At 41.6% G+C, this 243793-nt stretch overlaps 2 protein-coding genes, 2 non-coding genes and 1 pseudogene across 15 annotated transcripts; 4 read left to right on the top strand and 1 right to left on the bottom strand.

Moving 5' to 3' along the window:
- Positions 1 to 2017: 2017 nt before the first annotated feature.
- LOC118669452 lies at positions 2018 to 2547 on the top strand (annotated as a pseudogene).
- A 15615-nt stretch (positions 2548 to 18162) lies between these two features.
- RASGRP3 (RAS guanyl releasing protein 3) lies at positions 18163 to 125537 on the top strand. Of its 8 annotated transcripts, XM_036334886.1 has the most exons (19): positions 46868 to 47165; positions 85114 to 85240; positions 86316 to 86432; positions 88494 to 88689; positions 89684 to 89786; positions 91571 to 91633; positions 92155 to 92286; positions 93505 to 93652; positions 95082 to 95255; positions 95628 to 95744; positions 97759 to 98034; positions 103711 to 103788; positions 107159 to 107275; positions 109403 to 109518; positions 111789 to 111936; positions 116705 to 116741; positions 119678 to 119803; positions 120137 to 120501; positions 123624 to 125537. In XM_036334886.1, exons 4-19 carry the CDS (start codon positions 88620 to 88622, stop codon positions 123630 to 123632), a joined length of 2079 nt encoding a protein of 692 aa, XP_036190779.1. In that variant the 5' UTR covers positions 46868 to 47165; positions 85114 to 85240; positions 86316 to 86432; positions 88494 to 88619; the 3' UTR covers positions 123633 to 125537. The 8 variants fall into 8 exon arrangements, with proteins under 8 accessions (XP_036190776.1, XP_036190783.1, XP_036190779.1 ...); XM_036334883.1 differs by lacking the exons at positions 46868 to 47165; positions 86316 to 86432 and adding an exon at positions 18163 to 18385; XM_036334888.1 differs by lacking the exon at positions 86316 to 86432 and having other exon boundaries at positions 107162 to 107275.
- Positions 53651 to 53754, top strand: LOC118669512. The gene has a single exon (XR_004971993.1). It is a non-coding gene; the product is annotated as a U6 spliceosomal RNA (small nuclear RNA).
- Positions 125538 to 137688: 12151 nt separating the features above from the next.
- Positions 137689 to 154550, bottom strand: FAM98A (family with sequence similarity 98 member A). Of its 5 annotated transcripts, none has more exons than XM_036334876.1 (8): positions 154386 to 154550; positions 150930 to 151078; positions 147980 to 148114; positions 143912 to 144096; positions 142777 to 142932; positions 142156 to 142272; positions 139550 to 139717; positions 137689 to 139461 (listed from the first exon to the last, which is right to left on the bottom strand). In XM_036334876.1, the coding sequence occupies exons 1-8, from the start codon at positions 154436 to 154438 to the stop codon at positions 138772 to 138774; spliced, it is 1653 nt and encodes a 550-aa protein (XP_036190769.1). In that variant the 5' UTR covers positions 154439 to 154550; the 3' UTR covers positions 137689 to 138771. The 5 variants fall into 5 exon arrangements, with proteins under 5 accessions (XP_036190769.1, XP_036190770.1, XP_036190773.1 ...); XM_036334877.1 differs by having other exon boundaries at positions 142852 to 142932; XM_036334880.1 differs by lacking the exon at positions 143912 to 144096 and having other exon boundaries at positions 148083 to 148114.
- On the top strand, positions 147042 to 147145 carry LOC118669609. Its single transcript, XR_004972061.1, has one exon. It is a non-coding gene; the product is annotated as a U6 spliceosomal RNA (small nuclear RNA).
- Positions 154551 to 243793: the final 89243 nt, after the last annotated feature.

The raw sequence follows: 243793 nt of genomic DNA, 5'->3' as shown, positions 1-243793 counted from the left end.
TTCAAATGAGAATGACTTAAGTATAGACTAAAGCACCTATGATTTACTGCTCAAATCTTTGGTAAGAAGAAGAAAATAATGATGACTGTCACAGCTCAATATCAAAGTGATAGCCAATCACAACTATGAGCAAAAAAGGAATAAGGAAAAGTAAATCACAGTCTAAAAAAATAGGAGACACTGCTCAGGGAAAAGAGCTCCCTAATTTAGGATAAAACATTGGCAGTCACCACGGGAATGTGAGATGCCTCTAACCAGCTTCCCCCTGTCTTTGAGAAAGTAGGATGGCCGTCACTGGTGGGGCAGAATCCACCTCCTGGAAGAAATCACCGCTTCCCTCATCCTCAGAGCCTTCTCAGCCTTCTCTTCATTACTGCTCTAGACCCCTGCGGGTTCAATGGAACTTCCTGCAATGATGGAGAGGTTCTATATGTGAGTTCCAGTATGAACTTACTTGTACCAGGCATTGTGCTTGATGCTGGGACCATGGAGATGAAGAACTTTTGGTGTTTGACCCACACCTAGCTCAGAAGACAGGTTGTGAGCCCAATGATCATACTGCAATGAGGTAAGTAGTCCAAGGGAAGCTAGAACCGGGTGTTGTGGAAATAAGGAGGAACTTGTTGGTCCTGGCTGGGGAGTGGGGTGGGAGTTGGGGGTAGGGTAAAGCCCCAGGGAGCAGATGAAATAATTAAGTTGTATGGGTCTTAAATTTTACTAGGAAAAAAGAAGAGAAAGCAACACAGCCACTTCACCTGTCCCTTCCTTTTTGTCACAGAATGTGCATCTGGTGCTGCATAAAGAGCACTGGACTTGGCACTTCCGATCAACCACCTGGGTCCCAGCTTCTGGCCCTTCCATGGCGCGCTTTCCTGTAAGACCTCAAAGAAGTCTCTATCTCTCTAGTCACTGTTTTGTCACCAGTGAAGTGAACTCTAAGGTCCCTACTACGTCAAAAGTTGTCTAATTATTTGATTTCCCTTTTCTCAAATGGTCTTCTCTTTCCCAGCCTGATTTTTTAAAATTGATTTTAGCAAGAGGAAGGGGAGGGGGGCAGAGAGAGAGAGAAAGTTTTTCATGGCACAGATCCTGTTACCCTCAATCCCTCATAGTGTTGTTGCTGAGAGCAGTCCCATAGACCTGCACACAGATTGTTTTTCCATTGAACAAACATTGCTATTTTGTAGGGTTGGATATCCATTACATCAGCCTTGCCACCAAGGCAAAATACAACCAACAGCCAAAGTAGGATGCCTAAAGAGGAAAGCACAGAAGCACAGAGGGTGGAGAGAAGAAGTAGGAACTTACTCTGTCTTGTCTCCTGGAAATATTAAATCCATAGGGAATGTCTCAAGAACAAGTGAACACATGGGTACTGCACACATATCTCTACAGCATTTACGTTGTAATCTCAACATAAGGTCATTTGCCTGGGAGGTCTGAGACCTGCTCCATTATGGAAGCACGATAGTTCTAGAGCTTGGATATCTTAGTGCCAAAATTTGTTTGGATTAGCAATGATCCAACTAAATCATTGCTCCTTGCCAAACAGATAAATGTTTAAAATGTTCACAATTTCTGTTGTCATGAGTCCATTGCAATGAAAAGTTTACCTTGAATAGTTTGTTTCCAATGTGACTTTTATATATTGATCAGAGCCATGCTAAACTGTCTTCTTAATTGAACAATTTATCCTTAGATTACCCTGAGGTTTTATTGTATCTCGTGATAATGACAGTTTTGTTTCTTCCTTTCAGTCTTCATAGCTTTACATTTCTTGTCTACTGAACTATTAAGACCTCCAGTGTAATAATGAATTGTAGCGTGGTGATAGCAGGCATCTTGATCTTTAAGAAAAATCCTTTTATCGTTGCCCTGTTTGGTATGATGCACACTTAAGTTTTCATGTGTGCCTTTTCCCTGGTGAAGAATGCTTCTTCCTATTCCTAATTTGCTAAGGCGGCTTAGTCTGAATATAAATGTTGAATTTATCTAATTACGTTGCAGCCCAAGAGAAATGTGTTTTGGTTTAGTTGTTCACAAGAATAAACCTCTAGCTTTTAGGAGTGGCCTTGGGCGCTGCCTGCCTACCTCCAAGGGTCTCAGCTGCCCCTCCACCACATGCGCATCTTGGCACCTAACCATGTTGTTGCCGAGTCCCGCTTCTGGTACTTTGTGTCTCAAACTAAAGAAGCTGAAGAAATCTCCAGGGGAAATCATCTACTGTGGCCAGGTGTGGGGCAGCGTCCCCTTGGGCTGAAGAACTTTGACATCCAGCTGCGCCACGACCCCACAGTGGCGCCTGCAACATGTACCGGGAGAACCAGGGCCTGACCACCCCGTGCTATGGAGACACGGGGGCCTGGCACCCTGCCCACGCCCACTCAATCCAGATCCTGAAGGTGGAGGAGATCGTGGCCAGCAAGTGCCACCCGCTGGCGGTCAAGCAGTTTCACGACTCCAAGATCAAGTTCCCCCTGCCCCACCGCATCTAGTCGCCAGCACCAGCCACACTTCACCACCAAGAGGCCCAGCACCTTCTTTTAGCTGCAGGGCCTCCCTGTCCCCTGGTCTGCCCAAATAAATTCCTTTGGAAAAATCAAAAGAAAAAAAGAATAAACCTCTACGTCTGAAACATGCCCAAACTGGCCTGTTTGAGGGGAATACCCAATGGGTCAGCTAAGATTATATAAAATGTCCATTGATTAAGATATTAAAACCTTTTATTATGTTCCCCTTCAAGCCAGCAACTAAGTTGGCCAATTACTGGTTATTGTAACTTGGCTTCTCTTAAACAGCCTCTAACTCCAAGGGCATACCTTGGTGCGGAATTAAAACCATGAGCATATTGCATTTCTGAGGGGTTGGTCTAGGAAACATTCAGTTCAGAGGCATAGGACAGACGAATTCAGTGCCCAAGCATCTAGGAAGCACAGAGCTGTACTATTTGCTCTGGCAGCATACATCTTCCCCACCCCAGCCCCACTGTGCCCATATTAAAGGTGGAAGGCCTGACAATGTGGAGAGGGGCTAAGGGAAGGAGGAATAGAAAACAAGAAGGCAATAGCGGTAATGAGATCCCCTAGTGGCAGCGCACAGCAACACCAAACATCCGAGTGCGGTGAGTGTTGCCTATCTCTGAGCCCGTGGAGACATTGCTATAATCTTAAGGTCAAGTTCTTTATGTAAGACTGCATTTATTAGTATACAGTTTTTTTACTGTACACTAATATTCAGTGAGATATTTACTTTTACTCTATGTAGGAGTGTGAAGTAAGTATTCTTTCATATTTTCTTGCTGTATATTTTGTGCCAAGTTTGTACTGACTCCTTTGGCTACTGTATAGAACATTGTTCTTATGTATTCTGTTTTGCTAGTTATTTGTATTAGTTTTTATAAAAATTTATTTGTATTAAAATTTATTTCACGTTATGATTTACTTTTGGTTTCCAGGATTTGATGGGAGATCATATTTAAAGCTATTTACTAGTATATAGTCTTCCATGTGTATGGGATTTCATTTACCAGTAAATTTTTGTTCTGTAACTTAGTACCAAAAGTCACTAATACTAATATACTCCCTTTTAACTATATTATTTTATATCATTAAAAGTTAGTAGAATGTTGTCTCATAGCCATAACCAATGATTTTTCATCTGGACTCCTGTGTATAGTATACTGCATCGACAGAACTACTTTAAAAATCTCTTTAAAACAAGCAAGATGAAAACTATTTCAATTTCTTCCTTCACATTTCCCTCCTCCCCCAGATTCCCAGATTTCCTTGTAAAACTGGCATGTCTTATCTGCCAGTAAATACTATATATCTTTTATTGGATGCCAACTGCATATTTTGGCCTTCACACCCTTATGAATTATATAAGTGGAGCTTGCACAGCATTCTGGGGAAGTGTTTGTTTTGGTCGGGGCCAGTCCCTGGAAGCCAGGAGCTCAAGCCGGTGGGCACGAGCAAAACCCAGTGGTCTCCTGAACCCCATCCATCAGCACCTCCGCAGTGGACTACAGACCTGCAGGAGAAAGGACACAGATCTGGGTAGTGTTTATTTTTAGTGTCAAGGGATGACATCACTGCCCGAGATTATGACTTTGGACAAGCTGGTGGGTGGGCTTGAATTTACAGCACAGAAAGGTCAAACCTTGGTTAACAGGCCACATTATTAGAGCACAGAGAACATTATATGCATGTTTTTAAAGTAGGAAATATTAACACTTTTATGAGCTTCATGTAAACTGGACGGTGTTCAAGTCCAAAAAGTACTTTATATAAAACTTACATGCTATGTTTGGCCAATTTTTTCTTTTTTTCTAAATCTTGTGATAATAATCTCAATCTCTCTCTCTCTCTCTCTCTCTCTCTCTCTCTCTCTCTCTCTCTTTCTCTTCTCCAGTGGGTTGACAAAGGCTCTTGCTTAATTAAAATCAATGAACTGGAGTTTGGCCAATTCCCTTATTTTATGTCCATGGGCTCTAAATAGTCAATTTGGAGCTCACATTTATAAGAGCACAAATAAAACATAGCTTGGAAATGTCTAGTAGGTACCACAAGGTGAATCAGTGGAGATCATTCTCCATATAGGTGTGTGTATATGAGGTGGGCTAGGGAGACCAGGGCAGGAGTTTTTTTTGGGTCATCAAGACCAGGGCTTTACTGAGCCAGATTCTCCCCCCATTGAGTACATTCTTAAAGTAAACTGGTTGTTATGGAAACCTATGACCTTCTTCAGGACCACAAAAGGGCCCATTAAAGTTATTGTCTTAAAATTGGGAAACCATAATACAGTTTTCATGGCAAGTTAGCATTGCAGGTTAACCCTTAAGCTTGAATGAATGGCACTTGGGACTTTTGCTGCGGAAAACAGAGATTAACTATGGGCTTTGTACCATGTTTGTCTGAGAGCACCACCACTGGATGGCAGTAAAAATCCTTGAATTGCCCTCTATTTTTCCCCCTGCTCATTAGCTAGTCCTTCTTGTCCACTTTAAAATGCCATGCTTTTAGAGTTAACTTTTACCAGAATACCTTAATGTGACATGCATATGACATGTTAAACTCAAGTTCAAAAAATGATAAAAAAGGAAAGACAATTATATGTATTATAGTCATATAATTGCTAAGATTAAGAAATTTGGATGACTACAAAAGCTAGGCAGTTTCCCCATTAGTTAAGGTCAATACTCAGTCACTATGTCATTTTAAAATCAAATTAGGTCCAAAGTGAAGATATATTGATTACACAAGGTCTCAGGGGGACTTTAGACTTCTAAATACTAGGGAGAAAAATGGTCTCAAAATTAGGACACGGGTATTATCTTTTCATTGGTTACTTTCCTAATTGAATGAAAGGTTACACTTTTTCAGTGTGGACTTTCAAAAGAAGACTCAAAGGCACTCAAAATTCTCCATATTCAAAAGTGAACTCATTATCTTAACTTCAAGGTTACTCACTCATTTATTCAACAAATATGTATTGAACACCTACAGATTAGGGCTAAGCTTTGGGAATATAAGAGTATCCAGTTCAGATAAGTTTTCTGCTTCCATGGAGCTCAGATGTTCCCTGCCTCATCTACTAGTAGTCGTCCAACCCAGAATCTGAAGGTGACCCTTCCTTCCTCCCCAACATCTCCCACAGCCAATCAATAGCAAATATTATTGATTCTATAGCCTAAATATCAACGTATTCCCTCCACATCTCATCTTTCTCATTTCTACTTCTCTGGTCCAAGTCATCTTCCTATTGCTGCAACCTTTTCTAACTGGTCTTCCTGCTCCTGCTCTTGCCTCCCTCCAATCCACTCTCCTCTGAGTAGCCAGAGAGATGTTTCAAAAGTATAAACCTGATCAAGTCACTCCCCTGTATAGAAGCATTCAATGGCCTTCCATTGTCTTCCAGATAAATTTCAATATGTCCCCTGCTTACCTGCTCAGATTGATCTCATGCCGTGTTTCCCTTTGCTGTCTGCACCCAAGTCACCAGTCACCCAGTGACAATAAACTTCTTTTAATTCCATGACTTTAACTCACTCTTGCTTCCTTTGGGACTTCCCCGCAATGTCTTTTTGCTTGGAATACTCCCCTAGTTCCTCCCATCAATACTCCTTGGTCTAAATGCTCCTTCAGATGTCAACTGAACTGTCACTTTCCCAAGGGTACCTTCTTTGACCCAGGTAACTAGGGTGGGCCCTCTTTGTGTGCTTTCGCTTAGTACGTGGTATTTCCTCTCTCATAACACTCATCACACTATATTGAAACTACTCGTTTAATGTTGACCTTTCCCATAATAGGTATTACCAGGTTGTCAAGTCTGGGGAGTTGAAAAGAAAAACACTGATGCTGATACCCTAGTAATTGAATCAGAATCACTGAAAATGGGATGAAGTCTGGTAGTTTTATTTGTGTAATTTTTTATTTTGATTCAAACTTATAGAAAAGTTTCAAGAAAAATATAAATAATTCTCCCATACCTTTTACCCACATTTACCAATTGTTTACATTTTGCCCTATTTTCTTCTTTCTCTCTCTGATCCTCCACCTGTCCATGTACATTTTTTTTTCTAAATCATATCAGATTAAGTGTGCCTTTACTGCTATTTACTTCAGTGCGTATTTCCTAAAAACAAGTATTCTCTCTTACATTAACACAATATGTGGTGAAAAATCAGGAAATGTAACACTGATATAATCCTAGTATCTAATCAAGAGTTCATGTTCAAATTTATTAGGTGTCCCAATAATGTTCATGTAAAAGTATGGGTTTTCAGGAAAGAGTCTCTGGGATGGAGATTGGTGTGCAGAAATTTTTACAGGGAGCTGTATCAGGATCAACACTGTGGAAGGGAAGATAAGGAAGCAGCCAGTATTGGACAGAGGAAGAAATGGGGCTGTGGTGTTGTCTCGACAAAGACTAAGCCAACGCTTTGTGGACCTTGAAGCTGTCATGGCCTTTTAATGCTATCTTGAGATAAAATGAGAGCTCTGGGTCTTTATATTATACACTGAACAGTTATTAGATCTGAGCTGCCCTGGGGAAGGAGGCATGACTTTGTGCAAGGTAGAACTTTCCAGCCAACGGTAATTTCTGAGGAATGTCCTCCAATAGCTCCCTCAATAACTTGAGGAATAAGTCCTTCAGTCTTAAAGGGGCCAGAGTGGCACATCACAGCTTCCACTGTGGTCCACCATTTCTATTACTCAGATCCACTTCTCCATGTAAATTCTGGGAAGAGTTCCTCCAAGATCCTGTGGTACCTCTTTTCCTGGGGGAAAGGGAAAACAAGGTTAGTAGAATAAATTACACCAGCTGTAAGCACTTAGGCTACAATTGATATTCACAATCTACTGGGTAAATGGCTAACCTATTGGCATGACCCAGATCTTGATTCCTGAGGTCTCTGAGCTCTTGGTCTCCATGCCCTTCTTAAGCATGACTGTTGTGTTTGTTCATGTATCATTAAGATGAGCAAGGGAATGTCAAGAGGTAACCCAGGGGATCACCAAGAGGTCACCCCATTCCTCTCCCATGTAGTGGCAGATCTCCTTGTTCTGATGATCAGCATCCTCACTGCTAGCTGGTGGGTGGGTGGCAGCTTCGGAACCCCATATGAGCATCTTTTTTCTTGGACCACTCCAGCCATTGTTGCAAGTTGGGTTTCCCGGGAAGCCAATTCTGAGATGGAGATCAGCACACAGGTATTACATTGGGGAGAGATCTTTAGAACAATGTCTATAGAAGGGAAGGGAAGGAAGCAATATTGGGTAGAAGAAGAAAATGGGTTATGATACAATCTCAACAGACCCTCCATCTCATTACAATCTTATACAGTTCTGCTACTTAAAGTTTTTGTTTTTTTTTTTACAGTGACATCAAGTAGTACAGTGTGCACTTCCAGCATCAGTTTCTCTGCTGCATTTATGAAATATTGGATCAACACCACAGAGATGAATATCCGGTCAAGGTTTTCTGCAATCCTTCCTTGTATTTCTCTGCAAAAATACCTTTTTTTCTTTTGAATTCAGTGGTTATACTTCAACAGTTTTCCCATAAACATATTGTTTCCTATTTATGAAAGCATTTATCTTTGGGATGCTCTTTAGTATTTTAGGATTTTTTAATGACTCACAAAAAAAAAAAAAAAAAAAAAAAAAAAAAAAAAAAAGCAGCTCAGCCCTAACCGGTTTGGCTCAGTGAATAGAGCATCGGCCTGCGGACTGAAAGATCTCAGGTTCGATTCCGGTCAAGGGCATGTACCTTGGTTGTGGGCACATCCCCAGTGTGGGGTATGCAGGAGGCAGCTGATCGATGTTTCTCTCTCATTGATGTTTCTAACTCTCTATCCCTTCCCCTTCCTATCTGTAAAAAATTCAATAAAAAATATATAAAAAAAGCAGTTCTTCAGAAATGTAACTATTAAAATAGAATCTAACAAGTATTGTAAGCTGAGACTTATTACAAAATTTGCACTTTCACCTAAATTCGTGACCAATACTGAGTAATCTTTCCTAATATTTGTTTCTTCACATCTTCGGCAATGTTTTCTATGTGACTTCCCAAAAAAAACTTGCTGAAAAAGGAATGCCTCTTAGTTTGTTAGTCTTTGTGGTACAATTATTCCAACCATTTTTTTTTTAACTATTGCAGGAAGAACCAGAGACCTGTGGCTTTTGTCCTTAATGGTAAAGTGAGAAACCTCAAAAGAAGGTCCTAAGTAATTATCAGTAGGTTTTGTGAGATTTGTTAAGAACTGGGTTTATTCCACAGAGCTCTAAATATCTCTGAGAAACTGCTGGAGTTTGTCTTCCTGTTCTGATGCTTAGTTTTTAAATGCCTTGCTAACTATGGGACTTGGTTTATTACTAGTTAACACCTCAAGACACAATATGCTAGCCAACAATGTGAATTTTATCACTAATGGCAGCAGATATAAATCCATGTTTCAAATGGTCTTGATGACTTTCGGTTTGGAGGGACTATTGCTTGCGGGTCTAATGATACCATCAGCTCCTAATGTGGCTGATGAAGAGTGTGGTCAGAGTAGAAAAGTTTGCTCTGCCATTTTCCTTAGGTTTAGTTTGCTTTTATCTTTCTTTCACTTGCTACTTTTGTGCAGACATCTTTGAAAGCCATTTTTCAGTATGAGTGCTAACCTAATTAAAATGAGATATTATCTAAATCTGCTTCCTGGGTACACATTAATAGAAATGTCTGAAGTCTTGCTAGAAGCAATCGAATGCCAGAGGCAGCATTGTCATCCCCTCTGCACTTTTTCCTCCGTGGGATACCTTAAAAACCCTGAGCAATTAGCAAGCTCCCAATGGATACAAAATGGATAACTAGGTTAAAAAGTAGGGGCTCCTACTAAGCCACGTCTCCCCAGTCTGAACTTGTGCAAGGGGCGTTTTGGGCCTCAGTGCACAATTTTGCCTTTGCTCCGATTAATGTTACCTCCCATCATTTGTCCCTTCACTTTAGCCTGTCAAGATCTTCTGAGAGTCCGATTCTATCATCCAATATGGTTGCTGCCTCACTCAAGTTTGCATCCCTCTACATCTTTATTTAAGATGTTAGTATAAATGTGAGGACACTTTTCTCTTTAAGACAAAAACAAGACAACACAATAAAACAACTTCCCTTTGCCCCAGTTATTGCTCAGCCCCTCGTGGGACTGACAATGGCAGGACGGTTTAGTCTGTAGTCCCCGCAGGGTTTCCTGCCAGGGGACTTGTGTGTTTCGGAATCAAGCAACATGAGTCAACAGCTCTTGGGATCTTTGTTCTCCAATTCCTCCCTCAGATCAGAACCGGTGTTTAGAATTCCTCCCCCATGTTCCTAATCACCCGCACCAGGACTTCTCAGTTGCTCCCGACCCCCTTCTAGGGGAGACACTTGAATAAAAAATTTAAAAAGTATTTTGCAGAGTTACCTTTTACTGATCTCCCTCCCCCCCCCACACACACGCACGCACGCACACACACACACACACACACACACACACCCCTTCATCTTATTCACTGAGATGCCCCAGATTGTGAAGCCAACAGGAGAAGGAAGGGAAGGTGGGGGGGTTCTGGGATGACACCAGGTTTCTGGGCTTGGTGGCTGCGCTGAGGGAAGCCAGTGCTTCCTGCCTACTTTCCATGGCGAAAACGATGTCCAGAGTAGAAAAGGCAACGTGACTGTGAGGCTCTTTCAGCCCTGGGGGAGTTCCAGGACATGGGGTGGGGGTGGGGGATTCCTGATGTCCACCAGTGTGTGCAGTGGTGGGGACACTGCCAGGCAGCTGGGGAGGACCACCTCGGGGCAGGTCTGCTCAGGGGTGGGCTTGCATGTATGTGAGCATGTGCACACGTGTGTGTGCGTGCTTGTGCATGAGTATCCTCTGCACACACATGCCATCAGGGAGGTGACTGAGGACCAGGTCCAGCCTGTCCTTTGGCTGGGAAGGCGGTGCCTGGAGAAGCCTGCCCAGGTCCCAGGTTGTCACAGTTTAGGGAGCCGGGGGCAGCCACAAGTCCCAACCCAGCCAGGCGGGCACCCTTCCCACCAGTTACCAGCCTCCCTCAAGTCCTGGGCCCAGGCCTGGGGGCCAGGAGGCCCGAGCTGCGCAGCTGCTGGAGATGGAGATGGCGATGGAGAAGGCCCGTCCGGCCCACCACACGCCCAGGTGTGCCCAGTTTCTTACCTCCGAGGGGCTGCTTCACTGCCAATCATCGTCCTTTCTCCCCGGAGGGGGAGGGACCCCTGTGGTGCGGCAGCCGGACAGCACAGGGACCTGACAAAGCGGCGGTTCCTTCTGAAATGAAATGTGGCTGCGGGAGCCCACGGGAGCATGTGCACGGTCCCCGCTCCATCGGGCAAACTGGAAGGTGCCCTGTGGGCGGGCAGGCTGCGGGGATGCGAGGCGCAGCGGGGACGCCAAGAGGGAATGAGCCGCTCCCAGCCCTTAGCCGCCCCGGAAAAGGACAAGTGGCCCCACAGGTAATGTCCAGTGTGGGTTCCCCTGGAGCCGGCGGGGGATGGGTGTGTGTGGGGGGGGGGGCGGGGGGGGGCGGTTGCAGCCCAGGACAGAGGCACCGGCTCTCAAAAGTGGTTGGCAATTCTCTCGTTTACCGATGGGATCACTCCGCAGAGAGAGGGCGGTGGGTGGCGGCCACTGATCACCCACTGCAGGGTGGGTGGGGTGGGTGGCGGACCGTTGTGACCCACTGCAGGGTGGGTGGGTGGCGGCCACTGTAGGTGGGGTGGGTGGCGGACCGCTGTGACCCACTGCAGGGTGGGTGGGTGGCGGCCACTGTAGGTGGGGTGGGTGGTGGACCGCTATGACCCACTGCAGGGTGGGTGGGTGGCGGCCACTGTAGGTGGGGTGGGTGGTGGACCACGTCACCCACTGCAGGGTGGGTGGGTGGCGGCCACTGTAGGTGGGGTGGGTGGTGGACCGCTGTGACCCACTGCAGGGTGGGTGGGTGGAGGCCACTGTAGGTGGGGTGGGTGGTGGACCGCGTCACCCACTGCAGGGTGGGTAAGAGGGATGACACCAGCGTTGATCCACCTCTAATGTTACCACCGCTGACACATGGATGCGTTTCCTTACAAACTTTTGCCCTGCAGTGATATAGTAAGGGTAACATAAATCAGTAAATAAATACTGGGTTAAAAATCGATTAGGCTCTTTCCATTGTGGAGCATATTGTATTTTCCTCCTTGTTCTCACCTACAGTCATGAATGCGGCTGGTCATGATATTGGCCACTGTTTCCCACATGTTGCGATATTGGCCAGCCCCCCAGCTGCTTCTTGAGATATTTCTAAGTTTTACTTCTTGATTCATGAGTACACAAGGCCGTGTCTAAATATATTATGTACAGGTTACATGAATAAGGACTCTCAAAGCTGAGTTTCACGGGCGGCTTATCAAACATCTTGCTGCTTTACATTTTGGATTTTGCGCACAAATACATGCACACGTGCAGGCTTTTGCCAATAAAAACCACGCTGCTCGACCACTTTCAACTGAGCATGACCTTTGAGTTGTTTTTCCAAGTTGGTTTGAGGTTTACGATGTCATCCCCTGTCAAGTGGTTGCCTTGTGACCCAGTGCACATGCTTCCAAAATTTCTGGCTGAAGTTACACTTTGCAGCTGAGAAACAGTGTTCTCAGTGAAAAGCTACGTGGTTGGGTAATAATTATTATAAGATTTAGTGAGCATTTACCAAAGTAAGCATTGTCCTCATGCTTTATTGCAATGAACTCACTTAATCTTGTCAACTCTGTTATGTAGATCCTATTATTAATATCATTGTTATTCCCTTTAACATCTGGACAATACTGAGACACAGAGAAGTTGAGTAACTCACCCAAGAGCACACAGAAAGTACAAAGAGCCAGGATACGAACTCAAGGAGTCTGTGTTCTTGGCAGGCCAGGGCTCTTAATCACTAACCTACTGTCACCAATGGGTTGTTTTCTACATCTTCTGTAAGGGAAATCTTTAACAACTGGTGTTTTAAAACAATGAAATTAAGAGTAGCTGGCTAGACATAAAGGCCAGCTAGACCCAAAGAAATTAGGGTCTAATGGACAGAACACCCATTTTATAGTCAGAAAGATCTGGGATTGTCTCTGGAGTGTTGACATTTGCTGCTCACTGGATATCCAAGTGCTTTCCTACACTTTCTAGGCTCCCAGTAACAGTGAAGGCCACATAATTAGCCTGACCATCGCTGTGAGCGGAAGTGATGCAGGCCACTTCCAGACTTTAGTTCTCAGAGGTCTGCGCTTGCCCTGGCAAATGGGAGCAAATTGTTATTATCACTTACCCTTCCGGATACCATCACTCCCCGTAACAGTAACAGACAGGCAGGCCTTGTTTTATTGTGCTTCGCTTTATGGTGCTTCACAGAAGTGGCATTTTTTACAAATTGAAGACAGGACCCTCTACCACCCAGAAGTGTATGACTCACTTTATTGTGGTGGTCCGGAACCAAACCTGCAATACAGAAGAATGTCTGTAGTGCTCTCCATGCAGGAGTCCGCCTGGCTCATTTAAGCATGGTGAGGATGGACTAGCCATCTTAGGAGCAGAAATGACACTAGCTTCTGTTGTTGCAGAATCTTATAGTCACCACTACTCCTTTCTTCAGAGAAATTTGAAGATGACTACAAGAATCTCTTGGACTTTCTTAAACAGTTTCAATTATTCTCAGGCTCTGAGCTGGCTACTGAATGTTGCTTAATGAGTCACCTTGAAAATTAGCAGCTTAAAATAGCAACAAGCATGTGTTGTTTCTCATGGTTTCAGTGGATCAGGAAGTAGGAAGCTGCTTGCCTGGGCATTCTGGGTTAGGGTCTTTGAGGAGACTGTTGTCAGGTGTTGGTTGAAGCTGGGATCATCTTGAAAGCTTCTAGCATCTGGGTTGGGAAGATGCAAAGTATCGGCTGGGGCTTTTGTTTCATCTGAAGCTCGACTGGGGAAGGAGCTGCTTGCCAGCTCACGTGGTTGTTGGCAGCATCCAGCTCCTTGCATTGCTGTTGGATTGAGGGCCTCAGTTTCTTGGTGGCTGTTAGAAGGAGGCTACCCTCGGCTCATTGTCACGTATGTAGCCCTCTCCAGTGGTGGCCCACAACACGGCAGCTTGCCAGCAAGGGAAAGAAAGAGTCTCCTGGTCATAGTGAATATGACCAGAAGACTCAATCATTTTACCTTGTTGCACTTAATTGCGGTGAATTGCACCCAGTAATTTATGTTAGAGTTCTAAAGCTTGTGATTGTGTTCACCTTGACAATATCAATGTAAACTCAGTTTAAACTGTTTTCATGAATTGCATAATTATATGGTTCAGGGGGTTATGTGAATTCAGACTAATCTCTTTGTTGTTTTAAGCAAGGAAACTGTATGGACTATTAAATCAGCAACCAACCTACCACTTGGCCTTTATTAGACCAGAGTGGCCGCCAAAGCAAAAATTTACTCTGTGATGGTTAAATCAGTTTCACTGCCACACTCTTTCCCATGCTGCCTTCCCTCTTTCTGTCTAAATGTTGTGCAAAAATAAGGTAGTGTTAGCACCAGTACTCTTAGAGCCCCTGGAAGCCTCCATCTGCCTTCAGACGTGTGCCATGCACCATCCCTGCAATGCTCTATTTTCTTTTCTGAAGATTTTCCTCCCAGTGATGGATTTACTTCCTCCTGCCTCCAACAGTGATTAGCTTCACAGCCCACCTTACGGTGGAGTCCAAAGGCTTTCCAAAAGGGACACACAACTGGCAGAAACAGCAAAATGAGGGTGCTCATGCTTCAAAATTAATAGACAAAACTTTTACCACAACACCAATTAAAATGTCCTTTAATTACTATGACGCAAGATTTAAGACTTGACAAAATTGAAAAAGCTCTGGGCATTTATTATGGGAGAGTCGCAAGATTCTTTTTCTCCCCATTGCATGGAAACTCATGCTGTTTTATTTTAGGTGCGTGGCAAAGTGACAGAATGCCAATAGAGACCAAAGTCAAATACAACGAAGGCAGTCTGGCTAGATTTTCCAACTAAACTTTACCAAGGTCTAGATTATCACCTAGACCTTCCACACTTTGTGAACAAAGATAAAGTAGCATTAAAAACTAGGGGCCCAGTGCACGAATTCGTGCACCTTAAAAGGAACTGTGGGCCGAGAGGTTGTGGTGGGCACAGGGGCGGGTCTCGGTCTATCCTCTGCACCCCCACCCTGCCCCTCCCACCATGCCCTGTTTCCCCCCTCCCCTCCCCACCCCCTCCTGGTTCTCTGTCGGCCAGTTCACTCCTGCCACCACCGCTCCCATGCGCTGACGGCACTGGCCTCGCTCACACCCGCTGATGGTGCAGAGCAGGAACAATTGGGGCCGGCACCAGTAGCAGGTGGAAGTGGGGCCAGTGCTGTTAGTGGGTGTGAGCAGCGGCTGCTGCCCCAAACACCCCTCAGGAGCAGGGAGAGGTGGAAAAGCCCTCAGGGGCAATTAGGGCCGGCAGCCACTGCTTGCACCAATTCATGGCACCGAGCGATTGGGACTGGTACCAGGCACTGGCAGCGGGTGCGAGCTGCGGCTCTGGCACCAGCAGCGGGTGCTAGCGGGGCCATCGCCTGCAGCAGGTGCGAGCAGTGGCTGCCAGCCCCAATCGCCCCTCAGGAGCAGAGGGAGGTGGAGAAGCCCTGGGAGGCAACTGGGGCTGGCAGCCGCTGCTCGAACCCTCTGATGGCACCAAGTGATCAGGGCTTGCGCCGGGAGCTGGCAGTGGGTGCAAGCAGCAGCTCTGGCGCCTGCAGCAGGTGTGAGCGCTGGATGGGACCGTGCGCGCGGGAGCGAAGAATTTTCAGTAACCACCAGAGGCTTGCCCCAATGACAGCGACCCACAACCCGCCGTGGTCTGGCGCCCCCACTCACCTGCTCCACCTTCCTGCCACAGACGACGCCCGCCATGTTCCTCACATGCCCCCTGGTGGTCAGTGAACATCACAGCGACCAGTTGTTCGGTTGTTCAGTTGTTCCGCAGTTTGGTCTATTTGCATATTAGGGTTTTATATAGATAGATACCTACAAGGCATACAGGTTCAGATACCTACAGTGCATTCAGCTCATTTAAGCATTAACATATAGGTTTTTTTGTGTGTGTTTTTTGAGGACTTTTGCTTGGATCTCATCTATATTGTATATGTACATTTCAATTCTTTGTAGGTGGCTGCAATTTTAAAAATCTATTTTCCTCCAGTTACATAAGCAAAATAGTTAAAGAAAGCCGCATAGCACCTTTCCTCACATAGCCTTTGACCTTTTCCCTTAGTGCCTTTTGAGCGAGTCTGTCATTAGTTTTAGATTAAGAGTGCAGAGCCTTTCTGTTTTCATAGATGCTTTAGTGCTTTGTTTCTACCCATGGGCTATAGAGGGAGCTTGTGAAGTTGTCCTTTTTGAGGAGTGAAATATGTCCCCACAAAAGAGAAGGAATGTTTCCAGAGAACAATGAAAGCCTGGTCAATGCTCTTGGAGTTTCTTAGATGTGTTCATTCTTCTCACACGAGAGCATGGTTTGCTCCCAGAGACATGTTACCCCATTGCCAGCCACTGTCAACTCATGTTCCTTTTAGACACTCAGTCTCTGCACCTGTTATATCCCAATAGTCACGGACTTCCCTCTTCCTTTCTGCTGGTGCAAGGAGGTCACTCACTCCTCTCCCTGTGTCTCTCTGTCTCTCTCTCTCAGAATTGTTTTCCTCCCCATCTGTGCCTGGGATGTAGAGAGTCTTGCTTGTCTCTCCCCAGCTCTGGCTGAGCTCATTGTTTCTAATACACAGGGCTTTGCACGACGGCTACAGATGGACAAGAAATGGCTGGTCAGAAAACAAATTACTGAGAAAGAATAGGGAGTGGGACATTATGTTTTCCTCTAGAGACTTTTAATTTAATTTCTTCATGTTTTGCTTGAGTTACCCTTATTTCAGGCAACTTGTAATTTTCAAATATACTTATATTGGTAAAGTTGGCTTTGAATTTATCCACTTATATCATGACTACCCCAAAGTGAGCGCTCCTTTGTCTCACCCTTAAATCTCACTTTGTTCTGTCCACTGCTCTTTGCCTTGCCCCAGGTTGCTTCTCCAAAGTCATTGTGAAATGAGTGTGTCTTCTTCACCGTATGTGTAAAAACTCTCTTGGCTGCCTCAGTAGGAGTCACCAGCCTAAAAAGCACTCAAAACTTTTCCTTATTCTTACATTTTAAAAAAAAATCAATGATCTCAAATCCTTTTTAGAAGGTGGGATATAAATACAGACTAAACAAAACAATTCCATAGACCAGTGCTTCTTATAACTTAGTGAGCAACAGAATCACCTGGAGTTAAAATCCACACTGCTGGGCCCTCACCAGAGATTCTGATCAAAATGCTGCTGGTGGGCGAACATCACTTAGAGTAGCCCCTCCATCCAAGAAATTCTCTCGCTATTGCTTCTCAAAATATTACCCCAATGTAAAGAGCAGCTTGTTGATAAGCACTAAGTGTAGGATGACCCGTAGCTATGTAATAAATAGGTCTCTAATAGAACCATATGAAGTAATAACATTTTTTAAAAAAATTCTGTCTTGAAAATTAACGTTTTAAAGCACACATGGTATAAAAATTAAAAGACCACAAGGTCTGCGTATCACAACCTAAACTATGCCTTATCCCAGATCTACACCCCTGCCCCTTTGCAGAATCAGCCATGTTAAAGCCTCTTGTTAGAGTAGGTGCACTTAATGTTTTGAGAGAAGAATTGACCTCCAAATAGCTAATGCCAATTTACACTTCCATCCCCTACTATGTAAATGCTTATTTCTCTCCACTTCAACGGTATCAGACAATATCCAAACTGCTAACCTGCCAGTCTGAAATGTGAGAAATGACATCTAGTTTTTATTTCCATGTGTGTTGCGATTATGAGAAGTTAAACAACGTTGAGTGGCAAGACTGTGGACAATCTTTTAGTTTAGTGCAGATGAATGACTGGTTTATAAATTCAAGCTCATAATTTCTTTTAAGCAAAAGGTCTGGTTTTCCTATTCACCTGATGACTTCTTCCTCTTGTTGGACTTTGCCTCAAAGTCCTTCACCTCCTCTTGGAGGAAAAGAAACAAATAGGGTATCGCCAGTTGTCCACCCTCTCCCTAATTTTCCCTGAGGAAATTCTATTTATATGACATTGCTCTGGGGAAAGAACGGTTAGATATAGGCTTGTTCATGGTAATTTACATGGAACAATGATATATCTCCAAACCCAAGCTTCAATTATGGTAAATGACAATTTATAGGGATACCAAACCTCGAAGAAATTAAAGAAAATTTTGAGAATGGCGCACATGCCAAAGCTGAATTTCCCTTAGCTTGTTTATGGGTATTCACTTGAAAAACACACACACACACATATGCACCTAACACTGCTTTTTGAAATCAGATGCGTTTCCTGCCTTCTTCTTTCCTCCCTACTCTTGCGACCAGTCTATTTATAGCCCAGGAAAGGAACAAGCTCCTCTGGAGGCAGGAAAACGAAGTTCAGAAAGAATAGGAGGAAGTGTGCCTGCCATTTAGCCAAACAACCTTTAATTCATTGAGCTCAAAGCTTAGCAGCTTCTGTCCTTGTTAGTTGTTAGGCGTAAACAGCTTGCAAATTGGATTTTTTCCCCCTCTCCCTGTTTTTGAACTGGATTTGGGCAACGGAGATAATGACAGCATTTTAGAACAGAGAACAGGAATCTCTAGGAGTTCAGACACGTGGAAGAGAATAGCTAAGGTTGGTGAAGTGGAGAGCAAGAGGCGATTCAATAGAGATGAACTTGAAATGATCCCGCGCCGGGGAGGTAAGGTAAGTGTCGTTTTGAAGGCTGCCTGTGGCTGTGTCTACATGCATATCATGAACTGGGATAGTGGCTCCGGGCTGTGTACTATGGCCTGAGGGCAGATCCTGATGCAACTTTTCACCGAGCTTTGCTTGTATCTCTGAAACAATGTAGATATCAGCCTCAGTTATGAAACCTGCCATTGTTAATAATAATACATGTTTTTTTAAAGTGGTTGTTTCCTTAAGATAACTTTATCTGCACTCAGGTTTCCTTCATTTCATTATTACTAGGGTGATATTGAGTAGTATAAGTAATTTCATTAAAGGTCTTTTTGAAAAATAATTTCTGGATATTTGCCTGCTTTTCTATCTTTTTTGAAGTACTGATTAATAATCCATGCATCATTTCTTTGATCAGTACTGGTGTAGAATATATTTACTGGGCCGTCAGGCATAAATGGTCAATGTTAGAAAAGTCATTTTAACCAAAATTTAAATTTTGTGTAAAATTAATTGAAGACAAAGTTTGTTTTTAAGTACAAAGCTTCTGTCTCCTGGACATCATTTTCAGACAAAGGTGAATCTTCTAGAAGCACAAAACACAGCACTGAACAGGTCCAGTGATAGAATTTGTTCATGATAGATAATTACTGCCATTTAAGTTATTATTTCAAAACATTCATTCGGCATATGTTTTCTGAGGGACCTGAAAAACGCCACTGGGTTTGGAAGTGGGAAGGTCACAAGGGAATGGATGAAATCCAAGAACAGTTGACATTGCCTGCAAACACTTGAAAAGCTCCTAGGGACATTCCAAATTCTTTCAACATTCCTTGACATCAAACAAGTGCGTTTGTTTAAATGATGCACCGTATTCGCATCCACTGCTGAAAGCATCCCGTGTGTGTGCCCTGCAGGACTGGATTAATCTTACCTCAGTGTAGAACAACGGGATAAGGTTCTGGTGGTCGATTGGAAAGGAAGAGCAGGAGGAAATAGGTTGCTGGTGTTTGGCTTTTCCCAGTGTGAGGTTGGTATGTTTAGAATCTGTCGCAAGAAGATAGCAAAGCTGGAAGCCGGGAAAGCTGAGCCAGCCAGATTGCAACTGGCGCAGGAGGCCACGGCGTGGTCTGTGGATTTCATTGGCTGTTCTCTCTCCTGGGAGACCGTAAGGGTTATTTTTTTTCTGATTAGAAAATTATAATTCATCCCATGGAAACTGTGGCGAAGTATAATATTCTTGACTAGGAAGGGCAATATTTTTTAGTTGAACTTAGGTTGTGAAAAATAGAGGGAAATAAAATTAATCTAGACAAATACGATGAATCTGAAGAGTCAAATAGAACAAAGTCTTAGCATTTATTTCCAGGACACTCTGGTGCTGCAAAGTCAATGCTGAATTCATTTTATTATTTCCGCAAAGTGAAATCCAAGGAAACCGAATTAATTGTCGCTCCGTGTGGGTCTAGTGATAGAGTCCTAGCCTACAGTGACCCTGTTAGCACGGAAGTCCTTCCACTCACCGTTTCAAAGCAACTTTCTCGCTGGGCACATTTGTGTGTGTACATTACGAGAATAAAAATGTTTTAAACACTATTGAAGATGTAAGTAGATAAAATTATGTTATACGTTTTATTCTAAGATTATATTTTCTTCACTTTTAGAAATGTTATTGTCGGTTATTGGTTTCTGGATGTCCATAGCTACTTATAAATATATTCGTGAAATGCCAATTATTTAAATCGACTTCTTGGGAACTACTTAATAGTTTCACAGATTTCTTGCTGTAGTTTGAAACTCCTAAGAATATTTTATGTTATTAGAGTTTGGTCATTTGGGGGAAAACTGCCAATGTTTTTTAGCTTCTCTATCAATTAAATAGAAATGTATTTCCTGGATTCCAGCATTACTGCTATCATCACTATGTGTTTACAGGTTACAGATTACACAGTATAGCCACCCTGGCCCTCACATTTAAATATATAAGTGTGAGGGGATAGTGTGAAGTGGTGAGAAATTGAGATGTTAGCAAATGAATCCACAATTTGTCTGGTGTGCTGGAGTGGGGTGTAAGGAGAAACATGCCTAGGTCAGGCAGCCGTACCTGCCTGGCCCGATGCTGTGTGGGGAGAGGGAGTCACATATTGATTTTCGTGCCTAGAAGCACCTTAAATCCAGATTAGTGGCCTCTGCAGGTTTTTCTGCTATGCTCTCAGCCCTTCACATTCTATAGTACAGGTCAGAAGCAGCACCATACAACCAAACCATGTTTATTAAATCCTCCTACTTATAATACAATCTCTGCCTGTGATAAACTTAACGTTTACTTGGAGAAAGAGAATTACAGAGGACACAAATGGAACCCAATGAATGAGGTAGAGAAGGAGTACCAGATAAGAAAGGCTCCATCCAGGCAGGCTTCATGGAGGTCTGAGGTTGAGCTGGGCCTGGAAGGGCAGAAGGAGATCTGATGGGTACAGCAAGACATAAGAGCATCCAAGACAAGAATGGAGCTGTGTGCATGGGCAGCGAGAGGACTGTACTTGGGTTGCCAGGTGAAATACAGAATTCCCATTTAGATGTGATTCTTCTTTTCAGATAAACAACAAGTACTTATTTTTTTTAGTAAAAGTCTGTCCCTATTGCACAGGTGTGTATGAAGTCCATTGCCTGGGACATACTTACACAAAATATTATTTGTTGTTTATCTGGTTCACATTCAATTGAGTGTCTGTTTTTATTTCCTGAGCCTGGCAACCATTCCAGGGAACGGTGCGTCAACCCAGCTCAACAGGAGCCGAGGCAATGAGCATGTGGAGGAAGAGAGAAGCATCTGGAGGCGTTGGGGTCAGACTGTGATGGGACTGTAATGCCAGACCAAGCAGTTTAGAATCTAATTCAAAGACACTGGGGAGCCACTGTGAAAAGGGAAATGACATCAATAAGATCTGCCCATTGGAGGCAGAACCTGGGGGCAAAGAGAGCAGGCCTCCAAGGCCTGGGCACGTGACAACAGAGAGAAAGAAACCAGATGGAGACACATGAGAGAGCAAATCGACTTGTTTTGTAAACTAATTTAATATGGTTCTCGAAGGAGAGGAAGTGCTAGAGAGGATGGTATGTTTTATGTCCATTAGAAGGAATAGCCAATCAAAGAGACAGCAGCAGGCCAGGGAGTTAGTAAGAAAGATGAGGTTCCACACATGTTAAGTGTGAGGCGACGACGGGATAATTAGGTAGAAATAATAAGTGCTCAGATGGAAATGGGAAACAGCCTAGGAGGGAGTTGAGGACCAGAAATAATGACAGTGGCCGACGTTAACTGAACATTTACTGTGTGCCAGGCCTTTGGTAGCCATTCTATTATGTGATGCTCACTATCACCTATGAGCAGGTTTCCTTGCTCGCCACAGTTTATAGATGAGAAAACAGAGGCTCAGGGAGGTTCTGTAACTTGTCCGTCCATGATTACCTAGCGAGGGAGAGACAGACAGAAAATGGAGCCCAGGTGTGTATGAGGTCAGAGCTCCTGTCCTGCTAACTCCCACCGGGACCGTCGAGGATCCGCTCTGGATTCACTTTCTCCTGCAAAGATCTAAGCGCGCCAATTGCCCATGCTGTAACCCAGTTCTTAACAGGACGACTGGTCTTCAGTGCCTAGCTGTGGCAGCCCTCAGAATTCTGCACCTTTTGGCGAATCCCTCGGAGGAAAAGGGAATACTTTAAATACAGAGATTCTCTTATTTATTTATTACCTCCATTGTTTTTCCCTTCAGTGCCTCATTTTCAATTTCTCCTCATTCTCTGGTGAAGTGAAGATCATGCTGGAGAGAAAACATGACCAAGGAGGGTTAAACTCCTCTCTCTCTGTCCCTGGCTGCCCTCTAGTGGCAGTATGAGGTAACGATGCTCAGCCCAGCCCAGGGACTGAACAGCCAGCCATAGACGCAAGTCCCTCAGGAAAGCAAGAAATCACAGAATCACTGCAGAATCATCTGTGGGCTCTCAAATGGTTTGGAGCCTAGTTGTGCTGGGAGATTCTGGTAAAAGACTTCGTGGAATTGCATACACCCTTAGCAGGTGGCTGACCCAAAGGACATCTTGCACAAGTCAGTTTGAGGTTTATCTTGAATGTTGTAGTCATTAAAAGTATTTTACTTGTTGAGATCCAAGATGGCCATGGAGTAGGTGGAAGGCACACTCACCTCCTCCCAGGAACAAACTTGAATTACAGCTAAAATATAGAACGATCAACCTGAATAACCAACTGAAGAGAAGTCTTATAAGCAAGGATTTACAGAAAAAGCCACCTGGAGAATAGTAGGAAGGGGGATGTGTGAAAAGGGCTGGCCTCACCCGGACACCTCCTTGAGACCCACAGGCAGCATCTGGCCTTGACCTGCACTGGAGTCCCTCCCAAGAGGCCACAGAATCTACATACCCCGTGGCAGACTCCAGACCACATCAGAGCAGGACCCACGGAGCTCCAGAAGCGCACATTGCCCCTGCTCAGGCAAAGTTTGCTTTGTGTGGTCAGCATCCACACAGGAGCCGGTACAGGATGGCCGGGGCCATTCCCCATAGGCAGGCAGCCTAAAGGTTGACCCCATTCACAGAGGGGCCAACAGCAATCCAGACTCAACTACAACAGGAAGGCTCACGTAAGCCATGGAAGGGACATTCCTGGAGCGCCTTGCTTGGGTGATAAAAAGAACAAAATGGCAACAAATACATACCTATCAATAACCGCTTTAAATGTAAATGCTCCAATCAGAAGACATACAGGGTAGCTGAATGGGTGAGAAAATAAGACCCATATACTGGTATATGCTGTCTATAAGAGACCTACCGCAGTACAAAAGACACACACAGACTGTAAGGGATGGAAAAAGACATTTCATACAAATGAAAATTTTAAGCTAGAAAAGCAATACTTATTTCTGACAAAATATACTTTAAAACAAAGGCTATAGTAAGAGACAAAGGACACTGAAATAATGATGAAGGGAGCAATCCAGCAAGAGGCTATCACCCTTGTAGGCATCTATGCACCCAACCTAGGAGCACCTACATATATAAAGCAAATCTTGCTGGACATAAAGAGAGAGATTGACAGTGCTATGGTCACAGTAGGGGATTCTAACACCTCATTGACGTCAATGGATAGATCTTCCAGACAGAAAATCAACAAGGAAACAGTAGCCTTAAATGACATACTAGACCAGATGGATTTAACTGATACTTTTAGAGCATTTCACCCCAAAGCAGCAGAATACAGTATACATTCTTTTCAAGTGCACATGGAACATTTTCTAGGAAAAGTATTTCACTTGTTTATCTTGTTAGGAAGGTACATCTATCAAGTTTGGTTATAAACTTTTAATTCACACATGTGTCTTTATTGTTAGGAAAATGTCCTAGACCTTTTTATTCTAAATACTGAAAAAATACATCATGTATGTTTTTGTCATAAATGGATATCATTTAAGAATGTGTCCTAAGGAAATATTCATAGGTTGAAACAAAAATGCATGCAAAAGACTGTTTCTCTATTTGTAACAAATTTTGGACAGATATACAAAATAGGGAAATTGTTAAATAATATTTCATGATATGGAATTTTATATGGCCATTAAATTATATTAAAATAGTTAATGGCATTGGAAACTGTTGATTATAAATGTTAAGTGAAAAAGAAAAGGCAAGACATTATATACATGGTGTGATCTCATTGCCTTAAAAATTATATATGTACAGATGAAAAAGAGTTAAGAGCAAAAATTCATACAATGAAATTTCAACAACAGGAATCTCTGGTCAGTGGGGTAATGATAATTTTTATTTTTTACTTTGTCTCCAGGATAAGCTTGTCCTACTTTTGTTGTCAGGAACAAAAACCAGTTTGCTTTTTAAACGCGGAGAGCTAAGTCCCAGTGCTCTACCCTCTTGCTGTCATGGCTGACAATCACGTTTCTGCTCAGTCAGCCCCCTGCACGGCCTCCTTGCCCTGGCAGAGAGCTGTATCCTGTTTGTGACAGCATAATTCATGGTAATGGAAAAAATGATGATGCGCTCGCCTGGCCTATGACTTCACTGTATTCATCGGCGACAGGAAACAAAGGCACACACTCTTTCTTCTTTTTCATAATTGTTTTAGGAATAATTGACAATTGGAGGAAATGAATGGCAGAAAACAATTATGGGTAGAAAAGATGGTCAGCAAATATCAGGCTGGAAAATGCCACGGGGCCCGTCTCCTGCAGCAGTCCCGGAGCGTTACAAAGATGGCATTGTTTTGTTCTCAGCCTGCGCCTGCAATCACGGTTGTTTCCACCAGCAGTTACACAATTCTTTGCTGGCAGCAATGCCCCCCCCCCCCAATATGTTTTTAATTCAGTAACCTGGTAAGCCCACATTGGGGATTTGGTACTGAATTTTTGATATACGTGAATATTCAGGGTTAATATGAACTCCCCGTGCTCATGCCCAGTAATAATGCTCCTCTAATAATCACAAGCCACCTTTTGGCCATACATAGAGTCTTCAAAGTTTGATTTTTTCATTAAACTTTTGAAAAAGTCCTGTTTCTATTTCCTGCAAAATGATTCCTAGTCTTCGTTTTAGCAGCAGCGGAGGAGGGAACAAACAACAAAAACTCAAAAGGAGTGGATCCGTGATTCACTCCAGTGTCCATGCGGCGACATGAGCACAGTTAACGAGGGCTGAGATGGAGATGAGGGCTGTGTTATCAACTAGGAAAGAGCTAAGAGAGGCCCGTATAACATGCACTAAGTAACATTTCCCTCTAACTTGTGTCCAAGACATTGAACTGTCCTGTCGGGGACTACTACACTCCTCTGGATGGGAGAACTAGCCAGACAGGGGCTACTTCGACCTTTATTCGAAGTCACACTCTCCTCTCATGAGCCTGATTTGGAGTACAATTCTGCAGCAGCTCTGACTTCCGATCCTAAGGACACTCACTGGTCATGCTATTTATCGTGGAAGCCTCCAGACCAGGGCTGGCCAATAGAGATATGATGAGAGCCACATATGTGATTCACCGTATGTCATTTTATATTTTCCAGCAGCCACATTAAAAAAATAAAAAGAAGAGGTAAAATTAATTTTAAGAATAGAATTTATTTAGCCAAGTATATCTGAAGCATTGTCATTTTAACATGTAATCAGTATAAGAGAGCATTGAGATATTCTGCATTATTTCTCCTGCAGCAAGTCTCCTGAAATCCAGCGTGTGTTTTACGATTACGACATATCTCAGTTGGCACAAGCCTCATTTCATGCGCTCAATAGCTCCAGATGCTCCGTGGATATTGTGTTGGACGGTTCAAATCTAAACAGAGGAGCTATAGTGCTGCCTGTTACATAACCGGCATTGGAGGATCAGGCTGTGAGATTTTCCTGTCCGTTCAGGACTCACAGTCCTCTCCGTTAGGATACATTCAGTGGCCACTCTCATGGACATCAACCTAAGCTGAATAATTGAAAAGCAAGCAAAGGATTGGCAGTTTTTGAGTTTCCACTTAGAACAACCCAGCTGCTTATTTAGGTGCGCAACTATGGATTCCTCCATTGAGAATAAGAATAATAGAAGTTTTAAAAGGCTCCCAATTTTGAGATCGGGACTCTATGGCTGTAAGAAAGTTTATTTTATGCCCTTTTCAAGTGAATGTAGGCACAGAAATAGATTACATTACACAGACTAAAATTAACTTCCAGGAAGCAATATAGACAACATTGTGCTCTTACCAATACATAAAAACTAGTACAAAGAAAGAAATCTTCAGCAATTCTCTCTCTCACACACACACACACACACTTCGAACAATGTGACTGCTTGCTGATGTCTTTTCTGCATTCTGCATTGTCTTGTTTGAAGGGTAGGAAGTATGCCTCAGTAATCTTGTGTAACTACTCTGCCCTGGGGACTCTCATGGCAGTCAGCTGGAGGATAAAGATAGCTCTGTGTGCTAAATATGGAGCGACAAAAATAGAGCTGGTGGGAGTGGATACAACTAAAGGAGGTGCAGGGTTCTTATGGCCCCGCCCAAGCCAGAGACCTGGACCAAGGACCCCTGAGGTGCCGGCAGTGAGTCAGAGCAAACTGAAGGGATCATAGTTTGGGTTCATGTCTTACTCCAGCAGGGTTTGGTTATGAAGTTAGATTGAAAGCAATCAGAAAATTATAAAATCAAAATGAAAGTTAAAGACATTGCAAATATAAATAATGACCATGCATTGCATGATTTACAGATCGGTCATGCTCCAAAAACTTTTTTAAAAGAATGTTCTTAGCCCTCTGCATTCACTTTTCATTTTTTTCCATAGAAACTAAGTCATAAATAGTGACTGGTATGCGTACCTAAAATACCATATACTTACAATAAAATTATTACAACGTATTCACAATGTATTATGATAAATGATTCTTTATGAAATCATAATTCATCATAAACCTGTATTAAATTATCACAATGCATTTACAGTGAAATATTATGAACATATTGCTTCTTATTAATATACCATGCATTAATAGTATGTTGATAATTGTTACATTAATAATATTTTGACAATTAACCAAAACAGGAAAAGTATATATTGAATCATCCCACAATCTCCTTGTGTCCAAAGCAATGAGCTCCGATGGAGGATCTGGGAGGCGCCAGGGGCTGTACCAGGTGCCAGGACAAGCATACAAGATAAATTAGATTTATTTTGTCCATGTTGGTAGGAAAGCACAGTGACTAGAGGAGAATGAGGGAGCAGATGGAATTCTTTTCTGAGGAGACTGCCTTATCTATGTGATTCTTAGGGGGAGAAGAACTTTTCATTTCTGCATCATTTTACTTCTGAACTTTGGATTTGCCTTCTTCAGGATGATGCACCTCCAATATTTACGCAGTGTGTAGCCATAATGAGGAGCTTTTTTGGTTCCAGATAGGGTGAGATTTCCCTGAGTAGCATTCGGACACTTGGCAGAGGAGCAGAAGAGGGGAAGGCGGAGAGGAAGGTTCTAATGCAGGAGACTGTGTCTGCTCCTGAGACAGGAAGTTGGGCACAGCTGCTCGGCTCTCCTGAGGGAAAAAGAAGGGCAAGGCTCTGGGGCACCCAGCTCTGGGTCATGCTCTACATCAGCGATTTTCAACCCGGGTGCCGCGAGGATGTGTAAAACATGCAGTACCCGCAGCCTCTTTTCCTTTAGATTGTCAAATAGAAAAATGATAACAGACAGCACAGCAATAGCTGTCTGGTGTGAATGAATCAAAATCATGCCTATTTTTATTTTTTGTCAGATTGGCAAAAAATACCTTTTTTGGTGTGCCGCAGAATTTAGCAATTAGTTTCTGTGTGCATAAGGATGAAAAAGGTTGGAAACCCCTGCTCAGATTTCCCCTGCAGCTTGGGGAGGTTGGAGGGGGTGGGGGGAGGGGGAGGAAGGTGTGTGCAGCTGGTCTTTGCATAGAGTGTGCTTTCCAAGCCAATATTTACAGCTTCATGAGTGCCCTTCACTATTGGATCCTACATTTGCTGCCATTGCTTTTTCTAATCACTAGTAAATGAGGAGGGGGTGGCAAGGTCAGGCACTAACTGGCCTTCGGGCAAGGTTAAGAAAGTCGGGTTGAGTAGGGCAGTGGTTAGTTTCACTAATCAGCAAGGGGATTCAGAGACATAGAGGTGAATTGAGATATGATTGTAGCTCGAGGAACCAGAGTCTAGGCCGGGAGGATAATGTATTCCTCTGACTTTTCTCTTCCGAATCACCTTCCTGTAATGTCTTCTGGCTGGGACCTGTACCTGAAACCACTCCCATCCCTCCAATCAGTTCACCCTTCCTTCTTCAGTATCCTCTTACGCTGTCTTTAGCTTTTAGGGCATTTTCTTTCAAACATCCATGTTTCTTCTTTGCCATGAAAAATTACAACCCCATCTACCTATCTATTATACCAGCTGCCCCCTCTAATATATTTAATCACATGATGTTTGGTGAGATTTCTTTCATCCATTCAGCTATTATTGCCTCTATAGTTAATTTTACAGGAGTTTCTTCTCTCACCAACTTAATTCCTTGAGCCATATTTTGTGCTTTTTAAAAAAATCTCTTTGGCCCTAGCTGGTTTGGCTCAGTGGATAGAGCATCGGCCTGTGGACTGAGGGGTCCCGGGTTCGATTCCTGTCAGGGGCGTGTACCTTGGTCACAGGCACATCCCCAGTAGGGGGTATGTAGGAGGCAGCTGATCGATGTTTCTCATCGATATTTCTAACTCTCTATCCCTCTCCCTTCCTCTCTGTAAAAAATCAATAAAACATACTTTTTAAAAAAATAAATAAAATTTAAAAATCTCTTTGGCCCTGACTGGTATAGCTCAGTAGCACTAAAGGGTCACAGGTTCAATTCCTGGCCCTGATTATGGTGCAAGTGGAAAGCAACCAATCTATGTGTCTCTCTCACATCGATGTTTCTCTCTCTCCCTCCCTCCTTCCCTCCTTCTCTTCCGTTGTCTCTAAAAATCATTGGAAAAAAGTGTATTTTTGGGTGAGGATAAAAAACAACAACGACCCTTTGGAGTGCATCCACGTTCCCAATTGTCCATCCACAGATAAATATAAGAAGTGAGCATACTTTACATTTCTACAATACATTCTGGGTTTCTTAAGTACTTTTCCCCTATTATTTTATGTGCTTTTTAGAAAAAACCTATGAGACAAATATTGCCATTCCCACTTTATTGTTGATTATTAAGGGGGACTCGCAGTGGCAATGTGGTGGCCTCACTATTCTTTGCTTAGATGGAGGCAGGGCTGGCCTGCGAAATCCTGTCTTTTGATCCTTCATCTGACGCAGTTTCTACTTTAGCAGCCCAGTGATCAGGCCGGGATCACTGGCTCCCAGATAGCGGGCTGGGAGGGGCCGTGGAGATGCTGTTTACAGGCAGTGCACAGCGTGACTGTTCCGTCTTCCAGGGTCTTGTGTACAATTCCCTGCACACGGACCCCCGTCCGTGCACAGTCAGCAGAGGCCGGGAGAGCGCTGCCAGACGCATACGGCCAGATGAGCCACGTGGCCTTTAGGAAAATGACTAAAGCATGAACTTCTGGGGAGAAGTTTCCATCTGTTTTCCAGATAAGCTGGATGAGAACCGTCCGTGCGGATCTGCAGATCCCGCTGAAGAACCGGTGAGTTGCCCGGAGTGGCCTGGGTGGGGTTAGCTCCCATTTCTCAGAGGCCCAGCCCCACCTGCAGGCAGGCCTCTACCCTCAGACCTCTCCTGGGGGCAGGAGCGGGCGATCGGACAGACCTGAGCCCACCTGCCCTGAGGGCCTCCCTGTCGGGAGGAAGGGCTTCATGCCTTCTGTCGGCCAGCGGGGCATCTGTTGGACAACTCCACCTGCGTTCCGTTTACCACGTTGCTGAGGTTATGATGGGGAAGAGTTCTTTCTCTTCGCCAGTTCCCTTTGTCTCCCTTCCACTTCCCTCCCCACCCCCTCCCCACCAAGTCTGTTTCCTTTGTTATTTTTGGTACAAAGAACTTTCAGTTAATTTCAAGGCTTCAGAAAATCAGTTAAAAGAGGTTGATTTGGGGAGAGGTGTCTGATCTTTTTATCTGTGCATGAGCGCGTGCGTGCATGTACACACACCCACCCACACACACACACACACACCCTACACCCGTGGAGCTGAACTGACTGAACATGGATCCATGTACTTGTTATTTTGTCAAAGTAAGAAATGTCCAAACCTGTGGACATTTGAGCCAAACTGATGACAACTGTCAGGAAGCAAAATCTCAATGGAGTGAGAAAATGCTCCGGAGAATGGCAGTTTCGCAGCCTATTTTATACATTAGAACGAAAGGAAGAGATGTAAGGAGGGTCACCTGAAATCCATTGGTGGCAGATTAAGGGGGTGGGGAGAAGCAGGGCAGGGAAATCTCTGAGATTGGATACAAGGCAAAATGGAGAGACACAAACTTCTTTTATGCGGGTGAGAAGGGGAGAGGAATGGGGCACCAAGATAACAGGGAGGGGCTCTGTGGCCGAATGCTGGTGCCAGGAGGTTTACCCTGAGGGGTCTAGATAAAAAGATCACTCTGACATTTCAAAGGTATGTTATCTTAGATGCAAAAAGACAAGAGACAGGCTCACTTAAGGTAAAGATTGACCTTGTCAAGGGCCTAGGACTGACTCCCACCATGACATGCTTGTCGTTAGGGACATTTATGGCAGATCACCCAGTGTGGTTACTTTTGGTCTCTGCGTCTGTGAGGCCACCAGGCAGGTCTCCCCTGAGCTTGTCAGGCTTAGTATTTGGCCCCTTTTATTCTCACAATTTAATGATAGTCTTTGCATTTTAATGGTGAGGTCAGTCGGCATGGATTATTGTTATTGAGGTATTAATAATGTCAATTTTATTTCCTGTTGTTATTCTTTTTCTTTTCTCTCCTGCCTTCTTTTCAGTTTTTCAAGTTTTCTTTATTCCACTTTCTCCCCTCTAGTGTTTTGGAAGTTACGTAATCTATTTTTTTTTTTTCTTTTAGCAGCTACACTTCGAATATGTATTTGATTTAATAACATCTATTATTAATATCTTCGTATTGACATCTGAATAATATACAGACCTTAGAAACCTTTAATTTTGATCTCATTCTCCCATCTTTCATGCTATTACTGTTGAAATATGTAGCTACGCTTTTTTAAAAACAATTTTCTCGAGATACAATTGACACATAATAAATGGCACATATTAAAAGTATACAATTTGGCCCAGCCAGCGTGCCTCAGTGGTTGGTTGAGCGTTGACCTATGAACCAAGAAGTCACGGTTCAATTCCTGGTCAGGACGCATGCCCGGTTTTCAGACTTGATCCCCAGTAAGGGCATGAAGGAGGTAGCACATCAATGATTCTCTCTCATCATTGATGTTTCTATCTCTCTCTCCCTCTCCCTTTCTCTCTAACATCAATAAAATATATTTAAAATATATATATATACACAATTTGATGTCTTGACATACGTATGCACCTATCAAGCCATCACCACCATCAAGATAATAATCACTTAAAAAAAGACTGATCCAGTTCACACAGGCGCATAAATGGTTGCATGTTACGAAGGTTGGCTAGTTTTCTGCAAACTTGTTTTACTTAAGAAGTTCTCTAGCTGCCCTAACCAGTTTGGCTCAGTGGATAGAGCGTCAGCCTGCAGACTCAAGGGTCCCAGGTTCGATTCCGGTCAAGGGCATGTACCTTGGTTGCGGGCACATCCCCAGTAGGGAGTGTGCAGGAGGCAGCTGATCGATGTTTCTCTCTCATCAATGTTTTTAACTCTCTATCCCTCTCCCTTCCTCTCTGTAAAAAATCAATAAAATATATTAAAAAAAAATAAGTTCTGTAGCTTCTGGACAGAAGTAACTATGATAATCCTTCATCGAAGCCCGCTGGGCGGTGTGCTAATTATTTCTCATTGCTTTCTTTATTGTCCTTAATTTTTAACTATAAACATAATACAGGTGTATTGTAGGTGAATGTACTCAATACCGTTATGGGTAGGTAAAAAAGGAAAGGCTTGTAACCCTTACCACCTCTTTCTTCAGAGTGGGTATATGTCTATAGCTTGTTGATTACTGCCCTGAACATTTGGCAGATATTTTCTATGCATTTGAAAACGCATGATTGTAATAAAAATGGAGATAAATGCATAGTAGGGTTTTTGTTGTTTTTTGATTGATTATTTGTTTTGCTTAAAACAATAATTATTTATGCAGTGTTTTTGCAGCTTGCTTTCTTATTACATCAAAGTCATCTTCCCATTTCATCTTTTTCAGACTGTACGATGCATGTAGCATTGATTTAATGCATTGCAGTTATTTTTATCAATCTCCCCTTACTTTTAGGGTGTTTCCCTTTTTGTTGTTGCTACGAGTGACACATTGAACTTGTCCTGCACACATCTTTTTGCGCTTGTTGAATGTTTTTATAGGATAAAACCCTGAAATGCAACCACCCTTTGAGTTGGTATTACCATTCCCTTTTGCGATCAGAGGTTTTATACTTACAGGGTTAAGTGACTTAACTCGTGAGTGACTGATTATGGAATGAGAATCCTGATTTCCCGGTTCTCCCATGTGCCAACATCCATACCACTCACCACACTGCCTCTCTTACTAGTCTGGGAAATGGTTAGAAAAGAAAAAGGTGATCAATGTTGGAACTGTCGGAAGGATGACGGGATTTGCAGCTAAGAGTAGTCCTAGGGAATTCGAATGCAGGGGACGTATTTCAGGCAACTTATGTTTTCCCCTGGCCCTTCCGCTGAGGACGTTAACATGAGAGCTCTGCTATTTTTAGCAGTTGCTTTTAAGCGCCCCGGGAGGTTGTGAAACCCACAGCCACTATCCCAGGCAGCTAGGGATTGCTTGCCCACTCTTTGGTTCCGAAGGAAAAGACACAGACCACCTGGGCCAGTAAGTTGGGTCCAAAATTGGACTGTTTATTTGACTTAACAAATGTGTTCTTGAATCATCTGAGTTGAATTTTGGTTGGTTGACTGCCACTTTTAATGCATTCGGGGGTGCACACATTTCTCACAATCCTGCAATGGGTGGCTTTATAAAACAAAGAAGGCTTTGATCATGTGAACAAAGTTCCTTGCATGTGTGGTGGGCATAACTTATTCTTTCTTTTCTTCAGGCAGGGAACCCTGTGCTCCGTCATTTGTGTCTTGGAGTGTGTTGGCTGGTTCAGCCATATTAGCTAATGTGGAATATATATGTTGTTACAAGTATAGACACATGTAGTCCAGCCTCTCACTCTCAAGTTTCAAACCAAACGACATGGTGAAAACATAATTTAGAAGAGGTGATTTTAGATAAACACCCCAAGCCAGGAGGAGTGTGGCTGTAGACACGGGGTGCTCTTCATCCCTGGGTTTGGGCTGTGTTCCCCATGCTTGCTTCAGTGAGATGGCATGTGGATGAGAGAGGGCTCTTTGGTTACGAAGTCTACAGTCCAGAAACAGATAAAAACAAGCAAGGCTGGGACTGACCCTTGTTGCACTAACACCACTACGCGCCTTGAAAGTGCAATAAAATATTTTTATCATTTTGTTCTCATAACATAATGGTTCATATGGGCTCATGCATTTTTTAAAAATGAATTAACAATGGAATTTACAACTGGAATGGCCTTTAGAGTGTATGGAATTTTTGGTGTGTGCAGATCATAAGGATTAGCTGGGGCGAAATAGTTCCACTTTTAACTTTGACAAATTTTCATCAGTTTGGCTTAAGATGCCTTGATTTTGAAAAATATTATTTCATATAAAAAGCAAGCAAGATTTAACACAATTTAGTTAACATACCTAGTGGGATATGATTCTGAAATGAATTTTTAGTGCCTCTCATAATCTTGATCCTCTTTTATCAGGGGACATTTATCAGTCTTTTTAAGGCCATGGCCCCTTATATTGCCCTCAGTTTAGTTTTGGGAAAATAACTGAGAATGTGTAGTAAAACGAATCACTTTGCAGTTCTTTCTAATAATCCCAGTTTGGGAGATCTATACTATGGAAATGAAAGCATTAGAAACTAAAGATACATGTGTGAGGATGTTTAGTGCAACTCTATTTATAGAGGCAAAACACTGGGAGCGTCTTGAATGTAATGACTACAACTATTACAAAGAATAAATTAAATCTGTATTACTGACCTTGGAACCAGTATGTGTCACCATGATACATTGTTAAGGAGGAAAATCTAATTATAGATTACTTGTTAAAATGGGATTTCTTTTTTAAATGGGAAAATATAATGAGATACATTTCTCATAGGTGTGTATTATCTCAGCAAGATGGGAATGCATGGGAAAGAGGGCTTACATTTTTTTCTCTGTGTATCTCTCTGTATTGTTTGACCTGCTATAATGTGCATTATTGCTTTTTAAATTTAAATATCTTATAAAGTAAAAAGAAAATGCCCAGGTGCCCTGCTTTTCTTATTTTGGAATAGGAAACAAAACCATTCTTCAATAAAATAATGAAGTTATTCTGACCAGGAAAATCTATGTTTAAAAATAATGTATCACCATTTAGGTTGGCATTTTTCAGCTGTTTGAGCCCATGCTCCCCGTATTGATTTCTTCCTGCATGTTTTTACCTCCGCCTGCCAAGAAGTGTTGTTGAGCTTCTGACTTCCTATGTTTATGTGAAGGGAACAGCAACCATCTCTCAGTTCTGACCCCGCCCCTGCAGTGGGCCTTCCATTGGAGAGTTTTAGCTTAAATGGATCTACAGCCTTTTACTCATAAGAATGGCCATCACAAAGATGCGCCCTGAGAATAAACACTCCTTATAAAGTGCTCTTTACTTTATAAGATATTTAAATTTAAATTTAATTAAAACATGAAAAAAATTGGAAATTTCCCTACCATTTTTAAAAATGTGCTTCCAAAAGTGCTTTTTGTTGTTGTTGTCATTGTTTGTTTACCTCCCTCCCTCTGATCTGCAAATAAGATAAGTCCTGCTGCAAGAATATGAGACCCTCCTTCCTCAGGCAAAGTCCCACTCTGCTTGTGGTTGCCTCTGTGTTCCCAGCAAGTCATAAAAAGGAAACCTTATCTAAAGACTTTGTATACACGAAGGGTATAAGTAATCCCAAGACTGGCCAAAAGGTTAAGCAAATACAGTGTAACTGAATCATGGCGACGTTTGATGACGTATGTGATAAAGGCAGTGATGCCTCAGGAAAGGAAATGCAATGAGCTCAGAAACTCAGGCCTCCCAGATTCATGACCTAGAGATGGTAATGGTTGGATTAAAACTTGAGGAAGCAGCTGGCAGTATGGAGTGGAAAACAGGATTTGTAGTCAGCTTGCAGGGTTGGGATAATATGGTAAAGTGAAGAGCAGGATGGTTAGGTTCTCATAGAGAATTATGCACAATTTTGAGCAGATGGATTTGGTCTCAAAATAATATGAATATTTTCTAATTACAATGTAAAAATGCATTCATTCATTCATTCATTCATTCATTCATTCATTCAAAAAGTATACATGGAGCATCACCTTCCAGCCAAGGCCAGGGGGCTGTGTGAACCCAGGACAGCTTAGGGGGCTCCAAGGCCAGAGCTGAACGAGCGTGCAGCAGCAGTGGGGGGAGGGAGAAGGGCGAGGCCTATGAGAAAAAGAGGATTTAGAGTTTCTAACTGCACTTTTCCTGTGATTCCTATGAAGACCCAACTCGTCCCGCCTCATGCATTTAGCGATCACACTTTTCGAGAAAAAAATAAATTTAAATATTTTCTTTGCCTCATTTATCCCTGAATCAGCTTTGTATTTTCAGCTTTGAAAGGGTGATGATGCTGAAACTTGAGTAGAAAGGAACTCTTAACCTGAAAACTGCTCTTCTGTTATCTTCTGAACCCTCAGTGATTCTCAGAAAAAGGCACCGGGGCAGCCTTGGGGACTTTTTTTTTCCAAGTGAGTCTTTTCAAGAACTAAGACTTCTGGAACAGCGGTGGCATTTTAGAAGATTTAGATTCAGATTAACTTTACCACTAGCCTGTGGTTCGTAGGGGTGAGATCCTCAGAGTCATAAAAATTGCTGTCAAATCAAGGTTTTGAAATAAAACTATTAGGGGAAAAAGTTATTATGTAAGTAATTATGTTAAAGGTGCTTTGTACCATGAATACGAAAGGTTCCTTCTCATGTTTTACCGAATGAAGCTTTCGCTAGAAATCGAGCCTAAACTAAGAAGCTGATTGTAACAGGAAAAATGCTGCCATCAAGGTGAATTGAATGAATTAGGTTAAGTAAATGCAACTATACTAATATGTAGTGTGTTCTTATTTTATTTTTTAAACGTTGGTATTTATTTTTACAGAGAGAGGAAGGGAGAGGTATATAGAGAGATAGAAACATTGATGAGAGAGGAGCATCACTGATTGGCTGCCTCCTGCATGGCCCCTACTCGGGATAGAGCCTGCAACCGAGTGAGAATGCTCTTGACTAGACTCGAACCCAGGACCCTTCAGTCCACAGGCTGACGCTCTATCCACCGAGCCAAACCGGCTAGAGCTGGAATGTGTTTTTAAAAAGTAAATGAAATTTTACAAAAGAGGAAGAAAGAAAAGAGAAGAGCTAGAAAGCAGGAAAAAGCGACTTAAAGCAGAAGTCTATCTTTAACCTGGACAGATTTGTCCAGAAGCTTGGGAGTTTCTCCAGGGACCCTGAAGAAAGGAGCAGGGTACTGGGGTGAGGAGGTACCTGTGGAGGCTGCCTCTGGTAGAGGCTGTCTTCCTTATTCATCCTCCTTTCTATGTTTCTACAGCCCATCTCCAGGCTACAAATGGCTTATGTTGCAAAGGTTCACTTGTTTGTATTATCAGTTATCTGGAACTCAACATGTGTTTAACCCATAGAAGGCATTATCCACAGGAACAATGTTATAAATGCCACTCAGCCTACCAGACTGTGCCACAACCACTTTATCAGGTGTCACTGGCTGAAATACCACACGTTTGCAATGGGTAGTGACAGGAAACGACTATTGTCCTACCAATGGTTAGACCCCAAAGTGCAAGCCATTGACTTGGCTGTTGTGCTTGAGGGTAAGCAGGTTCAATTTAAAAAGAGTGAGCCAGTCTATGAAAATTTCTGTGGCTACTAAATCATTTGGGGCGTAAATGTGCAAGATTTGGGGTCAGGCAGACCTAGGTTTATATTCATATTCCTCTTTCTCTGCTGCTTCCTGGTTGTGAGCAGGCTAGTTCATCTCATGAAGGTCATCTGGGGGTAATAGTATGTCTTTAGAGCATTGCTGTGAGAAGTAAATGAGTGTTGTGCACAGATGTTAGCTTGTTATATAATATTAATAACATATTAATATAGTATATTATAATATTGTTAGATACTAATTGTTATTCTAGGTAATTATTATTCCTTATGTATGGCTTTTCTCCTGGAGAGATTATAAACTTTGAGAGCAGAGATTTTTGTCACCTACTTTGGCAAATCCCCAAATGCAAACAAAGTACATAAAACATAGACACTACTTTTTCATATTTTGACAATGATTTGCTTTGTCCAAGGTCTTTAGGGATTAAAAACTCTGTTCTCTGGTTATTTCACAATTTTTTCTTTCTGTTTGTTACAGGCTTGTTGCTAGCACAGCTCTTATGATAACTGGTTGTGACTGGTATTTATTTAAGAAAGTAATGTTGTGTGAAAGGTCCCCCTAGGAAAGGAAGGTGTCGGTGACAATGTGATATGGCAGATAGTACCTGGAATTGACCAGCAGGTGGCGTGTTGCCAACTTGGAGCAGCATGGTTGGAGTTTGGAACCAGGTGGATGCATGGATGGGCAGCTTCAGGAGGCCTCAGCCAACATGTGACCATGTGTGCATGGGATGGATAGATATTCTTTGGAAATTTCTACTGAAAGGAATACCTCAAATAGGCACAAAGGTCCATTAGGACATCTCTGAGAAACTGAATCCAAGTGCTCAAGCAAGACCATGCTTCCCCCCTCTTCCTGCATCCTTTGAACCTGGTGGTTCCACCACTTCCGGTGACTTGCTATCAAATATTGGTTCCAGGACCAGGAAATTAGAAAACTGAGACCGTCTAGAGCAGTGGTTCTCAACCTTCCTAATGCCGCGACCCTTTAATACAGTTCCTCATGTTGTGGTGACCCCCAGCCATAAAATTATTTTCTTTTTAAAAAAATATATTTTATTGATTTTTTACAGAGAGGAAGGGAGAGGGATAGAGCGTTAGAAACATCAATGAGAGAGAAACATTGATCAGCTGCCTCTTGCATACCCCCGACTGGGGATGTGCCCACAACCAAGGTACATGCCCTTGGCCGGAATCGAACCCAGGACCCTTCAGTCCGCAGGCCGACGCTCTATCCACTGAGCCAAACCGGTCAGGGCCATAAAATTATTTTCGTTGCTACTTCATAACTGTAATTTTGCTACTGTTATGAATCATAATGTAAATATCTGATATGCAGGATGTATTTTCATTGTTATAAATTGAACATAATTAAAGCATAGTGATTAATCACAAAAACAATATGTAATTATATATGTGTTTTCCGATGGTCTTAGGCGACCCCTGTGAAAGGGTCATTCAACCCCCAAAGGGGTCTCGACCCACAGGTTGAGAACCGCTGGTTTAGAGGAAGTGTCTGGCCTTGTTAATGGATGGCCAGGCTTTTCTGCTCTGAGTCCTTTATTCTTTACTACATTTCTTACCAATGTCTTATTCCTCTTGTGTAGATGATTAAAGTACTAAAGTATGGTTGTAGGTCTAGTGCCTCTTTTCTTACATAAAAAAGATCTCAGTTAAAAAGTAACAACTGGTAAACATTTATCATAGAAATGGGAAAAAAGCTGATCTGCATAAACAAGGGAAAACCTGTATGTGATCCCCAATTCCCAAAGATAACCACTGTTAAAATTTGATAAATACTGTTTTAGACTTTCACAAATGTCAACATATTTTCTTAGACAAATGAGATCACACTGATTAACTGTTTTATAACTTGTGTTTTTCAGTAATCTATGCTGAATATTTTTCCATGTTAATATAGTTCAAACATTATTTTATAATGTTTGCAAAGTGCTACCTCTTATGAATGTGTTCTAATTATTCAACTCAAACATGGTGGCTTGGATTTGAGACTCACAAAATGCTTTTTGTCTGTATGCCCAGTTTTTCATGGACTTAAAGCCAAGCTTTCCAGAATAAGGAAAACCTTACTTGTACTTTCCTCCCCACTCCTGACCCCTCATAGAAATTAATATTGGAATAAGCAATTTAATGCTCCTTTTATGTTGGTAGTGAGTTTTGAGGGTCATCATAGGCTCTGTCTGTTTGAATTGTCTGTTAACACACAAATAGGAAAGCCTACTTTCACATGGATTGTTTCTAAGTTTTACCTAGCATAAACAATGCTGTGAGAAACATCCTTATACACGGGAAAATCCATAGTATTTTCTTGGGGTATATTTCTAGAACAGAAACTTCAGAACCAAAGGGTACACATATTTTAAAAAGCTTTTGCAACATCTATAATTATAAAAGCATAATATGCTAATTAGACTGGACAGCCGAACGACCTTCCGGATGTCATTCCGAGCAAAGCCAAGATGGTGGGGGCTGAGGCAGAGGCGGTTAGGAGTGATTAGGCAGGCAGGCAGGCGCGCAGTTAGGGGCGATCAGGCAGGCAGACAGAGAGGTTAGAGGCAGTCAGGCGAGCAGTTAGGGGCAATCGGGCAGGCAGAGTGGTTAGCAATCAGGCAGGCAGGTGAGTGGCTAGGGGCGATCGGGCAGGCAGGCAGAGGGGTTAGGGGTGATCAGGCAGGCGAGCAGTTAGGGGCAATCAGGCAAGCAGAGTGATTAGGGGTGATCAGGCAGGCAGGCTAGTGGTTAGGAGCCAGCAGTCCCGGATTTCGAGAGGGATGTCCGACTTCCAGGTTAGGCCTAATCCCACAGGGATCCCTAAACCAGCAGCTGGACATCCCCTGAGGGATCCCGGATTGCGAGAGGGTGATTTCACGCACCGGGCCTCTAGTATTACAATATTATCTTTCTTATATGTTGTACCAATTTACAGTCCTGCTAGGAGAGTATGAAGGTGCCATTTTCCAGACCTCCGGCCAACATTGGGAATTATAAATGTTGTTTGTATGGTAAAACTATTGCTCAGTTGCTAATTATAAATGCTATTTGTGTGGTAAAAGTATTAACCCTTTACCATATAGGTTTCCTTTTTAAATCTCATTTTATCATTTGTGGCAATTTTGGTTATGGTTGGGTTATTTTTTATATACATGAATTTTACATTTTATTAATTTAAATATTTAAAATGTTTTTCTTCATGGTTTCTGCTTTGGTGATCATCATTAACATAATTTTCATGATACAAGTATTTAATTATGATTAAAAATTTTTAGATTATAAAAGCAATCACCTGTTTTTCTTCAAGTCTGCTTGTAATTGTATTTCCCCCTTTAACTCCTTAGCCCACTAGGCATGTACTTTGTGTATGGTCTGAGGTATAATTGCATCATTATTTTTCATAGTAATTAACTATTGGACCAGTTATTGAATAATCCATTTTCCCCACTGGGTTTAAATACCTTATTTAAGGAGTAAACATTTTAATATAGATCTTGTGTTCTGGGCTTTCTGTTCTGTTTCATGGCTCTGCCTCTTTTGGAACCAGTATCAAACTTTTAGTTTTTGATAATTTTAGCCTATTTAATACCTAGTACCCTCTCCTTGTTGTTTTCTAAAATTTTATTTAGAAAAATTTTCAAATTCAATATTTAAATTCAGTTTTTAAAGTCTTTCAAATAAACTTCAGGGTTTCTTTTTTGTCCTGTTTAAAAACATCTCTTGGGATTTCCAACAAAATTTAATTATATTTATAAATTAAATAGGAGAGAATTGACACCTTTACAATGTTGAGTCTTAGTCCTGGAAACTTGTATAACTCTCAATTTATTGAAATCTATCCTATTTTCTCATAGAGTTTTATACATTTTTAAAATATTCACATTTTATTATTCCTAGAAATTTTGTTACTTTTGCTATTTTGAATGAGATTTTTTCCATTATATTTTTAAACAATTTTTGGCTGTTATATAGAAAACTAGAGGCCCGGTGCACAAAAATTTGTGCACTCGGGGGGAGGGGGGGGTCCCTCAGCCCGGCCTGTGCCCTCTTGCAGTCTGGGACCCCTCGGGAGATAACGACCTGCTGGCTTAGGCCTGCTCCCGGGTGGCAGAGGGCAGGCTCAATCCCTAGGTGCAGCCCCTGGTCAGGCTTAGAGCAGGGCCAATTGGGGAGTTGGGGCACCGCCCCCTATCATGCACAGAGCAGGGCGGATTGGGAGGTTGCGATGCCACCCTCAGTCACGCTCAGGGTAGGGCCAATTGGGGGGTTGGGGCACCGCCCCCTGTCACACTCAAGGCAGGGTTGATGGGGAGGTTGCGGAGCCACCCCCTGTCATGCACAGAGCAGGGCCATTCAGGGGGTTGGGGCTCTGCTCCCTGTCACGCACAGAGCAGGGCCCATCAGGGGGGTTGGGGCTCCTTACCCTGTCATGCACAGAGCAGGGTCGATTGGGGGTTGAGGAGCTCCCCCCTGTCACTCACAGAGTAGGGCCGATAGGGGAGTTGGGGCACCGCCCCCTGTCACACACAGAGCAGGGCGGATCAGGGGGTTGGGGCGCCACCCTCTATCACCCACAGAGCAGGGCCGATCAGGGGGTTGGGGCACCGCCACTGTCACACTCAGGGCAGGGCCGATGGGGAGGTTATGACTCTACCCTGTCACACACAGAGCAGGGCCCGTGGGAGGGTGGGGAGGGTTGGGGCGCCGCACCCTGTCACACACAGAGCCACAGGGTGATCAGGGGGTTGGGGAGCTCCCCCCATCAGGCACAGAGCAGGGCTAATCAGGAGGTTGGGGAGCCTTCCCCTGTCACGAACAGAGCAGGGCGGATAGGGAGGTTGTGGCCCCACCCCCTGTCACACACAGAGCCGCAGGGCGATCAGGGGGTTTGGGTGCTGCTCCCTGTCATGCTGATCCCAAGCTGGGAGGCCTCTTGGCTCCACTGATCCCGGTGCTGGGAGGCCTTGAGGCTCTGCTGATCCCGGTGCTGGGAGGCATATTACCCTTTTACTATATAGGATAGAGGCCTGGTGCATGGGTGGGGCTGGCTGGTTTTCCCTGAAGGGTGTCCTGGATCAGGGTGGGGAGTCCCCACTGGGGTGCCTGGCCAGCCTGGGTGAGGGGATGATGGCTGTTTGCAGCTGGTCACACACCCTTCAGGGTGGGGGTCCCCACTGGGGTGCCTGGCCAGTCTGGGTGAGGGGCTGAGGGCTGTTTTCAGGCTGGCGGGTGACTGAAGCTCCCAACTGCTCCTTTTTTTCTTTTTTCTTTTTTATTCTGGGCCAGCTTTAGCTCTGGCTCCAGCTCTGAGGCCTCTGCTGCTGAAAGCAGGTATCTGGTTTGTTTGGGTTCTATAATCGAAACAATGTATAACTCCAGCTCTGAGATCCCAGCTCGCTGAAAGCAGGTTTCTGGGGTTTTGTTTAGCTTCTATATTTGTAACAATGTTTCAAACTGCAAGCTCAGAGGCCGGCAGCGGCAGGCGGGGAACGTTGGAGTCCTCCGTCACTGAAGCAAGCAAGTCTCATGTTATTTTCAAGCTGCCTGGCTGCCAGCCTCCATCTTGGCTGGCAGTTAATTTGCATATCGCCCCGATTAGCCAATGGGAAGGGTAGCGGTCGTATGCTAATTACCATGTTTCTCTTTTATTAGATAGGATTATATGAATTTTGTGTCTTTACCTCACTGACATTGCTAATTATTTCAAACATTTTTAAAAAGTTGATTCTATTGTCCTGGCCAGTATTGCTCAGCTGTTAGAGCACGGGGCCCCACAACCAAAGAGTCAAGGGCACATTCCTGGGTTTTGGGTTCAATTCCTGTCCCCTGTTGGGGGTAAGTTGGGGATGGGAGGCAACCAATCGATGTGTCTCTCACATCAATGTTTCTCTCTCTCTCTCTCTCCTTCTTCCTTCCTCTCACCCCCTTTCTTCCTCCTTCCCACTCTCTCTAAAAATTCAATGGAAAAAATACCCTTTGGTGAGGATTAACAACAATAAAAAATTTGATTCTATTAAGTAAATGATTGTAACGTGTACAAGTTGGATGATTTTGTCTCCTACTTTCTCATAATTCTTCTTTAGTTTCTTTTTCTTGTCAGGTTGTAATGGTTCAAATGCCCAGAACAGTGCTAAATGGTAGTGACAGTGAGCATCCTTTTCTTGTTTCTGATGTTGTGTTTGGTTTGATACAGATAACTTCAGCATGCTAAGAAAAACTCTAACTTCATTTTATTAATTAAAAAATAATATTGAATTTTATCAAAATATATTTCAAGATTACCCATTGTGCTAATTCAAAATCTTTTTTCAATTGACTTATTTATGTCATTATGCTAATGCATTACTTGATACTGATTTCTTTTTATATCTCTAAGGTAAACCATGTTTATACATGAGGTTAGTCTGTGGTTTCCTTTATTATGCTTTATCAGTTTGTTTTAAGTCACAGGTATTATGTTAGCTTTTGTTACTTTTGTCCGCTTGAACATTTTAAGTAGTTTGGAAATTATCTGTGGCTTGAAAATCAGAGAGAACTTGATTGTGCAAGTAATTTGGACTAAGAACATTCCTTGGAAACAATTTCTCAATAACTTTTACATTTTTCCATGATTATTGATCTGTTGTTTTTCAACATCTTCTTGGGGGCAGTTTGCCTCTAATTAACTCCTTTGGCTCTGCCCACAATATTTGATATGTGGTGTTCTCATTATTAAAAACTTATAAGCATCCTGCCCTAACCGGTTTGGCTCAGTGGATAGAGCGTCGGCCTGCGGACTCAAAGGGTCCCAGGTTCGATTCCAGTCAAGGGCATGTACCTTGGTTGTGGGCACATCCCCAGTAGGGGGTGTGCAGGAGGCAGCTGATTGATGTTTCTCTCTCGTCGATGTTTTTAACTCTCTATTCCCTCTCCCTTCCTCCCTGTAAAAAAATCAATAAAATATATTTTAAAAAAAGAAAAAAAAACTTATAAGCATCCTGTAATTACCTTTTTATTTCTTCTCTAATCAATGAATTTTTTAAAAGAAGACTTATAAAAATTTTCCAAGAGCTTAGCTCTTTTTCAACTTATACTTTTGTAATTATTTTATAGTTTTTGTTACAGTGTGGTCATAGAATGAGGCCATAATTTCTTTTGTGGGGAGATTTTTCATTGGCTCAATATGAAATCAGTGTTTGCAAACTTTTATCTTTGCTTAAAGGAATAGACAGAAGATCCTTCTCTTCCATTATTCCTTTTTTCATTCAGCATTGTTCCAGCTACCTGTTCCCAAATGGCAGGCACTATATTAGAAATGAGTAAGTCATAAACTTTCTCTAAGATTGTCAAAGTCTAGATGGAACATAGATATATGAAGACCTAATTATAATACAGAGCAAGAAATGCAACAGCCATGGAATATATAAAAGAGGCATTCCATGAGCCTGTCATAGGTTCTGGCAATACAAAGCTGCCTAAGGTACCACCATGGCCCCCAGAGACTTTTAGTACAAAAGTGTGTTTAGGTTTTTGGAGGCAAAGCGACCCATTAGGAAACCACCCTAGTCATTTGGTAATAAGACATATGAGAGATATCAGAGAACAGGAAGAAGAGAGGGGATTTTCACATTTAAAGGGCAGGAAGAAGAAGAGTCCTCGTAGGAAGCGAAGGAGGTAGGAGTAAATTTTGAGAAGCCACAGAGAACATTTTAAAGAGTGCTTGGTCAGATGGGTCAAATGCAGCCGAGAGGACGAGGAAGATAAAAGCCAAAAAGGAGTCCGTTAACCTTGGTCTTTGTTGACCTTGAGAAAGCATTTCCAGTAAAGTGTGAAGAAGATGCTAGATAGACCGTAAGCAGGTTGAATCTTACCTGGGATGAGAGACAATGGAGACAAGAAGTGTTTCTCCGGAAGCTCAGGTGTGAAGGGAATGAGTGGGTTAGGGCAGTAACTATAGGAGCAAAGGAGAAAAAAAATAGCTTTTAGGACATAAAAACAACATGAGCATGTTTAGACCATGAGGAGGGTGAGCGGACAGGGAGAAGGCGTTGGTGGAGGAAGGGTCCTGAGAAGGTGGGAGTCACAGGGGGAGACAAGCCACGCGGGAGACAGTCCCGGGGGGGATGGCCTCTGAAGGGGGAGAACCCCTCTTTTTGAGTCAAAGCAAATGATTGGTACCTGTAGGCAGACTGGGCAGGGAAGTGGGGTCTCTGATACCGTGCAAGGCTGGAAGAAGGTGTCATTGTTGAACCCATGGAAGGGTGCAGGGTCTCGGTCTGCGTTGACGGTTTGCCTGGTAGGTAAGATCAGGATCCAGCCCTCCCTCCTTGCTAATAGAACCAGAGAATCTCTAGGCTTACATTTCCCCGGGCTATGTTTTTTGTCTGGGTTATCTGAGGGTGTCAAGAAGTGACTGGCCATGTGGTGTGTGACGTGGATTGTGAGAATAATTAACACAGTCAGCTGAAAATAAAGTGATGGATGGGTGCCATCAGGTCGGAAAGGTTTCTGTTGCGTAAATACAAAGTGTGTATAAATCAAAGTAATATTTCAGATCTTCAGTAGGCCTCGTTTTCTGTTTCTGAATAATGATTGCTCACATCAGCACACAAGGAGAAATGTTTGCGACGGTGATATTTATTTTAGCACATTGTATTTTGATATTCATTGTTTATTTCTACTACTAACTTTGAATCCTTAAAAAGGGATCTGTTATGAAACTTCCAAAAAAAACTTTCCATTTGCACATTGGGCTCCCACATGTTGACAACCAATTAGTCCCCTGAAAGAATGGCTAGACCGGAGGTCTTTGGGTCTTTTTCTGTTATTTTGGACAAACACTCTATCCTTTGTATGGAGGGAAACTTCTGGTTTGATTCACGCTGTGAATAATTCTATGAGAAAATGCCCACACAGGCGCCTTTATTAAGATCTCATTTATTAAAAATCAGGGGTGACAGTTTAACAGGCTCATTATGGCTCAGAAATCCCCTGGGGCGTTTTAACCTCTTGCAGACTTTTCAGACGTTCACGTTGCCAAGTGCGCTGACCGTCATATCTGCACTCTACCCTGCTTGGGCGCTGATTTTGGGAAGTGTCACTCTTACTGTACCAAGAAGTCCAAGGTCAGGTACCATCCCAAGTCAGAGTCCACGGGCTTTCCCTGAAGAGGGGGCGGGGTGGGAATTCAACAAAGCCCTCAGGATGGGTGGTGGGCCCAGCTTCCTAGCACACCTGTCCCATGCTTTGTAAATTTCATGATCATTTCTCTTTTCACTCTCATTCCTGGGGGACCATCACATCTGCTCTGCTCTACCCCCAAATGTCGACACAACCCGACAGATCACATGTGGAAGTTTGCTTGAAGGGACCTGAAGCCACTTCCATTAGCTCTGTAGAGGCACTGGCATCCACCCCTCACACACTACCCCCCCTCTCCCCCCCCCCCTCCCCGGCCCCTGCATCACTAGGCGCAGCAGCCCTGGCTGTGTTGAAATTAAACCTCAGCCATCTCACCCTGCTCATCTGCCTTCCTCAGAACAGTCCACTCCGTCTTGTGCCTCTTCCACTAGACGGGAGCCTGGGATGCTGAGAGAAGGAAACCGAGATGGAACGACAGATTGAGGTTCTCCCAGGGCCCCTGGAGGGGAGAGCACCTCCCACCTTCGGTGCCAGGCTGTGCTGCCTTCTTCTTGCAAGTCCAGAGCCCCAGTGAAAGCTTGAGTGAGATGAGATAGTATAGAGGCTGCCAACCTCCCCTCCCCTCTCCTCCCCTCCCCTCCCCGCTACCTCCTTCCCTTCACACACACACAAACACATCAACTTTCCACTGGCCGTGACCTGCCCTCCAGCGCGACTTATCAGCTGTGCGGGGTTGTGGCTCAAAGCAAACACTGTGGGGTGGGCTGCTCTGCCTGCTAACGAAAGGGCGAGCCAGCGGCTTCAGGAAGGTTTGCGAATAAGGAGAATAATGATCGTCAGTTTCTGACCTGGCACCGCGGCCGTGTTTATCAGGAGGCTCATGTGACTGATTAAGACACAGCCCCAGCCTGAAGGAAACAGCTGCTCGCGCGCTCCGGCACTTGGCAGCTGGACAGGCAGGGTGCACACCAGCCACTGCCCCAGTAAGTATCTGGAGGACGTGTGTGTGTGTGTGTGTGTGTGTGTGTGTGTGTGTGTGTGAAGCCACTGACAGTTCTTCATTTTGATTTTTGTGTCCCTCTGGCACTAAAGGAGGTATTTTATTTGTACCTGTGATGAATAGGAATTTTCATTTCTTTTAAACATTGTTTAAGAACCTGTTATTTTCAGCTGCGTTGTTTTCTAATTTTAAGAATGAATGGGGCACCTTGCTCCAGAACGTGTATGTTCTGGTGTCCGGGATTTCTATGGTCTGTGGTGTTTAGGTTCAAAGCCAAGAGTCAGGTCACGAACGAGAGAAGCTTTTGAAGTGTGTTGAGATTTGATTTTAATCAGTGTTACCTTTGGAACTTGAGAGAGTGTTTTGAGACAGGGCTTATTTGTTTATTGTATCTCTGACTTGAAGACGATCAGTTGGATGTCAGTTTTGAAGACTGTCTCATTTAACTGTGTATAGCAATCTGCAACACAGAAAACTAACAACATGGCATGTCGGTTTCGATTAGAAGCCAGGTTTAGATTTCAGGCGCGCTTTCTACCTCAATGAAAGACACAGCCTATTGCCTTCTTCCACAAGCCAACTCACCTTCCCGACTTTAAAGCTAACATTTTTAGCTGCCTCTGATCTTCCTTATTTTAGACAAGGGAGCATTTGTGTTTTTATGATGCTCAGAATCTTGCTTCCTTGTTTATGCCCCAGATTATAACCCTATTGCCTGAAGCTGATGATCAACTCTGGGGGGACCTGCTCTTTCTCTGGTTCCCTGGGCAACACTGGAGCTCACTTTGGGGAGAGCCACCACGCAGGCCCTTCCTGGAACAGAGCTGCTGTTTGGGGACTTTTGTCGTTTCCTGGTGGACACCAAAAGGATGCTTAAGCCCAGCCAGTGTGGCTCAGTGGTTGAGTGTCGATCCATGAACCAGGAGGTCACGGTTCAATTCCCAGGCAGGGCACATGCCTGGGTTGCGGGCTCGATCCCCAGTAGGGGGTGTACAGGAGGCAGCCGATCGATGATTCTCATCATTGATGCTTCTATCTCTCTCGCCTTCTCCCTTCCACTCTCTGAAATCAATTTTTAAAAAGAATGCTTAAGAAGAAAGGAAAAGGGAAAAGGGAGAGGGCAGAACTTGGAATCCATGATGTAAACTCCTGGAAGTGACCAGCCTCTGAATCAGAGTGTTGTGGGGAGATAACCAGCAAGTTCCTTTTTCTGGATTGACTGGATGTTGAGGAGGGGGCCAGAGGGTGGTTGTTTTCAAGTGAGTTGTTACCAAACAGTTATTTGACTTGTGGCAAGCCCAGGGGCACCCCGATGTGTTTCCCCAGGTGACGGATGGCCTGTCATGGACCCTTAGCTTGGATGATTTTCTTGCCATTTCTGTCCCCCTCCCCATGTTGTATGTAGAAAGTGGATTGAAAATGACCCACAGCGCACTGCTTCTGCACTGTTTACCCCTAGACAGTTGGTCTTGTGTCCCACACCAGTCAAAGACCTGGGAAGGAAGCAGTTTCAGGTACCCCGTCTGAAAAAGGGGCTCCTCTGGCTAGTCTCTCTGTTTTCTTTAACATGTGGATTCTTCCACACAGCCTAGTGTGTTTGATGAGAACAAATGTTTCCAACTTCTTTGTTCCTCTTTGTGCCATGTGTGTGAGGTCGCTGGGTCAGCCTGTGCCCATGTGGCCCCTGGCTTCCCTGTCTGGCTGCAGGCGTGGCTGCTCGTTGGGTCCTGGGATAGTTTTACTTTGCCGCAGGCTGACAGCGGAGGAGAACTGTCCAGTAAAATTGTGTCTCTGGAGTATTAGAGCCACCGACAGATGAAATGGGGGAGGGGTCTACATGGCAGGGTATCCTTTGAGTTATTCAAGTGCTGAATGTTTGGAATCTTGCAGATTTTTTTTTTTTAAAAAGCAGTGATCCCTTGACTTTCAAAATAACCCTATATAATAAAAGCCTAATATGCAAATTGTCCCCTCGGGAGTTCAACCACTCGCTATGATGTGTGCTCACCACCAGGGGGTGGCTCAGAACATGAGGGTGTCGACTACATGGGTGCCAGCAGTGGGCAGCAGTGGAGGCGCTGCCGGCCCCAATGGGCCCTGACGAGAGCAGGACCATGGGGGATGATGGAGAAGGTGAGCAGGTGGTGCCAGGCCAAGGTGGGTGTGAGTGGGGGCCAGATTGCCCCGCAGATGGTGGAAGCGGGGGGTTGGGGCTGCTGCTTGGCTCCAGGCCCTGAGGGAACCGGGAAGAGGGCCCGGCCCAGATCGATTGATCGTCCCACAGGCAGAATGGTGGAGCAGGTGAGGGGTCAGGGCCAGGCCACGGTGGGGTGCCAGGCAGGGCTGCAAGGCTGGGGGTGCAAGCTGGGACTGTGAGCCTGGGGTGCAAGCTGCGGCCCAATCCCCGCAGGCCACCTCGAGGGACCCCACATGTGCACGAATTCATGCACCAGGCCTCTAGTAACAAAATAATAAAAATAATTATTTTACTTGGAGATAGTATATTGAGTCCAAGATATTAAGGTCTGGATAGGAATCTTAGAAGGTAAAATTTAATGCTATCTTTTATTTATTTATTTATTATCTACTTACTTATTTATTTATTTTAATCTTTATTATTGAAAGTATTACATATGTCCCCTTTTTTTCCCCCATTAACCCCCTCCAGTCCGCCCCCACCCTTGTCCCCCCCCCTCCCCCCCCGCCCCAGGCTTTCACCACCTAATTGTCTGTGTCCATGGGTTATGCATATATACATTCAAAGTCTTTGGTTGATTACCTCCCACCCACCCACCCTCCCCCCGCCTTCTTATGAAGATAAGGAAATTGTAGCAAATGTATCTGGGTCACAGTGCCAGTTAGCAGTAGAGCCAGGGAAGAGCGCTCACAGCTTCTGCTGCTTCTCCATCATAACATGAACACTAATATTAAACTTCCATTGATTGTGCACTCCCATACCAGATGACATGCCGAGCAATCCTGTTCATTGTCACATAACCCTCCCAACAGGTCTGTGGGCTCTCTAGCATCATTCCAGTTTTAGAGTTGGAGAAACTGGAGCTCAGAGACCCCCTTAGCCACGAGGCTGTATTTGAACCTGTACACATTAAAAACTAAAAGTGGGACGAATGTGCTAACCGCACATATTTAAATGTAAAAGCCCACGACGAAATGCAAATGCGACAGTTCAGTGCGATACAATTAGGCACACATGTGTGCGAGGGCCCTTTTGAACTCTCCGTGGCAGGAAGGGTGAGGTTTCCCCTCCTGACAGTCCAGGCCGGAGCTCTGTAGTCAATGACTGGCGGTGTTTTCTCTTTGACAGCGGTTCAGCAAAGAGCCTCCCATTGGTAAGAACAGCCACAGAGCGGTATTGCTGCCCTGAGCACACGGCTCTCACGGCCCCTTCTGGCCCTTTCCTCCGTTTTTTCCTGTCACTCCTTCCTTTGGAGGGCTGCCACTCCACCCAGGCCCCACCCCAAATAGCCTGCTTCGTGGTGATAAAACGATGATCAGACCTGTTTCTGGTGACTCAACCTGGAAGGTTGGTTGTCCACATAGGTGGTTGTTGTTTATGACCAGAAGTAATGCTACCCTGCCCCCTGTTTGCTCCTGCGCTTTGTTCCGAGCTGTGAGGGAGGTTGCAGGCCAGGGGACTGGCTGTGGCAGGGGAGGGAGGGCAGGTGTGCGTCTCTCTACGGCCTGGGATGCTGCTGCACCTGCCTTTGCCAATTGCAAGCTTCACCCCTCTGCCTGCTGCATATCTAAAGAGGCCCTCTCACTTGTGAGTCACGAACCTGAGACTTTTCTGGGTCATCAGCCAGAATCCTTAAAGAAACGTACTTCTTGAACCCTTCAAAAAAATGGCATCGGGCTCTCCATAGTCCTCCATGTGGTGAAATTTCCAGATTAGGGCTGGCGCTGAAAAAAGAGCCCTGAGTAAAAATAAGTAGCAGAGGGCCCTTTGGTTAATCAGGAGGAAAATTAAGTAAGCAGACCATTCATGGATGTCTTTGAGAAAGTTACTAAGGTTTTCTCAAGGCTGTTATGACAAGATGACACATTTTGAAGATCAGGGTATTAATAGCAAGAAAGGGGGATTTTTAACCTGCTTCTCACCTGCCTGGTGTTTCTAAAACTAAGAACCCAAGAGTCTAATCAGCAATATAGTCTGCTAAACCAAGACCACTGGAAATTACCTCCAATCCTTGCTGGGTATTGCTTACTTCTGTAGCAGTTGGCACAGTCCAATGGGTGTTATATGGAGACACATAAGATGGACTGAAAACCATAGAAGAGTCCACAAGTCATACTTCAGAGCTTGTTTGAATCAAAGTTGTGATTATTTTCTTAGGAGCTTCTTGGAGAAGGAAACAAGCTTCATGATGTAGGGCTTGCTTTGTTTCTTTGTTTTGGCCAGATTGTGTGTTCCAAAGAACCTGCTCCCAAAGCGTTAACTCCCTGGGGTCCCTCTTTCCTCTTATAGGAATTGCTCCTATCCAGTTCTTGGAGGTGTTTAGGTGTTTGCAGTTCACATTTCTATTGTTCTAGAGGCCCAGTGCACAAAATGCGTGCATGGGTAGGGTCCCTGGTGGTTGCCGGCTGCCGGCTGCCGCCTCCCTCTGTTCCGTGCTGCCCCCTGGTGGTCAGCGCACGTCATAGTGAGCCATCAAACTCCTGGTTGGTGGAACTCCCAAGGGGACACTTTGCATATTAGGCTTTTATATAGAGAGATGGATTTGGAAGTCTGGTTTTATTTGCTGTTTTAGACGATCACAGTAGTATCTCTGGAATCTGGGTGTGTAGGTTCACTGTACTTTGATCTTACTTGAGCCCATCCATAGTATTGGAAAGACAAACTCCTACATTTACATGGGAATTTTCTGGTGTGAGGCATTATTTTGCAATTTGCTACAATCCTATGAAAAAGAAAGGCCAACATCACTGTTGTTTACAGCGAGAAACCTGAGAATGAAAGAAAGTGAGTGACTTGTTCATGGTCATGGAACCAGTAGCTGGCACAGCTCTGCTAAGTCCCCCATCTCCCGACTCTGGATGATACCTATGAAATTGTCCCTTGTGATCAAAAGTGCTATAATTTGTATTACCTTACGCTGGACAAAAGCTATGTGAATGGCTGATTTCATGATATGCCATTTAATACATGTCAATGATGGTATTTCCAAGCCTATGGATACTTGGCTTCAGAAACAGGGTCAGCTTAGTTACAGACGCAATAGTATTTGCTTAGGGCAATTTTTTAAAGGAACTTAGTGGTCATTTTCTTCCCCTGCAGACCCAGTGTGGTTAAGATGGAGTCATACCAACTATGGCATTATGTAATATTCAGCTTTAGAAGAAATCTGGTTGTTTTCTTAAATACAAAAAAAAAAAAAAAGAAAAGAATAAAAGAAGAAGAAGAAAGAAATCTGACATCTAGCACTCCTCTTACCCAACAAACCCATCAACATTCTTGGAGGTTCTGCCTGGTCACAGTACCCTTATGCCCATGGGAACCGTGTCCACTGTGACCATTTCCCTCTGCAAAGTGATCTGCGCACAACTGAGAGGCCTTAGCTTCCTCGCATACTTGAGCCTCTTCACTCCTAGTCAACGTTCTGTTGCGGCAGTCCGGTTCATTGTGTGAAGCATTATCAGTATGTTGATAAGGTCGTAAAAATGACAGTGCGTAATGCAGGTGATTTTACAGTGCACAGTGTCATGGCCAGGGCTTGGAGGCAGGGCAGGGCAGGGTGGGGAGAGGGAAGTGGAAGCAAGTGAACAGCTTTATGATAATAGCGGCTATTACAGTTTGTCTTTCTAAAGTAGCTTTTCTTTGGAGTATGAATGTGAAAGGTAGTCTTCTTTGAATGTAAAAAATCCTGAAAGACATTTACTTCATGAACCGACTCAAAGAGCCTTTTCCTTTAGTGACTGCTGTGATAATCTGCACCTTTCAAGAGAACAAAAGGGAAAAGAAATTTTTCAAAAGAGAAAAGAAAATGAAATGGTGGCTTAAAGGTTCCCAGATAATTGTCTGTAGAATTTGAAGTCATATAGGCTTTGATGCCTCTATTATAAGTGGAGAATTGAGCTAAGTATATGAATGACTGATGTACCAGATGTCCCAACATCTTTTAAGTTTTTCAGTGATCAGATTGTTTTTGAAAGGCTTCCCTATTTGTCCACTGTTGCCCTAGCCTTATACTTAACTTCGTATTGTTTAGGTGGACCTATCCCCAGCCCACAAAATGTTCCAACCCTCGCATGGATCATTATGCCATTGATTTGCTTTAGTATTGTAAGTGTATTCAGCATCTCATCTTTGAATATACTTTAGGTACTGTCTTTGAGAGAGAACTAGTAAGGGGGGAAATAACATGGAAACATTTTAGTCCACATAGTGAAATTCCAGAAACTTATGTTAGTAACTACTTACCTGCCGCTTAATTCAGGAATTACCAACAAGTGCTTGCTTCGGCAGCACATATACTAAAATTGGACCGATACAGAGATTATCATGGTCCCTATGCAAGGATGACACGCAAATTCATGAAGAAAAAATTGCAGACTAGGAACTGCATTTGAATGTGTAAGTGATTTTAATTGCTTCTTCCCACTCCCCCCCCCCTCCCCGCCCTCCCTCCCCCGCCCAAGGTATCTGTACTGAGATAGAAACCTTAGCAATTGATGAACTGGCCAAAAGGAAGGCAGTGAGCCCATGAAGCTGCCATGGAATCAGACTTCATATTAAAAAGAAAGAAAGGAAAGAAATAAAGAATGGCCGTTGAGTTTTGATAAAATAATAATTTTCCTTTCGTTCAGTAATTCAAAATGGCTGAACTGAGGTGTTGGGTTTTTTTTGTTTTGTTTTGGGTCTTTTACATAAGTTCACTTTGAGGAGATAGCAGTAGGGATTTCTTTTTTTTTTCTTTTTTTTTTTTTTTTTTGAGGAGTATACACACTGTAAAACCGACCGACCTGTTTTCCAAACTCCTTACGCCTGGAGTCAGGGAGCTGGAAAGAACACATGTCCTTTTCCAACCACTCAAACAGCGTGCCCTGTGACTGTCAAGGATGAGTGTTCTCAAATCTCAGGTTAATGAAGATTTCTGGAGCTCAGAAACCACCTACAGATTTAAAACAGTTTAAAATAGAAGAACCGAGTCTAATTTCCATATTTGGTTCTGGAAAACTCATATCATAAGTTCAATTTGACTGACTTTGGATCCAGCTCCACTTCAGTTCTGCTTTTTAAAAGTAGAAAGTGTTTCATCTGTGTGTGGAATGCCTGCCATTCAAAATCACATGAGTTGACAGGATGCTTTAGAGATCATTCGTTTTTTATGGCAAGGGCAGTGCTCAGTCTAAAGGGTGGTGCTCGAGATTTCTCATCCCTTTTTGTTCCCAGTCACTCTGATTCTAAGACGAGTCTATCTCTATTTTCCTTCTGTGGTAGGCATTTCAACTGAGCCTGCTACTGGGAGAGGAGAGAAACTGATGTTTATTTTCACAGCTCCCAAAGGTGGACATTGTTGACACTGCTGCAGAAGTGATACCTAAATTTCTGAGCAGGTTGAGTCACAAGCCAGTGAGTAGGGAAGCCAGGGTTCTGGTCCTAGTTTGCCTGGAAACAGAGTGCATGCCTTTTCTATTGTAACCACACTGTCCCTCACTCCGTTTATGCTAACAACTGATGCTCACTCTGCAAAAGGCAGCCATTGTGTGGAGTCCAGATTCTGCTGTCCCTGTCAGGCCATGGACATTATCTAGTATGTCATGCCCAGTACATAGCGATTTCCATCAGGAGGATGCTGTAGGACAGAGAAGCATCCTAGGGCTCTGTGGAGTCATGACTGCATCCTACAGTCTCCTCTCAGCCCCCACCCAGAAAACACTCACCCGTTCCCATTGTCAAGGTGTTCTGTCAATGGTGATGCTCTGCACCTTGGGCAGGGTGTTCTTGCAAAACGAAGCCTCTGGCAACACTCGAAATTCATAATTCTATCTCATATGATGACACATAAGAAAGAACATGACTGTAGGACCTGGCTGATCAACCAGCAGTGACAGTTTGCTTTAAGTTATATTTAGTTTTTATGAGAAGTGACTTAATAGTGACATCAAGTGGAGGAGTCATCCTTACTTCATAAGTTGTTTCTTGGGGCCTTGATTATCAACAGATAAAAGGGCCGAGCAGACCTTGAAGCAGGGCCGGGGGGACATATCTCCTGCTATTTTAATTCTCTGTGTCTGAGAAGAACTACTGCTTTCATCCTCTCTTTGGAAGCTGCGGGAACTTTGTTTGACTTAAGCCAGTGATGTAAGAATTGAGGTTTTATCTTTTTCAGCTACAAGGATGAGTGAGAAATGTGTCGTGCATTAAAATTCTGCAACCATTCGGAATACTACCTCACAAAAAGTTTGTGGAAGAGAGGCTAATATGTTTGAGAAATTGTTTTGAGTTTTAATTCTCAGATTTGGAAATTCTACTACACAAAAAAATTATTAAAACCTCAGTAAATGCAGCCTAGTTTTTGGGACCCCCTTATGTGCAACCCAGAATTTATATTTAGGTGACAAGGTAAAAAAAAATCCAAAGTATTTTTTATTTGATTCATTTGTCAAGTATTTTTTAAACAAATATTTTGCACTGCACATTACACAAACATGAATAATGGCACAGACTTTGTCCTACAGGATATTGCCACCTAGTTAAGCAGATCAATATTTTAAGAATTATTACAGTTATTGTACAACACATATGTTTATTCTATTAAAGAGGTTTGTACAAAGTTCTATGGAAGTCATCTATGCAGGGTGAGTCAGGAAAAGTTTGTTAGGGTTGGTGGCATTTGAACTAGGTATAAAGGGATTGGTAGTCATTGTTCAAGAAATAAAAAACATTATATTTTGAAAAAAATCCATTCCAGGAATAACATGTAACTTGGTAGATGTGAATCATAGGGATATGTTAGAGGAGAAACCAGGGAAAAGTCTCAAAAGACTAGGTGGTTCCAGGATTAAAGGTAGTGTTTGCCCTTCTAAAGCATTTAGATCTTTTAGAACCATTTAAAGTTTAAGAAAACACACCTTTTATGATAGACTATTTCCAATGTATACAGAAGTTGACAATATAATGAACCCCCATGTATTCAATACCCAACTTTAACAATTTTCAATGGCCAATCTTGTTTCCTTTATGTCCCCACCCATGTTCTTTCCTTACCATAACAGTTTTGAAGCAAACCGATCATTTCATCATTCCATCTATAAATATTTTACTATGTTTTCTAAACCATAAGTTTTCTTTTTTAAAATCTACAATATCAGCCCTAGCCAGTGTGGCTTAGTGTCCCATGTACCCGAAGGTTGTTGGCTGGATTCCAGTCAGGGGATGTGCAGGAGGCAGCCTATTGGTATTATGTTCTCACATCGATGTTTCTCTCCCTCTCTCTCTCCCACTCTCCCTCTCTCCCCCTCTCTCTCTAAAAATCAATTTTAAAAAATACTGAAAGAAATCCACAATATCATTAATACATTTAACATAATTAACAATAATTCCTAACTGTGATTGAAGCTTGTCAAGTAAAAGGGTGACATGAATATACTTGAATTCTGGGAACAAAACTCTGGAGGCAACGAGGAGGACACGTTGGAGAAAATAGCATCTAAAATGCTACAGGAAACAAAGTAGCCACTTGAACAGACTGATAACTGAGTCCTCTTCAGATTACATATAATCAACAGTTATAAAATCATAAAGGCTAATGAATATTATTTGTTCACCAAATCCCCAAACACTGAAGATTTGAAAGAGGTAATTTTAAAATAATGGAATAATTTTTTTTCACAATATATGTTGAAAATGCTCTAAATGTATAGTGCATATCCATATTCAGTTTTACCATTAACAACTTATTCTATTTGCTTTTTCACACACCTGTCCATTTATCCATTTCTCTATCCATTCATTGGTTCATCTTTTCTTCAAAATAAGTTGTAGTCAGCAGTACATTTCATTCCCAAACACTTCATCAGACATATCATTAACCAGAGTTCAATATTTATGCAGAATTTGTATCTTATGTAAGAGAAATTAAACTTATATATTTATTTTGTCAAAAGGAAAGGCTGTAATTCAAGAAGGATTAACATAGTTCATGGCTGATCCTTATTGGGTTATTTATAACAATGAGAAGCTTTTTTTGCCATGGAGCAGCCACCCCTGTGACAAAACAGCCTTTGACAGTATTTACCTATCAAAGCCATGTGCCTCTCAGTAAATGTTACTTAAATTTCAGTGTGAAGACAGGAGTGGGTTCATGGGGGGAAAAGGAGACCTAAGTAATACCTTCAACAATAAAGATTTTTTAAAAATTTTCAGTCTGAAGAAATTGGCACCCCAAAGTGTAAGCTTTCTGACAGTAAGTGATAGAGTGGGTATGAGAACAAAACACTTCCAATAGTTTTGCACTGAGCATCACTCCTTGCGTAGACCTACTCTGCAGAGTGAGAATGCAATGTAGTGGATGATTTAAAAGTAAAAAGTGTAATAGAGGCAATGCAGTCCATACAGAATCCTCCCAAGATTAAGAGAAGCCAATAATTGGGCAATAGGAAAGGAGGTAAAATGTTTTCACAAAAGAGAACTCTTTATTCACATATTGCAAAAAAAAGGGGGAGGTCTACATTCATAAATATTTATCCTCTGGTTTCCTCCAAAAACCATTCAAGCAGTTTATGATAAACAGCAAAAATAAAATGAAACTGGAAGTGATTGACGAAGGAATAAAACAAGGTCAAAATGTATCAGAGTGTGGAATAAGTTCAGACTTTGAAAGCTTTGAAATGTTTAAATTAAGTCACATTCTGGCATGGTTAATCCTGCCAATTGGCTCAAGCATTGAAAATCAAGCCGAGAAGACGTCTGGGAAGATGCATTTGTTCAAATGTTTGTTGTTGGTGAAGATACCTTGTATTCATTTGAAAACTGAAAAATTCAGTCAATCTTTCAGGCATTTGCCTACACAAAAAAGTAGACATTCTGATGCTAAAAAAAAAAAAAAAAAAAAAAAAAATTAGGTGTTTGACTGACATTTTCAGTTCCAGTATGATGTTATGACGTCCATCTATATCAGTGGTTCTCCACCGAAGGCACTTTTACCCTCCAGAGGACGATGTCTGGAGACATATTTGGCTGTACTACTGGGGGTGGGGGTGGAGTGCTACTGGCATCTAGTGGATAGAGGCCAAGGATGCTGCTAAACATCCTACAATGCATAGCATGGATGGTCCCCCCCGCCCCCAACAAAGAATTATCCATCTGAAATATCAATATTACTGAGGGTGAAAAACCCTGACCTATATGAATCGATTACAACTCTCACTCTAATATGCTTTCAAAACACTTTAGGTGATTTACACGTGCCATTTCTTCTGGAAACCACTGTTGAACAGTAAGTAGTGGTGACCCTAATACACTCTATTGCTGCATCGGCATCAGGGCAAAAATGAGATGTAAAATGACTAGTCCTTCAGAATAAGGTTCACAAAAAGCTACTCTGAGTGGTTCACAACACAAGTTGACAGCACTCTTGGGTGCCCAAGAGCATCAAATGTTGGCAGGCAGGAAGGCAGATATTTAACCAGCAGAAAAGTACTCAAAGGAATTAGGGCGACATTGTTTATCTGAGCTGGAAAAAGGATCATTAGGTCCTTAGTCAGGGAATGGTTCATCCTGGGACGTCTCCCTCTGGGACTTGGAGAGCTCATTTCTCTCTTCAAAAACTGAAGAAGGAGAACTGCAGGCATCAGAAGCAGATGGATTAGATAAACTCCTCTGCCAACCTGGTGATGATGTGTCTCTTCTTTACGTTATTCTCTTTCATCTTCCCCTTCCTACTGTAATTACATAGACTCTCTCTTGCCGGGGTCCAACCCCAGCAGGTCCAGGGGTTCCCAAAGGAGTAGACGGAGTCGGCGAAGAAGGAAGGACACGGAGACAGTGTTCAGTTGATCAGCAGCCTAGCCAGGATCTCCAGCCAGGATCTCCAGCCAAGTTCTGGTCTGGATCTCCAGAGAGGTTCTGCTGTTTATTGTCTTGTTACATCCGTATTTATATCAGTTGATTTTAATCCTGTCAATTTCTATTACAAAGGTTGGGGCGTTTCTTATCTCCATTCCAGGGAGTAAAGATTATGTAGCTTAAGCATGATTGTTTGTAGTGATTAACTACCCGCCTGGTACTTAGTTAAGGAGTTTCATCCCCTCCCTGACTTCAGGGAAAAATTCCTACCTGGGGAAACAACCTTTCTAGGAGAGGCATCCCCTCCCTGACTTCAGGGAAAAATTCCTACCTGGGGAAACAACCTTTCTTGGAGAGGTGACCTTGGTTAAAACACACAGCGCTAAGGGGAGCAAACATATTAAGAACAGTATGCTATATATGCCAGGTCCCTTGAAACATATGCTGTGCAGATGTTTCTTTCCTGCAGCGACTGTGTCAAGCAGCAAGGATGGACCGGCTTCCGGCACTCTCTGCCTTTGCAACCGTTCTCATCTTCTTTCCTTATTTTTGTTACATCTGGTACCATCCTTTCATTTTTATTATGTCCTCTTCCTCCTGAGTCTTTAACTTCTTCACTCTATGAGATAATCCCCATTAGTGTCCAGGTATGTTCCAGCAACTCTCATCTTATAAAAGTATCCCTTGATCCCCACATCCTCTACCAACTGCTCTTTACTTCAATCCTACACAAACTCATTAAACTTATATTCTGCTCACGATGTCTTTGTTTCTTTGCCTCCATTTTGTTCTATGTACTCTTCAACTCACCCCAGCCTGGCTTCTGCCCACCGCTCCATTGAACTGCTCTTGTCAAGATTACCTGTGATCTCCTTGCAGCAAAAAGTTTAAAAGCAGGTAGCTTTTCATCCTTCTCTTATTTGACCTCTTTGTAGCATTCAATGCAGTTCATGATTTCATCTCCCATGAGTATGTGCTGTTGGCCTTAAGTTTTCCTTCTACATCTCTGACTACTACTCAAAATGCTTTGCTGCTTCATCTCTCTCTGACCTCTAGATGTTGGAATTTCCAAGGCTTAAGGTGGGTCCCCTTCTCCTTTATCTTTATACTTTCCCCCCCCAAGCTATCTGAACCATTCCTATGGCTTTCCATGCTATTCACATGGAGATAACTCCCGATTTTATTTTATTTTATTTTTTTATTTTATTTTTTTTGATAACTCCCGATTTTAAATTATATCTCAGATCTTTTCTTGGAGCTCCCTATTTGAATAAATAACCACGTCTTGAGACCTGTACACAGGAGTTTCACAGGAATCTCAACCTTCACACATCTTAAGCACAATTCTAGATTTCTTTTGTATAACCAACCCACCATCCTGCCAATATTCTCTAACTCAGTAAATGGCATTATGATCCAGCCAGTTTTCAAGCTTGTAATTCCCTTACATCTTTCACTAATCTCCAAGTTTCAACTCTTGGCTTAAATATCACCTCTTCAAAGAGACCTTTCCTACCACTAACCTAAAATAATCTCTCTTGTCATTCTCTGTCCTAGAATCCTGTGTGGGTTTTCCTTCATAGCTCTTGTAATAATTTGTAATTATACGTTGATTTGTCTGTCTACGTATTTAATGCTGGGTTTTCTTCACTAAGCTGGATACTCTCCTGGACAGGGACCAGGTCTGTTTCATTCACCACTGGATACCCGGGCCCTGGCATAATGTTTGGACAGTAGAAGTGTGTGCTCAGTCAATATTTGTTGAGTCAATAAAGGACTATTTTGATACTGAGCCTAAAAAAGACACTTTTCCCCCCAGCCAAGATCAGAATTGGGTCCTTTTGTTAGAATCGTGACTTTAATTAGATTAAAAGTTAACATTTAAACATCCCATGGAAAAACACAAAGAAAAAAAGATCATATTTAATATATGCTTATCAGTTGATTAACCAATTGAAAAATATACTAAATTTCTTTGTATTCCAAGTTGTTCATTGGTAACATAGAAATAATACTATTAACTGTCTTTTATAGAATTATTTAATAAGATGAAGTTAGACAATTGCTCTCTAATCTTCTCTGAAGAAAAACATTTAAGACATACAAAGCCTCGTTCCAGATGGTGCAGAGCTTACATGTACAATCAAGTTCCTTAGTCTGGGGAGTGCACTGCACCAGTGTCTGAACTCTAGTGGTTTGTGAGCCAGCAAAATGTCAGTCATCTTCAATGTCATAAGCCCTATTTGAAGAACACCATATGACGGTGTTTTTGTGAGGTGGATAGAATTATATAATTGTTTATGCAGCCCCGGAGCCCACCTCTCTGCTGCCCCGCCTCATGGGAAGTGCCGTAGGAAGCTGGTGCACCACGCAGGAAAGTGGTCCCGGCTGACGGTGTCTGGCCAAGGTACTGAAGGGTAATAGGTGAACGAAATGGCAAAGGAAGCAACTTCAAGGGGAGGAGTAAAGGGTAGCACCTTTAGGTCTTGACAAGGTCATATTTACCTCACAAAAGGAAAACCCATGTTTTTAAAGTGAATGTTCAGGTTGGGGGTGCTCATGGGCTCTTGGGAGGGGGTAAAGTTTTTAGTATCTCAAATTTTGTGACTCAGAAAAGCTGACGGTGGGAAATAGGGGATGGTGTGGTTTTTTTTCCCCTCTCCTTTTGCATTGGGCAAGTCCATATTTTTTAAGGTATAAAAAATGATGGTAGAGCCAAAACCGGTTTGGCTCGGTGGATAGAGCGTCGGCCTGCGGACTGAAGGGTCCCGGGTTCGATTCCGGTCAGGGGCATGTACCTTGGTTGCGGGCACATCCCCAGTGGGGAGTGTGCAGGAGGCAGCTGATCGATGTTTCTCTCTCATCGATGTTTCTAACTCTCTATCTCTCGCCTTTCCTCTCTGTGAAAACTCAATAAAATATATTAAAAAAAAAAATGATGGTAGAATCTCAGGAAATGCTGATTTCCCTTTGTCTTCTTTTGAAATTTTCTGGGGCAACCAGTCTTTATGCACTTGAGTAGTGCTTTCAGACCTTCTGCACTTAAGGGCTCCTTGAGTTTCTCTCAAGCATTGAATAAGAGGTACCCTCCTGAAGACGATAATCCCATTTTGTAAAGTAGAGAAATCTCTCCCTGACTGGAGCACCGAAGCCCTAAGCAAACCACTGGGAACGTGGGAAGTATTTGCTCTTTAAAATCCTACTAACCCACTCCTTATCCCTCTTAAAAAGCTGTTGCTCTCTGATGTAGGTGGAATTGGAAGACAATGGGAGCTTAATTCCTAACCTGTTCAGTCCCAAACCTGGGAGACCAGGGCAGAGGCTCAGAGCCCATTGGTGCTGAAGGAGTGGGTTTAGATTGGGGAAAGGGAGCATGCGAGGTCTTTTCTGGAAGACTTAGAAAGAACAGCCAAAGTTTGAGTGGCCGGAGTTAACTAACAAAATATGTAAGGTTCCATGTGACAGGAGAAGATGAGCAGACAGGGTTCAGGCCCAAACGTCAGAGGCAAAGAGCCCACTGTTTGGGCTCAGAGCCATTGTGAGTTCCAAGGCTTCACCTGCTTGAGTTCACCTTCACCAACACGTCTTTGCCCATCTCAAGGTACCTAGCACTGCTTCCGATGCCCAGCAAGCAGGAATTTTAGCTGCTTACTAAAACCTCCAATGTCATTTTAGACCAGGGGTCCTCAAACTTTTTAAACAGGGGGCCAGTTCACTGTCCCTCAGACCGTTGGAGGGTCAGACTATAGTTTAAAAAAAAAACTATGAACAAATTCCTAGGCACACAGTGGCGGCAAAAACACCCGGCGGGCCAGATAAATGTTTTCAGCAGGCCGCATGTGGCCCGCGGGCTGTAGTTTGAGGACCCCTGTTTTAGACCTTCGAAAACAAAAGCTATTTTAACAAAGGGAGATGATTAGGTTGGAATCATTTTTGCAAAGTCAAAGAGGCAAATTTTCTTGAAATCAGACTGGAGAGCAGAAATTCCATGACTGACAGCAATCTCGCAGGAGATCTAAATGGCAGAAGAACCGCTTCCTGTCCGAAAACTCACACTTTTTAAAAAGAATCTTTATTGTTGAGATTATTACAGACTAGAGGCCTGATGCATGAAGATTCTTGCAAGAATGGGCCTTCCTTCCCCTGGCTGCTGGCACCGCCTTCGCTCCTGCCCAGAGCCGCCTTTCCACCTACCCACGCTGCCCAGATTCCTGGAGCGGCTGGGGCAGTGCAGAATGCTCTGCCCCCAGCCGCTCAGTGCCTGTGTATGCAAATTAATCCACCATCTTGGTTGGATTAATTTGTATACTCACTCCTGATTGGTTGGTGGGTGTTGTGAAGGTACGGTCAATTTGTATCTTTCTCTTTTATTAGTGTAGATGTCCCTCTTTTCCCCCCCATAGCTTCCCTCCACCCGGTTCCCACCCCACCCCAGGCCCTTGCCACCATATTGTCTGTGTCCATAGGTAATGCATACATGCATATAAGATCTTTGTCTAACCTCTTCCCGCACACCCCCAAACCACTTCCCTCTGAGAATCATCAGTCTGTTCCATTTCCATGCCCCTGATTCTATTCCACTCATCAGTTTATTCTGTTCATCCGATTTTTTATTCATTTGATTTTTAGATTCACTTGTTGATAGATATGTATTTGTTGTCACTTTGTTGTTCATAATTTTTTATCTTTACCTTTTTCTTCTTTTTCCTCTTAAAGAATACCCTTCAGCATTTCATATAATACTTGTTTGGTGGTAATGAACTCCTTTAGCTTTTTCTTTTCTGTGAAGCTCTTTATCTGACCTTCAATTCTAAATGATAGCTCTGCTGGGTGGAGTAATCTTGGTTGTAGGTTCTTGCTATTCATCACTTTGAATATTTCTTGCCACTCCCTTCTGGCCTGCATACTTTCTGTTGAGAAATCAGCTGACACTCGTAGGGCACTCCCTTGTAGGTAAGTAACTGTTTTCCTCTTGCTGCTTTTAAGATTCTCTCTTTGTCTTTTGCCCTTGGCGTTTTAATTATGGTGTGTCTTGGTGTGGTCCTCTTTGGAATCCTCTTGTTTGGGGATCTCTGTGCTTCCTGGACTTGTAAGTCTATTTCTTTCACCAGGTAGGGGAAGTTTTCTGTCATTATTTCTTCAAATAGGTTTTTAATATCTTGCTCTCTCTCTTCTTCTGGCATCCCCATAATTCAGATTTGGTACGCTTGAAGTTGTCCCAGAGGCTCCTTACACTATCTTCATATTTTTGGATTCATTTTTCTTTTTGCTCTTCTGGTTGGGTGTTTTTTGCTTCCTTTTGTTTCAATCATTGACTTGATTCTTAGGATCCTCTAGTCTACTGTTGAATCCCTGTATATTATTCTTTATTTCAGTCAGTGTATGCTTAATTTCTGACTGGTTCTTTTCCATTTTATTTTATTTTATTTTATTTTTTGGCATTCTCACTAAGATCCTTGAAGGTCTCATTAAGTTCCTCGGAGGTTTCTAGAAGATTCATGAGTAACCTTATAACTGTGGTTTTGAACTCTATATCCAGTAGTTTGCTTTCTTCCATTTCTTTCATTTGTGACATGTTTCTTTGTTTCCACATTTGGGCTGCTTCCCTGTGTTTGTTTCTATGTATTGGGTAGCTGCTAAGTCTCCCTGAGTTGATAGAGTGGCCTTTGTCATAGGTATCCTATAGGGTCCAGTGGCTCAGCCTCCCCAATCACCTGAGGTGGACACTTGTGGTACACCCTTTTGTGGGATGTGTGCACAGTCTTGTTGTAGTTGAGCCTTGATTGCTGTTGTTGACACTGTGTGGAATTGACCTGCAGGCCAATTGGCTGTGGGGACCAGCTGCGACTACAATGGGAGAGCTGCTGTGCAGGAGACACCCTTATGGAGCAGGACTTACTTCAATGGAGCTTTGGTGCTCACTGAGTCTGCCCCTTGAATGTGTCGCTTATGGATGTGAAGAGTTGTAATCTGATATGGTCTCACCCTGACCACTGGGTACACTGGTTCTTAGGTCTCCAGGGAGGTGCAAAGTCAGCCACTGCCTGGGACCACCCAGCAGGAGCTACAGAGAGATCTGTAGATTCCTCCTCTTTGTATGGGGTTCGGAAGTGTCCATGTAAGGCCCAACTGTGAAGCAAGGCAGGCTGGTGCTGGTACCAGGTTTTTTTCTTTTATGGCCTTTTATTGCTAGGTTTGCAGCTCCCTGACCCTGCTGCAGCATGTTTAACAGAGCTTTTGCCTGAGAGAGGACAGCCCATTCATATGCAAAAGCCACTGCACACAGCTTAGGTGAGGTTGTAAATTGGATGAGGCAGGGTCTTAGGGAATCACCAGGGCAGAGCAAACAGAAATGGCTGCCAGTCAGCCCTGCACCAGGGAGGTCCCAGCACAGGAACAATGATCTCTGCCAGCACGTTCATCAGGAGAAAGCTGCTCCCGAGTTCCTGCCCCAATGCCAGACAGTCCAGTTTCTGTACGTGTCTTGGTCCCCCTGAGCCTCGCCCGGAACTGGAGCTCAGAGCAAATGGGAGCTTGTAAATTCAGTCTGCGGTGCCAGCCTTTTAAGAGGAGCAGCTGGGTCTCCAGCAGCCTGTGTGTCAGTCAGCCCCAATCTGCACTGGTTTTTACAGCCCATAGTTCTTACTGCCCATAGGGACTTCTTTCCCCAGCTCTGGAACCCTGGACTGGGGGTCTGGTGAGGGGCTGGGACCCCTCGCTCCTCCAGGAGGCCTCCGCAGAGGCAATCTCCCTCCCGATTAAAAAAGTGGTACATGTGGGTGCCAGACCAGCCCGTTCCACGCTTCCGCACCTCCTACCAGTCTCAGTGTGCTATCTTCATTACCTCTCTAGTTGTAGTACTTCCACTCAGCCAGCTTTCCCGTGGTTTTGGATGATAGTAGTTCTGTATTTTAGTTGTAATTTTGATGTGGTTGTGGGAGGCAGCAAGTACAGGCGTTTACCTATGCCACCATCTAGGTTCCGTCCCGAAAACTCACACTTTTTAAAGCAGATACATTAGTTTGAAACCAGCCTTCTGACACTTTATGGCCCAGGGACCTCAGTGTGAGTCTGGAAGCCCATGGTGATGGAATACTTCTCTTTCTTCCATTAGCTCACTGTTTAAACTTGGGCAAATTATGTTATGTTTTTGGCCATGGTGCTCTTCTTTATAAAATGAGGTAAGCTGGTAAATGAAATGTCCCCTTGGAAAGGGGGCTTCTCCCCTGTACCACAATCTCTTTATCTGGTAGAACTACAGAGTTTCTCTGAAGAGACAAAAAACAACACACTATCAGAAGACTTGAATGAGTGAGCTGATGAAGCCAGGTGTTTAGAGACCAATCCTTGCAAATGTCCTGCCCAGTAAGAAACCCTCCCCTGGTTTCTGGTTTCTCCTTTTGGCATAATAAACAACAACAAAGGAAGAATACCAGCTCAACTTATAGAGTCACTAATTATCCAAGTGGCCCATTATCTAAGAGCTGGAAACTATCCTGGAAAGTCCACAGTGATGACTACCTGTGATTTACTCGAGTGTGACGTGGAAGAGTAAGCTATTACTAAATTTTAGTCAACAAATCCAAAGCAGCAGAGAGAGGAAGTGGGAGAGAGTGAAACTAGATACGGTAGTGTAGAAACTGAAAATGTATTTGCCTCCAAGCATGAGTAGGTACATATTTTTTTTAATAGATTGCCCAGTGTACACTCTGTCTTAATCTTTCCAGAATGTACAAATTAAAGTCTTGTGAGGGTATTGGCACCATGTCCTGTGCTCTTTGGGAATCATTAGTGAACACCTATTTTACAAGAATTTTTCTGTAAAAGAAAATCAGCCCTAACCGATTTGGCTCAGTGGATAGAGCATCGGCCTGTGGACTCAAGGGTCCCAGGTTCGATTCCGGTCAAGGGCATGTACCTTGGTTTCGGGCACATCCCCAGTGGGGAGTGTGCAGGAGGCAGCTGATGGATGTTTCTCTCTCATCAATGTTTCTAACTCTCTATCCCTCTCCCTTCCTCTCTGTAAAAAATCAATACAATATATTTTTAAAAAAGAAAAAGAAAAACACAGCCCTAACTGGTTTGGCTCAGTGGATAGAGCATTGGCCTGTGGACCAAAGGGTCCTGGGTTCAATTCCAGTGAAGGGCATATACCTTGATTGCAGGTTCCTCCCCAGCCTGGGCCCCGGTCAGGGAGCATGGAGGAGGCAACCAATTGATGTGTTTCTCTCACATCGATGTTTTTCTCTGTCTTTCCCTCTCTCTTCCACTCTCCCTAAAAATCAATGGAAAAATATCCTCGGGTGAGGATTAACAAAGAAAAAGAAAAAAACACACACAAAAATCAGGGGAAATTGAAAAACTTGGAGGTAACCTAGACATTTGAATCATATTATAAATGGAAATAAGTAGTAATGTGTTAGCCTAACCAATGATTGACAAATGCTACAGAAATCCCCAAACTTACTTTCTTGTTTGGGCAAGAGTTGAAGTTTGTGTTGCAATTCGAACCTACTGTTTCAATGAATATATGCCAGAAGGCATAGTAGCTGTCTTGGGATTCTTCCTTATCCAGCTCGCCAACAGTAACATTCTGAAGATTGGCGCATTGAAGAGTCCTCCTTAGCTTTTGCTTAGCATCTGTGATGTCAGCAAGCAGCCTGATAAGACTGAGGTTGGGGCTCACAGGTGCAGATGTCTGCAGGGCCAACAAGACACCATAACGAGTGAAGTGGATTAGGGACAAAAAGAGTTCTCTATCTGGGACAAGTAATATTTCACTTTCCTCTTAAATCTACTAAAAAAGAAAAGGCACATAGTGGGATGATAAATGGCAATGACACTTGGTCTCAGTTTGGGGGACAATAGCGGGTAGTGGGGACTTTGGGGAACAGGGAAGTAGTTGCTCCTACGCTTCAGCTGCTTCACTGGGATGCAGCCATAGAACATGCAGATTTGATTTTTCTGCAAGAATCTAGAAAACTGAATTTTTAATGTGAAAGACTAGGTTTAATACTTTATTCAAAGCATTTTTGCAACTACTTTAAAATTTTTGAAACTCTGTGAGAGCCAATCCTGTGTAAGCCTAACAAAAAATTACACCCATAGGCTTGTTCCTTGTCCAAGAGGTCACCATTTTATAACCTGTGGATGTTGAGTAAGAAAGAACTTGTCAACTTGCTCCATCTTCAGTTTGGAGAAAAAAAACGAAGACTTGTGGTTTATTATTTGTATGTCTTTAAATAGGCTTTCTCAGATAGAGAGAAAAATGTAAAAAGCAAAGGGCACTTGAGAACAGTACTTATAATGATTAAATCACCACTGACTGTCCTTTTATACTTAATTGCTGTAGCATCAGAGCCAGAGTTCTTGGGTTATTGTGAAAAGCATGATTTTGTATTAGGACACACATCCATATCTATGTGAGCTATTGCTGATTTCAGACATATGCTGTCTGTACAGTCATCTTGCTGTGAACATGATCCTCAATAAAAGAACTCACTGGGACAAGAACAGACATTAGACCAGTGGAACAGAACAGAGAACCCAGAGATCGACCCAACCCATTATGCTCAATTAATATTTGACAAAGGAGGCAAGAGCATACAATGGAGTCAAGACAGCCTCTTCAATAAAGGGTGTTGGGAAAATTGGATGGATACTTGCAAAAAAGTAAAATAAAATTAGACCACCAAATTACACCATACACAAAAATAATTCAAAGTGGATAAAGGACTTAAACGTAAGACAGGAAACCATAAAAATCTTAGAAGACTCCATAGGTAGCAAAATAGCAGACATATGTCATAGCAATATCTTTTCCGATATAGCTCCTAGGGCAATAGAGACTAAGGAGAAAATAAACAAATGGGACTACATCAAAATAAAAAGCTTCTGCACAGCAAAAGAAACAATCAACAAAACAACAAGAAAGCCCACTGCATGGGAGAACATATTTGCCAATGTTATCTCTGATAAGGGTTTAATCTCCAAAATTTACAGGGCACTCATACAACTTAACAAAAGGAGGATAAACAATCCCATCAAAAAATGGGCAAAGGACCTAAATAGACACTTTTTGAAAGAGGACATACAAAAGGCCAAGAGACCTTGAAAACATGCTCAAAGTCGCTAATCATCAGAGAGATGCAAATCAAAACAACAATGAGGTACCATCTCACACCTGTCAGAATGGCTATCATCAACAAATCAACAAACAAGTGCTGGCGAGGATGCGGAGAAGAAGGAATCCTCATGCACTGCTGGTGGGAATGCAGACTGGTGCAGCCACTATGGAAAACAGTGTGTCGCTTCCTCAAAAAATTAAAAATGGAACTCCCATTTGACCCAGTAATCCCACTTCTAGGAATGTATCCCAAGAAATCAGAAACACCAATCAGAAAGGATATATGCATCCCTATGTTCATAGCAGCACAATTTACCATGGCTAAGATTTGGAAACAGCCTAAGTGCCCATTAGCAGATGAGTAGATTAGAAAACTATGGTACATATGCACAATGGAATACTACGCTGCAGTAAAAAAGAAGGAATTCTTACCATTTGCAACAGCATGGATGGAACTGGAGAGCATTATGCTAAGCAAAATAAGCCAGTTAGAGAAAGATAAATATCACATGATCTCACTCATTTGTGGAATATAATGAACAATATCGCCTAATAAACAATAATAGAACCAGAGACATAGAAGCATTGAACAGACTGTGAAACCTATGAGGGAAGTTGGGGGTGAGGGGGTAAGAGATCAACCAAAGGACTTGTATGCATGTATATGAGCAAATCCAATGGACACAGACAATAGGAGGGTGAGGGCTTGTGCTTGGGGGTGGGGGTGATGGGGGAGAGGTCAGTGGAGGGGAAAAGGAGATTCATGTAATACTTTAAACTATAAAGAATTTAAAATGTAAAAAAAACCAAACACTCACTGGAATGATTCAGATTGCTCCATATTATAGCAAAGAGGGAGCTTTGGATACATCTAGATGACATAAGGTTCTCTAGTTTTTATAAAATAGATGTTTGGCACTTTGTAAACAACACATTACCAAAGTAAAAACTCCCATATTTCACAGCAAAATTAGAGGCCTGACCAGGTAGCTCAGTTAGAGCATCATCCCCATAGGTCAAGATTGCGGGTTCGATCCCCAGGTCAGGGCATGTGCAAGAATCAACCAATGAATGCATAGATAAGTGGAACAACCGATGGATGTTTGTCTCCCCCCCCCCCCCTCCCTCTCCCTTTCACTCCCTCTCTAAAAATAAAAGCAAAATTAAATTTTGGAAAATAAACTGTAATACCTGGAAAACAAAAACACTCCGACAAAACCTGGAATCCCTTCACATTGTTTTAGATGCATGAAAGCAACCCATTTTGGGTCTTGAGCATTCCTTGATTTTTAGTCTAGAGATACTACTTCAGATAGGTCAGTACTTTTTCCCAGTCACTGCTGTTTTTATGGTGTCTTTTTGCCTTTATCTCTCAAACCAAGTATTCATGACTACTATATTACTTTGCAGCACTTAGTGAGAGGTTTAAACATTTCCATTTGTATTTTTGTTTTAAAAATACAATAAATAATTTGTGTTGCATTTAGCAGTGAAGGAAGTATCTTTTTACCTAAAAGTGTGGTGAATACATTCAGGCTTTGTGTGAATCATAGTCCAAGAGTGCTAAGGTAATTAAGTAAACAAATGCATGCTCTGTTTCCTGGACCAGAAATTAGAAGTATGTTGGAAAGGAGTCACTGAAGATGAGCTATTGTGGTGAGAGAAAGATTGGCAAGGGCTTAAAACTGTGTGAACATGCCGATTTGTGAAATCCCCACAAATTACCACAGAAGCCGAGGAGGTTCTTGTTCTAATTTTAGTGCCCAGCTTGGTTTCACTTACTATTTCAACCTTTCAACATCCTTATTGTGACTGGTAGATCCAGCAGCAAAACTTTTCTTGGAAATGTTTTTCTGTACTATCCACTGTCAAGAATTGTTTTCAGGGATATTAGTCACCTGACATGCATTTATTTCCATTCTGCAGAAGAATGCATGCCATTGTCAAGACTTAGATACCACTCATGACTCATTGGTACACATGAGATACCACTTACATTTCTATATGTATCTACTGGAATCTCCTGCCTCCTCTGTGGGGGCATGTACTAGTATGTGTCTTTGTATCCCCTTAAGTACTTGTGATAAAAAAATAGATGGACACTGATCAATAAAAATATAGTTGAGTAGATTGAGTTGTATGTGTAGAGAACTCTCGTTTTATCCTCCTAAAATAATGAATACTACAGAGTATGAAGCTGAGTACAGAATCTTTATTTAAGAAATCATAGAATGAACACATAGTAGAAATGGGATTTAAGCTAGTTCTCATTTTCTAGCTCAAATTTTCAGTCTGTGCTGCCTTCCCCCTCTTTTTCTTTTCTCTCTCTCCCTCCCCCTTTCTCTCCCTCTCCAGCTCTCCCTTCCTTCCTCCCTCCCTTCCTTTTGAACATGGATATATGTAGATAAAATATATGTGGCTTGTGAGTTTGAGAGAGATGACATAAAAAGAAATTATTTCATCCCTTAGGTAGAGGGCACTGCTGGGTCGCTTACCAGAAATATAATAATAGTAGCTAATACTTCTTGAGGATATACTGTGTGCCAGCTAATGAGCACTTTACCTGTGTTAACTCATTTAATTCTCATAACAACCCTACAGCATAGATTCTATTATGCTACTATTGAGATAAAGATGTCGAGACACAGATTAAATAACTTGCCACACAGCTATAAAGTGCAAGAGTCTACTTGGATCCCAGTGGTCTGGCTCTAGAGTCCAAGTGCTTGACATTAAGCTGCACTCAGAAGAGAACCCGTTAAATGAGACGCACGTGTGAAGCCTGCACCGAGCCATAGAAAGGGCTACATTGGACTGTGCCACTTGGACCTTCACAGAAGCTTTCAGTTGTGATGCTTAGAACATGGCAGTTCCTCCTCTTTCCCTCTCTCAGTGTTTGGTGAGTGAAAGAAGGACACATGTGTACTTGTATTCCTTTAAGACTCCATCCTCCTGTTAGCACTGCTGCTTTCCCACACCGCCCTGCCCTTTTCAGAGTCATTTTCCCTGCATGCGGTGTGCTTCTTCCTTTCCCGGCTCAGTGCAGCCCCACTCATGCTTCGAGACGCATCTCAGTTCTGTGAGTCAGAAGTCGATTTTACTTCTCTCATGACTCTTTCATAATGCCCTTTACCCCAATTCTGCTCATGCGTGTCCCCTCTGTCGATCCTACGGCTTCCGAGATCATAATCTGTGTCTGCCATGGTGGTAAGCAGTGTCTGGCACAGAAGAAAAAAAGCGTTTACTCAATAGTCACAGTGGTTCTCAACCTCCTGGCCCTTTAAATACAGTTCCTCATGTTGTAACCCAACCATAAAATTGTTTTCGTTGCTACTTCTTAACTGTAATGTTGCTACTGTTATGAATCGTAATGTAAATATCTGATATGCAGGATGGTCTTAGGCGACCCCTGTGAAAGGGTCGTTCGACCGCCAAAGGGGTCACGACCCACAGGTTGAGAACCTGCTGCAATAGAAGATAAAGTGACTGGGGAAAGTATTCACTGTATTTTTATTTTCTTTACCATAAATCTGTAATACTAAAAATTTTGGAGCGTGTCTTGAAATTCCATTATGGGCATGTTCATATAAACAGAGAAAAATTCATTCACTAATCAAATGAAAAAATTCAAGAATAAGATCAGAGAAGAAAATTGGAGAAGGAACAAATTTGAAGTTTGAAGGCCATGTTGGAAGAATGAGGTGGCAGGGAAAGATACCCATATAAAGGTATCAGACACACTTCTATATTTGGGGCTAGAAAGACAAAAGACATGGTCTGGTTCTCAAGAAACCACTGGGGAGGCAGAACCACTTTGTAATACAAACCATACAATTACTAAAGGGGGTCAGTATGTCCAGTGTCGGTATGTCCTGCCTGGATGAGGTGGGAGGGAGGAGGAGAATTCAAGTGGGTATCTGAGGATATGAGTATGGGATTGCCAAGCAGACATATTGGGGGAGGGGGTAAACTTTGCAAAGAAGCAGTATGTGCAAAGCATGATGCCTTGGTTCAGGCTGCTATCAAAAATACCATAGACTGGGAGTCTTCAACCACAAACCATCTTCATTCCTTAATTATCTTCCAAAGGCTCCTTCTTCAAATACCATAGCAGTAGGGATTGGGATTTTAATATAGGAGTTTTGGGGGGACACAAACATTCACTCTGTATCACATGGGCACTATGAGAAAGTTCATTTTACAACAATAACGTGGTGGAGTGAAGCGAAGGTGAATAAAGACGTGTTAGGGTATGAATGGCACAGACAGTGAAGGCCATTCCTGAAAGACTTTGCCATCCGAGGACCTTAGAGTTAGATAAGAGACAATAGGGTTGAAAATGGGAATCATGTGAACGATCTGATAATTTGGAAAGTTTGGTTTGGCACTGATAGACAGTAGAGATTAACAGGAGGGGAGCGTTAATCTGAAGCCTTATGCGTAAGCATTGCAGAGGACCCGGGAAAGGTAATGACAGCTGTTCTGAACCCAGGAGCGGCAGTGGAGAGGAAGAGGAGTAGAGGCATAGGAGAAGCATTTGGGAGGTAGATGATCAGACTTGCATAGGGAGAGATGGTTAAAGAAGGTGCTAGGAAATCTAGGGTGAGTCCCAAGTTTCTGGCATAGAATATTGGGGGGGGGGCAGGTTGAGGAATCAAGGAAGCAAGTACAGGAAGTATAGCAGTTCAGAGAAGTGAAATGGACATATTTTTAAACAGATAACATGTTTTAAGCAGATATAATTTATATACCATACCTTTTTAAAGTGTACAGTTCAGGATTTTTAGTATATTCACAAGGTTATACAACCACCTTCAAATTCCAGAACATTTTTATCACCCCCAAAAGAAACCCTGAACTCTGCAGCCACTCCTATACCCTAATTCTCTCGGCCCCTGGAAACTACTAATTTACTTTCTGTCTCTATAGATTTTATTGTGAACATTTTATGTAAATGGAATCCTGCAATATATGATATAGCCTTTTGTGTCTGGCTTCTTTCACTGAGCATAATGGCTTCAAAGTTTATCCATGTTGTAGTCTGTGTCAATATTTGATTCTTTTTTATGGTTGAATAATATTCCATTATATAGATTCTGCCTGGTGCATGGATTTGCCCTCTCACAATCTGGGACTTCTTGGGGATGTTGGAGAGCCGGGTTTTGGCCAGATCCCCGCAGGCCATGCTTCTAGTATGCATATAAGATCTTTGGTTAATCTCTTCTCGGCCTCTTCCCACTTCCCTCTGAGATTCATCAGTCTGTTCCATGTGTCCATGCCTGTGGTTTCCGCTCCTGCATTGAGTGTCTGCCCCCTGATGGTCAGTGTGCATCATAGCTACTGGACAGTCGGCCGGTTGGTTGGTCGGCCAATTAGCTGGTCACTTAGGCTTTTATATAGAGAGATACCTCATCTTGTTTATGCATTCATCACTTCATGGACATTTGGGTTGTCTCCGCTTTGGGGCTATTGTGAATAATACCGCTGTGAACATTTGTGTACGTGCTTTTGTGTGAACATAAGTTTTCAATTTTCTTGGATACCTACCTAGGAGTGAATTTGCTGGATCATATGGTAACACTGCATTTAAGTTTTTGAGGAACTGCCAAGCCATTTTTCAAAGTGGTTGTATCATTTTGCATTGCCATTAGCATCATGATGGTGCGATATGAAAACTTACCCAGAAGTTAAGCAAAAGTTGCCCAAAGTCACACACTAGTAGTAGCAGAGCCAGGACGTCATCCCAAGTCTGCCTATCTCCAGACCCCACTCTGTCCTCAACAGTACCCCATGCAGCGGGCCTCAGTTTGGCTTAGAGTCACCCACATAGAGGTGGTAGTTGAAGTGGTTGGTGGTTGGTGGTTGTGGATGAGTGTGCTGTAGAGAGTGAGGTGAGAGGCAAAAGCCAGGCACGGGAACCTGCAAACCCCCAGCAAACAGTCTGCAACATGAGACCAAGAAACTGCAACCAGAGGCATTGGAGGAAAGCCAGGGAAGAGATGTTGCCAGGAAAACCATCCAAGGATAACATTTTAGCAAGAGTGTGGTCAAGAGCGACACATGGCTGCTGCGCGTTGGCATGACTTCCACCAGAGTGGTTTTGGTGAAGTGTGGGGTGCGGTGGGGTGGGGAGTGAAGGAAGAATTGGACAGACCTTGATTCTAGTGATCTGAAGAGGATGGAATGAGCCGGCAAACTTCATTGGCTGTGAAGGATGGGGAGATAGGAGAGATGGCCAGCAGAGAGCTGGTGTTTTTGTGTTTGGCCAGAAAAGACACCTCATGTTCACTTAAATTGCTAACAATCTAGTTCCAATTAGTGAATTCCTCCCTTCTTTTATAACTACCAACACAAGCCATATTCTCAGTCCTTTTCCTCCTCCAATTCTTTAGGAAAAGCTACCTTCTTCTCCCTCTATCTTCCTTTCTTCTCCTTTGTCTCGATCCACTAATGAGTAAAAAATGCCCATTGGATTCGTGTTTCTAGGAGTTTCAGAATTTCTAAAGGCTAATTTGTCATATAGGGAACAAGTACTGTCAACATCTAAACTTCTTGAGGATTCCCAAAGTTCTTTTCAGCATTTCTGAGAGCCCCACAGAGCTCCTTGCCCTCTCTATGCAAATCTGTTGTTAATCCATTTATATTGTTCTAATTGGGAAATATAATCAGGGGTGGCAAAAGTTGGCTTGCAGTTGCGAGTACGTGAAACACAGTTTGTTCTTGTATTATTATTTATTAATTATTGTGTTATTTTCCATACAAACAACTGTAGACCTACTTTTGCCCCACCCTGTATTCTAAATTCTGAATAACCACTCTACAAATATAGTTTGCAACATTTTATAATTTTAGGACTTCCTTTTATTCCTTGTGCTTTATGCTCATAAATCCTTTTACAAATGATTTTCTTTTGTTCTAATGAGGAAGGCAGAGTAACATTATTTCTCTCATGTTAGAAACGATGAAAGGGAACCTCAGAGAAGTTAAATGGGACCTAAGATACTACTGAGATTTTCTACTCCCTTATGTTTTCTCTTTTGTTGGTAAGTACGATGTATTCTGTTTAGAATTAGGGTGAAATTAATGTCTTAGATGGAAGGAAGAGAAATGACACCACCTTTTGAGATTTATTTTCCTTTTTGAGAAAGAAAGAAGCATTTGCTGTCGGGGAAACATCTGAAATAAAAGAGAATAACCAAGTCACTAAGTGGAGCCTTCTAATCATGGGCTGGAAGTTGTGTAAATATAAGGGAGAGTACAGAAATAATCTTTAAAACATTTTTTTTGTTCCTATACTTTACTTTTTTAAATCATCACCGGAGGATATTTTTCCACGGATTTTTTAGAGAGTGGAAGAGAGAGGGAAAGACAGAGAAATATCTATGTGAGAGGAACACATCGATTGGATGCCTCCTGCACGTGACCTGACCTGGGCCTGGCCCGGCAGTGAAGAGCCTACAACCTGCAACCGAGGTACTTGCCCTTGACTGGAATAGAACCCGGACCCTTCAGTCCGCAGGCCCACACTCTATCCACTGAGCCAAACCTTTCTGGGCCCTGTACTTTACTTTTGATAGGTTCCAATAAAAAGTCTAACTTCAAATTCCCGCTTCAGAAGTAATTTATAACTGAAACTGTACCACATCGTAAGAGTCCTGAAGACATTTAAAATGTTTTCACTTAGATGGTGCCATAAAAGGGAAATTAATATTATATGTTCAAGTAGCTTTGTGTACAAAAATTAGCTTAAAATACTTTAAGATATTTAGCTTTTGCCCGGTCAGTATTGCTCAGTGGTTGAGTGTTGAACTATTAACTCAGGAGATCACGGTTCGATTCCCGGGTTAGGGCACATGCGTGGGTTGTGGACTTGAACCCCAGAAGGGGGCGTGCAGAAGGCCGCCAATTGATGATTCTGTCTCATTGATGTTTCTTTCTCTATCTCCCTTTCCCTTCCTCTCTGAAATCAATAAAAATATATTTTTTTAAAAAGAAAGAAATTCAGCTTTTAAAGCTTATCACTATCAATAGTGAAGTGCTCATTTCATCAGCACTTCTTCTAAGTATTACCTTCTGTGTGTTCTTATTCTTTTCTTCTTGTGAGAATAAGTTTTTTGGTAGCAGTTTGGTGACATCTATTTCATGCTCAATTCTGGAGTCATGCTCTAATAATTCCGGCCACTGCTCTGGCTGACAGCACTGAGTTTAGCTGGCATTTCCATTTGTTTGTGATCCATAAAACTTAATACTCCCAGGTGTCTTCTCTTTCCGGAAGCCTCCCTAAATCTCTTTGGTTGAATTCTGTCCCATTTCTGCGCTCTCATGACACCCAGGCATGTGTCTCTGACCCTGGACTTAACAGACTCGCTGTTTTTTAATAACCAGTTTGAAATCTGTCGCCCATATGGTGAGGTGGGCCCTTTACATCTCAGCCCATACACGGTGCTTAACATTTAACTGATATTCAGTAATCGCTGGCCTTTCCCCAAATAATACTTTTCTCTGAGAGCTTGGAGATACTTTTGAAAACGATCTTTCATTGTCAGTGCTTCTTGCAGCATTCCTACATAGCTACTTAGAACTCAGGATTTTAAATCCTTCCCTGGTATTTTTGGAGACAGGCAGCTTCCACCCCTAGCATGCAGCAATGGTAGATTAGAAAGAGATTTTGTACTTTAGGCTGTGCCTTCTGTTGACATTCTCTTGCTTCTTAGGGGCTTTCGCTGTATAGTCCTCATTCCCTTGGAGCCTCTTTGTGTAGATTCTATCCTCTGAGATTGTCATCTGGCCCCAGTGGGAGGATGCCTAAGAGTTTTATTTACTTATGACAGTTACTGAAAATGATCTCTTGTTCATGGTGGGCACATAAAGCATGAGCATGTTTGTGCTGGTACCAAGTACTGAACGGATGTCAATAACCAATTCAGAATTCATCTCATAAGGCCTCCTTGCATTTTTTTGGTAACAGTTAAAGTAACATGGTTTAACTGCATTTTATTTATTGCTGGATTTCTGGGGCAGAGCCTGGAAACCCAGGGTTCTTTGGGTAAAGTGCTCAGCACAGCGACTGGCACAGGAGCACTCATAAAGATCTCCTCCTCCATCATCATCATCATCATCATCATCATCATCATCATCATCATCATCTACTTCTGAGCTGAAGTAGTTTGGGGCTTTATTTTGGGGTGTTATTTACAATTTGAACACTGAAGTTGCCATAGTCTGTCATAATCTTCCATGAGGTTGAATTTGTCCATCTGGAAACCACCTGATTGCAAATGTCTAATATGTATATACTTCGGTTCTCTTCCATGTTGAGATCCAGCCAGATTCTAGGAAAATACTTCCTTGGTAGGACTTTGGAATTCCATGGTAGTTATTACTAGAGCTCTTCAAGACTGTCAGAATCACTGTAAATATGTTAGTTTGGTTGCCAATGTTAAATCCCAGTAACCAAGAAAAAATAAATAAAATGCAGCCTAATTTTGGTACTTAATTGTTAACCAAAAAATGCAAGGAGGTCTTGTGAGCTGGTTATTTTCTGTTCAGTATTTGGTACCAGTGAATCCCTGAATTGCCAAGATTGCTGTAATAATGCTGGTTATTCATTTGCGTACAATAGGGCCTGTGATTGAATGCTTAAAAGCCAAGCACAGGCATTAGTAAAAATTTCTTCTGGATGATGCCTAGAAATTGATCTAATAAGCAAGCCTTACTAATGATAAAATGTGTGTGGATGGTGGAAAAAGCTTAAACTTTAAAATCAGATGGACCTGACTTTGCAAATGAGTAACACGATATGAACAAGTAATTTAACTTCTGTAGGCCTCAATTTGCTCATCCCTGAAATGAACAGAATAATACCTAGTTTTCTGGGTGTTATAAGATTTTAACATAATAAAGGTAATTTTTCTAACATGATGTCTATCATATTACATGCCACCAGCAAGTAGTATTTGTAGAGACTATTATTTCTTCATTTTCTAAAATCTAGAATAACATGGATTATTAATGCTTCATTGATTTAGTAAATGCTCTTTGCAGGGGGAAAAAAATTTAAAAACCAAGGAAAACCTCATTTCACAAACCTTTCCAAGACAAAAATGAAAAAAAAAATTACTTTTAGAGTTAAGAAATATAGTATTATCCAGGGCTACCACATATTGTAATTGTTAACTAAATTTGGGGGATATTGCTCCACTATCCAGGAATAATAGCTTATTCTCTGAGTCATCATTTCAAGCTGTTTACAGCATTTTAATTTTACTGTAACCATTTGGCTCACTTCCCAAGTTCATACTATTCCATTTGGTTTGTGATAGAAACAACTTTGACAGTGATGATAATGAGACTGTGACAGAACATGCTGAGAAAAGTAACTTATTAAAGAACATTAGATAGCCCTAGCCGGTTTGCTCAGTGGATAGAGCATCACCCTACAGATCAAAGCGTCCCAGGTTCAATTTCAGTCAAGGGCACGTACCTTGGTTGCAGGCTCCAGCCCGGCCTGGGCCCTGGTCGGGGTGTGCAGGAGGCAACCAACTGATGGGTTTCTCTCACACTGATGTTTTTCTCTGTCTTTCCCTCTCTCTTCCACTCTCTTTAAAAATCAATGGAAAAATATATTTGGGTGAGGTTTAAAAAATTTTTAAAAAGGACATAAAATAGAGAAATAGAGAGAACTAGAGATGACATTGAAAGAAATGAGAGGGGAAATTAAAATTGAAACAAGATCAGTGCAGAAACAAGCAAAGAATACCAAATGTGGAGAGTACATAGGAGAAAAAACAGTATGTATTTTGTGATTTATGACCTTTTTCAAGACAACAGATGAGGACTTTAGAGAGGGTGAGTTGTAGGGCAGAGACACAAAACCTGGCTGGGAAGGTGGAGATCAAGGAATGGTGGCTGAGGTTGTAGTTGCCAGAATGAAATGCTCTGGATCAAGTCAACGGGTGGGAGGTAAATGATTTCTTTATTTTTTCACTTCCAGTAGTGTCTGTCTTTCTCTTCACCATTTCAAGCAAAGCTAGGTGAAGTGGGAGCAGGGACCCAGGCCCTTCTGAGGAAATCACCTAACGAATGCCAGCCATACTTCAGCTCTGAGCTTCTTCCTTATGGAAACCATGTGTTCATACTTATGGAAACTAGACTATAACAGCAAAAACTCTGGATTGCCTGCCCCATACAGAAGAATTAATTATCCAAGAAAAGTTACCTTAAATAATTTCAGAAACCTGACACACGTAAAAGATGTCACCCAAGGAACAAGGAACACTAAACTTCCCTTCAAACAGACTCCAGAGGAAGAGTCATTAGCCTTCTACTCTGGATGGGAATAATCCCAATACTTCTGGCTTCTTTGTCCCGCTCTTCACAATATCTTTTGTATTTTTTCTCCTCTTGGTAAACTTCAGACCTGTCTCCATCAGACCTTCTACCACATGACCTTATCTCCTCCTTTTTAGAGTAAATTTAAAAAGTTTCTGCTTAGGCGGAAACTTGCTTGACTTTCTGCTGTCAGGAGGACAAATCTTATATCTTTACCCATTTTTCTCTTTCCTGTTGTTACATTAAAAGAGGTGACCCTCTGCTTTATCTCAGATAAATCCTACCACCTGTGTATGGGTTCATCACCCTTGTCCTCTCAGGGGCCTTGTTAAAAGATTAAATTATCTTTCTTCTGTCCCTTAAATTTCCCTTTCCACTGATTCTTTGCACTTACACATACTCAGGTGTGTCAACTCAGAAGTCTGTAACAGGTATGCAGATGCTAACTCAACATTACCCCTTGTATGTCTTAGACATCTCTAATTCAAGGTGTTCAAGAGTGAACTCATCATTCGCCTCCCATGAACTTCCCACTCCTTCTCCCTTCCCTCAATTTAGCAATTTTGGTTGGGTTATGAAATGACTTCATAACCCAACCAAATGTCTAGCTAGAAATCTGGAAAGCATCCTTGATTTCCTCCTTTCTTATCATTCCACCATAGCAAACAAATCAACAAATCTTGTTGGGTCTATCTTCAAAATATATTCAATAACCAGCCATGCATCTCTGTCTCCATTGCCACAGTCTGGTTTAGATAACCATCATCTCTTGCCTGAAAGGCTATAATTGACTACTAGTTGGTTTCCCATCATTAGTGTAGGTCTTTACTAATCTCTTCTTTATACTGCAGCTAGAGGGAATCTTTAAAAAATCCGAATATGATCATGTGCTCTCCTCACCTTTAAAACAATGATAAAGTCCAGACTCCTTCATATAGCTTACAATTCTGTTCATGAGCTACTTGTATTGACTATTTAGTCTCATATCTCACCACTTCAGCCAATACTTCAGCCAATCAAAATGTCTTTCAACTTTTCTTAATTGGCATCTCCCCACCCATTCTTGCCTTGCGGGAACTATGATTCCTAGACTAAATTAGTGGGCAAACCCTTCATAAGATACGTTATTATAATTACTTGTTTAATTCTTTGCTAAAGTATAAAGGCATGCATTGTGTCTGTCTTGCTCACCAATTTAGCTTTCTCCCTGTTCACCCCCAACTTCTGCCAGCCACTATAGTGCCTTACTTAGTAATTGGTGTCTAATAGATTCACAGTAAGTATTTGTCAAATGATTTATCTTTCAGAGTTTTGTTATTTCTCTTACTGAACTCAATAGTCTTGATTCTCCTATGGAGTCTCAGAAAATATAATCACAAAACTTTTTAAATCTCAGGTCTGTGGTTAGAAAGGGAGATTAAGCTTGAATGTTGCCAGAATAACAAATGCTATGACACCTTAGTCATTAATCCTTAAGGCTTAAAGGTTTGTAATATTTACTACCCACTTTCACAAAGGATTTAGGCATTTAGAGAAACACCTTGTCTCCATATGAAGGTTATATGAATGTTAACATATATATATGGCCATTTATGTATAAAAATATTTATGTATATCTGCCATTGGGAGGAAAAGAGTTTTCAGGGGTTTGGGGGAGTTGTTTGTTTTCTTGGAATAGAAATAATGCTTTAGACAAGATAATCTTTGGAAGTTCTAATACGGCCAACATCACTTCAAAACCATTTGTTGAATGCTTATTAGATATAATATGTCACCTGATAAATTCTGCAAGCACAGAGCCAGGAGGAACCTTTGCTGTCATTTTGGCATGCTTCCTAGACACTGTCTGGGAATTTAGTCTATAGCATCTCTGACAATCATTACCTTACTTTGGCAGGAGAACTTTCAGGAATGGAATTCCATTGCTGATGAGCCCACCTGCCCCACTACTGGATGTTCTAGTGTCACGATATTTATTCTTCTATTTCCCTTTCCCTTCTCTAACCTACCATCTCTCTTCCTGTCACTTTGACACATAAATCCTCTACTGTAACTAAATCCTCAACTTAAAAGCCTCCAAATACTAGAAAGGAAGAGGTAGTGCGGATGAGCACACAGTGTTTTGCAGGCCACATGGTAGGTACATTTTATGCTACCCCACTAACTCCTTAAGCAATCTAATACACTAAGCAGCGTTAATAGCATTATACGCAGAGGTAATTAAAACTTTCACTATTTAGTTAACTTTATGTCGAAATTCAATTTTTTAGACCTCTAAACATTCTGAGTAAAGAGCCGGAGGTGCTAATTCACCCTGGCCAGCGTGCTCAATTGGCCCACACACAAAATGGTCTCGGGTTCGATTTCCGGTCAAAGGCATGTACCTCTGTTGCAAGTTCCATCACCAGCCCCAGATGGGGCACATGCAGGAGGCAACCAATCAATGCATCTCTCTCACATCCATGTTTCTCTCTCTATCCTCTCCCTACCTAATCCCCGCCATGCTCTCTAAAAAATCAATGGGAAAATATCCTCGGGTGAGGGTTAACAAAAAATAAATTTAAAAAGAACCTGGGTGCTAATTTCTCTCTGTTAATAGATAGCTGCATGGAATGGGCTCCTCTTCACTATTTCTAAAATTGGGAGCACACTCCTTGTTGTCCTAGGCAACATCACAAGGGATTTTTTGAAGAAAGTGTCTTCACCAGTCATGTTAATGAAAGTCTTTTTACTGCACAAACACATCATGGCTTCTGGAAATCACACCCAACAGAACTCTGTTGCCCTTTTGAAGTGAGAACTTCTTTATTAGAAACTAGAGGCCTGGAGCACAGATATGTGCATGGGTGGGGTCCCTCAGCCTGGCCTGCACACCTTCTCGCAATCCAGGACCCCTCAGGGATGTAGCAGTGCCGAAGCGGCAGGCGGCCAACGAGACCCTCAGCCAGGCCAAGTGCAGCTCTGCTGCCGCTCATCCCGGCCCTGCTGCACCTGCCACTGATGCCGCTGCCGCCACCACCACCACCACCGCCACCACTGCCATTCAGTAGTGCTGCCGTGGAGGCGGGAGAAGCTCCAGCTGCCGCAGCTGCACTCGACAGTCATGAACCTGGCTTCTGGCTGAGCAGTGCTCCTGCTGTGAGAGCACACTGACCACCAGGAGGCAGCTCCTGCATTGAGTTCCTGCCCTCTGGTGGTCAGTGCGCATCATAGCAACCAGTTGACCGGTCCTTCTGATCGTTCGGTCCTAATGGTCACTTAGGCTTTTATATATATACACTAGAGGCCCGGTGCATGAAATTCATGCACAGGGTGGGGGATGTGTGTCCCTCAGCCCAGCCAGCCTGCACCCTCTACAATCTGGGGCCTCTCAGATCGGGCCTAAATGGGCAGTCGGACATCCCTCCCACAATCCAGGACTGCTGGCTCCCAACTGCTCACCTGCCTGCCTGCCTGCCTGATTGCCCTAACTGCTTCTGCCTGCCAGCCTGATCACCCCCTAACCACTCCCCTGCCAGCCTGATTGATGCCTAACTGCTTCCCTGCCAGCCGATTGCCTCTAACTGCCCTCCCCTGCTGGCCTGGGTCCCCCCCAACTGCCCTCCCCTGCAGGTTTGGTCACCCCCAACTGCCCTCCCCTGCAGGCCTGGTCCCCCCCAACTACCCTCCCCTGCAGGCCTGGGTCCCTCCCAACTGTCCTCTCCTGCAGGTCTGGTCGCCCCCAACTGCCCTCCCCTGCTGGCCATCTTGTGGTGGCCATCTTGTGCCCACATGGGGGTGGCCATCTTGTGTTTGAGTGATGGTCAATTTGCATATTACCTCTTTATTATATAGGATAGATGATGCAATCCTTGGGGAAATTCTGGCTTATTGTGTCCTTTCCAGACCTGTGAGAACATGTCTCTGCTGGGGAGCAGCCATTTCCATTGCAGCCGGAGAGCACTATCAACATTAAAGCAACCCCTAAGCCACTGGGAGACTAAACAACCTGGACTAAAATAGCATTGACATTCACGTTGAGACAGCCAGGAGTGATTTAGAGCCAGAGTCTGAGGATCAGCACAACAAAGTGTTTTAGAGGTTTACTAACATCCCAAAGTCTGTGTTTGGGAATTCTCAATGAGTAATCCACTGATAGAAGTCACTTGGACTAAAGTACTATTTTATACTATGTGTATAAATTTCGGTTTTGCAACATTTTAAGGTTTTTAATAGACTGGATTTTTTTTAAAAAAATGCTTGACTTTTGAAATATCAAGTCACAAAGTAACTATTTTGAAAGTTTTCTCTTTTTTAATTAAATTTATGGATGAAGTTTAGACAAAAGAAATCTCAAAAATCACCTATATTTCAAGGTTTTTGGAAATGCTTTAACACAAGGTGAATTCTTTTGGGTTTCTATTATTTAACTCTGTCTGAGGAATTTTTTTTCTGTTCTTTTATCAGGTTCTCCAAAATACTTACTATTTATTGAATAAGCCAGTACTACACACTACGTTCCCAATGCAATTTCCAATGATGATAACTGCCATTAAAATTCATTCAGACCTGGAAATCTGTGTGAAGCCAATAGGTAGGTATTTCTTGAAACTATTGTAAATGAAGCAAGAAGCTCTACAAAACAATTATCCCTGGAAAAACCAACGGAAACATGTCATGATATTAAACAAGAGTTATCTTTGGATGGTGAGATAATGGATAACTTTTTTCTCTTTTCTTTCTTATTGTCTATTTTAAATGATGCATGTATATTGCTTTTACAATAAAGGAGCTTTACTTTTGAAAAAGCAGTAGTAGATAATAGTATCCACATATGTGACATGAGATCTCAGGTACAAGTGCAGGCAACAGAATCTAAACAGGGACACAGACACATCTACTGAGTATAGAAACAGATTGTAACGGGATAGCCCAGCCCACCTGGCTCTCCTGGGCTGGCTTCTTTGCAGATCACAAATATAACTCCGAACATGGTGACAGGATTTTGGTACCAGGTTATTTCTAACCCCTTGTGGAAGGTCAACAACTTCTCCATACAGCTTGGTGGAATAACTTTGGATTTAACCCGAGAAACTAAGCTGTTTGGTTCTAAGTAATAAATCTAATATTCAGCAACAAGAGTTCATAAGATTTAAAAAATGCCTGTATATACACAGAGGTAACCAAACTTGTCAATTATCCAATCTTTACTCTTAATGGGGTTGACAGAGATTAGGGAAATCAGAGAAGTGCTGCCCCCAAATGTCCTGGAAGAGGTACCAAGTGCATTTTATAAATTTAGGCAGATCCTAGTGAGTCCTACTGATGTTTGCTAAAACCTGATTTAAGTTAGTAAAACAAACTAAAAAATGACCTCTTAAAATTTATAGTTACACATTCAAGCAAATATATACGTATTCAAAATCAAACGTTTTATAATTTTTCTTTTATTAATTTCTTTATCTATTCATTCACTCATTCCTTAACTTAGCACATGCTTTTTTGAGTGGCTTCCATGTCAGAGGCAAAAAATGTAGGAGTTGGGGAATATACTAGGAGGGGGAAAAAACCACAGAAATCCCCAAGTTCCTGGAATATGTTTATAGTGTTCGAGAAAAATTTTTTAAAACCCAAATAAACAAGTAAAATATATCATATGCCATTTGCAGATACATGTTAAGAAGAAAAATAAATCCAGGAAGTAAGGTCGAGCATGCCAGGTGGGAGCTGGGCATGGAGAAAGAGGTGTTGTTTTAACTGGGTGGTCAGGAAAGGCCTCCTGTAAGGTAACTTGGTTAATAAATGTAAGAGGGTGGGTTCCAGGCAACTTTAATATTCCCCTTTCTCAAATCATTTGAGCAGCCGAAGTGGGAGAATATTGATTCAGCGTGTCTGTTATATTTCATTGCACATGTGAAATAACCCTACTTTTTATGCTCTAAGAGTGGTACCTTCAGCGCACAAGAATATGGTTCTTACACAAAAACAATACACAGTAAACAAGTTTTCTCCAGAGTTACATGCCTGGTGAACAGACGCTCTCCAATGTCCCCTTTTGGTGATCCCATTGACTTAGTACAACCGTTCATATGGACAGTGATTCCCCCCCCCCCCTATTTCTCACGTGTTTGCTTACTGAAATTGACTATGAGCCCACTGAAAGCAGGGAAGGGACAGTGATTTGTCCTCTTCTCAGCCTCAATGCCTTGCCCAGGCCTTGAACATGTCGGATACTCAATGATTATCCGTTGCATAAATAAATTTCAGTAGTAAATTAGGTCTTGACTTCAAGCAGTTCATAAAATGACGCCCCAAGGGCCACATTTACCTACAAAACTGTCCAATGTGGGTAATTATGTTACATCATGGTGACACCTGGATGCGGACCTGGCTTCCAGAAGTCACTCTGTAAAAAGAAAATGATGGAATGCCCCCAACAGGGATCCTTTCAGCAGAAGCAGTTCTGAGAGGTTTTTTCCAATCCCGTGTTCCCCGTGACAGTGCTGTGAAGTGAGACAGCTGTCAGGGCCACATTTTTCTCCTCATCTCTGCAACGGAGAATCAGTTTATAGCCTCTTTCTGAGATGGTGTGGAAGGGTGATATTTTCACATCATATTAGGGGCAAAATTATGAGAGTTTATGATAACCATACTGGGGTGAATAGTAAAAAGATAAAAAAAGAAACCCAAAAGCTTGATTTTATAATAGAGTCCTGATTCTAGGCCTTCAAAATAATTGTGTGGTTTTGGACAAGTAGCTGAAACTCTGTGAATCCCATGACCTCATCTGTAAACTGAGAATAATAATTAACTACCTGACAGTAATATTATGAAGTTCAAGTTGTAAATATATGTAAAGAATTTGGTATAATGCCTGGTATGTAATGTGGGTGTTTAATAGATTGTATTTTTACTACTACTAATAGTAGTGTTGATGGAATATTGCTCAGCCCTAATGAAACTTTACCTTTTGTGACAGCATGATGGACCTAGAGATGATTATGCTAAGTGAAATAAGTTAACAGAGAAAGACAAATACCCTATGATTTCATTTATATGTAGAATCTAAAAAATAAATAAAATGAACAAACAAAACAGAACCAAACTCATAGATACAGAGGACATTTTTGATGGTAGCCATGTGTGAGGGAGATTAGGGGAATGGGTGAAAAAGGGGAAGGGATTAAGGGGTAAAAGTTGCCAGTTGTAAAAACAATCACAGGGATGTACAGTCAATACAGCAAAGGGAATATAGTCAATATTATTTTAATAACTATGTGTGTTGTCAGATGGGTACCAGACTTACCTGAGTGATCACTTCACAAGGTATATACATGTCTAATCACTACGTTGTACACCTGAAACTAATATTATATTGTATGTCAACTATAATTGAAATTTTTTAATTTTAAGAAAAGGAAAATATAATAGTGTTACTATTGGAGAACTTAGGCAAATAAGATTTCTCAACTTTTATATGATCACTGAGTATAATGCTCATAAATATATTTGTAATTTAAAATTTATCTTCCTCTATATACTCATAATATTAAACTAAGTAGTGTTTATAATATCCTTGGATGTTTTGTCACTTGAGAACATGAGTAAAATGTTTCCCCCAAAATTTCAGCTGCAAAATGGGATGGTATTTAATAGAGAACATCTCTGTGGTCTCAGAACATCATACATGATAAGGGATAGCTTAGCAAACATTTTGCCATCATCGCGGTTGATACTTTTCCTGTAGAAAGATACAGTTGATGAAAGCAATTAGCTTTTTGGGTAGGAAAGTGATGCTTTTATGGGGTCTGAGCTCTGGTCTGATAACTTCCTTTTTGTTTCTTTAGAGCCTTGAAGTATCACTAAGGACAGAGACCAGCACGAGGCACAAACATCACCAACTTGCGTGATTATGGAGATGGTCTGCATGATGCTGAAAATGTCTCTAGTTTTTTGACAACGGCTAAATAACCATGGGGTCCAGCGGACTTGGGAAAGCAGCAACATTAGACGAACTGCTGAGCACTTGCATTGAGATGTTTGGTATGAGTCTTGTCTCCCCTTCGTATCTCTTGATACTATCACTTCCTCCTAGTCAGAGCCAAGTGTTGCTGAAGAGCAGAATTCAATCTTCATATCTTGGTGCTACCTAGTAAGGCCTTTTGATTGACCCCAGTCTGTCTCCCCAGTATCACTGCTCTTTGCATTTCCTTCCCTTTACTGCCCACAGATAATACACTAGCCATGCTGTCTGTATAATTATTCTGGAACATTCTCTGCACCTTTCTACCTGCATGCCTTTATCATACCCCTTTCACTGAAATTCTGCTTCAGGGTTCATTTCAGATATCATCTCCAATGTTCATAATACCATTCCTAATCTCCCCTGTTAGGATTGCACCCTCCCACAGTTCTTTGTAACTTTCATATAGCACATGGCATATGCTGCTGTGGCCACTTCTTGGTCTTTGGCTTAGACAAGTGAGGGTAGCACAATCTGCTCATTCTCTATTTGCATCTGTGTCTTACATCTCCTCCTGGGTTATAGATAGACTGTACAGCTGTATGCTTATGTTTATGGATCTACCTCAGCACTTTGGATTACTCTTTACCACAATAGAGTCACACTGGCGTTGTTTGTTGAATTGATTTTATAGGAAAAAGCTAAACCAGAATAGGGTTGCCAGATAAAATACAGGATGATCAGTGAAATTTGAATTTCAGATAAACCACAGTTTTAGTATAAGTATGTCCTAAATAATGCATGGGATATACTTATATTAGGAAATTATTGACCTTATTTCAGATTTAACTAAAGGTCCTGGATTTTCATTTGCTAAATTCTGGCAGCCCTACACCAGAGTAAGGGTGAAACCTACCCACTTAACTTGCAAGAAAATAGCAGCAGAAGTAGGAGGAAAATGATAATTGAGTCTATGAGAAATTTTCGACACTAATGTTTCTCTACTGATATTAAGAAAAGAGAAGAGTAGTACTATTACCGCCTCACCCCGCATCTCATTTTATTTTTTAACAGATGACAATGGAGAGCTGGATAATAGTTATTTGCCAAGGATAGTTCTACTGATGCACCGATGGTATTTATCTTCCACTGAACTGGCAGGAAAACTTCTCTGCATATATCTTTTCAACTGCTGTATAATCATAAATCAAGTTATGTACTTATGTAGATAGAGTGTGTAACCAAAGCCAGTAAATTAAGATGATAAATGATCTTCAGTCAGTTATCCAGCTGTTTTGTGAATATATTTAGACGCCTAGACAAAACACTGGATGGTGGAGCAAATAGTTGCCTATCCCTCTGGATGTTTTGGCTCTACTTGAGCATAAGCACGAGATATAAAATGAAACAGGAGCTCTGGGCTGAATGCCTCTAACCTGCTTCAACGTTTCTGCTGTGAGTACAATGAAAGAATATTTAACACTGATCCGGGATCTAGTTCATTCCTTTGAGCAGGGCAAAATGATGGACCTAGAGAATTTGATTTAGACATTTAGAAAGGCCAGCCAAAGTAATATGATGTGGCTCAGGCACAAACACCACCTAAGATTTTACATCTTTCCTTACTGTCAAGATACAAAGAACATTCTAGCAGGTTTATTGTAATTTGTTGACTGATGTTCATTTCAACTTTCCTTCTGACTTAAGAGGGAAAGAAAAAATACCATTCTAGAACGGTTTTTAGCAGTTCATCAGTTGTACATAAGGCAGTCTTAAAAAGTGGTTGAAAGTCAAATGACTGAAAATGGCAAAATAGTCTCACATTTATAAGGACATTTCATTCCCCAATATCGAATGTTATCATATAATTGCTAATATTGGTTCCTATAGTCTCTGCCTGCTTCAAGCCCAGGGGCCCTGCAGGTAAGAGGGAAGCCCTACAAGGCAGGGGAGCCCGAGAGGGGGCAGGCCCCTGGAGTGTCATCCCGGCCAAGTAGGGCTTCCACCTGCGTACGTCCAGCTTCCTCCACTTTCCACTTCTTCCCTCCATCCTCCCACAGCCTCCAGGCCGAAGGGGATGATAGAGAGGATAAGGGGACATTCACCCTGAGCAGAGGTCCCTGGAAGTGAACGGGATCCTGGTTCCAGGTGCCCCAAGTTTCCACGGGTCCCACTGCTGAGGGTAGCCCACAGGGAAGGATAGATGGAATTGTCTCAGTCTGGTCCCATCTCTCATCAGGGTTCTAACACTGTCCAAAGAATGTGCCCCCAACAGCATTCTCATCATTAGTATGCCCGCTGATAATATGAAACGCACACTAAAATGGATATTTAGACACAGTACAGCCTAATGTCTGAAAATACAGATTGTGTAACAGTTGAAACTGCCTGTGAGCTGTCATTTCTTTAGATTTTCCTCCCTTTAGATCACTGGCTACTGCCTACCCACAGTGCCTGGCCTATAGCAGGAGCTCAGTAAATATTTGTTAAAGACATTGAATAAATAGACCAGAATAAATTGCAACACACCCTGTGTATTAATATACCTGCCAATGATATTTTCAAATACTAAAGAAATTAAAATACATATATAAGGCATTAATCCTAATAACAAAACTTTTTTTTTTGGTGCCAAAATGGTGCTTCTATGTACTACCAATTTTAAATGATATCTAGTTGGTAGCATAGGTGTAATTATAGTTGGCAGTCATCACTTAGTAAGTGCCCAGGAAGGTAAAATTTTGTAAGTGATTTCTCTTCCCGGCCACAAAAGGACATCCCAGAGCAATAAACTATTCAGTGCTGACATCATCAGAACACACTTCTCTCCCCATTTGAGCGCCCACATAAGCCAGAGGTCCCCAGTGCGGCCCTCTTATCAGGAATTCATCTACATTGATCAAAGCTGCAGGTGTCTGCAAAGGAAACCAATTGCAAGGAGCTTTTCTTTAACAAGTGCACGTATCGAAATGCCAGTGGAGAAAGCTGTGATGAATTTCGATTAAAGATCTGCTACTTCATGAGGTAAATATACTTACAAATTTAATTGTCTTGTCATTACTGCTTCTGGTGGACACTTTCCTTTCCCCCAAGAGGCAGAGCTGGTTTGACAATGAAACTGATTCAGATTCCCCTTTATTGGTTTTGCTAAAATTGGCCCCCCTCTGTTCTTGGGGGTAGAATGTATCTTTCTTTGGAACTAGAGCTCAGGCAGTGGTAAATGTGATTAGGGGATGAAAGCAGCCCTGAGAGTGAATTATTTTTTTCTACTCCCTCACCATGCACTTTCCCACCTACTTGCCATGAACCTAGAAGGGTTTCCTTCTGGACAGAGTCGGAAAGAGGGGCTCAGCATGGGAGTGGATTTGGGTCCTTAATTGAAGGGAAAGGGTTAGACGCAATGTGATGGGCGGGGGATAGGAGATTGCTAATTGGGGTGTGGTCCTGGATTCTCTGTTGAATGTAATCTGTAAAATGATACTATAGTTTACACAGAGGCCCAGCTTGAAATCTTCTGGTTGTCAAAAATATGTGATGCCTTTCAGGTACTGGATTCTGAAATTTCCTGCAGAGTTTAATTTGGACCTTGGTTTGATCCGCATGACTGAAGAATTCCGGGAAGTGGCTAGTCATCTAGGATATGAAAAACACGTCAGCCTCATCGACATATCCAGCATGTAAGAGTGGTTCAAGCTTCTTTCAAACATGATGAGTCCTCTGTTCAGGGGAGGGACTAGTGACGACCCCACTAGACCTCAATCCATACCATTTCAGAATCAGGGTGTGCTTCTTTGAGAAAGTCTTGCTGCAGTGAGCACCATTGCACCTAGTTCCTCTCTCCCGGCTTCCATTTCTTTATTTGTAAAATGGGGGTAGTACCTTTCTCACAGGGTTATCATGAGCATCCAGTCAGGAGATAAAATAGTAGGTAAAAGCATTTGGCACATATGAATGCTCAGTATTTTCTAAAACCTAGTGAATGTCCCCTGTGCCCTTGCCACTCATAGTGTGGTCTATGGATAGCCAGCATTGGCATCACGTGGAAGCTCAGTAGAAATGCTGATTCTCAGGCCTCACCCTAAACCTGCTGAATTGGAAACTGTACTTGAATAAGATCCCCAAGTGATTCATATGCTCATTCAAGTTTGAGAAGCCCTGTGCCTTGGTGCTTCTGAGGCTGTACAAATGTTGACCATAGTTGTGCCGTGAACTAGTTAGCTCAGTTATTAAGAACGTGGTGCTAATTAGGATAGTGTTTTATACCAACCAGTTCACTTGCACAGAGAAAACTATTTTATGACCCTTAGTATGGGTTTCCATCTTGCAAATATGTGTTCTTTTGTCCCAGGCATTCTTACTCTAGCCTATTTTCCTACAATACTTCTTCGAGAGTGATCCAGGAATCATTCGGGACGTTGTTAAAAATCCAGACGATTCAGGTTCATTCCCAGTAAATCAGAATCTCTGGCAATGGAGTCAGGCCTCTGTCTTTATAACAAACTTTTCCGATGATCCCTATCTTGCTGAAGTGTGAGAACCAGTTTCTAGTGATTCCCATGTGCCTTAAATCACTACCTATATATTGATTAACTCCCAAATGTCTAAACCTAGTCCTGACCTCTCCCTTATGATCCAAACCTTACTGGCCACCAGAAAGACCAAGTGAGAGATTCTGGATGGATCAGTGCAAATCCACCCTGTCTGGGAAAACAACTTGAAGTTTATGTTCTACTGGCGATGGGTCAGTGGTTTTCTCTTCAAATACCCAGGACAGCGCGTGTATTTTGCACAGGCCCCTGGATTCAGGCCAAGAGTTACAGAGTCAATAGGTCAATAACTTCCATTGAGGGAAACAGGCTTGTGGCACACTGACCAGACTCACTCCTCTTTTATAGACCTTCCTACGATTGGATGAGAAGAGTCACACAGAGGAAAAAAGTATCCAAGAAGGGAAAAGCCTGTCTGCTGTTTGACCATCTGGAGCCCATTGAATTGGCTGAGCACCTCACTTTTCTGGAGCATAAATCTTTTCGAAGGATCTCGGTAAGAAATTTGACATTTATTCTTCCAAGGATAACAACCTCCATGCCAACTTTCCTAAGAGCCGCGTTTTCATACTCTGACGTGTTGGCAGCCTCTGTCACTGTGTTCTATTGGAAAAGTGCCCTTAATTCACAGGAACAATCCCTTTCCACCAAAAATAAATATTATCCTGTCTTTATTTTATGGCTCGGGAGCTATATTTCTGCTGCTGTATTTTCAATGTCCCCTTTCATAGGATGAAAGCATGACTTTCTGAATACCCAGTGCCGATAGAACCACTCAAGGTTTATTTAGGTCTGTTGGCTTCTCCCAAGTGAACATGTTTTGCTAGGCCCTTTGTTTGGGGGGAGAAATATTTATTTAGGTTGGGATTTGTATAAATGCCTACTTATGGGTGTAGGTTGAAAATAGGAATTGTAGGCTTTGAGGAGAATCTCAGCATCCAAGTGCTTGTTTCCCAGGGATGGAGATCCTGAATTAAACATTTCTTTCCTACTCTGTCTTGATAGCTTTCCTTTTCTCCCTTCTGACTGTGGTCTCTTACTAGCTACCTATTCACTGCCCACTTGTTATGATAATATTTCCACTACAGTTGGTTACAAGCAGCCTTTGTCTCTCTCACCAAGCTCTGGGGCGGTCACTTCTCCTCCTTCTTTCCCGAGACGCCAGGGAATTAATTACATTATTCCTTGCAAAGAAGAACATGAGGTTAGAAATATGGATTTCTGAAAGACCGATTCATTTCACTAAGCAGTCCTACTTGGAGAGGCCGTCTTACTGACCCCCGGCAGGCAGGCTATAAGAGGAAACCCCCTACACTGTTTATATGACAGAGGCTCATATGTATGTGATGACATCCACGCTGATTTTCTGAAAATGTGTCTGTTTACTAAAGAGCTGTCTTACTTCAATTACTATTTTTCTTCCTGGAAAAATAAAACATTGATAAAATTTGAAATCATTATGTTTATATGCATTTCTTCCTTTTTAATGTATCTCAAACTTGCCTGACCATTGGAATCACCAGTTGTGGGTGAAAAATGGAGATTCTGAGGTTCCACCTCTGAAGTAATGACCCTTTAGGTCTGGGGCATTCCCAGAAATCCCTATTTTAGCAAATGCCCCAGGTGAATATTATGACCCAGCAATGTTAGGTTTTACTGGAATGTGACTTGGAGTCTTGCCCCTTCCTCACCCCACCAACACTGTCATGTGTACTAGTAATGAGTGTATGTCTGTGTTGGGGAGTAAAATACAACCAAATGGCATGTTAAAGCTACATGTGTGTTTAAACTTCTAAGATGCCATTAAAATGTGAAATGGAAGAAATCGTTGTGCTATAATAAAACAATATCTCACCTCTTTCATGCAACATTCTAAGCTCCGATTGTGCAAAGACTTCATTATAATTCAGAGTCTCTTTTACTAGTTTACTGATTATCAAAGCTATGTCATCCATGGCTGCCTGGAGAATAACCCGACCTTGGAGAGATCTATTGCTTTATTTAATGGAATCTCTAAGTGGGTCCAGTTGATGGTTCTGAGCAAACCAACCCCCCAGCAAAGGGCAGAAGTCATCACAAAGTTTATCAATGTTGCCAAGGTACGTACATCTGTTCATGAGACTGGAGTTCTTAAAGCATTCTAGATGTCCATGCACTCTATTGAGAAAAGTCATTGGGGAAACTTGGGGTTCATGATATAAAGGGCAATTAAACTACTCATAGATGTTTAATGAACAAATCATACTTCTCTCATGCAAGAAGATTGCTTTTAATTGCCAATACCTGAAAGCACTATTTTTCTGTGCAATGATGGATATATTTTCCTAATGGAATTTATTTGCACTTCATTTTAAATCATTTGTCCTAGGTCCTTGTTATTAAATTGTATATGAATTTCACCTGTAATTCAGAAAGCTCAGAACAATTCAAAAATTGTTAGAAAGTATTGATGTTGACATTTTTTATTGCAGAAGCTCCTTCAGCTCAAAAACTTTAACACCCTGATGGCAGTGGTGGGAGGCCTTAGTCATAGTTCCATTTCACGCCTCAAAGAGACCCATTCTCATCTTTCTTCAGAAGTTACCAAGGTACAGTGGCTTGGATGCTAATCCCAAGTAAAAAATTCATTCGTAAACTATTTAGGGGTAGGATACTCTTAACAAATGTCACTGTGAGGGGAGTGTTTTCTTCTTAGACAATGGTGGGTTACACATGGGGGGTAAAATAGGAAGGGACTAGACATGCCACCTGGAAAACTGGTTGGAGGTAGCAGCAAGTGTCCGAATAAGAGTACCTTGAATACCATTACATACTGTAGTTGTAAATATTCAACAAGTATGTATTTGGTGCTTCCCATGTTATAGGCACTGTGATACAATCAGAGACTACAAGGCAAATAAGACAGAAATCATTCCTATCCTCCCCTCCTCAAAGGAAGTCATTGAACACCCGCTCTACTCATGGCACTGTGTTCAACTCAGCAGAAGATGCAATGGAAGTGAGAGACATAGGCCTTGTCTAGAAACTCCTCAGATTTATTGCTGATTTTTCAGGAGGAAAAGTATATTTTTAAAAAATGATTATTTCCCAAATCAAGCTTTCTGCCATATTTATTTCCAGGCACCTATAATAATATTTTTCCTTACTGAACAAAAAGAAACATTTCCTTCTTATAAAGATATTTTTTTGTAAGAGTATACTTTGTTGTATCAGTAAGGACACTTTCAGCTGTAAGTTTTTTAAAACTCTTTAAATGCTTAAACAATAAGGAAATAGATCATTTTCTCACATACCTGGGAGACCAGACGCAGGGCTGACTTCAGAAATGGTCTGATCAGAGCTCTGGCTGCTGTACTGCCTTCCTCTGAATATCATTTTTTACTTTGTTTTGTTTTATTGTTTCATCAATGCAGAAAATTAAAGTCTTCTTCATGAAAGGTGGAGACAGAGAACATTTCTTTCGTTCGCTCTGCCCCTATGGAATTAAAGACCTTCTTTTTAGACAGATTGGACCATCTCAAGTCATATGTCTACTTCTGGACCAATAACAGTTGCCAGAGGAATACAATGTACTGATTGGCTTAACTCTGTGTTTCTGAACCAATCACAAACCAGAGGGGTGGGGTTATGATAACGGTAAATCAGAACCAATCCTTGGACCGGGGGCTGGAAACAGCTCCCTCTGAGTCACATGGGCTGCTTTGGGAAAGAGTAGACTGATCAAAATCAGGGTCTATTAGGAAGGGCTGGTTGCTGTTAGGCAACCAACAATAGCTTGTCCATAGAAACAGGAGGACGTAGACCACAGAGCACTGGTGTCTGACCTCAAGCAGTGCACTCACTCCAAGTATGATAGGGCTCATTATGTGTTTCATTTTCCTTCAGCTTTGTACTGAATTTCAAATAAAGAGCAAAACACACTTTTTTTTTTATTAAAAGTTTTTAATGTTGACATGATTGCAGAGTTTCCCCTGGTGAAGAATATGAATCCAACAGAGGCTCAAAGAGGCGAGGTACTACTAGTGTGTCTTAAAAGTTATTTATTTGAACTCCTCTTTCTTATAGAAAAGGGAACTGAGGCCCTAAAAGGTGAAGTGACTTGGTCAAGGTCACCCTGTGAGTGGCAGAGTGAGTGGCAGAGTTCAAAACCACAGCTGTCTCACACCTCAGTGTGACATTTCCTACCCCATACTGTCCTAAATTAATCTTCAAGTAATATATCCCAAATGCAACTATTTTGGAATAACTAGGAAATTTTAATATACTACATGCTTAAAGATAATACAATACATGCATATATTTGTGGACCATAATATTTTCATCAATTGTAAAATACGTATATAGACATGATATTTAACATCCCAGCTTCCCTAATAGGTAGGCGGAGGTGTGGGCTATTTGCATGTTGTAGCAGAATGGAACAGGCTGTTCAACTCCTAGTACATTTTTCTTTCTTGTTCCTGTTTAATATTTCCTTGCATCAACATTGGTGCAATGGATACTCCCCTCAGTAGCCGAGGAATTTCCTAGCCACACACGGTGGGCCTGGGGATGGGCAGATGGGAAGGCTGTCTGAAAATCTTCTTTTCCATCTGTTCCTAGAACTGGAATGAAATGACAGAGCTGGTCTCCTCCAACGGCAATTACTGCAATTACCGCAAGGCCTTTGCCGACTGTGAGGGCTTCAAAATCCCCATCCTTGGCGTGCACTTGAAAGACTTGATAGCAGTCCATGTCATTTTCCCAGACTGGACGGAGGAGAACAAAGTGAACATTGTGAAAATGCACCAGCTCTCCGTCACCCTGAGTGAACTGGTCTCCCTGCAGAATGCCTCCCACCACTTAGAGCCCAACATGGATTTGATCAACCTGCTTACGGTGAGTCCAAGGGACTGGGGTGTGTCCTAATCGCTCTTCTGCCCATTACGGCCCAGGGGATGCGGAAAGATCTGTGCCTGCAGTTCACTGGGGATGCAGAGGGTAGGGTTGAACTCCTGGTCAGTAGATAGGGAGAAGTCTCAAAAGATGAGGGGAGGGGATCCCATACCCATAACCACTTGACTTAAGGCCCAGTTTCTGCGCCTGCAGCTCTAGTTTCTAGCATTCTTAGAGAGGCCCTCCAGCCCCTCCCTCTCCTTCATCACACTCCTGTAATAAACCACCTCCCTCTCTATGCCCTTCACTAGCTGCTTTTCTTATCCTCACGGCTGTTGGCGAGGCCTGGAGCAATGCAAGGACCTCCTTTGTGATCTGCCCTCACCACCAGTCTCCCCCAAACCCAAGATGCAGTTACCAGCCGGACACCGGAGGCCCTTCAGGACTCATGTTCTGACTCTCAGGCCAGCCTTGTTTGTTATCATGCGGTTCTGCATGAGGGATAGTGGACTTGTACTTTCCACCATGAACTGCTGCCTCTGCTTCCTGGCCTTGCACTTTCTTGAAAAACCCCTTCCCTACCCAACCCTGTGATTAGCCCTAATCCAATTGTGTCTATCTTTCTGGTGCATTCTCTGTTCCCCTCCAAAGCACTAATGCACCTGTCCCATGTGTTGACCTTGCACTCTATGCCTTCTTACCTATAGGTGGTATCCCTTGGCATTAGACTTTCCCCCCACCCCCACCTGTTTACCTGACTTATACATCACATGTCCCCAGCACCTTTCACAAAACCTGGCATATTTAGGAGCTCAATAGGTGAATGAAATGCTGTACTTAGTAATAATGGAGGTCAGACGGAAGTTCACCTACCATTCATATTTTAGGGCATTTGTGACACATATCTTTAGCTGGTGTCTGGATCCTAGCACCTTTAGACACAACAGGTGTATAGAAGAGAACTTATCCCATTAGCTGCCTCTTGGTCAGGGGGACGAAGCAGAACCAAATTCTCTCACCCTTGCTAAGCAACTTCCCTGTATAGGTTTTTAACACTGTAGCATCTGAAACTTGGCTGCAATATTGAATTGACTCTTTTCCTCTAATTGGCCATGGAAAACAAAAACAATACCCGGTCTGAAGCTCTGAGAGCCTAAACCCCCTAGGACTGTGCCACTGGAATAGAGTGTGGTACCCAGACCGTCTCCACAACTGTTCCTAGAGCACACAATTCATTTACCAAAGAGGAGAAACCCAAAGTGTACAAAGTGATGCCAGCCGCTCCCTTAGTATAAAGCAGAAGTAGCCAACACACAGAAACACACATCTCTTGGGGTTGAGTTTGTGTGACAAATAGTAAACACACAGACATTCTCTATTGGAGGAAGGGGGAAACCTCACCACAATCTAGGCACCTGCGTTTACTAGTATTAATCATTTGCCTTGCAAATCTGTTTCCATGAATAAGTGCCCAGACTGGCACCTTCCAACAGACTACAAACCCACAGACACAGGTGATGTCTGCAGACCGGCCTACGTTCCACATGTCCCTGTCTGGGTTGTCTTCATGAGGTGGAGGAGGATGTCACAGAGCAGAGGTCTACACTTAAGACAGTTTCTCATCCAGGCAAAAGATAATGATGGAGCAGGGAAATTACTTTTGAGTTATAATGCAGCAAACAACATCACTACATCACAAGAGACCTTTAGAGAAATGTAGAAGGGTTTGTGAATGAAACTTTGTGGATGCAAATCAAAAATCTGACCTGTAGAATTAAAAGCTAAGAAATAACTCCTTTTGCTAGGAAGAAAAGAAAAAAAAAAAGATGCCCCCATCCCACCTCCCTCTTTCTCTCTCTATTATGGAAGGAAAATTTGGATGCCAACATATACCGTATAACACTTAGTAATGGCAGTGTGATATAGTAGAGTGTAGCGGCAAGATCCTAGAAGGAAGATCTACCTTTGAGCCCTGCCTCCTTGCTAACAAGCCTTGACTTTGGATTTTCCCAGAAGGAGTTTGTGTTCATTTGTGAGGTCTCTCCCAGCTCTAAACTTCTAGAATTCTAGATGTGGGGAATGGTGGAGCCTTGAGAATAAGGGACCGAGTGGCAACGTGATTGAGTGATTCCAGCCCAGAGACTCAGGAGGATAGATGGCACCGTCCCTCATGTGAACACACATCATCAAGCCAGTTTCTATTTAAAGCCAAGATCCTTTCTCTCTCTTCACAACCAAGTTCCATGAACTGGAATACACATTCATTCTTTCTGCCACAGGCGGATTAACCTCAGAATGAGGAGCGAGGAGACTCCCACGTGTGTGTCCACTAGAGCCCAGTGAGCATTTCATGAAGCAGCTACCTGGTGGGACTAGAACCGTAGGACTGACTGAAGCTGCCCAAGTGCATGGGAGGTGCCTGAAAGTGCACCCTGGAGAGGGCGATTCATTTTGCCCCAAGAGTCTAGGCTCCATTTCTGCCTGAAGTGACTGCTTCTAAACGTGGCTCCCAGCGAGGAAGCCAGTGTGACTGAGAGCCCTGGAAGACAGAAAGTGAAGTCCACAGTCACTAACTGCCTGCCCTGGGCAACAGGCTGCGTGGCGATGCGTGGACTTTCTCTAATAAGTGATTGCAGTTTTCATGACACTTCACACACGTGTTCTTAGTACATTCTCACAAGCCCCCTGTGATGTAGCGCCTGGCAGGGCAGGGAGTGTAACATCACCCCTGCCCTTCCTCTTTTACAAATGAAGAAACTCAGATTTATGAAGGACAAAAGGCTTGCAAATGGCAAGCTTCTAAATCCCAGCTCTCTCTCTCTCTCTCTCTCTCTCTCTCTCTCTCTCTCTCTCTCTCTCCCCCCCCCACCCTCCCTCCTCCACCCCACCCCCACCCCTGGTAGGCATTTACTCTGTAATGTGTTGGCATTTATTTTATTTTGCATCTGTAAAAATTAAGAAATCTCTGTTTTTCTTCATGGACATAAAAAGTTGATTACAGAACAAAGTATGTGAGGGCAGGGATCTCTTATCACTGTCACCTTAGCCCCGAATGGCCCTGGGCACATGAAGGAAGGAGGACCACATCACCGGACTGTTGGGGTTTCGACTGTTTTCCTCAGGGAAGAGCCGGAGAAGACATTTTTTATTGTCATCCCATTCGCATGCGAGGAGCTTTAAAAGCTGACGCTTCTTGTTTCGTGGCACATAAAATAGTCGGATGCTTTTCATAATATTTTTAGATCTGTCAGATACGTTTACCAGAGTCTATGCAAATCACTGGAAAGCCCCTATAGTTTTACAGTCTCATAAGAAAAAAAGAAGAAGAATTGCAAAAATGGTGAGTGGAGATAGTGTGATGATCCAGTGTGTCTGATGTTACAGTTCTCCAGTCCCAGCCATGCAGGTCCTCACGTCCAGACTGAATCCACAGCCACCTTTGCCGATTGGCTTGGGTGGAAATGCAGCCACCTGAAATGGTGACTCAGAACGTTTTTCAGAAACAACCAAACTTAAAAGATGTTCGACACAAGCACATATTCTTGAAATCCCATTGACAAGCTGCCTGTATTATAAACATGGGATAGGGAGTTGAACAGGTCTTTTCAGGACCTTGTACAGCCCTAGGAGATCCAAAAAGACAAACAGGACCATGGCTGGGAAAGCAGGGAGTCGGCAGGGGTATCCCAGAGGGCAGCGTACGTCCACCGATGAGCACAGTGGCGTTTGGCTGCTGCACTGACTGGAAACCAAACCCTGCTGTCCCCATCTGTGAGGCTCTCTCAGCAAGCCCTGTTGGTCACATTTTAGCTCATTTAACCTTCGCCACAGCACTGGGAGAGAGCTATGATCTATTATTCCATTTTACAGATCAGGAGACTGAGATTCAAGAAGATTAGTGACTTGCCTAGGTTCACACCGCCCCTAATAAATGGGGAGCAAACACTGGGAGAAGAACAGAACACTTCCATCATAAGTGCAGATATCTGTCCATTGGACATATGACAATACCCAAGGATGTTCTGTGTCTTTCGAGAGAGCATCTCCCCTACTCGGTGTGTGGCTTATTTGAATTTCTGGTTGGATGTCTGGAACTGTTGTCAACTCCTCTCCAGCACCAGTCTTTAGAGGCAGAGTCAGGAGGACAGGAACATGCCCATCAAAATCCTCATTAACTCTTTTTAAAAAATATATTTTATATTGAATTCAGAGAGGAAGGGAGAGGGAGAGAGAGAAACATCAATGATGAGAGAGAATCATTGATGGCTGCCTTCTGCACACCCCCTATTGGGGATTGAGCCAGCAACCCTGGCATGTGCCTTTGTCCAGAATCGAACCCAGGATGCTTCAGTCCACAGGCTGACGCTCTATCCATTGAGCCAAACCAGCTAGGGCAACTCTTTTTTTCTTTCTTTAATGATGAACTTAGTTTATTTTTTTTTCAACTACGTTTTACATTTGATATTATTTTGTATTAGTTTCAGGTGTACAGCACAGTGGTTAGACCAGGGGTGGGCAAACTTTTTTACTCGAGGGCCACAATGGGTTCTTAAACTGGACCGGAGGGCCGGAACAAAAGCATGGATGGAGTGTTTGTGTGAACTAATATAAATTCAAAGTAAACATCATTACATAAAAGGGTACGGTCTTTTTTTTCAATAGTTTTATTCATTTCAAACGGGCCGTAGTTCGCCCAGGGCTGGGTTAGACAATCATATCTTTACAAAGCATTCCCCCTGATATCCCATATAAAACTCCAGATTTCTGGCTCTTTTTGACAAATCAGAAGACATGGCAATTGTCAGGCTGACAACAGCTTGTCCTAGCTCAGTAGTGGCTGCCTCCCATTCGTCAGAGACCACACCATTCCCCATGGCTTCCTTACCCCAGAGATCCAGTGTCAGATTCTGCTCATTAACACAAATTTTCCTTGTTGTCTACCTAACAAGAAAGACACCCAAATTGCCCTGGCAAAGACCTGTTTTCCAAATAAGATGCTATTATGCCAGTATTGCTGTCAAAATATTCCTTTCAGGCTCACCAAGTAGAATCATGGAGTTTATTTGGTTATTCATGGTTGTTGGCACACACTACGCAATATTAAATTGAATTATGGTACCAGATAAAATTATAGATGGGAATGAAGCTTGTGTATCATCCATTATCATGTGTAATCAATACCTAATTTTATATCCTCTTGAAATAAAATCCCTTTCAGACATCCCACTTCACTCTTCTACATAGTGGCTGGGTCCTTATGGCATTAGTTTGTGCTGTGGGGGTGGTCCTCTCCTGTAAAGTGGCAGAGCCCCTGGAGATGAGAGTGACTGTGGTTCCGGGGAAGGTGGGTATAGTGTACATTCTTTGTGAGCAGGGTGTTCATGATCTGGAATAATGCCGGGGCAATTTTATAGGAAAGTCAATTTTATAATGTTTAGGAAAAACCTTTAGGTGACAAAGTCTAGATAAAGCAGTATTGATGCTGCTGACCCTACAAGGTTTATTTTTCCTCTTTTAAATTTCATTTTCCACCTCTGCATGCCATCTTCGTGCTGTTCTGCTTTCACTCAGATTATTAGACATTGGCTTAACCATTCCGTTTGAAAAGTATATCGGCGATTCAAGTAAATAAATAAATATGAGCCAACATATTTATTTATCCATTCTAATTTCTTGTAGCTTTCACTGGACCTCTATCACACAGAAGATGATATTTATAAACTGTCACTGGTGCTGGAACCTAGAAATTCTAAATCGGTAGGTATTGTTTTCTCTCTCTGAGAATCAGTGCCCAGCACCGCGGTTTGTCATTTACAGTAACTGGCTGTTGCGATGGTGCTCTGTGATCTAAAGGTTGAAGAATTTAAAAATCTCTGTTATTCCCTTTTAAGCAGTCACACAGCTTAGCCCTGACAGTTTGAGAAGTATTTCCTTACATAGGCTAATAAAGAAGAACATCATTTGCAATTACTCTGTGTTACTATTGATCTTCTATGGGTTGTGTCTCCTCTAAGAACTCACCTACATCTAGGACCAAAAAAAAGTGAACCATAACTCATCTTAACGTTAAAGATCATTAAGATCCTTCCAGGCTTTAAAAGAAATCCCATTCAACATAAAATCAGATTTAATACATTTTCAATACCCTGATCATCATCCATGAATTTTGCTAAGTCTAATAATGATTGACTCAGCTCAGAATTTTAATATTACATTGGATGGTGTCTTACTTAATTGATGGCTGACTCTTAGTTAAGAAACAGTACATAATGAGATTGAGGAAAATGCATTACTGAATGAGCACTTCCCATCAGTTTTAACAAGTGGACTATATCTTAGGTGTGTTTTACACTGATAAAAAAAAAAAAAGACCTGGGTGAATTTGAAATTTACAATGAGGATGAGGTTTGCATGTTAAAGGAAAAAGTGTCTCTGTTTGCTGCTTATACCCATATCCTGAGGTCAGTTTGTTAATAAAAGTCCCATGCTCCTCTTCTCACCAGTTGAACTCTGTGGCACATTGCCAGCAACTCCAGCCCTAAGTTTGTCCATCTATAATACCTGCAGGGATTCCGCACCGTGAGGCCGGAAGAGGCAGAATGACTGTGAGCGCTGCTCTCTGGCTCTGGGAGGGCATGCACATGAGTCCGAGTCAGCTGACCTGGTAGCATCTGTTCTTAAAATAGTGAGGGCGATGGTTCCATCCGCTCTTCACCCTGCAGTCCCCCGAGGCCCATCTCCTAGGGACACTGCAGAATGGAGTCATGTGGGAAGACACAGCAGAGACAAAGGGAGGAGTGAGGACCCAGACTCTCCAAAGTTATCATGACTAAGAGACAGCTAGAGAGAAAGGCAAAGTTAATGTGGAGGGAGGAGGAATTGGTCCGCCCCTTCCTCATTCCATAGCTTTCATGGGGTGAAGCTGGCCATGGTGTAGTCGGCTGTACTGACCTGTGTACACAGCATTTCCACCTCCGACTCCTTCCTTTACCTGTAACCAGGTACCTTCACTGCTACCTGTTGGTTGCTGGATGCCTGGCAGGCATCATATACATGTTATCTCGTTAACTCCGTTAAGGAAACTGAGTCTGGTGAGCATAGGTCTCTAGTAAAAAGGAGAACTGGGATTTGGCTTCATGCCCCTCTGTCTGCCCGTCTGTGCTTTTTCTACTGCGGATGCTGCCCGTCATGTTCCCACCACCGCTTGTGGGAACAGGGGCGGGTCAACCATTTCAGCACGCTTGCCTGCTTTGTGCTCTTTAGATCTACTTTAGTTTCCTTTCAGGATTTCAAGCTGTTGCCAATTTGGGGAGACATGTCCCTCAAACATTGAAAGGTCTTCTTGTAAAAGAAGAAACTTTCAAAGCCCCTTCCCCATGCTAAAATCCTGTGAGTCTATAAACCACATTTCCCAGCCCCTTTCTGTCTCTCCTCTTAATGGAATGCCACCCTACTGTGTGCTGAGTGTTTGACATGTGCTGATCACAGGAGAGCGAGGTGCAGTCAGCACTATGCTCCTGAGAGCCTCTGGCTTTGATGTGCTCACCGCCGGTGCTGGCCAACCTCGCCTACTGAACAGCCAGCTCCACTAAGAGCCTTTTTCTGTTGTTCTTAGTGGGACCCTTCATGCCTCACTGGATCTTTGTGTTTTACTTTGTGTCTCTGATTTTTCACACGATCTCGAGATCAACAAAATACTTAACAGTTCCACTTAGAGAATTAGTCCAAACAACTTAATAAATATTTATGTTCTGAAAGCATAGTGCCCAATTGAAAAAAATAATACACATATACTGAAAGAAAAACACAGTTACTTACTAATGGATGTGTGTGCCTCTTGGGCTTTGTACAAGTTCTTAAGTGTTGGAATCCGATTGGAAACTGCCACCCTTATTTCTTGTTCCACGTTGACGTTTTGCTTCGGGACCGGATATCACTGAAAGCAGTGTGGCTCTGTCCAATGGGCGGCCGGCACACTACTTCAACCTGGTAGTTTGTGTGGGGTCTGACAGATAATGGGTATCACTGTATTTCCCTTGGAAGTTTGAAATATCTTTTGGTACCCCTCTGAGTTCTCTGCAGTACCTTGGGCAGGGTACCTTGCTGTACAGTTTGGGAACTGTGGGCTCATCCTTGATCAGATCAATGAAATGAAAAGCTTGCTAGGAAGAGCCATAACGTGTGCAGATGTGTGTGAGTGACTGTCAGTGGGGTGACCGTATCCAGGGGGCAGGTCATTTTTGGTCCCGTGGGTAGCCCACAGGATGCTACCAACACCCACCTCACAACATTCTTAGGGGCTTAAATCAGTACATTTACTCCTCAATTCCTCTTGCAAAAATGTTTATCCCCAATTTAGTATCAAAAAAACAACAACACACCTGTTAGTACAAGTTTGCATGTGTGCAGCAGCCAAAATATTTACATTATGTGGGGTCCCAGGGAGAGGATGTAAACGGAACAGCTGGTCTCCCGATAGGATTGTGTTTTTCACTTGTGTTGTGTAAACATGTTATGTGTTATCGTCAACATCTTCACCACATTATTAAGTGAAAATGTCTTGCAAGAATATGGAAAAACCTGTGTAGAAAGCTCACAAAAGAGGGCTATGGGGACCTAATAATTAGACAAACAGTTTAAGTGTATTAAGAGAGATACCAGTGTAAGGACATAAACTTGGCCAACCACTGGCAACCATTTACTGCACATACCTACTAATTTATCACTAGCACCGAGTATTAAAGAATTAGGTTTCTGGTGTTTCACATATTTTGTATTATATAGAAATCTGTATGGATTGTTATATGGAAGTTTAAGGATGTTTTTGTAATATTTGGAGAACTTGGATAGGATTTTTGGATGGGCTGGGAGAGCAATTATCTTTTCCCATTTAAAATAATAGAATCTAGGTTCCTGCTCAACAGAATGCACTATTCCAACATGTATTTCGTTACAGATTAGATTCCATTGATCAAAGATGTTTGTTTTCAAAATATTTAAGTGTTGCATACATGTAAGTTTTTACTGGATTATTAATATACAAAATGTATATGTCTTTCTCAGTGTCCCTCGTCCTAATTGTTCAAGGCCCTAGATAAAGTTGAACAATGTGTGTGTTTTCTGTCAGCAGCCTACCTCCCCTACAACGCCTACCAAGCCCGTGGTGCCCCTGGAGTGGGCATCAGGAGTGGTGCCAAAGCCAGACCCCACAGTCATCAACAAGCACATAAGGAAATTAGTTGAGGTAAGTGGATGAAGGAGTGTTAGGAGTGAGCACTAGAAGGCCCCTTTCTCTTTTCAGAATATTCTTTGATTGCCCAGGAATCAGCTGGAGTCCATGAAAACAGTACCCCTGCCCCAGCAGGTAGGAACAATTTAGCAGACACTTAGCTCAACCTGACATCAGCCTCTTAGGGCAGTCTCCAAGAAAGGTCCCCTTTCTCCTTCTTGTTAGTCTATTCTCATGTGCCCAGATACTCACAGCTACTTTCAGTTCCTTTCTTTCTCCAGCACTTGACACTTCTGTCATCGTCCCTGCAACTTGAGAGGCTGTTAGGGACAATCTACTCATTCAAAACCCACATGGGTCACAATAACATGCCCCATACACTGGCTACCTGAGAGTAGGAAAAGATCCTGTAAGTTGGATAGCTGTTCTTGCTGTAGGCATCTGGGTGTCTGGGACACAGCAGCACAATGCCATTTAGGTAAGAAACATCACTCAATGAAGGGCAAGGCTCGGTCAGAGCTTTCCATACAGAAAGAGGAGTAGCAGCCCTAACCGGTTTGGCTCAGTGGATAGAGTGTCAGCCTGTGGACTGAAGAGTCCCAGATTTGATTCTGGTCAAGGGCACATGCCTGGGTTGCTGGCTCAATCCCCAGTAGAGTGCATGAAGGAGGCATCCAATCAATGATTCTCTCTCATCATTGATGTTTCTATCTCCCTTTCCCTTCCTTTCTGAAATCAATAAAAATCTTAATAAATAAATAAATAGCGGTTCCAGTGTAGGGAAAATGGAAACATTTGCTTGTGACATGACCAATTCTGTGTCTTCAAGTTCCAGACCTGTTTCATCAACCTCTTTCTCTTCGCTCTCCTCTTGTACAGTTAGAGTCTGTTTTATTGAATGTTTGAGACAGCTTCACCTGGAACTCTGAATTTCTCAGCAGCTTCTAACTGTGCTTGCTGAGATAAATCCTGGATCTCAGTTTCCCCCAAACTGTGTAGGTATCTGAAGCTGGGCTCTTATAGACATACCAGAGGCCCAGTGCAGGAATTTGTGCACAGGAGGGGTCAGCCGTGCACGATGGGAGTCCATTGGGCCGAGTCAGCTGGGGGGAGAGGTTGTGGGTGGTTGGCCAGCCAGCCCCACCCCTGATCAAGGTATTGGAGGCCGATTGGGGGTGGGGCCAGCCCCCAGGGGAAGGGGGGCTGATTGGGGCCTGGATCAGGCTGGTTGGCTGCCATAGTATGCGTCATAGCCACTGGTCATTCTGTTCGTTCTGGTTATTCTGCCAGTCCAGTCGCTGGGCTTTTATATATATAGATGGTTATGTGATGACAAAGAGGATATTCTTAGATTTCCAGACAGTGACCCTAGGATCCCCTGTAACCTGTCGAAGACGCCCTTTGGACATAGCCTTCCATGCCTTCTTTTCACTTTGCCTCTGTTTTGCTTTGCTGGCTGGTTCTCATGGATTTTAGCTGCTGCTGCCATCTGGGCTTGTTGTGTGGCGGCCTGTGTGGGATCTTGTTCCTCCAGCTCTGGTACTGATTCATCACTGCCAGCCTCTGTTCCAGACCCTGTCTCAGCCTGAGCTGTAGCAACTCCTGCTCTGTAGCAGGGAGGTTTCTGTGGCTTCACTGAACATCTTTGCGGGGACCACAGAACCAAGATAGCGGCAGCCTCATTACTTCTTATCTTAAACAATTTTAGGCTGTTCTCAATGCCTTCACTTCTGTTTGAACTTCAGAATTAGTTTGTTCACTTAAAATGATTCCCACTGGGACTTTGATTGGAGTTGCATTCAAAGCATACTTTAAATTTTGAAAAGTTTCACATTTTATAGCTCTATTTTCTATTGTCGTGGTATTGGCATTTGTGAATTCAACCCTGAGGTATCAGTTTACACCTATTTTCTCTGGGAAACCTTTTTAAGGCCACCTCTCCCACCCCATAGCACTGTTTTTATCATTAGCATTGCACTTATCTAGTTACACCATGAAGACTCTTGATTTTTTAATCTCCCATGAGATTCTAAGCTTCTTGATGGAAAGAATAATATGCTAGTTATCATTGCTTTCCCAATAAGAAGTTCAGAGCCTGACTTATAAGTGGTCATTCAATAAATATTTGTCTTTTCTTTGTAGTCTGTGTTTAGAAACTATGACCATGACCATGATGGGTACATCTCCCAAGAGGACTTTGAAAGTATAGCTGCCAACTTTCCCTTCTTGGATTCCTTCTGTGTGCTGGACAAAGATCAGTAAGTGTTGATTTTGTTATATTTTAATGCAACTTTCCTGAAGCAGAAAATTTTTATCAAAAGAGAACAAGGAAGTGGTTCGTCTACATCTTGACAGCTTCCATCCTAGTGCGTTGCTGAATCTAACATTTCACTGAATTTTCTCTTGGTGGCCATGAACATGACTGGTTGGATGGAATCGCAGGACAGTTCACATCGTCAGTGCTGAGTACAAGCGCCCACTTGCAAGTTAGCCCAGCTCTCCATTTCCCACATTATTTCTACTGTTTAGCTAGTTCATCAACCCCGAAACCTCCATCAGAAAAAGTAGAGGAGAAATAGTGTTAGGGCTGGCCTGGTACAGTCCTCAGCATCAGCGAACCTGTAGGCAATCTATAAACTCACCAAGAAAGTAAGATTTTTATTTTTTACTTTTTGATTGTGGTTTTCATGAGAGCAGGTTATGGCTGCAGATAGCCAAGACTACACCTATCCTTTTTTGTTTTTCCTTTGCCAGCTCAAAGGTTGTCTTGATAAACAACAACAAAAATTTTCTTTATCTTCAAATAATTCTTGAAAAATTAAATGAGTGTAGAGGCTAAAACCCAGCTCTTTGAAAAAAATGATTAAAAAATAATTTCCTAGAAAGCCTGGCATTAATAATTTGATTAATTTTTAATTATCTGAGATTAATTCATAGTTTAAAAACCATCCATAATGAAATGCAGGGTTTTATATTGGTGATATGTCCACATTATATCATATTAAATTCCTCTAATATTTTTGTTGGTGTAAGAAATTTTTAAAAATTAAAACTGTATGTAGTTCAACATACCAAGGAAAGCCTTCGTACTTTATCATAAATGTCTTAAAAACTTAATTCATCTGTATTGTATATCTAGAACAAATAATACTTTTAAACGAATTAAATTATTAAAAACAAAAACTTCCTTTATGAAAGTTAAGTTACCCACAAGCTGCCCACTTCTTCCCTTTGTTTGTTTCTATGAGTAGCACATACATAGGACATAAACTTAAAATCATTTCCCAGTCTTTATTCCTTGTTCTCTGCTGATATTTTAGATGTAACTGAGACTTCCCAGCAGATATATAACTTTTTTTCCCCAAAAAACGAAGATTTGAAGTATTCATAGCTTATATGATTTCTTTGGTCAGACAAAGATGTTTATTTTGAGAGGAAAGTGGACCATCCAGGAAGAGAGTCTAGCAGGTTGCTGAAGATGTAGCACCAAGATCCAGGGGAACAGTCAGGGCTGGAGATGTAGAATGTGATGTCTTCAGCCCAGTGGAGTAAACTGGAGTCCCAGGCGTAAGAGCCGAGACGGGGCCCGAGGAATGTGATTTCGGGGGCTCCCCTCCCCTCATGTAGAAGCTAAAATGAAGAAGTGGGTCCTGCAGAAGAGCCAGGGAAGGAGGATCATGGAAAGGGAGGGAAACACAGGCATCCCTGGAGGAGACACTGTCACATGCCGCCCTCAGGTAAACAAGCTCAATGAATGAGAAAAGGCTACTTGAGGCTGTCATTGTGGCCGTTTCAATAGAATGGTAAGGTTAGAAACCTGATCATATGGTGTAAAGAGTAATGGAAGGAATGGAAAAAATGTCTAATGAATACTCTTTTTGAGAAATTTTGGAATTTGAGAAGAGAGAAAAGACAAGTATAGGAGATGGCGTCAGGACTGAGGAAAGACATTTTTAGGAAGGAAGTCCTGGGCATATCAGTAAGCAGAGGAGGAGTGGGCGGAGAGAGGGAGCAGAACCTGGGGAGGCTGGAGAGGGGGGATGGGAGAAGGACTTCCTCTGAGAGAGGATGACTCCAAGAGAGGGTTACCAATGGCAGTGGCTTGCATGGCATCACACTGAGTAAACATGAGAATGGTGGGTCCAATGATCAGTTCTCTGCCTTCCTCTTGCAGTCTGATTCTTGCAAACTCTGTTGCAAGGCAAGGGGTAGAAAGGAGATGTCCTCCTGGAAGCTCCTATTTAGTAATAAAGGAGACTTTCTGTGCTACGGTGCACAGGACACACACACACACACACACACACACACACACACACACACACACACACACACACACCTGCTTACTAAGAAAGCCTTTGGCGCTTCAAACCTATGAGAGGCCCTTTCCTCCTTTCAGACGTAACAGAGAAGTGAACCTTCCTTACCTGCTTTCAGCCACAAAGGTTTGGGGGAGTAAATGATTAAAGTGTGACGACCACTTTGCAATATGGTATTCAAAGATCCCTCCCTTCTTTGATTCTCTTCACAGGGATGGCCTAATAAGTAAAGATGAAATGATGGCTTACTTCCTGAGAGCTAAGTCCCAACTACACTGTAAAATGGGACCAGGATTTATCCATAATTTTCAGGAGATGACCTATCTCAAGCCAACCTTCTGCGAACACTGTGCAGGATTTGTAAGTCTGTCTCCCATTGGTTCCTCTTGTCTGTAGTTATTTGTGCTGCATTCTGAGAAGGCTCACTAAACAGAACCCGTTGACTGCCTTGGATCAGAAGTTAAACATGGTGGCTCCCTAAAAATAAAACTTACATAAAAAAACAAAAGCAAGATCTGCAGGTTTAGTTATATTCTTTCTAGGAATGCAGGGCTAGCCAAGATAGGGAAGACTGGTGAGCCTGTTAACACGAGTGAGCAATTTCTCCTACTTACTCCCTGCCAGGGAAACGTTCCACCCAATGAGCCCTGGCATTCATCACTAATACTCATAAGTGGTGCAATTAAGGAGGGTATTCATCTTAGCCAGTTCCTCCCAGTTCTTATTTCATATGGTGTCAGTCACTAGAAATCCATCACGGCATGGCTCAGTAATTTATAACTCAAAAAGGAAAAAGACCTTTTTGGAGAGAGGATGGATATAACATTTACCCAGCACTTGAAGTACTTCCGTAGACATGAGTGTAATTAATCCTCATTACTAGCTGTGACATGGACATTTGACTCTCCCAATTTGCCTGTGAAGGTAGGAGGTCCAGAGAGGATAACCCAAGTTTCCCAGGATTGCACAGCCAGTAGTGACCAGAGCCGGGACTCAGATGTCTAAATGTCCAGCACCTAAATCCTGTGCTCTACCCACTCCACTGCAACCAATGAAGTTTACACACTTCATTTTCCCACATTTGATAAGTCTTTGGGAAACTAAGGTCAGCTTTGATCCTGGTATTAAACAAAGACTTTTGTGCCCTGGACATCTTCTAGTTGATGCCCAAGTTACAATAAGATGGAAAATGTGGTCCTCTACATAAGAGTGGCCCAGCAGCCAAGTGAATATGATTATTGCTCCTGGCTCGGTTACGTTAGCTTCATTCACTGTTGACCCATGTTGAATTCATAGCTGATAGTATATGCTACTACTAAATGACATTTTCCCCATCCCGTTCTTGAAGAACTAGCGTTGAGAGGCCCCAAAGACAGGATTCTGTGTTTAAGCACATACCACTCTGACAATGGATAAACAAGAGGCAGTGGTTACCTCAAAGATGGCCCCAACTGGTCACAGCAGTTGATGTTGTCAAGGGCAAGGCCAGCCTAACAAGCTCTCTGCCCCACCCCCCACCCCCAGGGAAAGAGAGCTTCTATGAGCTTCACCACTGGAATTGCATTCCCAGACCACTTTATCATAAAAGAAATCTGTCTCCTTTTTTGTGTTTCTCTTTTCTGGTGGGAATTTTTGCACATATGTATACCTGAAAAGCACTGAAGTGGGATGAGGCCATGTGTAGCTCTCAACTGCAGAGTGAGGCTCAGTGAACCTGTTAGGCCATGGCACAGACCAGCCGGAAGTCAGGTTGAGATGTCTGTCTTTTGGTGTGTTGTGAGAGCTGGAAGGCCCTTATCAAATCTCAGGAGCTTATCTCTGCTCTCCAGTCCTTCCGGATGTCTCTCCATGAAAAGGACTGTCACCAGTTCTGTGGAAACAACAAGGCAGTGTTTCTGGGGTGCATCCACATTCCTCTCCCCAGCTCATCAGAGCAGATTTGCTGGCGCTAGGTTCTTGATGCGGCTGGGTTGAGGTAGAAAGCTATGGACTTGGAGTCAGGAATCCTGGCTTTGAATCTCACCTCTGTCCCTTATATTCACCCTTTGTTCTTGACCAAGTTATTGACCATCTCTTTGTTTTCCTATCTGTAAAGGGGGTTAATACTTACCTGTCATGTTGTGTGTCACATAGCTCAGAGTAAATATATATCTTATATATTTTAGTGTTCCTTGATACTGTTGGCGTTTAATGGAAATTAAATCATTAAAATTGTAATGTCCCTATTTTATTTTTCAAAAGATATTTAATCGTTGATACAATTTGATTTGATCTTTACTCACAAACATTTTTAAAAGCCCATTGGGTTCAAAGGGATTTGTAACCATAAGTCTCACCCTGGCTGGTGTGACTTAGTTGGTTGAGCGTTGGCCTGTGTTCCGAAAGGTCTCTGGTTTGTTTCCCAGTCGGGTACATGCCAGAGTTTTGGGCTCAATTCCCAGTAGGGAGTGTACAGGAGGCAGCCAGTTGATGTTTCTCTTTCATATCGATGCCTCTCCCTCTCCCTTCCTCTCTCTCTAAAATCAATATAATCATATTTAAAATAAATAAAACTCTCTAGATATATCATTGAAAGGCTTTGTAGGGGGATGTAAGGAACCATTTATCAGTGACTGGACCACCTGCTTTCGAAACAAATTCCATTTTAAGGGTAAGAAAGATAAACAGACAGTACTTAAAATACACTTATTTTAAAATTAGAATTCCAGAACTGAAAGACTTTTGCTAATTCCCTTATTTCAGGGTCTGGAGAGTTAAGTGACTTCCCTAAGGTCACATGGAACCTTAGCAGCAGGTCTGTGACTCATCTCCAGGTCTCCTGACTCCCGGTCCAGTGCTCCTCACATCACAACCAATCCCCCAAATGTTATAGCAGCCTGAGGTCTCCAATCAAAGGACTGTGGGAAGTGCTCCTACTCACTCATCTACATGAGGTCACCCTCTCCTTGTCCTTGGCTGGCTCACTACCCAGAGCCTCTTCCTGCCCAGTGTTGTCTCCTAGTTGCTAAGCAAGGAGGCAACAAGCAATACCCTGACTTCCCCTCCTGAGAGGACTCGGGCTTGCCTGTATCTCCTTCAGCAGTCCCTGCAGCTATGCTAACAACGTCATACCCGGATGGTAGGATGCTTCCTAACGCTTACCCTTTCTTGTCCTAAATCAGTGGCTTTTGGTCCCCACACAGGGCACCCAGGAGCAGTGGCTTCCTGTCTTTCTTCCAAGCGACACATTGTTCTTTCCCTGCTTACTAGCTATGAGGCCTGGCCAGCTGAATTCACCTCTCTGTAGCTCAGTCTCATCTGTAAAAATGAGGAAATTATTATTTCCTATCCCACAGGGAGACTGAGCATCAAATGAGTTAATACACATAAAGAGCTTAAAACTGTGCTTCTCCCATAGCAAGACTCCAATATACCTTAGCTATCCTTATTATTATTGTTAGTGCTATTACCAAGGACTCAATGAGGTAATAATTTCTTGTCACTACAAAGTTTCCCAGACATGGGACCTTGCAACTTATTTAATTTCCTGGATCATCACACTTACCTGTTATAAAAAAGGAACAAAAGAGATTATCTTGATGGTCCTTATGGCTCTGACATGATGTCTCTGCCCTGACCACCCACTTGCTTTTGCTGTATTGTCTCCTCCCGCCCTTGCCCAGTCACCCTAGGCACCTGAGGCCTTGCCACCAGGCAGTTGCCATATATATATATATATATATATATATATATATATATATATATATATATATATATTAATTGATTTCAGAGAGGAAGGGAGAGGGAGAGAGAGGCAGTAGAAACATCAATGATGAGAGAGAATCACTGATCGGCTGCCTCCTGTACACCCCTCCCCCCCACTGGAGATTGAGCCCGCAACTCTGGCATGTGCCCTCACTGGAAATCAAACATTGAGCTGTGACCTGGTTCATAGGTCATGCTCAACCACTGAGCCACACCAGCTGGGCCCCATCAGTTGTCTTAATAATCCTTCTTGTCCCCAAGGTAACAAGTTGCCCTGTCCCAGGAGTCATTTGCAACTTAATAATGTAATCTGAAGAACCAAATAACTTTTAAGGCTCAAAGGAATCACTCTCCCCTGGAGGGAGTTTCTTGTCAGAAGGAGGGTAAGGGAGCAGCCTTTAGAATGCCCTTGCATCACTTCACATTGGCGGCTACTTATTCCCGTCAGAGGGCCATAATGCCTACACTCAGGGCATTGTTCCCGGTAGTGCATTGTGAGTGACATCTCCATCAGCCCCAGGAGGCCACCAGCCCGGCTTCTTTCCAAATTATTTTATTAAGTAGATATCAGTCACCTAACCTAACCAGTAAAAGGTTCGGGGGAGCTTCCTCCGCTTAAGCTCAGCCCGTTTCATTCATCTACACTGTATGTTCCTGGTGTCCCTGGAACCCACATGCAAGTGCTGTGACCGGCACAGAAAGAACACGGGAAAGCCCCTTCTTCACGGTTTCCAGTATGACACCACCAGGAAGATGCCCCGGAACTGCCTGGGCAAATGCTCCGTCGCTTCCTGCATCTCACTTCCTACTTGGTTGGCAGAATCTGAGCCTTTTCTGCATCCTTCATCCCTCACCCTCACCCTCAGCTCTGGCTCAGGCCAAACACTGAGCAAATGCGGAGAATGAATACACGAATAAATAGTAGATCCTTTCCTCTTCTGCTGAAGTACTAATGTTACTCAGAAAATAACCTGGCAAAATATAAATGCTTTAGTGGGATGTGCACTGCTTAGGTTGCTTAATTCCCTGCAACGGGCACCTAGAGCAGCATGAATAAGACGAAAGCCAAAGACAGAAAAAGTCTCCCCCGTGAATTTTGCTGAGAGTGCAGGTGCTAAAGTCCAATAAATGCACCACCGTCAGTTTCCCATCCCAGCTCCCATTTGGCTCCCAGACAGAAAAGGGAAGCAGAATTCCTGTTATCACCCAGCTGGAGCGGGCTGGGGGAGGGTTCTTCTATCTGACAGGAAGGGTGTCAGGGGCAGCTACATCCTGTTTGTGCTCCACTAGTCATCACGCTTCCCAGGACTTCCTTCTTCGGGGCCTTGTTTTCTTTCCAGATTTTTCTTCAGATTCCCTGACATCCCTTTGTCTTTTGTTACAGCTCTGGGGCATTATCAAGCAAGGATACAAATGCAAAGGTAAATACGTGTTACTGTGTTAACATTTTTTACAGGTGACATCTGGGACAAGAATCAAATGTGTCTGATGAAACCACAAAAGCTCTTGGCATGAAGGAGAACTTGGGTCTTTGGGGCCACTGGCAACTGAGGAGTTAATGTGTCTAGGAAAGGACTCCCCGGAGTTTGGGGGAGCCCAGACTGGGTTTTCATAGCTTGTTAAAGAGGAAGCACACACTTCTATCAGTCCGCATACATCTAGCCCCCGCGTCTAAAATATCATGCTCATAATCGTGCTAAGTGAATAAGCCAGTCAGAGAAAGATAAATACCTCATGATCTCACTCATTTGTGGAGTATAGAGAACAACATAGACTGATGAACAGGGACAGATCCAAAGACAGAGAAACAGCGATCAGACTATCAATCCCCAGAGGGAAAGTAGGGGAGGGTGGGGGCAAGGGGAAGAGATCAACCAAAGGACTTGTATGCATGCATATAAGCTAAACCAATGGACATGGACAACAGGGGGATGAGAGCATGAGTGGGGGTGGGGGGGAGGATAGGGGTTTAATGGGGGGGGGGGTGAGGACACATTTGTAATACCTTAACTAATAAAGAATTTTAAAAAAATAAAATAGCATGCTCATAATTATCAGCACACATCAAATAAGGTGGGAATTCTGAAGTGGGACAGGCCTTGCTGAACTGCTGCATTGTATAAGAACTTTATCCCTCAAGGGGAAAAACACACACATAATCAATACATATGCATTGCTTTCCACTCTCACAGAGCTATTCCTTTCCCTAGTAAGTCACAGATATTGATGAGAAGAGAAACCTTAAAATGTACTTTTGTCCCTTTCAATGAATTAATTCACATAGCTCCCCCATTTAGTTAAAATATATGAACTGAATAAATACATATGTGATGATTGTAAACACATGCAAATTACTAGGCATTTAGGACTGTGTTTGCTGTTTGTAACATGATTATTATACATGATTGATATTTGATTTAAGAAATGGCTGAATATTTTATGCAGACTCTTGGCACTGGTTCTTTTAAGAACCTGATCATGCTCTTGAAAAATATAATAAAACTGTTGGTGATTGTGGGAACGGCATCAGGTGCTAGACTGGTGGGGTCGGACCAGACCTGGGTTCAGCAACCTCAGTACTTGAGCTCTGGCTAGGAAATAATTCAGAGCCAAGACTCCAACTGTAAGAGAACATTTATGTGGAAAATCACAGAAGTAGGAGACGTAATTCATAGAAGAAATGGGCTTAGGAAACAAGTTATAGAGACAAAAGAAGGGCCCTGGGAGCTTAGAAGTGAGGAAGGTAAAGGTGACTTGCCTGGCGGGGGAGGAGGAGGGAGGAGAGGAGGAAAGGAAAGGCTCCGCAGGGCCCCCAGAAGGGAGAGGGGCTGGGTCCTCCATCTTAAGGGTTTAAGGGTGGAGATTTTAGGGGAGGTCCCAGGGGAAGATCTCAGAATATTCAGCAGCTTTCCAGGTGTGTCCTTTCAGGGTCAGGTTCTCCTTTGATTGATTGGTTGGCACCAGGGCAAAGGGGTCATATTTCAATGCAGCTGGTCCTGAGGTCAGCCTTGGTGTCACTGGTCTGGTTTTGCTGCTTTTCTGGATGGAGCTGAAATACAACTGAGGCCAGGATGTTACCTCTAGGGAGGAAAGGCCAGGGGATCCGAATGGCATGACCACCAATGTGCTAGGGGAGGAAAGGTCATGCTGGGCACGAGGTCCCATCCTGTAATTGCCCTTTGCTAGGCACCCAGGGCCTTCCACCCTGGTGGCTTCTGTACCTGGCCCATTGTCCTGGCTCTGCTCATGCCTGTCTAACTGCCTCCCACGAAACAACAGAAAGAGACATCTTGATCACAGGATGCCTTCAGATTACTCTTGGTCCCTTGTGATGCTTTTTTCTCTAGTCATCTTTCGGTGTTTGGCCCTCATTTTGCGTGAACAGAACACTTCCCTTAATCTCAGTGGGAGCCACATTTTAGTGCTCAAAATTCTTCCCTTTAGTTCTTTGTATCAGTGTCTTAGTCTAACTTGGATTTTTACTTTCAAGCAGCAAAGATACTCCAGTATCTTATGCCCATTAGTTTTATCCTGGTTCTGTCCCTTGTACCCTAAAAGACAGACAGACAGACACACACACACACACACACACACACACAATTTTATGAAGATGAATATCAGTTAAACTCTTGGGTCATCTTTGTACATATGGCATTTTCTCTTAAAGGCACAGAGAGTGAAAAAACTAAAATAGACTGAACATGTGTTTACAACTTGATCTTTCTGTGATGTCATTCATTACAAGACTATTTGAAATAAGACCATTTGGGGAAAATAGGTATTGGAAATCATTAGGTCCTCTGATGGTAAGAGAGAAATATACTCTTTAAAATTATCCTATCTGCTCAGTGAATCTAAGGGAAATGTAGGACTGGCATCAGACGAAAAATTTCTACACCAAGTAGCAATTAATATTCTGCTTTTTTAAAAAGTAAAGCATTCTAATGGGAAATTTCACAGACTCTACTTCTGGCCCCCATTCTGCCTCTCTGTGGGGAATCTATGGCCTGGGAAAGAACCCCAGGCTCACGGTGCTTGCATTTAGTTTGGGGCAAAGGCAACTCCTCACCCAACCTAGCCCCTGCTTGTTGGCTCCCAGCACCTCAATGAACTGTGTAGAAAAAGAACCTGAACAAATATAAGAGAACTACAGGGATTCCAGACTGGCAAGAGTCCCACTGGCCCTTTTCCAGCCCCTAGACATACCCTGTGAGCCTGAATCGGGCTCTGAGAGTCAACACAGAATCCAGGATGGGGGAGGGGAGGGTGAACAGCTCAAGTGCAACCCTAGACACCCAGTCAGCACCAGAGGCACTTGGTTCTCACTAACCGTCTGTGATGCTTTGGGATTTTTCAGACTGCGGAGCCAATTGTCACAAGCAGTGCAAAGACCTCCTGGTTCTGGCCTGCAGGAGATTCGCCCGGGCCCCCTCCTTGAGCAGTGGTCATGGGTCGCTGCCTGGAAGCCCCTCATTGCCCCCAGGTAATGTCCTCTACTTTCTTTACTACCCCCGTTTCTCTCTGCTCCCCTTCCCACGCCTGGACCTCAGTTGGGTTCTGGATCTAAACCTGGTCAGAGTCATTATAAACACCAAGGCATTCTTCAGGGTGAGCAGCAGTGGCTACGGCCTTGAGTTCCCTCACTTCCCTCTGCTTTCAGGTCTAGCATGCAATTCACCTGAAGCCAATTTCATTCTGCCTCTGGCCTCTTGCTCTGGGACCTGACCTGTCAGACTCCTGTTGTTTGTACCAACTTTGATGGTTTGCTACGAAGCAATCAGATGCCCAATAACCACAATAATTTTTCCCCTTGCAGTGCAGGATGAGGTGTTCGAGTTCCCTGATGTCGCTGCTGGACACCAAGACCTGGACAGCAGAGCCATCACTCTGGTTACAGGCTCTTCTCGCAAGATTTCCGTGAGGTTGCAGCGGGCCACCACCAGCCAGGCCACCCAGACTGAGCCTGTGTGGTCAGAGGCTGGCTGGGGAGACTCAGGGTCCCACACCTTCCCCAAAATGAAATCCAAGTTCCATGACAAAGCAGCAAAGGACAAAGGCTTTGCCAAGTGGGAAAATGAGAAGCCCAGGGTACAGGCTGGCGTGGATGTTGTTGACCGGGGCACCGAGTTTGAGCCTGACCAGGATGAAGCAGACATGGGTGAAACCAGACAGGATGGTGAGGTCAGTGCTGGGTCAAACCACAAATAAATCAGAAGAGAAGCTGGCAGGGCTGAGATGAGTGTTCCAGTGAGTTCAGGAGGCGGTTTGGTAGTTTTGAAAGCAGAATGGTCGGGAATCAAGACATGTCACATTTTGGTTTTCCCACTGGCTGTTTATGTGACCTTGGGCAACATAGTTTTTTCTCTTTGGTCCTGTTTCATCATGTATAAAATTGAACTGGATGAGTCCTAAGACTTAGTGAAGGTGGCCATGTCTGTGTACTGAGATGATGTCCCAGGGACCCATGACTGTTGCGTGTATACATTATACCGGTGTGCTATACTAATCAGCTTAGTTTTCCAAGTTAGAATCAGGAGGTAGTGGAAGTGATAAAGGAGAGTTGGAAACTCTTACCCCTATTTTAAAAGGAGGCTTTGACCTGGCTGGTTTGGCTCAGTGGATAGAGCGTCGGCCTGCGGACTGAAGGGTCCCAGGTTTGATACCCCAGGCTTGATCCCCAGTGGGGGACGTGCAGGAGGCAGCTGATCAATGATTCTCTCTCATCATTGATCTCTCTCTCCCTCTGCCTTCCTCTCTGAAATCAATAAAAATATTTTAAAAAATAAATAAAATAAATAAAAGGAGGCATTGACAGCCTCATGAAGAAGGGAATGGTGAGAATGAGACATGGGGACCTCACGGTTCTCTAAGCCAGACTCTGCCTCCACACAAAAATTACACTCAAATCATCCAAAGCAAATTGGGAAGCATATGGAACTTGTTAGAGCAAGCTGAAACTATAAATTGATTCAACATGGACTTAGATAAATGTATTAGTCAACAATTCATAGTGTATTAAGAAAAGGGATTTGGGAAAATTGGTGTCATATTCCTAACCTTCAAAGCAGTGTCATGGAGGGCAGCCATCGTCTCCCTATTGAATCGTCTCATAAACCGAATATTGGGTTAGGCAGAGATCCTATTGGATCAAGCCAGTGCTCTTTATTCTTATGGGTGGCCCTCCACATTCCACACCCTTCAGGAGACCTAGACACATAGTCTCCGTAGTTTCCCAGGATAAGAAAAACTCCAATGACCTTTAATTAAAATTCCTCTAGTTCCTTCGTCACTGAAGACAATAAGGAGGCCACACATAGCCTCAGTCATATGAAGTTTATTGTAAGTTCCTGCTGAGCCATTTTGTTTCTTTCTTATAACACCAACTTTGTTTTAATATTTTTTATTGGTTTTGAGAGAGAGAGAGCAAGAGAGAAACATTGATGTGAGATTGATCAGCTGCCTTCTGCACACTCCCCACCAGGGATCAAGCTCGAAACCCAGGCATGTGCCCTGACCAGGAATCGAACCAGCAACCTTTCAGTGCATGGAATGATGCCCAAACAACTGAGCAACACTGGCCGGGGCTCTTATAACATCAACTTTAAAAAACAGCTTCACTGACATATAATTTACATACTATCAAATCTACCTATTTAAAGTGTATAATTCAATGGTTTTAAGTATATTCACAATGTTGCACAACCATCATTACATTCTAATTTTAGAACATTTACATCATTCAAAAAAAAACCAAAAAACAAAAACACCTTGTGCCCATTAGAGGTCATTTCTCATCTCCCCACCTAACCCTGCCCTAGGTAACCAACTAATTTACTCTCTGTCTTTGTATATTTTCAATACCAACTTCATTTATTTTTATTTTAATACATTTTTATTGATTTGAGAGAGAGGAAGGAAAAGGGAGAGAGAGAGAGAGAGAGAGAGAGAGAGAGAGAGAGAGAGAGAGAGAGAAAGAAAGAAAGAAAGAAAGAAAGAAAGAAAGAAAGAAAGAAAGAAAGAAAGAAAGAAAGATTGATTGAAACATTGATTGGCTGCCTCCTACACGTCCCCTGCTGGGGAGAGAGCCCAAAACCTGGGCATTTGCTGTGACCTGGTATGGAACCTCTCAGTGTATGGGACGATGCTAAAGCAACTGAGCCACACCAGCCAGAGCCCAACTTTATTGTTAATGTTCCCCTACTAATCACCTTGGCAAATATTTCAGTCCTATCCAGTATTTCTTTTAATGGTCTAACATAGTTAGCTTGGAATATAAAGGTGAATAGGAAAAAAATCATGATTTCATGATAGAGGAAGATATCGTAGGGTAAAATCTTGGGATCTAAAAAAAGGCTTTGGGGAATTCAGGAAAGTGCATTATATTTATGTAAAATTATATATATGCACCTATGCTCACTTCAGGGCAGAGTTTCTTAAGAAGGTCTGCAATCCAAAAAGCAGTGAGGAATCAGTGTTAGATTTATCAGATGGTGCCTGAAATTGTACTAGTCACTCCAAGTACCAATTCAGCCTGCAGAGGCCATTGCCATGAGCAATGTGGCTGTTATTGAAATCTCAGAAAAAGAGCTTCTATGGTAGAGTAAATATCGGTATAGATATAGATCTTTTTCCTTTATAAATTTTCTCAGTATCCTTATACTAATGTACTGTATATTATGAATTTCCAAAAGGGAAACCTTTCCCTGGCCAGTTTTTCTCAGTGGTTAGATTAGAGTGTCAGCCCTCGGACTGAAGGGTCACGGGTTTGATTCTGGTCAAGGCTACATACCTTGGTTTCAGGCTCGATTCCAGGCCCCAGTCGGGACGTGTACATGCGACAACCAATTGATGTGTCTCTCTCATATCAATGTTTCTCTCTCACCTTCCTCCTTCCCTTCCATGCTCTCTCTCTCTAAAAAAAAAAAAAAAAAAAAAAAAAAAAAAAATCAATGGAAAAAAATATCCTTGGGTGAGGACTATAAATAAATAAATAAATAAATAAATAATAAAATAAAATAAAATAAAATAACAGGGAAACCTCCACAAGGGATATTTCAGGGACCGAGTACCCTTTAGGCAGAAGTGTCCTTCTTGGCAAGCATCCTTATTGGGTGGGAGCCTCTGTATGGATGCCTTTAAGATTTCATGTGCTGGGTGGATACATGATCTTTTATTCTCTCTAAATCTTGAGAGTACAGATTCTGATCACTTGAGATGGTCCTTCAAATAAACAGCATTCTAGGAACACTCTTATTTTGTTCAATGAGACACAGCCATGCACCAGGTTCTGATTTGTATTGCAGGATGGCTGACTTCGGGCTGAAGACACCGGAGGCAATCACGTGGCATTTGGAAGCAGCAAGATGAGAAACGCGGAAGAACCGTCCAGCTCTCAGGAACTTACCTGAAAAGATATGTGGACGTTTACTGCCTAGTGACACCGTGGGATCTCCCTGATTGGACTGTGGGACAGAGGATTTGCCCTATGAACTATTTATTTCCTCCCCCTGCCCCTGGTTAGGTGCCGCAAAGACTGTGTTATGTAGTTGGTGGTTTTCCCATGTATCTTTCTCTAGAGCCATTCATATACGGGTGAAATGAAAGCTTTTGTGCATGTACTTGATACTTACTCTCTAACTCAGACTTTGCTTTTTTGTGAGAATATTATTTCAGTATTTTTATATACTTTTTTGGGGGGAGGGGGTTTTAATGAGGAGTTGATCTTGAGGGGTTTTTTGTGTGCTTTTTGGATGGGACCAGGACTTAACATTTTCTTGAGGGACAGGATGCTATTCAGATCCTGGAAGGCAGTGATTCTTCTAAATGACCATCTGATGCAAGGAGAAGCTGTTTACATTTTGTTTTTTGTTTTTTTATCACATGGTTGCTATTAGGATGTGTAATAAGTCACACATTTATATATCACATAAGTCTTACCAATTCTGCATCACTAGGAAGCTCCGACACAGCCATGAAAACTCTCCTAACAAAAAAAAAACTTTCCTAATATTTACAATTGCCATAAATTACGAATATTGTAATTTATTGTAAATTAACTCTTCTTGTCCTACCTGACTAGGGTTAGTCATCTTTATTAAGACTTCTATTAAAACTGCTATTAAGAAATGTGAACCACAAAAAAATCAGTTCACATCTTTGGGGATAACATTTAGAAGAAACACAAACCACTTAGTGAAATATAAAACAACCATCAATTTTTAAAAACTCAAAGTAGTTCTAAGTATTTCATTTGTTAAAAGAGAGAATTTTGGGTTGTAAAAGAGACCTAAGAAATTACCATCCATAATTAAAGAGCGTCATAGGAAGCAAATCACAATCCAGCTTTGATGAACAACATTTCATTTAAAATTTTATTGTCAACATTTTATATATCTTTGACCCAAAATAACTCTCCGTGGGCCTGTTTGTTACATGATGAGAGGAGAAAGCACTTGGTTTAAGATGTTCAAAAGTAGAGATGGATTGAGCCTGGGGATGAGGGCAATGACCTGCTACCAAGTGATCAGTTAGAAACTGTACCTGCAGAGGCTCACTGGTCTACCTGTGGGAGTTTAAGTGTATATATAGTCCATGTAAGGTTGAATTCATTTCTATTTGGGGCAGTTACTTCAGTAAAAAATTGCCTTTCTTCTCTTTTCCCATTAGGTCATTGAGGACAGTTCTGCTCAGCAAACATTTGTTGAGCACCTGCTCTAGGCATTTCCTATGCTAGACGCACAGAGACAAGCAATGCTTGGTCTCTACCCTCAGAAGCTGAGAGCCTATGGGCATTAAGGCAAGGTGGTTGCTTAAAATACAGTTTCAAATTTGCTAGAACTGGCATAATTGTGCAATTCGGAGATGGATTTGCAGAGATATTGAAAATTAAACGAAGTTATTAGCTGAAGGAGCCGTGACTAAGCCAAGTAATAAGAGAATTCACCATATGGAAACACCTCAGAAGGTAAACAGCTACCCCCAAGTGTTGGTTTTTGTATATATGCTATCTATTCTTATTCATAAATGCAATGAAATACATGCTAACAAAATTAAAAACAGAAAATTGCAGTTTAAGTACAAGCAACCTTTCTTGTGTTATTGTTGTTTTTTTGAATTTAAGAAAATTCAGGAAGAAACTTGTTACTAAATGTTAGACTCTTCTTTTTCTTTTCAGAACAATTATATTCTTGCCACTCAGTATGGGCTACTTTTGAGTATAAAACAAACGCGAACAAAATAAAATAAAACAAACATATGTGTGTACTTATGTATAAACCAGGTGTGTATGTATATAAATATTACATACACTATACTCTTTGTAGAAATTTGAGTCCATAATGAGCAACTTAATAATTATGATTATATCATTTACTCACAACCAATGGCAATTGTGATGTTTCCAATCTATCAATGTCTCATAATCAGCAAAATAAACAAAATAGGCAAACCCATGGTGAAGCAGAAGGATATTCCTTCAGACCTTCCTTTTATGGTTTTGGTGATCATGGTCACCTTTTAGGTGGAAAGAAAAACATAACTCTTAACAGCGAATATTATTAGGTATCAGGAGAGGATATGCTAGATGATGCAACTGAGTCTTCATTGAAGGACATACAAATTGGGTTGAGGCATTCTTATATCTGCCTAAACCAGAGGATGGCCCTAATGGTATTTGAACCAATTAGGTTGAGTGGCTGCTTTTTAGAGCAATAATGTCCCCAGATTTCTATGGTAACAGAGTCTCTCCAAAAGTCAGAGGGGTTTGGTATTTAATAATGCAGGACTCCTACAGCAGAGAACTGTTATTAATGGTAGGAGTGTAATATTCCTAAGATAAACACATTGATTTTGCCAAAATATACAAGACTCTAAACCAGCGGTCGCCAACCGGTGGTCCATGGACCACTAGTGGTCTGTGAGGTCTGAAAAGTTGGCGGCTGCTGCTCTAAACGACTGAGGAGGTAATTTCAGTCAAATGAGATTACAATATACCTTTGGTATGCAATCCACAACCAGCTTTAAATCCCATCTTTCTCCCTTAGGGTCATGAGATCCTATTTGAGCCTCACTTTCATTATTTGAAAAAGAGAGTTTTCACCACCTTCCTCAACTACCTCATAGAGTTGTTATAAAGATCAAGTCAAATAATATTTGTAAAAATACACTGTAGAGACCTTTTAAATTAGCAAATACTATTTTTCAGTTAAGCAGGGTTCTCTAAAATTGTCTTCAAGATCTCGGACTCTATGTGATACAGGCTGTGTACTTTCGAGGCTCTAGATACATCATTTAACTAAATTTTGTGTCACCAGACCGACATGGCTTAGTGGTTGAGCTTCAACCTATAAACCAGGAAGTCACGATTTGAATCCATGGTCAGGGCACTTGACGGGCATGGTGGGGGGCAGGAGGCAGCCAATCAATGACTCTCTCTCCTCATTGATGCTTCTATCTCTCTCTTCCTCTCCCTCTCTGAAATCAATAAAATATATATTAAAAAAAAAACAACTAACTTTTATGTCAAATAAGGCTTATCCAAGCAAAGAAGTATAAATAAAAAAGATTCAAAGTTTTTCTTATTCCTGGCACTGTGAGTGTGTAGAGTTAGTTTTTGTCCGTTTTCTAAGATCAGTTATTCTTGGTCTGTTTGAAAATAAGTAGGCAAGATAAAGAAACCAAATGGGTAAAATGTAAATGAGTTTAGAGAAAAATAGGGCAAAATATAAACCTGGTTAAGAGGCTAGCTCTCAAAAAAACTACAGGGAGACAAGAAGGAAACAAAAACTAACTTTTAAAATAAAAAGTATGCCCGGTGGGCATGGTTCAGTGGTTGACCATAGACCTATGAACCAGGAGGTCACAGTTTGATTCCTGGTCAGGGCACATGCTGGGGTTGTGGGCTTGATCCCCAGTGTGGGCGTACAGGCAGCCAATCAATGATTCTCTCATCATTGATGTTTCTCTCTCTCTCTCTCTCCCTCTCCCTTCCTCTCTGAAATCAATAAAAATATATTTAATAAAATGCAAAGTACATCATTTACTTTCCAACCATTCATTCGAAGTGGTGATGATAGGAAGCTACTTGGAATTTAATGCTCCTCAGGAAATACCTTTTTCCAGCTGCATCCAAAACCTGCCTGCTGAAGTCTAGAGAGTACTTGGACCTCAAACCAAAATTTTAATTTTCTTTTTAAAATGTTAATGGCGAGCACGTTGGCATTCACATTCAGTGACTTGCCGTTTATATACAATAGCATAAGGGAAGCATGACCACAGCAGCTGGCCTAAGTCCTTCAAAAATAAATTGTCATAAAAAACAGAAAAAGGAGGGGGAGAACAGTTTTGGATCAGATAAAACACATGAAGCAAATGAAACACAACCCACCAAATACAATGTTGTAAACCTTGATTGGACCCTGGATCCAAAAACAAATAAAGCAGATGTTTTCAGGGAGCAACCGGGGAATATGGACCTTATATTAAACGATGTATTGAGTGAATGCTCATTCACTTCAGTTGATAGTGATTTTAGGGTTTTCAGGAGAATGTCTTCATATTTAGAAGATGCCTGTTGATGTAGTTAGGGATAAAGAATCAATATCTGAAATTTACTTTCAAATTGTTCAGTCGAAAAAAAAGTTTTTGCATAAAGAGATACAGCAAATGTGGCAAGATGGTAACAGTTGTTGAATCTAGGCACATGTATATGCATTGTACTATTTTTTAAACTTTTCTGAAGGTTTGTAGTTTAAAAAAAAGTTGGGCTAAATGGTATGGACCCTCTTAGAGTCTGTGTCACAGAGGAACAAATTGAGGAAAGGTGAACAGGGGTGACAAATGCTTCCTTGTAGCAAATTCCCAAGGAAGGGAATGACTGCAGAGAAATGCAGTCACACTGAAATAATTACCTATGGCCTAGTCGCTTTGGCTCAGTGGATAGAGCGTCGGCCTGCAGACTGAAGGGTTCCGGGTTCGAGTACAGTCAAGGGCACATGCCTGGTGCTGTGGGCCCGATCCCCAGTAGGGGGTGTGCAAGAGGCAGCCAATCAATGATTCTCTCTCATCATTGATGTTTCTATCTTTCCCTCTTCCTTCCTCCCTGAAATCAATATATATATATATATATATATATATATATATATATATATATATATATATATATATGATAATTACCAATGAAACGGAAAAAAAATCACAGAACTATTTGTTGGCAGAACGGAGACAAGAACCAATTTTTTAAAACTCCTAATACAATCCTCTTTCCAGGAATTTCTGTATTTTTCTTATTTTTTCCTATAGCTAAGATGATTTCAAAGGTGATGTTCTGTACACTCACAAGGTAGCAGAGGTAAGAGGGGGTTGGCTGGTGTACAATATGCAGAGATCTCTCTGGTCTAGGACAGTGGATACATAATGTGTGTCCCTCAGACACACATGAGACATTTACCAGGTAGTGATCTGTAAGCCTTTCTGTTCACTACACACTTTTAAAATATATATATATATATATATATATTATTGATTTTTTACAGAGAGGAAGGGAGAGGGACAGAGAGTTAGAAACATCAGTGAGAGAGAAACATCGATCAGCTGCCTCCTGCACACTCCCCACTGGGGATGTGCCCACAACCAAGGTACATGCCCTTGACCAAAATCGAACCTGGGACCCTTGAGTCCGCAGGCCGATGCTCTATCCACTGAGCCAAACCGGTTAGGGCACTACGCACTTTTAAATTTATACAGTAAACCCTCGATTCATACAGTAAACCCTCGATTTTGCAGACCTCAATTTAACAGACAAAATTTCTGGTCTGTGGGGAGCCGATATAGGGTTAAGCCTCGGACTGACCTGCTGGCAAAGTCACAAACAAGTCCCACCTTAGAGGGCACAGTCCTCTTAGCATAATTAGGCTTGACCTTATGATGCTCCCTAGATCTTACCTGGGAAGCTAATGGGCTGAAGGAAGTGCAACAAGAACAAAAACAAGTGAAACTCACAAGAACAGTGTAACTGTGGTAACCACTACCTTGTTTACCTCTGACTATAAAATAAAGGCTCATTTTGCCTCAGGATCTTTCTCTGGCCTCAGCCCAGCACAGGAAGATCCACGGCGACTAAAGAGAGCTAGAGAGTTCTGAACGCTGTCTCCGTGTAAAACATTCTTCGCCGACTCCATCCACACCTTTAGGGAATCCCTGGACCACTGGGGCTGGACCCCAGCACTGGTCTGTATTCATATGTGCAAATTAACACCCTGTTCATTTTAAAATGCTTTTAACCAAGATTTGCTTATAATTAACAGGTTATTTTTTTTTGTTGTTATTAATTCACTGTGTGTGTGTGTTTTTAACAAACTTTAGGGAACAGGACATATGTTGAAAAAAACACTGTAATAATTTTGCCAACGTAAATAAATATTCCATATCTACACCTATAGCCTACATATTGAAAGCCGAGTCACCGCTTGTAAACAATGTTCGGCTAATGACTAGCACGTGATCACGCCGCATCCCCAGCGGTAACTGGTTCCGTGGCCCGTGGCGTGACCTTCTGCAGCAGCTTTCACAGGTGCCGGCTGGCGTTCCCACGTGCGTGCGCCAAGCCACGCCTGTCCTGGGCCTCTGTTCCCTCGCGGTGACTGCGGGGACTGGTGAGTGCACGCATTTACTAGACTTTTGCGTATAAATTTAAAATTATAGTAATGTACATAGAAAACTTCTGTGAAATTGAGCTTTTCATACATGCTTAATTTTCATTACACAAACGTGGAGTAAAAAGAGGTCAACTAATTTGTCAATTTCTTAACATACGCATTGGGAAAAGCTACTTCATTATATGACAGACTTTCAGCTTTAACGGACACCCCCCTCCTCTGAATTAGCCCATCATATTGAGGTTTTACCATATCCAAACTATTTTATCATAAATGTAAGAAAGTTTATTATTTGCCGTGAAATGAAATGAGCAGCCACTGTGATTGGAGTATCTCATGACAGGATCTGATAAGTTTTAGCCATCTTACTGCATAAAGACCCCTGAATCTGAAAGAAGTCATTTAACATTTGATCTGTGAGTTTTATTATCCAAGTGCTTTAATAGATTTAATTTTTGTCAAACAGTTGTATGTAAAAGACGTCGTATAGCCTGGCCAGCATGGCTAGCGGTTGAGCATTGACCTATGAACCAGGAGGTCACCGTTGGATTCTTGGTCAGGGCATATGCTTGGGTTGTGGGTTCTATCCCCAGTATGGGGTGTGCAGGAGGCGGCCGATCAATGCTTCTCTCTCATCATTGATGTTTCTATCTCTCTCTCCCTCTACCTTGCTCTCTGAAATTAATTTTTAAAATATATTCGTAATTTGTTTTTAAAAAATAATAAATAAAAGACACTGTATAACTAAGACATACTGTTTTGGTTGCTCTGAACTCAGACTGTCCTAAGGCCAATTTGATCATTAAGGGAAATAAGCCGAAGGAGATTTAAAGGGCTAGAATGCTTTGTGTTAAAGGAGGCTTCCTTGAACCAATATTTGGTATTGTCTACTTGGCACCTTGAGGATGCTACACTCTGGGGCAATTCACAAGAGAAAGATCTGAGATTTGTTTGTGGGTGTTTTTGTTTTGGTATTTTTTCCTTTGTGTTTTTGTTTTGTTTGTTTTCTATTTTTTTAAATTTATCTTTATTGTTGAAAGTATTACAGATGGCTCCCTTCCCCCCCCCCTCCCCCCATTGACCCCTTCTAGCCTGCCCCACCTTCTACCCCAGACCTTCACCACGCTATTGTTTGTGTCCATGGGTTATGCATGTATGCATGTAAGCATGTAAGTTCTTTGGTTAATCTCTTCCCACCCCCTCCTTCCCTCTGAGATTCATCAGTCTGTTCCATGTTTCTATGTCACTGGATCTGTTTTGTTCATCAGTTTATTTTGTTCTTTAGATTCCACATATGAGTGAGATAATGTGATACTTGTCTTTCTCTGACTGACTGATTCCTCTAGGTCCCTCCATGCTGCCTCAAAGGGTAAGAGATTCTTCTTTTTTACAGCGGCATAGTATTCCATGGTATAAATGTACCACAGCTTTTTTATCCGCTCATCTGCTGATGGGCACCTGGGCTGTTTCCAGATCTTAGCTACGGTAAATTGTGCTGCTATAAACATAGGGGTGCATACATTCTTTCTGATTGGTGTTTTTGGGTTTCTTAGGATATATTCCTAGAAGTGGGATCACTGGGTCAAATGGCAGGTCCATATTTAATTTTTTGAGGAAACTCCATGCTGTTTTCCATAGTGGCTGCACCAGTCTGCTTACCACCAAAAGTGTACTAAGGTTCCCTTTTCTCCACATTCTCCCCAGCACTTGTCATTTGTTGATTTGTTGATGGTAGCCATTCTGACAGGTGTAAGGTGGTGCCTTGTTGTCGTTTTAATTTGCATCTCTCAGATGATCAGTGACTTTGAGCATTTTTCACATCTCTTGTCCATCTGTGTGTCCACTTTGGAGAAGTGGCTAGTTAGGTCCTTTGTCCATTTTTTTTAATTGGATTGTTTTCCTTTTGTTGTTGTATGAGTTCATTCTATATTTTGGGTATTAACCCCTTACCAGATGTATCATTGGCAAATGTGTTCTCCCCTACAGTGGGCTCCCTTTTCATTTTGTTGATGTTTCTTTTGCTATGCAGAAGCTTTTTATTTTGATATAGTCCCATTCGTCTATTTTCTCCTTTGTTTCCCTTGCCCTCAGAGACGTACAGTGGGGCCTTGACTTATGAGTGTCCCGACTAACGAGTTTTTTGAGATACCAGCTGTCTCTCAGCCGATTTTTTGCATTGAGTTGATAGAGTAATTTGAGTTAACGAGCTCCTTAACGAGCTCCGTCCCGGAACGAATTAAACTCGTAAGTCAAGGCCCCACTGTATTAGCAAATATATTGCTATGAGAAATGTCTGAAATTTTGCTGCCTATATTTTCTTTTAGGATTTTTATGTTTTCACGACTTACATTTAAGACTTTTATCCACTTTGAGTTTATTCCTGTGTATGGTGTAAGTTGGTAGCCTAGTTCCAAAGCTGGTGTTATCAAATACATACTAAATGCAATGAAAAAGATTCTCATATTTGAAAAAAACCCTGGAATTTAAAAGCAAAAGGATGCATAACATTGTCCATCGTCGCTTCTGTATTGTGGGGCAATTGGGACATTTTAGGCTGTTTTGAAGTTATACGGACTGAATCCTATGCACTTTGCAACATTTGTTCCAAACTTGAGTCAGGAAGGGAAGTGAGAGACTCTCCCTAAGATTCTGTTTGAGGTATTCCTGAGTAGTAATTGCCTCTGTATTGACAATAACTAAACAGTGAGTGCATATTTTGTTTCATACATTGTGGTAGGCATTTACAGATCATCACACTTAATCTGTACAGCTATCTTATGAAGGTGGGAATTACTACCCACATTTTATAGTTGGAAGATTATGGTTTAGCTAGGCTAAATAACTTGCTCAAGGTCACATAGCTCATGCTCCCAAGCTCTGAGTCCTGGTCACCTGCCTCCTGGTGTTCTAAATGAATCCTTAGTATTTGTTACAGAGTAAGTTCCTCTGCCGTGGTCGGCAAACTACGGCTCTCGAGCCACATGCGGCTCTTTGGCCCCTTGAGTGTGGCTCTTCCTAAGCCTTAGGAGGACCCTAATTAAGTTAATCACAATATACCTACCTATATAGTTTAAGTTTAAAAAATTTGGCTCTCAAAAGAAATTTCATTCGTTGTACTGTTGATATTTGGCTCTGTTGACTAATGAGTTTGCCGACCACTGCTCTAGGGAAAACACGCTATTCCTCTGTTTTCCATAGTAAGCACTAAAATATCTGGGTAAGAAGTTAAATTGATAGAGAACAGTTTCACAAGACTTAAAACCATTATATTTCATCAGATGGTAAATAAGATACTAAGCCCCGCTGGCATGGCTCAGTGGTTAAGTGTTGACCTTTGAACCAGGAGGTCACGATTTGATTCCTTGTCAGAGCACATGCCTGGGTTGCAGACTCGACCCCCAGGGTGGGGTATGCTGATCGGTGATTCTCTCTCATTATTGATGTTTCTATCTCCCTTCATCTCTGAAGTCAATAAAATATCTATATATCTATCTGCCGAAACCGGTTTGGCTCAGTGGATAGAGCGTTGGCCTGCGGACTGAAAGGTCCTGGGTTCGATTCCGGTCAAGGGCATGTACCTGGGTTGCAGGCACATCCCCAGTGGGAGATGTGCAGGAGGCAGCTGATCGATGTTTCTCTCTCATCGATGTTTCTAACTCTCTATCTCTCTCCTTTCCTCTCTGTAAAAACTCAATAAAATATATTTAAAAAAATATCTATATATCTATATAGATATATATAGATATAGGTATATGGAAGCCTAAGCGACCATTATGACAGAACGACCAGAACAAACGGTCACTGTGACGGGCACTCGATGTAGGAGCTGCCCCCAGCCTGCAGGCCCTGATCGCCCAGTCAGGGCTGGGCCCCCGGGCTGGGACGGGGAACTGGGGGTGGGTAGCAGTGGATGTGGGCAGCAAGGGAAGGAAGGGGGGAGGTGGGGAACCTGATCAGCTCTGATCACTGGCCAGGCCTAGGGACCCCACCTGTGCATGAATTTCATGTACCGGGCCTCCAGTATATTAAAAATGCATATGTACTAAAATAGCCCTCACTCATCTTTTAGGTTGGGATTAACTTTCTATTTGTTTCATTTGATTTTTTTTTTCATTACTTTCTGATAATTGAGAATAAGTTAGAATGAAACCGATTTCTCTGTAGTCCCACATTAGTGTAGCTGACTTATGACTGGTCTTCTATCCCACGTGAACTGGTCTCTGTGGAGATAAAGGATTCTGAAGCGCCTAAGGCCTTAGGAGACAGAGACCTTAGAGATGGTATTAGTGAAGGCCTTGCTTAAGTGCTGGGAGCTATGTACAACTGGGAGTAAATGTATCTGCTCAGAAGACTTGATAGTACTTTTCATACCTTTCTCCAAGAAAATCTGATCTCAATCATCTTGTAATTGCCTCATTCAAAAATGGCATTGATACTGATTGCTAGATAAAAATAATTTTTAATAGGTTGTAATCATTCAGTCCTTCTATACCTCTCCCCCTTCTCCTAAATTTGGTTACAATTAAAGTTATTGCCACCCAATTACTAAACAAAGAAACCCGGAGTCATACTAAATTTCTTATTCTTATGCCAATTAATAAGTGCAGTGGTCTTACCTATGTTATTTCCTGAATTTGTTCCTTCTCCATCCCTATTATACATTAGTTTAAGCTCTGTGTTTGCCATTCAAATCTTTGCCAGTGGTTCTCAACCTTCCTAATGCTGCAACCTTTTAATACAGTTCCTCATGTTGTGGTGACCCCCAATTTCATTGTTACAAATTGAACATAATTAAAGCATAGTGATTAATCACAAAAACAATATGTAATTATATATGTGTTTTCCGATGGCCTTAGGCGACCCCTTGTGAAAGGGTTGTTTGACCCCCAAAGGGGTCGCGACCCACAGGTTGAGAACTGCTGCTTTAGCCAATGATTTATACAGAATCCATTATCCATGCCTTGGCATAAGGTCCATAAACTAGGTCCAAGTAACACTTATTTAGAAAGGTATGTAGAGCCCTCTATTACCTGGCACCTGCACCCTTTCCAACTTTTCCTGCCAATTTCCACCTCACCTCATGCCAGCAATACTGAAGACTGTGCCATTCTAATACTCTGGGATCTTTCATTTTAAAAGCCATAGTATACTACAAGCTGTTTCTGCATCTGCTACTGGACATTCCCCAAGGCAGGGACTTCCTCACTTATCTTTGTGCTTCAAATGCCCACCACAATGCCTGGACAATGGCAGGCACCCAAGAGTTTATTGAACTGAACTGCAAGCCTTTTTCATCTTGAAGAAAGTGTAACAATTTAACACATACTGGTCACTGTAATATTTTTTTCTTTGAGAATTTCCCTCCAATTCCAAACTTTTTCATTGATACGTAGTGGACATGATTTACTGTGGAAATTCTCATGCCAACAGTTGTTTGTGCAACGCTTTTTATCAGCCTGATTTTGCAGGCAACTCAAAGGTGAAGTGAGTCCCAACACTGGTGTGCATACCCGCTTCAATCAGTCTTTCCTGAAATGTGGAAATGCAGTGCTGCACAACAAAAGGAACATTTCTAGTGATTAGAATCACGTTAGTGAAGAAGAGAAAAAGACAAGCACCAGGAAAAGTTTTATATAACTGTATTTTGTGATGAATGTTTAGTTAAACCTAAATTTTCAAAAGGCAAAGTATCCAGAAAACCTAAAAAAAATAAACACCTAAGTATAAGATGCAATATAATAAAAGGCTAATATGCAAATCAATCAAACGGTAGAATGACCGGTCGCTATGACACACACTGACCACCAGGGGACAGATGCTCAACGCAGGAGCTGCCCCCTGGTGTTCAGTGTGCTCCCACAGGGGGAGTGCTGCTCAGCCAGAAGCTGGGTTCGGGGCTGGCCAGCACAACAGTGGTGGTGGGAGCCTCTCCTGCCTCTGCAGCAGCGCTAAGGATGTCCGACTGCTGTCAGATATCCTCTGAGGGCTCCTGGACTGCAGAGGGCACAGGTTGGGCTGAGGGACCTCCCCCCAACCCCCCACTGTGTGAATTTTGTGCACTGGGCCTCTAGTTATATATAAGTGAATTGGGGAGTGGGAAAATAGTTAAGTACATATAGAGAAATGACTTATGACTTCAAATGCTTTCTTTCCCTCAGCAGGAATATAATTTATTCAGTGCCCACAGTTGCACACTAGCTCAATTTTGAGATCTAGAGCAAGAAAAGAACATGACAGGGCTGTATCTTTGACAATTTTCATAGTGTTGACATCCTGTTCTAGTTCCTGGAATAGGGAGTAAACAAAGCACTAACAAAAGGTACTGTTTGTCTCTAGGAGACAATATTTTGAAATTTCAGGTAAAAAATTTCCTCCTAATTTTTGTTTCTCCACAGAATTCCCACATACCCTATTATTTACTACAAGTTAAGGTTAAGAATGTAAGATCAACAGACTTGCTCTATTAAGAAATCTAGTAACTTTATTATTTTAATATAACCAAACTAGTGGTTTGAAATATCCTATTTCTAGATAATGTAATCTACATCAAAGAGAAACTAAAAGACCATTTTTATAGTTTCATAATGTGAAAAAATTCTAGTTTGAAGCAGAAAATGAAAATTTTAGAATCATCATGGAGAAATATGTCATTTACTTTCTAATATGCTCATATTTGAAGAGCAATCTATTAAACATAAAAATGAAATGATATGTCAAAAGAATGCAGCATAGTCATTAGGTATATTCTCAGGCTAGGTAAAACAGATTACTAAATGTAATATTTTAAGATAGGAAACCTTGATTTTAAGGTTTTTAATAAGAAACTCCTGCCCTAGCCGATTTGGCTCAGTGGATAGAGCATTGGCCTGCAGACTGAAGGTTCCTGGGTTTGATTCTGGTCAAGGGCACCTGCCCATTGTTGGAGGTTTGATCCCCAGTAGGGGCATGCAGGAGGCAGCCAATCAATGATTCTTATCATTGATGTTTCTCTCTCTCTCCCTTCCTCTCTGAAATCAATGAAAATATATTTCAAAAAACAACTCATAATTATACTAAGTTTTATAATAGCAGAGACCAAAACTTAAAACTTTTAAGACAGAACTTAGGTAGCCAAAAAAATCTAACGAACAGGTAAAGTTAACAAAAAGATCAAGGGAGACTTTCAAAAATGTTTAGTTATCAAAGCAATGTGCTTATCTCAACAGCAAATAGGATATTTTTAATGGCAAGACAAGTTGATTCCTTACTCTAAAAAACCAATTTAGTAGAAACAGGAAATACTATTTATCTTTTTTACAAACATATTTATATTTTCAATCTCTTCCATTTAAGAAAAATGTTCCTCATTATTAGGAAGAATGGAGAAGATAAAACAAAATCCCTAAAAGATGGGGCCATAATTTCCCTGTGCCTAATACACTGTGTAGCAACAGCTACACCCAGTGGCCACATATGAGTAATGACATTTTCTAGCTATAACATAGTAAAAGGTAAATTTGGAAACAGCTCTTTTTCAATTTATTTAAGGTTCTAGGGTGAACATTATCTTTCACTACCAATTGTTTTAAGAGAACACTCAGCAATCTCCGGGTGTGGGTGGGGATGGGGGTGTGGAGAAGGGTGGCGAACATAGGCCTTAGTTCATAAGCCTGAAGCAATTATGCAGAATAATTCCTTTTAAAAAGTAGCTAAAATAAAACTCAAACACCAGAGAGAACGTACAGATACTTTATTGCTCACCTTTCACACAAAGCACACCTCCAGCCATTTTCTTTCACAGCTTGACAATGTTTAAGTATACAAAAACCCAGCAAGAAGCGTCGTGTAGGTTTCAGTAAAGGAGAATGTAAAACATCAGCTCAGCCAGGCTTTTGTTTTCTGCAGCAATAATAAAGGGCCTCCTGCACTAAGCAAAAATCTGTCCTCTTTCTCTGTAGTGCATTTCTTAACGTTACAAAAAAAAAAAAGTCTCCTGCTCAAAGCAAACTAAATTGTATTTGCTGAGCCAGTGGTATTAACTCGTGCATAAAACAAATTTCAGTTTGCTGTTTCTTCTAGCAGATTTCAAGTAAAAATAGGGTTGAAGGAGGAACTTGTTTTGAATGAATGCAGGTCAGTTTGAATTGCTATACTTCACTAAATGCCTACATGTACAATAGACTCACAACTTAGTCTGCTTTTATAATCTTGACGGATTTTGGCCGCGTTCAAAGTTTTCTGAGTTCCGCTTGTGGTATAATATTCCATCAAGAGGATAAGGCTACTGAATGTGCTATCTGCAGAAGAGCTCAGTTAATAGGAACTGACCTAAAAGTTCTATCAGGAAGCAAATGTGGCATAACCTCTCCAAATAAAAAGCCAACCAGGGTGGAAACTGTGCTTGCAAAACAGACATTAGAATAGTATAAGGAAAACACATATAAATGGGTTGTTAATATGAGGAAGGCTTCCTAGTTGTAAATCTAAAAAAATCTAGGAGAATCCTCATTTTCAAAACTGTATATTGAAAACTACTTATTCAAGTAATTTCTTCAAAAAGTATGCATGTTGACTGTGGAATTAGTCTACTGGTCAATTAAAGGCAATTTTAATTACCTTTAAAAAAATTCTTCATACAAAGGAGCGATGTACGTGTTTCTCAAATAAACAGCATTATGTAAGCCCATTAAAAAAAAAAAATCCAACAGAATTGGATTCTGCCACCTGTGGTCTCACATTCAAAATCCACACTGGACTCAGGATTCTTAAACTAAGTTTCTATTACTTGAGCTCTAGCAAAATGTAAGGTTCTGTAGCCTCAACTAGTGTAATGTCTTCCTTGTCCAAATCCAGAGTGATTATACTGATAACCACCATGCTGGAAGTGCTGTTCAAACTGTCCCCCTTGGTGATAATTCTGGCTCCCCCTCCCTCCCCAACCTCCTCCCTGGCCTCCGCGTCCACCTCGGCCTCCACGCCCACCTCTCCCTCCACGACCACTGCCTCGATCACCATGGTGCCCACCATCTTGGTATCTATTGTCCTGCTGGTATCCACCACCCTGGTATCCACTTGCTGTATAAGTAGTTGTTTGGAAGCCACTATAACCACCACCTTGATAGCCACCACCGTGGCCACCATGGTAGCCACCTGGCTGGAAGCCCGAATCTCGATAACCACCATCTTGGTAGCCACCTCCTCCTCCACTCCCTCCATCTGTCCAGCCTCCTTGATGCTTATTTCCTCTTCCTCCCCCTCGGCCACCGTGGTCGTAGCCACCACGGTCGTAGCCTCCACGGTCATAGCCACCACGTCCACCTCTCCCTCCTTGTTCATGACCTCCTCGTCCTCCGTATGAGGAATGTTCATAACCACCTCTCCCTCCGCCTCGGCCTCCTGCTTGCTGCTGGGGGCCATCCTGCCTTTTCTGCCACGGTGGCATCTCCGGGGGTGGAGGCTCAATTTCATTGGGTCTACCGCCTCTGTCAGGCACCCTGCCCATCAACACCTGAGGGAGAAAAAAGGCATTTTAAACCATTTTATTTTGTAAACAGAAATACCTGTATTGGAAAAAAAGATAAAGGTACTCTAATTACCTTATTGATGGCACAGGCAGACTTTTCTCTTACAGAACCACTGCTTGTCCTTAGAATCTTGGACAAGTCTTGTCTTGCAGCCAAAAGGTGAGCAACAGAAATAGTACTTTTAGAAGATAAGACTGAACGTTTTGGTTGGTAAACCTTTGCTAATTTCTCTGTGTGACTCTGTTGGAAGAAAATGTTCAAAGAAAATGTCAGTTTTCAAAATGAATATAAACACTCATATTCAGTAAGTTAAAAGATTTCCAAAATGTCTGGTATAATATTTATGAGGCTCAAGGGGAAAAGTTATATACTTATCATTGCTCCTACCTAGTCACGAACTCTATTACAGTACAGCAAGAAATGATTATGTATATTTTGGGGGTAAAGAAGAGGTACCCAGGGGGTAGAGGGATAATTTGGGACTATGAAGGTCACCCCTGTTATTGGTCTAAGGTAGTTGCTTTTTAATATTCCCATATTGGCTTATTATGAGATAAAAAATGTTACCTGTGACTAATTATGCCAACTCAACATGATACATTTCTTACAAAAGTGATCCCTTCCTATTTAATATTTTCCTCTGGTATAAATAATAAATAAGGACAAAGGGTCTATCTTAACCATTAGTAGAAGTGTAAGTTATGATTAAGGTTCCAAGAACAAAAATATTTGGTATGCCTTTTGGTTATATGCAGGTACTCAAATATTGATGTAAATCTTTGGATTACATTATATAACAAAATAGAATGTAAAAAGGTAATTTACTATGGTTAAACATGAACAAAGAAAGATACTAAAAATGCAAACAGCTATTGTAGTTAAGACAATGAGATGATCTGTGACTTTTATTTTTAAAGATTTAATAATGAAAAGAATAAAAAAATTGTCATTCCATAGTTTGGGGAATGTTTCCTGAATATCTTATATTTATTTTTCTTAGAGTCACCGTTGTACCTAAATAAGTACTCAATCAATGTTTGTTGTATGGAAACGAATACCTTTGAGAAAACGTTTCAAATAAAACTGATTTAAAGTGCAATTTCAAAGTGAGATATAAGTGCACAAATTTTATTTCATATGAAATAAAAGTTCACTTTGTACATATTAAAGTAATTTCTACAAAGTAATTTAAAACGAAGTTTCGAAATGAGGTATCAGTACATAAATTCCATTAAATGAAAAAGTAGATTTGTGCAAGTTAAATAATTTGTATAGGCCTTCCTTATTCTCAACATATTTATATATTTCATACAATCATTGTGTATTATAGTTCAACAGAATCTTAAATATCACCTAGATTAAACCCAGCAATTTAAAGATTAAATGAGAGTAAACGGAAGCTCAGAGTATCAGGGTGCCCACTGTCAAGTCCACTGATGGCTACCCAAGACTAAACCACAGTATCAATGTCTCCGTCAGTGCACTTCTATCAGTCATCATATTTCTCTAGCTGAAAGTTGTAGATTATTTATTTAAATTATATCTACTATGCTGAGGGTGAAATGATTACTTTTATCAAAGGTAATTTAAGGAAGGACTTGTATTTCTTAAACAGCAACCGCAGAAGAGAACAATTTACTCCTGATACGACTGACTTGCTGTGAGATATTAAGCAGGCTCCCATTTATCTAGGTTGCCATCTTGTTTTAGTTACAAAATGAGGGGAGTTAAGACTGATCTCTAAGACCTCCTTCCAATACTAAAATGCTATAACCCAATAGATATCTACCCCTACAATTTAGTCAAATAGGACTTTGCTAAGGTTTCAAGATTTTTGTGAAACTAACATATTAGCAAGATTATTGGAGAACTAAATAAAAGTACTTACTAAGTCAATTCACTAAAATTCAGAGAAAAATCTATTTTTAAAAATGAATGCATTGCCCAGCTGGTGTGGCTCAGTGGTTGAGCATTGATCTATGAACTAGGAGGTCATGGTTCCATTCTTGATCAGGGCACATGCCTGGGTTGCGGATTCAATCCCCAGTGGGGGGCGTGCATGAGGCAGCCGATCAATTATTCTCTCATCACTGATGTTTCTTTCTCTCTCTCACTCTCCCTTCCTCTCTCAAATCAATAAAAATATATTTTAAAAAAATTGAATGCACTATTAAGGGAACATCTCATACTAACATTTGGACCAACCTCCACAAAAATTCAAGATTTAGTTCCATTTCAGGGTTTTAAGGTTAAATTAATCAATCAATTGTTAATTCCCACTTAATGATCATACAGCAGTTATTTAATAAATATCTACTGTTGAATGACTAAGACCTTTAACTGGATTATCTCATTTAAGCTAAAATAAGTCTTATTCTCTAATTCTATAGATCATAATATTTGGTCTTTCTAAATCCAATGAAATTAAATTGTCAAATAATTTTAAAAATTATTATTTTAGTAATTTTCAGAAACTCTCTCCATTTCTCTCACATATGAGTACTTCACTTCAAGAAGGGTCTATTACATACCGGTTTGCTGAACAATATTGAAAAGAAAGGTTCCTGTGTGTTTCCTATGTATTTCTCTTGTAGTTTCCACTGTATCTAAATTGTACTAGGAATGCTTAAGGATCAAGTCTATAAATACTCTGCTCTTTTAAATTATTTAATGTGTACCTTAGCTCGGTCAGACCAACCAAAAGACTGGACAGTGACATCCAAACGTTTTATTAGCAGCTTTCTCCGAACTTCATATTCATTGGCTATGGCTTGGTTAATTGCTTCTATCTTTTCCTGAAACAAAACATTTTTAAGAAGTTAGAATTTAAAAAAAAAATAATAAAAATAAAAAAGAAGTTAGAATTTAAACCTGCTTGACCCTTGTTTCAAAAGGGCAGAAACTATCTGTTTCATTCATACCTGAATCCCAGCACTTAGCACAAAATAGTTATTCAATAAATATAATAAAAGTTATAAATTAAGGAAATGATATGCAAAATAATGTCTCAAAACATAACAGATATGTACAGTACCAAAGTATGATTTAGCTTTCCGATAATCCATTGTGTGAAGCTCAGCCCAATGAAGTTTTTGGCTTCAGGGCAACCCATTTGGCAATTAGAAACATGCATCATACTGAACTTCTATTCATTTTAATCAGCTGTATGAAATATTTACAAATTATAAGTGTTTCTAATCTTAAATTATTTGCTGCACAATCTTAAGATTCACAAATGATTCTAAGAATGTCCATCTAGGAAACTACGTATTAGAAAAAATAACTTAAAAAGCACCCACTGTAGGATCAACATAAATGTCATAGATAGATGGATGATTCCTTGCCAATTCACTCCACAGATGATCGCTACTCACCCAGTGGGCCGGTCCCAATGACTTCTTCAATAAAGGCTTTCCCACATGATTAGGTGGAACTTTTGCTAATGTTTCCTTTAACTGACACAAAAAACATAAATGAATGAATAAACAAATGTAAAAGTAACACATATCCTCCTCATCTTCCTAAATCCCATCATATCTTGCCATCAAAAGAAGATTCCTGACAGAGGGAAAGGCGGAGGATGTTTTGAAATGTACAAGACCCACACAATAAAGACACTCGCTGGCCCACTCCTCTCGTGCCTATGGAAGCATGATTCCTTCACTGCATCTATGACAGTGCCTGACAACGGCAGGCACTGAATGGGTATTTCCTGAAGGAATGAATGAACACACAGGAAAATAGGGACTATGGATACACTGCTGCTCCCCTGTAGAGTTCAGCCAGATTTGTGCATCATGGTGTCCATCTGCCCCATAATGCTAATGTACCAATTCTTAAGAGTCCAACAGATATGCATACAGAGAGTAACTCTGCTATAACAAATATCATCCTCTTTTATTCATTAATTTTTTTAAACCCCTTCATGGTTGATAATGTGTGGCATAAATTATTTTCACGTACTAGATTGTTAGCAGTCAAGAAATCTAAATCGCCAATTGAAACTTTGTAAGACTCGAAGTGAGTGGATTAAAAACAAGAACATTAACATCCTTTTCGGTCTAGTCAATGGGGAGGGTGGTAACATTTAATGATAAAGACTTTAAAACTTTAATTGCATTAAAGTTCAATTATAAAATAATTTTTAAAGGACTTAATTCTTTTTACATTATATCTAGCTTATTTCAGCTTAAAAATCCAAGTGTCAGTTTTCTTTTTGAAAAAGAAACATGCTAACAAGTTAAAAAAAAAAAACACACTAAAATACTGATTTCTCTTCAAGGCATCTAGGATTTAAAACCCAAAACTCATTTAGTAACAATTACTTAATAATATGCACATTAGGTTCCCATTAAGAGAAATTAACTTGCTTCATTTCAAACAAATGTAGGACTATGCCTTTAATACACTACAATCTGGTACTAAAGGTCTTACTTTTTTTTCAATCCCGCTGAAGAATTGGAACATAGTTATATTGGCTGGAGGTTTGGACATTCCTAGAGCAATACATATGCCTTTCAACTCTTGAAAGACCTCACTACCGCCTCCTTCTTGAGCTTTTTTTGGAGGAGCATTCACACAGAGCATTCTGGCAGCTTCTAGTTCTGAGATGAGGTATGCTGAAGTAAACAAAATAAGATTTCAAAATGAGATACAGCTACAGTTAATAGTCATAAGTCCGGAGTCACAACTCTATAGACCTAATGATATGTAACTTTTAAAGCTGCAAGAATGGATAAAAACAAGAAAGGAAAACCATATTTACCTCAAGTGACATGGCATATAAACTGATTCTGTAACACAGGTATTTAATCAATATATATTTAAAGGCTAATTTAAAAATAAGTGATTCTTCTTTGAAACCAAAGGATCAAGGTAGCTGACATCTAAAAATCTGGATTCTTGCATTCTACTGTTAAGGAATCTACAGAACAGGGGTTGGCATCTGTTGACAAATTTGCAAAAGGTGGCAGGTGGCAAACTTTCAGTGACAATTAAAAAGGTTATTTTTTTACTTCTCACCACTGACATGCACCAGTGATCCTATATAATAAAAGGCTAATATGCAAAGTGACTGAACGGCAGAACCACCGGTCACTATAACGCGCACTGACCACTAGGGGGCAAACGCTCAACGCAGGAGCTGTCCCCTGGTGGTCAGTGTGCTCCCACAGGGGGAGCGCCGCTCAGCCAGAAGCCAGGCTTGCTACTCCTTAGCACTGCCTTGGAGGCCGGAGAGGGCTCCCGCCACTGCCGCCGAGCTCACAGCTGGCAAGCGCAGCAGTGGCAGCGCTAAGGACCCCTCAGGGGATGTCCACCGAGGGGTCCCGGACTGCAAGAGGGTGAATGTCCAAGAGGGCGAATGTCGTGCACTGGGCCTCTAGTATAATTATATGTTCCTCTAACCATACAATACTTAGGAAGTCTGTTTAGAATTGGTGTGAAACAACATTTTTAAGTAATCAAAGTTTAATGTACAGGAGAAGGGGGAAGGCACCAAACTCCCAAAAGTTCCTTTCTAACGGTGTCCAGTAGCCTAATGTCACGTTCTGGCTGTTCAAAATAAACCTCCCTCGTCCATCTATATTCTTCTCAGGATTCCCTTCCCCCTGCTCTCCTCATTCTCATCCCCTCCCGTGAAAACAAAAGTTTCAAATCCTTTCTTGGCAGAGTCCTTTTGTATCAGTATCTTCCTGTGTGTGTTGATTTCAGTCATGGATAATGAGGGCTGCAATCTGCTTCAGGTAATTAAGGTGAAGATAAAATTTTCCATCTTATTCCTTTAACCTTCTATTTACGTTTTTATAAAACGATTAGTAATCATGTGGATTTCAGGACTTCAGGAATGTGGCCAAATGAGAACCTCCTGATAATATGAGAAAAATGGTTTTGAAAAAAGTCATTTTGGGGGCTCTTAAGTTTAGAAGGACAGAGGAATGATAGCCTGAATATCTTATGTCCTATACCCAAGGTGTAATGTTAGAAGTAGAGGGATCATAATTTTGGCAGATCATTTCTGAAAAGCTGCCAACTCCTATTCTAGAACAATATATACAGCTGAGTTTCTGGAAAGGTAATTCTAAATGGGTTTGATCAAATCTTAACATGTTCCATACAGCAAACTGTATGAGTTAAAAGATCAAAACAGTAAACTCCCCACTGTCATGAAAATAATCACTTTTTATAAATAAGGTGTTACTGGAACACTGCCACATTCCTGTTTCGTATCACCTCCAGCTGCTTACACGCTATAGAGCAGCACAGTTAAGAGTTGTGACAGAGATGTTCTGGTCCACAAAGCTGAAAATGCTTATTACCTGGACCTTTAAGAAAGAGTTTGCCAACCCTTGTTCTAGAAATTCATGTTATATGATTTAATAAATTTGTTCTCTAAATTTAGGACAAAGTAGCACAGGTATTCACAAAATTAGTTCCCCAATACAATTACCATCAAAAAGCATTAACTGTAGCTGGTGTGTTCAAAGTACTAGGAAAGGCACTGACTGGATATTTAATGCAAAACAAACAAAAAAGATTACCTCTACTGACAATCTAGTGAGGAATAAAGAATAAATGCATAAAAAGATGAATAGTTTTTCATCTATTAGAAACTTAGAAATGACTTATTTTACCTAAGGGAAATGTTCTGACAACCCGAAAGGCCAACGAACAGTTAAAATAGTTCTTAATCTGATTCAGGAGAGTTTTTTAGCCACTCATTCGAAGACTATTTTATTTTACTAACAATTCCAATGAGGTTAGTTTATTTTTTTACCCCTCAAAACACAATATATTCAAAGATTCAAATCAGTAAGGTAAGGGTGCTGGAAGAAGTAAATCAAATTATAGCATCAACATGTAACAACTGATACTTGAGAAAGACACAAAATATACGGAGCAAGTAGAGAATGAGTACATGTACATAAACATTAGCATGAAAGAGAAAACAAACTGAGGGGAATATTTCAGAAAAGGGGAAACAGCAAAAGCAAAGATAAGGAGGGAGGTGAGTAGTGTGCATGTGTGAAGAACACAAAGAGCAGAGTAAACTTGAGCTGACTCAGTCATTCAGTTGAGCAAATAGTTGCATATTCTTGAAAAGCTTTTGAGGTGATAGCACATTAAAACAGTCTATTAATATTGACCCAAAATGATCATGTTCTGTGCAGTCTGCTTAAGAAAGAGTTAAAGGTATTTTATAAAGATTTATATTCAAAGTGGTTTTCATAAATATCAGCACTAAAAAGGCCAAACTCTGAGCTCTTTGAAAGAATTAGCTACTCAGGGTTATTACTAACCTTTCCACACAGCTGTTGTCCTGCTATGTAAGATAACATGTTCTAAGTGCCAAATATTAGGTGTTGGTAACGATAAACAGTGCTGCCAAAGAATCACTGAGCACACTGTGGCTGAGCCAGTTACAGAAACTATATGATTTGAAGATTACTGCATGCATGCACAGAACTACTGCAACAATATCAGTACCTAAAGCAGTATCTAATCTTAAGGGCATATCCCCCAGTAACAATCATTTGGCAAAGGGGAAGGTAAGAAAGTGATTCTGATGCTCACTTCGGCAGCATATATACTAAAACTGGAACGATACGGGGATTAGCATGGCTCCTGTGCAAGGATGACATGCAAATTCATGAAACATTCCAAATTTTTTTTTTTAAAAGTGATTCTGGAATAATTAGTGTTCAGTATAATGGCTATGAACACTTTTTAAAAAATTGTACCTTCAAAATTAGAGTTATAGCATTTTCTAGAAAACATAGTACAGTTGTAAAGACAAATATTTAAAAAATACTCTTATTTGTGTTCGTCATAATAAGAACTGTACTACTAAGCTTAATCTAAATGTGTCTCAGAATGCTACAACAATTCTGAGTTAATACTATTCACTGAATTTATTGGAGAGTTTAAGACAGCAAAATTTGTGAGTCTACTTACTGTTTTTCAGGGTGAAGAGAGAAATAGTAGTTAGTATAGACAAAACATGGAAGGAAAGAACTTTTTATAATAATTTATTTCCCTCAATGATAGGTAAGTACAGGAACAAAGCAAATATTATTTCAGAAAATTTTACATTTACAAACAAAACCAACACCCTTAACCAATTACCCAACAAAGAAACATCAAGAAAATATTTTAATTTAAAAAACAAAACTTCATTATTCCCACACTGTTTTCCCAGTCTATTTTAAAATGTGCTTCCAGTCTAGAACGCTAAGGTTTAATGATCACACACTGAACAACACTCCAGCACTACCTTTGGTCACAGTAGGTGAAGCACAACGATAAATGAGTAGCAATTACAAAACAACTCTGCTACCAGCACACAGACCCAATAGCTTCTAAGCTGGAAATTTAATCAAGGTTTCGTTAAAATAAGTATTCTGAATTAAATCCACAATAAAACAAAACAGTAACAACTAGTTTATTAGTCTTGGAAAACATAAACAGAAAATAATAGCTACATTCTAGTAGCCATGAACTTACTGAGCAAAAGGAGGCAGTTCTTCTGAACGAGAAGGCGCTTGGTCACATCCCCAGAAGTCAGTGAAAGGTATGGACAGTTCATCTCCCCTAGTAGCCCACTCACCTCAAGTTGGAATTCTTCAGCTTCATTCGGGCCTTTGAAGAATTAAAATCATCTTATTTAATAAAAATGTTTTTCCCATTAGCATACACACATATATAAATTGAAATTCTTAATAAGATTTTCCTAACAAAAGTTCCTTTTTCTTCTAATCCATCTTTTCTCACGCCACTGACAATTTCTTCCTTAAATACTTTCATTAGGTTATTCCCTTATTTGAGAACCTTTAATGGCTAATCTCTACCTCATCTAATCGACTTTTTCTTTCTTTGTTTTAATCCTCACCCGAGGATATTTTCCATTGATTTTTAGACAGAGTGGAAGAGAGCGGAAAAGACAAAGAAACATCTATGTGAGAGAAACACATCAATTGGTTGCCTCCTGAATGAGCCCAACCAGGGCACCGGGGTGGGGAGGAGCCTGCAACCGAGGTAACATGCCCTGACTGGAATCGAACCCAGGACCCTTCATTTCACAAGCTGACGCTCTATCCACTTACCCACACCGGCTAGGCCAAATTTTTCTGTTTAAAGCATAGCCTCTCTACTTTGCCCTTCCCAGATTATGTTTCTAATAGTTACCTACTACTTCCACAAATATTTCCTCTACTTGTGCCAGGCTAGTCTCCTCAATGCCATAGGTCAGTCTAATTTCCACACCTGTGCCTTCATTTCAGTTATTCCATCAAAGTCCAGTGGTCTTGCTCCTTGATGAAACTTCACCCAGATGCTATAGCACTAACTGATTTCCTCCCACTGTGAACCACAAAGTGAAGCATGTAATTACTACTAATATCCAGTTGTTTCAATTGTGCCAGATATTTCTAGTTTCTAGACTAAGTGTGAAGGTAGTAAACATGACTTGTAGTTCTGTATTCCTATAACATTCAAAGTATAGAGTATACTGGGTGAACCAAGGAAAAACAATGCTCTTTATTCTTTACTATTTTGATGGCTCTCTATTCAATATCACAGTGGGGGGGAAATTCACAACTGTGAGAGTCACTTGACCTGAGACCTTTTTCTCATCTATAAAATGGGAAGACTGTTTATCAATTGTTTTGCAAACTGTGTCTGTGAGGTCCAGAGTTGCACAGACTTCCTTAGAGGCAGCGGGGACGATGAGGAGAGAGTTGTGCTAAAAGTACTCCCTCTCAACTTAAACTACAACAGCTACACTTTACCTGTTTTATGTGTTTGGCTTCTATAAAATGTTTTCATATAAACAAAGGGGATCCGGGTTATAAATATAGTTACCATATAGCACAGGTGTTTGTTCACAAGTTCTTACAATCTCTGAAATGTTAGGTGAAGAGGCAATGTTAAGAGTAATGGCTCCCAAATTTGACTGCTGGGATTGAATCCTGGCTTTATCACTTACTGGTTGTGCGACCTTAGGTCAGTGATGGCAAACTTTTTGAGCTCGGTGTGTCAGCATTTTGAAAAACCCTAACTTTACTCTGGTGCCGTGTCACATATAGAAATTTTTTGATATTTGCAACCATAGTAAAACAAAGACTTATCTTTTATTTTATATATTTAAATGCCATTTAACAAAGAAAAATCAACCAAAAAAATGAGTTCGCGTGTCACCTCTGACACGCATGTCATAGGTTCGCCATCACTGCCTTAGGTGATTATTTAACCTCATTGTGTTTCCTTGTTTAATGTATAAAAGAGTAATAAAACCTAGGACTGCCCTGAGGTTAAAATGAGTTAATACAAGTAAAGTACTCAAAACATAATAAGTACTCAATAAATGTAAGCTGCTGCTATCATTACTATTGTACTATACTCTCCTTAAAAATTAGAATTGGGCCCACTCGGTATGGCTCAGCGGTTGAACGTTGACCCATGAACCAGGAGGTCACTGGTTTGATTCCCAGTCAGGGCATATGCCCAGGTTATGGGCTCAATTCCCAGTAGGGAGGCAGGCCAGGAGGCAGCGGATTGATGATGTTTCTCTCTCAACCCTCTTTCTGTCTGTCTATCCCTCTCCCTTCCTCTCTCTCAAAATCAATGAAGGGAAAATTTTTTCTTAATTTGAGTTAAGTGCAATTAATATGTACAAATTAAATATATTAAACATAAAAGAGTGAGCTCTTCACAATGGAATTCTGTGAAAAAGAAAATGGGATTATGTGTATAGTTCTCTGTAAGAGTGGATTAGTAGGTGGGCATTCTTCTTTTGTCTATTCTATTATAGGTTTACCTATGGTAGGAGGGAAACCAGATGGTGGAGTCTCAGGTTCTAAGCCTTTGGACAGCTCTTTTGCAGAATCAACAAAACAGTAGTTGTTAATTGCTAAAACCATAACAAAATTGGCAAATATAAAACAGCTCTCAATGCTCTAAATCTGATGGTGTTGGATTTGATTCTGATAAAGCTAGTGATACATTCTTATACAGAAAACTTAATAAAGCGCTCTCTTTCTCCCTACATATACTAATTACAGAGCATTTACTTTACATATGTACTTGTAGAATCTGGTATTACAAAAAGAAAAATATCCTAATTTCTAGTGCTAGCCACCAATTTACGATCTCACAAGTCAAGTTTTACAGAGAATAAAAAGTTCACATATGCTATATTTCTCTCCATTTTTCTATATCTTAGTAATAGGGTCTTTTCACCTTCCATAACATTTGAACGACTATATTTAGTTTTTTTTCAACTTCTGAATCATTTTTCTCTAAAAACAATGGAGGCAGAGTATTCTGTTGCTTTACAAAATTTTTTTTTAATATTTACAAAGAACTTGAAATTTTAGCTTTAGTATTGATAATGTTCAATTGACAATACCCAAATTTTATTTTTTATATTTTGCACCTAGAACTGATATTTACTTACTGTTAGTTGCTTGCACATTTTCTTCCAGTTTACAGAGCACTCTTAATTCAGACACCAGCCAAGCACAGAGTTTGGTAAACTCAGGGGAACTGGCTCCAGCAGAGACCGCCTGAGACAGAGCGCCATCTTCTAACAATGGACCCTTGTAACTGGTGAGTTAAGAAATCATACTTCATAAGAATATAGAATCACACCTAATATATTAGATGCAATATACACTACTTATATATTATTTCTATAATTGATAGTTTAAAAAAGATCTTATGATGACCAGTTTCTAAACTTACGAATATAAAAATCTGAACTATACTAAATCATTAGAAAAATAAGCTAAATGTTAACTGCATTTCATCCCTTCAAAATATAGGTGAATATTTATGTCTACTTCTACACACTAACTGAAAGCTCTTACTGTATAAAGATTTCTTACTCTAACTGAACTGAGTATTAAAATCAGATTAATAAGTGATAGCTAATTATACTATATTTTACTACTTTAGAAATGAAACTTAGGTTATTTTTTCTTGAGATTTTTCCAGAAATCAATTAGTTTAGGGTTTTAATGACTTTCTTTAAAAGCAAAACTTTCCAATTAATCATTTATTTCCTTTTTCTATATTTAATGACGGTTAAGACCAGTAAGATCTGCTAGTACCAAAGAAATGTCAAGTTTAATTTAATAATTGCTTGTGAGTTATTGTTTGGGTGAACTGGTACAGTGAAACCTAATCCTTTGCAAGTGATTCAAATGTAATTTTAAAAAATTACTTAATGTTCAAACATTCATAAAAGGCAATAGTAATAATGAACCCCAATCTAGGATATAGCTATAATGAAAGATTTCGTCATTCTCAAAGGAATTTTAAAATATATTTTCTTCAGAAGATTATTTTTTCGTAAAGGAAATATTAATAAAAATAATAAGTACGCTTAAGATAATTTGATGTTTAGTGGTATAGAAATGTTAGAGTAATTACAATACTTGATCCTTTTAAAATACAATTACACTGAGTGGCCAGATTATTATGACCACCCCATCAGTACAATGAAGTGAATTAGTTATGCGAATAATAATAATAAAACCTTGAGAGTATCTGCTTAGGAAGTTTTCAATATTCAGTATTTTTGGAAGTGTCAGTTAAGTACTGATGGGGTGGTCATAATAATCTGGCCACTCAGTGTATATGTGTATACAATGAATGGAATGGAAAAAGTGTTACACAAAATGAGGTTATAGATCTCTGGCATCTAGATTTAAAAGCACACATTAGACACTGGAGTAAAGAGACGAGGCCTAGAAACTTCTTGTGTTTCACTTTTAGGTTTTGCTCTTTTATTTTACAAGTAGAGTTACTGAATTCCTACCGTGTGCCAAATTAGAGATAAAAGATAGTCATTTAATTCTAGCATTCCTCAGTGAATCCTTTAAGAGTACACACCCATCAATGAAGACTAAATTTTCATGATCGAATGCCACCAAACTAAGTAGTTGTGGTTAACAATTATAGCCAAGTTTTCAGGAAATCCCATGGCTTACATTACAACCCATCCTAACTAAATAACGTGGTTACAATGACTACTTTGAGAGTCCCCAAGAGCACAGTTAAAAGAAGGTAAGAGAACAATAATGGGAAGAAACATCACCCATCACCCCCTCTTCGGTGACCCCTTCCCGTGCAGAATGACTGCATTTGACGAAGGTCTGCCTCGTCCTCTCATCCCACAGCTTCCAACACTACTCTTAAGGGTCGCTTCTTAGAAGCTCCTACAGTGATGGCGAACCTATGACACGCGTGTCAGAGGTGACACGCGAACTCGTTTTTTTGGTTGATTTTTCTTTGTTAAATGGCATTTAAATGTATAAAATAAATATCAAAAATATAAGTCTTTGTTTTACTATGGTTGCAAATATCAAAAAATGTCTACATGTGACAGGGCACCAGAGTTAAGTTAGGGTTTTTCAAAATGCTGACACGCCGAGTTCAGAAGGTTCGCCATCACTGTCCTAGGACCCGATTTCCTTTGGCAGCAAAGGGCCCCTCCTCACACCTCCGCACAGCACATCCGGGTGGCGTGCACTGCTCTTCCAGCTCGCTCGGTACCATCCCCGCGCAGCCCAACACTGCCCGGAACAAGTGTTCCTCAAAAACTGTTCACCGAATGAATGGCTTCAGGTGCGAGCGTGCAATTCCGTGTGAGATGTCTACCGAAACAGCCCGTTTTGCTGAACCACTTTTATGTCTACCCTATTCAAAGAAATAAGCCCCCTAAAGTTTAGAATATTCTATATATATATATATATATATATATATATATATATATATATATGTATATATATGTATATATGTATATGTATAGGACAGTGGTCATCCACTTGGACAAAGAAAGGCGATCAGCACTGCCACTTCCTTTCCTAAAAATTTCTCCCCGGACAGCAAGTTTACTCAAGTGGACAGACTCTGGGAACCCGCACAGGGTCCTTTCTTCAAGGAGAACACAGTTTCCCCTCAAATGGTTTCCACGTGAATCCAAAAGCCCAAGGAAAGGTTTTGATAAAGGACTTTTTTTTTTTTTTTAAATAAATACAGCTACCTAAATCTGTGTAAAAAAAAAAAAAATTGACATTGTACCTCTAGCCAAATATTGAATCATACGACTTGTTTCTGAAACCACAGTGACCCCAAGGTTCTGAGTTTTCAGGTCTTAGCAGAGTCTTCTGACCCGGGAAACCAGGGAGATAAGCAGCCTCATTGCCCACTTCTAGGTGAGCCGACTGTGGGTTCGCTAGCTGTCAGGAGGGGAGACAATGGGCACCACACACGGGTAGGGACGTGGTGCGTGCAGACCACCCCGAGGGTAAGTCAGGGCGGGCAGTGGCTCCGAGGCGTGCCAGACGCGGGAGGAACTGGCCGCGGTTCCCGGCAGGTGAGGGGCACCGCGAGCGAGCGGCACGGACGCGGCGCACAGACATGTGGCTCCGGGAAGCCCGGTGCCCGCGGATGACTGGGCAAAGATGTCCTGAGACCAACGGGTGGGGTAGGCGTGGGGGCTCACGGCGGGGAGTTCGGAGGACGAGGAGGAAAACCCGAGAATCAACTTTGGCAACCTCTGAAGTGAGGGGGTCCCGCCGGAGGATGGGGAGCCGGGAGAGGCGCTCCGAGAGGGGGTGGGCGAGAACCGGTGCCCAGACAATGACACGCTAGACCGGGAAACAGCGCGGGGACCTCCGCTGCAGGGAGCACGGGGCAGGCCTCGGGGCGTCGCAGGCGGAGGGCCCCGCGCGAGTTGGGCAGAGACAGCGGACGTGGCATTGGGGTCCCAGAGCCTGAGGGGAGGCGACAGCCAGGCGCCGCGGGGTGCGGCGTGGAGAGCCAGGTGTCTCCGTCTGGGACTCCGGAGGTGTGCCCCGGGGACCGGCCGCGTGGGGACCGGGAGACCATGCTCTGGGACTCTTACCCCAGGTCTTCCAGCGACTCCAAGATGTCAGTCTCCATGAGGTCGCACTCCATGCTAGTGGTATTCAAATTTCCGAGTCCTGAGGCTCCCCTCTTCGCCGGCAACGCGTACGCTAGCGCATGCGCTGCCTCCCCGGAACTTCCAAGTCGACGTCTGGCGCCTCAGCCCCTGCACTGCGCAAGTCCCGAGCGTGCGCAAGAAACGTGGTCCCGCCCATAGCCCCGCCCCTGCCGGCCGAGGGATGGCCAGGAGGCAGAGGTTGGCACATGCGTGTTACTGAGTAGTGAAGCCGGCAGCCCAAAGGAGGGCAGGCGGACTTGCTGCGTGGCAGCCGGGCGTGGGGACCAGGCGACGGGGGGAGGGGGGAGGTTAGGAGGCGTAGCGTTCTAGTTTCTCTTAACTTGCTTTACGCAAATGTGAATCTTGGGGCGAAGCGGACGGGGGAGGAGTCGGGGGGGGGGGGCGGGGGGTCTCTAGATTCGGGTGGGTGTTGTCTGTGAAACAATGTTGGACCTCAGGGAGTGGAGGGAGGGGTTGTCCGCACCCCGCCAGCGTGTGCTCGCCTTAGCTGCGGGCCATGGAGAAGGGGAAAATTCTTAAGGTTCGGAGACATAACCGGGACAAGTGCCGAGAATGGCATATACAGTAAATGCGTTTGGATTTCCTTTTGGTTGCAGGAGACGTGTTTTGAGGATCAGAGAGCAGGAAACGTTCCTGTGTCGTGGTCATATTCAGAAAGTTGTTGCACTCCCCGCTTTGCATTCTCTGACTTCTTAAGACCTTCAGACACTAAGGATCTTATTTTAAAGGGTGGGGCAGAGAAGGGCTTCACTGCATAACAAAAAGAATAGAATATATTTAAATCCATGCACTTTAGACAGTGAATACACTTTTTTCCTGTCATGCAATTGCCTTTCATATTATTTGCCTGGGTGTAACATTCAATTCACGGTGGGTTATGATTTCTTGATAGTTATTGGTTGGGTATATGCTTAGAAATTATTGGGGAAAAAAATGAAATAAAAAAGTTTTCAAGATGATGGCATATTTAGAAAATTATATTAAAGCATAAATTGGTATAATATTGCATTGTGTAGGCATTTAATTAAAGAGTTTTCTAATTGGTACCAGGGTGTGTGTGTTTTTGTAATCTTCAAACATTTTTGTGTCTAATGGGTAAAAACCCCCTATACCTTAAGTTCCTGAATTTGCATCATCTGGAGGAGGGGGTGAGGAATTAACATTTATTATGCTTGGCATAGTATTACTTCCTTGATCCGTATTATTTTACTCAGTCATCATAAGGCTGTGTAAGTATTACTCCCATTATACAGATGACACTAAGGCTCGCTCAGTAGCTTTATGATCAGGTAAAATGATAAGACCAATAAGAAATGTATTTTGAGGCATATCTGAATCCATATTCCTTTCTACTTGACTTCAAATAAGGATTTATAGGCTAGATGTGAAAAGATAGGAATATCGAGCTATTTGAGTTTATGTAAGCTTGTATATGTTGTACATGATTACCTTATAATAAAAATGGCATAATAATTTATTCTCATAGGGTTGTAGAAGGTGCCAAATAAAAAGTAATGCTTAATGCAAAATCAGTTTGGGAAAAAAAGTTTCATTCTTGACTCAATTTTCCACGTAAATTGTAACACTATTAGTGAGCAAGTGATGAGTCCCCTAAATTTATTTTTCTAATACAAATTGTTAGGTTAAAGGGAAGGTAACCAACACAAAGGGATTTTTAAAATATACTATTTAAAATAAGTCTGTAATACATCTTGTTGCAATAAAAACAATGCTTCTAAAAGTAAATATTGTCTCAATAGCCCTAACTGGTTTGGCTCAGTGGATAGAGTGCCAGCCTGCGGACTCAAGGGTCCCAGGTTCGATTCTGGTCAGGGCATGTACTTTGGTTGCGGGCACATCCCCAGTAGGGAGTGTGCAGGAGGCAGCTGGTCAATGTTTCTCTCTCATTGATGTTTCTGACTCTCTATCCCTCTCCCTTCTTCTCTGTAAAACATCAATAAAATATATTTTTTAAAAAAATATTGTCTCAATAGAAAAGGGAAAAAAGTAAATATTTCAATCATTTTTATAGGATCTACTAGAAATCTTTTGCAGTTTATTTTGCATTTGTTTGTATTTATATTGTAACTAGGATATCTAAAGACCTCATTCAAACCGAAATTTAACAGAATGAAAAGAACACTGATTTGGGAATTAATGTGAGCCCTGGTTTTTGATTCAGATCATTATAAGAAAGAGACAGGGAAAATGAGACACTTTCGGGGGGCTAGCCATCTGAATTAGTCCCAGTAACCTGCTTTCTACTGCACTCTCTTGCTAGCTGATAATTAACTCCATTTGTGAAAGAATGGGGAGACTGGTCTGGTCCATCCTTAGTTCCTCCCATGCCAGGTGTCTCCTGGGTATCTGAGCTATGCTGTGCTCAAGGCTGCAAGCTTTCTATAAGATACCTGCTAAGCACAATAAATCTTCCTCTGCCCTGTTTGGTTCTTTTTAACCCCTTTAATATATAGAAAGAAAATCTCATTGTCCAGGCGGTTCAGGATCTGGATCTTAGAGTCCCCTGAACTAGCAGCGCTGCTTTAATTAAAGGCTCTTTCCCCGAACCTCAGTGTCCGCCTGTCACTTCCGTGCCAGTTTCATAAATTCCACCTTCCCTAACAAAAGGATTTTCTAACACAGTTGTCTAAAGTCCATCAGGTATCTTTAAGAGATGAATTTTCTGTGTAGAAGGTGTTCAACTTGAAATTATGAATGACCTTAGTTTAAAGACCAGCCTTTCCAGATCTTCTTGGAAAAAGTAAAAGAGAAATCATATTTTATACTTATGTGAAAAATGTACCGGGGAAAATTGAAATGAAAACTGCTATCAATTTTCAGAGGAACATCTTTTTATGTATAACCTTAAATAGTATTATAAGGGAAATTTTTAGTTATGTAGTAGTTAAAAATTTATGCAGCCCTAGCCGGCTTGGCTCAGTGGATAGAGCTTCAGCCTGCAGACTGAAGGGTCCCAGGTTCGATTCCGGCTAAGGGCACATACCTGGGTTGCAGGCTCGATCCCCAGTAGGGGGCGTGCAGGAGGCAGCTGATCAATGATTCTCTCTCATCATTGATGTTTCTCTCTCTCCTCCCTTCCTCTCTGAAATCAAGAAAGAAATATATATTTTAAAAAATGTATGCGGCTGAGATTCTTAAGAAAGTTACTTCTCTCCTGGCCAGCATGGCTCAGTGGTTAGAGCATCGGCCTGTGCAATGAAGGGTCATGGTTTCCATTCTTAGTCAAGGGCATGTACCTGAGTTGCAGGTTCAATCCCCCGGCCTGGTGGGGGGGTGCATATGGGAGGCAACCAATACTGTGTCTCTCTCATATCTCTCTCTCTATCTCTCCTTTCCCCCCTCCCTCCCCCCTCAGGATTAACAAAAGAAAAATAAAGTTACTTCTAAAATCTATAGAAGGGAAATTTTTTATTTTATTTTTTAATTGAATTTATTGGGATGACTTTCTTCTACCTCCCCCGACTTCCCTTTCCCTCTGATAATCACCATACTGTTGCCTGTGTCTATGAGTTGTTTGTTCCCCTTAATTCCTTCTCCTTTGTCACCCAGCCCCCCAAACCCTGCCCCCCACACATGTCAGTCTGTTCTTTATCTATGAGTCTGTTTTTATTTTGTTTGTTAATTTATTTTGTTCATTAGATTCTACATATGAGTAAAATCATATGGTATTTGTCTTTCTCTGACTGACTTATTTCACTTAGCAAAATGCTCTCCAGGTCAATCCATGCTGTCTCAAAGGGTAAGATTTCCTTATTTTTAACAGCCAAAGTAGTATTTCATTGTGTAAATGTACCCATCTTTTTATCCACTCAGCTACTGATGGACACTTGGGCTGCTTTCAAATCTTGGCTATTGTAAATAACACTGCAGTGAACATGGGAGTACATATAGTCTTTCGAATTAGTGTTTCGGGTTTCTTTGGATATATTCCCAGCAGTAGAATCACTGGGTCACAAGGCAGTTCCGTTTTTAATTTTTTTAGGTAACTGCATACTGCTTTGCACAGTGGCCGCACCAATCTGCATTCAAGGACTCTTCACATGACCGTCCATGCACACATGTGACAAGTGCGTTGGGTGGAGCCTGGCTCACTCCTAGTTCTTTCACTTCTTGGGTGGAGTTGGTTTGAATTGACACAGTGAACCAAACAGACACTGGTCTAATTTGGATGTAGTAAGAGTTTATTAGACTCTATCCCAAAAGTGATAAACTGGTAACCGTATCAGGCCAAGAGTTGTGTTTTATTTGGCCTACGTGATACAGTTAAAGAATGTTGAGTCCTCATTTAAAAGTTTGGAGACATTATTGGGGTTTCTTCTTTTTTTAAAAAAGGTATTTTATTGATTTCTTACAGAGAAGAGGGGAGAGGGATAGAGAGTTAGAAACATCGATGGGAGAGAAACATCAATCAGCTGCCTCCTGCACACCCCCTACTGGGGATATGCCTGCAACCAAGGTACATGCCCTTGACCAGAATCGAACCTGGGACCTTTCAGTCCGTAGGCTGACGCTCTATCCACTGAGCCAAGCCAGTTAGGGCGTTACTGGGTTTTCTTGAAAAAATAAATCAGTGGACTTGGTAGCACTGAAGTCTTATTGCCCATCAAGGCAATGATTGCCTTAGGTTGAGAAGGCTGCCGGTTCAGTTTTCTTAAAACCACCTCAGATGGTTTTATGATTAGTCTTTCATCATTTAACATTAATGTTATAATTTTATGTTGTTTTTAAAATATGTTCTGACCTTTCTTATCCAGTTGCTATAAAAGGATGAATTTTCTACATGTTGCTTAGTACATTGATGCATATACAATAGGCATAAAAAATGTCGATTAGTTGATTGACAAGGAAGTTTTCCCTTTCTCCTAACCAGACTTGGCTTTCTTCTGAAAGAATAAAGCGATTCTTTACAGGGAATGAATAACTGTACAACAGTGAGTTATGCTCTGAGCTCTTGGATCATCCTGGAACGTACTCAATGCCTATTTAAAACGAGGCTATTTTGGTAGGATGATATGTTCTCTGCTGACTTAGATTGTTATTAGCAACTTTGTATTTTATTCTAGTGCAGTGATCCTTTATGGTGGGGAGTTAGAACCCTCAAGGAGACTTTTCAAGCTCTCCACCTCCCAAAGGTCCCCCATGAGAATTGCAGCATTGTGTGATGAGAGATGCTACTGATGGGGAGTGTGCTGTGAGAAAAATAGGGCTTGAGCAGAATAAAGGCTGTAAATCACTCTTCTAGGGAGAGCTTGTCAATATGACCATAATAACTAGGCTGATTTTTAAAAATATATATGTTTTTTATTAATTTCAAAGAGAGGAAGGTAGAGGGAGAGATAGAAACAGCAATGATGAGAGAGAATCATTGATCAGCTGCCTTCCGCATGCCCCTGTGGACAAAAGGGGCCACATGCTAACCTGACAAGCTCAGGGAAGGCCTGCATAGTGGTCTTGCAAACTTGGAGAACTAAAGTAACCACAAAGGATGGTCTGAAATTAAACTTTAACTAAAAGCAGTTAAGGTGGGTAGTTACGTCCTAGGCCGGTATCTTCACTGACAAGGTCAACCTTTACCTTAACTGAACCTATCTATCTTTTTGCATCTATAATCACATATCCTTGAAATGTCTGGGTAACTTGTAACTTCTCTTTTTCCAGACCTTTTGGGGCACAACCTAATGTGCCTGTTCGTCAGGACAGATACCACAAATTCCTTCATTGTTATGTTAATTGTTCTAGCACCCACCTAAGTATGTGTCTATCATTTTACTTTTATCCAATCCCAGAGGCTTCCCGCTTTGCTTTCTCCTGCCTCTCCAGTCTATCACCAATGGATTTCATGTAACCCACCCACATCCCTCCTTTGATTGCAATGTATAAAAACAGAAGAAAACCCGCCATTCTCCAGAGCACTATCCCAATCCATTGAGACATCGCTTCCCAGCAATTGTCCACAGTTTGGCTCAAATAAACTCACAAAAATTCTTTACAGGTTTGCATGTTTTTTATGTTAACACCCCCTACTAGGGATCTAGCCCACAACCTGAGCATGTGCCTTGACCAGGAATCCAACCGTGACCTCCTGGTTCATAGGTAGACGCTCAACCACTGAGCCATGCCAGTCGGGCTTGTTCGTTTGTTTTTAAACTCTAGATCATTTATTTTGAAAAATGCTGGTTGGCCCCAGGTGGTGTCATGGTTTGATTCCTGTCAGGGCACATGCCTGGTTTGCGCGCCGGATCCCCAGTAAGGGGTGTGGGGGAGGCAGCTGATCAATGATTCTCTCTCATCATTGATGTTTCTATCTCTCTCTCTCCCTCTCCCTTCCTCTCTCTGAAATAAATAAAAACATATACATATGTATGTACGTATATATTTACTTAATAAATATATATATTTATTTTATTATTAGAGGCCCGGTGCATGGATTTGTGCACCGGTGGGGTCTCTTGGCCTGGCCTTCAGCTCTCTAACATCTCCCCAGGAGTCCCAGATTGCAAGAGGGTGCAGGCTAGGCTGAGGGACCCCACCAGTGCACGATTAGGGCCGGGGAGGGACTGCAGGAGAGCTCCAGGGTGTGTCCGGCCAGTCTTGCCCAGTCCCGATCAGTAACCTACCAGTTGGAGGTCTGCCCCCAGTGGTCAGTGTGAATCATAGCTACTGGTTGAATGGTTGCTTAGGCTTTTATATATATAGAAGATTATTATTTTTTAATGCTGGTTGGCAGCTACTACATTGATCTGGGTCACTGAGATTGTGAGCAGCATTCTGAAAAACAGTGAACGAGAAAGTTTTAGTATGTTTCAGCTTGAGCAGTTCATCCTATGGCTTAACCATCCTCATTTTACAGGTAAGTACAGGAAGCTTCAAACACAAGAACCTAAGTGATGACCACCCATTAAGGACTGAGACACATCTGGGGAGGCTAGTGGGGAAGATGTATGGGTCCCAATGAGCAAATACCTGAAGCTGAAGGCTTGCCTTCAGCATCCTTCAGCGGTGTAAAATCAACTTCCAGGCACTCAACTAGACTGGATAAAGAATTCACCATAAGCAGAGATCGTGACTGTACAAACTTTCAGAGATACTGACTAGGGCTTGTCCAGAAAGAATAGTTCTGAGTATATTCTAAGACAATTAAATTTAGTGGACTTCTGACTTAGCTCAAAGGAAAACTGGGCCTAATTCCTAGAACAGGAAAAGAGAGATAAGGTGAACTCGAAGCATTTTTTAAAAACCATTATAGGCTACGACAGACATTTATACCTCAAGAAGCCTTGTTTAATGGCTTAAAGGTATGGAGGGCGGGTGTGGGGGAGGGGACGGGGGAGAGGAGAGGCTTTCTTTATTTGCCTACTTTATTGTGACCTTGGAAATGGGACAACTATGGATGACAATGTCAGTTGTATGAAAACATCTACAGTAGAAGTGATCTCAGGAGCTTTGCTGTAATGGAACAGATTACTGCCTGAATTTCACTGAGGACTGTCTGAAGACAGGATATTTTTAGGGAGATTCACAATCTGTGATTGTTCACCAGACTGATGGGTCCTGCGCAATCTGTTTCCTTAGGAAAGAGAGGCCTGGTTTGTGTGAATCGTCCTGCCCCAGGCCATGAATACTGGTGATGTAAGACCTGAACCCATATCCTGTGATTCTCAACTTAGGGCACATGGATTTTTGTTGTTTGTAACTATGTATTTGTTCACTTATGTATTTTAATTTTTATGCCCATGGCAACCCCCTGTGTCCCCTAGCAGTCCTACCTATGACTGTGACTATCCCCTCCAGGGCCAAACCTGGAAGTAACCCAGGGGCCTGATGCTGAGGCCAGAGGGCCTGCACATGCTCAGTGTGCCTCATGGCCACCTGCTTCAGGACCTTCTAGGCCTGTGAACTGGGGCAGCCCCAGCTCAGCGTCTTCTTGGAGCTACCAGTTACCCCTCGCTGCACTCCTGATGTGAAGCCGGGAAGGTTTTAGGACTCAGATCCCTTGTGGCCTGGGCTGGGAATACATATGCATCCCAGGTGTCTCTCCTCGGGGGACTTCCCATCTGTGGCCCTGATGACAAGGTTAAGGCGTTCCCATGAGATCTGGCTTCAGGGAAACAGGCAATTCTGTTTGGAATGGGTGAACTTTGGCATGGTGGTGTGTCCCCCCAGAAATTGCTGCTGGTGGCCAGGTCTATCTCTATAAGTCTCAGTCCCAGAACACGTCCCAGGGTGTCTGGATGCTGAGTCACGTGGCCTGCAATGTGCAATTCACTGCTGTGCAGCTGCCCTCGCACAAGGTCCCCATGGCCTGCTGGACGGGGCCTGGCCCCCCACCAGGGCTCCTCCTGGGGCTGTTGCCATGATGAGGAGGTTTGACTGATGGATACCATCAGACCCCATATGGCCCTGCTGTTCTTAGGGGTCTAAGGGCCTATGTGGTAATCATTGTTGTTTTTAATCCAAAGCTATTATGGTGTGTGACAATGCTTCTTTGATTGTGAGGTGCAATTTATTTTAAGATACTCTATCAATATAATAATAGAACTTTGGGAAAGCAAACTGCTAAGTGACATACACATGAATTTTTCTTTCATATGAAAAATACACACTAGAACAGCAGTTCTCAACCTGTGGGTCGCGACCCCATTGGGGGTCAAACAACCCTTTCACAGGGGTCACCTAAGACCATCTGAAAACACATATATAATTACATATTGTTTTTGTGATTAATCACTATGCTTTAATTATGTTCAATTTGTAACAATGAAATTGGGGGTCACCACAACATGAGGAACTGTATTAAAGGGTCGCGGCATTAGGAAGGTTGAGAACCACTGCACTGGAAGATCACAAAGTTTGAGTTTAATCTCTTTTTACATTTAGAACCTAAGTATTCTTTTGGGTCACTTTTTGCCCTTGACAGACTTGCACAGCATCATGGTGACATTGACATGGCTTGGATAGGATGATTGAGCAATATTGGGGGATGACCTTTGTGTGATGGAATAGAGGGTGATGCCTTCTACTTGCTTCAGGGAGCCATGGAAAAAGGCCAGATTTGTGGAATAAGATCATGAGATGAGTTTTGGACATGTGGAGACATTTTGGAACATTCTATTTGACACAACTTTTTGGAGCGCCCTGCTGTTTGTTAGATGGGGTACTGCCCGACTCATGCCAGCTCCCCAGAAGGCCTGGGTGTCTCTGTATAGATGCCTTGAGATTGGTCTCCAGCTTCCTGGAAGTCACCTTACTCAGGAGCCAAAGCACCTACTTTCTCCTCAGAAATAACATTCTTTAGTAATTTCATTCACACCAAGAAAAACCGAAACAAGGGCACAGCTCCCATCTTAGATCACCATGTGCCTGTTACCTCTCACCAACTTGGCCAGTCCTTTCCTAGTTAAAGCCCCCTCTGCTGTTTACATTTTAACATGTTTGTTTGTTTTTTTCTTACAACTCTACGTCAGGGTCCATCTTAGTGTTAAAACAGCTTGATTGCTTCATTCTGCCAAAGTAAAGAAAACCAAGGCATTGATTCATGAATGTGTTTGACAAATATTTACTGAGTACACAGTATGCGTTGTAATATTTAATGAAGATTCAGGGCCTGAGCTACTCCAGGCTCCTCTCCCTAGCTGTTTACTGGAGGAGACCAATTATTATCTATAAATCAGGGGGTAGTGTTTGGGGCTTGAGATATACATATTTTTAAAAATCTATCTCAATAAATGTTCCATGTTCATATTGTCCTTGAGACCTCACACTGTAGTATTCTGAAGTGACTAAAATTCTCAAACTTGTTTGAATTTCCTTGACTTTTCCTTTTGCATTTAATTTTATGGAATTTAATTTTTTTATTTCAACGTTACAAAAAAGGATCCCTCAGAGTTTATTTAGTATTCAAAATGATAAAGAAAACTTAGAAGCATTTTTTCTAAACGTCCAAGTGCTAAGATATTTTGATCAAAGTTTTATAAAATATTTTATTTTTTTTTAATTTTTTTTAATATATTTTTTATTGATTAAGATATTACATATGTGTCCTTGTCCCCACATTACCCTCTACCCCCCCACCCCACCCCCCCGCTCATGCCCTCACCCCCCCCCCCCGTTGTCCATGTCCATTGATTAGGCCTATATGCTTGCATATAAGTCCTTTGGTTGATCTTTCCCCCTTACCCCCACCCTTCCCTACCTTCCCTCCAAGGCCCGACAGTCCAATCAATGCCTCTCCGTCTCTGGATCAGTCCTTGTTCATCAGTTTATGTTGTTCATTATATTCCACAAATGAGTGAGATCCTGTGGTATTTATCCGCTCTCCAGTTCCATCCATGCTGTGGCAAATGGTAAGAGTTCCTTTTTCTTCTTCCTCTTCTTAAAGAATACCTTTCAGCATTTCATATAATGCTGGTTTGGTGGTGATGAACTCCTTTAGCTTTTTCTTATCTGTGAAGCTCTTTCTCTGACCTTCTATTCTGAATGATAGCTTTGCTGGATAAAGTAATCTTGGTTGCAGGTTCTTGCTATTCATCACTTTGAATATTTCTTGCCAGTCTCTTCTGGCCTGCATGGTTTCTGTTGAGAAATCAGCTGACAGTCGTATGGGTACTCCCTTGTAGGTAACTGACTGTCTTTCTCTTGCTGCTTTTAAGATTCTCTCTTTATCTTTTGCTCTTGGCATTTTAATTATGATGTGTCTTGGTGTGGTCCTCTTTGGATTCCTTTTGTTTGGGGCTCTCTGCGCTTCCTGGACTTGTAAGTCCATTTCTTTCACCAGGTGGGGGAAGTTTTCTGTCATTATTTCTTCAAAAAGGTTTTCAATATCTTGCCCTCTCTCTCCTTCTGGTACCCCTATAATTCTGATGTTGGTACGCTTGAAGTTGTCCCAGAGGTTCCTTACACTATCTTCATATTTTTGGAGTCTCTTTTCTTTTTTCTTTTTTGGTTGGGTATTTTTTGTTTCTTTGTATTTCAAATCTTTGACTTGATTCTTGGGATCCTCTTGTCTGCTGTTGGATCTCTGTAAATTATTCTTTATTTCAGTCAGTGTATGCTTAATTTCTAGTTGGTCCTTTTTCATGTCCTCCATGGTCTCACTATACTTATTGAGGGATTCATTAAATTTATTGGCGGTTTCCATAAAATTCTTGAAAAACCTTATAAACGTGGCCTTGAACTCTATATCCAGTCGTTTGCTTTCCTCCATTTCTGCCATTTTTGAGCTGTTTCTTTGTCTCCGCATTTTGGCTGCTTCCCTGTGTTGATAGAGTGGCCCTGCGCACCAGGTGTCCTGTAGGGCCCAGTGGCTCAGCCTCCCCAGTTACCTGGGGTGGACACTCTTGGTGCACTCTTGGTGCCTTGGTTGTTGTAGGATCACTGGGAGGAATTGAACTCCAGGCCAATTGGCTGTGAGAATCCGCTGTGTCTAAAGTGGGAGAACTTCTGTGCTGAAGACACCCTTCTGGGGCAAGACTTGCTTCAGTGGGGCTTTGGTGCTCACTGAGTCTGCTCCCTGAGTGTGTCCCTTATGGATCTGAGGAGTTGCAATCTGGATGGTCCCCCTCTGACCACTGGGTACAGTGGCTCCTGGATCTAAGGAGGTGCTAATTCAGCCTCTGCCTGAGGCCACACAGCAGGAGCCACGAAGAGGCTCAGCTGTGAAGCAGTGCAAGCCGCTGCGGGGCCTTGGGCCTTCTCTTGGAAGTTCCGGGTCTGCCTGGCTCGGCTGCAGTTAGGTACATTCACATGCAAAAGCCTCTGCCGCAGCCTGGGTGGGGCGGGGTCTCAGGGAATCAAAGGGTGGATCAAGGAGCTATGGCTGATTCTCCGCCCGGAGTCGAGCGTCTCAGTGACCCGCTAATTGCTGCAAGCACCTCTGAGGGAAAGCTGCCTTCAAGTTCGCCCGCTGCCGGACAGACCAGCTTCTCCCCGTATGAGTCCTGGGTCCCCAGAGACTTCCCGGAACCGGAGTTCAGAGCAGTCGGGAGCTTGTGATTCAAAAAGACAGCCGCGTCCTCAGGTGCCACCCCCTTTCCTCGCGCGCACGCGAGCCGCCGTACTTCTGCACTTCACCTCCGCAGCTCCTCTGGCTCTCAGCGTGCTTTTCTTTCCTTCTAGTTGTAGAATTTACACTCAGCCAGCCTTCCTGTTGTTCTGGAGGATGTCTGCTCTGTCCTTTGCGGTAATTTTCAATTGTTGTGGGAGGCGGCAATTTCCCGGTGTTTACCTATGCCGCCATCTTAGTTTCTCCCTGTCCAGGAACTTTTGCCATGTTCTCTCCAGCGAAGTTCTTCTGTCTCTAGAGAACGTTCTGTGTAGGTTCTGTGCCTAGGTTCTGTCTCTCCTATAAAATATTTTATTGTTAGCCCTCAACTATTGATCATTGCCTGTCCTCCTCACCTTCCCATCTATTGACATTTTCTCTGCTGATGCCAAACCGACAACAAAAAACAAGGCCTTGTGTCCTCCCACATCAGTTGTAGTTGATGTGTGAGATGAGAATACGTGACTTTAGAATAATGTGTCGTCGTCCCCCCCCCCCCACACACACACACACACACACACACACACACACACACATCTATGGCCTCACAGGAAAAGATGAGCTGACTAAGCGTTTCCTCCTTTGTGAATTTGGAATTGGGAAACTGGAGCGCTAAGCCTGAGCCAGTGGCCAGAGGGACAGTGGTGAAAAGGATGCATGGAGGGAAGCTGTGATATACCATGGCCAGGGCTCCTCAAGGTCGGAGAGAGACGTGAGAAAGCCACTCAGAAAACCTGAAGAGTGGAGGCATTTTCTGATCTTTATGAATGAAGCAGCGGCTCAGAGCGCTATCCAAACATGTAGAGCTAATAAAGGTAAATTGTATTCACAACTTGCTCTTCTTATCCTTTCTCCCTTCATATAAAAGTAAAAAGCAAAACAAACAAACAAACACAAAAACAAAGCAAAACAAAAACTTGGGTAGTATCAATGAAATAAAATCCTAGGAGAGGGCTCCATCTCACTTTGCCCATGATCTCTCTCTGTCTCAAAATGCTTAGAAGTGATGTACACATATTAGGGGTTTTCTGATTTGTATTTCACCCAAAGTAAACTTAAAATTTCCAATCTAGTTACAAAAAACATAAAAAAACAAACAAGAGTAACGTTATATTCTCATTATTTCACTGTTAATAGGACTCTGTCCATTTCTACCAGTAAATTGGTATCTATAGCCTGCTTTTTGCTTAGAATTCTAGTGAGTGCAAGTCTTTCTATTTAATGACGAGGCTGAAAGAGAGGAGAAGGAGAGGTCCTCTCTGCCCTGGAGCTTCTGGGGAAGAGAGAACGTTCTGTGCCATCAACAGGGTCAAATAATCTAGTTTGATAAACCATTGGAAACCTTCATTAGACTCTCAGTCTTGCTTTTCTGTGCAATAAAGAGATTTTTGTGACTATTTATCATTGTTGCTAACTTGTTTCCTGCTAATATAAATCTGCTCGTGGAAGCAAAATGGAAACAAAGGGAAATTATAAGATTCCAAAACCCTCAGAAAATAGTGCCGTGTCCTGCAAAAATAATCTTCGAGGAGAAAGATGTAATTTGGGTCTGTCGAACAGCCTGATTAATACTTGTCCGTTCCTTTCTTCAGTGATGCCCTTCCTGGCATAGATCCTCCCAAAGGCTGTTGTGGGTGTCCTGTTGTTGGTATATGTTCCCCTATAGTGATTCCACTGTAGGGATCTTGACATCTTTTCCTGCTCGTGGACTATTGTCTAAGCGACACTGATCTACCCAGGTCACGTGGGGCTTCACATATCTTTCCTCCCAGAGGGCTTGGGCTCCTTAAGCAAAGTGCTCAATCTCCCCTCCTGAGTATTGCATACAAAGGCGTCTTAGGTGGGAACCTTTATCATGCCCTATAGGATTCAGTTACTTTCTTCCCAAGGACCTGGCTGCTTGCCTGCCTTTTGCTTGCAACACTAAAAAATAGACCATTCGAATGAGAGCCCAGTTAAGATAGGCTGCCCCTATCCCTGGCACACTGACTCGGTTGGTTGGAGTGTCATCCTTACCCAAAAGATTGCAAGTTCGATTCCTCTTCAGGGCATAGACCTGGGTTTCGGGTTTGATCCCTGATTGCAAGTATGGAGGCAAGCAATCGGTGTTCCTCTCTCACATAATGTCTCTCTCTCTCTCAAATCAGTAAAGCATATCCTCGGTTCAGGATTAAATAAATAAGTAAATTATTAAAAAAGACAATCTTCCCCTAGATAAGTTGTGCCTTGAGGAGCTGCCATAATTTAAAACTTTTCCTCATTTTAAACTCCAAACACCTATTCAAGGCCATGTGCTGCCAAAAATAAGGCAACGAAGAATTTCAGGGCATACCAAAAGGAGGTGAGTTTTTAAACCTGCATATGTTCATAGTGTTGAATAAAAATCCCTGTGTGTACCCCAAAATGAATTAGACTTCTGTCTGAAAAATTTAGGGAGGAGGGAAAAAAAACCATTTCCTCTCTAAAACAAACTCCTGCAAATTAAACTGACAAAAGATGCATTAACAAGAAAAAAGACAGTTTACTCACAAATGCAACATGAATACACATGGGAGTTCTTAGTGATGAAAAACTCAAAGGGGTGGTTAGAATTGGGGGCTTATATACCACTAGAGGCCTGGTGCTCAAAATTCCTACATGGGTAGAGTCCCTAGGCCTGGCACGCAGTCAGGGCCGACCAGGTTCCCCGCCTCCCTGTTTCCTCCTTCCCTCGCTGCACATGCGCCGCCACCGCGTGGTTCCCCCACTCCCACCCCCTGCCTTGCTGCCTCCCCATCTCCTCCTTCCCTTGCTCCCTCAGTACCCAGCCACCACCGCTGGTCTACCACCATGTTCTGCGCCGCCTCCTGGTGGTCAGTGTACATTATAGTGAACAATCAAACTCCTGGTCTCACGGTCGAACTCCTGAGAGGACACTGCATATTGGCCTTTTATATATATAGATCTTAATAGGTGAAAGGAAAGGGGAGAAAGGCAATGGAAAAACAAATGACTTCTTAGAAGGGGTGGGAGAAAAGACATTAATGGAAGACAAATGACTCCTTTGGGAAGATAAGTGGACTCTTGGGAGAATATATGGGAGCTGTGATAGTCTTGAATGTCTGGATGTGGTGCCTACTTGAGTCTTAGTCTCCAAGATTAAAGTTGTTCCCATGGAAGGGATTTATGACAATTGAATTGTTTTGGGAGTGTCTGCAATTAATTTACATAGGAAGATGAGGGATTTCAGGAACTCAACCTTCAGCTCAAAATAATTTCAGCACCACAGTGGCATATTTTGGCATGGCATGTCTTTATCCCCTTCAAAAACGACCAAATCATTTGAACATTATAAAATACTAGAGGCCCAGGACATGAAATTCGTGCATGGGTAGGGTCCCTAGGCCTGGCCAAAAGGCCATTTCTGGCCAAAAGGCCCCTCGGTGTCTGTCTGTCTGTCTGTCTGTCTGTCTCTCTCTCATCTGGAATCAAACCACCAGCCTTTCAATCCCCAGGCCAGCACTCTATCCACTGAGCCAAACCAATCTACGCTCTTCCCCTCTCTCTCTCTCTTTTTTTTTTTTTAGGCCATAAGGCAGAGGGTTTTGAATCCGTACCAAAAGGAGGAATACTTGGACACAGAGCAGTCCAAGTAAGACCCCTGAGGCTTGAAATAGTGTACAAGTTGGGGAATTATGATGTGTTCCAACCATAAAGTGAAAAAAGGATGGAAGGAGATGTGGTTGGAGAACGGGCTCCCAGGCTGTTCCTTTGTAATGGAAGTCATTACAAAGCCTCTCTTTCCCACACTCCCTCCTCACTCTCTTTCTCCCTTTCACCAGGTTCATTTTTAAAATAACCCCTCAATTGAAAACAATTCTTTTTGAGATTGTTTTTTCTCCCTTCTAAACAGCCCTGACTGGTTTGGCTCAGTGGATAGAGTGTCAGCCTGTGGACTGAAGGGTCCCAGGTTTGATTCCAGTCAAGGGCATGTCCCTTTCACCAGGTTTACTTATTTGCTTTAAAATAACCCCTAAATTGAAAATTGAAAACAATTCAGGCCTTACTCAGGATTTTCACCTTTATCCTGAGAATAATAGGAAACCATTTGGCAGACTTAATTAAATGAGTGGTCAGAGCAGGTTTTCTTTTTAAGTTTATTCTCATTGCTGCATTGAGAATGGTCTGAGAAGGAATGGGCAAGAAAGATTTGGACAGAGCAGTCAGGTGGTGATAGGTAAGAGAGATCATGGTGAACTGAAGTGGTGGTAGCAATAAGATAGAAGGAGTATTGGACAGGTGTGGAAAGTATTTCCAGGGTAGAATGGATAGGTCTTCCTGATGGGTTGAATGATCTCTTACCCCCTCTGCATCCACCCCGTTGGGTATTTAACTTTGAAGTGTCCTCTGCCTCTGTCTCTGGACTTGACCATGTGCCTGGCTTTGGGTAATAGAATGAAGCAGAAGTGCAAGTATGGTGCTTGTAAGTCTGTAACACGAGAGGCCTTGCTCTTTCTTGTGTTTATGTCATCCCAATGAGGACATTCCTGAGGTAGCCTACTGGCATGGAACAGATACGTGTCAGAGACTTGACGTGCCCAGTCAGCCCAGTTGAGACTCGTTTAGATGAGTGGTCGGCAAACTCATTAGTCAACAGAGCCAAATATCAACAGTACAACGATTGAAATTTCTTTTGAGAGCAAAATTTTTTAAATGTAAACTATATAGGTAGGTACATTGTTATTAACTTAATTAGGGTACTCCTAAGGCTTAGGAAGAGCCACACTCAAGGGGCCAAAGAGCCACATATGGCTCGCGAGCTGCAGTTTGCCAACCACAGCTCTAACCAACTGAGCTACCCGGCCAAGGGCTGCAATATAAATTTTAAAAAAGTAAACTTTACTTTTATTATTATTTTTAAAATTGACTTGTTTTAGAGAGAGGAAGGGAGAGAAACATCGATGTGAGAGGAACATTGATTGGCTGCCTCTCACAAGTGCCCCTATTGGGGATCAAACCCACAACCCAATCCTACCACATATGTATTGTGCATTCCTATGGAAACACTGAGATGAGTAACTCAAAGGGGTGGTTAGAACTTGGGCTTATATAACATCTTAAAAGAATAATACATTTTTAGGGAAGTGACAAGACAAAGGAAAAGGAATTTTGAGTTTCTAGATTGGCAAGTTATTGTGGGAAGGCAAATCTATGGGGAAATTAATGGAAGGTAAAGGCTAGTGTTAGCAAGATTTGTTATGTAGACTTCTCTAGTGTAGTCTACAATAATCTCTGATGATTAACTTCTGTCGTGTTTTTACAAATTGATGTCCTTTTTTAAGGGAGGGCAGAGAACTTTTATTGAACTACTTCTTTTTAACTACTTTTAGCTCAAAATAATTCTTAGGCAAAAGTGGCTTAATAATATTCTATTTTAAGGCTTAATAATATTTCATTGCATGTATATATCACAGATGTTTGCCCATCTGTCAGTGGACAGTTGGGTTGCTTCCATCTTATGGCCATTGTGAATAATGCTGCTGTGAACCTGGATGTACAAATGTCTCTTCTAGTTTCTGCTTTTGGTGGAGTTGCTGAATCATATGGCTCTCACTTGTTTTTAATTTTGAAATCCTATTGGTGGGATGGTGGAATTCTTAGATTGATTCTCTAATTTTCTTATCTTTTTTCCTCGTTCTCTTTGACTTTCCTTTTTATGCTACTTTTTGGAAGTTTCCTTTATCGTGGTTTTCAACTCTTCTCTCCTTCTAATTTTCTTCCTCTTTCTCTCTTTTCTTCTATTGTTCCTTCTTCCCTTCTTTTTTTTTCCTTCCTTTCCTCCCTCCCTCTCTTTCTTGGACTTTAGCTATATGTCTTACATGGAACAAGCACTGATTTGGAGTTAAATCATGAAGCAATTTTATTATTGTCTACTAGTCTCCTTTTATTATTACATAGGGCTAGTTTTTTCTTTGCCCTTGAATGAAATGTGAAGGGAAAGAAGAAGAAATCAGAGACCTGACTATGAAGATAGTAAAGTCAAGGTGTGTAGTTTCTTGTAGGTAATACTTTTCTACATGATTTTTATAAGAAAACATAGCCACTATTTTTTAATTAAGTAGTTTGTATTTTTACAACCTCATTAGCAGATATAAAATGTTAATATTTAATACAGATGTAATACATAATTTCAATTACGTTGAAACATCTCCACAACCCCACCTGTCTCCAAAAGGGTTGACTCATCCACATCCTCTGCCACAGCTTGTACTTCTGTTTTATTCATAACAGACTATATTGCAATCATTTGTTTGCTTGTCTGTTTCCCTTCCAGACAATAAGCTACTTGAGGGGTCTCATTGTCTCTCCAGTGCTTGGAGTATAGTGTTATTAAACAAATTTCTGTTGAATTAAACTGACAATTCAAAGGGTAAAAAATCAAAGATTCAGCAAAAGAATCCAAAGCAAGTGCTGATTCCAGAAGACAGGCTGTTTGTCTACTTGGAAAGAAATATCTCTCACTCATGGTTATGACCTCTGGTTTCATCCTTTCCTCCTCCTTCATTGAGTAGGGGAGGGGAGGGGAGGGGCTAACAATTTTTTCTACTGTCAGTTCAGGGCTGCCTCCACCCAGCATTAGACAACAGGGCCAAGAATATTTTTCTCCTAAAAAGGAAATTCTGATTACAGTGATCATGTTCAAAAACCTAAAGGTTTGCTGGAATCTGACCCTCAGTTACCCTGGGAATTACCATATTTTGGAAAAAAATTACTCTGAAATAAGATAATGAGAGGCTTATCCTATATAATAAAAGTGTAATATCCAAATCGACTGAATGGCTGAACGACTGGTCGGCAGGGGGTGGGGCCTGCGAGCAGGTGGCACCAGGCCAGCCAGGTATGTACCAGCTGGCAGAGGGAGGGGACAGCAATCGGAGGGCGATGGTGACCAGCGGTGGCGAAGGGGCAATCGGAGCGGGGAGGGGGGGCAGCTGCTCACTGGTCAGCACCTTCCCCAGATTGGCCCGTCAGTCACCTCCTGTAGAGGGAGGCCAGACTGTGACTTAGGCCCGCTCCCAGTGGGACATCCCCTGAGGGCTCCCAGACTGTGAGAAGGCAGAGGCTGGGCTGAGGGGACACCCCCGCCCCCAGTGCACTAATTTTCATGCACCAGGCCTCTAGTTTGTAAATATTTGGCTCACCTTTATGAGAGACATATCTTTACACTATACAAGTGTAGAGTATGTTTTATGGGTTTTATTTTCCTTCATAGCTCTGTAAAATCAGAGCTTTATTGGTGTAAGCCCTCTGTGCGAAATAAATGATAGATAAACAGATGATCATTTTATTTCATGATCGAGACAAAATGTGCTTGGCTTTACTGCACCTAATCTCCCACTGAAAGAAGAGTTTTAAAGTGCATAGTAGTTAATTTTCTTTGGCAGGATATGAGCTGTAAACATGTTTGCAATTGCTTTTTCTCTTTATTAAATTAGAAATTTTCAGTGATTATAATTTTTTACTTCTCTGTGGGGAACCTGGAATTAATTTGTTATATCTGTGTTTTCTGTTTTTCAGATGCAATTGCAATGTTACCTGGAGTGACATGGGATACAATTTTAATAATTAGTTTTAGCATATTACTACCATGGTATAGTAATATTGACTAGTATAGGACAGAAACTTAATTTTATCTTTTATACCAAGTCTGACAAGTAATGTTTGGCTCTGTGGACTATTGATCTTAGAATGTGATGAGGCTGCATCGAGACTCAATAGGAAACAGTGCTACACCTGGTTAGAGATGGCTTCCTAGGTTCAGGAGTGGGATCCTAGTCACAGCTCACATGATTAGAGTAGATAAGTGGGAAGGGGGTTGGAGACCACTCCTGAACCCATTGGGAATGGGCTTCGGTTTCACTGACAGATCCCTTCATTGCTCCCTTCTGCACTTCTCTAAGCCTTTTCCTATACCTGGAATCAATTGATATATCTTCTTCAATTAGCATAATGATTTTAGGGTTTATCCATATTGTAGCATGTATTGCTTCTTCATTTACCTCATTTTGTCTATCCACTCATAAGTTGATGGACACTTGAGTTATTTCCACTTTCTGACTGTTATGAATGATGCTGTTAAACACATTTGTGAACACATTTTTGTGTGGACATGTGCTTTTATTTCTCTTGGGTATGTAACTAAGAGGAGCATTTCTGATGTGTAACTCTATGTTTAACATTTTGGGAAACTGCCAATCTGTTTTTCAGAGTGGGTGCACCATCTTACAATCCTTCCAGTAGTGTAGGGGGATTCCCATTTCCTTACATCTTCACCATCACTTGTTATTGTCTGTGCTGTTTAAATTTTAGCTCATAATGGGTGTGAGGTGGTAGCTCATAGGGTTTGATTTGCATTTCCCTGATGGCTAATATGCTGAGTATCTTTTCTATCATGCTATTTTAAGAACCTATTTCTGTGCCGGTCATCAATGCCTACTGTGTGCAAGGTACCTAAGCACAGGGGCATTAATGGAACGGAGTCCAATTTATTGTAAATTAGGGATATAATACTTATTTCATGGAATTATTATAAGGACCAAACAGTGGTTCACAGCTCAGGCATTAATCAGCTAAAATTCTAATACAGGATCTGTCTCTTACTATCTGTAACTTCATATATAATTTAGTGTTTCTTAGCTTTAGTTTCTTCATTAAGAAAAGGTTATCTCTCCTTCCATACTGCTGTGAGGATTGAATGAGAAAATGCAAGCATATTTCTGAGCACACTGCCTGCCACATAATCACTGAAAGAGAGGCAGCTCTTCCTTCAGAGGTGTCAGTTCCTGTAGTAGCCAGTGGAGCCCTCCCAGACCCCTTTACTATGACCCTGCCCATGAGGGTTGACTTCTTAGAGCTCACTGCTGGTCTCTTTTTCCAGAGTATGGCCCTGGGGCTTAGCCCTCATTCCCCCACTGGCAGGTGGCAGGTGGCGGGGGCGGGGGGTGGGGAGGACAACAGACAGCTAATGACGGACTGATTCGTTATTCAAAAGTCTGGTCCCTGGCCTCAAAGCAGACCTACTCTTGGGTGCAGTTTCTGCTCCGCAGCTCTCTCCCTGTGAATCAGGCCAAAGTCAGTCTTTGCCCAAGACCACATCCTTGTTTGCTCTTCCTCCTTACTTTCCAGCTCCACCCTCCCCCTACCTGCTTTTTCTGAGTACATCCTTCAACAAATCACAGACCCAAAACCCAGTCCCACTTTGCCTCTTGGGAGCCTGCCCAAGACAGTGCCCTACCCAGCCAGAGCCCAGCACGACCCTCCTTCAGCACAGTCCTTCGCTTACCATCATCCCCTCTCCCCTTACTGCCTCCCCACCACACCCTCACCCACATTCTCCTGCAAAGAGAAGAGGAGAGGCATGTTAGGAAAGTGTGAAGGAGATAGAAATAATACAAGAAAAAGAAGCTGGACTGTGGGGAAGAAAACGAGGAATGAATGAAGTGCCGGAGAGAGGAGAAATGCAGCCATACGTGGGGGCTATGAGCGACATAAATTCCACAATAAAATTTATGGCTGTGGTATGACAGGAAAAAATTCCTTCTTTACAGCCCTCGCGGAAACTCCTTTCTAAGAAGGATGTGTCCTAAAAATGGATCTTTGTTTTAAGAGGTTAGCTGATACTTGCGAAGAGGAGAAGCAGAAGGGAGATAAATTACTCTGTATAGAATGGGAAGGCTGGGGTGGCAGGAGGCTGGAGGAAGCACCTGAGGTGAGGAGGGGAGGGTGGAGAGGAATAGGTGTGGATAGTGACAGGACTAAATCAGAGATCCTTAAGAATGATTTTATTTTCATTTTAATGAAGGTTGTTTTTTTAAAACCACAGGTGTCCAATGTAAACCCAGCTTCCAGCCTTTTTTCAAGAAATCATTAATAAAGATCCATTTCTCACTAATGTTCTAGGACGGGGGGTGGGGGTGCGGGGGTGTGTTGAACTATTTTTAGAACAGTGAGTCCTGATTCAGAAGCAGATGTAGGGGGAAGACTAGGCACTGTCTCCTGGGAGCCAGTCTCCGGGAGTCACAGTGGTATACCTACCCTGCTTCTAAAGGAAAATCCTGAGGAAAAAAAGGACAAACTAGGAGCTTGTGCATATATATATATTTCTTTTTTCGACAGATTTTATTCACTAAAATAGAGCTGAGGCCAGAGGGGGATGGCGACAGAGAGGCAAGGGGCAATGCAGTAAAAATCCCCCAAGCACATCCTTGGGTGTTGCACTGAGCTGCTCTAGGAAACCCGGAAATTTCCATGAATGGGGGCTCTGGTGTGGTTCCATGACTTGTGTCTATTTCTGGGATTTTAGTGATTTCAGTGGCTTCTAAGTAATTACAGTTCTTTTGTTTGTACCTCGATTTCTCAACTCCTGTTATACACCAGCGTGAAGCATCTGTCCTCAGAGTCCCTGCAGGAGCCCTGCTGCTACAGGAAGGAAGGAGGAGGGTGGCATGAGGACGAAGTCTGTTTCTCTCAGAAAGTCCTCCTGCAGCCCCACTGAGCCATTTGCTTCTATCTTGTAGGTGAGAGTGGGGTCCCTCAGCCAGCCTACGTGTGGGGGTTATGAGAAGGCAGGCTTTCTAGCTGTCCAGCCTCCTTCGCAGAGGACACAGGCGAGAAGCAAGATGTGAGTGGCCTTTGGCTGGCCAAGCTGTTTCATCCGCCAGAAAACAGTATAAAAATCAGGAAAGTGAATAAATGTGCGACATCTGACAGCCTAGCAAGGACCCTGCAGCCTAGGCACCCTGAGAGAGGATGGCCCCTGTCAAGGATAAGGAGAATTCTCACACGCACAAGGTTGAAGTGTCAGAATTTAGAGAGACCAGGCACTGCACGGGTGGCGGTGTGGGGAAAAGCTGAAGAGGAGGCATTGGTGGAAATACATATTCCGAACAAACTGTCAAGTTTCCTCCCCATGCCCCCTATACACAGAAAATAGTTCAGTCTCCTGAGACCTGCGAGACAAGGTGGAGACCACGTGAAGATGGCATTCGGAATCGTTGTCCCCCTCTTAACCCTGTGAGCCAGGTGGATATACCTCAGAAAGGAAATGGAAGGATTCTTCCCTCAGGAAATTAAGAGCCCGGGAGAAAAACCTTTAGAAATAGACACTGACATTTGGCTTTTAATCTCTCTATAGCCAGGCAAAATCTGAGTCCCTGCTCCGAAGCTGGGATTAAGAGCAGTTGCATCTTCTCAGTGTGAAACCCCCACTTTAAGTGATGAGGAAAATAAGACCTTTTTTTTGAAGCGAGGGTGGGGGGTGGGTGGGGAGGAGGGGGGCTAGCCGCCTGACTCTGTACCTAGTTAATCAGTATCCCTAATGCACATTCTTCTTAGCCTATAATCAAGTCACTGCCCCTTCCTTAATTATCTGGTCTTGCAAGACCTGTTTACCTAAATACTCCCATTTTACAGAGGCCATAAACCATGAACCATACACAACCCCTGGAGGGGGTTATCAGCGCTGGTGCCAGGCCAGGCCTTTAGGTGTGGTTTCACGGCCCCATCCCAACACACCCATGAAAGGCCCAGAAGTCTGGTCCATATTTGGGAGACAAAGAAACCAAAGGGTATAAAGAAAAAGCTTCCTCTATATTGGCTTGCTCAGGATTTGGAAACTGGCTCCCCTGAGTCATGGTACTAGTACATCTGGAAATACATGGGTTTTTTCTTGTATCTCCGAGTACTCCTGTGTGTATTTTCCGGTCACCTGGTAAATTCTATAACTTAAGAGCTGTGTGCTGGCAGAGGCAGTAGCTTGGTAGCATGGTCTTGGTTTGCCTTTCCTGACACAGAACTGCAACCCCAGGAGTGGGTGAGGGAGATTGTGACCCAGTATCCTCAGCTGCTATGCTTGGAGTAGAGTCTTCACCCTATGAATCAGGGCTGGGTGAACCTAGAATCATGTCTCTGCACAGGGAGCAAGTAATGCTCCCAGATATCATAGATTCCAGAGCCTCTGACTAGGCAGTGGGGGACAGCCTTACATTCTTGACTACTCCCACCTGGGGTGTAACTTTCCTCATGCTGAGCTGGGGGATGAAGGAGGGAGCAGGTCAAGGCTCTAATGCCAAAGACTCTCCCTGTGCTTACCAAGAAATAGCAGATTTTGCCCTAACCGGTTTGGCTCAATGGATAGAGCGTCGGCCTGCGGACTGAAAGGTTCCAGGTTCGATTCCGGTCAAGGGCATGTACCTTGGTTGCGGGCACATCCCCAGTAGGAGGTGTGTAGGAGGCAGCTGATAGATGTTTCTCTCCCATCGATGTTTCTAACTCTCTCAATCCCTCTCCCTTCCTCTCTGTAAAAAAAAAAAAAAATCAATAAAATATATTAAAAAAAAAGATTTAGCAGATTTTTTGAGTAAATGTTTCTTCACTTTGCTGTATGCCCTTAGAGCAATTTTAAGAGACTTTAAATGGTTGTATTTTTATAATTTTGACATTAAATGTTTGTTCTGCTGGAGGGCAGGTCTGGAACTTGTGTTGTGCTCCATTTTGATTGTTGGTGGAAATGTTGGAGGGATCAGAGTATCCATAGCTCCACACCTGTTGTGGAAGAGATATGATAGAGACCGTTTACTTTTATGGAGGAGACAGAAAACTCTAAACCTGGGTTTCTTTCCCTCTCTTCAGACTTAGGAGTCATTGGGCAGATAGTATGGGTGCTATAATCCAGCCACATACTATAAATGAATGTGGTGGGAACAAGATTTATTAATAGAGAATGAGTGTTCATTCTCTCACTCTTTTACTAGCTAAAGCAGGGGTGGGCAATGTCTGGCCCGCGGGCCATATAAGGCCTGCAAAATCATTTGGTCTGGCCCTGCCATGGCAACTGCAGGTGAGACTTGAAATGCAATAAATCTAGGAGCTTTTTTCATAGCGACATATATTAAGTGAATCATAATAATAACATAAATTTTGAGGGACAAGCAAGGAACATCCATTATGGGATAGACAGGACACATATGAGTACATGATGGGACAGACACATAAGCTTCTTGTTGGCTGCCTGTGGCCCCTCTGCCTATATTGGGGTGACTCAGAGGATAATCAGTGCTAGGCAGGCTGGAAGTGTACATGTTTCGAAAGTGTTAATACACTGTGGTGAGACTATGGAAATCTGGTGAGACGAGATATGATGAGATGATTCCTCATGATGTTGATGACCTTGCCTCCAATGATTGATGACAATGTTGTCAAGTTCTTTTTTGACACAGAGGATAACTCCAATCCAACCTTTATCCATACGTCCACGATTAACAATCCTTGCAAAAACTGAATCTCAGATGAAGATTAAGAACATTACTATACATTACAGAAAAGACCTCAAGAGTCAAGGCCATTCCCTTCTGACCTGTAGACTTTCTGATGAGAAATCAGGTGTCAGCCTTATGGGAACTACTTTGTAGGTAACAGTTTGCTTTTCCCTTGCTGCTTTTAAGATTCTCTTTTTGTCTTTAATTTTTGGCATTTTAATTATGGGTGTGGGCCTATTTGGGTTCTTCTTGCTTGGGGTTCTCTGTGCCTACTGTACTTGTGTGACTTTTTCCTTTACCAAATTAGGGAAGTTTTCTGTCATTATTTCTTCAAGCACGTTCTCTATCCCTTTCTCTCTTGCTGCATCTTCTGGCACACCTGCTATTCGAATATAGTGTCATTTCATGTTGTCCCACAACTCCCTTAAGCTGTCCTGTTTTTTAATTGCATTTTCTTTTTGGTTTTCTTTTTTTTTTTTTAATATATTTTTATTGATTAAGATATAACATATGTGTCCTTGTCCCCACGTTACCCTCTACCCCCCCCCCCCCCGCTCATGCCCCCCCCCGCCCCCCCGTTGTCTGTGTCCATTGGTTAGGCCTATATGCCTGCATGTAAGTCCTTTGGTTGATCTTTCCCCCTTACCCCCACCCTCCCCTACCCTCCCTCCAAAGCACGACAGTCCAATCAATGTGCCTCTCCGTCTCTGGATCAGTCCTTGGTCATCAGTTTATGTTGTTCATTATATTCCACAAATGAGTGAGATCCTGTGGTATGTATCCGCTCTCCAGTTCCATCCATGCTGTGGCAAATGGTAAGAGTTCCTTTTTCTTCTTCCTCTTCTTAAAGAATACCTTTCAGCATTTCATATAATGCTGGTTTGGTGGTGATGAACTCCTTTAGCTTTTTCTTATTTGTGAAGCTCTTTCTCTGACCTTCTATTCTGAATGATAGCTTTGCTGGATAAAGTAATCTTGGTTGCAGGTTCATGCTATTCATCACTTTGAATATTTCTTGCCACTCCCTTCTGGCCTGCATGGTTTCTGTTGAGAAATCAGCTGACAGTCGTATGGGTACTCCCTTGTAGGTAACTGACTGTCTTTCTCTTGCTGCTTTTAAGATTCTCTCTTTGTCTTTTGCTCTTGGCATTTTAATTATGATGTGTCTTGGTGTGGTCCTCTTTGGATTCCTTTTGTTTGGGGTTCTCTGTGCTTCCTGGACTTGGAAGTCTATTTCTTTCACCAGGTGGGGGAAGTTTTCTGTCATTATTTCTTCAAATAGGTTTTCAATATATTGCCCTCTCTCTTCTTCTGGTACCCCTATAATTCTGATGTTGGTATGCTTGAAGTTGTCCCAGAGGTTCCTTACACTATCTTCATATTTTTGGAGTCTCTTTTCTTTTTTCTTTTTCGGTTGGGTATTTTTTGTTTCTTTGTATTTCAAATCTTTGACTTGATTTTTGGGATCCTCTTGTCTGTTGTTGGATCTCCGTAGATTATTCTTTATTTCAGTCAGTGTATGCTTAATTTCTGGTTGGTCCTTTTTCATGTCCTCCATGGTCTCACTATACTTATTGAGGGACTCATTAAATTTATCGGCGGCTTCCATAAAATTCTTGAAAAACCTTATAAACGTGGCCTTGAACTCTATATTCAGTCATTTGCTTTCCTCCATTTCTGCCATTTGTGACCTGTTTCTTTGTCTCCGCATTTTGGCTGCTTCCCTGTGTTGATAGAGTGGCTTTGTGTGCTAGGTGTCCTGTAGGGCCCAGTGGCTCAGCCTCCCCAGTTACCTGAGGTGGACACTCTTGGTGCACCCCCTCGTGGGCTTTGTGCACAGTCTTGTTGTAGCTATGCCTTGGTTGTTGTAGGATCACTGGGAGGAATTGACCTCCAGGGCAATTGGCAGCGAGAATCAGCTGTGTCTGCAGTGGGAGAACTTCTGTGCTGGAGACACCCTTCTGGGGCAAGACTTGCTTCAGTGGGGCTTTGGTGCTCACTGAGACTGCACCCTGAGTGTGTCCCTTATGGATCTGAGGAGTTGTGATCTGGATGGTTCCCCTCTGACCACTGGGTACAGTGGCTCTTGGATCTAAGGAGGTGCTAATTTAGCCTCTGCCTGAGGTTACACAGCAGGAACTACGAAGAGAACTGCAGATTCCCCTTCCTTTTTTTTGGAGTTTGGAAGTGCCCTGATGATGCTCAGCTGTGTAGCAATGCAAGCCGCTGTGGGGCCTTGGGCCTTCTCTTGGAAGCTCTGGGTCCATCTGGCCTGGCTGCGGTTAGGTAATTACAGGTTGCAAATGGCCGGGGCATTCATATGCAAAAGCCTCTGCCACAGCCTGGGCGGGGCGGGGTCTCAAGAAATCAAAGGGCGGAGAAAGCAGCTATGGCGGAGCCTCAGCCCCGCCCTAAGGAGTCTCGAGTCCCAGTGTCCCGGCAATGGCTGCAAGCACCTCTGAGGGAAAGCCGCTCTCAAGCTCGCCCGCTGCCAGACAGTCCAGTATCTCCCCGTATGAGTCCTGGGTCCCCAGAGACTTCCCGGAACCGGATTTCAGAGCCGTTGGGAGCTTGTGTCTCCCTCCGGATTCAAAAAGACAGCCGCGTCCTCAGGTGCCAGACCCTTTCCGCGCGCACGAGCCTCCGTACCTCTGCACTCCACCTCCGCAGCTCCTCCCGCTTGCAGTGTGCTTTTCTTTCCTTCTAGTTGTAGAATTTACACTCAGCCAGCCCTCCTGTAGTTCTGGATGATGTCCACCTTGTGTTTTTGATGCATTTATCGATTGTTGTGGGAAGCAGCAATTTCCCGGTGTTTATCTATGCTGCCATCTTAGTTTCTCTTCTTTTTGGTTTTCTGATTGAGGGATTTTTTTTTTCCAACCCTGTCTTCTCATTCACTGATTCAGTCCTCAGCTTCTCCTAATCTGCTTATATTCCTTTCAATGTGTTCTTTATTTGTGCTATGCCATTCTTTATTTTCGACTGTTCTTTTTTCATAGTTACTGTATTTTTTCTTATGCTGTTGAGCATCTTTACCATCATTACTCTGAACTCTGCTTCAGATAAGTTTCTTATCTCCATTTCATTTATATATTCTTCTGGAGAATTCTCTGGTTCTTTCATTTGTGGGTTCTTTGTTTCCTCATTTTGGCTGCCTGTTTGGGTTTGTGACTATGTATTAGGTAGATCTGCTACTCCTCTCAGCCAATAGTGCAGGACAGTGTCAAATGCTGTTTCTGACTATTATATCAGGCAAAGACTCAAAGCCTCCAGAGACCCCCTCTGGCTGCAGACTGATAGGATTCCTCTTGATCTGCCCTCAAGCAATCGTCCACAGGTGTGGCAAGAGTTTTTTTCAACAGGGTTGGGTAATTGTTTCTGCCTGGAGGCTAATTGTTATTCTCAGTCTCTTAAGGGGCAAGGTGTTTTCCAATAGGGTGGGTCAGCTCTCCCCCCCCCCCCCCCCCCACCGCAATGCCACCTGTATAGCAATTGTTTATGTGAGAAAGATTACCTCTTCAGTGTGAGGGAAATGGTTCAGCACCTGGGTGTCTGCCTTCTGAGCTCTAACCCCAGAGCTCTAGATCCTGGCTTTTGCTCACCCAGCTCCAGTCCACTCTGCTGTTCCTCTGTCAGCGCATAAGATGGGTGGCTCCACAGGTAATGCTATGCATTGGCCCTTTAAGAGGGTGCCTGAATTTCCAGCCATCTCTCCCTGGCAGATAGCTACCGCACTGCTTTTCACAGCCAGATATTATGTGGGTACCCTTCTCAGTTCTGGTGCTCTCTCCTGGGGGGCCCAGCTTGGGAATTAGACCCCTGAGTTCTCAGTGGAAATCCCCCACAGCTGAGATATCACTCTGGAACTTCAACCCCCTCAAAGCTGAGATATCTCTCCGGAACTTCAGCTGCTGTCTGTGGGGGCCTGGCCAGCCCTTTCATGCCTCCACCCCTCCTACCGGCCTCTATGCAGTCTCCACTTTTGGTCCTCGGTTATCAGGGTTCTCTCCAGTGAGTCTGGATTATTCAGTAAGTTTTTCTGTATTTTATAATTGTAATTCCAGTTTGGACCTGGAAGTGTGTCCGTGCAGCATCCACTTACTCTGCCACCATTTTTAATCCCCACGTTTTTGACTCTGGATTTTGGGGGTGAAGTCTCTCACTAGCATACAAGGGTCTGATTGTATAAATGTACCCGCTGCATTAAGTCTCTGCCTGTAGCTTCAGATTGGTGGTTTTTGCCCTTGGAGTGGAAACACCAGACCTTGGCCCACTCTCTGTGATACATACAGACATTTATTTCATTTAGGTTTCCCTCCATGACATCAGTAAACTATCATGTTAGGTCAATTTATGCCAGACAAGATCATGATAGTTCCGAGGTTGCTAAGGTTTGTTGCGTGTTTGATGAAAGGGAATTGATTGCAGATTCTTAGATGAAATTTCTCTCTGTGGGATGGAATCAGGTGAAGATGGGTAGGGAGGCAGTTTGGGGTGCAGGTTTAAAAAAAATAGTCAAAATGAATGTTCCAAAGTGGTGATTTCTAGGATGTCAAAGGGCCCAGGGCTAGAGCAGTCAGTAATAGTTGAAGCAGGTTACCTGGAAAATAAATGTGAGAGCTACATGGATGTGGTCGGCTTCTGGGTTGCTGGTAGACATAAAATTTGCACAATATCCCATACCTGGTTGAGTATTTTAAAATTATAAGCATAGGATTTTATATTTGGGGTGAAGAAATTATCTGGCACGTGGTACTTTTTTTTTTTTAAATGTCAAATTTCAGTCTTAATAACTTTTATAAAAAATAAAAACATAAAGGTACCTCATATCTACTGTGTGACCCTCCTGAAAATGATGGCCATCTACTAGTATTCTATGGAAATCAATGGCTTTTCAAATGTGGGTAAGTGGGGTTGAGAAAATAGACGTATGACTTCCTTGGCATTTTGCCTTCTTTAAGGAGCCCAGTTGCTTTGGAAAAGCCAAGAAAATCATCAAGATTATTTTTAGGGGTTATTGTACTGGGGATTTTAAGAATAAGATAAGGTCTTGGGTTATTTCTAGTTCAGGGGAATGTGGAAAGGTATGCAGTTTGTGCTTCATTTTAGCTAATTAATCCATAGGGAACGTAGACTGTAGACATAAGTACAAACCTAGTGCAACTTTCTGTAAGTTGTTGGGGTAATAAAGTTTCATAGAGCAAGCACATCGCCTCCCTGATTTCACAATGCCTTTATTAGTATCTGTATTAGCCCTTAATTTTGTCGAAGTTTTTTTTTCCCCTCTTCCTCTTGAAAAATAAGTTCCAAAATATAGTTTCCTGAACCTTCCATCATTTAAATGTTTACCCTTTCTTCACTACGGGCAGTTCACACAAGGCAAAGCTATTAAGCAGTTGGTTTTAGTATGGTGTGTAACTTTGCTGTATATTAAACTAATTTTTACAAGGTCTTATCTTAAACCTCAAATCATGTAATTAATAATTTGCCTGTTTTATTTATACCTAATTGTAATTCTTTTATTAATAAAAGCTAATGGAAAATGATCCTTTATTAAGATGATGGCTAGAACTACATTTAATTTTCCTGCAGTATATGAAGTATTATATCAGAGTATTAAAAGATATGTAATATTTTATTGATAAATCTATCCTTTAAAAGGAATACCTTTTAGGATGTCATCATTCTGATGTGAATCATTAAATGTTGATAATATGCATTGTTTATTATACATTTAGTGTTTCCAGAGATTCACTTAATTGCCTTTTTGCCCACGTATATTATGTAGTCTATTTGCAATTGTTTTTAAAAAGTGACATTAAAAGAATAGTTTATGTAGAGAAACATTAGTAGATGTTAATTGTCCCCCCACCTACATTTATGGGTGTTAGTCTAACTGCTTTGCTAGCTGCAAAGCTTTATTAACAGAGTACAAGTGGTTTTGTAAACTATATGGGAACTAAAAATCAGGAATAAAACCATTTTCTTAAAAAAAAAAAAAAAAAAGTCAATGATGAGAACATTGGATGTGTTCCAAACTCAAGATGGCAACTACAAAGTAAAGTTGATGCAGTGTCGATCTTTCCAAGAGAAAGGGACAAATAATTGTTGTTGATGTCAAAGGCAAACCTGTATGCCTAGGTTGTGGTGATGTATTAGCAGTAATGAAAAAAGCCAATCTGAACCATCATTACATCTCAAAAAATGCTAAACTCATTGAATTGGGAGGCCCTTGTTCTTAATACAGTTTAATAAATGAACACTAAATATACCTCTCCCCTGCTTTCTTATTAGATTTTTGCCAGTAGTATTGAGTATGGAGAATGCTGATCTTTATATCAGAGGCAGGAGAAATGGGAGAGAATCAAACTCTGTTTTAAGAAAAGCATCTGTTGGCCTATGATTCTTTTTTCTCAGTTAAAAGATATAAAACTTGTAAAACATATGTATTTTTATTTGATTTACATATTCAATTCCATGGTTATATAATGTGTGCTTCATTGACAGCTGTTTAAACTGAGGTTCTGAGCCCTGGCTGGTTTGGCTTGGTGGTTAGAGTGTTGGCTCGAGGAGGGTCTGGGTTTGATTCCTGATCAAGGGCATCTACCTGGGTTGCAGACGGGATCCTGGCCCAGTTGGGTTGTGAGCAGGAGGCAACCGATCAATGTGTCTCTCTCACATGGATGTTTCTCTCTCCCTTCCCTTCCTTCCACTCTCTCTAAAAATCAATGGAAAAAATATCCTCAGGTGAGGATTATAAAAAAACAAAAATGAAAAAACAAACACCGAGATTCTTCCAGCTAAGAGAATGCTAAGCAAAAGTATATGAAATGGCGTTCCGCCCATACTCCTCCAAAGAGTAAATGGAGAGTTTTTCACTGGCTGATGTCACAATTGGTGGGAAGGGGTAACAGCTGTGAAGGACTCCTCCTGTTTCACAACTTAGAGAACTGAGGATGGTATTATTTCAACACGGTATGACTGTAGGAGAGGAGCTTTTGAGGGAGGTAGAAGAGATGATGTTTGGGGGTTGGCTGCCTATGCCTGTGGGACACCTAGCTGGATATTAGTGGACAGGTAAATAAATAGATTTGGACTTTGGAGATGCTTGAGTGAACGATACTCATTTTGAAATCAGTAACATAATAATAGCAGAAACATACGAGGGAATAAATATGATGATCTAGGGAGGAAGTGAATTTGTGGTAGAGGAGTCTTCTGGGCAGAAGACAGAAAGGGGTGAGATGCTAGAGTCTGGAGGAAGGAAGAGGATCAAGCATCAGGAACTGAAAAGCTCTAAATAGAGCAGAGTATTTCAGGAACTCTGGGAGGTGAGAAATTCTAGAGGGAAAGAAAGTGGACAATATTATCTAATTCCGAAGCAAGGCTAAATAAACACTAAAACAGAAAAGTATTATGGCCATTCAGACCTTTATTGAGTATTGCGTAAATGGATTTGGTAGCCAGGAGGTGGTTATCTGTCTTCCCAAGTTAGGGGGCAGTGGAGGGGATGGAAGGTTGCTGCAGGCTGGGGAGTGAATTGAAGGCAAGGAAGCTGGCAGAGGGAATGTAATCTACTCCTTCAAAACCTTGAAGGAAAAGGAAGGAAAACCTGGCCCATAAGCTTATCTACTGGAATGCAAGCTCCAAGCTGTTATCCTAAAAAATGAAATAACCAGTTATACCAGCAAAATGGGTTTAGTCAGGAATAGCAGGTAATTGAATTTTGGGACAAGCATACTCTAGCCAGAACTATAGGCACGTGCAAAGATCAAAGGAGAGGAACTTCATTGAGAAAAAGGAGGATGTAGGGAGGAATTGTTTTGAAAGAAACTCCAAAAGTGCCGGGTGATGAAGGTTTCTCATTGGCTGAGTTGCTGGGCAAGGAAGGAACTCTTCCTTCTGGGGAGTAAAGCAGTATCCACTCGCAAGGTGTCTCTTCGCCTTGAGGTGTAATGGACAATTCCTCCTGAGGGATCTAATTGGCTTTGCCTACTTCAGGGTGAGAGCTCCCCCTTCTGGCCTCCTGACTTCATTCTAAACGAGGCTTTCCTTTATTTTCACAAAGGGAATAGGGTTAAACATTTTTTTTTTTCATTTTTTATTGAAAAATGAAGTCCCCAAACCCAATAATATCTGAACTAGTTACATAAGGACTTAAAGGAAAGAAAAGAAAAGTCAAGGGGTCAGGGAGTTGAGGGTACCAGCAGGAGAGTAGTTGAAAGTCTGTTCTCCTCCCTCTTTTCTCATTTCCTCAACTCAAACCCTTGCTTGATTCTACTATACTTAGCAGACACCAACTAGATAGTGGATCTTTTGGTTGTGGCCAGCCTGTTGCCTGTAAGTGATGGGTTCAGATAAATTTTCAAGGTAAATGTTGAGAGTACCATGGATCTACCCTTCCATCATGCAAATGGATTATTCCTTTTTTTGTATCTATATGAAATGATGGATGGTAAGTTAAACATATTGTAATCATTTCATTATACATGTAAGTCAAATAATTATGCTATACACCTTAAACTTATACACCGATGTATGTCAAATATATCTCAGTAAAACTGGAGAAAATGGAACAGTTGGGAACATCCTCAGAATGCAGTTGTTGTATTTTTCTTGAGTTGATACATTGCTTAGAAGAAGCTGAGCTCCTGGGACAAGGTGTTCTTACCTGAATAGATCTTTAGACCCCTGAATTCCTGCTGTCTTCTGGATATCCTTATACTATTCCACCTCTGTTCTGCATCAGTGCTATTCAAACTTTAAATCTTTTTCCCCCCAAAGCCATGTTTTCAAGTGAAATTCCACGTAGATTCAGATAAAAGTGTACTTGTTCTCATTGAGGCAGGGATGTGGGAGGTTTTCTCTCCTGACTAGTGGCTCCTTCCAGAAACACCGATTGAAAACCTCCTCTTTAGGATGGTAGCAGCAATATAAAGGACCTAAAAGTAGTTTGGCCCACCAGCATGACCAGGTCACTTTCACTGAGTAGTTGTGAAGGATTTCAACATCAAATGGTACCCGAGGCTATGAAACGGGAAATCTCAGCTTTGCGCCCTCAGAAGAATGGAACAAAAGAAGTGAGAGACTGATTTTCCTGTAAATGCCTGATTTACAGAGATCAAGATTTATCTTCTGACCAGTGAACATCTGCCAAGAATCTCTTCCCACCTTCAAGCCAATGAACGTCCTGGTTAAACTCTTAACTTTCCCCATAAATACAGCCTACCCCAAATCCTGGACAGACTCTCCTGTAGCTTGCCATAGCCTGTGTCTCCAGAATTGCAATTCCTCTGCCATTCCCGAGTAAACTCAATTACTGGTAGTTCAAGCTTGCCTCAGTTTACCTCTTTATTTAGGTTGGCTTAGTCAAGGCTATGGAAGCCAACCCATTCAGTGCGGATGCTTGATGTCGGAGAAACATCAAAGAAAGGAGAAAAGTACAAGAGAAGTAGAGGAGAGTATCCAGGATAGTGAGGAGATTGAAACATCACCTTGTGGGAGAAATAGTTGAAAGAACTGGCAATGATTAGCCTGGAGGGAAAAAGTGTGATATTTTGCAATATTTTTAAGACTGTCGCATATAAGCAGGAATGAATTAGTTCTGTGAGGCTGCAGAAAGTAGAACACGAACCATTGGGTGGTGGGATGCTTCAGGGGAAAAGAAAAGCTTTTGTGGCTCCATTTAAAGAAGTAAGTTTGTAATATTATAATGGGTTGCCTCAGGACTTTGCAAGTTTCCAGTCTCTGGAGATGTTGAGCCATTGCTTTGATGACGGTGATTATTTATTTCCTCCATCCCTTTCTTCCTTTCTCATCCATTCAGTTTGGAGATTCATTTTAATTTACGGAAGACTATAACTTTCATCAAATAAAATTAAAATTTGAGTACCTACTATATGTCACACGAGCGGTTCCTAACTACAGCGCTGACAGAGAGCTGTATCACAATTAGCTGTGAAGTATGTCACAAAAATTAATTTCTATTGATAAATTATTCAAGTTTGCAAATGATTTGTTTTAAAATTAATGCCAAATGAGAATGGATTCAGTGTTGTGCCTATATTAACCGTAGTATTAGTATTCTTTCATTCTTCTGTATTCTGTGATCATATTTGAGTGGGAGAAAGGGATGTGGGTTATTAGCTAAAAAGTCTAAAATTAATTAAAACATATGTCGTATCACATTTAAGGTAACCTAGAGTAAGTGGCTGATACCAATTTACCATGAAAAAGCGTGGCGCAATATAAGTTACCATATTGTTGATGTGAGAACATCCAAACCTACAGAGGACATTTGTAAGAGCTTATTTGAGCCAAACTAATGACATGCTGGGAAGCAAGATCTCAACTAACTGCTCCAGAGAATTCGTTGTATAGCTTCATTGATGCGTGTGAAATTAAGGAGGGAAGTAAGGAAGATACATGGAAGTTGGAAAAAGCAAGGTGGCGATTGGATTATAGGGTAGTTACAAGATTATGTGCTTTCCTGAGGGTGGTTAACAGTTTATTTCAAAGGTGTGTGAATCTAGATGCACAGAAACAATGGATGGGGCTTCCTCCAGGCAAAGATAAACTTTTTACTAAAAAGTTATAGACTTACTGGTAGAGAGCAGGCTGGCAGCGGCGGGGGAGACAGGGGAGGCATGACTGTGTGGTGGGGGTAGAGGGATTGAGGAAAAAAACAGGAAAAAGCTCATGGACATAGACAACAGTGTGGTGATTGCCAGTGGGACTTGGGGGTGGAGGGAGGTAGAGGACACTATAGGGCAGTGATTCTCAACCTGTGGGTCGAGACCCCTTTAGGGGTCGAATGACCCTTTCACAGGGGTCGCCTAAGACCATCGGAAAACACATATATAATTACATATTGTTTTTGTGATCAATCACTATGCTTTAATTATGTTCAATTTGTAACAATGAAAATTCATCCTGCATATCAGATATTTACATTACAATTCATAACAGTAGCAAAATTACAGTTATGAAGTAGCAACAAAAATAATTTTATGGTTGGGGGTCACCACAACATGAGGAACTTTATTAAAGGGTCGTGGCATTAGGAAGGTTGAGAACCACTGCTATAGAGGGATAAAGGGGGATGGAGGGAGACTTGACTTGGGGTGGTGAACTCACAATATAGTGTACAGATGATGTATTGTAGAATTGTGCACCTGAAACCTGAATAATTTTGTTAACCAGTGTCACTCCAATAAATTCAATAAGAAGGAAAAAACCTATCACTGTTTACAGTGACAAAAATGTTATTTCTTGTGATGAGAACTTTCAGCAACTTTCGAATATGCAATACAATACACTATTACATACTAATTAAAAAAATTAAAAAGTATTACTAATTATAGTTGTCACAGTGTACACGCACAAAAAGGTTACATGCGTGGGGTGTGACTACCCATCGTGACCTGCTCAGTTAGGAATTTATGATCAGATTACCCTGTGAGGTTATTTTCCATAGAACCCCCTTGTTTTGTCCACAGTATCTTTGTGTGCTGTTTGTTTTACTTTCCAGTAAATATTTTTGCATTAAGAGCCCCATGGGAGTGTGTCCTCCATATGAATATCCTCTGTTATAGGACACACCTCAGGCTCACTGCCTCGACTAGGGGGGAAGTGTTATTGGTGGGGTGCTCTGTGTCCCCACCTATTTCTGGGGAACTGAGTTTCTTGGGGTGCCACAGGAATAGGAATTTCCTGAGGATGGGAGGATGAGGTATCGTGGAAAGCTTTGCTTCTGTGGAATTAAGCCCCTAAGTTTCCAAGGTCCCATCTCCCTCCATCCTGCCACGGAAAAAGCCCCATTTTGTCTTCGGCAGGGCTGAGATCAAAGCCTCGTCCAGAGTGTCCACTCCTTATTAAACCACAATCCAGTCCAGCATCTGGCTAGGTTAGCTTGTGTTTCCAGCTGTAGTCCATTGGGTGTAGGACCCACATGGCCATGGGTCATGCGGCTTCTAGGGCCACATGGCTATGGAGGGAGCCGAGGTGAGTGCAAGGAAGCAGGAGTGAAGCAAGAGGAACGAGAGAGAGAGAGAGAATTCCTTTGTCTGAGGATTCTGTATTCCCCAATTTTTACAGGCTTGCTTTGGGGTCCACCCTCCTAGTCAATGATTTTGGTTCCCAGGTTAGTCTGACAGGCAAGCCCCTTCCCAGTGTCACTCTGACTTCCCTGCACATGCATCCATTTCCCTTCCTCCTGTGATTTTCATGGAATGGATGTGGGGAGTGTAAAGTTGCAGCTTCCTGGTGAAGCTGCCCAGATGACCATGCTTATGTCTGGCCTTTCCTTTGCTCCTTTCCTATTACAGTGGGGCCTTGACTTACGAGTTTAATTCGTTCCGTGACAGAGCTCGTAACTCAAATTACTCGTATATCAAATCAAAAGTGAACGAGTGAGACGTGATGCTGGGCTGATGTTGTGGCGTTCACTGTGACGTTCGCTGAGCCAACTAGCGGTGGGTATCTGAAGCTGGCTCATAACCCGAATTTTAGCTCACAACTCAAGCAAAAAATAGGCCGAGAGACAGCTCATATCTCGAAAAACTTGTTAGTTGGGACACTCGTAAGTCAAGGCCCCACTGTATTAATATTAGATAGCTAGTTACAATGGTAACAGGAGGGGTGGCAGTTGATAGAGCTTTGGAATTGGACATGTCTCCTGAAGACACAGCACTGACATTTTCTTTTTTTTTAAATTTTATTTTTCAATTACAGTTTATATTGAGCATTATTTTGTATGAGTTTCAGATGTACAGCATAGTGGTTAGACAATCATACACTTTATAGCAAGCATGTCAAACTCATGGCATGCTTGCTTTATAGTGTTCTCCTTGATAATTCCTGTATGCACCTGACACCATACATAGTTATTATACTACTAGTGGCCCGGTGCATGAAATTTGTGCAGGGGCGGGGGGCAGGTGTCCCTCAGCTTGGCCTGCACCCTCTCCAATCTGGGACCCCTCAGGGGATGTCCAACTGCCGGTTTAGGCCCGATCCCTAAACCAGCAGTCGGACATCCCTCTCGTAATCTGGGACTGCTGGCTCCTGACCACTCACCTGCCTGCCTGCCTGATTGCCTCTAACCACATATAAGTTAAATCATATGGTATTTGTCTCTCTCTGACTTATTTCACTTAGCATAATACCCTCTAGGTCCATCTGTGCTGTTGCAAATGGTAAGATATTATTATTTTTTATGGCTGAGTAATATTGTATATATGTACCACAGCTTTTTTATGCACTTGTCTATTGATGGGAACTTAGGTTGCTTTCATACCTTGGCTATTATAAATAATGCTGCAATGAACATAGCGGTGAATAAATATTTTTTTGAAGTAGTGTTTTGAGTTTCTTTGAATATAGTTCTGTGGAAAAAAATAATTGCATAGACAATTGCTATTGTTTGAACTAGTTCATGAAGAAAAACTTTTCTGAACTACATAAGTTTTTTTAAAAATATATTTTTAATGGATTAAAAAACTTTGGAACATCTACACAATGGAATACTATGCTGCTGTAAAAAGGAAGGGACTCCTACCATTTGCAACAGCATGGATGGAGCTGGAGAGTATTATGCTAAGTGAAATAAGCCAGTCAGAGAAAGATAAATATCACATGCTCTCACTCATTTGTGGATTATAATGAACAACATAAACCGATGAACAAAAACAGATGTAGAGACAGAGAAGCATCGATCAGATGCTCAAAACTTGGAGGGAAAGCAAGGGAAGGTGGGGGTAAGGGGGAAAGATCAACCAAAGGACTTGTATGCATGCATATAAGCATAAGTGATGGAAGTGGACAACAGGGGGTGAGGGTGAGGGCAGGAATGGGGGATGAGGGGACATTGGGGGGATAAGGACACATCTGTAATATCTTATTCAATAACGGGAAAAATATATTTTTATTGAGTTCAGAGAGGAAGGGTTAGGGAGAGAGAGATAGAAACAGCAATGATGAGAGAGAATCACTGATTGGCTGCCTCCTGTATGCCCCACACTGGGGATCAAGCCCACAGCCTGGGCATGTGCCCTGACTGGGAACTGAACCGTGACCTCCTAGTTCACAGGTCAATGCTCAACCACTGAGCCACGCTAGTCAGGCTGAATTACATAAGTTTTTATTTTGACCATTTGCTTATTTTCTTGTGAGGTTTTACTATTTCAAAACAAAATCTACATTTGAATATTAGATCTAACCATCAAGAAGTTATCAGCAAAATATAGGACTGCAGAAAACATTCTTTTATTTTTTCTCTCTAAAATTCCAATATAAGTTATTGGCTATATGTTAAACAGTGGCTGGTTATATTGGGCCTTGTTGGTGAAACTTTAAAATAATTAAAAGGCTTTGAAAAGATTTGACTATTTTTACATGTGTCAATTTGATGTATTTCTATAGAGTGTAACTGGCATGAGTGGCCTCACTAGACTGTCATTACAGGGTGGGAAATATTTAATGTCCACTTAACCACAACTCTGAATGGCACCCAACCTCTTTGGCTCTAGCAACAGGGCCAGGATGAGGGTGAGGCAACAATGCCCTTTTATAAATTAAAAGTTGCAATAGTTGGAAATTATGACCATATGTTTAGCTGGCCCTTAAGGAGAATAAGCTAATATATTAGCAGAGGAAGAATTATTTTGGGAACTCCAACAAGAATTATTTGAGTGGCACAGGCTGGTCTGAGGATTGTAAAGCTATTCTATTGCTAAACAATTTCAGAGCCTATTGAGAGGGAGCCCTGCTTGTGTCTGGTGATTATCTATTTGTCATCTATCTATCTATCTATCTATCTATCTATCTATCTATCTATCTATCTATCATCTATCTACCATTATTCATTTATATTCCTGTCATCTCCTTGCCTGTCAGCGTTAACTCATTAATTTAACCTATATGGAAGGATATTATTTAGACTCTGAAGTGATATTTGAAAAGAGATTTATTCAGAATGTCAGCCTATCTTGCCAATGTACTACTAGAAAATAAAATTTAAGTCTTTTCTTGCCTATGCAGTCATGTTAAAACTCATCCATTAAAGGGGGATTTGGAGGATATTTTGTTCAAGTGTCATCTCTGTGAAAAATCATCCTCTGGGGATGAAATACTAAAAAGCTTTAGGAGCAAGTGTCCACATAGAACATCCCTCATGCACTCCTGCAATGGTTGGGAATGCTTCTTCTTTACACCCCTCAATAAGCTAAATGTCTCAGAGATTTTTTTTTTAAAAAAGGGATTGTGACAAAGAACCATCTATGGTCCATTGTGTGATGACTTATAGATGAAGTTTATAATACTGCTGTCAGGTTGGAGACACTGGTAGCCACAGTAGTGAAGAAGGTTGCCTGGGGACATGGTTACTCAGGAAATGACTATTTTGTTCTTTGATTTAATAATTCATTTTGCAGAAAATCAGCCAAGTTATACTACTTTGAGATTCCGCCTCATATTTATCAAAACTGACTTTATGAGACAGATGCAGATGATGAAAAATCAGTGGTGATTAGAAACTGTTTCAAAAAGTGAGTTTTCAGCAATTAAGACTTATACACTACTGTATTCCTCACACCTGCATCATCTACATGTACAAATAGAGTACTTTATAATTAATTCAAAGAAAAGGTTAAATTCTATCAATTTTATGTCATGTAGTAAGCCTCTGAACTTGGGTCAAAGAGAAGTATTGTTAGTTTTGAACCAGGTTTCCTATCACTCCTCTACGAGGCCATACTTGATCCTCTACTGGAAAGCTTATCGCACCATCATCTCTGCAATCACTATACCTTGTCTAAACCTCTTTGGTTGTACTTGTTTATAGTTTTTGTTTATTTGACTTTCCAATGAAACTTTGATCTCCTTAAGGTCAGGGCATCTATCTTATTCACGTTTGTCTCCCTAGGGCAAATGCATTCACACTGGTTGCTCAATAACTGATCATTCCATGAATATATCTGCAGCCTTATTGGACCATCATTTTAGTGTCCTGAAATTGTCACAGTTAGGATATTGCTCTTTTGGAATACCTCATGCTGTAGTTTGGACAACAGGAACTTAAGAAAATTTAATGAATGACATCCTTGTTTTATATCCCTCAGACTAGCTGCCCTCGGTCTTATCAAATAAAACTTCATGGTGAGCTCTCTAATTCTTTCAACTATTCTTCTGGGAGATGTCTGCTCAGATACTTTTGTTGAGGATGTAGGATGTCTACTAAATATATATACAACAAAACCTTTAAAAAAAAAAAGAAACATACTTTACCTGAATCAGAACATAGAATTTACTAGTTTCCTGTATTATAGCTGAAAATCCACTAGATGGTACCATTACATAAGTGATCATACTTGGAACAACACACTGACATTTTCTTCTCCATTAAACAAGTGCTCACTGATTTTATTTTTCAACTCAAGCTAAGCCAGCTTCACTAATAATGTTATTTTAGTTTAGAGTGAGGAAGTAAATTGTCATTATTAAGATTTATGGTAATTTCCTTGCAAAATAAATGAGTAAGGTAATTAATTAGTGGTCTTCTGGTAGTTTGTAATGCATGGAAAATTTTGAACCAGAACATGCTGTATTTGAAAACCGAGGTTACTTTCAGAAAACCGTTTCGGTGCTTAGGAGAAGGGAACTGCATTTGGTATGCATTTAAAATCTCCTGCTTTGGAGATGGTAATTCATTGACTATTGGGTGTTTACAAAGTGTTGCCAGGAAATCAACCACTAGTCTGGGAAAGTCTAAACATTACACACTATTCAATTAGAAGCAGATTTGACTCAGGGAAGCAGCTTCATGGGAGCTTCCTTGTAATCCTTTCCATGAAGCTCATACTCTGGATTTCCTTTGGAGTTGGGGCCATTTGAAAGCAAGCCATTTTGATACCTAAGTATCCTTGGAAGTAATCCAAGATGAACCTGTTTCATATAGAATTCACTTCAGAGTATCGTTATAATAGAGACTCCCAATCACCAAAGTAATGGATTACATATGGAGAATTCAAAGACTTGACTAGAAAGGATAATACATATTTCTATTAAAAGCAGCAATTACATATGTCAGCACTAAAGTTACTACACTTATTTTAACACTGGGAAATGTTCTCTAAGTGACATATAACAAAGTGAGTAAGCTAATATTACGGTTTTTTTTCCCCTTAAGCCATTAAATCTATTTAACTCAGGACATCTTAACCTGGCCCATGGGCCTCCTATGTGTTCAGGGATGGAAAATTGGGTCCAGGAACTTTGAGTGGAAGAATCACATCTATCTGAAATTTAGTGTTTTATTTACAAATTAGAGGCCCGATGCACGAAATTCGTGCAAGGGGCTCAGCCCTCGCAGCCGCAGCGGCTTGCTTCGGCTTTGTCCGGAAGGTCTTCCAGAAGGATGTCTGGTCTAATTAGCATATTATTCATTTATTATTATAGATGTAGACAACAACCATGGACGTATTATCAGTATCTGTGTTTTTGAATCATCAGAAATCACAGATATTTTCATAGCACATTCCAGTTGTTTCAACATCTTGAAATATCTTTCTTATGCATCACTACTTCAAAGTTATGGCGGTTATTAGACTCATTGCTGGTTCTCCTTATTAAGTTGTTAAATAAATAAATGTGTCAATGCTATAATAATTTAGAAGTATTTTGATTATCATACTTCAGTATAATTAGTTTCCTTTATAATCCAATACATTTGACTTTATGTATTTAGGTAGGAATATTATTCTGACAAGGGGTTCATAAGTTTTACAGTAGACCACCAAAGGGGTCCATAATACAATAACATTTAGAAACCCTGCTCCAAGCTGTGCTTTGAGATAGAACATTGTGGCAAAGCTGCACATTGCTTCTCTTCCTAAAAAAAAAAAAAAAAAAAAAAAAAAAAAAAAAAAAAAAAAAAAAAAATATCATTCCTTAAATTACTATTTAAGGGCATTGAATGACCTAGAGGGTAAATAACACTAAATAAAATTTAGGATTACCCTTCCATTTAGCTATTTCAAGTAAGAGAATATTCAGGATTTCCAAATCTATCAAAAAAATAAACTTTAAAGTACAGAGCAGTAGACTTTACTTTCTGTAGCAAAGGGGATGGAGAATTGAAATAAATAGGCAGAACCTTGTTTCTTAGTATTCACCTCCCAAGCAATTCAAAGGTTGGGGAACTAGTCTCATGTTCATTTAACTTCCAGAAATTAAGAAACATTAAGTAAGTTTCTATCAGGAATAGAAAAAAGAAAAGGAAAAATATAATACAATAGCCTAAAGACATAAAAAGGAAACAGAATAAAGCCAAACTATATTCAAACTACTTGAATTTGGTAGACTCATCAGTAAATATTATGTCTGCAGTTACAATTCAAATATACATAGTAACTATTAGCAATGACTAATACCTTAAATATATTTTATTGCAAATTACCCACATCTCATTTCCATTTAACTGAATCTTGGCAAAGGTTTATGTCACTCATAAGTCCAGTATGTTTTGATTCTCTCTATTTCTTGCTAAAAATGCCAGTTTAGAAATAGTGTATTTGAAGTGAACTTTAAGAACTTAGGGGAATTGAGAGAGGAAAGAAGAAGATTAAGGATAAATCTTCTTGGTAGAAAACACTACAGCACTTTTTTTCTTGGTCTCATAAGGGCTTTTACATTTCATTGATTCATTAAGTGTGAGTGATTGTCCCTGTGTCCAAAGAAAGGCTGACGGTGCTAAGGGCTCCTCAGTCTGCACAGTTCTTCCGTGGGAGAGTTAGAGCTTCTGGCTGGGGGTCCGTGCCCTTCATCCGGGAGGATTTGCCACTGGAGGAATCAGGCCTGGATGCCTGAGTGTGAGCTCGTGACTGTTTTAATATCGGTTCATCTGCATGTGGAGGCCCCCCAGGTCTGCTGTGAGGGCCCTGAACGCTCTCCTGTTCAGCTAATGGTCACTTACGGGGCAGATCTGTTTCTTCTGCTCCCTCAAGCTTTTCCTTGGTTTCTCTTAGAAGCTCAGTCTTTAGGTCTTGATTAGATAGTATTTTTTTCTCTTTTTTTCTTTTTACCTCCTAGACTATATTGTCCCATTAGTTCTCCAGTCCCTGGTCATTTCTGACCTTGTTTGATATATATAATGTGGCTATAGACCAATGAAACAGATTTTCCTTTGTGGCTTCTAGAATTCAATCTTCCCACATTAGCTTCGAGTCACACTATACATCATTTTCACTCCATTAATTTCTTTTCCCCTTCATTCAGCACTAAATGCAATGCTAGCCATCTTGATTGTTACTGAATTTATGTCATTTTAATCCCTTAAATCCTTCGGTGGTTCCCTATTTCCCCCTTCATTATCAATGCTGTCGTTGCAGTCAGCGTTTTGTCTATATTATTTCCCTAATATCCTAAGATACACTTTACTATTCTTTCTGCACCCCCAAGAAGTCTTTCATTTACAAGCCATTGTTCATACTTTCTGTAATATATCCCTTCCATAAGGCTCTAGAAACATGGCCTCATATTCCAGATTTCAATCCATGCCCTTTATAAAGTCTGTCTCAATTTCATATTTAGAAGAAAATGCAGGCTAAATAGCCTCAACCAGTAGTGTATCTCCCTTCAGGGCTAACAATTCTGTTACAACAAATGGATATTGATAATTACAAACAATTCAAGAAAGAATTAAGCCACCTATATCTGTTTAAGTGGTGGCTTTGTTATGTACAATCTACCCTATGAAATATTTTATCAAAAAATGCAAAGGTGGTTATATGTTGCCGAGTTGAGTTACAGACTACATCCCTGGGTTGGCCAATAATGAATTATTCTTTTCATAGACTCATAATTTCCCCTGGAGCTCTAGTGCTAACAGGAGAAGGAGCCTGGGAGGCATTGTGGCTGTGGACAAGTCCCAAGCACCTGTGAGGGTCCACACTCATCCAACACCTATCCCTGTGCCCAAGGGACTGTGACGGGAAGTAGCAAAAAGAATGCACTATGACAGGTCAAGAGAGACTGAAGAAGAACAGGGAACGAGTAGCAGCTTCTCTACATCCAGTCAGACAAATAATTCAACAAGAAAAAGAAAAAGAAAAGTTTTGGAATGTTTTTGAAAACATTTTGGTTAAGGTGTACATTCAGGGCTGGTGTCTTAGCCCAGACTGCTATCACAAAATATAGACTAGATGGCTTAAAAATCAGACATTAATTCCTCACAGCTCTAGAGGCTGGGAAGTGCAAGGTCAAGGTGCTAGCAAATTTGGTTCCCGATAAGAACAGGCTTCCTGGCTTATGGACAATCGCTTATGGACAATCATCTCACTGTGTGCTCACATGGTCTTTTTCTCCTTCCTCTCATAAGGACACTAATCCCATCAGGAAGGCAGGACCTAATTTAAACCTAATTACCTCCCAAAGGCTGCCTCTCTCCAAATACCACCCCAGGGGAGGTTAGGGCTTCAGCATATGGATTTCCAGAAGACACAAGCCTTCCTTATGGCTACACCTTCTGAAGGACCCAGTGCAAGACAAAAATGTGGGGCCCTTCTTTAAAAGCAAGAACGAAGTGCCAGTGAAGGTGCTAAAATACAGGGTGGGCCAAAGTAGTTTACAGCTGTTTGTATGGAAACTAATACAATAATTAATAAATAATAGTACAAAAATAAACTGTTCCCTGTACTCACAACTCCAAACCTACTTTTGCCAACTCCTTTATAAAACTTTGCCTCTCCTTCTTCAGTCTCTCTTGACCTGTCATAGTGCATTCTTCTTGCTACTTCCTGTCACAGTCCCTTGGGCACTGGGATATGTGTTGGATGAGTGTGGACCCTCACAGGTGCTTGGGACTTGTCCACGGCCACAATGCCTCCCAGGCTCCTTCTCCTGTCAGCACTAGAGCTCCATGGGAAATCATTCCCCCTTTCCATGGGATTGCTGTCTTAATCAGTAGTGGACAGGTGATCCCCACTGGGATGGGCAAGGTACCTGGATCAGAGGCAGGTGAAAAGTTTGCCCTGGCCAAGCCCTCTACTAAATAAGTATGCCATGGCACTGCCAGCCTTGAAAGGGATGGCCACCACCATGCCCCTCACTGATACACATCACCCTGACACTCTCCAGGCCCACACCACAGGGGGGCGGAGGGTGGTAGAGGTAGCTAGATTGGGTGGGGATGGGAGGTTGAGTGGGGCTTGCCTGCAGCAACATGGAGTCAGGACCGACTAGGCAGCTGAGAACCCATCCCAGGGAGGCAGCGGGAGGCAGGCCTATTTCCCAACCAAGGCTCCAGCCCCTGGCACATGCTCCACTGTCTCACCAGACAAATTCAAAGATAAAATTATTAAGAATTCTAAGACAAAGACGGCAGTTCATTAAACTCTAAGCACAGGGCTCTACTGAGCGTGAGGCCCTGTGTGGCTGTACTGGCCACGCGCCCACACTGCCAGCCTTTCCTGCAATGTCTGAGCCGTGGCTGTTAGTACAGCATTTCAGACCAAGCCTGTGAATCCCCCAAGAGTAGGGAAGGTAGCATAACATGGTGTCACTCCTCATGAGTAGCTGTGCCACATATTCATTGTCTCTGAGCCCAACAGTATGCTCTATAGTAGCATATATGAAAAGGTGATTCACCGAATGTTTATACATCAAAACAGTGAACCAACAACAGGGTTGAATCCACAATTAAATACTGCTTCAATGAACATTTATTTGGCAGTATAATTTATACTTTAAACACACGCACACATATGCTCCCAAATCTGAGGATCTCTTCACAAAGGTGCCACTAGATTCTTTTTCCTCTAGTAAATTGATCAGTGTTTAGGTAGGAGCAGCATTCACAGACACAGTCCTCAAGGAGGAGCTCTGAACTCATTTCAACATCAGGATTTGAGGTTTCTATCTTAAGAGTGCATCCATGGAGAGTAGGATTGTCTCCAAGTATAATTAGTTCCAAGGCAGAATTTTATCAGCTGAGTCTATAGGGAGTTGTAACGTAAACACATTAAAAATGTGGTGGTGGGAGGGGGCACACTTCTGCATAAGTCAAATTAGACAGATGCAAATAAAAACAAAAGCTTCACGCCCTCTGGGATGATTTGTTCCTTGGTTGAAGACATACGTCTATCATATGGTGGATGTTAAGAGGCAGCAAGGAAAATGTAAGGATGTTTTTGCAGTTTTCAAATAGCTCTGACAAATAGAGATATGAACAGTACAGCTCACAGAATCTAGTATTTTTCCCAGGGCATGTTTAGGGGAAAAAAGAGCTATTGTGTTATGTTTCCATATACAGGCAGTCCTTGGGTTACGTTGGACTCAACATATGTTGTTTTGTGGTTACGTCACCATCTCCCATTTATTTATAAAAAAAAAAGTTCCGTCATTTCGACGTATGTACGTATGTGCTTTATGTTTTTTATTTTTTACTTACCACAAGTAAAGGTCAGGAATTGTTATCTTTCCTTTAAATTTTTTTACTGTTTCACTTCATTACTGCTGTGTGTGTGCTCCATGTGAGTGAGTAGGTGCTTATGTAGGGGGCTTCCCACTTACTGCGAAATCGCGTTATGTCGCGCAGTAGGAACGGATCTCCGACGTAACCCGAGGACCTACTGTATTAAGTTCTCATGTCAGGAAAACCTGAATTAAAGTGTATTGTGGGCTGCCTTATACAAATATACATAAATTGATAAAAAAACCCCAGCATATTGTAAATAGGTGAGACAAAGCAATAGAAATGAAGGCTTATAAGATGTATTGATTATTTTTCTGCCTCTATTTTTTTTATCGATGTAAAGCCATTTAGTTTCTTGAGGCAGCTGGAGAAATGAAAAGTGAGTGTCATTTTAAATCAGGTGTATGTTGGGATAAGACCTAAATACTTTGTAAAAATTGGCAAGCTCTTCTTGGTGTGGCTAAATATTTAAGACTTGGTTGACTCTCCACAGCTGCAGAGTTTTGGGAGATTATTTTTACCCTGTAGTTAGGTTAGTAGAAGTGAATTGGGAAGGAGTTGTGTTGATCAATTTTGTTATAGTTTCATCATATATATCAATAAACAAATAGAATGTTTTGTATTTCACATGTGAATGAATTTAATTTAAATAACTTTTGTCCAGTGCACAAAATTCATGCACTGGAGGGGGCGGTGTTCCTCAGCCTGGCCTGCGCCCTCTCGCAGTCCGGGAGTCCTTGGGAGCCATCAGTCAGACATCCTTAGTGCTGCCACAGAGGCGGGAGAGGCTCCTGCCACTGCCACTGCTCTCACCAGCCATGAGCCCGGGTTCTGGCTGAGCAGTGCAGCCCCTGTGGGAGTGCACTGACCACCGGGGGGGGGGGGGGGGGGGGAGGGGGGGGAGGGCAGCTCCTGCATTGAGCGTCTGCCCCCTGGTGGTCAGTGTGCATCATAGCCACTGGTTATTCTGCTGTTGGGCCGAAACCAGCTCTGACATCCCCTGAGGGTCCCGGATTGCAAGAGGGTGCAGGCTAGGCCGAGGGACCCCACTGGTGCACAATCAGGGCTGGGGAGGGATGCAGGAGGTTGGCCAGCTGGGAAGGGACCATGGGAGGGCTCCAGTGCATGTCCAGCCCGTCTCGCTAGGTCCCGATCAGCCAGACCACAGCAACAAGCTAACCTACTGGTCAGAGTGTCTACCCCCTGGTGGTCAGTGCACATCATAGCGAGTGGTTGAGTGGCCTTAGCATATCATTAGCATATTATGCTTTGATTGGTTGAACGGCTGACCCGATGATCGGACACTTAGCATGTTAGGCTTTTATTATATAGGATGGCTTTCTAAAGATTTTACCTCTCTATGTGTAAATATTTTCTTCCTCATTTTCTTAGATGTCAGGACAAAAAGTCCATATAAAGGAGATTCCATTCTTCCAAGCAACGTTTTACAAGGGACACTGCTCTGTCTTTGGACCACTGCTTACAGCAATGCCTTCCGTGGGCCTAAGGCCTCTTGTCCTTTAGTGGCTTTTCAAGTATTTATTGAGAGTGTTTGAGCAACAGTTCAGCTAAGAAACTAGGTGCTATGTATTTTAGTAAACATTACCTGAAATATAGCCTCAGGAATGGTTAACTCCTAATGAATATAATTGAGAGTCAGACAGACAGTCACTTTAAGAGAACTGGGAAAGGAAAATGCCAACATTCTTTCCTTCTTCTTCTTCTTCTTCTTCTTCTTCTTCTTCTTCTTCTTCTTCTTTTTTTTTACTACAAGCGTCCTGAATCAACATACTAAGATTTGGGGGTGTTAAGTGTTAATACATAGAATAATACTTTTTCTTCCGTCACTGCTACCTCCTTTCCACTTCATTTTAATTTCCTTGATAAGAGAAGCTCTACCTTATATTTTGCTTTGTGGAATTTCTAGCCAGTATTGCACACTTCACAGTGTTCAATGTATATTATTGATGTGAAATTTGAAAAAAGAATCAGCTGCAAATGGAAATAACTGTAAGCAAAAGACCTAATAAGACAAATAAGCCATACATTTAGTAAACAGAGCATGAATCGAAAGGGTAGTTTATGGTGTTTTGTATGGACATTTTAAAGCTGCATGGGTCAGTATAATAAACAATCATTAGAAATATTTTACATTGTTTAGCCAATATATATATTTTTTATATATATTTTACTTTTTACAGAGAGGAAGGGAGAGGGATAGAGAGTCAGAAACATCGATGAGAGAGAAACATCGATCAGCTGCCTCCTGCACACCCCCTACTGGGGATGTGCTTGCAACCAAGGTACATGCCCTTGACCGGAATCGAACCTGGGACCCTTGAGTCTGCAGGCCGATGCTCTATCCACTAAGCCAAGCCGGTTAGGGCTAGCCAATATATTTTTAGTGTAACATGTAGCTAGGTTTAACTATAGGACTGTCAAGTGTTTACTCTTGGAATCTATATTCTTGTATTCATCTAAATAAAAATTCATGATGCCAGGATAGCATTATTTTGCTTCATTCATATTCCCCAGTGATGATCAACACCGTCTTTCCTCAGCTGAATAACAAAAACCAGGTTCTTTGTTCTGTCTCAAAAGGTAGTATTGAAAGAAGGAACTCAGCCTGCCTTTGTTTGTCTATATCCCATGCTGTATTAGTCTTATTGAATAATAAAAAGTTGAGACAGGCTCTCCTTTCCAGCTCTTGGTGGTGCTGACACACATAGAAACACAGTATTTTACACTTTACAAGTGTAAGAGATACTACATGTTATACAACCTCATAAAAATAAGGTAATACAAATATGCAATAAGTTAAACAATGTTGACATGGAGGTGATTAAGATATAGATAGCAGCACCAAATTGGTAGGCTTACTGCTATTGTTTATTTTTTTAACTGATGCAAAATGTAAAGTACCCACTTTGCATGTCATTGGATTCTATCCTATAATTCCCCCCCCAACCCCCCCCCCCCCCCCCCCCCCCAGTTTCATCAGGTACAGTTTGATTCAATTACACCTTTGGACTGATGAGAGAAAATCAGTGATGTAAATAAAACTGTCTTTTGGGCAAATTTTCATAAAAAGCAAGTCTCAAAGCTACAGAAGATGAAAGGCTATTTAAATGTAGCTTTTCCCTTTGTTTCTATATTTACTTTTTCACTGGTGAGAAATAAGAAAGATTTAAAAAAAATAAGCGTGTTTAAACTGCTTTTCCTCTATCTACTCTAGTAAAATAAAAAAAAATAAAAAAACCCCCAAGATATCCAGGATCACAAAGGGATGACAAGACTTGGTATCTCCTAAGCCAGTGGTCGGCAAACTGCGGCTCGCGAGCCACATGCGGCTCTTTGGCCTCTTGAGTGTGGCTCTTCCACAAATTACCACGTGTGGGTGCGCACGTACAGTGTGATTGAAACTTCGTGGCCCATGCGCAGAAGTCGGTTTTCAGCCTGGGCGAGTCTATTTTGAAGAAGTACTGTTGATATTTGGCTCTGTTGACTAATGAGTTTGCCGACCACTGTCCTAAGCCAAAGAGAATATGAAAGGGCCTGGTGATGTAACTTAAGATCAGGAAGGAGACAGATGCTTTTTAAATATAATATGATCTGGGAGAACACTTCTAGAATAGTGGAGTAAGAAAATCTACTCCTCTATAAAAGCAATGAGAACATTGACAAAAATTGTCAAAATCAACATTTCCAGAACTCTGGAATTAAATTAAAGGCTTGCAATAATTTGAGAAGCATTTATTTCTTCAAGAAGAATATTTAAGTCTTGGTACAAACAGTGAGCTTTGTAGTGTTTTAATTTGCCTAATCCTACTTCCTTCTCACCAGCCTTGAAATAATGATACCCAAGAAAATCAGTAGTCTTATAGCCATGAAGAGGTAGAATGGCTTTGAAGATCCTTAAAAAGCCCCAATTCTTGGACAGTTATCATTATTTAGCTTGTGTGTCAGTTCCTTGAAAACCCCATTGTGAGGTCTTGTCTTTATTTGACCTGACTGGCTCAGTGCTAACAGCTTTTCCCCCTGAGGCATTTGTTGAAAATAATCAGTGGCAATTATTTAGCATTGCAGCTGCCTGAGGTGGTGATGATATTTGGGCCACACAAGAAGCTGGCCAAAAACTTAAAAGGAAAAGCTGGGTAATGAGATGTTCTTCGGGGTTTTGAAAAGCTCTGATATATTCTTGGGAATCTAGAAGGCCATGCACATGTGTAAAAGCTGTGTTCATGTCTAGAAATAGCCTGAGAAGGCTCTTATCTCTTACTTCTTACTGACCTGAAGTTCTGTTCAGGCAGAAGGTGGAGACTAAGGCAATGTAGTAAACTGCTGAAGGCATAACCCATGTAGAACCCCTTTGCAAATTCTGGGAGATTTCTTGGTTCTAGATATTTAAGAAAATCTCCCTCCAGTTATTAGCTGACTCAAAGCTAACTGAGTAGACATCAGTGGCCACATGTAACAAAGAATAAAGGTTTTATAGAATTCATTCAGAAAAGCCATTAAACAAATAACCAGAAACAACAGCAAACCTTCAGTGGAAGATCTGATTTCTAGAGTTGCCATATTATCTATACGAATAAAAGGGTAACATGCTAATTAGACTGGATTGACCAGCCGTCTTCCGGATGTCTGACATCCTTATGGACAAAGCCATGGTGGCAGGGGGCCAGGCAGAGGCGGTTAGGGGTGATTAGGTTGGCAGGGGAGCAGTTAGGGGCATTAGGCTGGCAGGCAGGCAGAGTGGTTAGGGGCGATCAGGCAGGTAGGCAGGCGAGCAATTAGGAGCCAGCTGTCCCAGATTGTGAGAGGAATGTCCGACTGGCATTCCTCAAGGGGTCCCAGATTAGAGAGGGTGCAGGCCAGGCTGAGACACCTGCTCATGCATGAATTTTGTGCACCAAGCCTCTAGTTTAAAATATTTAGTTTTTGACTAAAAGTTCAAAGTTCAAGGCATGCAAAGAAACAAAGTTTTTTCCCATGCACAGGGGAAAAATAAAAAGCCAATAAAAACTGACCCCGAGGAAATCCAAATATTATTAGAATATCATAAATTACTAGGCAGACCTTAAATCAGCTGTTATAAATATGTTCAAAACACTAAAGGAAACCATGTCTACAGAACTAAAGGCATGGGAGCAATGCCCCATCACATAGAGAATATCAATAAAAATATAAAAAGTATAAGAATCAAATAGAATATCTGGAGTTATAAAGTACAACTGAAAAGGAAAAAAATTTACTTGAGTAGCCCAACTGCAGCAGATTTGACTGGCAGAAGGAAGAATCAAGGATTCCTTTCTTTCTTTCTTTTTAAAATTTAAATTCATTATTGTTGAAAGTATTATATATATAATACTTTATTCCCCCATTGACCTCTCCTGGGCCGCTCCCACCCTCCAGGATATGCCCTCACCCCCCTACTGTCTGTGTCCATTGGTTATGCGTATATGCATGCATACAGGTCCTTTGGTTGATAAGGATTCTTTTCTTAGGTCTCAGGCAGAAAGACAAGAGAGCAGATGGATCTTCATAAACATTTTTTTATCAACTGATCATTGATTTCACTCAGGGTAAATTAGAGGCCTCTTTGTTACAGCCGGTTTTTTTATCAGAAAAAGAAAGACAGCATAAATAAAGTAAAAATATGAAATATTTGGGAGTGAGCAAATGGCCAGTTATTCCTCAATTTTGGGGTCTATTTCATTTGAGCATGGAGAGAATAGATATTCTGGAAATCCAAATTAAATCATGCAGTCTGTATTATAGATTCTAAAAGACCCTGAAAAACTAACTGGAATTCATAACCAATTCCCTGCATACAGTTCTTGCTCTGTTATTATTTTACTGTTGGAAATGGACTAAAATAACCTACTAATCTTAGGTAGAATTGCTAATTTTCTAGGACAGTGAAATCATTAAATAGTTTTTTTTCAAATATATATTTTATTGATTTTACAGAGAGGAAGGGAGAGGGATAGAAAGTTAGAAACATCGATCAGCTGCCTCCTGCATGCCCCCTACCGGGATCAAGCCCGCAACCAAGGTACATGCCCTTGACCAGAATTGAACCCAGGATCCTCCAGTCTGCAGGCCAACGCTCTATCCACTGAGCCAAACCGGTTAGGGCAATAGTTGTTTTTATCAGAGGGATTTATTTGTGCTCCTCTGTGGAATAGTGTAAACAAAGATCTAATTTACGCTAACAAAACACTTTACAAAGCTGAGCAAATGACAGTGTCAATAAACACTTGAAGATTTGCTTCCAATTCATTGTGAATAATTGAGGTGGCAAAAATCTTCTATCAATAGTTCCTTCCTGAATTAAAGCTTTGGATGAAGTAAAAATGTACTAGCAGGCTCTTTTGGCCTCTGTCTTCTTGCATCCCGATTTCTCCCCATTCTGCCCCTGTAGTAGCAATGTGACATTCAGCAACACCAAGGTTGGGAGGGGTTAGAGAAGGACAGGGCATCAGTGTTTGGTTATGCAGTTGGATGTTCACCAGCACCTCACATCGGACTACTTTATAAAAAGCACCATTCCATCAGGCAGATTATCCCAAGCTAGAGGCACAGAGAGGTCACGGAGGGATGGACCTTCCCTGTTAAAGCAACATTTTTAAGGACCAAGAAGGAAAGGCTTCAATGTGGGCTGACACAGAGGATTTCCTTTGTTCTATGAAACAGTCAGATGTGCAGGAATGATTCTTTATTTACACAGGAAGCTTCTAACAATAGATCCTGATTCTGCTATCAGGGCTCCTCTTTCTCATTTACTCTAAGAGAACTTGAAATTCAGAGAGGAAAGAGAAGGACTGTGAAAAAGCAGGATGTCTTGAATATGCCATTGATATAAAGATTAACAGGGCATCTACTATGGGACAGCTCCATGCCCCAAAGTCTGTTTACAAAAGAAGGCATTAATCAAGACATATGAATCCATTTATAATGCCTTTGCACTGTTGCTAACTCCGGAGTGAGCTAGTGAGTGAGATGGCTGGAACCTGACAGCTAATTTAAACCCAAGGTCTTCACTGTCCAGAGATTTATCAGACAGTCAAGCAGCCAGGATCTTTTATGGCTTGTGCCTTCTTCTTTTTGAGAGGTAGTAAATGAAAAGACTGAAAAAGAAGGTGCCATCTACTGCAGCTGTGTAAAATCACATAAACACCTGTGCCCTGGGCTTTCATTATAACACCTCCTTCTTAGCTAATTATTGTCAGCATTAAATTACAGAGGCAGGAGGCCCCACTCAATACCAATTCATTCATTCCAGGTCACGGTTTGGCAGAAAACCTGTAGTGAAAGGCCAAACCTTGGTCCACTAAGCCTTTTATTTGTGACTAAACAAAAGTCTCGACAAGTAGTATAATTTGCCCCAAGCAGGGCTACACCCAAGGCTTATTAATAGTTTTGTTTTGTTTGTTTTTTTTTTAAATAAAAATTTGCTCTAGCCTCTAGTCCACTTGACAGGACTTAAATATCAAAAGGCACAGAGGAGGTAGACTATTTTCTTCCCAGTTCAAGCATTGTATCTTCTAGTGTTATCAACCTTACAAATGAGTAACATGCTTTTTTGACAAAATAAGCTCAACATTTTAGACCCATCAGATCTATGTGGTTGTTTTTTTAATACTGTGCTGGAGAAGCGAACTTTTTTGGTGGCATTGGTTTTCATAATACGTTGATTGGAGAAATTCACCATCTTCATCCTGATAAATTTCATTATTGTACAGTTCAGCATGTAGGTGGTCAGATCAAAATGTGTTCTGAAGAAATGCAGAGTGTTTCTATCTGCTAGGAATTACTGGGATATAAAAGTAAATATGGGTACTAACTTTCTGGAAGGTTTGATTTTCTTTTTTTACTATCTAGCTATCATTCTTTAAACAACTTTACTTAGGAAAAAGAAATAAGATGTACTAAAACCTAGGATACATGGTCGAAACAGTTTTATATAGTTTCTTAAATAAACTGACTTTCTGATCATATAGAAATGAGATTGAGGTGAGAAATTCAAAATCAGCATATCTTAAACTTATTTAGGGTAGAGTGATAATATTAACCCATAGAATCCATTTCTTCTGATCTGGGGTGCTTGGGTTTTAGGACATAAGGAACATGCTTTTGGTGAAAACAGTTGTTGCTTTGAATGAACAGTTGTGTGGCCTCAGTGACGTCAGGGCCTGGACTAGGCACCTTCTCACATATGACGTAGTTATTTAATTCTCACAGTGAGAAGTTAGGAATAATCACGATCTTATAGTTGATCTGTCTCCCACCCCTAGAATCTAAGCTCCAAGAATAGTTTCTGTCTTGTTTATTATTGCATCCCCTGCACTCAAAACGGTGCTGTCACATAGTAGATAATCAATATTTGACAAATGAATAAATAAAAATTAAACTTAAGAGAATGGATATTAGGCCTTAGCCAGTTGCTCAGTGGATAGAGCATCTCTCCATGGACTGAAAGGTCCTGGGTTTGATTCCTGTCAAGGGTATGTACCTCGGGTGCAGGCTCAATCCCCCACCCTGGTCGGGGTGAGTGTGGGAGGAAACCAATTGATGAGTCTCTCTTACATCGTCGTTTTTTCTTTTTCTGTTTCTCCCCCTCCCTTCCACTCTCTCTAAAAATCAATGGAAAAATATTCTTGGGTGAGGATTAACAAAACAAAAAAAGAGGGAGAAAGAGAGAATGGATGTCAGGAGAGTTAGAATTTTTTAAGTGAGAGATCCTGAGGAATTCCTATCTTTTGCCTTTGATCCTGATAAAACTCAAGTCCAGGAAAAGAGTTTGTGTTTCATCACTTATCTACAGTGTTCAGTCCCCCACAGAGAACTACTGGAGAGTATCTCTTGATCATGTAAGATGGATAGGCCTCTGGTAAGAGCTAAGCTCTTCGATCTCCCATTGAGTATCATTTTCCCCCCTCAGGGAGGTTTGAGGGCTTTTATTATCCTAAAAGAAAACTACCTTAGAGGAACATAAATTATCTATTAAAGAGATTTTTGGAATTTTAGCATAACAAATGAGTAGAATTTGTGCAGAATCGACAAGCTACTCTTCCATTTTCTTTCCAATAGAAACAAACCAAAACATGTAGTAATTTTCAAGTGTAAAGGCAAAAAGGCACTTAGCACAGCTTGAAGATTCAAATTATTCTGGAAACAACGCTGCTGTACTTGGCTCTAATTTGAATTTCAGCTCTTGGAGACAGATTTAGAGTCTAGGCTCATGACCACTGCTGACTTCGCAAGGACCTGTGAATGCTGAGATTTGGGAGCCAGAGCTCTTCTCCCTTCCCTTCCCCTTCCTCTGCCCGCGTCATCCCTGTCACTGGACCTTATATGGTGATCCAGGCCAGGAAGTACTCACTGTGTTTGTTCCAGAAGAATGGGAGGAATCTTTGGAAGTCATTTATTCAAATCCTTGTCACTGGCTGGAAATAAATGGACATTGTTCCATATACTAGTAAAGTCACTATTATTCATATTTAAATATTTAGATTCTTTACTAGAATGTTGGGTTCTTTGATTCAATTAAGAGAGAACAGACAGCAAAGCATTTGGGTAGTTATTAAAGGCCCTGAGAATTCATAGGACAGGTCTGCAGTATCTTCAAGCAACAACAGAGAAAGTAAGAAATTGCAGGTTAGAGTGGGGCCAACGTGTATGCAGATTTGGCTTTACTAAAGGAAATCATATTCAGTGATTAGAGAAGCTTAAGGGAGAAATGGAGTGTCTCGGGACATGGTGAATGCTTAGTCGCCTAGGTGTTCCAGGTGTTGCAACTCTGTCAAAGGAGATTCATAAAGAATTCAAGAAACAGAAGCAAGATGGTCTTTACGGGTCCTCGCAGCCTTAAAGTTCTACACTTGATCTTAACCAAAAGGCAGAGAGGCAATGCAGCCTTCACATTCTATAAGCATAGAGGTGGCTCTCCATGATATTGGGTCACGAGGTAGTTGTTGCCATAAATACTATGTTTTTTATAATTATGTTTGTTATTCACTTTAAATCCAAGCTTTCCTTTGGACTTCCCCATCCTCCTAGTCACTTAAATCTGAAAATCTGATTCATTTATATATTAGTCTGTTTCTTTCTTTCTCATACACATCGCTTCATCCTCAGCCTGTTAATTATTTATTTTTTAAAAATATATTTTTATTGATTTCAGAGGAAGGTAGAGGGAGAGAGATATAGAAACATCAATGATGAGAGAGAATCTTTGATTGGCTACCTCCTACATGCCCCACACTGGGGATCAAGCCCACAACCTGGGCATTTGCCCTGACTGGGAATCTAACCATAACCTCCTAGTTCATAGGTCGATGCTCAACCACTGAGCCACACCGGCCAGGCTCTTCATTTTTGAAATTAAAATAGTCTTTTATTCATTTTTTATTTTTATTATAGTTATACATACACACAGTTTGAGTCAAATGGTTTATAAGATTTATGAAAACAGCTGTCTCCAATGCCCTTCATTTCCTCTTCTCTTTAGGCAACTGCTTTAAGCATTTTTGGCTATTTCATTTGGTACTATTACGAAGAGTTCTGGGTAGAAGGTTCATATTTCTAGTTCTCAGTTTTTCAGATTTAGGAATGATTTATTGACTTTCCACTAGGAAGATGAAATTTGGTTCTTTTTCACCACTTTCCTCACCTTCTTTCTCATCCCCTCCTCCATTATAACTCAGGTTAAAGAATTATTCAGTCTTATATTAATTTGACTATTTACAGTGAAGTCCCCAGTATGTATTTTCCTTCCAAACTTTTTGTTTTCCTGAGTTAGTAATTGTTTTTTTTTTTGTTAGAAAATAAAAATGTGTGTTTTCTATGTACATACTAGTACTCATCATTAATTCAACTCAAAACTCTCCTTCATTTTTCCAAGTCTCTTCTCAGTTCTTTATTTAGATGCATCAGGTGATTTATGAGTGTCATCTTTTGAAGAAATACATTCCTGGATTCTTTGGCTTGTTTTGGCTACCACATTCTGGACTGGTTGACCGGTCGACTATCTGCCCCCTGGTGGTTAGTGCATGTCATAGTGAGCAGTTGAGTGGCCTTAGCATATCATTAGCATATTGTGCTTTGATTGGTTGAATGGCCAACTGGTTGACCGGACACTTAACGTATTAGGCTTTTTTGTTTGTTTTTGTTTTTTTAATCCTCACCAGAGGACATTTTTCCATTGATTTTTAGAGAGAGTGGAAGAGAGAGGGAAAGACAGAGAGAAATACCGATGTGAGAGAAACACATTGATTGGTTGCCTCCTGCATGTGCCCTGACCAGGGCCTGGGCTAGGAAGGAGCCTGCAACCAAGGTGACATGCCCTTGACTGGAATGGAACCTGGGACCCTTTTGTCTGCAAGCCGATGCTCTATGCACTGAGCCATACTGGCTAGGGCTAGGCTTTTGTTATATAGGATAATTATTATTCTTTTTAAAAACATATTTTTATTGATTTCAGAAAGGATGGGAGAGGGAGAGAGAGAGAGAGACATCAATGATGAGAGGGAATCATTGATTGGCTGCCTCCTGCACGACCCCACTGGGGATCAAGTCCACAACCCGAACATGTGCCCTGACCAGGAGTCGTGACCTCCTGGTCAATAGGTTGACACTCAACCACTGAGCCATGCCAGCCAGGCTATCATTATTATTATGCTTATGATTTCTTGAGTCCTCATGTTAACTTCCACAAATTTCTTTATTTGTGGAAAAGGAGAACTAGGTCAGACATATCAGCTAATGATCTAATCAGCGCCATTATAATGAGCTGGATTCCATGGTATGTCTGCTGGACCACTTCCAGATATCCCACATGTGTTTGCAGAAACTTCTTCCTTACTTAGTATATAGCTCAGTATTTGTACTCTTTGAACCTTAATAAGTCATTACGTATAAGAAATTACTTAATAAATGTCAAGGTTAATTCTTGAAAGCATACATGATTCATCACCAAGATCTCTGTGAAGTTCAATAAAACACATATGATAGGAAATTTTGGAAAGTGACTAACAGATGTTTCTGGTTCATAGACTCCAAATACTCTAAGACCCCTAAAACAGTGAAATCTATCACCTCACCAATGTGAAGGATTCTGAAGCACTTGCTAGTGCTTTCCTAGATGATTAAAAAGGACTTTCATTTATTCATCTTTTTTTTAAAATATATATTTTATCGATTTTTTATAGAGAGGAAGGGAGAGGGATAGGGAGTTAGAAACATCAATGAGAGAGAAACATGCCCTTGACTGGAATCGAACCTGGGACCTTTCAGTCTGCAGGCCGGTGCTCTGTCCACTGAGCCAAACCGGTTAGGGCCCATTTATTCATCTTTTGAGAGTAAATTAATATTCAGAAAATATCAATAATGAGGGACAGTTACTCCCACATTGATCTATTTTTTTTATTTTTATTTTTTGCTTCATGGTATATGTCTCTCAGCAAGTAGAAAAACAGTATATCCAATCCATTTGAGTGGCATATCTACCCCAAAGTTCAATTTCACCTAAGTTGGAATCAAATTTGTCAAGTACATTTTACAAAAATGATATACTTTATTATTTTATTCTTCATCAGATTCATCATTCAAAACTGAGCTCAAATGTCACACCCCATGTCCCGATTCCTTCCTTCCTTCTGCCTGGCGGAATCACGCTCTCTCCTCCAGGCTCAAGGAGCCCCTTCTCCCCTTTCCTCTAAAATAGAACTTATAACACAATATTGTAAATTTTTGGTTTCCTTGAGGTTAATTTTTTTTTTCTATTACTCCTCTTTGAACCCCCTATGCCCACCAGAGTTCTTGGCCCATAGCAGGAGCCCAGCACGTTTGTTGAATGAATAATGCAATTTCCCCCAAAGCACCTGAATTCATTTCATGCTGGAAAATTTCATGTTCAAACATGTGTTAGCTAGTTTCTCTAACAAACGCCAACATTTCAGAGGCTTACCCAAATAAGACTTTATTTTTATTCATGTAACAGCAATGTGGTTGTTCCTGGTCAATGGGTGGGTGGCAAAAAGGACTCACACTCGTTTCTTATATAGCTCTGCCTTTCTCTCAGGCCACAGAGGCCCAAATTCATGATGCTCTACGTCTTTGTGATAGAAATTCCTGGACATACTTTTATATAATACAATGTATGCTGCCTTAGGTAAACCACTTGTTTCTCATTAATTTAGCAAACTAATATTTATTTTGATAGTTACTATGTGCAAGACAATGTTCTAGGAACTTAATATGGAACAATGAACAAAACAAAAATCCCTGCCCTTGTGGAACTTACATTTTATTGCAGATAGACAATAACTAGTAAATTAAATAAATGAAATAATATAGTATGTTAGTAGGTGATAAGTGCTAGGGAAAAAGAAAAGGTAGAGCAAGGTAAAGGAGGTCAGGGATATTTAGAAGGCTTGTTGTAAGCTGACTTGACAAGGATTTGGGGGGTTGTTTGAAGTCAGATGAGATAGAACATTGTGAAACCTTTGTCAGCCATAAGCAGCGAACAAATATGCACTTACTGCACACACACGTTCAAAGAGCTCATCATCTAGTCTTCATCACTAGTCTTTTTCTAGCTTCCTATTCACTGGACGAAGCTAACACATGGATGCAGGCTCCAGACTCCAAAGCTATCTTCCTTTCCAATCACTGTTTCTTACACTCTACCGTCTATTTCCCCTAGCTTAAGACATGAAAACAATTTTTAATTTTTTGCTATGCCAAGTGTTGAGCTTGTGGGTTGGGTCTCCTCATCCACTAGACCAGGGGTGGGCAAACTTTTTGACTCGAGGGCCACAATGGGTTCTTAAACTGGACCGGAGGGCCGGAACAAAAGCATGGATGGAGTGTTTGTGTGAACTAATATAAATTCAAAGTAAACATCATTACATAAAAGGGTACGGTCTTTTTTTTTAGTTTTATTCATTTCAAACGGGCCGTAGTTTGCCCATGGCTGCACTAGACCATACGTTCTGCCAGTAGAGTGACTTTTTGGGCTGCCACTTTTTTCTTCTGGGCAGCAACCCCTTCCCCTTACAGAACCTCTCTGCCTCGTGCTCATCTTCTTGGATAAGTTTCAGAGATGCCACCAACTTTCTCTCAGTTTCAAACTTTCAATACTATTTCTCTTTGCTCCCCAACAGAGCCTCACTGCTCCAGGCAAACCTATTGGCCTATCTCCCCCCATCCCATTTCTTTCACTGGAAATACCTCACCCTACATTCAGTTTTTCTTTTAAGGTTTAGTTCAAACGTCCCTTGTTTTAAGACTCTGACCACCTCTAGCCCACTATTATCACTCCATCATTTATTTGTCTTTTCAGTCCCTACATATGCTTATGTGTTGCTTTGTAGCTATTGTTGCTACCACTTATCCTCCTTTAAACACCACTTTAATCATGGTCATCTTCTCCCTTTCCCCTACTGCTTTCAGTCGAAAACACACTTTCCCTGGAGGCTTTCACCACTTCAGACCCCCAGCAGCATGGACTCACAACGATTTGTTCCCTCCCTTGGAAAAATTTGGTATACCGTCCTTACCTGAATCTGTAGGTTCTGCCCATCCATGTCTACCACCCACCTTGAAAACTTCTTTGATTTACAAATTTGCTGTTTAAACTTGGGAGCCAGAGGGCTACTTGTTCTCCCTTCTGCACTGGTTTTGTCTTTGAACTCTTGCTCAGAAGAAAGAAAGAAAGAAAGAAAGAAAAAGAAAGAAAGAAAGAAAGAAAGGAAGGAAGGAAGGAAGGAAGGAAGGAAGAAAGAAAGGGAGGAAGGAGAAAGAAAGAAAGAGAGATAGAAAGAGAAAGAGAGGAAGAAAGAAACCACTTAAATCTATACTGCTGTACATTGTTAGTGCTTTAGCTATTGTGTTTACTTCCCAATTCGCTTGTAAACTTCTTAAATTACAGTATTTCTGCATTCTCCACAAAGTCACCACTCCCCTAACTGACTCCAGGAGTCTGTCCTTTGCTTGTATATGAGGGGCAGTATTGGAATTATTCTGAAAAGAGTGGTTAGGGAAGTGATTTATGTTGTGAAATTGAGATCTGCTGTCTTCCTCTTTGGTGGTGAGTGTAGGAGTGGGTCCTAGGAATATCAGTCAGAAACTTAGTCCATTTATTCATTCAACAAATGTGTATGGACACCAGGGCTTAGGTCCTCGAGATAAAGTGATGACTAAAACTAGCCCTGGCCCTCAAGGAGCTGCCATTCAAGTGCTGGGGGGGATAGACAATAAACACATACATGCAATGACAAATAAATTACTTTAAGGGACTGATGAGTGCAGTGGAGAAGCTATAATAGGATCATGGGCTAGAGAGTGACTGAGGGGCAGGAGGTACTTCTTTATTTTATTTTATTTTTTAAAATATGCATATTTTATTGATTTTTTACAGAGAGGAAGGGAGAGGGATAGAGAGTTAGAAACATCGATTGGAAAGAAACATCGATCAGCTGCCTCCTGCACACCCCCTACTGGGGATGTGCCCACAACCAAGGTACATGCCCTTGACTGGAATCAAACCTGGGACCTTTCAGTCCGCAGGCTGACGCTCTAGCCACTGAGCCAAACCGGTTAGGGCAGGAGGTACTCCTTTAGTGGGGGTTGGAGACCCTTCTGGGGAAATGACATTTGAGTTGAGATCTTTAAGAAAGAGGAGGCAGCCATATTGAAGTCAGGGAAAAGTGTTCCTGAAGAACAACAAGTAAAATATCAGAATGCTTTCCAAGTTTGAGGGAGAGGGGTAAAAGGCACTAGAGCATAGAGACTGAGAGGGGAATGGGGAGAAATGAGAGAGGAAGGCAGGGGGCAGGCTGTGAGACCCTGGGGTCTTGGCAAGTGATAACGGTGGCTTGTTTAATAGGGTTATCATAGTAGAGAGGCTGAGAAGTGGATGGATTCAGAATATTTTCTAACTGCATGATCTCCGTTAAGTTACAGAACCTTTTTGGTGCTCAGTTTACCCATCTGTATAGTGGAGGTTAAAAATAGCACCTACCACATGGCACTGCCATGAAGATTGGAGGAGTATTTGTAGAGTGCTTAGAATGTACCTATCACAGATTAAGTGCTATATGAGTATTTATTAAATAAAAATGAAAATAAATATCTTGGAGGTATGGCTAGTTGAAGGTGCTGATGGACTGGATATGCAATGTGAGGGAAGGAGAAGAAATCAAGATGACACAGCCTGGCCAGTGTTGCACAGTGGTTGAGCATCGACCTATGAAATCAGGAGGTCATGGTTTGATTTCCTGTCAGGGCACTTGCCTGGGTTGCAGGCTCTATCTCCAGTAGGGGGCATGCAGGAGGCAGCCTATTGAAGAGTTTTTTTCATCATTGATATTTCTATCTTTCCCTTTCCCTTCCTCTCTGAAATCAATAAACATATATTTGAAAAAATGACAGATTTTTTTTTTAACTTGGGCAACTGCACGAATAATCATGTTATTGGTTTGAGGAAGGCTTGTTGGTAGAAATGGGGGTGTATTTACAGGATAGTGGAGATCAAGAGTTCTATTTTGGCCACACACATTACTGAATAGCTGTCAAGCAGGCAGTATACTTGAGGAATCTGCAACTTATGGGAGAGGACTGAGCCTGAGATAGAAGCTTGAGAGTCATCAGTGTGTGGTTTTAACTTACTACTATGAAAATGTATGAGATCTCTTAGGGAGTAAGGTTATATTGGAAGGGGGAGAGGCCTGAAGACTGATCCCAAGAAATATGCCAACATTCAGAGATTTGTAGAGGGGGAAGAGCCTTCACGAGAGTGAGAAGGAGTGTCCGGTGTGGCAGAAGGAAAAGCAGGGGAAGGTATGAGTTCAGGAACCTGGTGCAGAAAGAGTTTCGGGGAGCGTGTGGACAATCACATCAAATGTTGCTGAGAGAATGAGTAAGATAAAGACAGAATTGTCCATGGCTTTGGAAAAAAGGAGCCAGTTCTGTGGGATGGGGAGGGGGGGAGGAAAGCCTGGGTGAAGGAGGGAGGGGAGGAAGGAGTGGGGATAGTGAGCACACAACATTCCCAAGGAGTTTTGCTATGAAAGGGAGCAGAGGAGTGGGATGGTAGCTGGTTGTATATATATTTGGGCAAGGGAGGTGGTTTAGTTTTCCTTTTTCTTTCTTTTTCCTTCTCTTTTTAATTAAAAAAAAAGATGGGTGTGATATTAAGACACATGTGCTGCCAGATGGGATGATCTTATTGGCTAATTCTCTAGGTTCATTTATGCTGTAGATTTAGGGGCTTCTCTGGATAGACAACGAGAAGGTATAATGTATGCAGTGGTCACCGGGCTTGCTCATTCTGTCTTTTCCCTCACTGTTTTCCAGTTCTTCTGGGTCCCCATGTCTGACTAGATGATGCTTTGCTATTTGCTATTATAGAACATGTACTTTGCCCATTATGGCACATGCAACATTTTATTTTTAGATACATTTTCTTGGTCTTTTACTGAACTGAAAACTCTAAGGATAGTAAACATATTATCTTTCTCTCCATTGTACCCCCTAGCACCTGGCACAGCCTGGCACCTAATAAACACAATTATAGAGATAGGATTGGCATGCAGCAGACACTGAATGCATACATTTGTCCAAAGAATAAATTAATGAGATTGTGTGTGCAAGTGTTCAAATTTAAATTAACTACCTTTCATATGTCTCCAGCAAGATCCCAGGAAATCCTATTCTAATTCAATGAGAGGTAGAGATTTTTGTGGAGAGGAGTATTTAATGGTATCCACCCAGACACCCATTTTTCTTCTTGCATTGTCCCAGAACAATCTGTATTAGATTATGGCTAAAAATATAATTGTATTACATATAAGTTAATTTAGTGACACAAATTTGTTAATAAAATGTCTTACTCGTGTGTAATAGATGCCAATTTTCTTTATAATACTCAGGAAATAATTTTACCATTTTATATTTATTTTAAATCCTCACCTGAAGATATTTTTCCATTGATTTTTAGAGAGTGGAAGGGAGAGAGAGAGAAAGAGAGAAACATCGATGTGAGAGAGACGCGTCAATTGGTTGCCTCCCACATGCACCCCAACCAGGCCCAGGAACATGCAACCAAAGTATGTGCCCTTGACCAGAATGTGCCTTTGATTGGAATCAAACCCGGGACCCTTCAGTCCATAGGCTTCTGCTCTATCCACTGAGACAAACCATGTAGGGCAATTTTACCATTGTAGAGAGTGACTTTATTGGAACTGGGATTAAACCCTATGTGTCCAAACTGGCGAGAAGTCCAGTGTTAATTCTTTCTAGGTGTCTCCAGACTTGCTTGTACTATCATTGCTGTGGGCTTCTGTCATGCTGACAAGACGTCCCACAACCTCCAGATTCTTGGATGGAGCAAATCCCTGTTCCTAGGCCAGCGTTGTACTGTGGTTATTATTCCTTTTGGTCCCATGATTCTGTGGCTTGGGGCCTGGCCGCATTTGTGGACCCAGCATGGCCATTTTATGTCTTCAAATCCAGGTCCTCACTCAGGATCTGCGGACACTCCACATGAAAGCATGTAGGGTAGGCATCCCAGGCTGGGTCGCCTGTGTCCACCCTCTATCCTTCATGGGCCTGACACCACAGAGGCCCTGTCCCCGAGCAGCTGCAGGATCTGCAAGTCTTGTTCTTGTTCCCAGTCCTTAGTTATCCAGCGGCCCAATGCCCACTCCTCCCCTTTCAATCTCCCCAATACAGAAAAGGCTCATCCCGCCCTTTCCACAATAGGGCTTGAGGAAGCACAGGATGGCCCAGAGTGCCTGGTCTCAGGCCCACCACAAACCAACCTCTTTTCTTTCCTGAGCGTAAGAAAGACTTACGTTAGGAATGCAGAGGCTTGATTCCTTCCTTTCAGATGCATCCATAGCAACAGGAAACAAAGCACAAATTAATTTCCCAACTGGTCACCCCACTATCTCATGTTCTCAATAAATCACATCGTAAACACTCGATCCGTGTTGGCCCAGTGCCCTGGATTCTAACATTATGGGAGAAATAAGCAAGCTTCCCTTTAACACACAGGTAACATTTTGATGAGCAGTTTGCATAAACGGTTGGGCTTAAAGGGCTTACAAATATGTGTTCCCAGGAGTAAATTAGCCCTAACCGGTTTGGCTTAGTGGATAGAGCGTCGGCCTGCAGACTGAAAGGTCCCAGGTTCGATTCCGGTCAAGGGCATGTACCTTGGTTGCGGGCACGTTCCCAGTGGGAGGTGTGCAGGAGGCGGCTGATCAATGTTTCTAACTCTCTCTCCCTCTCCCTTCCTCTCTGTAAAAAAATCAATAAAATATATTAAAAAAAGAGTAAATTAAACATTATCTTTAACCCTGCTGTCTTTATTTATATTTTTAAATGTATCTTTATTATTGAAAGTATTACAGATGCTCCCTTTCCCACCCTATTGACCCTTTCTAGCCCGCACCTGCCCCCCACCCCAGGCCTTCACAACACTGCTGTCTTCAATATTTTTTATTTGTTTGAAAAAATTTCTCCATAAAACTGGAAAAAATATATATTCCTATATGCCTGACAAAAGATATTAAGCTAATGTAGGATCCAGCTGTTGACATTTTATCTTCTCTAACTTGCGAGTGGAAAGATTTATTTTAGTAGCCTGAAACATATACTTACAGTCTCATATTTTGGGGTTTGTAAGCATTGTGTTTGCAGACAAAGAATGATCAAGTTCTTTCATGTCTTTTTGTTCCTCCCTGGCATTTATTGTCAAAAGCCTATGCTTCTCTGGTCACAGTATTGCTTGGTTGGTCTGGACTGTGTGGCAGGCTATTCTCCTCGATTACTGGGACTAGAATGACCAGAAACACATTCTGTCTCCCAGGATACAAGCCCACTGAGGTTGCTGGGGAATGCGCACAATTAGGATCAGCTCATTAACTGCAGTGGTTTTCAATGCATCACATGGAGCATGTGTGCCTGTGCAGTCAGAAGCATTGCCCGTTAGCCTGCACCTGGGCCATCACCTTTCCATTCAGTTTCTGTGGAAAATTTCACACTCTCTATAACGGAAGCAAGGGAATAGAACACCTTTAATGAGCAGCTAGAATTAATACACTGACTCAGTGTATAGTCGTGTATATACTAGTATTAGTGTATGTGTTTGTAATCATGCTTAATTTTGATATTTCTTTATCTTTCAGTTAGCACTTTTCGAAGAGAATTTCATGAATGTATTTGAGAAGAAGCCATAGTCCTGGTTCAATACAGATTCAAGGGAAACAAGAGAGATATTTCTCAGCCCTCCCCATGACCAGCTGAATGGCCTCAGGTACCGAGGGGTAGTCAGGGGCTGGGTTAAATCAGTACTTCCTCGTGGCTGAAGAGACCTCTAGGGAGCTTTTAAAAATACCAATTCTCAGGCACTACCCTGCATCAGTTGAATCAGATATTGTCGTGTGGGATCTGGCATTATTCTTACTAACATTATTTAGCAGCGTCTGCATCAGCGTCAGAATCGAGAACCACTGGACTGGACGATCTATACCTGTTATGCTAACTTTCGAAGTCTATGAATTAGTTTGTGTTTCTAGGGAAGGAACTTTTTGTTAGACATCTGTGTCCTTATTAAAATTATTAATGGCACTTCCCTTTTCCAATTTGACATTTAAGTATTAGTTAGGTAACTTGAAGAAATAAACATCAAGATATTACACTTTTGTGATCTCTAACAATATATAGTTAGAGAGACGGGCAGTTTTGGTATTAGCGGGGCTGCCTGTGGATATGCAAATGAGAGGCAGTCCTGCTTACCAGTCAGTTACTTAGCTAGTGTGTCTGAGGACCCCAGGGCCTGGCTGACTCCTTCAGGGGGATTCCTGCCTCAGCACGCAGATCCGGACCAAGAGTCAGGAAACAACCGAATAGTATCCTTACATGCAAGTAGGAAACCAGCTGGTAGAAGCCCAGATAGGAAGGCTGTTAGGTGCTACTAATGTGTTACTGGGATGGGAAACATTGATCTAACAAAACTCCTTATAAAAGCAGAGTTTTGATCTGTAATATGAGCTAACCACAGTAGCTTTTAATTGGAATGTAGGGGCACTTGGTTGAGCTAATTCACGCAAAGGGCTTAGCTTAGTGTCTGGCACATGGCAATCACTTCAACATGTTATGTATTGTTACTACTGCTGCTGCTGTTATTGTTGTGATTTTTATGATTGATCTCTGGCCAAGGACGGCTCCAGGTAAATTCTCAGTGATAACCTTATCTGCTTGCCTGTCATTCCTTGGGACCCACACTTGCCTGGAGGTGGCAGGCTCTGGAGAGGTTGGGGATTGAGCAGTGCAGCCATGTGCTAACCTTTAGCCTTTCTTCTCTTCTGCTTTGTACATCTCTACTTTCTCTCAGGCCATGCGCCCCTGGGATGAGTCCCAGGGTCCTGACTCAAAGGCCTTCATATACTCATTCATTTATAAGTTCCCTCATTCATTTATTTATTTAGTCCCTCATTCCAAGTAATACTTAGGAGTTAAATATTCTGAAGTGGTTTTTTTCCCCTCCCAGAGGCAGAAATCAAGCCTGTAAACACAGCTGCTTCACTCTCTGCTGTGTCGAGTGTGAGAGCATGTTTTTAAAAGAAATAGGAAAAGACCTCCCACAGAGAAAACTGCATGTTGCTTCTGAGGTCCTGAAAGCCACGCTCTCATGCCCAAAGTCACGTGTGCAGGAGGCATTTCCCTCCTGGATGCTAGGAGAGGCTGTCGGGGTCTAGACTGCAGACCCAGCCTTCTGTCCAGCACAGAGGGTAACGGTCCTTCTTTCTACCTTATATTTGTATTGATCTACCACCTTTATCTAGCTCATTGGTGGACAGGTGGCACGTGCTCAATACAATTGACTTATTTGTTTGGCAGTATGACCAGGGGATTGACATTCTGAGGAAAAAATGTTATTTCCACAGAAGCAAAGGATGAAGAAATAATTGCATGTTTAATTTGGTCAATTTGTTCATTTTTCATGAACTTGCTCCTTCCTGCTTTGCTGATTTTAAGAACGGATTCCAAGTGTATTGCCTTATTTAATCTGGATGTTGTGTTTCTGTAGCTCTCTGAGGCACACCGTCTGTTTTTGCCTCGTGCTTTTGAGTACTAGGAGTGTAGTTTCCATCTCTCCCTTGGGGGACCTGAATGGAGCTGTAATTTAGGAAGGATGCCTGCCTATTGGCACACTCGTTGCATTCAAGGGTTGGGTGTGAAAAATTGGTTTGCCTTAAAAATAACTTTCCCACTTTCTATCACAGAATATATATTTATTGCAAAGGTTTTTGAAACTAGAAGAAATTATATTAAGGGAAATAAAATTACTTTCAATCTATGTGTGTGTAAATATACATAACTATCATCCTCTTTAACCCCTCTTGCCTAGATCCATTTAACAAAGTTATATTTTATTTATTCAGCATTATATCTGAAATTTTATCATGACATTACACTCTTCCCCTCAGTTTCATTCAATATAATTGCCATACAACACTGTATAAGTTTAAGGCAGGGGCGGGGAACATCTGTCCGGCCTACAGGCTGTATAAGGCCCAGAAAATCATTTGGTCTGGCCCTGCCAAAACATTAGGGCTGAGTTAATTAAATGTTTGACCAAATATAGCAGGCTGATTTTTAAGTTGATAATTTTGTATGACCCACGAATGATATTATAAATATCCAAATGGCCTTTGGCAGAAAATGGTTTCCTACCCCTGGTTTAAGGTACACAGTATAATACCTTGACTTACATATGTTGTAAAATGATTACCTCAATATGTTTAGTTATCATCTATCTATCACCTCATATACCTACAAAAAAAGAAAAGGACAAAAATTTTTTTCCTTGTGATGAGAACTTTTAGGATCTACTCTCTTAGCAACTTTCAAATATACCACATAACAATGTTAACTATAATCATCATGTCATTACACCTTTTTAAAGAATTATATTTAGTGGTCACATAATATTCTGTTCTTTGGATGTTTAACTTACTTATATATTCCCATATGGTTGGTCATGTAGGTTGTTTCTGAATTTTCAATTACTAGTAATGGCATGAATAGAAAATATGTCCAGATATGATTTTTTAGGTGATACTGATAATACTCTCAGATGTTGGTTCTAATCTGGATCAGGGCCAAGTTTGGTAGCGTGGTTTGGAGATTATTAATAAGCTTATGCGCCCTAGCTGGTTTGGCTCAGTGGATATAGCATTGTCCTGCGGACTGAAGGGTCCCAGGGTTGATTCCAGTCAAGGGCACATGCCTGGGTGGCAGGCTTGATCCCCATTGGGGGGTATGCAGGAGGCAGCTGATCAGTGAATTCTCTTTTTTCACTGATGTTTCTATCTCTCTCCCTCTTCCTTCCTCTCTAAAATCAATACAAAAAAATAAGCTTATGCAACAATCAAATTTTAGAATATTTTCCTACCCACAAGGAAACTCTATACCCATTAGCAATCACTGTCTATTCTTCCCAGTCACCAGCCCCTGGCAATCACTAATCTTTCTGTCTCGATGGATTTACCCATCCTGGGCATTTCATATAAATGGAATAGTGGCATTTTGACGATAGGCCTGTCTAACTTCTTTCACTTACGTTTTCAAGGTTCATCCACTTTGTAGCATGCATCAGTTCTCCATTTCTTTTTATGGCTAAATATATTGCATTGTATGCATGCAGCACATTTTGACTATCTATTCATCAATTAATGAACATTCGGGTTACTTCCATTTTTGACTGTTAAGAATAATGCTGATATGAAGATAGAGGTTTAATACGGTCAGTACTTTGTTCATTGTCATGCAATAGATGGAAAGATCTTAAATGCAAAGACTTAAGATGATTCAGAGTATGAACTTGTGACAACTATTTTATGTTGCTACTTGGCAACAAACTCTGACTTCATGAAATCTCACATCTTTATGCAACCTCTTGGTCCAGAAGTTGGCTTCTTATTGCTGAGACCCAGAGTGGTTATAACCATGTACGTGGCCTTCTCTTTGCAGAATTTTGCCCAAACAACATACATTACTGGCTGGAAAAGTAACATATTACAGATTTCCATATTTTAGCTCAAAGAAGGTAGTTGAGGGGAGATCCCTCTAGCTTTCCCTGTTTACTGGCTCAATCCTAAACCATTTACTTCTTAGTATCCAAAATGATATTTTGTGGCTTCTTCTGAAGTTTCACAAAGTTTAATACCTTGTGTCAGTCTTTCTCTCTTGTGTTGCAGAAGGGACTGAAAAGAAAATCAAGAAAATAAGCACCCCCCCAAAAAATAACCCCCCACAAAAATGATAAAGCCAGAGGAAGATGGTTTGAGGGCTGCTGTTGTTTTACTGCTTGTGTCAAATTTCTCCTTTTACACTATCCAGCTGTGCAAAGGCCCGCAGCTCCTACAAGTACGAGGCAGCGTGGAGAACAGCAAAGCAGCACGGAGACCATCCAGTTTCACTCCTTGGAAGCTACTGCCTGGAGTTCCACCCAATGTAAACAAGAGTCTGACAATGCAGAGGGGAAGCCCTGTACTTTTCCCCTCTTTACAGCTCCAGTTAACCAATATTTAACCATTCAGCGAGGAAACATACACGCCTCATCCCAGTCACAGCTTCTTTTACACGGTGTTTTGTTAGGGAGAGAATAAAATGGGGAGCACGTTTGAGTTGAGCCGAGTTACTTGAAACAAAGCACACCATGCCAGCTGGCTGATAGGAAGGCCGACTTCCCCTGGGCACGATTCAAGCAGGGGCAGCAAGCAAAGGTGGACTCTAGAGTTCATATTTCCATTAAAAACAGGGATTATGATTTCGATCCTGCTGTTCAATGTCCTCTCCCTCTTTCTTTCCAATTGAAAAATCCCCAGTCTGTCCAAAATAAAATTTAAAAAGAACTTTCCTGACTCCCTGCAGCAGGGCCACATAGCTCAGCTGTACATTAAAGCTCCGTTCAGCACTGGGCGCTAGGAACCCTTTGCTCTCATTCCAGGGGGTTATGTGATCTGGGCAAACCACTTGCATAACTTCCCAGTGTCTGAATTCTAACTTGTGAAATGAGCAAAAGAGACTTACCCACAGGGGTTTAAGGAAACTAATTAAGGTTTATAAAGATCTACTTGGATGAAAGACAATGTGATTGTTATCGTAAATGACTACACATTTTCATGGCGTCCTCCCACCCCCACCCCACAGGACCCAGTTTACTTCATGCACATGAATCTGTTTACATGTCACAGTTCCCCATGAGGGAGAAAGAGGAGGATCTCAGCACTCACATTCTACAAGGGGAAACTGAGGACCTCCGAGGTTAAATTGAGTGCCCACATTCTTGTTGCCTGACTCCCAGGGGGATGCATTTCTCACAAGTTCATATTGTATTTTAGGTAAGAGCATGGAGAAAACTTGATTATATGATTCAGATTTGTCTCCCAAGAGAGCTGTGTGAATATTTTCACTATTCAGCAATTTATGGAAGAGGAAAAGAGTGTGCTGACGTACTTGCTCCATGATGTCCTAACATAATAGATGAAGTGGAGAAAACAAACATTGAAAGAAAAATAAATAAAGAAGGAAAAGAACAATTCCACAAAACAGTTTGGTAATGACTGGTACATTTCTGTCCCACTCAGACACCAACACACACACACACACACACACACACACACACACACACACACACACCACACAGCCTTTGGGGAATGACTAAGGCTGTATATGCATATATAATGAAAAATAAATTACTCTTCAAATGGCAGTTTAACTTATCTTAATGAAGTATTACCAGTATTAAAATAGTCCTATAAATTACTCAGCTGGCTTGTATAATACTGACCTGTCCAACTTTAAATATGTAGGAAGTTATATTCTGCTTCTATTTGGACCTGATAGAACAGCCTAGAAAGAACACATTGCTCACTTTGAGGAAATATAATGGCTCTTCTGGGCAGTTTGGGTGCTACTTAGTACATTGGATGAGGTGATTTCCTAAATGGTATCCTAGAATTAATGCACCTTTGAAAGAGAATCATTTACTCTTTTCGGACTTTACAATGGGATGCAATGGCTAAATGTAATGGAAGCACCAGTCATGTGATGTTTTTATGCTTGCTCAGTCCCAGTAGTGGAAGATAGCCCGAGTAAGGCTTCCTCTGCAGCGGCTCCAAGGTCCTGATGGCTCTGGTCTGTGTCATTTACGTTTGAATTAAAGATTCCACTGATTCTAGTTCTTTCCTGAACACGCCATGGAATTCTAGAGCCAATGGAGCTGTAGCCTTTGGGGGAGATTTATTTGAGTCCCCTTTACCTTTTCTTCTACCTTACTCTGTGGGATCTGGTAGTTACAATATCTTCAAGCTGTAATATGTAGTACATCTCTAAGTTAGAATGAAGAGAGATGGACTGAGAAGGTACGTTGCCATTCTGTGAGCCAGGGGCCAGTGTGTGTGTGTGTGGGGGGGGGAGAGGGGATGTTGACACAAGGAAGAAATGGGGTGAAGGACTAGACTACGGTCTAGCTTGGTATATGTTCCATGGGTCTTGGAAAATAATGTGTATTCTGTTGTTAGATGGAGTGTTCTACTTAAAAAAAGAAATTTATACCCAAGTCCTTCAAAAAAATAAAAATAAATAAAACCCCTATACATTATAAAACAAACATAAGAAGACTCTGAAAGGTGTAGAGAAGCGGGAAGATACATGATCTGAGGAATAACTAAGTAGTAAACTCCTTGAGGAGTATCTATTTTTGTTCATCAGTTTATAATGGTCTTTATTATCCATAAATGAGTGAGATCATGTGGTATTTTTCTTTCATTGACTGGCTTATTTCACTTAGCATAATGCTCTCCAGTTCCATCCATGCTGTTGCAAATGGTAGATCCTGTTTTTGATGTTGTATTTGATTTCCTTGTTGATCGATGTTGTATTTGATTATATCCTTGCTGTTGATTTTTTAAAACATTAAGTTTGACATTTCTCTAGTTTGTTGTATGGTCTATGATTTTTTACTTAAGCCCAGATATTTTGGGTAATATAGTATAAGACTCTGGATTTTATTGAAAGCTTCTGATACTGCTCTGGCAGGGGAAGAGGGAGATGCCATCTTATTGCTACCGGGTAGGGGTAAGAGCCCAGCTGCTTCACTCAACCTCTGTTGACACCTGAGAAGGGAGACTTGACTCATCACTGCTTGGTGGGCGTGGTAGTTCCAGATCTTTGCTAGGCCTCTACTGCTCTCTCTCTCTCTGGCTGGGAGGAGGAGGAGGACTGAATTGGTAATGGTATTCAAAGGGCCTCCACTGACACCATGGGGCTTGGCCACTGAGCAGTGGTAAATGTCCTGACTCTGTTCTAGGCCCAATCTGATACGACCCACTGGGGAAGGAGAGGGATACCTAATTACTGCCACCTGCTGGCGGAAGTCCAGACTCCACTGACCATGAGAGAGGAGCTCTTTCCACCTGGTGGGGATGGAGGTCCTCCTTTCCTCCCTGGCAGGAGTGTTGGGGTATTGGTATCCTGACATTCTCTTGAGGGCAGTCTAGATGTCTAGCTTACTAGGCCTTTGCTGGCATGAGTGACTGGAGGGCCACAGTTCTTTCTGTGGTGTTTGGCTTGCACAGAGCAGTTACTTCTAAAAGTTTTGTCTTGCTAACTTGTCTCTTTCCTGGCCCTTTGGCCAGAGAAAGCAGGCTTTTCTTGGGGATATTTTTGGCCTGTGCCCTTTAGTGTTTCTTTGCTGGCTCCTTAGTGTCCAGCCTGGGATATATGTGGCAAAAACAAAACTCAAGGAGTTTACTACTTAGTTATTCCTCAGATCATGTATCTTCCCGCTTCTCTACACCTTTCAGAGTCTTCTTATGTTTGTTTTATAATGTATAGGGGTTTTATTTATTTTTATTTTTTTGAAGGACTTGGGTATAAATTTCTTTTTTTAAGAAATTTTGTTTTATTGCTTAAAGTATTACAAAGAGTATTACATATGTCTCCTTCTCCCTCCCCCCCCCCCCCCCCGACCTTCCCTCGGTCTCCCCTACCCCCCAGTCAGTGTCTTGTGTCCATTGGTTATGCTTATATGCATGCATACAAGTCCTTCGGTTGATCTCTTACCCTCCCACCTCCACAACCCTCCCCAGCCTTCCCGCTGTAGTTTGACAGTCTGTTTGATGCTGCTCTGCCTCTGTATCTATTTTTGTTCATCAGTTTATAATGGTCTATATTATCCATAAATGAGTGAGATCATGTGGTATTTTTCTTTCATTGACTGGCTTATTTCACTTAGCATAATGCTCTCCAGTTCCATCCATGCTGTTGCAAATGGTAAGAATTCCTTCTTTTTTACAGCAGCATAGTATTCCATTGTGTAGATGTACCACAGTTTTCTAATCCATTCATCTGCTGATGGGCACTTAGGCTGTTTCCAAATCTTAGCTATGGTAAATTGTGCTGCTATGAACATAGGGATGCACATATCCTTTCTGATTGGTGTTTCTGGTTTATTGGGATATATTCCTAGAAATGGGATCACTGGGTCAAATGGGAGTTCCATTTTTAACTTTTAGGGAAACTCATACTGTCTTCCATAGTGGCTGCACCAGTCTGTATTCCCCCCAGCAGTGCACGAGTGTTGCTTTTTCTCCGCATCCTCTCCAGCACTTGTCATTTGTTGATTTGTTGATGATCGCCAATCTGACAGGTGTGAGATGGTAGCTCATTGTTGTTTTGATTTGCATCTCTCGGATGATTAGTGACTTTGAGCATGTTTTCATATGTCTGTTGGCTTTCTGAATGTCCTCTTTTGAAAGGTGTCTATTTAGGTCCTTTGCCCATTTTTTGATTGGATTGTTTATCTTCCTTTTGTTAAGTTGTATGAGTTCCCTATAAATGTTGGAGATTAAACCCTTATTGGTGATAACATTGGCAAATATGTTCTCCCATGCAGTGGGCTTTCTTGTTGTTTTGTTGATGGTTTTTTTTTGCTGTGCAGAAGCTTTTTATTTTGATGTAGTCCCATTTGTTTATTTTCTCTTTAGTTTCCAATGCCCTAGGAGCTTTATCAGTGAAAAAATTGCTTTGGCATATGTCCGAGATTTTGTTGCCTTTGGATTCCTCTAGTATTTTTATAATGTATAGGGGTTTTAGTTGTACTTACTGAGAGGAATAGGAAATGTATGTCTACCTCATCTTTCTGTGGATCACAGACTTTATAAATTGTAAGGAACATTATACCTATAGGCAACAATACTGTGTTGTACACTTAAAACTTTGTTAGGAGGGTGGATCTCATGTTAAGTGTTCCTACCACACACACAAAGATATTTAAGTCCAGTTGCATGTGTTGCAGATGGACTTCTCAATGTTAACTGTGTTCTCAAGACTTCCTAGTTAGTTCTTGGTAGAAAACTAGACTGAAAGGGAAGTATCCTACTTCTTAACCTGCTGTAATTCATGATGCACCACACTGCATTGTTACTAGCTACTAAAATATTATTTTTGAAGCATGAAGGAGAATTACATCAAGCCAGTTGTACCAGCCCCCCCCAAAACAAACAAACAAACAAACAAACAAACAAACAACGACCCAGCTAATTTTCTTTCAAGGAGCAATAAAACAAGGAAAGGAGAACAAATTAATATCCGTGTAAAAAGTAATGGCTAAAAAAAGGTTAAGAGTACTCTGGGACAAAAGGGGATAGCTCATAAACTAGATCCTGCGCCTCTTAGGTTAAATCAGTGTGCTAAAAACAAACAAGCAAACACACACACAACCAAAAAACCTGAGAATTTATTGTAACATAATATTCTCTGTTATAAGCCATGTTTTTCAAATGTGAATTTGTTAATAATAGCATAATAACATTTTTTGGTTCTTGTGTAACTTTTTCTCCCAAAAATAATATTTTGAAGTCATCAGACTTTCTCATAATTAGAGAAAAAAAACCTAGGTGACACAAATAGCCCTAAAAAAGACCCCATTTTAAATCTTGTAAATCTATTTTCTTTGAGTGCAAAAATAAAATAGTTGCCCAACTGGTGTTGCTCAGTGGTTGAGCATCTATCCATGAGCCAGGAGGTCACGGTTTGATTCCTGGCCAGGGCACATGCTGGGGTTTTGGGTTTGTTCCCCAGTAGGTGATGTGCAGGAGACAGCCAATCGATATTTCTCTCTTTCCCTCTCCCTCTCTCTCTAAAATCAATTTAAAATAGCATATTAAAAAAGAGGTGTGTGTGTGAGGAGACTATATTGGATTATCCTGGTGATCTCAATGTAATCAAAAGAGTTCTTACAAACAAAAGCGGGAGGCAGGAGGATCACAATCAGAAATACTTAAAGATACAAGTCTATTGGCTTTGAGGATGAAGGAGAGGACCATGAGCCAAGGAATACATACAGCATTTAGATGCTGGAAAAGGCAAGGAAACAGATTCTCTCCTGGAGCCTTTAGGAAGAACGCAGGCCTGCCAACGCCTTGAATTAGTTATCCCAGTGAAATCCACTTTGCATTTCTGACATACAGAATGTAAGACAGTGACTTTGTGTGGTTTAAAGCTCTAAGTGTGTGAATGAACCACCAAGCCAACCATCCAAATAAAATTAAGGAGAGAAAGAAATATCCCAGAATTCATGGTAAAAGGGACTGGCAGTGAACATTGAATGCCTTTGAATATGGAATTAAGACAAACTAACTCCAGAGGCTTTGGTTTCAGAATAGATAATGAATGTATAGTCTATTAATGGACTTGTTAGATGGATCCTATAGATAGAATTCAGATAAAACGCTGTAAAAATAAACCTCAAAATGAATTGGCTTAAATGAAACAGAAATCTATTGCATTGTTACACAAAAGTGTGGGTAGACAATCCAGGGCTGGTTTGGTGGCAGAAGGTGTTGGAGACCCACTACTACTTTGCTGTTCTGCATTATTAACATGTGGCTTTCATATCCTATTCCCATGTGGATGTTTCAGCTGCCACCATCATGTCTGCGCTCCAGCCTGTGGCGGGTGGAGGAGAGACAGAGGCAGGGCCATGCTCTTTCTCTGTAAATGCATGGTCCCAAAATTTCATTCATCCCTTCTTCAACATTATGTTGCCCGGAATTTGGTCAGATGGCTACACCTACCTGCAAAAGTGGTAGGGCAATATAGTCTTTAGCAGGGGTGTCTTTCTTTCTTTCTTTCTTTCTTTCTTTCTTTCTTTCTTTCTTTCTTTCTTTCTTTCTTTCTTTCTTTCCTTCTTTCTTTTTTTAAAGCAGAGATAGCTTACACTCAGCTAAAACTTGCATTATAATTGAGAAAGGAGAAAACAGATTGGGGAAGAAGAAGCAGTATTTGCCACACTTGATAATTTAAAAATAATGATAAAATCTGAGTTAAGAGTGAGGAGGAAGGGAGAGGGTGAAGTGACCTGCTTCCTCTCTCAAGTTTTTATAGCAGATGTCAGTCTACCGGAGGTGTCTAAATTTGAAACATTAGTTAAAATTCATCTTGAAGCTTTTCATACTCACCTTTTTGACCTAAGAGTGATCTTTTAGGAAATAGTTCCTATGGTAGAGAAATATTTCATATACAGCAATTACTTCAATTTTACTTCAGTTTTTTTTTTTTTTGGTTAAATAAAATTAAAAGTAAGTTTTTGAAAGTTAAAATAACATGCATTCCATTTTAATGAAAGTCAATCTACCTTTCTGGATATATGAATAGACAGGCAACTATACTAATACATAATGTTAATTATGGGCAGTAGGATTTTAGGCATTTTTTTCTTTCTTTTTTAGACTTCTCTGCATCAGTTTAATTTTTATAATGAGCACGTCATTTTTAACACAATGATAAAGTCATTTTTAACAAAATGCAGTCATTATTAATGTGAGGAGGAGTGGGATTTTAAAAATGTTATAAGAAGTATCATGGAGTGTCTTTAATTAGTGTAATATACAAACTTTAATTTTGAAAAATCTCTAACAACCTTTCTTAACATATTAATTATGTTTGCTATTTTACATACCTCCATTCTGTTTTCCTGTCATGATTAGCAATAAACCCTTCAAACTCAAAATGAAGGGTAGATGTTTTCACTCTAGGAAGTCTTGTGTAGGCAAGGATCTCCAAGGAGCAGAGGAGGCGATGACAGCTGTGAAGAGACTAGCACGCAGACTAAATTCTACAGATTGTGTAAAGAAAGAGACAAACCATAACCCAGCCTGGGATTGATAGGAGACTACACCAGACAGGCCAAGTGTGTCACCCTCTCAGAACCACACCCTTATCCCAGAGCGGCTGCTGCCCCCCAAATGGTGTTCTACCACATGACCTCATCTTCCTTCGACTGGGTCACAGCTTATTGGACCAGGATTGGGCACTTACTAGTAAGCTAGGGAAGCAGTATTTCAGTTGGCTGGTGACGACCTACATAATTTGGCTTGAAGTTATGATGTGTGCAACCTCTGAGTTACATTCATGTCACTGATGGGTTTCCCATGAAGCAGACTCTGAGATGGAGACATCCAGGGGCGCTCTTAAGATCATCATCTGGGGAAGGGAAAGGGAGGGAAGGGGAAGGAAGCAGAAATGGCAGAGGGAGCAGTTGAATGGTGATGTGGTCTCAATGCAGGGAGTTCTGGAGCTAGAATGACCATTCAGAGATGTCTCGAATCGGGACAAGAGGACTAGTCCTTTATTCTCTCTATCTCTCAGCCCCAGCTGCCCAGGAAGGGCAGCGAGGGTGGTGATGGGGGGGTGGGGGCAGGGGGGAGTGCCTTGAGTGAGGCAGCTCTCTTCAGTACAGTAGTCTCTAGAGTGAAGATGAATGAACTTTTGTGGCTGAGCCTTTAGAGACACCTCCAGCTCCAGTGTGGTTCTTGATTTCCTATACATAAACATTTCCTACACATAAAAATGTCCTTTTCCACCTGTATTCTTCTTTAGATAGCAGCTCAAAGATCTGAAATTCTTTGGGCCCCTACGTGTACACAATTCCATGTGGCTTGATCTACATAAATGTAAGGAACTCAGAACAAGGTACACAGTCATTCTGTTTTGGGGTCATTTACCTACAGGGTGGGTCCAAAGTAGGTTTATAGTTGTGAGTATGTGAAACAGAGTTTATTCTTGTATTATTATTTATTAACTACTAGAGGCCCAGTGCATGAAATTTGTGCACAGGTAGGGTCCCTAGGCCTGGCTGGCAATCACGGCCAATTGGGGCCTTCTGGCTGCCCGCTGGGGCCTTCCTTTGTCCCCCCCCCCTCCCCCAGTGGCCAGTGCACATTATAGTGAGCGATCGGTCTCCTGGTTGAACTCCCACAGGGACAATTTGCATATTAGGCTTTTATATAGAGAGATTGTATTATTTTCCAGATGAACAACTGTAAAATCACTTTTTCCCCACCCTGTAGATCAGCATTGCCATGATAACATGGTCCCAGTGATGCAGGATGATGAGAGGTATAGGTCTACATTTAATGGCCTTTTATGACATTGGTCTAGTGCCGCCTCTGTGTTCTTGTCCCATGCCATTCATTCTTATGTTTCATTGTATGCTGAAACAAAATATTCCTACACTGGATATTTAGTTAATAAGTACACCGAGAGTATTTTGTTAAATAAGTGAGGTGGAGCATTATTCATTATTGACCTTCTTAGTAACATTTATCAACATTTATTGTGTACCTATTACATGTCAGCAACTGTGCAAAGGACTTTATATTCATTATTTCAGTTAACACTCAAATGTCATATGATGGATAGGTTGTTTTTTTTATCCCCTTTTTACAGATAAGGAAACTGATGCTTGGGGGAATAAATATTTGCCAAAGGTCACAAGGCTGGTAGAGTCAGGACTTAAACCAGGCAGCTTGCCTTTGGACTATGCACTTACCTGTACACTGTTCTGTGCCATAGAACTAAAGGAATATAATCCTGACACGACGCTGCTGGGCTTTTGACAGATGCTTGGGTGGTGGTCTGGCGAGCTCTGTTCTCCTCACCCAGGGGCTGCTCTGCCTGAGGTTCATCCCTTTGAGGTCCCCTCTTCAGACTCCTCTCTCAACTGCCTTCTTTAAAGGGGCAACAATATTATAGGATGCCAACTCCCTTGAACTAATTATCCCAAGATGTTATTGGGTTGTTGAAACAGTTTAATCCTATAAAACCAATCTCAGATAATGGATGTCTGGGAGTCTAGGACATGCTGATTAAAGGGGACAAAGTTGAAGCCACCAAAGAAAATTCCCCTTGGGGGCATTTTCCCTTCCCTGTTGACCCTGTTTAAAGACAGGGTCAGTGTAGGATATCCTTTTTAGTGCAGAGAAGGTAACACAGGTATGCAGAGATGCCAGCTGAATTTTAAAATTTGGATACAACCCAAATAAGGTTTATTTTACTTATTTTGTAAATCAACATCTTCTAATTGATAAAACATGCTCAATTTGGGTAGAATAGTGGTGGTTCTAACTATATTCCAACTCCTCACTGTCAGTTTTCTTTCCGTGAATTAAGCAAACCTTCACCTCTTTGTTATCTTGAATGGTAAAGCCTGTGCTAGGTGGTTGCCTAGCAACCCTTGTCTCTTTTGTATTCTTTTGTAAGAAGGTATTTTTGTATAGTACAGCGCAAAATTTTCTATTTGTATATATTGGTGATACAAAATAAGATTTCTGCTTGTGTGTTAGAATACAAAAAATTCCATGTGGTCCATCAAACCTCTGGGTAATAATTATGAGTCAGTGAAGCCTTATTTGCTGAAACTATAAGCAGTAACAACTCCACTGTCATGAAGGCATTTCAAAATCCTGCTGGAAAGCATAAAGGACTGAAAGACTGCTCTATGTCTAATAGAACTGCAAGTTTTCTTAAGAAAGGTTGCTTTAAAAATATTTTTTAAAATGTTTACTTTGAAATAATTTTAGATTTACAGAAAGCTTGAATAGATAGTCCAAGAGCATTACTATATGCCCTATATCTAGTTTCCCCTAATGTTAACATCCTGTATAACCCGGATACATTTGTAAAAACTAAGAAACCAACATTGGTACAATGCTATCAACTAAACCCTACACTTCATTCAGATTTCACAAGCTTTTCCACTAACATCCTTTTCTGTTTCAGGATCCCGCCTGGGATACCACATTCTATTGGGTCATCTGTTCTCCTGAGTCTCCTCTAGTCTGTGGCAGTTTCTTTCCTTGTTTTCCACAACTTGATAATTGTAAGGAGCACTGACTGGTCAGGTATTTTGAAACCCTCAATTTGGGTTTGTCTGTTGTTTTCTCATGATTAGGCTGGAATAATGGATTCGGGGAGGAAGACCACAGAGATGAAATGCCCTCTTCATTGCATTGTATCAGGGATCCATGACATCTGCATGACTTACTACTGTAATGTTGTCCTTGATCACTTGGTTAAGGTGGTGTCTCCCAGGTGTCTCCACTGTCGCTACTATTTTTCCCCTTCCCTGCTCTACTCTTTGGGAGTGAGTCACTAAGCTCAGACTATACTTAGTAGAGGAGAGGAGAAGGTTAAATTTCATCTTCTAGAGGAAGTAATATCTACATATTATTTTTTTATTGTTGACAGTATTACGGATGCCCCCCATCCTACCCTCCTTAGCCCTCTTCCACCCAGCCTCTACCCCCTCCCAGGCCTTCACCACACTACCGTCTGTGTCCAGGGGCTATGCATATATGCATATAAGTTCTTTGGTTAATTTCTTTTCATCTCCTCTATTCCCTCACCCTCTGAGATTTGTCAGTCTGTTCCAGGCATCTATGCCTCTGTGGAATCTACTGAACAAAATAAACTGATGAAATGCTGCTTTTCAAATACATATATTATTAGTGCTCTCATGGGCTAAATGTACTTTTATTGAAGATATCTTAAAGTTGCTAAGCACTCAAAGTTATAGTAATAAGAAAGACGCAAAAACAATATAAAACATATGTAGAATATTTTCACTATTTTTCTCCCAGAACTTATGAACATGATAATTTGCCTTTTAAAGATGAGGAAGCCCTGGGGCTTTCATGTGATTTGTATTCTAATTTTCCTCTTTGAACTTGGCTTTCCTTAATCTCTCTCAAGGGTTCTGAAGGGTGATATCCAGAAGGCTTGACAAGAGAACTTCTATAAGTATTCATGGCAAAAATCATTATCTTAAAGTCTGAGGGCATTAAATTCTGATATGGAAAGATGATCTTATGGCAAATATTTAGTTGCCCCAAACATAGAAGCTAAGTTTATGTAAACAGTGAAACCAAATATAGAGTTGCGGTGGAATTTAATGTCTTCTTCACCCATGCAGAAGATTTCTAATTAAGTAATGTCAGGATCAAAGAGAAGATGCAAAAATCCCAGTTTTCTGTAATCCTCGCTGGCTCATTAAAATAAAGTCTTGTTTAGAATGAAAGGAAGAGTACGTTGGAATGTCCTTAATTCAATCTCCTTTGTATTTAGAACAAAGATGTGGGTTTGTAGGGTACGATATAGGGTTGTGGCCCAATGCCCAGGTTTTCTTTAGGAATTTGTCAGTGCCTTAATCAGTGATTGTAAGCAACCATTTTACTTGGCCATTCAGTGTCTCTGATTGTCTCTTTATGAAATTGGAAACTTTAAATATCATGATTTTTATAACCTACAGAGGTTGTGATGATTCGTGAAATAAAATAAGTTCACCAGATGTCTTCATCCATGAATAAAGTACAGCATTCTGCATATTAGTGTTTGGCTAGAATTTCTGATTGCTTTATTTTAGTAATGAACCCGGATATCTGTATGCTGCTGATGGTCAGTCCAAAAGGAAGTTACAGCTTTTTCCAGAAAAAATTGAATGACAAAGTGGTGTGGAAATGAACATTTAAGGTTAAGATATTATATTCTTTTTAAGGTAACATATTTTGGCCAGACTAGTTTCATTTAAACAAGTAAACTAAAGGATTCTTTGTACATTTTTTTATTTGTTTTCATGTCCATGCTTCATATGTATTTTTTTCAGTTTAAGTTTTCATGTCACTCACTGATGGAAGTATTATTCTGGACTTCTAATTGAAGTCTGAATTCATAATAATCAGAAATTAATTCAATTTTTATGTGTATACTTTTTAAAATTTATTTTTACTGCTGAGGATATTACAGAAGTCCCCCATTACCTCCCACACTTTGCCCCTCACCGTCTGGCCCCTGCCCCACCTCAGGGCCTCACTGCACTATTGAGTGTGTCCATGGGCTATGCATAGTTGCATAGTTGCATATAAGATCTTTGGGTAATCTCTTCCTGCACCACCCCTCTCCTCCTGAGATCTGACAGTCTGTCCATGTTTCCAGGTCTCTGGACCCATTTGTTCATCAGTTTATTTTGTTCATTGGATTCCACATATGAGTGAGATCATGTGATACTTGCCTTTCTCTGACTGGCTTAGCGTAATACTCTCCAGGTCCCTCCATGCTGTCTCAAAGAGAAAGAGATTCTGCTTTTTTACTGCTGCATAGTATTCCATGGTGTAGATATACCACAGCTTTGTTATTCACTCATCTACTGATGGACACTTGAGCTGTTTCCAGATCTTAGCTATTGTAAATAGTGCTGCTATGAATAGAGGGGTGCATACGTTCTGATTGGTGTTTCAGGGATTCTTAGGATATTCCCAGAAGTGGGATCACTGGGTCAAATTGCAGTTCCATTTTTAAAATTTTTGAGGAATCTCCATGCTGTTTTCCACAGTGGCTTGCACCACTCTGCATCCCCACCAGCAGTGTACTAGCAGCGTTCCCTTTTCTTCACATCCTCACCAGCACTTGTTGTTTGTTGATTTATTGATGGTAGCCATTCTGGCAGGTGTGAGGTGATACCTCATTGTAGTTTTACTTTGTATCTCACTGATGATTAGTGATGTGTTTGTTTTTAAGTTATGTTTTTTTATTTTCACTTAAGAATTACAATCTTTTACTAGATGCTCTCTCTCCCTGGAATGCTTTCATCTTATGATCATACCTCGCTGGTTCCTTATTGTCATTTAGATCTTAGAGAGACTCTTCTTGACAATCCATATAAAATAGCTACTGATCAATTCCTTTCACTTCTATTTCAGATCTTTGCATAGCACTAAGGTCATTGGCTATTTCCCTTCTATTTTGTTCTTTCCCCTTCCCTTCCATTCTCTTCTCTTTCTTTCCTCCTTCTCTCTAGTTTTAGATCTGTCCCCCAGCTGCTCACAAGACTTTGTTAACTCCACAGGAGCAGGAACCTTGTCTGTCAGGGTTACCTCTTACTTTCTACAACAGGACCCAGCATAGGTGCGCCATGAAACATTATATAATTTAATGAAGGAATGAATTAGAAATTCCCTTACATTTTAATGAACACAGTATTGAAGGAATTAAAATTAGTGTACATTCCATAAAGCATCATATAACATGTAAATGAGTGTCCGAATGAATAAACTGTTACATCCTTAGGGAAGAGGGGCTTCCTTGCTCGATCCCTTGTGTTTTTAATAAATTCCACCTCATTGAGATTGTCTGCTTTTTCCAAACTCATGGATCTTCTCTTGTTCCCATGCTTGAGTCCATGCTGAGCTCAATTCCTGCTCTTCTTCTTATTTTAACTGGGCACATCTAAAAATAGTAGATTGAGTCTTCTCAGATAACAGGAGGAAGTAACTTAAAACAATGGATAATTAATGAAATACCTTTTGAGGTTTGGATTGCATTATATGATTTCAGCAATTCACACATGAGGTGATACATTCTTGTTTACTATGTGTCGGGCACTGGGAATATAAAGGTGAGAGGTGAAAAGTTCTTACTCTTGAGGAACTTATATTGTTGGGGAGGATTGACTTATTCATACATAATTTGATGGGTTCAAAAAGGGGGCATAGGACATACCTATTATTTCTTGAAAATTTCATGGGGGTTTTCCAGGAAAGTAAGGAAAAGAAGAACATTTGCAAGCCTGTGCCCATTGGCCTCTTGGGCACCACGTTCTATCCACCTCCAAGTCATTCTCCACATGGATACTTACCAGGACAAGTATTTCTAAACATGGGGATGCTACTTGGCAGCATCTGGCATATGCCTCACACTCAAAAAACACAGTAAATAAATGAATAACTTTGCCCTTTGGATAACAAGGATTCACCAAAAGTTTTCTAGTGGGATACACACAAGTAATGTTTCTCTAAAATTGTTCACACTGACATCGGGGAGAAAGACTAAGGGGAGATCTGGTGCCTGCGAGGCTTGCTGGGATAATCCAGTGACTCTAAATCTCATTGCAACATCCAAGCAAGAGCATCAGCAGAACAAATGCAAAGTAGGAGGGATGTTGGATTCAGGAAAAGGAAATGTAGACATGATTCAAAGAAGGGCAAGGACTCTTCTATTGATGGACAATTGGGCACTGCAAATCATCTTCCTAAGTCACTCAGAAGTGTTCAGCAGGAAATACCTTTTGAATTTGAATCACTGGATTGTTATTCTTACTCGAAGTTACAACTTCCAACAGGAAATCTTTTGCTGTTTCCCCCTAAGACCTGATATTTGTCAAACTCAGCTCCTGCTTTAAGAGGCAATTTGACTTTTTCATGTTTTTTTCCCTAAGAAAGAAAGGCACTGCCAGTCCTCCTTCAATAAGAACTTGTCTGTGATGGAAAAGTCTCTCCCACATTGACCGAGATTGAACTCAGGGCCGAATTTATTTGTCGAGACAAGTGTGGAGAACAGACTCTCACTCTTGAGGCTGCCATTGAAGTCCTTCTCAATATCTAAGCTTCTGTGGCGGTGCTTAGAATATGACATAGCTTCCTGAATCTCACTCAGATAAAACCTTTCACATTTACGTGCTACCTGTACAATTGCTGATGTTTTTCATTAGATAAACTTTGAATTAAGTAAAGTATTAAAAAATCAGGCTGATCCTAAGCAATCACATTCGTGGATCACAAATTTTGTGTGTGGCTTCTTTTCCCTAATACACATTAAGGTCAATTCATAGCCCATAAAACATGTTTATTCATAACAAATAAAATGATCTTGTGTCTTCCTAAGGAGATAGGACTTCTACACTGGAAAGCTCTGGGATAGTTCCTAAGCTTGCTGGGACACAAAGCTTTGTGAGCAGCAGCTCAAGGCTAAAATCTGGAGGTGGGTAAAGAATAGAGGAGGGACCTGGTACCTCTCCCCACTGACTGCTGACTCAGTCTATTGAGGGGAAGTGAGAGGGTCTTGGTGAATGAGGAGCCAAGAGTGCTCATTTTTCTTCCCAGCTTTGGTGTGGCCAAAAATGAAATGATACTAGAGATGAGAGATCTGCTGTGTCTCTCTTGTACAGGAGATGGTGTTACTGTCCTGCAGGTGTGACAATCCAGGAGGAGCTCCTGATGGAGGAGATCTTGTATTTTCTCTGGAACCTTGGCGCCTTGTTGGATCTTGGCTGCTGGGAGTGACCAGATCTCCAGATAACTGGGGCTTACATACTCATGTTGACCAAAAGCTCCTATTCAGATGAAGAATCCAGATTCTCATTAACGAAGGCAAAACTCTGTTAAAGGTATTTGGCAATTTAGAAGCTAAGTGAAGAGAGGCTTCTGCTCTGAGCAGCAACTCCAGAAAGAATTGAGGATGTCAGAAATGCAGTTACAGTGGCACTTCGATTAATAAAATCCATGGGAAACATGCCCGTTTGCAAGAAAATCATGTTTGAGAAAATACAAAGCAAAATGACTATAAATCACAAAGTAGCTGTACTGCCTTTAGTTGACTGAAAAAAACCACAGCAACAAATAAAAAAATCCAAACAATCAACCCCAAACCTCTGTTTTACAGCTTGTGTTGTGTCCTCACAGTTTGAAGTGAATAACGAATTCTTTTTTAGCCTCCTGTCTCATCTTTCTGCACCTTCCCCACCATACAGCCGGCATACTCCATCATACCACCTTCTGAATCCCATGGTCCTCCCCCCCCACTCCCCTTCCTGCTTCCCTCAATGTTCAGGACCTTTTTTCATTTCTTTTTCTTTCCCATTAAAAGAATCCAGAAACCCAAACCATTTATCCTTACTGATTATCAACTGATTATACTTTAACTTATCATATCTGTGAGTATGCTCCATGGACAAGTTTTTCAGATGCCAACGAGTGCTATGTAACTAAAAAAAAGAAGAAGTTACATGTCATGAAGTTTGGAAAATTCAGGGTTGAACAACTTGAATATGTTTCATTACTGTGGTACTTCTCAGAAACTTTAATGTAGATATGAAATGATAAATCACGAGGAAGATATATAACTTTCAGTGATTCCTAAACTTATTTGACCATTGTAAAATTTTATTTTGAGCATCTTCAGGAACTTATGTTTGTCTAAGACTGTGAGAATGCTGTTTTACCTGAAAGTCATCAAAGTGTGCCTAAGCAAAGTGTATATAAGCAATCTATTTACATTTTACGACTATAGTAGGTTGAGCCATGGA

Source organism: Myotis myotis, unplaced genomic scaffold, assembly GCF_014108235.1.
Source record: "Myotis myotis isolate mMyoMyo1 unplaced genomic scaffold, mMyoMyo1.p scaffold_m19_p_14, whole genome shotgun sequence".
NCBI classification, from domain to species: Eukaryota; Metazoa; Chordata; class Mammalia; order Chiroptera; family Vespertilionidae; genus Myotis; species Myotis myotis.
This window is presented reverse-complemented; position numbering and strand designations above follow the sequence as displayed.

Bases quoted from the DNA above. Each gene is read 5' to 3' on its own strand.
- RASGRP3 (XM_036334883.1), top strand. From the start codon at position 88,620: ATGGGGTCCAGCGGACTTGGGAAAGCAGCAACATTAGACGAACTGCTG. The intron at 95,745-97,758 runs GTACAGTGGCTT...ATCTGTTCCTAG, and splicing joins TTTCTTCAGAAGTTACCAAG to AACTGGAATGAAATGACAGA. The intron at 107,276-109,402 runs GTAAGTGGATGA...TTTTCTTTGTAG, and splicing joins ACATAAGGAAATTAGTTGAG to TCTGTGTTTAGAAACTATGA.
- FAM98A (XM_036334876.1), bottom strand. From the start codon at position 154,438: ATGGAGTGCGACCTCATGGAGACTGACATCTTGGAGTCGCTGGAAGAC. The intron at 148,115-150,929 runs GTAAGTAAATAT...AATTCTTCAAAG, and splicing joins AAATGTGCAAGCAACTAACA to GCCCGAATGAAGCTGAAGAA. The intron at 139,718-142,155 runs GTACACATTAAA...TTCTTCCAACAG, and splicing joins GTTGGTCTGACCGAGCTAAG to AGTCACACAGAGAAATTAGC.